The 288,358-nt window shown below is 38.2% G+C and overlaps 4 protein-coding genes and 1 long non-coding RNA gene across 10 annotated transcripts; 3 read left to right on the top strand and 2 right to left on the bottom strand.

Annotated features, from left to right (window-relative positions):
* Positions 1-388: 388 nt before the first annotated feature.
* On the top strand, positions 389-68,877 carry NPNT (nephronectin). Of its 4 annotated transcripts, XM_081959936.1 has the most exons (14): positions 389-964; positions 11,668-11,768; positions 33,028-33,078; positions 36,992-37,084; positions 38,507-38,599; positions 43,257-43,376; positions 45,009-45,128; positions 48,243-48,377; positions 50,087-50,209; positions 51,096-51,578; positions 60,083-60,178; positions 61,003-61,101; positions 63,763-64,019; positions 67,193-68,877. In XM_081959936.1, the coding sequence occupies exons 1-14, from the start codon at positions 894-896 to the stop codon at positions 67,286-67,288; spliced, it is 1,938 nt and encodes a 645-aa protein (XP_081816062.1). In that variant the 5' UTR covers positions 389-893; the 3' UTR covers positions 67,289-68,877. The 4 variants fall into 4 exon arrangements, with proteins under 4 accessions (XP_081816062.1, XP_081816063.1, XP_081816064.1 ...); XM_081959937.1 differs by lacking the exon at positions 33,028-33,078 and having other exon boundaries at positions 390-964; XM_081959938.1 differs by lacking the exon at positions 38,507-38,599 and having other exon boundaries at positions 393-964.
* Positions 68,878-92,601: 23,724 nt separating this feature from the next.
* On the top strand, positions 92,602-93,983 carry LOC309395082. Its single transcript, XR_014175851.1, has 3 exons — positions 92,602-92,731; positions 92,986-93,169; positions 93,483-93,983. It is a non-coding gene; the product is annotated as an uncharacterized lncRNA (long non-coding RNA).
* Positions 93,984-95,048: 1,065 nt separating this feature from the next.
* On the bottom strand, positions 95,049-201,406 carry TBCK (TBC1 domain containing kinase). Its single transcript, XM_081959935.1, has 26 exons — positions 201,320-201,406; positions 197,505-197,721; positions 190,633-190,705; positions 175,856-175,970; positions 173,964-174,037; positions 172,694-172,835; positions 172,161-172,221; positions 170,508-170,569; positions 169,552-169,613; positions 166,694-166,842; positions 164,251-164,389; positions 163,361-163,460; positions 162,078-162,127; positions 155,507-155,636; positions 155,153-155,251; positions 153,424-153,486; positions 150,941-151,067; positions 148,399-148,449; positions 146,546-146,629; positions 146,005-146,090; positions 141,998-142,034; positions 138,579-138,740; positions 126,103-126,278; positions 115,616-115,791; positions 107,707-107,866; positions 95,049-95,850 (listed from the first exon to the last, which is right to left on the bottom strand). Exons 2-26 carry the CDS (start codon positions 197,695-197,697, stop codon positions 95,740-95,742), a joined length of 2,682 nt encoding a protein of 893 aa, XP_081816061.1. The 5' UTR covers positions 197,698-197,721; positions 201,320-201,406; the 3' UTR covers positions 95,049-95,739.
* On the top strand, positions 201,395-227,117 carry AIMP1 (aminoacyl tRNA synthetase complex interacting multifunctional protein 1). 3 transcript variants are annotated; one of them, XM_081959940.1, is made up of 8 exons: positions 201,401-201,531; positions 203,240-203,346; positions 211,352-211,485; positions 215,292-215,405; positions 216,204-216,365; positions 216,811-217,016; positions 220,589-220,757; positions 226,872-227,117. In XM_081959940.1, coding segments are annotated over exons 2-8 (954 nt in total). In that variant the 5' UTR covers positions 201,401-201,531; positions 203,240-203,344; the 3' UTR covers positions 227,039-227,117. The 3 variants fall into 3 exon arrangements, with proteins under 3 accessions (XP_081816068.1, XP_081816066.1, XP_081816067.1); XM_081959942.1 differs by lacking the exon at positions 203,240-203,346 and having other exon boundaries at positions 201,395-201,531; XM_081959941.1 differs by lacking the exon at positions 201,401-201,531 and having other exon boundaries at positions 202,267-203,346.
* Positions 227,118-229,215: 2,098 nt separating this feature from the next.
* On the bottom strand, positions 229,216-231,142 carry GIMD1 (GIMAP family P-loop NTPase domain containing 1; the record flags this gene model as incomplete). The annotated part of the gene is made up of 2 exons (XM_081959595.1): positions 229,216-229,646; positions 230,750-231,142. The coding sequence occupies 2 exons, from the start codon at positions 231,140-231,142 to the stop codon at positions 229,386-229,388; spliced, it is 654 nt and encodes a 217-aa protein (XP_081815721.1). The 3' UTR covers positions 229,216-229,385.
* Between the last annotated feature and the right edge of the window lie 57,216 nt (positions 231,143-288,358).

The following is a 288,358-nucleotide window of genomic DNA, read 5'->3' on the forward strand; positions in this document are numbered from 1 at the left end:
AGACTAATTCAGGCGCTCACCAGGAGTCAGAAACTGACTGGAAAGAAACGGAGGGAGGGGGGGAAACCCATCTGAAGCGTTGGGCTGTACATGAAATAAAATAACGTGCTTGTTACCCATTATTTGCTTCCTATTATAGTTGAGCTTATTGATTTATTGCCTTGGACGAACGGTCCTTCATGCTCCCCCACGAAGCGTAGCGGGGCTGATCTCCCCCCTCCCAAAAGAAACAGACCCCGACACGGACAATTAAGATCTTCATCGAAGTTGAACTTCCTTTGGGACATCCACCAATAAACACGATCCGAGGCCCCGCGCTTTTGCTGCCCCTCCTCCGTTTGTTTCCAAGAAAGCCCCCTGAAAACGGCCGCCGTCTCTCTCCCCCTCTCTCTCTCTTCGGCAGGGAACCCGGCGCTGGGCTCGGCCGAAGGATCTCCGCCGCGCTTCTCCCACGCTACCCCGAAGGGCGAGCCGAGACGCGCACGCCTGCGCCCCAGACTCTTCCCGGCAGCGGGCGGCCTGACCGCCTCCGAGCTGAGGGGTGGGGTGGGGAGGGGAGCGCCAGGCTGGGACGCGCAGGGTAGTGGGGGGTGGGAGGCTCCCTCCTGCCGCTTGCCGACCTCTTCTCTTCGCCTCCTGCGAGGACTCGGATTAGCTGCAGCCGGGCGCCCCCGGAGGCCCCCGCTGGCGTTTAGTTCCCGGCGCGCTGGGCTGAGTTAAGGGCGCCTCCTAGCAGAGCCGGGGTGGTGGCCGCTCCGCCGCCTTCCCCCTCTTGCATCTTCTCCTCCCAACCTGCCGTTGCCGCCGGTGGTCGGGAGACCCAGGGGCTGTTCTCCCTCTCTTGTCTTTTCTCCCCTTGTCTGTCTGTCTGTCTGTCTTCCCTTCTTCTCGACATGGATTTCTCTTTGAGGCTCCTGGTTTTATCCTGGCTTTACCTGGAGGCTTTAGGGGACTTCGACGGAAGGTAAGTCGACCGGGTTCCCCTGGAAGGAAAAGGTTGAGGGGAAACGAGAGAAAGGGCGGCGATCCGAAGCCCACGCTTTTTTTCCCGAGCTGGGGGAGAACGAGAAAGCGTCCAATTTGCGAAGGGAAGGAAACAGTTCGCAACCTTTGACGCTGCCTTCTGTTTTCCTCACAAACAGCTAAGAGTGGGCTCAGGCGGGGCAGAAAACCTGTTGCTGGTGGAATCGGTCTGCACTCCGTTTTCTTTGCACACGATCCAGAACTTGCTCGGTTCAAAATCTTAGCACTTTGCACAAAATACAAACAAAAGTTTTCCCTTGCTCGAGGAAGCAGAGCTGGGAGGTATCAGTAGCAGAGGCACCTGCAGTAAGACGTTTGCAAGACCCTAATAACCCTAAATTAGATCAATGAAACAGCTTGTTTTATTTTCGTGCTCCTTTTTTTGTAATAAAGCATAAGCCTTTAGGTGCAGGAAGCAGCTCAGATGCCTAAAAGACTTGTGGCGTAACGATTGGCACATGCTTCCATATAAGTAGTCCATTTGATCAAATGCATGACTTAATAAGGCACCTCTTTAAAGTTTCCGGAAGGAAGATTCCTGTTTGTTATTTAGCATGTTTGGTTTGGTTTGGTTTGGTTTGGTTTTCCACTATTTTAAGGCTACCCCCCTCTGGAAATTATAAACCTTGAATTGTTACAAGGATTCCAGCAAGCCTTTGAAGTTGGTCAGTTTCAAATTCCTAACGCCGGGGAAAAGCCACTTGGTGAATGGGAGACTAATTCAGCGCCAGGTTTTCTGGTTTGTAGCTTGGTCTCTAAACGGCTGGACTGCACTGATTCTCACTGGGGAGGAAACCATCTAAAACTAGGAAGGCTTACAGCTGGCATCTTGGCATTGATTTGAAAGTAAATTCATGCCTTCCGATGGAACTTACCTCTAATTAAATGTGAACAGCTCTGAGTCCTAATCTGAACTGATTATTTTTTGACACAGGTAGCTGTGGTAGTCCTAAACAGATCATTGGACAGTTGAAATATTTTAAATGTCTAAACTGACTGATAGGAACTCTCTGTTATTAGATCCACCTGAAGATGTCAGGGCTTAAGTCTACAATCTTCTGTAAATAACCCATCAAGCTTAGTATTCAGCTTTAAACATCCTTGCTAATAACAAAAACCAAGAGTGCAGTAGATTTTTGATAGGGTTGGGAGTTTTACACATTAGTGTAGATGGAAAGAATCTGATCTGCATTTGAATGTGCAGGAAGGATACTAGCAAGAAAAATTGTTCTAGTTTAATTGCTAGGCTACTGAGAGCTGTGTTACTACATTTGTAGGGATGGTAAACATAATATATGATTATATTCTATGGATATTAATCATATTCTGTTGCTTGTACTTTGTGAAAATAACATGTTCACAAAAGGTAAACATGGAAGAAAGAGCTTTAAAACAAAATGCTTTAATTGTTGAAGTAGTGATTTCCCCATTGTTCATGTATAATTATATGGATTGTCATACCAAGTAACTGCAGACTCCAGAACTCTTATGTTTAGCATCCGTGTAGCTTCCGTGTTTCAGGGTGACATGAGATAAGAATGGCTATCTCCTGTCAGATAAATTATGCAGTTGACAGTAAAACAAGGACTATTTATAATCTTGTAAGACTTTTAATTTCTTTTTATACCTGTATGTTTTCCAGGAATGCTTGGCTATCTCTAAACACATATGTAAAATAAACATAAATCAGACAAGCTGTAACATTAAGGGCACAATTATATTCCACCATTCAATGCAAATATTTCAGTGTGTAAAGATGCATGATAGGCAAGCCTTGACAGGTTTAGGCAGTCCAAGTTTCTTTTGAAATACATTGCTTAGTTGCCACAACCCTTCTGTAACTGATAGACCTATTAAGACTATTATCTTTGTGCAATTGTTGAATAGATCATAACTACAGTACTTTGACCTCATTTATTAAACCATTTTCATTGGAACACCGAATAATAGATACGGAGCTGCTTTTTAACCAGGTATCGCAATGCAAACAAATCTAAATGGGATCTTGCACATGAGAAGTGTTTATCTCTCCCTGTGATTTGAAGCCATGAAAAGAATGCACACCTGCTCTGTTTATTGACTGGAACTGATGTAAGTCTCCAGACTTACTTGGTTTTTTAATTCATGAAGACATTTAGGAATGGTGAATAATAGGAGACCCTGTGGCTCTATCAGTAGGCAAATCTCATTGTAAAAAACAAATCCTTCTTTAATATTATACTAGCCCTTTTGGTCTCTGGGTATGGAGTATGTTCCAGTCTCCAAAGTGTCAGAGGCTCGGAGACCCAGAAATTAAGCGAAGCCCAGACTTCCAACACAAAATATTCTGGTTATACTAGTGGACTTGAAAACGCAACTGCAGACCCTAGTAGACTCATTCTACTGGCAACTTCATAGAATCCATCATCACGATAAGTATGTTCACCCTACAACATCAGCTGATTTCCACTTCAAGTTGAAGCTATTAATGGTTGACTTTCGTGTCCAAAGCCCATCTCTGAACACACTGAATCTTTGCTATTTAATATCGAGAACCATCAGGCTAGATATGATTTAGCCTTGCCATCACTTTTTCTAATAGTGGACTGGCTTCAAACTCATAATCCATATATTAATTAGAACTAGAATGACTTAACCTTTGGTTCACCACCTGCCTACAAGCTTACAGCCTGCAGGACTTTAAACCACCCACATTGCATGCTTTAGCACAGGGGTGTCAAACTCAATTTCATCGAGGGCCGTGTCAGGGTTGTGTTTGACCTCGGGAAGGGAGGCAAGGTGGAGCGGCCAGGGTGGCTGTGGCCAGCTCAACGTCACTGTTGGGGGCGCCTGTGGTGGCCCAAGCACTCTGCCAGTGAAAATGGGCTCCCAAGCTCTATTTTTGACTGCAACAGCCTGCAACCCTCTGCTAGTGAAAATGGAGTTCAGGAGGGCTGCATGCAGCTCACACAAGAGAAGTTTGTGCAATTCTGCAGTGCCTATAAAAACATACACTCTATACCAAGGGTCACCAATCTCTGGCTGCGGCCCACTACTGGCCCTTGATCCATTCAGAACTGGGCTACAGAAGTGCACGCATATCCCCACTGGCGTTAGTAGTCAGCAAGCACATTTGCATGAGTAGCAGGCAAGAGCAAGCAAGCATGCTCCATTTGCGTGAGGGGTTGGTGTGCATGCCTGCCGCTTGTGCAAATGGACCCATGCAGGTGTCTGCGCTTGCCCACCATTTGTCTGGAACCATCCCCTCTCTCTTCCCCCACTGGTCCCCCAAACCAGAAAGGTTGGGGAATTCTGCTCTATACTATGCTGAAGAAACGAGCCTTTCTTTGACCTATCTGGCTAAGCTAAGGGTGTCAAACTCGCAGTGTCATATTGTTGTCATGTGATGTATAGCGACTCCCCCCCCTTTTTGCTAAACTGGGGGTGGACTTTGTCATTTTTAAAAATCTGTTAATTGTTGGCAGTTTCGCTGATATACACACACTGTTTGTGTGTTTTACTAAGAAAGGTGAGCTTTTGTCTATTCAAATGAACATTCACTTTTCGATATACCCTTCATTATCTAGATCCCTTATGTCTCTCTACGGCTTAGTCTGATACCTCTGATTCTGCTTTGAGTGCTGTGCTTTTGTAATCTGATTAAAAGTTTAATGAGAGCTTGCTGTACATTTTTCTTCCCAAATCTTTTTCTGCCAAAAAACCTGAAGTTTCTTTTAAAAAAGAAGCCTTTGGCTACCTGGGATAGTTTCCAACACTGGAATTGCTATCATGTCTGAAGGCACAACACGTTCTATTGAGTTTCAAATTGATCACAGTAACCTGATACATTTGCAAACTTCTCATAGACTTACACTGTATATCAGGGGTCACCAACCTTTCGGACCTCAGGGACCACTAAATTCATAATTTTAAATCCCACGGGCCACTAATGTCATCTGCCTAATGACTGGCTGGGTGGGCATGGCAAGGTGGTCATGTGACTGGGTGGGCATGGCCAACTCGATGTCACTCACGTCGAGGGATGCCTTGCCAGTCTCTACTCGCCAGTACTTCCCTGCCCTCCCGGGCTCCTTAGGGCCCCAACAGGAAGCAGTTGCTGGACTTAAGCAGCCACCATGAGAAAGAGTTGGCAAAACAGCTGGCTCAGTTCACATTGGATCTGACCGAGGAGGAGGCTCAGAAGAAGCACCTCACTGAGGACTACGAGCATAGGCTTTCCAAGCAGAGGGAAGACCTGTGGGATTGCAAGGCCGGGGACCAGTGCCTGGAGGCTCAGCGGGCTGAGATGGTCAGCCAGTTCCAGGCCATGATGCAGTCCAACTGGAACGAGGCCCTCTGGCTCTTCGCCACCAGCGTCACTTCCCGCCAGTCTTCGCCCAAACCCCCCACACCAGGAGGCTGAAGCAGACTCCAAGTTGGAATTTCTGTCCCTCTCTGACCCACACAAAAAGACCCAGAAGGGGGAGACTCTCTGCAGCAACACAAACATTCACTGCATGTATCCAGCCCAGGGGCCGTAGTTTGAGGACCCCTGATTTAGTGCAATATAAAAAATGCAAATAATTTTTCTGAGGACCACCAAAATTTTCTCACGGACCACCAGTTGGTGATTGCTGTTATATATCATCAGATCAGGGGAACACATTTTTTCCCATTCTATATGTATCTCTTATATACCTAGTTAGAAAACAATTGGTCTGATCTTGTGCCACATAATTATTTATTAACCCTGAAGCCCTCTTACCATATCCATTCGACTCCTAAAAAACATAATTCCCCTCCTTCTAGCATCTTTCCTGTCCTACGTGAGTGACTTGGAGGAAGATGGAAGATGCCTTCCCTAATTGGCCTCGTGCATAGCTGCACCGTAGCAGGATCCACGTATGCGGGCTCAAACAGAGGACTTTAAAGAGCCCTCTGTCATCTTCTGAAGAGAATTGCTTCACGATGATCAATAATACATTCTTCTTCCCTGAGGGAAGAATTGTGTCTCTGGACGTTTCATTCTATTTAAAACCACTTATCTTCTTTTCTGTGACTCTGTGGCTTTTTCTGGCTTCTTGGAATGGCATGTATGAAAGTCAACATTTATTTTTGCTACACTTGTCAACTTGCCAGATCTCTTACCAGAAGCTGCCTGCACTGTTTGTCTCTTTCAGGGGGGCCTTGAGACACAATTTCATTGGCTTTTATTATTGAATGATCTTATGTCAAGGATCTGGATGCCATTCTAGCGGTGTTTATTTTTCCTCCACAATAGCCCGTTTCATTTCCTGTTAGGGTCTTTCCTTTGCTCGGGAAAAGAGATTATCGGCTCATTCAGATTTTCCAAAACCAAATGTTATGAATTTAATTTCTGATAAAAGCCAACAATTCATGACCTCATTTTGTTTCACATGTTGGCTGTACAGTTCCAACGATCTCCTGCCTATCACCTATATTTAGATTTGAAAAACAGAATTCCTCCACTGCTGCCTTAGCCACCAGCATCATTGGACTGGTTCTCATTTAATACGTCAGTTTATGTCTCTACACCAATTTGCCAAGAATTCAAGGTGGAAGTTCCCGATGCATGAGAAGCAATCTGTTATATTTGACAGAGAGCCCAGGTGGCACAGTGGTGAGAGTGCAGTACTGCAGGCTACTTCAGCTGACTGCTAGCTGCAGTTCGGCAGATCGAATCTCAGCAGGCTCAAGGTTGACTCAGCCTTCCATCCTTCCAAGGTGGGTAAAATGAGGACCCAGATTATTGGGGCCAAGATGCTGACTAAGTAAACCGCTTAGAGAGGGCTGTAAAAGCACTATGAAGCGGTATATAAATCTAAGTGCTATTGCTATTCATTGGAAAGATACTTAGAAGAGACATATCCTGGGAAATAGGCAGTGCAGTATTTAAGGCATCAGGATAAAAATTAGGAGATTTTGAGTTCTAGTCCCACCTTAGCAATGAACACTGGCTGTTTGACTTTGGGCCAGTCACACACTCTCATTGCAAGGCTGTTGTGGGAAAATTAAAGTAGAAAGGAGTGTTAGGCATTTAAATTAAGTTATCAAAATAATAAATACTGTATAAGATGCACTTTTTTCCACGCTAAAAAGAGGGTGGAAGTGTTGGTGATATACACCAAATAGGGCCATTTTTGACCTCCCAAAACCCTACCCTGCGTGTCCTGTTTTTGCCAAAAATGGGCCATTTTTTTGCAGAAATGGGGCATGCAGAGGATTTGGAAGGCCTGCAGAGTGCTCCTGGGGACTAGGGAGGGCAAAACTGGGATGCATGGGGGGTTTGGGAGGCCAAAAATGGGTCAGTTTTCGCAAAAATGGGATGCACAGAGGATTTGGAAGGCCTGCAGAGTGCTCCTGGGGCCCAGGGTTTTTTTCTATTTTTTTCCTAGCTTTCCTCTTCAAAATCTTGATGCGTCTTATACTCCCAGAAGTCTATTGTCCGAAAAATATGGTACATTGCCCTCACCAATTCAGATCTAATTGATTATATCCTTCACCTTTGGTGCATGGTAGCAGCTTTGATTCTGAGATAGAAGAGGGGTGATTTGGGAATGGGGAAGATATAATTACACTGGTTAACCCCCTTATAATGGAGGGATGAATTCAGGAGTAGACAAGAAGGTGCAAGAGTGAATGCGTGTGGAGGAAAAATTCTTTCCAGAAGAAGTAATGGACATTCCTCTCTCTCCAAAGATCTTAGGAAGGGACAGCTTGAAAGAGTTGAAAGAAGGGGAGAGAATGCGATCCATAATTTATTTATTATTAGAATCATTTCCACTCCACCTAAGAAAGGAGTTAGGAATTGGCTCTTTCGGAGATTCTTGGCTAGAATCAGGACAGGATTCAGAGGGTTAACTAGGGGTGGGCTACTGGGGGTTCACAGGGATTCAGGAGAACCTTTAGCTAAGGTTCTGTGCAGTTCGGAGAACCCCCAAATTCTACTCCTGGCTGGCTCCACCCTGCCCCCCCCAGGAGTCCCCACGTGGCCCATTTTGGATGCAGATAAGTGCAGGGCGCACGGAGGCTTGGGAAGGGCAAAAAGCGGGCCTACCGGACGTTCTGGAAGGTTGGAAATGGGGCCGTTTCCCTCCTCCAGAGGGTCTCCAGAGCCTAAGGAGGCCGTTTTTGCCCTGCTGGAGGCTTGAGGAAAGCCTCCAGAGCCCGGGGAGGGCAAAATGCCCCTATCCCCACTGTGGTGGAGGAGGCCGATTAGGCCATGCCTACCATGGCCATGCCTACACACCAACCGGGCAGAGAACCCCTTGCTAAAATTTTTGAAGCCCACCCCTGGGATTAATGGTTTTCTAGTTGACAAAATAATGGAAATTAAAGAAGTGTCATCGTTTCTTTTTCATAGCTCCCCACTCTTTTGACCAGAGAAGGGAGATTTTCCTTAAAAGGCTAATGGAAGAGGCCTAGGATTTAAATCTGGCTATCAAAAAGGGTGTGATGGCTCATCAATTAAAGACACTGAGTTTGTCAGCTGACAACCTGGATTTGAGACCCCGAACACTGCACAATGGGTTGAGCTCCCATTCCTGCCCCATCTCCTGCCCACCTAGCAGTTCAAAAGCAGGCAAATGTGAGTAGATAAACAGGTACCACTTCGGAGGGAAGGGAACAGCATTCTGTGCACCTCGGCGTAGGGACATGCTGGCCACATGAACACGAAAGTGTCTTCGGACAACTCTCACTTCCTTGTCTAAGAAACAGAGATGGTCAGACACCATTGGACACATAGAGGATACCTTTACCTTTATTAACATATATTACATGGGAAGGTATTGGGATGCTGTTACACAAAGAATTCATTTGTTTATATGGCTTTCCAATTTTTAATACACTTACTAGTTGAACTTTCTGTATCAGAAACTCTGACAGTTTAAATGTCACCTTTGGATGAGCATCAAATTTATGCCTCTGGCTCTTGGTTTTGACAACTATAGGATGCTCATCTAGAAATCTGTTTGCCTATGTAGGTTAAATGGACAATTGTGAAACTTTTTCACTGCCCCTGATTTCAAACAAGCAGTTTACTAAAGATACTATGATGGTTCAGGAAAAGGCACATGTCTGTTGAGGACCATGAGAATCCACGGCATTTGGAAGGTGCTAAGTTCTGCCATCAGATCTTTATTGTGTGTATAACAAACACAAACAGAGAGAGAGAGAGAGATTGCAAGAATATTACAGGAAGAACAATTTAAATGTCTTTGTAACTCCTATTGCTGCTATCAAGTAGGTCTATGAAATAGTAAAAAATCTCAATGCTGAATAAGTCAGAAGTTAATGATTTGAGCACAAAGTTGACAAAATAGCATGCTGACAAGTTTGCAGCTCAAGTTTAAACATGAATGCAGATAAATGAAATCTGAAAGCAAGGGCTGAAAAGCAGGAATGTGCATGTAATTGCTACAGTTATAATGTGTCAAAATTTGATGAAAAACGTTGATGCAAATTAGGGAATAAGTCATGCAGACTAGAAGAAAATATGCTGGATGGGATCTTAGTTTAAAACTTACCCTTTACTTTACTTATCCTTCTCACCATTTGTTGAGTAATCACTATTTATTCCATGGAGTCAATGGATTTGCTCAGGTAAAGCACACTTTACTATTACTTTATAGTGCTTTAGCAGGAAAGGTGGGCAAACTTTGAATAGCATTGGTAATCAAAGGGATATTACTATAGCTAATCAAAGGACAACACATCGTCCTAACATATTTGTAGCTACTCCAAATTAGTGATATATGGTGCCTTCTTCTTGAATATGTGTTGCAGTTGTAATTTTTAGCATGTTGGAAGAAACGTTTTCTAGCTCAGCTCCATAGATAGAATGTCTGATCTTATCTCTGGCATGTTGTATGTCCAATATATAATTAGAGTACAGGATGATACACAGTATGTTGATCTTATCCTAGTTTTAAATGTGGGGAATTGCCTGGAAATCAATATATTCTAACTAAGCTGTTGATTTTGTGGTGAATAGCTAGAAGTAAAGGCTGATTACCTAGAAGAATTTGCATGCAACTTGTGTTTTAAGATCCCTTATCAAACTTTGGCTTATGTGGTTAAGTTATCTTTATACAAAAGCACCATAAAGTTTTGATTCCCATGGTAAACCTACATGGCATTGGATATGTTGAGCTAATAAGAGATGGAAGAAAAAAGAAACTAAAAAAAAAAAAGCTTAAGAGGGAAAAATAATTTCCCAGACCTTTTAAAGATGGGATGAAACAGTAGTTCAAAAACATATGAAAACTTTATGACAGATGGTTTCAAGATGGCATATCGAGCTAACAAGCAGTATAAAAACATGCTTTCCAAATAATGATAAAACCTGGAAGCTTAAAAATATTATTTAATAAATGACAGCTGAATGTCTGAACCACTTCCAATTAAAAATACAGCCTTTGGGATGCACTGAAATTGTTTGAAAGTTCTGCCTATTGAATTAAGATCTGCAATAACCATTATATACTACATGTGTCCTGTTACTTGATGTTGCAGTTATCCAGTAGAGCAGTGTGCCTCAGCTTGGCAACTTTAAGAGGCATGAACTTCAACTCCCAGAATTCCCCAGAGCTGACAGTAGAATTCTGGGAGTTAAAGTCCATGCCTCTTCAAGTTGCCAAGGTATAGGGTATATATAGGAATTAAGCAGTAAGATACCTCTTCTGCAAGAAGAAAAACTCATAAAAATAGAATAAGGACCCAGAAATGCAATGATTGGTCTATTTCTTGAATGTTTATAATAATTTTAAAAAACTGGGCAAAAATATTGGTGTAGTGTAATTGAACAAAAGATCCGCAGTGCACTTATTTCCTTTCAGTCAGGGTGAAAGTTGGATCCAAACATTATGCAAAACCAAGTGTTGTGCATATAGTTCTGGTTGGCACATTGGGTAAACTCAGCCATTCGGTTTCTAGTACCATAAGTTAGTATGTTGTGTGAACCCAGCCAATTGTGGTTTATTCAGTTCAGCACCACTGGACCATCTGTATCAAACTCAATTTCATTGAGGGCCGCATCAGGACAGGGGTGAAATCCAGCAGGTTCTGACGGGTTCTGGAGAATCGGTAGTGGAAGTTTTGAGTAGTTCGGAGAACCAGCAAATGCCACCTCTGGATGCCCCCACAGTGGGGTGGGAATTTTGCAGTATCTTTCCCCTGCCACGCCCACCAAGCCACGCCCACCAAGCCATGCCCACAGAACCGGTAGTAAAAAAAATGAATTTCACCACTGCATCAGGGTTATTTTTGACCTCGGAGGGCGGGGTAGACATGGCCAACTTGACATCACTCGTTTTGGGGGCGCCTGTGGTGGCCTGAGCGTTCTGCCAGTGAAAATGGGCTCCCGAGCTCTGTTTTCAGCTGAAACGGCCTCCTGCAACCCTCTGCCAGTGAAAACTGAGCTTGGGAGGGCCACACGCGGGCCTCCCAAGCTCCATTTTTGCTGGCAGAGGCACCGAGGGCCGGTCCTTCACTGTTTCCAGGTTGGCCCCAAGGGCCAGGTCTAAACACCTCACAGGCCGGATCTGGCCCGTAATCCTTGAGTTTTACACCCTTGATATGTAACTTAATGTGAATTGATTCATTGGGCTTACTCTTTAAAGCTTATTTTTGGTGCTGGTGCAGGTGGCCCAGGCAGATCCTTTCCACAACTGGATTGTGTCGTTTTGGAGGCAGAGTGGATTGCTGCTGGGGCTGGGCTCGTCACACCTGGGGCCACTGCCAACGTGAGTATCGCCACTGCTGGGGCTTTGAGCCATTCCTCATGGGGCTTGGACATCTCTAATACTGTAATAGCTTTTCTGAAATCCTGAAAACTCACTTGATGAAGGGCTTATAATACATACTGGCTATTTCTTTTTCCTGGAGGGACACTGACAGGTTAAAAACTCTGCCCATTGTAAACTCCCAAGTATCCAAGTATTGTAAGTGGCAGAAATAAACAATGGAATCAACTATTTTTCTTTTCTTTTTTTAACCTCAATATTAAATTTGGTCTATCGGCTTTATTGGCCAATTATTTTTTATTTGAAACTTAAATCTTCAATTCACATGTTCTGTGTGTGAACAATTGCTCTTTAAATGGAATTTTGTGGAAGTATCCTACCTAATTTTTTTTAAATAGAACAAAAACAATCCAGCTCATCTTTTATCTTTCATTTTTTCTGTTTATCCTGACAGTGTCCTGTAGTGGTCATTTATTAATAACATTTCTCTCTTTTTCATTGTTCTATCAACCCTATAAACTGCATCTCTGAAATGGTATGTTAGAAGCTATGGAAGTGATAAAAATACAGAAATGCTGGCTATTAATTGAATTAAGACAGTTAGCTTGTTAAATCACTATAGTCTTCACACAGCAAATACACATATTAGATATTTATACTTTTGACAAAGTGTTGCAAAGTTAGTTATGTGATCTTCATAAATCCCCACATTATGAAGCATATGACAGTCATAATCATCTAGTAATCTATAGGTCATTTTTTTCACCCTCATCAAAGGAGACATGGAGCTCATGGCTTCATTATGCTGGTCTCAACTCTGGCCGTTCAAGCCCAGGTACTATGAGGAGGGTGAACTCCTGTCCCTTGCCTCAGCTTCTGTCCACCTAACAGTTTGAAAGTATGTTCTATGAAAGTAGATAGATAGGTACCACATTGATTGGGAGATGAGCTGTGCTTTGATCATGCAGTCAGAATCCTGACGGCTCTGAACCTTCCCAGTTGTAGATCCTGTTTGCAAGACAGCTCCGGGAAGAGACAGGCCCTTGGGTGATGCTGCCGGAAGAACCACTCTGTGGTGAAAAACCAGCTCACCTTCCTGTGGTTCACCTTGGGAAGCACACAGGTTTGTCCTATCACAGGGCTAGTACCTTGGACAGCCAGACTATTACTCTGCAATAGCATTGGGGTCTCCTAGCTACTGTAACTATGCCTTATGCTAATAATAATAATAACAACAACAATAACAACCATCGAAACTACATGGCTATGGATGAAACATGTAACAGTGATACCCATAGTCATTGGGGTGCTTTGTACCTTGTCCAAGAATTTTATAAGATATATCAACAAATTGAAGCTTCCTGCAATAACACCAGCGGAACTGCAAAAAACTGCGCTACTCGGAACATCTTATATTTTAAGAAGGTACTTGGTTGATACCTAGGACGCTGGCAGCAACCCGTATCAACCATTAGCACCAGTCAATGGTATTTGTGATGCATTTTTGAATGTTCAGTTGGCTGAGTTTCATGTTTAATGAGTAAAGTATTAATGATGATGATGATGATAATAATAATATGATGATGATGATGATGTATCACACTACTATAAAAGCATTAAAATAACCAGATATAAAATGAAACTAGATAAATTAAAATCATTAACACAAGATGGCGAAGGAAGGAGCTGGATACAGGGGGAGGGAGAGGGGGGATTAGCTTTTAATTAGTCAACCACTTTCAGTGTGAAGCTCTCCCACTGCCATCTGGCAGAGTCAGGTCTTAAAGCTCTTACGAAAAGTCAGGAGGGTGGGACCCAATCTCACTTTGAGGGTACGATGTTCCAGAGGGCAGGAGCCACAGCAAAGAACCCAGCTGAAATCCCTTGACTGACAGGATCCCCAGTAGGCCCTCTCTGCCGGCCTGTGTGGGGTGAACTGGTTCCCATCGAGATAAGTTACATATGAGGCAGAAATCAGCTTTTCTCCTGGCCAAATTAATATATTCTTTTGTTGAACGACATTTGGTAGTTGCCTTATCAGAATGTTATTCACCAGTGTACATAAATGCAGTCAAGGCTTCAGAACTGCATCTCTCATGTTTTTTTTTAAAAAACGAAACAAACTGCATGTAAGATTAACTATCTACTGAAATCAATTTGAATTTTAAATACTTAATCACTGAATGCCTTTTTTCTTCTTTCCTCTTTTTCGTCTTTTTTCCTCTTTTTTTACTTAGCCTCCTCTACAAATTACAAGTTAATTTACATGCAAATCTGGCAACGTAAACCTCTTAAAATAAATGAAAAGTTAAATAAGAAAAGAGGAAAAACTAAGAAGCAGCAAAAATATTCAGAAAAAGCAAAATCAATATTTGCTTATTCTTCCCATACCAATATATATCTATTTGAGAGTATGAGAGGGTGGGATTGCTTGCCTTGTGTATGCGTCTTTGTGAATGTTTTCCTAATTGTGGTGCTGCTTGAATATTAATTTCTGTAAATTAAAGCTGACTTCTGTTTAGACTTGTTTATAATTGCAGAATAGTACAACTGATGAGAGCGAAGTAGAAATAAATTGGAATGCATCTGTCTGATCCAGTAGCATTTTCATTGAAACAATCTGTACTTTTTTTCAAAATCCAGCATGAACAAGTCTCATTTTTCAAGCCATACGATATGCATATTGTATTTTATATAGACCATCTATAATAGCTGTTATTTAGGCTCTGGGAAAACAAACAAGATATTTTAAACTAAATAGGGCTTTTTAGGATGCTGCAATTTAATGCAATGGAAAAAATTAAGTAAGATATAATTTAAAGAGGCTTCATAAATAAACATGATTTCACCAGATCAGGTGCCTACCCCACTAACGCTGTTTCATGTGGTCAAATATCTCTTCAGAGATAGTCCTCGCTTAGCAACTGACACAGACAGTGACAGTGTGCAATAATGATGGTGATTAAAAGGTAGTTTTCATTAGTTCGAGTCAGTTCTCACATTTGTGACCTTCACAGGTCTGTAAAGTAAAAGGAAAGCTAAGGTAGGATTTCAAACACAACAGTAGCTTCACTTAGCAACCATTTCACATAACAATCAAGTTCCAGTTCAGTGGTGGGTTCTGGATCCCGTTGCAACCGCTAAGGTGTAATGGGGCCCGGCGTCCTCCACATGAATGCATGCAGTGCCCACATGCGTCCTTACGTCCTGCGATACTCCGCGACGCCTCCGCAGCGCTCCAGCTGTTCGGCGGAGCGTTGCGCAGGCACCGTACACTCTGTGTGTGGGCACGGAAGCCCTGAATAGCTCAAATACAGGTAAGGATGGTGGCCGGGCCGGTGGGCCCTCCGAAGCACCATACCGGAACGGTATCCAGTGCTCCTGGCAGGCACCGGTACACCCATATCGGAGGGTACCGGTAGTAACCCACCACTGTCCGGTCCCAAATGTGATCACTTAGGAGGACTAAGGATTTGGCACACTGAGGCCTTAAAGAAGATCTTAAAATTCAGAAATGCTGACTGGCTGGCTGGCTGGTTAGCTAGCTTGCTTGCTAGGAAGAGGGAAAAGATGGAGAAGGGAGTTCCTCAACTACAGGTAGTCCTTGGCATATGACCACAATTGAGCCCAAAATTTATGTTGCTAAGTGAGACATTTATTAACTGACTTTTCCCTCATTTTATAACCTTTCTTGCCACAGTTGTTAAGTGACTCACTGCAGTTGTTCAGTTAGTCACACAGTTGTTAAGTGAATCTGGCTTCCCCATTCACTTTGCTTATTAGAAGGTTACAGAATGTGATCATATGACCCTGGGACATTGCAACCATTATAAATATAAATCACTGAGCATCTGAATTTTGATCACGTGACCATGGGGATACTACAAGGTCATAAGTGTGAAAAACAGTCATAAGTTACTTTTTCTAGTGCCTTTACAACTTTGAATGGTCACTAAATAAGTCCGAGGACTCCCCATATGTATTAAAGTTCTCCAGGGCTTTATAAATTCAGACCTGTGCAGAACAGTGTGGAAGACTGTTTATCTGATACTATGGATACAGTGTGATTAAAACATTCAACCACATCAATAAAGTTGGGAATTCCTTCGGACCAGCTACAATTTCCAAACCACTTTTAAAAGTAGCCCCAGGTGGTACACAGGACACTACTATAGAATGGAGGTAAGAGAGAGCCGGCCTTATTTTGGCAAAACAATATTATAGAAGAAAAAAAATGACACAAATTCACTGTATTTTTAAATCTGTATCAAGATATACAGTTACACTGGGGATCTGATTGCTTATGCTTTATATGATTGAGGGAATCAAGCTATTCTCCAAAGCACCCGAGGGCAGGACAAGACGCAATGGGTGGAAACCAATCAAGGAGAGAAGCAAACTAGAACTAAGGAGAAATTTCCTGACAATTAGAACAATTAATCAGTGGAACAGCTTCCCTCCAGAAGTTGTGAATGCTCCAACATTGGAAGTTTTTAAGAAGATGTTGGATAACCATTTGTCTGAAGTGGTGTAGGGTTTCCTGCCTAAGCAGGGGGTTGGACTAGAAGACCTCCAAGGTCCCTTCCAACACTGTTATTCTATTCTATTTAAAATATCCAGAGTAGGTTGGGACCCACTCTCCATGGCGGATGAGTCATGGAGCAGATATGAAATGTGCATCTCTATATCACTTGCTCAATCAATCACACCAAAGGCAGAGGCATAATTTTTTTTCTTATCATACATGGGAGATGACTGGGTTTTTGAACTTTAGAGCAGAATATCTAAGCAGAATATCTTAGCAAACAAACTGTATGTTATGGCATTTGGCATAGTCTGCCTAAGACTAGCACATCACTTTAAAGTTAATATGCAACTTTGTGCTATGGGATGGAAAGAGAACTCCAGTCTCTTAGATGGGGCACTAAACAAATTAAATAGATTCACAGTTTTCTTTCAGGTGCTTTTCAAATAATACCTGGATAATGCAGAATTGAAAGATTGGGTTGTACATCAAAATACTGTGGGTTTCCTGTTGCTATTATACAATAGCAAGGTATTCTTTTGATTATTTTTCTCTCTCTCCTTTTATTTTCTTATTGAATTCCCATTGAAATTAGTAGAGGTTAAACTGTTTGACTGATCAATACCTCAGTTTTTATAAAAGTAATCTCTGGCAGAAGAGACCTGAGATTTGACAAAGGTGTTGTAAGTCTTTGCAAGAATTCTTCTGGATATTGGGATGCATATAATATTGCCTCAAAACCATCCATTACCAAAGGTGAAAATGCTCTTAGTCTGTCTGTCTCCAACTTGGTAAACTTCTTCATCTACAGCAGTGCTTCTCAATTATTTTCTGTCATGCCCCCCCTAGGAAGAAGAAAACATTTTGCGCGCCCCGCGCGACTGTAAATAGTATCATTTGTCTATAAAATTGTTATAAGTACACCTCTGCATAACACTGTATCCTTATTAACGTATAAGAGAATAAAAAAAGAAAGAAATGTGGATCAATTTACAACAAAGAATAGCTTTATTAACTGTAGCAGAAAAGATTTAAAGGAGCACAGGATTTAAAGGAACACAATATTAAAAAAAAACTTTAACCTGCAAAACAAAAATATATAAAATAATTTGAGCTAAGCCCCCCTTTACGGAGCCTCGCGCCCCCCCTGGGGGGCCCGCCCCACTATTTGAGAAGCACTGATCTACAGGGACCAAAGCTCCCAGAATTACTAACTACACAATAACCTCCAACACTTTGGCAAAACGCTAAATTGCAAGAGAATGCTTCAATGTTGACCTCACCTCGTTCCTAAGAGGTCAGCCATAAGCGCACCAGCATGCCTAATGTCCTTGACCCTGTCCATTTATTCGTATCCATTTCCTATGTTCTTATTCATGTTTATTCTTATTCCTGTTATCTTGTTACATGAGTGACAAACTAACTAAATAAAAAATAAATGTCTAGAATAATTTTGTATTTCATATTTATGCACTTGTATTTTTTATCTCTTCTTCTGCCTGTTTATATATCTCTTTAAAATGCTATGTAAGTAAGCAAATTAATAGCTCGAGGTTGGGGAATGGCTGATTTAGCCAGATTACAGATCCATCTAATCTTAGTATTAACCTTTCCAGGAAAAGGACCAGAAAACTGTAATCTTTTGATATATTTGAAATGTTAAGGCTATCTTCTGTAGTCAAAGAAATGGTTGGCACAAATGCACACCCATTCACAAAATGGTTAGCACAGCTGATCCAGCTATCCCGGGGAGACTGATTTACTATAAGGCAAGCTGGTGAGGTTGTTCTCGGTTGGCCTCTCTATTCTGCAGGATAATCACGGTGAACTATTTACTACCGTGTTTTCCCCAAAATAAGACAGGGTCTTATTTTCTTTTTACTCACAGAATATGGCTTGGGCCTTATTATGAGGGGAGGGTTTATTGTTTTGGGGTTGCCAGGCAGCTGCTCTCTTGCGAGCGGGTTCCCAAAGACAGCCTCATGGGCAAATGGCTGTGTTGCGCTGTCGCAGCAGTGCAACACAACAGCCATGAAGCGACCGTGCTCATGAGCAGCTACCCGGCAAACCCCCTTCCAGCCGGGCACAGCGCCATTCACTGACCTAGGGGTATCGCCAAGCTGCATGAGTGCCCGGCTCCTGCCACTGCCACCACCGTCATCCCAGCATGCCTTTTTTGGCAACTCCCAAACCGAGTCTTCCAGCAGTGGCCGCTCTGGGTGTACGCTCTAAGGTTGTACGCTCTGCTGGCAGCTGGCCCACAACTATAGAGCGTACACCCAGAGCAGCCATTGCTGGAAGACTCAGTTTGGAAGCTGCCGAAAAAGCCATGCTGGGATGGTGGTGGTGGTGGCGGCAACAGCGGAGGTGCCCTGGCTCTGCAGGGAGAGCTGGACCAGGGCATCATGAGGCTGGGAGGCGCATGAGCGAGAGCAGAACAGCCACTCGTGCAACCCCCCTCTCCAGCCGTGCAGAGCGCCATTCACTGGCATTTCAAAGGTGCCAAACCGTGGCAGCCGGGGCAATGGCGAACAGGCGCTCACATGGCTTGGCGATACCCCTAGGTCAGTGAATGGTGCTGTGCCCGGCTGGAAAGGGGGTTTGCCGGGTAGCTGCTTGTGAGCACGGTCACTTCATGGCTGTTGTGTTGCACTGCTGCGACAGCGCAACACAGCCATTCACCCATGAGGCTGTGCCCGTCTTTAGGAGCCCGCTCGCAAGAGAGCAGCTGCCCGGAAACCCCTCTCTTCAGCTGGGTGCAGTGCTGCTCACCAACCTAGCAGTATCCTGAAGGTGCCAAGCAACACAATTGCTTTTGCCTCCCCCCCCTCCGGTTCCTGCGGCTTGGCACCTTCAAGACACTGCTAGGTTGGTGAGTGGCGCTCTGCCTGGCTGGAGGTGGGGGGTTGTCCAGGGGGCTTATTTACGGGGAAGGGCTTATATTTTTGCCCACCAGAAAAATGTGGCATGGCCTTATTATCAGGACATGTCATATTATCGTGGAAACACGATAGTCAGTACCCAGTTTACAAAGAAAATACTGATCCAGCGTAATTCACTATTTTCAATTTCTAAAACTGCCTATGGCAGGGGTGTCAAACTCGATTTCATTGAGGGCTGCATTAGAGTTGTGTTTGACCTCCGGGGGCCGAGGTGGCCAGATCAACATCACTTGTGTCAGGGAAACCTGTGGTGGCCAAGTGCTAAGGCAGGACTTCCTTCAGACCCTCCATTCCTCTCATAATAATTTTCCTTCCTTCCTTCCTTCCTTCCTTCCTTCCTTCCTTCCTTCCTTCCTTCCTTCCTTCCTTCCTTCCTTCCTTCCTACCTACCTACCTACCTACCTACCTACCTACCTACCTACCTACACCCCACCCCAAGAGCTCCATTTTCACCAACAGGCACAGCGGCCCAGAACTTTGCTTCTTTCACGGTGACCCCGCAGGTCAGATCTAAGAACCCATGGGCCAGATCTGGACCCCGGGCCTTGAGTTTGACACCGCTGAATTAGATGATGAATGAAATACTATTTCTTAATAGCTAGAGACTACTCAGTTAAAAGATGTTTGCAATAGCTTTTGTAGAAGATATTGTGAACAGCTGGATAAGTCAGCATCACATCCTATTTAATATCCTTGATTAATTATCCTCTTTCAGGTTATCACAAGAAGATCAGCATTAAGTTTCTCTCAACATCTGTCATAATGTCTAGACAAATTTTAGAAGATTGTGATCTAAGTTTTGAAGTATTCTCTTACAACAGTTCCTGAATAAATTTGCCAGTTTGCCATGTCTGCACAGTAATCAACCTGCCATTTGGACTGGCATGTTTGCTTTTTCCATGTTTCTTTGACCCCCTTGCCATTCTTCTGAAGCTATTTTCGCAAATATGCTCAAACGAATGACCTTGGAACAATAATGCTCTACAACAGAGCGATAAAGAATTAAGCTATTATGAACTCTGGTAAAGGTAGAGTGTATTCTTAATAATCCCTTTCAGCTGAGTTGCCTTGCTACAAGGAGAAAGGGCAGTTGTCAGGCAGCAAGTAATTTGAAAGTCATAAGCATACCTAGGACAAATTAAGGAAAAGGGGGAGGGGAATCAGAAGCATAGCAGATTAAACTAAAATTAATTAAATTTAAATGATATTGCCAGGCATTACAAACTCTCTGGATTCTGTTTACTGAAAATTCAAAAATTCAAGGACAATTCATGTATTAGAATCTATCTGGATTATATCCATTCAGTTTAGTTGCCATAACATGTGAAGGTAAAGTTCTCAGTGCAATGAAACAAAATAAAAACAAAACTATTCTAATTTTCTTTAGTTTAATATGAAGATAGTATTTTCATATCTTTTATTGTGTAGTAGGCAAGAATAGACCAGCATAGATACAAAAGCAATTATTGACTCAAAACTAGAACTGTGGAACAACAGGCAAATCCCTGTAATTTATACTCTGGGCCCACAGGGCCTTCACCAATCACAATACATCAGTGGTGGGTTTCAGATCCCGTTGCAACCAATACGGTTGCAACGGAGCCTGGCGTCCTCCACATGAACGCATGCAGTGTGCACGCAACTGCACACAGTGCGTGCATGCGTCACCCTCCAGCGACGCCTCTGCGATGCTCCATCTGCTCGGCAGAGAGTCGCGCAGGCGCCGAAGAGTTTAAAGACAGGTAAGGACGACAGATGGGTGGGTGGGCCCTCCAGAGCACCGTACCGAAACGGTACCCATACGACCATACTGGAGCATACCGCCTGCAACCCACCACTGCAGTACATGAAAAACCCTGCCCAAATATGAATGTTCTAAGTTTTCCTCCAAAACAGTTGCAGTTAACAACTAGGGTCATCTAAAGGTTACTTTCACTTTAGCAGGGCTTAACACAACTCTTATCTATCTATCTATCTATCTATCTATCTATCTATCTATCTATCTATCTATCATCTATCTATCTATCTATCTATCTATCTATCTATCTATCTATATATCTATCTATTCAATACATAAATCAGTCTCTCTCTTTTTCAGGGCTATAGCCCTGATTAAGGTGTCATGGTCTGTATAAGTAGCTCAGAATTTAATTCCTGTATATAGCTCAAGAAGAAGGCAACGGCATTTAATTTTTTCTTACAAAAAGATATGGAAATATTAGATGTTGATAAAGAATATTTATACCTTAGGTTTGAAAAGAGATATCTTTGATGCTCTCAAAACTTGGTTGTTTTCTTGCAGACATTCATTACTCAAACTAGATAGCATCATTGCTGCTCTGCATCATCAGCGCATTGATAATATTGCCTATTTTGGATAATGAAATGTCTGCAAAAAAACACTCAAGGCTCAGAGAGCACCAAGGGCTGCTCATATTGGGTACTCTTTATTTTCTTGTATGCATGTATGAATAGTTCCCACCTCACTTTCAATTCTATATTGGCTACGTTCTTCTTAGTCTTTCCAGAAAGCTGATGATAGCAGTCAAATCTGTGTGAGAATTCTAGCATTGTTCCAATTTTAAATTTTACTGAACAGATGATCCACCTGTATTATATACAGTGCGTTAATCATCCTGAAGACAATGACGGCAGAATAGTTCACTAAATCCTGATAGACAATTCTGATTAATTCCATATATTTATGTAGATTTATTTTGCCTTTGTCTTGGCTGGAAATTTAATTCTTAATGTTTTTTTCAAGATTTCAACTAGATGTAGTGGGTTTTATTATTCGGTAAGCTATTTCTGTTTGATTAGAAAACAATCAAGGTTTGAGGTGAGCCAAGGTTCAGAAGGTGATTTAAGCCTGATCCAGTCATGGATTTGTACCACAAAATGTATATAATTATGGTGTCATAATTGCACACATCTGAATGTCTGCTTTTCCCATTGCTACTTTGTTAGTGTAAGTAGAACACAACAGCTGAAAAGCTAAAGAGGAAGGAAACTCCTAACTTCCACAGGAATGTAGTTTTCCAAGCCCTTGTATCTTCACAGTTCAGCTATCTCTACATTCTCTAGAGTCAGCACAGAATGACAATTTAGGAGACACATTGAGGTCCTTGTAAAAGCAGGAACAGCAATCACTCTTATCTTCATCTTACACCTATTTGCAGATCCAGCACTACTAGCCCATTTATTTCCTGTGAGAAGCCAAATTACTGGTATAGAAGTCATTATAATTTATAATGAAAAACATTTTAAAAATCTATTTGGATTTTATCCATTCAGCTTGGTTCCAAAAATGGCTGAGGAAAAAGTTCTCAGGACAATGAAACAAAATAAAAGAAAAACAAAACTATTCTGATTTCCTGACTTGAGTTTAATATGAAAATTGCCTTTTCATATCTTTTTCTCTGTGTGTGTGTCTTGGTGTGTGTGTGTGTGTGTGTGTGTGTGTCTGTTTAAATTAAAAGGCCACAGCCCTGATAAAGGTTTCAAGTTCTGTATAAGTTGCATTGTTTATATCAAAATGTAATTCTTGTATACAGCTCAAAAGGAAAGCAGCATTTTTTTTCTAATTAAAAGATATGGAAATACTGGGTACTTACTGAAAGAGAATATTTGTACCCTAGGGTTAAAAAGAGGTGTCCTTGGTGATGTCTGAATTTAGTTGTTTTCTTGCAGATGTTTAATTATCCAAACTAAATAACATCAGTAGAAACAGAACAGTGGATGGGTATCAAAAATAGGAGCTGTTTTAAAAAGTTGCCCTCCTGTCTTCATACTACTGAAATTTCCACTTATGCTTTCCAAGACTGGAAGCTTCAGAAGAGAAAGGATTTCATGGACTTCAAAGCAAGAGATGCAAAGAATTAAATACTCCCTTTGTGCAATATGATCTTCCAGTTCCAAGAAGTCGCTTGGCCTAGGAGTCAAAACTGTGGGAATTGAAGCATCCTCTTTAGTGATCACTGGGCAGTAACAAGTGATGGGTACTGTGGCATGCAATCTGAATGGCAACTGTAGGCTGACACTGATCACCATAATATCCTTCCCATTTTTGGCCATACAACAGTCAACTTAGAAATCCCTAATGTTAAAGCCAAGTTTTATTATTTCTTTTAGCAACAAATTAGTGCTGTCTGAAAGAGCTCATCCCCAACCGTTCCCAGTTTTATGTGATTATTCACATCAAAAGTAAAGGAAAAGGGTAAAGATTAGATAGTGTTTTATAGATCTTAGATTTTATCTAAGAATTTGAAAAGAGTCGAAAAGAAAAAAGAGTTCTAATATAGACACAGACCAGTGCATGAGAAATTAACATCAGTAGCTGTGACTTGTATATGTGTATGCGTGTGTGAGTTTGCACGCACATGCAAAAGCTATTTTTAATATCTACATGTAGTCCTCGACTTACAACTCTTCATTTAGTGACAGTTCAAAGTTACAAGGGCATTGAAAAAAGCGACTTACGACCATTGCAACATTCCCATGGTCATGTGATCAAAATTGAGATACTTGGCAACTGACTCATTTTTATATGGATTGCAGCATCCCAGAGTTGTGTGGTTCCCTTTTTGTGACCTTCTGACAAGCAAAGTCAATGGGGAAAGCCGGATTCGCTTAACAACTTTGTCACTAACTTAATTGCTGCAGTGATTCACTTAGCGACTGTGTCTAGAAAGGTTGTAAAAATAGGGGAAAATTCACTTAACAAATGTCTCACTTAGCAAGAGAAATTTTGGGCTCAGGTGTGGTCGTACCCTGAGGACTAACTGTACTGAACCTACCTTGGGATTTTAACTAATTTTATTAGCAGCTCAGCACACTCTTTCATAGTAAAGCAGGGGTGTCCAAACTTGGGAACTTTAAGACTTGTGGACTTCAACTCCCAGAATTCCCCAGCCAGCATGGCTGGCTGGGGAATTCTGGGAGTTGAAGTCCACAAGTCTTAAAGTTCTCAAGTTTGGACACCCCTGTAGTAAAGCAACATAGCGTAGCAGTAGATGAATTGGGTAGCTGGGGAGATTCTGGATATATAAACATTTTTTTTAAATTCTGTTAATCGTTGGAAGATATTAATCTGGGTAGTGCAACCATTTTCCCTTTAAAGATAATTAAGGGTGAAGAGGTTATAGGCTGGCATGTTGAGGATTGCTCTTTGTGTATGGGTGTAGGTACATATATAACTGAGGGGTCCTTGGTACCTGAGCTTGCTTGTTTCCTTGCAAACATTTCATTACTCAAACTAGGTAACATCATCAGTGCTCAATAGTACCTAGTTAGGGTATTCACATGTTTGCAAGAAAACAAGCAAGGTCAGAAAGCACCAAGGACCCCTCATTTCAACCTTGAGCTACAAATATTCACCTTTATTTTTCCTGCCTACCAAAGGCAGGAAAAATTATTCTGGAAAAGAGACATTGGATATGTAACATAAGGAAGGAGGGATCATTCTGCTTATTTGCAAGATCCCTGTTAAGATCACAGCCTGAGCAACCAACTCTTAGTTACTTCTTATAGAAATACTTTGCAGTATTTGGCTGGTTGGTTTATTTATACCGTATCAGCCTAGCCTGCTCTGATTTAAAAATATTCTTTGGAATGGTCAGAAAGATTTGTTTGATAGTAACCGTACTAAAGTTGAAGAAATAACCTTGCCAGCTGCAGTTCAGGAACTTGTATCCTAGAGGCTTAATTTGGGGTTCTGACTGTGCATTTATGTAGTAACTCTGTAGATATAGGCACACCGGAAACAGGATGTGTCTGTTTTTCAGGATTAATTAATTCCAGAGATTCCTACCCTGTTTCTCTGAATATAAGACCTCCCCCAGATAATAAGCCCAATCAGGCTTTTGAGCGCATGCACTAAAATAAGCCCTCCCCCCAAGAATAAGCCCTCCCTGAAAATATTGCAACACAGCAGCAGCCACAAGGTGACTATGCTCGCCGCCTCCTGCCCCTCAAAAATAATAAGGCCTCCCCGAAAATAAGGCCAAGCGCTTATGTTGGGGGTCAAAAGAAAATAAGACCCTGTCTTATTTTCAGGGAAACATGGTAGAAGGGACTCTGAACCCCCCAAAATGACATCTGTAAGCAGCTTTGGGGAATTCATCACAATTCCCTCCACAGGAGAGTTGCAACCCATGGAGGTGTAGAGAGGCATCAGGTAGCAGAAAAAATCAGGACTGTTAAAAAACCCTGCATTTCAGTTCAAACTGTACATATAACAGGCAGACCTCGACTTAAAATAGTTCATTTAGTGAACTTTCAAAGTTACAACAGCACAGAAAAAATTTAACGACAATTTCTCACATTTACAACCGTTGCAGTCACGTGATCAGAATTTGGATGCTTGACAGCTGACTCATATTTATAATGGTTGCAGTGTACTGGGGAAACCAGATTCAGTTAAGTGTTACTCACTTAACATCTGAAGTGATTCACATAACAACTGTGGCAAGCAAGGAACAATAGAATATGGGAAAGATCTTGCAAAATTAGGCCTGGAGACACTACCTAGGAAATGGCCGGATAAGACCCAGCATAGATTGTAACTAGATAGCGATTAGAGCAAGAGTTTCAAAAGAGACCCTCTCTAATTTCTTTGTCTGTAAAGGAGATGGGGAGGAAATTGTACTTTCAAACTTATAGAGTTCTGTTAAGGTAGCTTTACAATAAAATAGAATTAGCTCATCAGGTTGTGTTTCTTGTCTGAACTAGTAAAGTTGACAATAGCTCTATTAAAATGAAAGAAAATCCAAGTAGCAAATTTGATGCGGTTAATATGAAAAGCTCAAAGGCACATACCATTCTTTACCTTGGCAAAATGAAATTCTACGTCTTTAAATATATAATTGAAATTTTGACTTTTATGAAAGTTGGAGAAGACTGGCCACTTGTGAACTTGCATTTCTGGATATTTTTCAAAATTGTTGTTGTTTTCTCTGTAATAAACAGATCATATGCCATTTTGGAGCCAATTTGGTTCCTTAAGGCAGAGATAACCCAGCCAAAATCACTCCTAAGGAGCAGGCAACTTTTACTAATATAAATAGGCTGGCAATTTGGATTATACACCTTGAGGTTAATAGTATAATGCAGAACTATTAACTGGGTGGCTGTAAATAAAAGCATTTAATTTAGCTTCATTGCTTTTGCAGGAAATAGTATACATACATTTGTATCACACTTCAATCAGAGGTGGTATTCAGTCGGTTCAGACCGGTTTAGGCGGACCGGTAGCAGAGATCGCAAGTGGCCCTGCCCACCTGCCCCGGTGCTGTGCTGTCCTATTTAGCCATGTTTTTTTAGGCTGGAGCTGGACGCATATGTGGAAGGCATGAGAGAGAGAGCAAACTGTATGCGCAGAAGGCCAGGTGCATGCACAGACGGCACATGAAGCGAGTATGCACGCGCCGGGCGAACTGGTAGTAAAAATAAGTGAAACCCACCACTGACTACAGTATTCTCTTTTGAGATGGACAACACAATACAAAGTGCAGATATGAAGTAATGGCTAATACATTGAAGAAATGAAAGACAAGGAGTAAGGGAAAAGAAATAACAGTGAAATCTAGATTATAGCAGCTGCATTTGCTATGCCCTTCATGTCTTTCCAACCGTTTGACATTATGAGTTTTTTACCTTTCTGTTGATTGTTAGATCAATCAAAGGTAGGTTAGATAAACATCCTTACTAGGAAAATGTAGAGACCCTGGATCACTTATCAGTACAGGTAGTCCTTGACTTAGAACCATTCATATGATGATTGAGGTTACAACGGCATTGAAAAAAGTGATGTATGACTCTTTGTCACATTTACGACCATTGCGGAATCCCCGTGGTCATGTGATCAAAATTCAGACACACATGGTTGCAGTGTCCCAGGCTTATGTGATCAACTTTTGAGACCTTCTGACAAGGAAAGTCAATGGGGAAGCCAGATTCACTTTACCACCATGTTACTAACTTGATTCACTCAATCACTGTGGCAAGAAAGGTGGTAACATGGGGCAGGACTCAATTTTTGCTTAGCAACAGCAATTTTGAGCTCAAATGTGGTCGTATGTTGAGGATTACCTGTAGATAGGTGTCCTAAATATGATATGTGTTGGGTTTAATTTCCTTGATGCTTCAGTGTTATGTACTTACAGATGTGATCCGAAGTATTGGAACCCTTCCATGTTTTCTTAAAGAATCCCAATGTGTCATGAAATAAGTTGGACATGTCCCAAGTACATGACTTCCACCATTCTTTATTCCACAATCCATAGAGCAGATATTTGCTTTTGATGTATCACTTAACATATTCTTATTAAACTTGATTGCTGCTCTTTTATGTATATCATCTTAAACAAACGTTAAGCTGTGTTACATGCGATCTCTTCTCTACGTACTCTGAAAGTAGAGCAATAACAGAGGTGTAAAATGTTTCCTTTTAAAACTTCAGCATAATAGGGTAGTCTTTAGATTTAGGAATTTTAAAACACATAATCAGTTATTTTAAAATACAAGATAGCTTCATTTAAATTACTTCAAAAAGATAAAAGGGGCTGAGAACAATATCTAAATTATATTTGGGGGCTAATTTATCTAAAGATAATTATCATCTGTTCTTTGTAGTTGCTGAATTATAACCTTTTTTTTGTGGCTGGGAATGTGGTTTTCAAACTCTTAAAACTTACCATCTGGGTTACTCAGCTACATGCAGATCGTTTATTTTTGCAGAAAGTTTGTATACATGAATGTGTGCAAAGACCTCTGTGATGTCTGTTAACTTGGTCAAAGACCATTGATTGGTTTGAAAGGATATTGAAAACTCTTTAGAGACGGATGTTCTCACAATTATTAAAGCCAGCTCAAGATGAAAAAATAAATAAATTACGTTAGCAGGATTTAGCTTTCATGATTCATGACAGATTATTCAGTTTGCAGAGATGATAATTTTAAAGGTACAACTCCATTCAGATAAGCAAGAAGGTTACAAAAACTTAGAAAGAGTGAAATAGCAATAGCTACAGCACTTATATACTGCTTCATAGTGCAGCCCTCTCTAAGCAGTTTATAGAATCAGCATATTGCCCCCAACAATCTGGGTCCTCATTTTACCAACTTCAGAAGGAGGGAAGTCTGAGTCAACCTTGAGCCTGTGGGGAAATCAAACTTCTGGCAGTGGGTAGAGTTAGCCTGCAATACTGCATTTTAACCACTGCATAACCATGGTTCCCTAATAAGCTCTGACTCATTGTACCCCCTCCTATGAAGAGTTATCATAGGACAGAGGTGTCCAAACTTGGGAACTTTAAGACTTGTGGACTTCAACTCCCAGAATTCCCCAGCCAGCTGGCTGGGGAATTCTGGGAGTTGAAGTCCACAAGTCTTAAAGTTCCCAAGTTTGGACACCCCTGTCATAGGATGTAGTTTTGCTCACTTTATTATAAAATCCTGAATTGTATACTTTCCACGCTTGCCAATCGATCAATCCTACTTTTAGTGTGATTCTCTGCCTCATTTAAAGATAACTGTGAGTTGGCTGAAGTAATTTGTGAAAAGCAAATATGTACAGGAAATAGTTTAGTTTCTGATTTTTTTTTAAATTTTTAGCTTTTTCTTCTACTGATATTTTTCTTTTTTAGAACAAAACCCCCGCTTATTGACAACATCGACATTTCTGCAGAATAAAATTGCATCTTTTTTAAAATTTACATCTAGCTTAACACTTAGAGGAGAAGCTACAAGGACCAAGTGGCTTCAGTTATAGAACACTCCAATTCCTAATATGGTTTATTTGTTTTGGTGAAGCACGTGTATTGCTGAAATGCAAATTATAAAGAAGTGTGCTAACACAAATACGGTCCATTTGTTTGATTGGTTTCGCTTGCTCTGTGTTGCATGAATCCAACTATGAAAAGTTATAACCCATGTGGTTGACTTTAACATGTGGTATATACTCTACTCAACAATTCGTAGCTTAACAAACCAAGTCTAAGCAAGATAAGTGAATATAATTGTTAAAACTTCCTTCTGAACAAATCTGTTTATGATTGCATGGTTAACGATGCACACTTTGTAGTAAAAGCACGCAAAGCACTCTCTGACCTTTCAAGCATATTTCACATTAGTACAAGTATCTTAAGAACTTTTCATGTGTTTTAAGTCCGCAGACATTGCAGATAGTCCTTGGTTTACCAACCATAATTTCAGTGACCATTTGAAATGATGACGGTGCTTCAAATAAGATCTTGTGGCTGTTACAGTGATCATGATTTAGATCAGGGGTGTCAAACTCATGATGACACGTCACGTGATGTATCGCAACCCCCAACCCCCTTTGTTAAATGGGGAGTGGGCGTGGCCAGCACAGATCGCATCCGGTCTGTGGGCCGCAAACTCAACACCCCTGATTTAGATGCTTGGCAACCAATAGGCATGTAGAATCTTGTGGTCATGTGATCGCCATTTGCAACATTCACAGCCATTTTCCAACAAGCAAATTCGATGGGGAAGCTAGCAGAAAGTTGCAAGTCACGTGATACTGCATTTAATGACTATGCTACTTAATAGTAGGGTTGCCGGCTTCTGTTGTGGATGGTAAGTGAGGATTACTAGTGATCAGATTTAAAGACTTCATTGCCAGCCCAGAAATGTAAGACAATATATTGCTGGACTATAGTAGTTTGCCACAGTCAGAAAACTGCTTTCAGCTTCAAAGAATGCTCATCTTCCACTTCTGTTCCTAAAATTACTTTCTAAGCCAACATCATGAAAACCCCTTTGATCATGAAAATGCTTCCAAAACACTGACTTTGTTTAACTACTTCACTAAAACGCAGACAAAATTTATAGGGAGCTTCATCAAAAAGAGCCCAGGAAACATTACAACTCAGCCCTTTGCATGCTTCTGCTCTCTCGCTACAGCTGCAGAAAAAAAAAACAATGCTTGAGAAAATACTGTTTCTTTTTTATGCTTTGGGGCTAAAACTACTTGTTAAATTCTGCCCTTTCAAAACATTAATGTTCCTTTTAATGCATGTTTATTATTAACTGTGGAATTTGTTTTTGAGTGTTGCCAAAAGATATCATGGAAGGGGAAAACATTATTTTGGTGGGGAGAAGAATTATTATGTTTTTAATGCAATTCTGTATATTAATTTAAGGTAGCTTATTCTGAGAATCAGGTTTTTGGCCCTGATCATGCTCATGTTCCAGAGTATAAAACTTTTCCATTACAAAAAAAAAAAAAAAAAGAGAGAATAAGTACAATATGGGGTGGTTATTTTCACTCTCTTAAGTTTTAGTTTATGAATCTGAAATATTATAAACTGGACTAATACAGAATTGCATTATTTTGTTTGCCCAGAAAAGAATGAGATTCTGTTGTTCTTTTTTTCCTCCTCTCTAATGATAGTTTGAAAAAGTCTGATGGCAAAATTTCAAAGGGAATATGCATTGCATTTTTAAGGAAACAGTATCCATTGTGATAAGATTTGTGCTCGTTAGGAATTTTGCTTTTCTCTCTTACTTTCATGATGCACAAGTGAACAACAGGAGCAAGCAAACTCTCTTCATACATGAGAGGTAGGGAGAACAGGCAACTGCCTTTTCTTCGTTGCTAGTTCACATAACAATGGACCACGATTTTGCTATTCGGCCTAAACAAGATCTAGGTCAGAACTTACTCTTTTTGTCTCTAGATCTTGAATTACATTATTTTAAATAACTGAAATGAAACTGAAATGCTACCGAGCTGTGGTGGCAAAGTGGTTAGAATGCAATATTACAGACTAATTCAGCCCACTGCCAGCAGTTCGATTGTGACAGCTCAAGGTTGACTCAGCCTTCCATCTTTCCAAGGTGGGTACAACCAGATGGTTGGGGGGGAATATGCTGACTCTGTAAACTGCTTAGAGAGGGCTGTCAAGCATGACGGAATGGTATATAAGTCCAAATGCTATTGCTGTTGTGTTTCTTCTCTAGCATTTCAGTTTAATTTCAATTTTGGGACATTGTGGCTTGAAAGGCTAAAAATCACCCAATGCTACAACTGCAGCAAATTAATTATTGCAACCTTTTAACCTACTTTGGATTGCAGGACCCCATGTCCTTGGAGTGCCTTATTATCATTACTGCTAACATTATTTTGATTTTTTATCCCACTTTATCTCTAGGAGCTCAAGCAGGGGTGAAATGCTACCGGTTTGGACTGGTCCGCCCGAACTGGTAGTAAAAGTGCTACTGGTTAGCCCGAACCGGAAGTTTAAAAAAATGAAACCGGTTCAGGCGAACCGGTTTTTCTGACGATCAGCTGTGATGCGTGATTTATATCAGCTAGAAAGCAGGATTTCCTGTTTTCTAGCTAATCCAAATCAAGTGCCACAGCGGAGTCTCCCCCCTCACTGTTCGCTTACCTTTGCAGGCGCGCCCGGTAGCAGGCTCCGCCCACTCACCCAGTCGTCATCGCACCATTTTTGATGCTTTGCGCATGCATGGGAGGTCCTGTGCATGCACAGAGGTGGGCGCGCGCACTCACATTGTTACCGAACCGGTAGCAAAGGTAAGTGGATTTCACCCCTGAGCTCAAGGTGAAATCTCATGGGCATCTTAGCATCAATTGATGCTGGACCTTCCCAATTCCAGACAAACATCTTAAATCTTGGCTTTTTAATAATGGCAAACGTATAAATTGTTGAATAAGCCATAATAGCCTAGTTCAGAAAAATACTAAAGCATAAATCATACTTTACAAACAACAATGGTTAAGTTCATATATCACACAAGCCAACGCCAAACAAACACAAAATCCCCCAATCTATAAACTGCTGTAATCCAATGTATTAAAAATGCAACAATTTTAATTATCAATTGTCTCACAATTGATAAAACATTCTACTTAAATTCCTAAATTTATGAGCCTCGGTTGCATAGTGGTTAAAGTGCAGTACTGCAAGCTACTTCTGCTGAATGCCGACTATCTGCAATTTGGCAGTTCAAATCTCACCAGGCTCAAGGTTGACTCAGCCTTCCATCCTTCCAAGGTTGGTAAAATGAGGACCCAGATTATTGGGGGCAATATGCTGACTCTGTAAAACCGCTTAGAGAGGGCTGGAAAGCACTATGAAGCAGTATATAAGTCTAGGTGCTATTGCTATTGTTAAATGAATGGCTGTGTTAATCTTCTACAGCAGAAACTGTCAAGGGTTTTATGGCATCTTAGTAGTCACTAAGTTTGTTGTCTTGAGCTTTTGTGCACTTGTAGCCTCTAAGATGCCCAAAGGTTCTTTATTATTTTTGCTAAATTTATAAGTGATGTCAATTGGGCCAAAAATGGATGCTATAGTTGGATAGAAAAGGACACTGTTTCTTTAAAAGAAAAAAAATATTCTGAATATTTCAATTGCATTCGAACTGGGATTTTGGAATAAACTGTTTTACCACAATGTATTGTGTGGTGAGATTAGGAAGCCTATTTCACTACCTTTGGAGTTTAATAGGTCAAAAAGGAGCCGCATGACACAATGTCTTTTTGTTAATTTTATACAGAATGTATCTCATTGCAAACCCTCATAGCAAGTTAATGACATATAAGGCATTCTTTTTTTACATGTGTCCCAGTTTGTTTATTATTATTTTTTTGGGTTCCAGAAAAAAAAAAAGAATGCTCAGTGTGTGTTAAGTCTGCAGGAATGTAGCAAGTTGATAAAATCCCATCCAAGTTCACCCTCCTTTCAGGAATATTTTTTTAAAAAACAGCTTGAATTGCTTTTTATGGAAATTTGTTTTGCAGCTTTCTACATCTTAAGGCAGAGAATAGCCAGGATAAGGTGCCAACCCAAAGGTTAGCTGAACATATTTCTTAAAATAATTTTTGGCACAATGGTGTTTTGGAGCTGTAACTGATAATTTGGGGAAATAACATTCTACGTAAACTTAGAAGAAATGTGTATTTGTTTTATTTATTATTTTAAGGCAACGAAACACTTTTTTGAAGCATTCCCATACAGTGGAGGATACCCTAACTAATATGAATCAATTGTGGCATCATTTTCAGTTTTATAGATAAGATATTAGGAAAGTCTGTTCTACGTTGTTTTTCAATTTACAATGTTAAACAATGCTATACTGTAACATGGTCCTTTATTTCAATGTTGTTGCATGCAAATGTCTATATGAATCACTGTCAGAAATAGTGACCAAGCTAGCAATGTTCTATATGCTTACCTGGGAATACCATGAAACTTCCTTATGAACAAATCTTGTTAGGATTGCATTGCACCTCTATGTATGTTTCCTTAGAAATATTTCTGATTGTATCTAGCCTGGTCCTATCTAGGCGTCCAAAATCCAGAAGAAAACATAGCATATGTGGTGTCCTATTGGATTGTACTGTTGGCCCATCTAGTACAGCAGATTCTTCCAACACTCGCCAACCAACTACATGGGAAAGCCCACTATCTGTCCACAATTGGCCTCCAGTGGTGGTCACACTGCCATCAAGCTAATAGCTATTAACCGCATGATATCTGCAACTGCCCAGCAAAATTCAATAGCTGTGCTCAACCAGTGGCTTTCCAGATCTGTTAGGATTGAATTTCTAGGAGTTGCAGTCCCAACACATCTAGAAAGAGCCCAAGTGACAAAGCCCAGTGCCCATAAAATTAATCTAGCTGCCCAGTGCCTTGATTTATGTAATACAGGCATATAACTCAAGACAAGACCCTCTGCTGTGGAATCTGAAATATATTTACTAATTCAATTAGAACTAATTGACAAGGATTCAGAATATTTCTAATCACAATAGCTCTTTAAAAGTTCCTAAGCAAATACCTATCTACCTCACTAAAGATTTACTTCTCAACAAGTTTGCTTCACATTAAGGTGTCCAACAGATTTGATATCAGGGTTATATTCCTCTGAAAGATTCTTTACACTATTCTTTTTATACATCCAAGTGAATCTTGGAATTTGGCTTACAAGCATATAATTATGTATAGAATAGGGTTGCTACCACCAAGGGTGCCATATGGACTGAATGTAGGAGAAGAATACCCAGTATTTTCTGGGGAATGAGACTTCCTATGACTGGAATCAGTCCTTCCACTCATCTAGGATGCTGCTATAATAATCATTCTTTTAAAAAATTACATTGACATTTAGTAAAGAAGTTGAGATGAGGATTCTATGCAGGGATAATGTTGTTCCTTTATGGACTATGTTCATAATTTTGAGATTTTTCCCAATCTTCTAATTGCTGCAGAAGATAAAGCAAGGAATCCTAGAATGGACTTCAGCCCAGGGTTTATTTGGGCTGAAGTCCATGCCCAGATATTTCAAGAGAAAATTAAGTTTTAAGTTATCTGGATATTTCCAATTCTCGGGCCAAAATTATGGGTGGCTTTGTTTCCAAATCAGTGTCAACCTCCCTTGTGGCAACTTGTTTGCCTGCAATAGTATTTGAGAATCTGCTTCAGACATTACTGTCTGAATAATTTCACTGAACTTTCTGGAGACATTCCAATATTATGTTCTACACTAAGGAATGTTCGCCATATATTATCTTGATTTACAGTATAGATGTACTATTACATGAAAAATCCAAGTAGCTTAACTTCTGGGCATTGGAGTTATTTTTGTTCATGAGTGCAATGAAATAACACTTTCAAAATGTAAAGCAGTACATTATTTGCTGGGATTGGTTCATACAGAACTCTAATCTAAAGTGGCAGTGATTTAACCAGTTGAAAATCTCTCTGGAATTCTAATGCCTGCTATATTTAAAATAGACAGAACATTATTTTCCCTGCATTTGGCACTGTCATTCCAAGATGATAGAAGAAAAGATTGCATATGGAACTGCTCAAAGATTAAAAACCACCTGCCTACAGTAAAGATTTCTGAAAGCATATTAACAAACTGTAAATATGCACTTTCAACCATTGGGATAATAAACTTATCTGGAATAAAGAATATCCTTTATAAAGTCATACATTCCATTTAAAATTTAATCAGTAAAACAAATTATTATTCGTTATATTGGTATTTCTTGTCAGCAAGCGAAGATTATCAGGTAGCTCCATAATCATCTTTAAAGCGCTCCATGGCACAGGACCTAGCTACTTGCGGGATCGCATCCTGCCCCATATATCCCTGCGACCGATTCGCTCTCACAGAGAGGGACTCCTCAGGGTGCCGTCCACTAGGCAGTGCCAGCGGGTGACGCCCAGGAGCAGAGCCTTCTCTGTGATGGGCCCGACCCTCTGGAATGACCTCCCCCCCGATATTAGAATCACCACTGATCTCCGCTCCTTCCGTAAGAAACTCAAGACCCACCTGTTCAACTTAGCTGGCCTGGCCTAACTGTAGTTTTGTGTCCCTCTAGCCTGTTTTTTAAAGTTTTAGGGGTAGGTTTTTTAGGTTGTTTTAATCTTTAACTATACTGTACAGCCTATTATTTAATCTGTTTTTATGGGTTTCTAAAAATATTTAATTTTTGTATATTGTTTTTACTGTGGTCTGTACACCGCCCCGAGTCCCTTTGGGGAGAGGGGGCGGTCTATAAATTAAATTAAATTAAATTAAATTAAATTAATAATTTTAGAAAAACCATTCAGTTTTCAGAGGTCAGTCCTTGCTTTAAGTTGATCCCACACTAGGTCCTTTAATCTGGAGGTATGGTTCTTCATACCCTGTTTCCCCAAAGATAAGACCTCCCCGGATAATAAGCCCAATCGGGCTTTTAAGCGCACGTGCTAAATAAAATAAGCTGTCCCCCCAAAATAAGAATATTGCAACGTAGCAGCAGCCATAAGGTGACCACACTTGCCGCCTCCTGGACCTCAAAAATAATAAGACCTTCCCCGAAAATAAGGCCAAGTGCTTATTTTGGGAGGGGGAGTCAAAAGAAAATAAGACCCCATCTTATTTTTGGGGAAACATGGTACAGTCATATTCACAGAGTATTTAAATAAGGTCATTGTCAATCCACAGTATTCTAATTTTTCTATGTTGTTTGTATCATATATATAGGGATGTTTTTGACAGAATTTACCACCTTGTAAAATGTGAACCTAACAAAGTGTTGTTGAAGGATAAACTTACCTTGCATTTAATTAAAAGCAATCTCCTTGCAGTTTCTGTTTATTCACCATGACAGAAGGATTAGTTATGCACTAAAGGCTGCAACCTTCTAGTAATTTTCCTGGGAGCAGCCCCTGTCCCTCCACACACCCACCCACTCAACCCAAGGAGTCTTAATTCTGACACCCTTGATTAGCAACTTGCATTTGTTACAATTTTTTTATTTCTTTACATGACAAAATATAGCTAAGATTTCGTATTTAAATACATATACCAAATAAAGATTGTGGCAAAAAGATAACATTTTTTTTGGCAAGAGACCAGTTTTGTTTATGATTGTTTGTTTTATAAATAACTCAGCTTTATTTATTTTTTCTTTGGGAAAATGTGTCTAGAGGTGGAGTTTTGTAGTAGAAACATACAGTATCGAAATGCAGTACTACTACATTATTCTAACTCTAATAAAGGATACTATTTAATATATTTTTTACAGTTAGTGAAGACCTTGCTGTTCTTTTTTTAACTTCTCAAAACAAACTTTAAAACAACAACAATAAAAGCAGGTAACAAAATACAACAGCTACAAAGATCATGAAAATTTATTTAATATCTTTAATCATGTGTGCATTTTAATTTGAGAGAAGAATAATAGCCTTCTTTTTGGGTATTCACAGCTGTTTGTCAACCTGGATGTAAGCATGGAGAATGTATTGGCCCAAACAAATGCAAATGTCATCCAGGATACACTGGGAAAATATGCAACCAAGGTAAGGAAAAAAGAGAAAGAAGAACAAATAAAACTCAAATTTCTATATAAAACTTCACTTAATTGCTTTGTTTTCATTGTAGCAACCAAGGTAACGAAACCAAAAAAGAGAAAGAAAAACAAATAAAACTCAAATTTCTTTATAAAACTTCAGTTTATTGCTTTGTTTTCATTGTAGCTAACAGCTATTGCCTGATCCTTATCAGAATTATATAGGAAAAGTAATTTATACAGCAGAGGGACTGCTTCGTTCATTCTCTAGGACAGGAGTGTTAAACTCAAGGCCTGGGGGCCAGATCCGGCCTGCAGGGTGCTTAGATCTGGCCCGCGGGACCACCCTGGAAACAGTGGAGAACCAGCCCATGGTGCCTCTACTAGCGAAAACAGAGCTTGGGAGGGCTGCAGACGGCCCTCCCAAGCTCCGTTTTCACTGGCAGAGGGTTGCAGGAGGCCGTCGCAGCTGAAAACGGAGCTTGAGAGACCAATTTCACTGGTAAAGTGCTCGGGCCACCACAGGCACCAACACGAGGGACTCAGGAGGCAGAGAATAGGTGGGAGCGGGGCAAGTCAGAGGTGGTATTTACCAGTTCTCTGAACTACTCAAAATTCCACTACCGGTTCTCCAGAACTGGTCAGAACCTGCTGAATACCACCTCTGGTGCTCCAGTAGTAGAAGATGTGCTCTCACAGAGAGGGACTCCTCTGGGTGCCGTCCACTAAGCAATGCCAGCGGGCGGCGCCAAGGAGTAGGGCCTTCTCTGTGATGGGCCCAACCCTCTGGAATGACCTCCCCTCCGATATTAGAATCACCACTGACCTCCGCTCCTTCCGCAAGAAACTCAAGACCCACCTGTTCCAATTAGCTGGCCTGGCCCAATCATAGTTTTAATCTTCAATCCTCCTGGCCGGTATTTTAAATTCCTGGGGTAGATTTTTAAGTTGTTTTAATTTTTACTATTATTTACAGATTTTTATTTAATTTGTTTTTACGGGGTTCTGATGTCTTTCTATGTATATGGTATTTTAACCTTTGTCTGTACACCGCCCCGAGTCCCTCCGGGGAGAGGAAGTGGTTTATAAATTTAATAAATAAATAAATAAATAAATAAATCATCTGTTCAAATAATTTCTGACTTCGGATTTACAAGAAGATTCACTTTCTCAAGGTTTGTATAGCAGCGACTTCTCTATATCTCAGTTTAACGTTCAGCTTTTTCAGGCAAATGCTGCAAATCCAGCATTTATTCAGCAAATTCAGCTTGTCTCTTCCCCTGAATCTAAACTGCTGCTGCTCCTCTTTTAAAGAGAACGGAGATAGTTGAATGTCACGTGCAAAAACGGTATTTCCTCTAATAAAGTGCCATGTTGTGTTGCTGAGTTTCAGTCATTTGACTTCTCTTATGCCTTCTCCTCCATTGTGAAGCTGCACACCTGTTTGCAACCTCTCCACACTGGTCCAGTGAACCATCTTTTTTCACCACTGCGGAAGATCATGCCACACATTTGCCTTGGAGGGGTGAGGACAATCCTTTTATTTCAGGTGGTCCACCTGCACGGCTTCAATACCAACGGAAACCTCTTTTGCAAACAGGCTGAAAGGATAACAAACCACTGGCTGCCACGAGGAAGCCTGCAATCTAGGCAGCATGCAATTAGACTGAGCATTGGCACTTCCTTAAGACGGTTACCCTATCTTCCAAACAATTCTCTTCCACAACAACTTTCTTCCTGATGTATGCTACTTTTTCTACACTCTTTTTTTTAATTGATAACATGCTGCTTGCTTCTATAAGGTTAAGTAAGCGTTCTAATTGTAGTAATTGTTAATGTCCTTCTTCCAGGAACAGTCGTGCTAGTATTAGCATGTAAAATGCATGCACGGTATAGTATGAGCAATGGCAATGATAATATAACTTACAGGCAATCCTGAAGCTTTATAGGCTAACTGTAAACATCTCTTGTCGCATTTAAGAAAAAAGGCTTATGATTTGCAGAAAATCCAGGATTTGATGCTCCACCTAGAGATTGAGAAGAACATAAGTAGAAAGTGCTGTATCTGGATAATGTCAGACCTAGCAAATATCAAGAGATAAGAAAGACAACTATTGTATCTAAGATGCTGCAGAATAGGAAAATTTGAGCTGGAAGAATGGATAGATCTGATCTTTGATATATTTGATTAAGAGGTACAGCAGACTTCCTAGCCCTTTGCAATATATTATTCAAGAAGATAATTAGATTTTTCCCAGAAGTCTGCTAACTGTGACAACTAGCAGGTCCTTGGTGCATTTCTTCAGATAGCCCAATGTGATGGGACAATAGTAATTGGAAGCTGAATGCTTATAGGCCTGAAGTTCTATACATTTGTTGGGATTATACTTCTAGAAATCCCATCCAGCAGGGATTCCTGGAGTCACATCATATCTTGAGAATAGCAAGTTCATTTAAAATAATGCTGCATGTTTGATAGAGTTTATTCAGAAAATATAACTTTTGCAACAGGGAAACTATCAGACAATGTGGCTTGTTAAGTGTTATTATACTAACTGGAACTATCACTCACAAGATTCAGGTTATAACCCATGTAAGCTATTAATTATGAATAATTAACCTGGGATCAATATTTTACCATATCTTCCGGTCCAGGAAATTGTCCTTAAGGTTCTTTAAACATTTATATTGTTACCTGCTGAACTGAGGGTAAGTAGCCCCTTTGTTTTCTGCTGGTGCACTTGCAGTCTGTAATTATCAGTGGGACAATGGACCCTACAGTTAGAGCTCTTTGATGGCTGGGAAGATGGCTGTCTTGTCCCCAGCTGAACTTTTGTTTGGAGCATGTAGCAGGCAAGAACAAAGAGAAGTTGAAAAGAATTTAAATTTTGCTGACTTGTCATGTCCTTCCATACCTCTGTGGATGGATTTCAGCATGGATGAGGTTTCCAAGCCTCAAATTCAAATTCAAATTTTTAATTTGTTAGCCGCTCCCTCTCCGCAAGGGACTCGGGGCGGCGTACAATAAAAATATACATACATACATATAGACATACAGATCCACAAGCCTGATCCTGGAAGCACAGTTTCACTTCATCTAGTAAAGTGATGGCGAACCGGCACTGACTGCCAAAAAGCTCACATGGAAACGTCGTGCATGCTACTCCAGAAAAACTGAGCTTCCAGATTCTAGCATTCATGCACACCAGACAATCAGCTGGCTTGTGCACATGCGCAAGCTGATTTTCGGCATTTCCATGCGCATGAAGGGATCACACTCTGGAAAAGCTGAACTTTTAGGTTCTAGCATACATGCACACCCAAAAATCTGCTGACTGGTGCACATGCACACACTGGTTTTTGACTCTGCTGCATGTGAGATGGACAGCTGATTGTCATGCATGCATGCGTGCCAGAAACCCGGAAGACAAATAGGCAAAGCCAGGTGTGCCGGGCGACATGGCTTCATGTGTCACTTTGAGCACGCATTCCATAGGGTCGCCATCACGGATCCAGCAGTTAAAAGTGATTAAAAGTTTTGATTTTATGAAATCTGAAAAGCAGATTTATATTTCATTGTTAGAAGCAAGTGTTATATTTCATTGTTAGGGGGCAACTGTTAAGTCTTCATTATATATTTTAGCTCGAAATTGCTCTGCAATGATAGCACACATAAGCCCTTTGCTTTCTAAGAAAAGCAATAACCATTCCTCCTCCTATAATGCAGTAGCTAAGCTTGGCAGCCTGCGCTTTTGAGACTGGCTTTTTTGAAAGGGCTGCTTCAACACCTAGCTTTCTCTATACGCTCTTCAATATATAGTTGTACTGATGACAATATTCCCATGTTACTATTTTAGTGGTACCCTGTTTGTGTGTATCCGTAGCCCCTGGTTATGAAGAAAAATCTCAGCCACCAACAAAACCAAATCTTGCTAAAGCATTTCTTATTAAATTGTTTTCAAAGTGCAAAGAAACAGTAGACTGAAGTGGATTTTTTTTTAAAAAAAGGTTTTGATAATTAATGTTTTTGTAACTTTTTGTTATATTCAACCCACCTTGCTAGATTTACCCTTTTTAAGTTCATAGAGTATTCTAAGGAAGATGTTTAGGGGACACATTTTCTGATCTTTTTGAAAAACGCAACATGTATGGTGGTTTATTAAAGTAGTTACACTTTTTTGACTAAACTAAGTAGTGACATGTTTAGCTCTAACTCAGTGATGGCAAACCTTTTCGGCACGGAGTGCCCAAACTGGAAACCGCACGCATGTACACCGGAGCACCAGAAACTCAAAGACTAGCTGGCTAGCAAGCACATGTCTATTTTTGGGCTGTTTTCAGGCTTTTTTCCAGGCCGTTTCCCTGGCCATTTTGAGGCTGTTTTTTGGACCAAAACCAGCCCGAAAATGGCCTGGAAAACAGCCAAGAAAATGGCTTGAAAAATGACCTGTTTTTTGGGCGTTTTTCAGGCCATTTTCCGGCACCCACGAAAGCCAGCTGGCCAGCACGCATGTGTGCACCAGAAAGCAGAAGAGCAGCTGGCGACGGTGCATACACCCACAGAGAGGGCTCAGTGTGCCACCTCTGGCATGTGTGCCATAGGTTTGCCATCACATCTCTAACTAGTCCTTCCCTTTATATAATTTCCACTATACTGGTATAGCATCACTGGCTAAAACAGTGAGCTAAAACTGGAAACTTTGGGGAGAAGAATACGTAACGGTACCATAAAAATGGTTAATCTTGCCCTAATCATTCTTATTTCAATCTTAGGCAAGCCTTGGAATTGAAGAAGAATGTGATGTATCTTACAGCTTTGTGCCTGAATAGATGAAAAACAAACAAACCAGGGTTATATGATGTAGATAACTACAACTACTGTAGATTGAAAATGATTTAAAATTAGTTCTGAGAGTGGCAGGGTTGTATCTGAAATGCTGCACTGGATTGTGTTTCTAAAATGTCAATTCAGTATATTTGTAAGGCACGTGGAGATGTGTGCATTCCTGTTGCTTTGTCTGCATAGTTCATGTAAATGATCAAAGGTGCTGAGGTCACTGAAAAAACACAACTCAAGAGTAAAGGTTGCCCTGTGGTTATTGTATAAAACCCTTTGTGACCTTATGCCTGCCTTAATGGCCTTAAATTATATTCTGAATGCACAAAATAAGTTTGTGGCTCATTTATAGACAATTGTTTCTACTTGAGAAATCCCTACCAAAGGTTAGGTTTTTTTATATGTGATTGAAATTTACAGTGGAGCCTTTAATATTTGTTTTATTATATACCATGTTACTGATAAAAATATTGCTGTATATATTCAATCTTAGAAATCTGTTATGGAATACAAACAGAAAGGTGGATTTCTGTTCTGTTTGTAACCCAATCTAAAGTTGAGTTTAAAAAAAAGGATGTTTTTTCTTTAATGAAAAGTGTAAAAGTTTCAATAAGCTATTACATTTTTCCTACAATATATTGTGTATATTTTTATCTATTCACTAAGTTTGGGTTTATGTTGTCCAGTAATGATTGGATTCCCCATGACAACCACTTAACCAAAGTGAAGGTTTTTTTTTTAAAAAAGAACATACTACATCAGTTTAACTAAACATACTCATCAAAATCTAAATGTATTCTTGGTTCTAAGAATAAGTAACAGAACTGCCATAAAAGACATTTTATTAGCATTTGTTATTGAGAATATTGCACAAAGGCAACAAGCTTAAAACTATTCACAGCCTTAATTCAGATGGTGTTATGCTAAACTACAACGTGGCTTGTGTGGATGTATGCATGCATGCATGTATGTACATGTATGTATGTATTTATTTATTCATCACATTTTTGCCCATCTCCTTTAAAGAGGGACTCTGGGCGGTCTACAATAAAACATCAAAATATGAAAACAGTATATAAAAATTCAAATTAGAATTTTAGTGTATTATACAAGCCAACATTTACTGCTTAACTTCCTGTACAAGCTAGCCCACTGTGGTCCATTCAACAAATTATAGGTATATTTTTAAAAAAAAAAAAACCAAAAAGCTGACAGCTAAATATATAAAGCAGGCTTATTTTTCTAAAAGAACAGACTTTGAAATTCCTGAAACTTCAAAATGCTAGCATTTAATGTTTGCTTTGTTTTTATTTCATCCTCCTCACCCTCCCTATATCTGATTTAGATCTCAATGAATGTGGCTTGAAACCGAGGCCTTGCAAACATCGATGTATGAATACTTACGGAAGCTACAAATGTTACTGTCTGAATGGGTACATGCTTATGCCTGACGGATCATGTTCTAGTAGGTGAAGTTCTCATTGTTTCAATTTTTTTTAAAAAAAAAACAGTAGAATTCCTTGGAAGCAGGAGTTAATTTGCCTTAAGCAAAGGACTCTTATTAAATGAGACCATAAAACAAAACAAAAAGAAGGAATAACATTCCATTTGTTTTATTTTCACAGGATACAAAAGTCATTTTTGATGTGACTCACAACTGTCATATTTGGAAGGCAATAACATAGCAGGAATTAATGGTGTTTGTTAAGTTGCAGTATTGCTGTCAGAATTCAATGGTCAGGTCTTGACAGTAATTGATTAATCTTCTTGCACAGATTGGCTTCTTAGCTTATCTTGGCAGTAGATTCACATCTCCCCTAGTTATAAATATTTGTTGCAGACGGTAATGAAACCATACAAAGTAGTTAATCATTGTTGGTCAGACTATGCAAATTATGCATATACATTCAATAAAATAAAATTATTTCTTCTTCCTGCCCAACCCAAGAATTAACAGGCTCTTAAAGTAGTGCTTAGTAGCCTTGAAGCCAAGGAATTGTATTGTATGACTGTCATATTAGGCAAGAAAACCACTAACTACTCTCTACCCTCAAGTCTATCCTCTATCTCTGACTTCTCCACCACCACCTCATGACTCACAAAATAACTTGCCCTGTCCCTCTTTCTCTCTGTGAAGGATTATCCCCTTCTTCCATCTCTATTTTTCTTCATTAGGAACTCCCTCCCCCCTACACACATTTCAGTAATTTGACTTTCAGTCTCAGGTGAAACATTCCCTGTATTTCTCTCAGCAGTTATTTCTCTTTTGCTGCTGCTTCTCAATCTTCATTCATCCTGATCAGGTTTAAAAACTTTAAAGCTCAACCAGTCAGGCAATTTTGACTTGAGAGGATATCAGAAACAAAACTACCAAAAGGCCTGGTTTCTACTTTCTGCCAAGAATGTTCTGTGTCCTTGTAGCCTTTCCAAATATTCAGGCTTGCCCCACCTGTGCTGAGTGTTTGAAATAACACACTACTCTAATTCTTCCTTTCTCCCACCAAGAAAGGATGGGTGGGATAGAGATGTGCAAGTGGCAATGAGAATGTTTGAGAATCCACAAAGTAATGGAAAACAGAATGCATTTTCAGAGTGATTGGAAGCAGTGAAAGATGAATACGGTGATGCCTTGTTACTCAACTGCTTTGAAACTCATCAAATTTGGTACTCAATGCATTATGATGCGAAAATTTTTGTCCTGGTATATTTTCCCCAACAATTTGGATCCTCATTTTACCGTTTTCGAAAGGATGGAAGACTGAGTCAACCTTGAGCTATTCAGGATCAAACTCCTGGAAGTGGGAATGCAGAGTTAGCCTGCAATATGGCATTCTAACCACTGCGGTACTACAGGTCTTAATAGTAGAAAGGAAGTTCCACCTTTCTATTATTAAAATAAATTTGACTACTATATTTTAGTACATCGGGAATGAGAGAAATAACAGAGTTTTCTCTGCAATCAAGAAGGAAAGTTCTCAACAAGCTAAGCACAACAATGTTTCCATTGGCTTTTTCTGTTGCTAAAGTGCATGGCAATTTAAAAATAACAGCATGGAACATTTTGAAGCATTTGATTAGCATATTAATTTCTCCACAGATGCTCTCACATGTTCAATGGCAAACTGTCAGTATGGCTGTGATGTGGTTAAGGGGGAAATACATTGTCGCTGTCCTTCACCAGGGTTACAGCTAGCACCAGATGGCAGAACATGCATTGGTGAGTTAAAAAATATTTTTTTTCTCTCTTTCACAAGATGGGGAAATTCTAGGCAGCTTTTCAGAATAAATTTTGTTTGAAGGAGGGAACTTTAGAAACTAAAGGAGCCTTTATAACAGGGGTATCTAAGCTTGGCCACTTTAACACATGTTGGCTGGGGAATTTGGGAGTTGAAGTCCACAAGCTTTAAAGTGACCAAAGTTGTATATCCCTGCTTTATAATAATCTATTTACTAGGAAATGTTGAGCACATATCAGACTTGTATCAAAATAATACTCAAGCAAAATCAAATTCTTAGAAACAACAGTTCTCCATTCCTGATATCCTAGTGGATTTTTAAAATATTCTTGGGCATTTGAATTCTGTTAATTATTAGGCATGTTGAACTTTTAAAGCAGTGTAGAAGAATAAAATTGAAAAAAATCATACAAACATTCTTAGAGTTAGTGATATCTGTAGTGATGAAAGACTGAAAAAAGTGCCATTTTGGTTTTAAATGCAGTAATGAATGAATTATTCACAATTGATGTGGGGCGGAAAAAGAGAGAAACAAAAAGTCATTCTGGTTCTTGAAAATGTTAAATTACCTGAATGATTTTTAAGAAGTAAAGAATCTTCATATATTTATAACCAACCTGAACAGCTCATTCAGAAAAAGTTTTTGGAAATAAAGAGCATTATATGACTGAAATAATATACTAAAGTAATGGAGAACATCACTTGAGCACTGAAATGAATTTGTTCACTTTAAATACTGCAGGAAATCATCACATGGTTTTAAGTACTTTCTCCATATCACAATATTTGTCAGAAGTAAAAATTAACTGTTTTTAGAAACTATTACAGAGATAGGTATCTGTTCCTTATGATGATGCCAAAATGATGAAATGTGTGTTGGGTCATTGTGTTGTGATGTAGCATGCAAGAGTTTGCTTTGTGATTGTATGGTTCATCTTATGCCTTCCTCCTTCTTGCTTCCTCCTATGACCACTTACAATTAGAATAGAATAGAATAGAATTCTTTATGGAATTCTTTGAATTCATTGAATTATAGGATTCTTTATTCTTTATTGGCCAAGTGTGATTGGACACATAAGGAATTTGTCTTTGGTGCATGTACTCTCAGTGTACATAAAAAGGAAAAAAATAATCAAGAATCATAAGATACAACACTTAGTGATAGTCATAGGTTACTAATAAGCAATCAAATCTTATTAGGAAACAAATAAAGCAATATGAATTATAAAAATACAAGCAACATGGTTATAATCATAAGTGGGAGTAGATAGGTAATAGAAAGGCTGAGAAGAATAATAGTAATACAATCTTAGTAAATAATTTGACAGTGTTGTGGGGATTAGTTGTTTAGCAGAGTGGCATTCAGGAAAAAAATGTCCTTGTGCCTAGTTGTTCTGGTGTGGAGTGCCCTATAGTGTTATTTTGAGGATAGAAGTTGAAACAATTTATGTCCAGGATGTGAGGATGTAGATATAATGTGCCTTCTTTGTAGTAGCCCCTGCTCTTTGGAATGAGGTTCCTTCAAAGAACCAGTTACCCCCACCTGCTCTTGATTAATAGAGACATGAAGACATGACTCTTTACCCAGACCTTTGGTGAGGAAAAGTGGGACCCCTCACTTCATCGCTCTAGCCCTCTTTTATTTTTATTTTTTATTGATTTTATTGTAATTCCTTTGTGTGATTGTGATGAGCAGCCCAGAGTCATTTAGAGTCAGATGACACACAAGTTAAATTATTGTGGTTGGTTGCACTGTGAGCCAAATTATTATAAACAAAACAATGTGAAATCAGAGTTGCCAGTTATTTAGTTGGTATTGAGCAGAGGTGGTGCAGTGGTTAGAGTGCAGTACTGCAAGCTACTTCTGTTGACTATTTGCAATTTGGCAGTTCAAATCTCACCAGGCTCAAGATTGACTTAGTCTTCCATCCTTCTGAGGTGGGTAAAATGAGCACCCAGATTATTGGGAGCAATATGCTGACTCTGTAAACTGCTTAGAGAGGGCTGTAAAAGCACTATGAAGCGGTATATAAGTCTAAGTGCTATTGCTATTGCTATTGGTTTTCATACATATCAAGTTCTTTCCAAGAACCTAGGATAACATAATGTATCAGGATAGTATATGTATACAGATCCAAGCAGTGTGGCCTTTTGTAATTGACAGATGGAAATTTTGTCAATGCACTGATTTTCCAAGTGCTGTTTTTATTATAGCACCCAGTGTGCCAAAAGCCATGGGGACCACTACAGCTGATTAAAAGGCAGATGTTGTTGCTTGATGGTGTTAATATTATTGTGTTCAGATAGAAACTGGATAAAGATACAGATATTTTCAGTTGGATTCATAATAGAGCAGAAAATTTAACTCAGTAGTCAAAATCCCTTCTTTCAGTGTTGTGCAATATATATATAAATAATGAATGTATCTTTTTCATATATTGGTGTTGAGCCCTAGAATCTGGTATGCATGGAGTCATGGAAATGTTCTCTATAAATAATTATGTGAACACATAGTTCCATTTGTAATAGTTTCCAGAAACAGTTAATGAAGCTTTTGACAAGCATTGTAGTTGGGTATGAAACTTTCCAATGATTGGATTGAACCAATTCTTTTCAATAGCCATTTAGTGTCCTTGGCTGAACTTGATTTTCAACATGGAGATCTGCCAATAAACTTCACTTGTGCAACAGGATAAATTATAATAAATCAGAATAAATTGTGCTTTTGAAAGATACTAGATTTTAGTTACCTCTTCCTAAGTTAAACAATTCTTCCTTTATCACTCCTTTTCTAACATTCAGAATGTTTTGCACATAATTGTTTTTCACAGGATTTAAAACCGCTTTTTCATAAAATTAGGCTACATTAGGGGTGAGAGTTTCCATTTGAAAAGATGGATATTATGTAGAAAAAGTAGAGTTATCCATATATTCATCTTACAATTTAACTGTAATTTCTGCACAGCACTAATAATGCTTAAGAAGTAATGTCCCAGAAGACTATTAGCCTTTCAGGTTATCCAAGATAAACGTGTTTTTGAATTTGAATATATGAAACCCATTGTTACAGATTATTAATGGACTTCTGTTTGTAGATGTGGATGAATGCATCACTGGAAGCGTTACCTGTCCCCGATTCAGGAAATGTGTCAACACTTTTGGAAGTTATATTTGCAAGTGTCATAAAGGCTTTGATTTGATGTATATTGGAGGCAGATACCAATGCCATGGTAATGAAAATCATTCAATAAAAGAAAACCATTTATAGACATTTGTTGCACCAAAGTCAACTTCACACATTTGGAAAATATACGTCTGAAAGAGAACAGGATTGCTTTGCTCTCTCTGTCTTCAACTGCCATGTGTAACAGGGAAGCTCTGAAGGGATTTGATACCCGTGTTTTCCTGAATATTGTCATTGTCTTTTGTATAATCAGAGACCTCTCTTCTACAAAAATCCATAAACCATGTTTAGCCAAATTTGCAACTTCACCTTTCAAGAACTGTAGAATTCTTTTTTCTTTTTTTTTTCCAAGTTTTTATTTTTTAGAAATATATCAAATTAATGTGTGAACAGTATGGTACCTGGGTGTCATTCATTCTAATACAAGTAAAACTGATAAAGTTAATCATAATTATTATGTTTAAATTAACTTATATTTTTCTAATAATAATAATACATTTATATTAGGCTGCCATCTTATCGTTATTCAATTATTCCATGTTTTCTCTTGTTACTTATATTTTATTATGTAAAAATGTATACACTAATATTCCCCCTTCCCTTATTTCTATCACTTATTCTAGCTTTAGTCCTATCACCCTTTATTAAAAGGCTTTATCTTTCTATCCTATCTAATTTCTAATTGTTACCCACCTAAAAAAAAGAGAGTGAGAGAGAAAAGGAAAAACCAATCAGAACAACAACAAAAAAGAGAAAGCATCTATCCATCATCTCTTGCCCACTTCAGTACTTTAATTGCTATGCTTTAAAAGAAAGAGAGAGAAAAGGAAAAGCAAATCAGAACAACAACACCCCCCCCCCCAAAAAAAAGAATCATCTATCCATCATCTCTTGCCCGCTTCATTATTTTAATTGCTATGGAACTGTAGAATTCTGAGATTACGCTCACTGGGTCTCCATTATAGCCAGCCTTTTGAATTATCAGAGTGAACTCACATTTATCTATGCTAGAACTAAATTGAGAGCTTTAGAACGTAACTTCCTTATCTTCTGTAAAATCCATGATAGCCATTTAGGCTATAGAAGACTTAAACTCAGTATCACCATCTACTGATTATATGGACTTTTTCTGCCCAGATCTGACAGACCTGAATTATGGAGGAAGTGAGGGGGAACTTAAAAACTAGTCCTATTAGAACTGGGCTGGTGGGGGGTGAAGCAATTTTTTGGCTGGATTCAAATATCTCAAAAAGATAAAGCGTGGGTTATATTTGATTTTGCATAGCATCACCTGGAAACCCAGCTACTATGCTTACTAAACCATAGTTCATAGAATTTTTCCTAGCAATCTAGATATTTAAGATTCAACTTTTAAGATCACCAGACAGCATGGCTATTAATTTCAAGCAATGTGAATTCATCCTATAATATGTGGTTCTTTTTTTTTTGTAGCCTTCAGTATTCTATTATCACAGAAAAGCTTATAAGTCAAAACTCAAGTATCGAAAAATTCAAACCTTTTATTATTTTGTTGCTTGTATAAGTCCACTGAGACCTTCTTAAAATTTCAGATTCATTCAAGGCTCTTCAAATAATTTGCCTACTATCTTAATTTTCACCGTTAGCATTGTAGCATTTTAATACAGCAATGGGATTTATTTCATTTTTTTTTACAAGAAATAATGTTAATTTGAAAATGCAAATGTGTGATTGTAATCATTAAAATAGTATTTGTCTCCCCCCCCCCTGTTACAGACATAGATGAATGCTCTCTTGGCCAATATCAGTGTGGAGGTTATTCCCAGTGTTACAATACACTAGGGTCTTACAAATGTAAATGCAAAGAAGGGTACAGAGGTGATGGATTAAACTGCATAAGTACGTAATGATCCTTTTAATCTTGTATTCTGAATCCAAATGAGACATGGCCTCTTTGTGAAGCTAATTTTCAGATCCATTTGTGGTTATCTCAGTTTCAAGAACACTTGTAAAAAAAAGAAGAGTATTCTGAAAGTTTTAAGAGCCCTGATATTAGGGCTTTGACATTTGGGCTAGTTAAATCCAGATAACCACTGGGTAGTCACAGGGAAACACTGTACATTCCAAATCTTTGCTGTTATCTGGACGCTACCAGGACATCTGTACCATTTTGGTAGCAACATTAAAAGGCTGGTGTACAAATATATTTTCCAAAGTTGGTAGGGTATTTCTAGTGGTTGGAATACTAAGGTTCTGTGATCAGGTAATTTGAGTAATGTATGCACCAAGAATATGCTTTCTTCTATTGAACAAATACCTCAATATCACTTAATTTAGATAATATTTAAGCCCATGCATATTTGCTTATACATTTTACAGTTTAAAACTGTGAAGCCTCCACTATATTTACAAGCATACACCTGAATAATTTCTGTTACTGTTAAAATGCAGTAGCTTTCAAGAAAATTCTACAAACTGGCGCTGTCTAGTTTTGTTGGAACTACAGAAGTCCTGTTTATTTTGAAGAACTACATATCCAACTTATGGAAAAAAATGCATCCCCTTGAATATTTGATAATTCCATATACCGTAGATATGGAAATTGTACTCATGAATTAAAGATAGAAAACGATATCCACAATGCTATAAGCAAGCATCATAATACTTTTATGTTGATATTAGTCTAGAAATCCTGCTGTTTTGTTTTGTTTTGTGGTTGCTTTTGTTAGAGTTAACACTGCATCATTTCTTAATTTTTGCACATTTCTCAATTTTTTTTCCCCAGGGATTCCTAAAATTATGATTGATCCATCTAACCCCTACAGTGTGTTTAAAAGCAATTCAACTTTTCTGAAAGGAAGCAGTGGCATGAACAACAAAATACCTGAATCTGGTGGTACAAGATATCCCATCCAATTGCCATATGTACCATACGTAATTACACCAAAGTCTTATGTGAAGACAACAGCAAAACCAACCGTGAAACCAACATACAAACCGTATACCAGATTGGCAACACAACCTGCCATAACAAGACCAGCTTTCAGGCCAGTGACAAGATCTCCACCAGTGACAAGTCCTCCCCAACAACCCACAGTACTATTTAAGCCTGTAACAACAACAACAGCAGCAGCAACAACAACAACAACGCCAAAAGTAGTAACTCAGGAGCCACTGCCTTTTCCTAGTGAAACTACACCACAACCGGGACCTACAGTTGACAATTGGATCCCAATTGAGCCACAGAAACCCCGAGGAGATGTATTTAGTAAGTAACGATAGATTTTCTTATGTGTTCATGTGAAATCTAGTTAATTAACTGGACTAAATCCATCAGTCAGGGGGCAGGAATAAGAAAAGAAAGGGAGAAAGAGATGGGTTAGGACAAAAACTATTTGTGGGGGTTAAACGACATGTTTTTAATATTGTTCCACAAGGTGACATTTTACAATCTAAAATTCTAAATTGTGTCTCAGGGTATTTCCTATACTATCACTATTACTGTTACAAACTACTTTTAAAGAATGCATAATAAGATAGGAATAATCAAAATGAATACATTTATGTCCTGTGTGGCAAAACCCTTTTCTCTACCGCTTCTAGTACAAACCAGGATGATGCACTGAAGGATGGTTTTGTTATTGTTAGTTGCAAAGTCGTGTCCAACCCATCACAACTCTATGGACAATGTTCCTCCAGGCCCTCCTATCTTCTACCATCCTCTGGAGTCCATTTAAACTCACACCTACTGCTTCAGCGACTCCATCCAGCCACCTCATTCTCTGTCGTCCCTTTCTTCTTCTTCCCTCAATCTTTCCCAGCACCAGGCTTTTCTCCTTCCTTTTCATTAGGTGGCCAAAATATTTGAGTTTCATCTTCAGGATCTGGCCTTCTAGAGAGCAGTCAAGGTTGATCTCCTCTAGGACTGACTGGTTTGATCGTCTTGCAGTCCAAGGGGCTCGCAGGAGTCTCCTCCAGCACCATAGTTCAAAGGCCTCAATTCTTTGGCTATGAATTAAATAAAAAAATTAATACCAAGTATGTAGTGGGTTAATATTTTGAACCCAAGTTTAATTTAGTTTTTGAGAGACATGTTGTTTCATGGGAATTCTCAAAACCATCTTGTGGCTACTTGCTCAAGAATCAAATGGAAAATCAAGTTAAAACTAATTGTTGCTTTCTGCTTTATGGAATCTGCTCAACAAATTGGAGACATTTAGGCTTCATGGTTCTAAAGGTGCTCCTTCGTTAGGGAGCCTCATTTAGAGAGATGCCTTACAAATATTGCAGTATTTTCATGCCAAGCCAGCTTCATGCCACAAATTACATTTGATGACTTGCATGTTTTGGAATGCATGCCAAGAAATACTCCAGTGTTCTGTTTCATCTTTAGCATCTTTAACAACTGATGTTAATTATAGATTTTGTAGTGTATCTCAAAACGTCTTTGGTGCCCAGAACAGTTATATTGCATAGCTAATAGAATATGAATTTTGTTATCTTGCATGGACAAGTGCATTCCTGAGTAACTTTGGGAGTGATTTTGGCTGTATTTCAGCAACTCCCAGTAGAATACTTTCTTAAAAAGTTTTCTTCCTCCCCAAAAAGACAGTTTGTTTGAATCTCCCACCTTTAATAAATATTATAGGTATAAAGTCCTCATAAATTAGGGACAGAAAACGCAGCAGTTAAGCTTCCGAAAGATGAAGATGTTATCTAAGAATATCCAGTATTTTTTTTAAAAAAAAGATGTATGACCTCATAATCCTCTGTAAGAATTATTAAGGGTTCTTAAAAATTATTTTGCAAACGTTGCTACTGAACATTCAGGATAGGACTCTGCCACCCAGAGTTGTTGGATACAAGATGTTCAGCAAATAAAATGTATAAATAAATAAAATAAAATAATATAAATCCAGCAAATGAAAAATGAATGATATGTAAATTTCACAGATATCATTGTTTTGTTCTGCATAAAGTCTAATATGCAATGTGAGTCGATGCTTATTTTGTACTTATGATAGAAAAAAATCTGAACTATGACTGGCAATATGGCACTTTCACAAAATAGCTAATGTTCAGGAAAATCTGTTAGAATATTTACGATCCCTGCACTGTCCCCCCCCCCCCTCCTGAGGTAAGGATGGCTTCATCACATCTAAGATTCTGAAGGTCCCTGAAGATCTGGTTATGCCAGGAGGCCTGAGGCCGCAGGAGACATTGATCTAATGAGGTAGCTCCATTATTATTAACATCCCTGCATCTATCAGTCTGGTTTTTAGTGTTTTTTACAATTCTTTAACGGTTTTAATATTTTTAATGATTTTTAGATATGTTTTGTTTTAGTTTTGCTGTATACCACCCAGGTTCACTTGCTTGTGAGATGGATGGTTATATAAACTACAGATAGATAAATGGATGGCTGGATAGTTGGACAGACAGACAGACATAAACCGATGTAAAAAAGATGTTGAGACTCTAGAAAGAGTGCATGGAAGAAGAATAAAGATGATTAGGGGACTGGAGGCTAAAACATGAAGAACGGTTGCAGGAACTGGTTGTGTCTAGTTTAATGAAAAAAAGGACTAGGGGAGAGATGATAGCAGTGTTCCAATATCTCAAGGATTGCCACAAAGAAAAGGGAGTCAAACTATTCTCCAAGGAACCTGAAGGCAGGACAAGAAGCAATGGGTGGAAACTAATCAAGGAGAGAAGCAACTTAGAATAAGAGAAATTTCCTGACAGTTAGAACAATTAATCAGTGGAACAGCTTGCCTCCAGAAGTTGTGAATGCCCCAACACTGGAAGTTTTTAAGAGGATGTTGGGTAACCATTTGTCTGAAGTGGTGTAGGGTTTCCTGCTTAAGCAGGGGGTTAGAAACCTCCAAGGTCCTTCCAATTCTGTTATTTAGTCTATTCTATCTGTAAAGCTGAAATCTAGACACTCTATAAAATATTTTCATTTGATGCAGGAGAATCACAATATTTCCCCTATCCTACATCTCTTTAATTATACTTGTATATATACAGTACATGCTAATCATACTATTCCAGTTTAGTCCAATATTGAATTTGGACAATACATAAATAATAAATCAAATAAGTTGTTGCTACCCATTCCTTTCTATCAATATTGATACCTTAAAAAATTTCTCTACCCATTTCCCTGTTTTTAATAAGCATCCCACCTAGGCACACAATTTCATTTACTTGCTCTAATCTTTCATCATGTGCATATCTTGCAATCATTCATTCAGTTTCCAGAATTTAATATATAGCTTATCTTCAAATGATAAAAGGCTATATTAAAATCAAGGCCTGAGTTTGTAATCCAGTATATATATTTTCTGTTTACCATGCTGTATAAACATATCCACTGGTTTGTAAATCATGTTTTTTTGGGGCAGGATAGGTATATGTCAGAGAGCAAGTTTGGTGTAGTGGTTAAGACATTAGGCTAGAAACTGGGAGACCATGAGTTCTAGTCCTGCCTTAGACCCAATACCAACTGGGTGACCTTGAGCCAGTCAGTTTGCCTCAGTCCTAGGAAGGAGGCAATGGCAAACCACTTCTGAAAAACATTGCTTAAAAAACTGCAGGATGTGTCCAGGTGGTCTCTGAAAATTAAACATAAGTGAGCATTAAAAAAGGGAAGGTACATGCACTATATTGGGTTAAAAAAATTCACACACACACATTTTGTCTCAATATAATACATATTATAGCCTGTGGAAAGAGAACATATCAAGTTGGAACAGGTTTGGAACTCACAGTTTAAGTTTCTGACTGATTTTCTGAATCTAAGCAAATGTTTTCCTTCAAAACGAAGGGCAGTGAAATTAACTATATTCAGGCTTTTGAAATGCTTACAACTGACAGTAGTTTATCTTTCCAGTTCCATGTGTGTCGATGATCCTGCTTCCTAATGGATAATAAACACTTAAGATTTGCAACTTTCTGTTTATCCATGCAGACTAGGGTGAGGTTGGAAAAACTGGAAATGCTTTGACTTATCAATTGATTATGCATCCAAGTCAGCATCTAATCTTAATAACCACACGTGTAGACCTCCACCAAAATAATCTGCTCACATCCAGTTTTCAGGTTGCCTAACAATATACCTATCCTGCTGTAATTACGTATATCCATGTACACCTTTGTTGTTGATCATTTTTTTCTTTCTCGTCATCAACTTGGTAATAATCAAAATGTCCAGCAAATTACATCTTTCATCTGTACAGGTCTTGTGAATAGAGAATATCTTCTAAAGTATCTTGGATGTTGACATCTCTACCATACAGTATTTCACCGTGCTTCCATCCTGTTTTTTTTCTTCTCTGAATCATTTACCTTGTGACCCTTATCATATCAATTCAAATAATAGATTTACCGTTGTCTCTAAAAAGACCATATGCCTCCTGCATCTTCCCTTATTGCTGCTGTCTAATATGGGGGCCTGCTTGCTTTAGTTAGGCAGCTGGGATGACCTTTATACTATAGGTGAATTCTCATACCAGCTTTTATTTTTGGTATATACTCCTTGTGTTTTTCATTCATACCCCCAGAAACTTGATACCAGAATGAGGTGAAATAACAGGGCTTGAAGGGTGGGGGAGAGGGGAAGAGATTGCCTGCTACTTAGAAATCCATTATGTTGCTTAGAGATGCAAGGATGCTTAATTAATTGAGGAAACCCTTTTAATGAATGTTAACTAATAAATCACTCAAATTAATTCATTCTGCAGTCTTCTCCTTTTTATATATAGCTAGGTGCTCTTTACCTACTGTGGTCTTTAGTGCAGAATAGTGAATTCCTCAGTGGCTAATTCCTCAGAGCTTGTCAATCAGAAGGTCGGCAGTTTAGCGGTTCGAATCTCTAGCGTCGCATAATGGAGTGAGCTCCCCTTACTTGTCCCAGCTCCTGCCAACCTAGCACGTAAAAAATGCAAGTAGAAAAATAGGAACCACCTTTGATGGGAAGGGAACAGCGCTCTGTGCGCCTTTGGCATTGAGTCGTGTTGGCCACAAGACTACAGAAACGTCTTCAGACAGCCTGGCTCTTCGACTTAGAAACAGAGATGAGCACCGCCCCCTAGAGTTGGGAATGACTAGCACGCATGAACAAGGGAACCTTTAACTTTAGAGCCAAAGGAAAAGGGTTGTGGGGTTTTTTTTTTTGGTAAAGGCTTCATTATACTATACATTTCAGCATAGGCTTATTGTCCCTATCCTGTAAGATCCTAGGCATGTCTGCTCAGAAGTTAAAAACCCAGACTGTAAATCTGAAAGAATTACAACCTTAATATCAAGAGCTCAACACTTATGTTTTTTGCTGGTTTCTCTGGGAAATATTAGTTACACAGCACAAATAGTTTGGCATTTAGAGATATTGATATGAGTAGTCTAAAGCTATAATAATTGCATGTTATTCTTTAGTTGTTATACATGAAATCAAAGGCCCAACTCTACAGTCGCCACGTGAGATTCCTTTCGTGTTTTGGATTACATCAATTTGTCAAGCTTTCATGTGGCAAACGGCCTAAGGCATTATTCTTTCAAAAGATTTAGATCCTTTTGTAGGCCTAGCTCCAAATTAGGAGGAACTTTGAGATAAAAGTTATGGACATTGAAAGGTAATTTTAAATTTAAGAGTGTTGATGCTATTATTGTTACAAAGAATTAGATTTTTCCTCCAAAGGGAATGTCATAATGATTTAATTGGGAAGGTGTTCTCTCTACTTACCTGTAGTATGTATATTGCTTGCTCTTCTATAGTATTGTCAATAAGAATTTAACTTTAGGAAGCATACTTTTTCCATACACAGATCTGGATTCCTAACAAATTCACAAACTTTATGATGACCATGTATAAGGGAATATGTTACATATGGTGAGGGTTAGGTTTACAGGTACAGGTAATTCTTGGCTTAAAACCATAATTGGAACCAGAACTCCTTAAGACAATCATTAAGTGGGTCACACTAGTTTATGTTACCTTCCTGCCATGATTGTTAAACAAATCTCACAATTGTTAAGCAAATAACATAATAACAGAGTTGGAAGGGAGCTTGGGGGGAGGGTGTTTTCTAGTCCAACCCCATGCTCAAGCAGGAGAGCCTTTACTAGGGGTCAGCAACCTGTGGCTCTGGAACCACATGTGGCTCTTTCATCCTTCTGCTGTCGCCGATCGTCTCCACAATTGATAGGGCTTTCAGTTAGGACAAGTAGAGGAAAAAGGACGCTATGCTAGGAGGAGACTCTATGATGGGGGAACCAGACTTCCAGTCAGCTCCAGAATTGAACGGGAGGCTTCCTGTTAGGACCTTTGTGGCTCTTGGAGTGTTTAAGGTTGCCGGCCTCTGCCCTATACAAATGGTCATCCAAGCTCTTCTTAAAAACTTCCAATGGTGGAGCACCCACACTAGCATTAACTTAACTTTGAATCAGAAGCAAAGCTTTGTCAGGAACTGATTGGGAAGGTTTCAAATGGCAGTCACATGAACCCAGAATGCTGAAACCATTGTAAATACATGCTGATTGCCAAGCACCCAAATTTGGTTTACATGATTACAGGGACACTGCAACAATCGTTAAGTGTGAGGATCGGTTGTAAATTATTTTTTTCAATAGTGTCATAAGCTTGAATGGTTGCTAAACCAATAGACTTATATACCACTCCATAGTACTTTACAGCACTCTTTGAGTGATTTATAGTGTCAACATATTGTCCCCAACAATCTAGGTCCTCGTTTTACTGGAAGGATGGAAAGATAAACTCCAGGCTGTGGGCAGAGTTAGCCTGCAGTACTACATTCTAACCACTGTGCTACCAGGGATCTAAACAAATGGTTGTAAAACAAGCATACCTGTACTAGCTGATATAAATTGAATTCCAAAATGTCTGGTTGCCAACTCCATAGAGTTTTGCTCTAGAGAAGGTTCAAGACATTACTGGCAAAAGAGAAAAGTAGCAGTGGTCACTGTAGCTAGCAGCCTCCCATTCTCCTTTTCCCTGTAGAAAATCCATCTGTTAATTGTTACTGGAGAAACTAAAGAGAAATTCGGAGGAATATCGCAGGATTGGGGTTTGATCATTCCAGCATATGGAGTACAGTAGGAACAGTCCCTCTCCTTTTCCTGAACATTGGAAGATTGGAGCATTAGAGAGCAGGGATTGTCCTGGAAGGGAGAAGGCCCACAGGCAACTGATTCTCTAGTTTTTGCTAGAACAAGTTTTCTGTTTAAAATGGTTCATAGGATGTGCATGCCATCCACCATATATGAATATGTAGAATATGTTTGAATATGTGGCAGGCTTGAGGCCCAATACAAAGATGGCTTCCAAGCCTGACAGTACATTTTGTCTTTCATGTCTTAATTTAAACACATAAATGCATGCTATACAAAATAATATAAAATGAAACTATTGTGCTTCACATTACATCCTAGTGGGGGATACTAAAGATCAAAATTCATACCCAGATACCAAATAAAACACCTACCACGTATTAGATGTTCAGGCCTGCTCTGAATAGTTGCAATTAAAAACCAAAACTATCTTAATAAAAGAAGCGTTTCCATGAATTATCTGGGCCTTGGCATCATTCAACTTTTTCTTTTTAGTAGCAAGAACAGCAGATGTCCCAGATTTTTTCTCCCCAATAAAAAGGATCTTTAAAAACATATTTTTCTACAATGCTTTTAAGACAGGCTAAATTCTAATATTTTATTCATGGTTTTATTTAAATGATTCATGTCTTCCATCATTTTAAATATCAGAAGTTGATTTTGTTATTTACTTCTGGTTTTAGTATCAATTATATTTATTGCAAACCACCTTCCATCATTTTAAATATCAGAAGTTGATTTTGTTATTTACTTCTGGTTTTAGTATCAATTATATTTATTGCAAACTACCTTGCAGGTTGTGCTGTCAGCACATACATCTAAGAAATAAATAATGCTATGTGCCACCAAAAACAAATTCAATATCATTGCTATACTGTAATCATAGTATTCATGTTTTTTTCAGAAAATTAAAATGGCATAAGTACAAGAATTTCTTCCTTTGTGTTGACAAGCTCAAAATTCGTAAGCAACGTCTATCTCAATATTTGGTATTTCATTAAAACATCACTATTGTGTTGTTTAAATTGGGAGTTCATATCACCGCTTCTCTTTCAGAGTGAGGAAAGGTCACCTTATTTGTTGAAACATCAAACGGATCAGAAGACACATCACACTTGTATAAGAATATTTCTAGCAAGATGGCTGATTATCTGTAATGTGGTTGGATGTTAGGAAAAAAATGAAAACAGAGCAGTTTGACAATGGAAGCAGACACAAAGATTGAAGCAAACTAGCTTGTTTAAAAGCTGTTAGAAAGGACATGCAAAAGGGCCTGAATATGGTTCTCTCTCTGTAGCAGGGGTGTCAAACTGACGGCCCACGGGCTAGAGGTGTCACACTCAGGGTACACCCACCCCAGCTCAGCGAAGGGGAAAAACATCGCGATATGTCATGTGATGGCAACCTGACGCCGGGAGTTTGACACCCGTGCTCTATCGTCTTCTTCGTGAGTCAGAGCAGTTGGTTGTGGCTCTATAATTATTACGTAGCTGAAATCCTTGTGTTTCTTACAAGCTCACCCAAATGGCTTTTGCAGTGAAGCTTGACAAGAGGCTGGTAGGTAATCTATGTAATAATCTGCGGTTGACTTCCTTCTCTGTTTTATTGTTTCTTTTTTAACGGCTTGATGGTTTCCTCTTCCAGTTCCCCGCCAGCCTGGAGTGAGCAATCATCTCTTAGAAACATTTGAAATTGAACAAGGGATAAGTGCCAATGAAGATGAACCAAATGATGATCCAGGTAACCATTTTGTCACTTTGGATCTAGCTAGCATTCTAGAAAGCACTGTTAAGACAGAAGCATTACTGTTTGCTATGTACCACATTCCTAAGAATATGTGTTCCACTGAGCATATGTGTACTTTAAGACTTATGGGTACAAACCAGTTGTACTTGCAGTATAAAATGAGAACTCTACTTACTGAAAGCCATTCCTTGAATTCTGAAGAAAGTAGTAAACGTAAATATAAAGTATATATCAAGTAAATATATAGTATATAGTATAAGAAAGGCTAATTACTGATATTTTATTCAGGTATTTTTAATGATTCATGTCTTCGATCTATTATAAGTAGATACACTATTTAGTAAATATAAAGCATATGTTCTTCCAGAAATTCCTCAAAATATTGATCTTTCCACAATAACCATTTTTCTTCAGGTATTGATTAGATTTGAAAGCACTACTTAAATTGCAGTTCCCCACTTCAATTGCAAGAATTCGTGATTTTAAAATCCAGAACACTTCCTCTTTGTGCACAAAATTGGGTAACCCATGCTTTTCTAAAAGTAGAAACGAAGAGAAGATCACAGCAAGAAAATGGCTTAGAATCCCTTTGTCTTCATCAACTAATGGATTAATAAAAGCTTCTCCTTTTTGCAAATGTGATCGATATATTCTTTACATTATTTGTGTGAACAGTGACTAAACATAATAACCTCACACTTAGCTTAGCCTCTACCAGTCTAGTACCTTCAAAGTATTGGAATGAAAGTCCCAGCATGTTTACAGAGGAATGAGTTAACCTGCCTAAAGTCTGAATGCCTTTTTCTTGATCTCTGTAGGTCTTCTGATTCATAGTTGCAACTTTGATGGTGGTTTGTGTCGATGGATCAAGGAAAGAAACGCTGATTTACACTGGGAACCTGTTAAAGACTCCTCAGGTATTGCTTGATTTCCTTCCATTTAAGATAGTGCTATATAAATAAATAATAAATAAATATTTATTTCTTAGCCGCACCCTCTCCCGAAGGACTCGGGGCGGCGTACAATGAAACATATGAAATAAATATGTGGACAAAACAAACATATAACAGAGACATATACCGAGACATACACAAGGAGGAGGTCGGCTGATGAATAAAAAACAATTAGAATACAGTGATTAAAAAACCCCTAAATAATTAAATATAATTAAAATACCCAATTAAAAACCCGTCAGGAGCGATATGGTTAGATCAAAGTTGAGCCAGGCCAGCTACTTGGAATAGGTGGGTCTTAAGCTTAATACGAAAGGAGCGGAGGTCAGAGGTATTCCTAATATCTGGAGGGAGGTCATTCCACAGGGCTGGGCCCGCCACAGAGAAGGCTCTACTCCTAGGCGCCGCCCCCCGACACTGTCTAGTGGACGGCACCTGGAGGAGGCCCTCTCTGTGCGAGCGGATTGGTCGCAGGGATGTATGGGGCAGAATACGATCCCGTAAGTAACTAGGTCCTGAGCCATGGAGCGCTTTAAAGATTGTTATCAAAACCTTGAAACGCACCCGATAGACCACAGGAAGCCAGTGCAGCTCGCGCAGGAACGGTGTCACATGGGAGTACCTAGTACTCCCCATAATTACCCGCGTGGCTGCGTTCTGGACCAACTGTAGCCTCCGGGTGCATTTCAAGGGAAGCCCCATGTAGAGAGCGTGATATGATAGGCAAAGAATCAGAAATAAGAAAAAAAATCTTGGCATATAGTTTCTGGCAATTGATTTATTTGGCGTTGAGGAGTGTTTCTGTTAGAATGTAAAGTTTTATTTTAGCTTCCCTGTGTATGTAAATGTTCAAGGGCCATTTTCTCTGGCCTATCCCTGAATGGAAAAAATTGAAAAGCAGTGTGTGAATGACATGGTAATACCTCTTAAGGCAATTTTCTTGCATATTCATTCATATTTTTGATCCTAAATCATATTAACATTTTTTTTCTTTGTAATTGACAATGTTTGATGAGAGCTGTATATCTAAATCTAAATACTGTATGTATGGCCTATTATGAAACTGAAGCTTGGGAAAACTACTTACTAATACTTTGTGATTCTGAATACAGATTTATATTAGTTGCATTGAGACATCTCAAGTCACTGAATAGGCTCAGAAAAGAATCTCTTTGGGCATCACAACTAAATAATATAGCCACACTATAAGTACAGTATGTACAGTATATATGGAAGGCTAGTAAGATGTTATGCCTTTTAATACCATCCCTTTGTTTTGTTGGTATCACATTTTTATAAAAGTATACACTCTTTAAAGAACTTTTGAAACTTGAAATATTAAAAATAAATTCAAAATATATTTGCATTTATTATATTGATGGCATGTTTATGTGGCATGGCAACTTTAATAGACTTTTGAATTCTCAAAAGACATCAGTGAAATAAATTACTACCTTTTTGACTCATTCCAGTCTTCCAGTTCTCCTCTAACAGTTGATAGGTTTTGCACAACATATTATTTATCGTGGCATGAAGAAGTGCATGGATGAGTAATTAATGGCAAATATTAGGTATCTTTCTAGAATTATGGCTTTAGATACTATGCTTACAGGAAGTGAGACGAAGTTTTCATAAATAGACACATTTAAAGTTATCCGAAATCTATGGATACAAACCTGCTTGCATCCCAAAGATACGTGCAGGTTTGTATCTATACAAAAAAGGTGAATTGTTCCAGCAATAAATATTTTAAGATTACAGTTTCAAATGCAAAGATCTTATCTTCCCTCTTAAAATAAATGGTGTATGAAAATTCTAAAGTAAACAATGGAAGTTCATTGAATGAATCCAGATTATTAATACTTTGGTATCATTTCTTTAGTTGCAGCCCTAGTTTTGTTTGGGAAATATGACCCCCAAAGTATCGTTCCATCAATGGGAAATCATAGGATCAGATATAAGTAAAGAATTTTGATGAGAAAAGATGATTATTATTTTTTTGCAAAAAATGTTTCTCAAGACCCAACATTTAGTTATTACAGCTTGGAAATTTTTTTAAGTGTTTATTATTTACCAATTATCTGAATTGGATAAAATATCTTCTGCAACATTATAGAAAAATGTAGATGATAGCACTCATATACATAGCATGTTATTCTACTTATGCTTTCTCAGATCTGAGTCAATTTTTCTATTATTTTAACTAAATGTTATATCTATCTGTCATCTATCTATCTATCTATCTATCTATCTATCTATCTATCTATCTATCTATCCATCCATCCATCCATCCATCCATCCATCCATCCATCCATCCATCCATATCTATCTATCTATCTATCTATCTATCTATCTATCTATCTATCTATCTATCTATCTATCATCTATCATCTATCTATCATCTATCTAGCCAGCCTTAGGGTAGACCATATCCTGGAACTGTATAAATAATTTAAAATAAATCAATCAGTTCAGTGCTACATTCACATTACTTACAGTGTTACAGCTGGGTGGTCAGTATTAGCCTTTTCTGGCAGCCACAAATTTAATTTCTTATTATCATGTTCCTTTTTTCAAGGGCATGTTGAAATAGTTTGTTTTCTCTTCCCACTTTGTTTTAAACAGGTGGACAATACTTATCTATTTCTCAACCCAAAGGGAAGGCAGGTCGATTTGCCCGCTTGGTTCTCCCACTTGGCCATTTAGCTCGCTCCGAAGATCTGTGTTTATCCTTTAGGCATAAAGTGTCTGGATTACACTCCGGTTTGCTTCAAGTCTTTCTAAGAAAGACTGGTATTCATGGGCCAGCAATTTGGGGAAGGAACAGAGGTCACGGTTGGAGTCAGACGCATATAACGTTGAAAGGACCTGGCATCAAAAGCGTGAGTACAATTCTGGGATCTAAGGGGAAAAAATTAACACAAAGAGAGAGAGAGAGAGAGAGCACACAATATTATTTATATTTAGTATATTCAATAGTTACATTTCCTTCTATTAATCTGTATATGTGTTACAATTCCTTCAGTGGAATGTCTTGATTGCCTAATGTTAATTATCAAAATAGTATCTGCATTGCACCTTTTTCTATGAACCATGATGAAAATTAAATCATCTAACATCTTAATTATTATGCTTTTTAATAAGTAAAAATCTTCCCCGCTCTCCCCAGTATCGGATTAAATTCCCTGTTGAATTATTTTATGGATTGAGCTTGAAACATATAAAGCATATTCCTCAAAATATTGATTTTTCCACAATAACCATTTTCTTCGGTATTGATTAGATTTGAAAGGATTACTTAAATTGCAGCTTCCCGCGTCAATCGCAAGATTTCATGATTATAAAATCTACAACACTTTTTCTTTGTGCACAAAATTTGGGTGGCATGGTTATTTGTGGTATGATAGAAGAAAGGATAATGTGGATTTTAAAAATCATTATGTTAGATGTGCCCTATGGAGAAAATTGGAGAGATAAAAATTCAGGTTGTGCCTGAAAACACTTCAGTGGCTCTCAGCCTAAGAAGCATTTGATAGACAAGAAATAATAAACAGATATAAATGGCTAACTGAAATATTAGAAATTTGTCAAGGAGAATACAAAATAAAATCAAAAGAGCAAGATGACAGAGAGACAGTTGCAGTGGTGGGTTGCCAATTTTTTTACTACTGATTCCGGTGGACATGTGCAGAAGTGTCCGGGTGGGTGGGCGGAGCTTCCTGCTGCTGTTACTACTGGTTTGGCTAATTCGGGCCGAACCAGGAACAACCCACCTCTGGACAGTTGCCAATGGTTTTCTTATTTACAGTTGATAGAAATAGTTAAAGTAGACAAAAAGGAGTTCATTATTTTGAATATTGTAAGACATAGTACAAAAGATGAACCTGGAATTTTAAAATGTATACACTTCAATTGAAATTTGAAACAAAGCAAGTGAAAGAATGATGAAAAGAATTACTGTACAGAGGGAATTAAACTTTTGAGAGTAATATATATATATATATATATATGTATATAATGTTGTATTTGTACTGATAAATAAATAAAGGGAGACTAGTATAGATCTATTTCGAGCTAATTAGCTCTCATCAGCTAGCCATACCCTTACTGGGATTTGAACCTGGGCTGTATTATATCTTAGGCAGGAGTCTTAGCCACTAAGCCACAGGCTCGCCTCCTTATCAGTTGAGCCAGGGAAATAGGTATGTATTTGTGTTATAACCTCTGGTATGCCTAAATATGGGAGGAAGTAGTGAGTAGTGACCTTCCTCCCATATTTAGGCATACCAAGGGTTGTAACACACATACATACATACATACATACATACATACATACATACATACATACATACATATATATATATATATATATATATATATATATATATATGGAACAATGGGTTAAATAAGTGGTTGAAAGGATTGAAATATAATTACATTATATTATAATCTTAAAGATAATTTTTACAAAATTATGTACTGCTGGTATATGAAAACAGAAAAATTGTCTAGAATGTGTGAAAACATTTCAAATACATGTTAGAAATATGAACAGCAGAGACATTTTATCGTATTTGGTGGACATGTAAAAAAAACCTACAATATTGTGGATTCAAGTAAATAGACTGATTTAGAAGATTTTAAAGATGAATATACAATTGGGAGCAAAGGTCTTTCTTTTGGGACCAATGGACCAACATTTGGAAAAATTAAGGGAACCTTAATTAAGGGAACCTATGATACCACAGCAAAATTACTGCACGCAATCACATGGAAAGATTGGTGGGTTGTTTTCTAAGGTTGTCCTTTAACTCTCTTTCAAGTAAAATCCCATGTTGATCTCCAAGAAGAAATCATTGCAAAATTATTTTCAATCTATCAGCCAAAACAATTGCACACAACTTGTAGTTTTTATTATTCAATAATGATATCTATTGTGCACTGGCGTGCCTGGCCAGCAGAGGGCGTTCGTTCAGAGAAGCCTCTGATTGATTCAGGCGCGCCTGCCGGCCGGCGGGACAAATACCCAGTTTCTATTGGTTCGCCGTCTCACAGCTACATGTATAAATAGCTGTCAGACGGCTTTTGCTGTGCTCGTTCCTGTCAGTTCTGTTAAGCCAAATAAACGTGTTGAAGTAACCAGCTGACTCCGTCTCCTCAGTTCCAAGATCTAACAATATCGACCTATAGTTTCGTGTTAAAGGCAAAATATGTCCCTCTTCGATGTTAGAATGATGTTAATGTTTTATTGGCCACTTTCCAATTCTCTGGTATCTTTCCTCCCTGTAAGATTAATCATGCTTTTTAAAGGTTGTAAAAGTTCATCCTCAAATCATTTATAAGAAGAACCTGATCATTCGTCTGGTCCAGGCACCTTTCCTAGTTTAATCTTTTTATAGCTTTGAAACGTCCCTTACTGTTATAAACCCATTCATAATCTGTAATTAACTTAGAGCTAAACCTGAATAAATGTACATCATAAGTGCATGCCAATGTATTTGGCTTCTTTTATAGTACCATGTTTCCCCAAAACTAAGACAGGGTCTTATTTTCTTTTGACCCCCGAAATAAGCACTTGGCCTTATTTTCAGGGAGATGTTATTATTTTTGAGGTGCAGGAGGCGGTCACCTTATGGCTGTTGCTGTTTTGCAATATTTCTGGGTAGGGCTTATTTTCGGGGAGGGTTTATTTTAGCGCATGCTCTCAGAAGCCCAATTAGGCATATTATCCAGGGAGGTCTTATTTTCAGGGAAACAGGGTATTCCTATTCAAAAATATTCCATATTTCTCTGACCATCCTAGATCATATAATAAACAAAAGGTACAGCAGTATATAAACTGAAAATTGCCATGTTCACACATTACACTTATCTAAAATGCAGTGTTACTTAGTATAATGTGTGAGCATAATTGTTGTGTTTCATAAATCATGGTTCATAGCTTGGTGTTATGTATAGCTAAAGCCATTGTTACTTATTAAGTAAGCAACAGGTTAGTGATATATGAACCCAATCAATCTCATATGTCTTTTTTTTTCTATTTTTCCTCTCTCAGGTTATTTTTAAAGGAGAAAAAGGAAAAGGAAGAACTGGGGAAATTGGTTTGGATGATATAAGTTTGAGGAAAGGCCGATGTTCTCAGGACCATTAGTGATACAGATGGGTAACGAGAACAGACTTTTGTTGTCCATAGATATTATTTGAGACACATGGATGATCAATAACTTCTCCTTTGTCTTTGTAAAATCACAGTGGATCTCCATATAAATAATTCAAATTTCCTGTAATAGCAAGGAAAGCTTAAACAGAAGAAGCCATTAACATTGGTTAACATTGTCTGTGCTTTAGGAGGATATACACATGTCCTTTATGAAGAAAAGACTGCCTAAATGTCCTTAAAAAGAGTCAACATCTGAATCCATGTCTTCTTGTGTTTTCCATTGGCTGATTATGGCTCCTTTTGTGTCACAAGCTGAAGATACACCCATTATTATTGTACTGCATCCATTTTTAAAGTAGAGTGTTTTGTGTGTCTCTGTGTATATAAATAACATTTATCCCGTTATCTTATTGCAAAAGGCAGTTAAAGAGTAGCACTGCAACTCTTAATATAGATAGTGCTGTGTTCTGTATAAATATGTATTATTATTGTTAATGTATTTATATATGTTGTATATTTGCAAACTCTAGGTGTAAGAGGAAATAACATTTGCACACGTTATAGTTAAATTAGCAAAAGAAGTCGGTAGTTCAATACTAAGTTCTTTTTAAAATATCTAAGACCCGGCAATGTTCCTTGCCTTTCTAAACCACATCTGTAGAATATTTTACACAATTGCAAAAATGAGTATAATGTAAGTATTACCAGATTCAGGAGAATTAGACTTCAACAATCCAACAGCAGCACAACTTGGCATTGATGGATTTTTATTTTTTTAATACACTAGCTGATAACCCAGTGTAGCCCGGGTATGTATATATCCCACTCTTGTATTAGAGCGAGCCTCCTTGTGGAGTACTGTGAAGCCGTTACCATGGAAACTCCACTGTGCTGTACAGTAGAAGCCATTTTAAGGCACAACAGGCTACATCTTAACAGAACTTGAATCCAAAAGGCACCGTATCACTGTCAAAAGTACTGTGACTTGACACTATAGATATAATTCAGTCCTTTTCATTTCAGCAGCCCAGGCATTCCAGAGTTATGCTGGAACACACACACATGGATCCCGAGGGGTGTTAGGGATGTCTTACCCCCACTGTATTTGTTTCCAGAAAGTCATCTCTGTACCATAGGTTTCGGGGTTCATAAGCAAAGAAACGCAGAACGACTGGTCATGTATTAACCAGAATTATATAGGTAGTCCTCAACCAACAGTACATTTAATGACCATTCAAAGTTACAACAGCATTGAAAGTCGTGACTTTGGCCATTTTTCATACTCACGACCATTGCAGCATCCCTGATCAAAATTCGGATGCTTGGTCACTGACTCATATTTATGACGGTTGCAGTGTCACCTTCTTCTTTCAAGCAAAGTCAAAGGGAAAGCCAGATTCACTTAACCACTAACTTAATAACTGACGTGATTCACTTAACAATTGTGTCAAGAAAAGATGTAAAATGGGGCAAAATTCACTTAACAAGTGTTTCACCCAGCAACAGAAACTTTGGGCTCAATTATGATCGTAAGTCAAGGACTACCTGTACATTATTGCATAAATTATATCTACACTCTCCTCTTTTCAGGCGGTGTTGTCTTTATTTCTGGGCAGATGATTTAACCCACATAATAAGGAAGAAAAACTGTTTCCTGGACATAGCAGGAGGTTTGCACAATGGTTCCGTTTCAGATTGATCAAAACTCCGTCTTGCACAGTATAGCATAGAGAGAAAAAAAACACAACAAAAATGCAGCAGAATGAGGTAGAAAATCCAAAGAGAGTTTGGGGTGGCTTAGAATTTGGATCTTTTAATTCTTATTTGCAAAAATTTAAAACGTCTCCCCTTTCATCCAGATGACAATTGCATTGCTGGCATGTTAATCTCCCTAAGAAGCTATTCGGGTGATGGGGACTGCCATGAAAAATCCTCTTTTTTGTTGCCTCAAAATGAGTAGATCTTCAGCTGTTCACAGTGTGGCTTGATAGAAACAAAACAGGTGGCCCACCTATCACTTTTTATAAGTCCAAAATAATTTAGCTCAATTTCTCAACTTAATCCAGTGATGGCGAACCTATGGCATGCGTGCCACAAGTGGCATGCGGAGCCATTTGTCAGGGCACGCGAGGCGCTGCCCTGTCAGCTGAGTTCACCTTTTTAAAAGCTATTTTTCACCTTCCCCAGGCTCCAGAGGCTTTATAGGAGCCTGGGGAGGGCGAAAAGAGCCTCCCCCCCCAGAGGCTTCAGGGACTGTCCGGAGGCTTCCCTGAAGCCTTCGGAACGCTTAAAACCACCCTCTGAGCAAACTTCCGGGTTGTTCGGAGGGTGGTTTTAAGCGTTCCAAAGGCTTCAGGGAAGTCTCCGGACGGTCCCTGAGGCCTCCGGAGGGCCTCCGGGGGGGGAAGCTCTTTTCGCCCTCCCCAGGCTCCTATAAAGCCTCTGGAGCCTGGGGAGGGCAAAAAAAGCATGTAAAAATGGGGGGGTCGCATGTTGTGCATGCATGCGCACTGGGGGGTCGCGCGTTGCATTATGGGTGCAGCACGCCTGCACACGACCCCCCTGCGCTCCCCCCACTTGTGGCACGCGAGCCAAAAAAGGTTCACCATTGCTGACTTAATCCATATCTGAAGTTGCTTCTTAACTCACATTTGGTTTCTTCCTGTATTTCTCACAATACACCAGAGGTCAACAATATGGCGCCCCTAAAAGCTGTTCATCCACCCCTCTCACCCAATTAATTATATATATATATTTATTTCTAAAACATATTCAAGGATCAAAGTCTCATTAGTTCACAGGGGCATTCTTGGGTAAGATTGTAGGATATCGAAGTGTTAAAGACATTAAAATTTTACAGTTATTAAAAGTTTGCAACATTCAGACTAAACCATTTATCGATACGATAATTTTTGACAGCATAGTACTTTGAAAAGAAACACTGTAAAAGTAAATTGATGGTCTTTAATACATTCCATTACACCCGTTGGCATAACTGAGCAGGTTTTCTTCCCTAATTGTAATTGCAATTTCCCTGTTTAGTCAAGCCAATGTTTTAGCAGAAATATCTTAGACTGGGCATGTGAAATTCACGGCCCACAGGCCGGATGCGTCATGTGCTGGCCACACCCACCCCAGTTTAGTGAAGGGGAAAAATGTGGCGATATGTCACGTGATGATAACGTGTCGTTACAAGTTTGAAACCCCTGTCTTAGACCTACTTAGACCCCTGTCTTAGACCTACTCTAACTATTGGCAAGATGTTTCTTCTAATTGTATGGCTTTCCAAAATACGGCATGTAGAATGTCAATATGACAATTACATTTCTCTGATCAAAATAATGCTATTTTAAATCAGAAAAAACTAAGACCCTAAATGTATTTTTTCAGTTGGATAAATAAAGTTGTTATGTTTCAATATTATCATATTACAAGATCAGTAAGCGTAAACCTCTAAAAATAATAAATGAACCCTGTACAGATCTGTCTAATGATTTCCTTTGGAGTTAGAGTTGCAATAGTAATTTAGTAATATTGCAATCAAGTTTAATTCATGAGGGCATGGTAGCCTAGAGGTGGAGCTCTCACCTCACAATCAGAAGGCTGTGAGTTTGATCTTAAGTAGCAGAGATTTTCTGTCTCTGGGCGCAATGCATAATTGTCTGCTATGAACTCCATGTAGGCATCAGGAAAGGCATCTGGCCAGTAAATGCTTGAGCTCCATTTAGTCGTTCCTACTCTACACAATGCAAGAGATTAAAGGGTCATTAAAAGAAAAAATCAATTTAAATGTATATATCAAAGGAAACAATAACAAAAGCTACATGTTTATAAACAAACGAATTTTTAAAGTCCTTCCACATGTACAGCTCAATAGAAGCTCTAGAGACGACAGATTTATTGCTACTCACTACAGTGCAGAGGAAATAGACTTGCAAATCTGAATCAAACTAGTGGTAGTCAATGTCAGTGGATTCGCATAGCCGATAATCAACTATCACTCTGGAAAAGTAAGAGTTTTGTCATCTTTCACAGAGTTGAAAGCTGCAGTCCACAAAATTTATTATGGGGAATTCAGAATATTCAAAAACTTAACATTTTTGACCTAATGACAATTGTAATGGAGTAAACCAAGCATTTTGTAGAGTAAACAGATTTGGAATGCGAGCTACAGGAGAACAGCCCTGTCCCAAATCCTCTTATTAAGAGCAATGGAAAAAGAAATCTTCACTTGACCACTGGATATACAATGAGGAAGTGCTTCACATTTGGCCAAATACTTCTACATTATTTCTGAATTATTCTGGCAGTATTAAATAATACTCTTTAAATTATGCCTTTAATTAAATTATTTAATTAAATAAGAATGTATACTTTTTTGATTAATATCTTCCCTGACTTTCCAATGAATCTTAATTCCACTTATTGGGCTTTTATAGGAGTGAATAAGATATAAGCTCAGCTAGGAATGTCATGCTTGTGTTGTAATATGTAGGCAATTTAAGATGAAGGTGTCATGATTCAGCCCTGCTACACCTCATCTACATTAGGCTCCTCTTTTAATAGGCAGATTTGTTAACTATTTTCTAGATGGGAACAATTCCCCAATAAAGATATGGATTGCTACTTCTAATAGCAATAAACTGAAAGAGATTGGCTTCTGAAAAAGTAAAATGTAATTCATAGAAGCATGAATTGCTTCCATATTTGGTTGTCCTGCTTCTAGAATCATAGCAAAATAGGAACTCATAAATCTCAAATGAGTCACATGAGCACCATATGCAAAGATAACTAATGGACTTTGTGTTTGGAGAAATGCCCTTCCCTTTGAATGATCAAACCCAATGTGAAGAGCAGATGCTAAAGTCACATGCATATATTTGGTTCAGTGTGTTGAGTTGTCAAAAGATTTTCTGTTGAGAATTATTTTCTGGAAACTTCTTGTGACAGGTTAACACATCAAAGCCATTTCTAAAAATATTTGTTATGCTTCGAATTCATAAAAGCATCAATCATGGATTTTCATGTAAGCTATTATTCCTAAATTGTAGGTATAGTTGTGGAGGTAAACAAATAAATAAGTATAGTACATATGTATTTAAGGAACGCAGTGTTGTGTCACACAATATTTATGATAATTTATACAGACCTACCTGACTCTCACCATATATGCGTGGTCTAAGAAAGTATGTTACGTGCAGCAGATGGATCTTTAAATCATCATTTATGAAGGTGAGAAAATGCTCCAAAGCAACAAATTGAGCTATACATAAAAGATGCACACCGGAATCTTTCATCTATATTTAATTGGCGTATATTCTTTTTTTGAGAAATCTATATAATAACTTATCTATCATTTCTTCTTTTGATTACTGTCTTCATAACTGTCAAAATAGTTTTCTGATATCCACAACCTATTAAAATCTTATGGTATCCTTGTTTAATTATGTTTTACTTGACACATTCATAAACCATGAACTAACACAGGAATTTTATACAAAACAATATACTAAGAATTTCTCACTATATGCAAACACAATCTATAAGTGTGGATAGGTATTAAGTATGTCTGGATTATATATGAGTATTATAAATGGAATCAGTTCAAAGAATATGCAACACCCATGCACATAGCAACACAACCTATCTTAACTTTAGGGTAACTAATACATTGACATTAATATCAATGTCCTGATGTTCTTATTTCCTTTATTGGTGGGAATAAGGCTCTAACATAACATAGTTTCACTTGTTTTATATGTTGGGTTGAAGGATGAAGGATACAACCAAAAGATATCATAAAATCAACAGTATTTCTTAAATTGTTCTTCTTGATTAAGTTTTGTCTTGCAGTAATGGGAGGTTAGTTCTTCAATTGCTCATCCAGTTTTTAAGCCTTTTGAATTAAAATTTATTTATTTCTATCACAGACTATTTTCTTCTTCCTCAACTATTGTTTGAAGGGTTACTGTAAGGGTTGCAGGGCCAGTTGCTTGATTTTCCTTTGATCTTTGCCTAAGATGATGAAGATGATATGGTACTTGTTACTGTGCTTTGGAATGAAGATGATAGTAGAAGAAGAATGATGGAACGTGGGTTGAATTAAGGATGGATTACTTTTGTCTTTTTAAAGGTTAGTGGAACTGTTTTTAAAATGACATTTTATACCCAAAATGGCAGAACAAAGTGCCATCAACTTTTAATCATTATGAGACAGACAGGCTTTGGAAGAGGCAAAGAAAAAAGTTTCATGGAGTTCTAAGATTGTTACTTTGGATATAGAAGAAATGCTGTGTACTCATGAATATAGTCTCTCTTCCTTCTTCATCATCTCTCTTCCTTTATTTCAGAAGAAGAAAATGTGTGTGTGAGAGGAGGGGAGGGCTGCTACAGAGGATATATAAGTCTGAAGAAATGAACTCCATTTATAGCAACAATATAAAAAAATTATGATAAAATTACTAAAACCAAAAAAAGTTTTATTCTCTCTAGTTTTGGATTGGTTTGTGAGCATGCCTGTTGATATAAAAGTATAACCAATTTAAGTGAAGCAATAACTCTGGAAACATTAACTCTAATAGACATACATTGGCTGCAATGGTTTTCTAAAAATTGCTAATGAGGCTATTTCCTCAGGCATATAGTTCCCAACTGTATATTTTAAGCTTAAGAATCATGATCTTGAATAGGCTTCAGCACGCTGAATGCTGTGCCGGCCTTCAGTTGACATTTCTAAAGAGCTTACATTTCTTAAGTGTTCTTTTTACCATAATCTCAAGTAAATAGTCATGGCCGTAACACACATTCTTTCAATTGAAACTCTAGAAATATGCGAAGTTCTAGGCAAGCAGATGCTTCTTCATTCCTTTCAGTAACCTCAAATCAGGCTGAGATTAATTGCAAGAAATAAGGAAGATATGACTCCCCCCCTCCCCCAGACTGCTAAATAAGCAGGCTTTAAAAAATATTATTATAATGGGTGAACTTTATGAATTGTGTGGAGGCAAATGTTGGATTATTATGGTTTAGATCCAAAATTCTGACACTGGGTTACAATTTTGGATTATAACAATGCAGTAACATACAGGAGTGTAATCATTTTTTCCCCTAATTATTTGCATAGGGGTTATTCTTTATACTATTAGTGTTGTTTTTATTTATTGTCATGGATTGGACCAGTGAGATTAAAACCAATTTCATTGTATACATCAGGGGTGTCCAAACTTGGGAACTTTAAGACTTGTGGACTTCAACTCCCAGAATTCCCCAGCCAGCCATGCTGGCTGGGGAATTCTGGGAGTTGAAGTCCACAAGTCTTAAAGTTCTCAAGTTTGGACACCCCTGGTATACATGATGTACAATGACAATAAAGGCTATGCTATGCTATGCTATGCTATGCTAATACCACACCACACCACACCACACCATACCATACCATACCATAGAATTCCATACTATACTGTGATAGTCTGACAGGGAGACAAATGTAGTAAGAAGCAGAAATGTCACAGATTTTATACATGGCAAAAATGAATATATTGCAGCTCCAGCTCAAGTCTTTCTACCCTATTCTTGCCCTAGACCAGCTGAGAAATGGTTGTGAGCCAGAAAAAACAATTTGCAAATCTCTACAGGAAATTTCCTTGGGCAGATGACATACGTAATTCTTCATATTTAATGTGGGGCACGGGCAGTATTAACCAAATGGTATTTCCCACGTGTCCGGGCTGAAAAATCTAGCATACTTATAAAAAGCGTTATATAATTCAAGCTAAAGGCAGAAAAGAAACTGTGCTGCAATTTACATAAAAGCCAGACGCATTGACTTTTATTACAGTATTTATGAGCCCCATTAAACCATGACTGAATGAAACAGCCACCTCCATCTCCCATTCTATCAGCTTGCCTTGTTTATAATTGAGATATTATGGCTGCTTGAACGGCAGTGCTGGTTTCTAATTTCTTCAAGGGGGAGCTATTAAATTAATTGTGCATTAAAACATTATGCAGGCTGTGAGTTGTTTACAAAGAACCAATATCTTTGCATGATTGGTGGCATTTTGTGACTATGGAATTAATTTAATTTGGACAATTAAATTGAGGCTAAAAGGTAATATACAAGAGAATCACGGGAAGAGTTGAATGTCGCTTGAATGGATGAATTATAAAGAGAAAAAAAAGTAATTTTGAACTACGGGTTTCCTTGCATGGAGTAGAGGCAATATATTTTGTAACTGGAGAACACTGTGAAGGCGCATGAGAGCACAACATTTTTTGATCAACCACCATACACATGTCACTTGTGGGTAGATAAGAAGGAAAATTGATATGAATATGGTAAAAAAGCAGGAAATCCTCACATTTAAAAAAAATTATTAACCTTGATCTACAGTCCATTTTCTCTAGTTTTTCCCAGTTGTGTTGTATCGATATTTATTTTTTAACTTCCCTAAAATCAGCAACAGTGGCTGCGGAGGAAATGAAATTAAATTCAAAAGGGCCAAAAATGTGCTTGTTCCTTACATGATAGGCTCTTTTTGGGCACACAGCTAACACAAATCCATTACCATCACCCTACAGTGCTTTAAGGCACTTTACATGGGGATGCCCTTAAATATTGTTCAGAAACTACAGTTGTTCTAAAGCTCATACCCTTTTGGAAGCACGATGTTGAGAATATCTAAGACCAATTTTATTGACCCTGCATTGGTTGCCAATTACTTTCTGGGCCCAGTTTAAAGGACTTGGTACCCAGATACTACACGACTGTCTTCACTAACTGGTTTTGGCTTGATTAGATCTACCAGGAAGAAGGTTCTTCGAAACCTACACTTTCAGAAGATTCAGGGAGCTGAGGCAAGAAGGCAATGTTGTTCTGTTGGTCATGGACACTGGAATGGCCCCCTCTTGATCAGGCTAGCTTCGTCTTTGCTGGTCATTCAAACTTCTTGAAGACCAATCTATTTTAGACAATCTGATCTGGTTTGATTTGATGTTGCCAGCTTTTCTAGCTTCTGTGTATTGTTACTCTCTTGTTGTGCTTGTATATTGGATAAGCTTTATAGTAAATAGTATTTTCTAGGTGGGCCACCAAGAGTTATTTTGACTCTGATAGCATGGAAATGTTTTTAATAAATGGATTATCAAACAAATGTACTGCAATGCACATGAGGCAGCTTTTGAAGGCAACGTGGAAGCTGTGGTAGCCAGACAGCTGGTGCACAACTCCACCATTGCAAGATAACATTGATTTCATTCCTGCATTGGCTCCTAATAAGCTTCTGTGTCCAATTCAAAATCGTTGCCTACAAAGACCTACTGCAGCATATTAATGGATTACATCTGTGTTATTCAAATTGATCTTGTCCATCTGGTCCAAATATATCAAGTGAGTCTGCTGAGAGACCTCTTGCTTACAGGAAACACATGAGACCTGAATCAGATGTCAGACTTGATGTGTGTGGTGGCCCCAATGCTCTATAATATCTTTCCTTAGAAGTACATATATGTGGTGCTTTTTTCTTGAATTCCACAAGCTGGTGAAAACATTCTTATTCTACTGTGCCACTGATGCTAATCAATTAATTGTGATCATTTCATTTTTGGATTATTATTTGTTTCTGTTATTTTCTGCTTTTCTGGCTTTGTTATACACTGTGTAGAATCTTGTGATTGGTGTAGTCTGTCAATAAATAAATCGCTATGTAGCTGATATATACTTTTTGGACTATAAGATGCACCTTTTTCCCTCAAAAAAGAAGGTAAAAATCTGGGTGCATCTTATACACTGATGTTTTGGCTCCCAAAATCCTGCTCCTTCACCAAAATGGCCATGCATAGCCATTCCAGAGTGCTCCTGGGGGCTAGGGAGGGCAGCAATGAGTGAAAAACTGGCCGTTTTTTGCCCCCCCCCCAGCCCCCAGGAGCACTCTATAAGCCTCCTAAAGGCTGTGCATGCCCCCCTTTTTTTTATACAAAAAACAGGCCCGTTTTCATGAAAAACGGGCTATTTTTTGCTAATTTTTGCCCCCCCCCCAGGAGCACTCTACAAGCCTCCTAAAGGCTACTCAAGCCCTTTTTAAAAAAAAAAAACGGCCGGCGTTTTCATAAGGTCTGCAGAGTACAAAAACCTTTTTTTAATTTGACTCTTCAAAATCTTGGTGCATCTTATACTCCTGTGTGTCTTATACTCTGAAAAATATGGTATATGCCTTCAGAGTGTTTTTTTGGAAATATATAGTTGTGCAGTTGGTAATCAAGTTAACTAAGGCAGAACTTTACTTCTTGGGATGGAAAACCCCCCTGTAAACTATTGTATCTTGAAGCTCTGGAAAGAGGAATTTGAATTCTGAAATTAGATGGTGCCTAAAAAATCTTATTAATGTAGTACCACTAGCAGGAAAGTCAGAAAGGCCAACTTAGAGCCAATTTGAAACATCAATGCTATTGGTGCTATAAAGCTATAAAGCTATAATGACCAGCTGTCTGCAAGGAGTATAAATCCTTCCATTCCCCACCATCCAGTCAGAGCTGAAGAGACTTCTTGGATGAGAAGTGAAACGTCTTCAAAGGAAAACAAGAAAATCCAGTTGCCTCTTGAAAAAGAGGCACCTTTGGGACATCAATGCTAGTGGATTATACTGCAGTACGCAATGAAATTTCATTTTAATGTGTGCAGATTGGTGTACGTGCGAAGTGACAATAAAGTTATTCTAAATCTAAGTTCAAGTATTTGCAATTCCAAAATGATGGAAAGGTGATTGATCAAGATGCTGCTAAGGAAAAGAATGCTGACCTCACTCTTTCCCATAATCTTTTCATTTTTACATACAGTAGAGAATGTACATAATCCTTGTTCTCATGTCAACTGAACCTGTGCTCTTTGAAAATGAAGGGATTTATTTGAATACTTTACTCAGAGACAATTTTGCACTCTATGATATAGCATTAAAGAAGGTTGCTTTATTAATTTCAAATAAGGATAAATGTTGGGTATTCTGTGGCAGAATATGTAACATTTTGCCACCATTTTTAGGATATCTGCTCCCTTTTTTCAATAATGAAGAAAAGTTAAGTGTTCCAATGGAACCAATAAAAATGAAGTCCAATATTGTAAAAACAACAATTAATCATTGACAGCAATAATACAGAGCTGACAGAAAGGGCCAAGTGAGCATCCAGAATGTAGCACTCAACCATGTAATCATGGCACTGAGAAAAGTCTTTTTCACATCCCAATTAGCTGGATCTCACCATCACCAAGCAGAACTTCTAGTACAGGGCTGCCTAGTGTTTTAAGCCAGTAGGTGCCTGAGGACTGAAGGTTCATTTGAAGAAGACATGAAAGTTAATGTAAAGAAGTCAGCATTGCCAATAATATCACTGCAGGCAATGAAATGTGATTTGAAGAGCTGCTGTCGAAGGATAAAGCTTTGGGGTTTCTCAACCTTAGAAACTTCACGATGTTTGGGTTTCAATTTCTAGAATTCCTCAGCCAGCATTTGGCTGGCTGGGGAATTCTGGGAGTTGAAGTCTACACTCCTCAAGCTGTCAAAGTTGAGACTGGTCTAGCTGTCTAGAACAGACAGCATCAGGAATGATAGGTTATCCTCCTGCTGTTTTGTATTTAGGCTAAAGCTATATTGCTATCTATTACAATTTACCTGGAATTATGTATGGAACAGTGGATATTTGTGTGTGTGTGTGTGTGTGTGTGTGTGTATTTAAAATAAATAATAATGCCAAGAGGCTATTCTTATCTATTATTTCATTAAAGGTTAATGAGACCACCTTAGACTAAACCTCTTGAGAAGGCCAAGCACTTATGGCTCTATATGGGATCTTTTTGCCATGATTTATGGCGGTGATAAAGAAACACATTTTAAAGAAGTGTGAAAAAGATTTATTAAAGCTTTAATACACAAGGGTGTGTATTTAAAAATTAAGAGTTTATCTTTGCAGCTCATTATCTTAATATGTGCTATATCTGATCCAATGTTTAACAATAACATCAGTTTTGTGTCCTTGGGATATATATATTTCCTGGATGTTCGTTCTGGCATGAGTAACCAACTTACTTTCACAGGGCTGTTAAATAAACAGGGATTATTTGATGCAGGAAACTAACTTGTAGGTCCTGTCATTTTAACTTCTCACATGGAATGCCAAGTTATTTCTTTAAAAGCTAATTCCTATTTTTTTTAAAAATCATGAATAGAAGTAAACTAGCCAAACATTCTGCCAAGGTATTATTACAATATTTATCTCACCTCAGTACTTGCGTTCCATTCAAAGATTACTCAACTGTCAAAAAAGAAAGACATTTAAGAGCTATAAGTCTTACTGTTCAAAACTTCTATGAGTTACTAGCTGAAGATTTTTTTTTCTGTTTTGCTAAATCTGACAGATCTCCTTTTTGGTGTCCTCTTTTAGCCATCATTTACAGTGAGAATGGATAAGACTGGTCCACAAAATACAATTTTTGCTTCCCATTTTGTCCAAAGCAATTTAAAGTGGGATATAAATTGATTTCTGCCATATAACTTTGGGATTCTGAGTACACAAATCAGTCAGTGCTTTCTCTCCAGCTGGCTATTAATCCTAATTAATCATTATTATAAATATAACAATAGAACTAATGTAAAATATATTTAAAAAACCAGTAATAATAAAAACAATGTCAAGCAACTGAAATCCATAAGATGGATATCAATAAAATTCATCAAGGAATGAAAGCCCAGTGAAGAGTAATGTCTTAAACATTCTCCTAAAAAGTATATTTATGGTCTTTTAGAGGTACAGACTTTTAAATTATGAGTAATCTCATAGAGAAGGCCTGTTGTATTCTTTACACAGTCCTAATTTCTTAACAGTCCTTGCTAATGGGGGTTCATTGGACAAGAAGATTCAGTTCTGGCAACAGTGTCTGATGCAACTTAGTGTGACACCATATAAAACTTTCTATGTGACCCAGTTGTTATATAGAATAGCTTCAGGGGAGATGTTGCCATGCAGTGGTGAGACTGACTTTCCAATAATCTTATTTACGCCTTCTGGAATAGCTTCCAGGTTGTCTCTAAAGAGTTTCCCATATTGTCCATCATAATAATCCCTCTGGATGGTAATCAAAGCATGAATTACTTATCCCAGAGCATCCAAATATATAGTTCTAGAGCCACAAAATATCCCTTTAGCCCCAAATTGACATATTCATTACATGTGTATGCATTTCCAATGAAGCCATTATTCCTCTGGAGGAAAAAGATACTTAAAAGCTGGAAAGCTATGAAGATAGCAATATAGAATACCATACATTTTGACCTCAGGGGTGTTTCATTGTAACCATATGGCAGGTTACAATGTTTTGGTGAGGTCCTACTCGCCATCTTCAGGCTGGTGTTTTCGGCTTCATGCGCATGAAGCTGAAAACACCAGCCTGAAGATGGCGAGTGGGACCTCGCCAAAGCGTTGCCAAGACAATGTCAATCTTACACGGGAAAAGACCCGAATACCTACACCCGCGGTAAAATGGCTTCTACTGTACAGTGCAGTGGAGTTGCCATGGTAATGGCTTCACAGTGCTCCACAAGGGGGCTCCCTCTGCTAAGGTGGAAAATCCAACATTAGAAATTACTTTTGGTCCGGACATTTCCCCCCTATAAATAAATACTCGGGCAACGCCAGGTTATCAACTAGTGTGTAGGTAAAATACACACTTGTTAGGCTACATATCAATTTCTTTCCCAATGAATATAAATGGGAAAGCAGAGGAAATGCTGGTCAATTTGAAATCTGTTAAGGTTCTCCATCATTTTCTTCAATTAGCTAGGTTCAAATAGAGATTTTTGGCAATAAAGTAATAATGTAATGTAATGTAGAAGCCAGTTTGGTGTAGCATTTAAGGCATCAGGTTAGAAACTGGGAGACCATGACTTCTAGTGCTGCCTTGGGTACAAATCCAGCTAGAACAGGGGTGCCAAGTGCACATCATCACAGCAGCATCATGTGACCTATCGGGACTTTCCCCCCTTCACTAAACCGGGTATGGGTATGGCCAGCACGTGACGTATCCAACCCATCGGCCGGGAGTTTAACAGCCCTGTGCTAGACGATCTTAGGCCAATCAATTTCTCTCAGCCTCCTATGAAGAAGGCAAATCACATCTGAAACCTTTGCCAAGGAAATTGCAGGGACCTGTCCGGGCAGTCTCTGAGAACTGGACACAATTGAATGGAAGAAAAAAAAATGTTTGCCTTTGCATTTTTCTATAATATAATTTCAAATTCCTAAATTCGCTTGGGATTTCTTGGTGATCTATGTGTTAAAACAACCATCGACATAGCCCTGATTAGCTTCTGAGCACAGATAAGGTCATCCTTATCCGATGCAGCAAAATTAAGTAGCCCTGAAAAATTCTGGGTCAAATCTTCTTTAAGCTGAGCTTGACATCCATGTAGGGAGTTTTGGCCAAAAATATAGACATGATTTGAAGTCGTTACTATTTTTGCAACTTCCCAGTCTCTAGTAGTTTCCTGCCAAGATAGCAACTGGCCCTGGCCCTTTTTAGGTTTTTGAGAATGGAATAAAAAGTCTTGAAACCGACTGGCGCTCAAATCATATTGTAACATTTTTCATGTGTACTTTTCCCATGCGTTAAACTCTTTGATGTTAAATAGCTTAATCAATCACAAATCTTCCATGTGATTAGAACCTACATGGTTAAAAAAAAACCACAGCTTAAACAGACAAACCTGTTCAATTTTTCTGAGTTGTCTGACTAAAGCCTTACTACATTAAGTATTTACATTTGGAAAAAGGAAAAAGAAAAAAATAAGGATGAGAATTACTGATAAGTCAACTACGTAAAGCAATTATTTTTGTAATGCTTTCTAAAAAAAAAAAAAACCCAAATCTTTGCCGGCAATATTTGTTACATATTGACAGCAGAGAAATAGGTTCTACCAAGGTCCTCCATTCCGGCGGGAGAATGCTCAAAGCCGATTGGCTGAGCCATCTGACAGCTCCTTATAAAAGGGCTAGCTGTCAGACAGGTAAATAGTTGTCTAATAAAGAGCTATTGTTTGTCACTGAAGCCTGAGTCCTGTCTCATCCATTCACTCGATCTAACACTATTTCTAACATATTGAAGCAAAACTGGGCATTGCCTGTATTCTGAAGGAACTGCAGAAGGCCACCTGATTATTATTATTATTTTATTGGCCAAGTGTGATTAGACACACAAGGAATTTGTCTTTGGTGCATATGCTCTCAGTGTACATAAAAAGACAAGGTACATTCATCAAGAATCATAAGGTACAACACTTAGTCATAGAGTACAAATAAGCAATCAGGAAACAATCAATATTGATATAAGCTATAAGGATCAGAGGTGGGTTCCCACCGGTTTGGCCCAGTTTGACCGAACTGGTAGTGGTTTCGCAGCCTGGGTCACTAGAACTGGCAGCCACCCAGGCCTGCCGTGCCCCCAAACCAGTTCTCCTATGGGGCCCCCACCTTGATTTTTGGTTCTGGGCATGCGCAGAACAATTGTAATTGCACAAATTTATTTTTTTTTCTTTTTAAAAGTTTTGCGCATGCGCAGACCTATATTTGTGCAAATGAGCACCTGCGCACCGAACCAGCAATAATGTCGGGAGCAACTCACCTCTGGTAAGGATACAAGTAACAAAGTTACAGTCCTGAAGTCATAAGTCATAAGTGGGAGGAACGATGAGAAGACTAATAGTAATCCAGCCTTAGTGAATAGTTTGACAGTGGTGAGAAAATTATTTGACTATTAGTAGACTTCTTCTCATAAGCCTCTTTTAAACAAAAGCTAAATAACCTGGTCATCTCCAAACTTTGGAAATCTAAAGTCTGGGTTCGGGAGATAATTTTTAGCAACCCAAAGAGCGTTTAAAATTTTGTAGAGTAGCCATCAATATTGTCTTTCTACTCATAAAAGAGATTTTCTTTCCAACTTTCTCGCAGCAACTAGAAAGAGTGCATTGTTCTTGGTTAGCTAGTGCATAAATGATCTCTATTCACTTCCTTTTTGGACAGTCCTGATCTAATTAATTAATCACGAAATAAGGCTGCTGAACTGGAAGCAGGGGTGGACAGGCAGTCTGAATATCACTGTTGTTTGACTTGAAAAAGCCACCGAAGTCCATGGATGTCTCTGGTCCTGCAAGCAGAATTTATATGCCGTATATTAAAGTATCAGATTAGGACTGGGAAATCCGTACACAACTCTGAAATTCACTGAAACACTCTACAGTTAAGATGCTGCAAGAGTGAGTTAAGCAACTCACTACCTCTTGGAGCATCTTAACCGTAGCGTTGCTGTGAAAGCAAAGCGATGAAAAAATACAACTCCTCTGACTTTCTTGTAGTATATTTAATTTATAGTAAAAAGTAGGGCATGTGACATTTGGAAGCTATGTATTACATTTTCCAAAACACCTTTTTGAATCTGCTTTGCAAACCATGCTCAACCCTCCTGCTCCATAAAGAGGATCCCAGAAATAATACAAAATGTGCTGATGTTAATTAACTTATTGTTGTGCCTTTATTAAATAAAAATATAGACATTTATGGAAGGTGGGCAAGGATGGGCATAAGGATGAACCATACACTGCAGCAGAAATTCCACTCCTTGAATATTTGACTTTGACTTTGTAACACAAGTACAAAACAGAAGAGCTTGAATTATAAGATCATGATGCACATATAATCATATTTGGGGATCATGATGGTTAGAAACAGATTCCTATGGTGAATAGCATTACTTCTAGATTGTACAGCATCTTACTGAAGCAAGTAAACAGTAGTGAATAGAGGTGGGTTTCACATTTTGTTACCATAGGTTCCCTGTGTGTGTGCATGCTCTCTTCACACACGCGCCTTCCACACTTGCGTCTTTTTGTGCATGCGCTTTGCTCACACGCAGGCCTTTCGCACATACACCCGGCTTCAAAATGTGCCTAAATAGGACGGCATAGAGCTGAGGTGAACCGGTCCGAACCGGCTGAAAACCACCTCTGGTAGTGACCATGAAAATGTAATATCTGATTATGAAAGTAATGATTCAATCGCCAATTAGTCATTATTATTTTGCTGGCTCAAATGATAAAATCTGGAACTGAAGAATGTTTTCCTCAAATTACACAGCTCCCTTGCTATGTCTACCTTGGCAGCAGGACCTAATAGCCTTATTCACAAGAGAAGATCTGATATATTAGGTCATTTCCCACTTTAATCCAGTCCATAATCTTCCTGCCTCATTCCACTCTGCTTAGGATAAACTGGCCAGCACTGAATGAAAGTATACACACAAATTTAACACCTGAGATGTATATGTAATCACTGTACAAACTGTTATTGTCCTTCAGGTGTTTATTTGTGAACAAAGAGGTTTGTTTTATCACAAGATTGCTGAACCTGAATCGATTGGAAGTTTAACACAATTTAATAAAAATTAAACAGTGAACTTCTTTGATTATTCTCCTCACTACAGCATTAAAATCCCTCCTAAGGCTAATCTTTTATATACCTGAAGAAGCAGATAGACTCTGTGAAAGCTTAAGCCAGAAGAAGCTTTGTTATCAATCTGAAAAATATTGTATAATCAGCCTAATCAAATCAAATCTTTATGATGGTCTAGAACAGTGTTTCTCAAACTTGGTGACTTGAAGTCCTGTGGACTTCAACTCCCAGAATTCCCCAGCCAGCTATGCTGGCTGGGGGATTCTGGGAGTTGAAGTCCACAGGACTTCAAGTCACCAAGTTTGAGAAACACTGGTCTAGAAGGATGGGGTGCAGTGAGTTGAAAAGCATAGAAGATACATGGGAGTCTAAACATAACAATTATGAAAAGCTAAAAGATATAAAATATATTAAAATATATATTAAAAAGAACCCAAAAATATAAAAGATGGGCTAGGAACATTGGATGGGTATAGGGGAACATAAAGATTAGCATCTGGAAGATTATATCTATCAAATTACATTCTAGTATGTCAAGTAGTAGAGCAGTGGAGCATTCTAGTATGTCATACTGGATGATTATTAAGTCTAGTTTATGGCGCAGTAATCCAATAGATTTTAAGTGGCGTTGCACTGAACCTAGTAACAATGGTATGTTGTAGCATGGTTGATATCTGAAAGCAGCAGCAAGGTGTAGAATGATCTTGTGCACTCTGGGTATTTAATGGATAATGGTAAAATGACATTATTATGAATGTCTCTGCAGTATAGATAATGAAGACTCACATGTTCTGTTGTTTCTATATGTCCAGAGTCACAGGGACATTGTCTCTCCAGGTAAAGAATGTTTCAGTATCAGTTTTCAAAGACAGCTGAAGGGGAGGTCATAGTATCTGAATAGACCCCCAGATGAGGACTTAGGAAAAATGATATTCCAGCCCACAGTAGTATTTGAAGGAGTATCTACTTGCCTAGAAAAAGGCATGGATATGGAAGCTCAATTATAGAACGATATCCTAAAAGGTTTCAAGTATTTGTGGGGAGCAATTTTACTGTTTTCTTTTCTAATAAAGATGTGTAAACAGGGTGGCTCAGTGGCTAAGACGCTAAGCTTGTCGATTAGAAAGGTTTGGCAGTTCGGCGGTTCTAATCCCCAGTGCCACGTAACCGAGTGAGCTCCCATTACTTGTCCCAGCTTCTGCCAACCTAGCAGTTTGAATGCATGTAAAAATGCAAGTAGAAAAATACGGACCACTGTTGGTGGGAAGGTAACGGTGTTCCGTGCACCTTTGGCATTTAGTCATGGCGGCCACATGACCATGGAGATATCTTTGGACAGCTCTGGCTCTTCAGCTTTGAAACAGAGATGAGAACCGCCCCCTAGAGTTGGGAACGACTATCACACATGTGTGAGGGGAACCTTTACCTTTACCTAAAGATGTGCATTTTATGTATAGCCATTCCATTATGGTAATAATTTTGTGAACGTGCTGAAAACATACCTTCAAAGGCTTCTCACTGGCCTGAAAAGCTTGGGCATCTTTCAACCAGGCCCTAAAATGGCATTTGTTTTGGCTAGTAAAGTTTGGAGGAAGGAACATAAACAATCTTTGATATTCTAATGACACAACTCTCCTGTCAGAATCCAAAAGAGGTTTGAAACATCTGATCAAACGGATTTAAAAAGAAAGTGAGAAATTGGGTCTCTTCTTAAATATCAAAAGGAAAATGAAACCCATGACTTCTGTGAGGAATGGAAATGTCAAAACGACAACTGGCAGTGAAGAAATCAAATGAAAGATGAAAGCTGTGAATATAGTCCAGAAATAAAGCATCAAATCACACTGGGTCATACAGTTGAGAACAAAGAATTGACCTCAGCCTGGCAACTAAATGCAGATTAGTCCATAATTTTCAATCACTACCTCTGGTTGCAAGAGTTGGCTCATGAAAAAATTAGGCAGGAGGAAAATTGACTCATTGAAGTGATGGTGTTGGAGAAGGCTCCTGTGCATTCCTTGGACAGCAAAGGTGACAAACCATCAAGTTACAGGGTACATAAAACCAGACGTATCACAGTAAGGCAAAATCACAAAATTGTGTCTTACTTATTTCAGCTATGTCATGTGATCAAATTCACTGGAAAGGCAGTTATGCTCAGATTGGTCAGTGGTAAAAAGGAATGAGGCTGCCCAAAAGGCGCAGAGGCTATAACAACATCCAAATTAACACCAGCCAGAGAATAAAACAAGTGAAATAAACCACACATCACTGCTGGTCCACAGAACTGCTGAGACTTATTAGGCATGATTAACAAATAGCATCATCAGCAGTGTGTAAAACTGTAATCTGTAACAGGACAATGTGCTGAATAGTCCATGACTTTTGCTTAGTAAGTTTAGTAAACCCAGTTTATTGTGATACAAGATTCAACAAACTGTGCTTGAATACAATGTGGTAATCCAGTTTGTCATCTTCCAGGAAAATTTGTATGGAATAACAGAGGTTGATATTTATTTTATTTATTTTATTGGTTTATTGGTCAAACATGTACAAGAGAACAAGTATAGGTACGAACATAAACATGAACAAAGAAAGTAAATACAGCTAAATGGGGACAGTAAGACAGGGACGGTAGTCACACTGGTGCGCTTATGCACGCTCCCCTTACGGACCTCTTAAGAATGGAGTGAAGTCCACAGTAGACAGCTTGAGATTGAAGCTGTGAGGGTTTGAGGCTGTAACAATGGAGTCAGGTAGAGCATTCCAGGTGTTGAATTCCAACTCTGTTGCTGAAGACATATTTTCTGCAATCGAGTTTGAAGTGGTTTACCTTGAGTTTGTATCGATTGTTTGCCCATGTATTATTGTGGTCATTGACAGGCAAGACATTGTAGCAGACAATTTTGTGTAGTATGTTTAGATCGAACCACAGGCGGCACAGTTCCAGATTGTCCAAGCTCAAAATTTCAAGCCTGGTGGCATAGGAATATACTGTGTATATATCATATATCTATGATATAATAGAAATAAATGTGACTGTTACCACTAGGGATGTTCCAAGTATTAGCTTTAAAAAAAAGCTTTGACGATTCACAGATACCATTGATTGATTAATTATGTGCCCTCAATGATCTGTCCCTAACCTGGTCTTTCAGGTCTTCCAATGTTGTACCTGTTGCCAATGTAACTGAGTCCAGCCATCATGCTTCATCATCTCTTCTTTCCATTTTTTCCCAGCATTAGAGCCTTCTCCATGGAGTTGGATCTTTCCATAATGTCTCCAAGTGGGATAACAGATTAAGCTAGCATGAGCAGCCATTAAAAATTCTTATAGTACCCACTTTATTATGTACTAACTTGACTTGCAGGTGTATTGATAGCAGCATCATCACAAAAGGTTTCAAAGACTGCATGGAATTTGAGCCTAGTCTGCCTCAATTATCTTCTCAGCCTACAAAAACTTTGCAGCCAGCTCAAATCCTTTTCTTCCGAAATAATGTCATCAAATGTCAAAATCTCTTCCTACAGTTTGCAGTGTGTGTGTGTGTGTGTGGTGTGTGTGTATTCTGAAGTGACTAAACAGCTCTAAAATGTGCCAGTATCAGAAATAGGAGTCCATAATAGAATCACAAAAGAAAACAACAGCTGTACTATTAATAGCATCATTCCAGGACTGACATAGAGAGTAGAGTTCTTACAACCTACTTATGAAGAGATCCACAAAAACTTAACTTTGCTGTAACTTATCTCTTGAAGCAGCGGCAGAGAAAGTATTTGGGACAAAGAAGGGTTCACCATATCTTCTAACGAGATCAATTTTTAATTCTTAGTTCTTAGGAGAAACCTGGAGATTATTATCTGTTTGAATGAGCAGTCTAGGAAAAATTGGACTCTTGTCCTTTCAAATGCCTTTTGTGTGTGAGAGAGGGAAAACAAAAGTCTCCGGAGCCTTTCCATGATGCAAGAGGCTGAGTAGGCCATGCCCACTATGGCCACGCCCACCCAGAAACCGAGCAGAGAACCGGTTGCTAACATTTTTCAATCCCATCCCTGTCTAGTTCCCAGTATTGGGAAAGGAGGCTCTGGTAGTAGGAAGATCTGGTTTAGAGAACTCAGAATGTGAGTAAAGTTTTCTGTCACTAATCACTGATCATGGCTTTGTTTAACATTTTCATATTCGACATGTTGGTGTTGTTTAATTGAAAAGATATTCAGTTACATTCCAATCAGTCTTTCATCCTTGTGCTTTTTAAGAAAAATGATAGTCAAAATCTTAGGTTTTAAAACAGTTTCCTTCTCCACAGTTTTTACTTTAATAAATATAATTGCAATTGCTTAATAATGCCTGCATTGTACTCATCTATAAATTTCACAAAACATGCAGAGTATTACCCATCAGTCAGACTTCTGTGTCTCAGGCAAATGCATTGTTTTTAAATTACAAAGCATAGTGAACATGTGCACTGACAATATAAAAATAGTAATTAAACACACTGGCTGTCTCTCTGTATTCTTCAAAATCAAATGATTCAAAACATGGGCATCAGAGGAAGACATTTATTGAGATTAAAAAAAACAAAAAATACAACTACATGATGTTAAGATTAGATAGCACTCTAATTATTTCTTTTCAGAGTCACATAATTTTTGCCTGTATTTGATTTTGCTGGTCGTAAAAGAGGATATCTCTGAGCACAGTGGTATATCAAGACATTAGATGTTCCTTTTTCAAAAACTTCATTATGTATCTAAATACTGTATTTTTCGGACTATAAGACACCCCAGTGTATAAGATGTACCAAGATTTGGAAGAGGTAAGTAAGAAAAAAATGTTTTTGTCCTTCCAGTCCACCAGGAGCACTCTGCAGGCTTCAGCAGGGCTGGGGTAAGGCAAAACGGATAAGGCAAAAACGGGTCATTTTTCATCAAAACGGGGGCATTTTTCTCTTCCCCCAGTCCTGCTGAAGCCTGCAGAGAGTTCCTGAGGGGTGGGGGAAGGGAAAAATACACAAGGTTTGATGAAAAAGGACCCATTTTTCACCAAAATGGGGGGGATTTCTCTCTTCCCCCAGCCCTGCTAAAGCCTGGGGTGGGGGGAGGCAAAAACACCCGTTTTTGTGAAAAGCGATAAATTTTTCACCCATTTTTCACAAAAATGGGATGCGGGGTGGGGCTTCGGGAGGCGAAAAATGGCTGTATTCGGTGTATAAGACGCACCAACATTTCCACGCTCTTTTAGGGGAGAAAAAGGTACATCTTATACTCTGAAAAATACAGTATGTATAATTCCAGGTAAAATTATTCTCCTATCGGAATTTTGAAATGAATGTTCATTTTCAAAACAGTGGATCTGGAAGCCCTCTTCCTGACAAATACCAAGCTATTTTTTTTTCAAAGTTTATCCTTACGATTCCTTCCTTTTGAAATAAAAACAATCCCTTCTTTTCTTTTATTTCTCCAGGAGAAAAGCAAGTTGAGCTGAAGAAGAAATATACATAGACACAAAGTTGGCAAACAAATACCAGATATTCCCCTCACAAGTCTCCTCACAAGACACCTACAGTTACTTTTCTCAGTAAACTATGAATCCAATGGATGACCATGGATTCACCTTCACACAAATTTACCTCCAAACAGAGAATAAGGACAAATTAGAAACAAATCTCTTCACCATTTTCTTGTTAATCGCATTTGAATAAATTCATTCTTCAAGATTTCATAGAGAATACAAGCTTCCAAAGCCTGCCGTAAAACAATGTACCATTTCAAGTGTGTTCATTCAAGGAAAAAATTACCAAACAGTGACTTTCAAACAAAGAACAAATTCCTTTCCCTCGTTGGACTTTGTGCCACCATTTGATTCATGGTCACATATATCTTCAGCCAAAAGCAGCGTGTCATGAGGAGCTAGAGGCAGTCACAAAATGGTCAACTGCAGTTCATCAAACATTCACAAGTTCATGAAGAATCCTTTATGACAAGAACAATCAGGCACAAAAGAGTTTTTGATAGCTTGATGTGCCAAGAAATACCAAGTGATAATAGTAACGTGGCAGCTATAGATGCTTTTCAGTAATAGCCACAATACTGCTTCCTAATAACTTACTAAAGTATTGCTTAATGAAATGTTCAGTCCCTGAGAGAGTGCAAGAGTATCACTACGGTAACTCCCAAGTTATGGATTATTGAGAATAGTGGAAAAGTTAGTTAATTTCATTGTACTGTCATTTGATGTGGATCTACTCAGAACTCCACCACTGCTAGTGACTTATTTACATACATACACAAAGTATAACAATTCCAATTTTTTCTCCACAAATTTGCTATCTATGTGCTGTTTCTATTAATAAAACTTCAAAACTTACACCCAGAAAGTAAAGATATAAATTCCACACATTTATTTATTTAGCATATTATACATAGAGTAGCTATATATATTAACATTTCACCTAGATTAATCAAACACAAAAACTATAAATGTTAAAAAGATCAATGTTCAAATACCAATGTCTAGGCCATATAACCATTGAAATGCATTGTCCTTTATATGGAAAAAGGTCAGATACTGGGAAACTTTATATGAAAAAGATACTTTATATGGAAAAAGGTCAGATATACCCAGTATATGCCCTCAGCTTAGTGCTGCTCATAGTCTCCTCTATAATTTGATATGGGACCCCGTAGTCACATGAGGGGAGGATATGATGTCCTATTTATATAGATATTGTGTGAGATGTGAATCCTATTCAGGGTTGCCCATTGATATGGTAGTTCAAAGCCTGGCACCTTTTTAATGGAATCATTGATATGTCTTCCTATGTCCAGCTGTGCGACAACCTATTTGGCTTTCCATTGGGAATAGATGTTGAAGTTGTTGTGCAGATGTTGTGCAAGTGTCAGTGTGGGCTTCCTGAATTTGAATCTTAGTGATGAAGGTCAGTGTGCACCGGTAGGGCTGAGTTGTTCATATATTTTTCTGAATTCTCTCAGTAGTATATCTTATAGCTGAGATTTTGATCCAATGATACTTCCAAGACACTCCCATTGAACTAGAAAGATGGATACACCCGTCCTATAATATTATTTCAACATTGGAATATTTAGTGGCTTGGCCTTGGTTACACTGCATTGTCAACTCTGTATGTTTTGTTACTGTGTTTGTGTGTGTGAGTCTTCTTTGTAAGCCATCTGCAGTCAGCATTCACAAGTTGGGAAGCCACATAAGTTATTAAAATGTATATAATACAAATAAAAAAGCACTTTCTAAAAGCCTTCAGCTCCAGGAATTTCAAGTTAACATAAATTATGGAGGACTGTCAAATTGGAGAAAAATGGGTAAAATTAATGTAAATTTAAAATTTACATTGTTAAAATTTGCACCAGTACCTATCATCCTTAAATATCTAGATTTTGGATCCATGACAGATGTCTCCAAAATGCCAGAAAATAAGTAGGCTAATTACAGACTACAAAGAATTAACTAAAGATTATTTTGAAGGGTGGAAGCAAGTGATTCCATCTAGTGATAGGAAGGTAAGGAAGCTATATCTTTTTAATACCCTGGGTTCTATAATAACCATTGCTCAGATACTGACAAGTTGGTTATTGTAGCTAATATTAACAATTATCCACTAGAAGAAAGATTTATTATGCTACTTTTGTGCTCAGTGGCGCCAGAGTTATGTTCTAAAGCTCAGGAAAAAAAAGAAGATAAAATTTCTCCCTAAAGAGAAAGGTGGAATCAGTGACTCATGCTAAAATCAGCTTATAGTGTTACTGCCAGGTAACTTACATATTCACTAGAAAAACACGTCCTTTGATAGTTGAGGGAACATGCTTTGGAATACCTGGAGGATAAAAGGGATATCCATCTCTGTTTTGCCTAAGAATTATTTTTAATCTAACTTTTATATTTAGAAAAGAAAAAGAATCAAAGGTATTGAGGTAAGATGCATCGTATGCTTTGGGTTATCTAAGTACAGCCAGCACCATTTCTCTTTTGTATTGTTTAAGCAACAGGAATGAAATCACGGATTTTCCAGCTACCTGTTTTAAACTTTTTAGGTCATTTAGTTAGGGTGGCATTACATTTAGAGCAGACCTATTAATCTAATGTACTTCATTTAGCAAATTTCAGTAGATTTAGTTCTAAAAATGATAACATTTGAATCCTGCTCTCTATATTTTTTTCTCCCCAGATCTGTTTGGAGATGAAATAGCATCTATATTTGTTTAGGCCTAGAAGAGGCCTAAGCAGTAAATCAACATTCAGTCAACAGCAGGCAGTAGTAAAACATGCTGAAACCTTTCCCAAACAGCTTTGCATTTTCTAAGCATGTTCCTAAACCAATCCAAAGCTTTTAAAAATGAACTATTGAATGGGTATGAAATAGTTTTTCCTTGTCTTCAGCCCATCATAGCTTCCACAGATATGTGATGTTGGTTGATGAAGGGGACTGGATGAATGGAATCTGGGTTATTTTCTCCATTTCTCATAGTTAACCGCCATAGTGAACATTCCGAAGTTCCTTATAAAGCTTATTTTCTATTTAATTTTTATGAACCTGGTCTGAGGTTAAAAAAAAAGCCAAGAGGGTAGTTTAGGCAGTTTTATTTATACATTTGTATCCCAGCATTATTATATTGACAAATTTGAGTGAACATATCTAACACATCTTCCCTTCCCATTTTCCAGAATACAACCCTGTGAGGTGGATTGGATTGAGTGTGTGTGACTGGCCCAAAGTCACTCAGCTTTCATGGCTAAGGCAAGACTTGAACTCTTGGTCTCCCTCTTTCTAAACTTGTGTCTTAACCTTTACACTAAACAGGCACAAACCCCCAAGACTCTGGAAGTGGACACATCTGATCAAATATATTTACATGGTGCAATAGGACGATTTACTACTTATATGTCTTTTATATTGGGGTCCCCAACCCCTGGGTGGTGGCCCACTACTGGGCCGTGGTCCATTGAGAACTGGGCTGCACTTATGTGAGTAGAGGGTGCTTGCACTTTTGCGCAGATCTCCTGTTCTATACTCGACTTACGACCTGACAGCTAGCAACAGCTAAGAAGCGCCTGATTGGCTAAAATACGGCTTGGCTGAGCGCTGGCTGTTCAGGCCGTTCCTATTGGCTGCCCTGCTTGACAGCTCTGTATAAATAGCTGTCAAGCAGGGAAAAGTGCTGAACTCCGTCTGTATATAGTTTTTGACAGTTGCGTTTCAATAAACCTGTTGAGTTGCCCCAGAATGAGTCCTGTCTCATCCTTCGGCCACTCTTTTATATCTCCATTAGCGGCTACACTCATAAAGAACCATCCCTCCCCCCGTCCCATGCCAGCCATCAAACTGGAAAGGTTGGGGACTGCTATTTTATATAATGTCTTTATCTGAAGCTGTAGATTCAGAATTGTTAATGCTGTGTGCAAAGTTAAAGAATGGATATTCTGAAAACTTCCAACGTTCAACTTCCCTTTGGAAACAGAATATTGACTATCAAAGTTTTGATGAAGAAAAAAAGTAAAATCAGACTCAATTTATGGTAAATATTTGGCATTTTATTTTAATCTTATTTTTTCATGAAATATTTAAATATAAGTAATTTGTGCATGGGAAATAATGTTCACCATATCCAATGGTACTCGTACACGAGTGTTCCAAATTAATAAAATGGAAAGTTACACCTGAAAAAAAAACACCTGATGTGGGAGAAATAAATCAGTACAATGATCTACCCTGAACTTTATTTTTTACACTGCCACTTAGATTTTTCAAATGATACATTATTTTGGATTGTAAAGGCATTCTAATCTAATTATTACTAAGCACTAAAACATTGATTCTTTCATTCTTTCCATAAAATAAATAAAAAAACACAATTTAAACTTGTTAAACACTTTTTAAAGGCAGTTTCTTAGTGAGAAAATTGTCAGGTCAATTTCAATTTTTTTGTACTGATGAGGATTCAGGGAACACACACACACCAGTGGTTGGTTGCAGGTGTACCGGGGTACCATTCAGGTACGGTGCTCCGGAGGGCCCACCCACTTACCCGAGCTCCTTACCTGTATTTGAGCTCTTCGGCACTTCCACGCACGGTGCCTGCGTGATGCTCCGTCAAGCAGCTAGAGGATTGTGGAGGTATCGCGGAGGTAAGGACGCATGCGTGCACATGCAGGTAGGGGACACTGGGTCCCATTGCACCATATCGGTTGCAACAGGATCCGGAATCCACCACTGACACACACACACACACACTCACTCCTCTCTTCTTGATTAGCAATGCTAATATTTACAGAAACAATATTTCAAATGTAAGAGTTAAAAGTTTATTCTTTTACAAATAATTTTCAATCACGATATATTTAAATTTAACAGAATTAAGACTGACATATCATGACAACTGATGCACTACCACAGCTGTAACAAACAAGAGATGATTTAAGTTGTTTGGACATATTTCTATAAAAATATTTTGTTTAAAGATTCAACAAGCAGGTTCTGAAAACAATTTCTAGTCCCCCCCCTTACTTCATTTTAAATATTCCATTGTCCAGAAAAACTAGTTAAGTCAAACAAATTAATTCTTGAGTTGAAATAATGATATCTAAAATGTATCAGTCACTCAGATGATATTATTCATCCATAAAATTTCAAACTCATAATTTGAGTTAACAAGTGCAGATTTTATATATACAACTTGGTTTTTTCTCTTGCTGGATGGCCAAAGCTCAACTGACTATTTCCTAGAATTACATCATTTTAATGCTTTATAGCTTCTCCCAGTCAAGGTAAACTTCTGTAAAAAATAATAAATTGGAAAAAAAACCCACTGAACTGAAAAAACATTGTAAACAGACACAATATTTGGGTAATGAGCAGAATTAAAATGTTGCTGTACTCTTAAGAGTTTTTCAGAGAGCTAGAAGACACTTCAAGGTTTTCTGGTCATATTTGTGGAGAAGGAACTGTTAGAAGACCCGTTGGCTTGATTTTGTTAATGCCGCCATCCAGAATGCAAATTCTTGGATATTTTATTTTCACCAGATGAGCTGCGAACTGAAGTAGAAATATTTTACGTTAGAATGATGCATATATATATTGTTTCAATACTCGACTTATGACTACAATTGAGCCCATTTTTGTTGCTAAGTGAGACAAGTTAATTTTGCCTGTTTTACGACCTTTTCTACCACAGTTGTTCAGTGAATTTTGTTAAGTGTTAAGTTTTGAAGTTAATAGCACGGTTGTTAAGTGAATCTGGCATCCTCATTTACTTTACTTGTGAGAAAGTTGCAAAAGGTGATCACATGAGTATGTGCAACCGTCATAAATATGAGTCACTGCAACCATCATAAATATGAGTCAGTTGCTCATATTCATGCTTATAAGTGGGAAAAATGGTCAAAAGTCACTTTTTTCAGTGCCATTGTAACCGAACAGTGACGAAAGTACTAGCAATAGCAATAGCGCTAGCAATAGCGCTTAGACTTAGATACCGCTTCATAGTGCTTTTACAGCCCTCTCTAAGCGGTTTACAGAGTCACCATATCGCCCTCAACAATCTGGGTTCTCATTTTACCCACCTCAGAAGGATGGAAGGCTGAGTCAACCTTGAGCCAGTGAGATTTGAACTGCCGAACTGCAGCTAGCATAGCAGTAAGCTGAAATAGCCTGCAGTACTGCACTCTAACCACTGTGCCACCTTGGCTCTTAACTGGTTATATGTTGAAGACTGCCTATGTGTAGCTATATAAGAAAGACTAGGGTCTAAGACTAAACTTACTAAAGCTTCTGCATTTTCCTATTATCAAAGAGCAATCTTTACTTACTAAATTATTTTCAAGTATTTTTTATGTTTGTTTTATACAGGAAATACTACAGAAGGTTTATATACATTTTTCAAACTGAAGTGATTCAGTTTTAGCGGTAGTCCTCCACCATATTACTATCACCCCCTTTATCTGTACAGAGCCCTTGTAGAGCAACAGTGTGTTGACTCACTTCCCACTTGAAAATTATCCTGAATGTTTTAATGTTTGCATGTTAGGTCTGGGTAACTGAATTTGAAGATACATATTCATTTATTTATTTGACTGATTTCTATTTATTCTATTAGAATATGTTAGTACTTTGTTATATTTCTTTAATATTTATGTATGGATTTTATTTATTTATATCCCATCTTTATTATTTTTTAAATAACTCAAAACTGAACTGCACTTTCCTCCTCCCATTTTCCTCACAACTCTGTGAGGTGATTTGTACTGAGAGATTGATCCAAAGTCACCCAGCTGCTTTCATGTCTAAGGTGGGACCTCTACATTCAGTTAAAAGTAGCCCAACGTCTTTGTTTTCAGTGATAAATGTGTAAATTGCAAAACAACACAAATTATTTTCTAGAGCAATGGGAAATGTTGCTGACTTTCAGATTTCACTTTGAGTCTTACAATTGCACTAAATATATATTCAATTGGTCGACAAGATGTGTTATTACAGCTATTATGGTTTTCCTTTTTACAGAATTTTCACGAAGTATCTTTATAAAGTTAAAAGATAAACACCAAGCAGTAGAAAAAGAAAGAAATTAAGAAAAAAAGTGTTGAAAGTAATAGAAAGAAAAACAAGACAAAACAAAAATACTTAAGTGACTTCCAATATTCTTTAAAGCAGTTATACACTTATTTGACATAGTTTTCTCCCTTCTAATTTACATAACATGATTTTATTTTTGCCACATTAACCCCTCGCCTATTTCAAGAAAATAGTCTTAGTTTTTGCCTGAAAATAGTAGTTAAGAAAATCCTTCATTTGCTTAACGAAAATATACTACAGAATGGAAAACTGATTCCTTGTAATTCTAGAATAAACTCATGAGGGAATATTTCCCATAACTATTTAATTAAGACATACACAACAAATGCTTTATGCTTCCATTGTGATGCAACTATATGGATAACCATTTTAGAATTGGTCACACAATTCAGCTATGGTGTTAACTCATGTTAAATCATATTCTATAATATCGGTAATATATAATATTAAACAAAATTGCTATGCAGAGCTGACAAAAGTAATACATGCTTATTTAAACTAATAACAACAAAAATATTTTAACCTCAGCTGACAATTAAAAAGGAAAAGCAGTACAAAAACCACTGAAAATCTATGGTTTCTTGATCTGAAAACTAGGGTTAGTTTGCCTTAAACAATAAAGATATAATTTTTTAATGTTTCACAACAAATATTTTTGTGTTGAGCAAATACAAGATAACATCTATTGGTACATGATGAAAGCTAAAAGAAAAACCCATCAAAGGTTTTCATGTAGGTCTTTGGGGACTGGGGATAGAGTACCATGATCTATATCTAGTTGTTACTTGTATAGGCAAGTAATACAGATATAACAGTCAGAGGTAATTGTTCTAAAAAGCTTTAGTGAAGAAGAAAGCCAAGGAATCTTGGCATCCCTCTTCTTATTCAAGTGTGGCCAAATCAGTACAGGATAAACACAGAACTTGTATGGCCAATTGCAAGAACCCCAGAAGATCACATTTGTGGGGATAGGGTACAATACAGATAGGACAACCTTAGAGCTTAGAACAATTCTCTTGTTCTTTTGGCGAGAAGGTCATTCCTGTCCCCAAACCCTAAAACTATTTATGAAAGGTCTATTTTATATATTGGGCATCAATATTTTAGGTCTATGATGTTCAACTATGCAGTTAGCAAGTTACATTAAGCCATAAACTGGTATTGCAGAGATAAGCAAGAAAGGCACCCGGTCATAGTAAGGAATGAGAGATAAATCACGGTACGTATTTAATTCAGCAAATTTCTTTTGCTGTAGGCAATTCTGTTTGTTAATGGATGGACCATATTCCAACCTTTTGCTATTTTTGTGAGTCAATCAGAATTTAGCCACAATCCCTTGTTTTGCATGTGTAATGCTGAAGTGAAACTGAATTTGGGGTTGCTCTTCCTTCTCCTGGTTGCTCAGGAGAAGAGAGGAAATGCAAGGCACTTAGATCAACATTTCCCTGATCATTCATACATATCATAGTTTAGTACAGCAAATCCAACCCAAGGCCTACTGGCTCCATTAGGCCCTGAACAGCTAGTAAAGTGACACCACAAGAACATAAACTTTTAACATTATATGTTAAATATGTTTAGCATGTCAGGACAAGGTGCCAGACACAGAAGTCCTCCCCAGAGCAGGCCTGCCATCAGTTCACACCCTGCTGATGAAAGCCCAGACACGCTGGGCAGGCCATGTTGCAAGGATGCCAGATCATCGTATCCCTAAACAGTTGCTCTATGGTGAGCTGTCTCAAGGAAAGCAATCTCACGGGGGACAACGGAAATGATACAAAGACACGTTGAAAGCCTCCTTCAAGTCCATGGAAAATGACACCACCTCCTGGGAAACTCTGGCACAAGATCGATCAGCATGGCACACACTGATCCACCAAGGCTGCCAGACATCTGAGGACAGAAGAACCACCATAGCACAAGAGAAGCGAGCACTCCGCAAAGCCAGAGCAGCAAATGCTGCAACAATGGTGCCCACACGTCTGCCTGACATGTGGCAGAACATTTCATTCCCGTATAGGCACCAGGCACCTGCGGATAGTGGTGGGTTTCAAATTCTTTTAGAACCTCTTCTGTAGGTGTGGCCTGCTTTGTGGGAGTGGCTTGCTGGCCATGTGACTGGGTGGGAGTGGCTTGCCAGCCATGTGACCGGGTGGGCATGGCCAACTTGTAAAATGTGGTGAAACTCACTTAACAACGCTCTGGCTTAGCAACCAAAATGTTGGCTCTGGCATTGAAGTGTGCAAGTCTTAAAGCTGTCAAGTTAGAAGACCCTTGCACCCCTTTAGAAAAAAACCTCCAGGGGTGTTCAAATTTGGCAGCTTTAAGACTTGTGGACTTCAACTCCCAGAATTCCTCCTCCAGTCATGTTGGTTCAGGAACTCTGGCACTGAAGTGTGCAAGTCTTAAACCTCAGGTATGTTCAAACTTGACAGCTTTAAGACTTGTGGACTTCAACTCCCAGAATTCCTCCTCTTGCTCTTCATTTTGATGATGTGTGGACGGGCGGGGGGAGGTAGCTGGAACCGGTTCTAAACAGCACGGTAGATTTGTGGAACCTCTTCTATAGAAAAGGTTAGAACTGGCAGGAACCCGCCCCTGCTGCGGACACATCGTGGACAGCCCACAACCCGATAGATGTCAAGGTCTTCTTCGAACACAATGGACGAAGATCATCATCAAAGTGACACCACAAGAACACAAACTTTTAACATTATATCATGGTTTAGCATGTTCAACCCACGACCTACAGGGTCCATGAGGCCCTGAATAGTTAGTGAAGTGCACCATAAGATCGTAAATTTTTAATATTGTATGATTTTTAGTGATAGTTCTCATATTATATTTATATGCAGCCCAAGACAATTCCTCTTCACTCGATGCGTCCCAGGCAAGCCAAAAGGTCCGACATGCCTGGCGTAGCATATCCCCAAATACTAAGTTCTATTTACCCAAAAAGCAACTGCAGTTGCTGATGCCTCGTAAAATCTATTGAATCTTGTGCTGTGTTGTTGCTCTTTTGCAATGCCTAAGTAATTGATGGGGCTTTGACAAATGACCCTTTCAGAACTCCTGAAGAGATGATGAGCTATAACCACCATCATGCTGGGAGGCACATAGCAACAAAGCAGATGAGAATCTGTGACAACTGGTCAAATACGGCATTTGCTAGCTGGGTGGTCTGGAGCAGGAAGAAGAAATACTAAAGGCTTGATTTTTTTAAAGAAGAGACATAATCGAACATTTTGACAAAAAAATGACTAGTCTTGCAAATACAATTCAGGAAAATATGAACTTGGATGAACAGACATGAAAGAAAGAGTTTTGTATGCCTGTAGCTTTTTCATATTTTCATCTGGAAATGGCAAAACAACAACTACTAATATATATTAATGGAAATACAATTCCATAAAAAGTAAACATAATAAATCAGATCTATGCTTGATCTAAAATACTACCCAAAAAGAGAATTGAGACTTTTATGCATATACAACATTTCCTATTCAGATTTTGAGGGTGAGTGATGGGTAGGAAGTCACTTACATTTTTATATCACCAAGTTTGCACATGGATGAAGGAATATATGCCTAAACACGAGAAACTGTCACCGTAGGATGCATTTTTCACATTAAGATGTTATTAGTATTTGTTATTATTGCTAATTTATTTTAATAGTCTTTATTCCAATGTATAATGATTTATAGAATACTGGGTATGATTTAAACAATTTAGAACCTGAAATCTACAGTAAACAATATGTCTTTATTTCAATTCTATATTGAAAGGTAAATTAAAAACCAGAAAAGTTAAATGAAAACTAGGGCCAAAGGTAAATGTTCTCTACTGTTGCTAAGATAACCTGTGTATCTGATCAGCAGCCAAATTTCTGACAAGTTAAAGAGCAACAGAACATGTGAATAATCAAAGAGACTAAAATCAGAAATGATAGGTCATTTTCCAGTACTGTTTGATTTCTTACATCCAAAGTCAGAACATACCTCTTATGGTTATTCTTTAACAAAACAAAAAGTTAAAAGGGTTATTTCTAGCACGTATTACCTCTGGCTGGAGGGAAAGAGAGAATCATTCCAAATATTTACACGTATTCTACTTTAAGTTTCATATGTACTTCCCGTAAAGGGGAAGATCTTAGTTTTCCATTGCAAAATTATAGTAATAAAATAGAACTTTCCATTATAGGTGTGTATCAGATCAGAGGAATTTGAGTTTTGCATAAATAAAGGGATTTCCTGAACCCATATTTAAATCATATCATCTTTGTAGACACAAAGAGACATAAAAATTATATATTTCTCTTCAAACCCTCCAGATAAGCTAAATTACAGGTGGAGAAAGGGGGGAGAATTTTATCACCAAGTGTTCTAGCTTCTTCTCGCAGTTACTTTTTTTAATGAGCCCTTCCAATCATGTAGCTTTGGGGAAGAAATGTTGAAATAATATATTGCTTGCTAGGGTTTTTTTTCTCTTAAAAATGTAAGTATATTATGGCAGTCTATGAGACTGCAGGATGTAGTAAATGTATTTATCAACTCTGCATTCTATGATTAGCAAAAGAAATCAAATGCCTTAAATTAGTTTTCACTTGTAATTCATTAAATCCTGCAAATCCTCGTCTAGGGATTTATCTCTTAAGCTACCATGACATTCAAGCCTACCATGGGAAGTTATGAACAGAGAAAAATGAGTTGGTAGCTGCTGGGAAGGGAGTATACAGCTACTACTCCAACCTCCTAGTGCCAGAGATAGAATCAGAGAAGACATCAAAATTGTGTAAGAAAAGGATGTGCCCCTTTTAGCTTTTTAAAACTTCTGCATTATCTTTGGCATTGAATGTGACTAAACCTTCATGTGGGTTCTACCGATGCATAAGGGAACAGCACCAAAATTTGGCTTCTTTTATTTCATAGACAAAGTAGTAGCTCATTTATTTTTATGTTGCAGAGTTCATTAGCTTTTGTAAGCCATGTTGAGCAGTATTGAATGATGCTGAATTCAGTTAAATTGAATAGTTTATTTGGCCAAATGAAATTAGACACACGAGGAATTTGCCTCCAGAAGCTTCAGCATACATGCAAAGCAACAAAGTAAGGTAATCATCATCATAATGATACCACCAATAAGAGGGTGGAGTAAAGAAGATAATACAGCCATGCTCAGTGTGTAAAATACACATAGACTATAGACAGCACTATGACAATTAGGTCACAGGACTATGAGCTGTGATGGTACAGTGGTTAGAGTGCAGTATCGCAGGCTATTTCTGCTGACTGCTGATTGCCAGCAGTTCGGCAGTTCAAGTCCAACCACTCATGGTTGACTCAGCCTTCCATCCTTCTGAGGTTGGTAAAATGAGGACCCAGATTGTTGGGGGCAATAGGCTGACTCTGTAAACCACTTAGACAGGGCTGTAAAAGCACTATGAAGCGGTATATCAGTCTAAGTGCGATCGCTATTCAGCAGAATGATGGCACGAGGGAAAAACAGTCCCTGTGCCTATCATAGTTGTTTTGTCATGCAATGCCCTATAGCGCTGTCCCAAAGGAAGGAGTTGCAACAATTTGTCCAGGATATGAGGGGTCTACAGATATCTTCTCAGACCTCCTTCTGGCCTGTGCAATATACAGGTTTTCTATGGAGGCAGACTGGATGCAATTGTTTTTTCTGCAGTCTTAACCATCCGTTGGAATCTGTACTTGTCCTGTTTGGTTGCTGTACCAAATCAGACATTTATTGATGTGGCCAATAAATTGAAGTAAACAGCAATTTTATTTATTTAATATCATTATGTGTGTCTATATGTTTTCAAGTCAGGGTGGAGTCCTAGTGACTGCCTGGATTAGTTCCTGCAGTTTTCTTGGCAAATTGTTTCAGAAGTGGTTTGCTATTGCCCCCATCTTATGGTTTACAGAGAGAGTGATTGGCCCAAGGTCACTCAGCTGGCTTTTGTGCCTAATGTGGAACTATAATTCATGGTCTCCTGGTTTCTACCCTGGAGCCTTGACCTCTTACATCAAATTGGCTCTTGCAACAGCATTTATGCTTTGACCCAAACAGTCGATTCTGTTAGGTGCACAGAGAAAACCAAAAGTAGAATGGCTCAGAGTTAAAACAATGAACACAACACAATAGTTGAAGACTCCCAAGTGGACCAGAATTATAAGCTGTAGCTGTGTTGCATTTATAATGTAACTGCAATTCAGTCTTTCCTAGTCCTGTCCTGTCCTGGGTTTTTTTTTTTGGGGGGGGGATGTGTGTGCATCATTACACTTATACAATAGTTTAGCTTTCCTACACCATACAGATGACTGGAAAACTGGTTTCACAGCTTTTCCCCATCTGAGGGTGGGGGTGGGGATAACGCAAGATTTAAGGCTGAATGTAGACAACTGTATGACTTCCAATTGCTTCCACAAGTTTGGAACTTCTGTTTTTACAAGTGAACTTAGAGGTGGAAAAGAAGCAACAAAAGAAATACTAATAGAGTTGACTATATGTGACATATTTATTTTTACATACATAGTCAACATAAGATGCTTCCAAATTGGGCTTTCATCCTGCAATTATTATGCCTCATGGATATTTCTTCTATTTTAAACCTTCCCATCAGAGGTGGGTTTCTGCCAGTTTGCCCCAGATCGGGTGAACGGGTAGTGGCAGCGGCAGGAGGCTCCTCCCACCCACCTGGATGCTTCTGCGCATGTGCAGGAGCATTGCATGAGTGCACGAGCGAACTGGTAGTACAATAAATTGAAATCCACCACTGCTTCCCATGTCTTCTTATCACTTCTATTTCCACTTTCCCTCTGCCCCCCCCAAAAGAAAAGGTCAGGAGAGCACGTTTTGAATGGAAGCAACAGTAATCCTCTGTTTAGAAACATTCATAAAGAAAGGATGCCAGAATGAGAAAGACACAAAGTTAAAATAATAAAATCCAATTAATAACTTCTGCAATTGCAACTTTCCTCTTCTTAAAATCCAATTAATTTAAATTTCTAAAGTATGAAATCAATCTAAGCAAATGGGGAAAGCTTGCAAGAACATTGTTATATACATTTATTTCTCTTTCCTGAATATGCCAATTTTTCATATATAATTCAGTTCAAAATACTTATATAGATGGTCTTAACTTACAACAGTTCATTTAGTAATCATCCAAAATTACAGTGGCACTGAAAAAAGTGACTTATGGCTATTTTTCACACTTACGACCATTACAGTATCCACATGACCATGTGATCAAAATTCAGATACTTGGCAACTGCCTCATATTTATGATTTTTGCAGTGTCTTATTATGTGATCACCTTTTACGAAACAGAAAGCATTAAAAAAAGTTTCTGAGATGTGGCTTGGAATTTAAAGCAAGTGAAAGCAATCTAAAAGAGTACAACTCTACAAACATCAAGGTAATGAGTGAGATAAGTAGTAAGGAACAAACTATGACAAAAATGCACTATTTGTTCACTTGAGATAAAAGGAACATTCCCTAAATTCTCAATTGGTAAGGAATGTACCCCTTCCACTCTATAATTTCAAGTAGAAACGGCAGGTATAAGAATTCAGCTCGCAAGCAGTTTAAAGTTCCTATTAATCTAGGTAGATGGCAAATATGATAAGAAATAAACCTACCATACAGTACAGTCAAACATATATAATTTTAGATTTTGAGATCTACTTTATGGATTTATTTTCTTTCTTTAAAAGTAGACACATTTTCAAAATAATCACTCCACTCTTGCGAAGCACAGGTATCTCAAACATTGCTGAAGATTGCAATAAGTGCATTTTGTAACATTCATGCTATTTAGTTAGATAGAATGAAAAAGTCTATGAGTGTTTTTTAACAGGCTAAAAACACATCATCACTATTATCAGAGGAGAGGGTTAACATATCTCCTTGTTGTTATTTCACTTACAATATACCTATGATGCTTGTATGACTATAATTGCAATACATATTAAACGATGGGAAAAAAATAAAAAGGCTGTTTCTCATCTTAGCTTTCCATGATTTATTTTAACTCATGCAAATAATCAGACAAATTTAATTTTCAAAAATTATCCAAACCTTTTTAAACCTTTCACCAGATGCTTCCCGAGTTTCTTATCTGAGTAATAATGTTTTGTTAACTGCTTTAACTCATTGATCTGGCCAAGTGACAAGATTCATGACTTCACCTTGACTATTTATGCATCAACAAATAACCTATGTCTGAAACTTTACAAAGCTGTTTATCCCCTTGGGGACTTCTATACTTATATAAAAACAAATGTTCCCAAACAACTAAATGTCGAATAATTAAAAAACAAGAACACATTTTGCGGAAGAACTGTGTAAACATCTGTACTGCATTGTACAAAATTTGAAATATTTCAATTTCTTGTAACATGTTCTTTTTCACTCTTTGGTTATTTTCTTTACTGGTAAAAAAACAACAACAAAAATAATTGTTTGGGTTTTCCCATGCTCAGCTATGAGACTATGATGTTCTATTTCCTAATTCTAACTCTGGGTTATCTCCACAATAACCTCTGTGAGACTGGGTTGGTTCCAGAGTTGGATTAGCTGATTTGGCATACATTAATGAATGCTGCTATGTGTATCTACTGTGTAGTATTGTTATTTTGGACCACTCAGCCAATAACTTTCCACTGAAAATGTGCCTTAAAGTTAATTTTCCAGTATGATATTATGAAACAATCTTCTTTAGTTATCAGCCAAATGAATAGTTCCCACATGAAAAGGTCACCAAACATATTTAAAAACCAATCCGTTTTATAGAAGGAAGAGATGCATGTTTAGGCCAGGAATGTGTCATCCTGCCTTATTTCATTGTCAGAATTTTTTAAACAAACAACCCACATACATTTTGGGGGAGATGAAATCCCATAACTGTACTTCTAAAAATATAATATACTAGCTAGCATTCTAATGGGACAGTAAAATAATATAACCAAATTATTGAAAAATGATTCCTGTTAATGACTTAGAAACAGATCATTAATTTTTACAGGGCAAAATAAATGAATGGTGATAAAAAGTTCACACTCCCTAAGTGCTAACAGTTATAAAAACGGGACAAAGGTAAAGTTCAATTGTTTAATCCCCACTATATCTGGAATGGGCTTGAATTTAAGAACCTGTTGTTTCTAGAATCAAAGAACAAAATTTCTAAATGTTACTATCACCAGATTAATGAAATTAAAAACTGGCTATCTCTTTTGAAAGAAGAACATGTCTTTTTGACAATCACATTAGAGAGAGATGATGTGATTGGTAACATTAGCAACCTGTTGAAACAGCTAAAAATAACAATTCCTTTTACCCAGTCATTCCCTACAATTTCCTTACAATATTATCATTTCAGGAAAGCAGAAACTATGTTGGAGTAAAATACTGCCTTTTTATTGTAATATGGGTTTGTCTCTTTAGCCTATCCTTGCTATAAAACATTGCATATATTTTAGAGTATAAAACACCCTGGAATGGAATGAGTTAATTTGCCTGTTAATCAGATTCAGATATATTTCTCATGAGAAGTGAATGCGCCACTAATTTATTTGTTATTAAATTATTAAACTTCCACAACTTATTGTAGATGATCAGAGCTATCGTCCAAGATAACCAAGCTGAAAGGATGAGCTAGGCATTTTTACAAAAGCATTTGAACTCTCAATGTTTATGTAGGTATTATTTGATTTTTTAAGGTGACCACATAGTTAATGGTGGATTTGGGGTATACAATTTTACCAGTGGTGGGATTCCAATTGTTTTTTACTACCAGTTCTGTGGGTGTGGCTTGGTGGGCGTGGTAGGGGAAGGATACTGTAAAATCTCCATTTCCATCCCACTCCAGGGGAAGGTTATTGCAAAATCCCCATTTCCTCCCAATCAGCTGGGACAGAGAATAGATGGGGGCGGGGCTAGTGGTGGGTTCCTACCGGTTCGGCTGAACTAGTAGCGGCTTGGCAGCCTGGGTCACTTGTTTTTTTTTTTTTTTTTTGCTTCTGCGCAGAGCAATTTTTATTATACTGCACATGTGCGCGCGCCACACCCACAAATGAACCGGCAGTAGTGGCTGCCGGAACTTATACCTGGCTGGGGCCAGTCAGAGGTGGTATTTACTGGTTCTCCAAACTACTCAAAATTTCCACTACTGGTTATCCAGAACTGGTCAGAACCTGCTGAACACCACCTCTGATTTTTACATTTGTAAATCGTCTGTAAAATTGCAATTCAGGTAGTCTTTGCCAATCATTGTTCTGAACAATATACATACTTTCTCCCCAAGCAACTTACCTGTGCTGCATTCTTTGACACATGTCCTACTATCACCACAACTCTCCCTTTAAAGCTCTGAAGTGTGGAAGTAGCAGGGCACTGGATGAATTCTCCTTCAGCAGTGAATGCTGATCCAAATGGGATATTGATACTTCCTGGTATATGCCCACGATTAAAACTAGACAAAAAGATTTTTAGTTAAGGAAACTGAGGAGGAGGAGGAGGAGCACAAGAACAAAACTAGAAACCTTATAAATGCCGCCATCATTTTATGTATTTATTCAATTTCTATAGCTACCCATCTTAGCGACTTTGGGTGGCTCACAATTCAAAAAGAGCGTTGGTACCTGATACGCTTCTACTAATAGGGTGGAGATAGCATCCATGCATGGGTTGACATTGTCCATGCTCTGATTGGACTGAGTCTGAATATTAATTAGCCAATGTACTATATAACCCGCCCCTGTGAGTGTTACCACCCAGTTTCTGGCGAAGTAAATGAAGACACAGATTCTACGTGTTTCCCTCCCAAAAAAAAAACAATCTTTAGTGATACAGGTAAACAGAACAAAACCAAATGCATTCATCAACCACAAAAATACACCAACGGCAGGTAAAAGAGGTCGCCTCCAAAAAAAGGTAAGGGATGGGGCTGGATGTTATCTCCACCGATGAGTCCATGGCTCTGGAAGCGAAACGGGTTGTGCTCAGCGTTGCGTCAGCTGAAAACTGCACTGCGGTGATAATTTTATTAAGGTCCTGGTGGACCCTAGAATCCCCTGTGGGGATGTATTTCTGCAGTTGCTGCAGCCAGAAAAGACTTGAACGTGAGAAAAAGGAAGCTGCTCTTGAGGCCTGCACGGCCCACGCTGATGCCTGATGCCCCCCTGTAGGACCTGATTGGCGCGCCTATCTTCGGGTTTGAGGATGTCTTCCTGGCGCCTGGGAGTGTGGTATTGGTATGCAGCACCGCTACAGGAGTGTAGATGGTCGGCCAGATGAGATTCTTGTCCAGTTGTTCTGCAACATTTTAGAACTGTCTGTCACTTTCCAACGGTGCCAGGCCTGATGTTGGCGTAGTCCACTGGCGTCTGACCATGTCAACAAAGAGCTGAGGAGTTGGTATGATGTCCGCCTCCACCTTGTGCTCCTTGAACAGCATTCTCACCAATGGACCCTGTATCAGGGCCGCCAGGGTCGCGGCCTGGCTCTTGAGGTCTGAGGAGGCCTTGGCCTTAGCCAACAGTGGTTTGAACAATGCTGGAGGGAAGAGACCCACACAGGTGGGCTTGTCCAGTGCGGCGCCTTCCTCCTCAGAGAGGTCGGCGTCCCTGATCTCCCTTTCTTCTGAGGCGGGGGAAGGGCTATGCACAGGTTCAGCCAGAGACAGGTAATCCATCGGTTCTGCAGCTGACCCTGGTCATGGAGTGGAACAAGAAATCCCCTTGGCTCTTCTCCTGGGGCCTGCCGCTATGCCTTGTTTAATGGCCTCGGCTATTATGTCCTGGAACCTAGAAGCCATAGACTGTAGCGGCAAGGTGGTGGGCAAGACAGGCAGCTGACTCTCCTGTCAGAGCCCTGCTGCGGTAGGGGTGAACGTGGCCTCCGCCGGCCTGCTCGGTGGTCGTGAGATTGTGCTGCCGGACATATCAATTGGGAGCATAGGGCTAAATGGCCTGTGGGTCACTTCCAGCTGCAGTGGTGGTAGTGGGCTGGGCTTGGCCGGGATGGCAGGAGTCTTTTCGGACCATTGGCGGGATGACCCCGGGTTCTTTCAGCTCTTGTCTTTGGATGAGGACTTAGAGGCCTTCTTTTTTGAGGCCTTGCTGGAGAAAGTGGAGCCTTTGCTCGATGCCTTGTCCCCAGATTGTGCTAGGGAAGAAGGCTGCCCAATGGGGGACATGGGACTCTGTCCTACCGCAAGCAATCTGCTGGCTTGACTAGAGGGCCCGCTGGTCTCTGGTCCAAGGTCAGACATGCTGCCATCTGCCATGCCGCTGCTAACAGAGGCGTTGATTCAAAATGGCGACCGTGATGCGTGGCTCCACTCACTGCCCAAAATGGCATTCCCGCTCTTTTTCTGGAGGCAAGTCGGGTTCCAGTGACAGAAGGACGCTTCCTGCTGCCACCTGGCTTCGATCTGGCCATCTGGGCCGCCCACACTCGGTCCGTAGAACTTGCTGTCTGACCATGACTTTCCAAGGCAGGAGACTCCCGTTCGGCTTGCCTACAGCGCGCCCGACTCTCCATAACAGCGTGATGCGCCCGCTCTGCCATCTCAAGCCTGGCATGTGAAACGCTTTTCAGCTACGAAAGACAAGCTTCGCAGGCAATCTGCTAAGTGGCTGTCCGACAGTACTCTTTTGACACTGATTGCCTCCTTTCTCCTCTGCAGTGAGCAGATCGCCCCGAGAGGTGTTGAGAACACAGGCCTGTGGGCTGGAGCCCCATGGCCAGACGGAGACGGGGCCCCAGATCAGTCTCGAAATACTCATGACCCTTCAAATAGATCGTTCTCCCTTTTGACAACGAGGATGTAAATTGTCAAACCAGTAAGGTGAAGTAAGTAAACTGCTAATGTATATAAGAGATAACACGACTGTTCCAGAGTGGACTGAGTCAGAAACTGGGTTGTAACACTCACAGGGGCGGGTTATATAGTACACTGGCTAATTAATATTCAGGCTCAGTCCAATCAGAGCACGGACAGTGTCAACCCATGCATGGATGCTATCTCCACCCTTATTGAGAAGCATATATTATAGTTAAAATCTTAAAACACTTTATTAAAACAATAAAAAAGCCATAACGAGCATCAGACTGCAGCATTCTCCTGACAACTAATGACCTGGGAAAACTCTGGAAGGATCCCTGTCTGGTTCTGATTCTCCCCTTAAAAACAGCATTTACATGTATTCTGATTCATCAGGACAAAGATAAGAAACGAAGCTATTCAGTGCCGGAGTTATTCTGCAGCTGTTGGTTATGGTTTTCATAGAATACCAGATAAGAGAAGCCCCAAGAAGACAAGTTCACCCAAAGTCTGCTTTAACCAGAACTATTTTCCTACAAATGATAACTAGAACAAATTGTTATTCTAAATTGTTATTCTAAAACAGGAGTAAGGAACTCTGCCATAAACCTGAGATTTGAGATTTCTTGTAGCAACCCACCTCTGATGTAACCCTAGAAATACTGGCTGACAATAAATTCCGTGGGTAATAATGGAGGCTTATTTTCAATATTTATGCATAATATTTACTGTTAATATTATTAGGCTCTTTTTCATTATTATGTTAAGCTGAACAATCATGCTCTCCTCTGCATTTGTGCAAGGAATGTATTTTTAAAATACATATTACTAAATCTGATGTGTTTATAAGGCTTTTTTAAAAAAATACCTACAGTTCAGCTTCATATTAAATGGCTATTAAAACAGATTTTAATATTTTAATGAAGTTTTACTAATTGCATGTCATTTTGCATTATTATTCCTATCTGACTATAAAAACAAGAATAGATTAATAATGCTTGGGTGGAGCTAAACAAGTTCCAATTTCACCTACTGAGCACAAATGTTTGGTTTGCATGCTAAAAATCAAAGTAATGACTTTTCATTTAAGTTATTGCAACACTATGATAAATTCTAAAATCCCTTAGGAAGGCTTACAGCTAATCTAGGATTAATACTAGTTTGAATACCTCTTAAAACAACTTGTGTAAGCAGTTCCATTTGAATGACTGTCAAGATTATAACCATGAGAAGCATTACAGATACATTTGCTTGAGATCAACAAAAAGCTGACCCATCCCACTAGTTAAAAGAATTCATTAATTTCATCTATCTCTGAGCTGTCAAACTCACGGTCCGCGGGCCAGAGGCGTCACATGCTGGCCTTGCCCATGCTCGGTTTAGCAAAGGGGGAAAAAGTCCTGATACGTCATGTAACACCGCTGTGACAACGCAAGTTTGACACCTCTGATCTAGCTGGAGGTAATAATTACCTTTTACTTTGGACAAGGACAACATTTCAAATAAATTTATATCTTTATCATTGATAGTATAATAGTGATTAAAAATAGGAGAGCCCTTTCTGAAAACTTTATAAATACATCCTCTATAAAAAGAATATCATTTACGTTGGGTTTCTGCAATTGTTTTAGTATGTCACTGTGCAGGCCTTTGAAATATTCACTCTAATCTTAAATGGCATCTTAACCATTCCAGAAGTGAGCTGACTATAAGTAGCAAAAATGGAGTAAAAGATTGTAGCTAGTTTTACTAAGATCCTCAATCAAAGCATAAAACACTATTGGCATTTTTATAACATAATTAACAAACTCTTTTTTAAAGAGAAAACCGAGGACTGCTACAAAACCAAAATCACTTAAATGTTATGCTGTTATTTCACTTAAATGCTACCCTTTTACCCTACACCATGCCACATTTTAACATGAAGATTTTAACATTTAAAAAAAACCATTACAGCTTATAAAATAAATTTATATTATTTTTAGTTTAGCTTCTGTAGGATTTTATATGGGAACCACCCCTAAAATAAGAATAAACAGAAGCTCAAAGTTGCTAGATTTGGCCTAACTCTCCAATCAATTTGTTATTAATTATATTATTTCTAAACGTGCTGGATTTAAATTGTTAGGTGTGAATACGGGTATACCAAAGTATGAAATGATGAGCACAACTAAACTCTAATCACAAAAGTCAGTGACAATGGCTCAAAAATAATGGCTAAATTATTTAACTGTGCAGTTTGGGTAGAGGCACACCATAGCTGGGTTTCAAGTTCTATATGAGCACTAGATGTAATCGTATGTTGGAAAGACATTGGCAGATAGGAGGAAGACCTGCAGAGTAGGCAATGGTTAGGTACTATAAGAGCAGCTGTGATTGCAGGAGGAGTGGGGAAGGGACAAACATCTCAGGGACTCAGTCTTTCCTTGAACTGTAAAGGCAAGGTGGGGGGGGGGTAGGAGACATACTTTCGACTTGTAAGATTCTCTTAATGATACCTTACAATAAAGATAGACCAAGTATTCCTCTTTCTGCTTCTTTTCTCGAATACCTCAAAGAGACTAGATGAGACTAGATGAAACACAGACATATAGGACAATCAGACTCCCATCTAGTGGTTGACTAGACATGTGCAGTCTACATATGGTATCCTATAAAAACAAGTTTATGAGCTTTGGAAATTGAATCTCTTCTTTTCCATGTAATTGCCTAAAATTTCATAATGCTTCATCACATTGAGTACTATTTAAACTGCCTGTAGTCTGTATAGATTGACCTTTGCCTTCTGCTGTAGGTAAGCTTTTCATTTCAGCTGAATTAAGAAGCTTCCAGATAAAGCTTTTATTGTGAAATTACCTGCTTTTTCTTAATGGCATTTTATTTTAATTTCCACTGAATTAAGAGGCTTCCGGATGAAAATTTTATTGTGAAATGACCTAATTATCTCAATGGAATTTTATTTGAAAATATTTTTCTATTGCTTCTTCCATCTCCGATAGATAGATAGATAGATAGATAGATAGATAGATAGATAGATAGATAGATAGATAATGATAGATAGATAGATACCGAGTTTTCCTGAAAATAAGGCAGGATCTTATTTTCTTTTGACCCCCAAAATAAGCACTTGGCCTTATTTTGGGGGAGGTTTTATTATTTTTGAGGTGCAGGAGGCGGCGAGTGTGGTCACCTCATGGCTGCTGTGTTGCAATATTTTCGGTGAGGGCTTATATTCGGGGAAGGGCTTATTTTAGTGCATGCACTCAAAAGCCTCATTGAGTTTATTATCCGGGAGGTCTCATTTTCAGGGAAACAGGATAGATAGATAGATAGATAGATAGATAGATAGATAGATAGATAGATAGATAGATAGATAGATAGATAGATAGATAGAAATAGCTGCACAATACCTTTACACCAGTAAAATTAAATTACTCCTAAATCAGGAAATGTTTTAAATTCTTTTTAGACATATGCAAAATTATAACTAGGATTCTGGGCCTAAGAATCTGTAGGATGGCCCTATTTTTGCATTTGAACACAAAAGCATTCCCCCCCCCCATTACTGAAAACAGCACTTGGCTTTCAAATGAACTCCAGGGAGTACATTCCAAAAAGTGGGAAGAGTTGGGAAAATTAATTAACATTTAATTTGGGTTAACTGAACACTGCTGGTATGATTATTCCTTATGTTTAATTAAAGATAATTCATCAGAAAATGGGGAATTCTTGAGATTCCCAAGGATTGCAAGTTGTGGATTCTTGTTTTAAGTAAAACAGTTAATGAGAGAAAAACAAAACAATCTCTGTGAACTGAGAAATGCCTTCTGTGCTTGGGATATAGTTCTCCACTGACTATGGAACGAAACTCCCACAAGATACTGCTTCTTTTTGTAGTACTTCCTATTTTGGGTATATTTTACTGATCTATTAAAAGCCAACCTCTGGGTTTAACAGCAAATCTTACAGATGAAATGTTATTAACTTTACACACCCGCTATCTTGGCAAGAAAAGCTGCCTGTTAATTTCAACAAAGAGTTTATTAGCAGCAGAACTGCTCACGTTTCTGCGAGATTTTCTTAACATGTCGTGCAGGCAAAATTAAAAGCTTTCCTTATAAACGAACCTGGCTTAAAAAGATTAAACTGCTGCCGGAGAAAAAGCTTCAGAAAACTAAATAATCAAAGTAGATTAACACGGTGAAGCTTGGCCTTGCAAACTTCAACAAGCACATGAAATGAATACAGAAAGAATAGTTATACTTGATCACTGTTTTTTAAGTTAGATAGTAGAACGTACTGAGGGTTGGGTTTTGGCTTCTTTTCAAGTCATGGCAATTCTGTGTTCTAAAAAAGGTGTGAGTAAGAAAAGGGTGTTTCCATATAAAAGTAATTCAGTTCTAAATGTTTCTAAGTCTCTAGCACTGAAAATAAAATTATCAGTTCTAATTAATGATACCTGACACAAGAAAGGACACAGGATTTCTCATTGGGTGTTACTGAAAAGCAGACATGTAGGCTCAGAGAAGATATGTTGAGTAATGGAAGCTATGTTGAATGAAGGAAAATTAAGTAACTGATAGAAAGATAATAGATAATCTATCACCTAGGGGATAAATGAAAATAAATAGGATCATCATTTTCTTTTCTTAATCCTTTCTTGGATAATATGAATTGTCCAAGAGTTTCAGTAATCACTGTTGCAGAGAGTGAAGGAAAGCTGACTTGTTAGCTATTTATACCTGGCACAGAAAGGAGCCTAAAGTCTATTGGTAGTACTGTATGGACCTTGTCTTGAAACTTCCAAAACAATCCAGCTGTTAAACTTAGGGATGGAAAAGGCATCTTATTCTACATTCAGCCAAGGATTTCTACATTAATTTTTGCAAGCCACTATTTATGTATTTATTTCTCTATCACATTTACATAGGGTTTACACAGTGACTCTGGGCTACTGCTCATCCCAATCTATCACACAAGGTTAATAGTATGGAGATTAAAAACAACAACAAGAAATACTTAATTTGGAGTTGTTCCTGCTGTGGTCTGTTATGTTTTACTCTCTTGCAACTCGCTAGCACCATTGATACTAGGATAGTTAATTCTGTGTCAGGCTGATAGGTATATATGGATTTTTTTGTTTGTTAAAAATGAAAGAAAAGGGACGTAACTAAGAAAGTAAAGGTATATTGTCTTCTCCTTGATGTCTGATTTTCTAAGTGCTGATGCTTCCCCACCCCCGCATAATGGATTAAAGATAGTTTAGTCCTATGACTTCCGGTCAGTGATCTCCCTCCAATTAGTGGAAGCTTTTATTCCATTTCTCATAAATACTTTTTTCAAGCAGAAACTGTGAGAAATGATTAAGCCACGACTTTCAGCATAGAAGGATACTCCTCACTGTTCCGAATGTCAACAATCAGCAACTTTGGTTTGCTAGACTTTGTCTTCTTTGTTGGCGTTTTAGAATGGCCTGGTCCTGTCAGGTCACAGAGGTCAATCAAATCTTCAGCCGAGATCCGTGGTGACACTTCAGATTTCAGATCATTTAATTTGATAGAATCCCTAGACTTTTCAACAAAGAAAAGGAAGTGCAACAAAAGTTATTATTTGCATTGACCATTTCTATGAGTTTGTAAGGAAATATATTTCCACAACTATCTTGCAAGCTATTTTTCATAGCTGCCATTTTTCTCCAATAGCCTTTTTCTGGAGGGGAGGCATGTCATGGCTGCCATTGTGCTTCTTACTTCGTATTGCATATTACCAGCCTGACATTTGCAACAGGGGAGGGGAGAGACTGGAATGTGCATGGTTAAGGCAGCATTGTGATTGGGATTAGTTCACGGGGCTCACAGGCCACATGGGGTCTGCAATACCGAGTATGATCTGACCCAAATAAAAATGCTACCTATTCCCCGAAAATAAGATCTCAGATAATAAGCCCAATTGGGCTTTGAGCACATGCACTAAAATAAGCCTTACTCCGAAAATAAGCCCTCGCCAAAAATATTACAACACAGCAGCAGCCATGAGGTGACCACGCTCGCTGCCTCCTGCACCTCAAAAATAATAAAACCTCCCCCAAAATAAGGCCAACTGCTTATTTCAGGGGTCAAAAGAAAATAAGACTCTGTCTTATTTTCGGGGGAACACGGTACTTGGAAATATTTAACAAAATAGAGATACAATAAAACATGGATATTACTAAATAATAATAATATATTTAGTTACCAACCAACATAAAGTTTGTAATGAACCTTGCATAAGTTTGGTGCCTTGGTTTAACTCAGGGGTTTCCAAACTTGGCAGCATTAAGACTTGTGGACTTTAATTCCCAGAATTCCCTAGCCAGCAGGTTGGGGAATTTTGGGAGTTGAAGTGACAAGTGATAAAGTTGTCAAGCAGTGAAGATTGTTTGGCATTGCGGTGGAGCAGGCCAAAGAGATATCAGCTATTAGAGGCAGCATTCAGGGAAGCGATAAACCAGAGTAAGAAGTGAGACAACTGCTTTGTGCATTAATTTGATGGTAGGCCAGGAGAAAGAATGGTCGACACACCCACCCATGTATACACACAACCCATCCACACCCTCACATTGGACCCACACCCACACAGACATACATAAATACTGAAAAAAAATGAACATGACAATGTTTTATATACTGTTATATAAAGTTCCTATTTGATCTTAACATGCTGATGTATTAATTAAAAATGTGTTTTTCTAAATCAATGTATAGTCCACAAAGTTTCTTATGTATGTTTAGTGGTTCCATTTCTATCTGAGTTTGACACCACTGTTAATTGTCTATATCCATGTGGCATGTGGAGCCATGTCATCTGGCATGTGCGGCATCACTGTTCCTCTTCCGGCTTTCTGGTGCGCATGCATGCACGATGATCAGCTGGCCTTCGTGTGTGTGGCAGTGCCAGAAACTGGAAGAGCTGATCTTCTGTTTGAATGCGCGCAGGCCAACTGATTATTGCATGCGTGCCAGTAACCGGAAGACAACTTGGCCACTGTGCATGCATGCACCGGAAACTGGAAATTAATTTTCCAGTGCCCGCACGTCCCCTGGGCAGCTCCGCTTCCGGGTTGTGGAACAGATGAGCGTGCGCATGCTCCCTTTTGGCACTTGGTGCTGAAAATATGTTGGGAGAGGACAATAGTTCAGTAGAAGAAGACACCACTGAACAATAAAATCCTAAGACCAGGTTCTTGACATTTCAAAGTGAAAAAGCAACAAATCTTAAGTTCATTGGTGATGCTAAAAAAGTAGCAGGAAGACAATGAAAACACAAAATGGGTTACTTGACCAAATATATTGGATCAAATGGTAGCTAAAACTCTGTGTAGAAGGTTCCAAGAGTGACTTTATTCATTACTGCAGTTGTAGAGAGGTACAGTTTATATGTTATCATACTATAGAAGAAAAATGAGTGGGTATGTGACTTTATTCTTTACTGCAATTGCAATGCAGAAAACAAAACTTTGAATAACTTGTTCGCAGAAAGTATTCATAAACTCTGGAAAAAGCCCTTATTTTTCACTATAAGCAAGTTTTGCAATAGTTACCTGAAAAATTGCAAGCTATTTAAAGTGCACTAAGCCCTAATTAGTTCCCACTTCCTAATAAAGGAAACCACTTCAAGCATTTCTCATGAAGAGGTATGTGTTAGGATGGAGAAAGCCTCATAAAGAAACAAATATGAGAGTCCTGCTGCTGAAGCAGTATTTATTTTTCATCTGTATAACACCATCCACATTTGCTTTTCTCTCTGGTGGTAAGTCCAAGAGTTTACTTTAGGAAGCGATTAGCACACCGAGGGGAAATTCTGATCATGGCATGAAAGGTATTATAAATAAAAAAATCTAATACCACATTAGCAAAATTCAGAGTTGGTTTTTGATGTAAAAGGAATTGTGGATGATCATAGAAGGTATTCAGCTGATAAGAATGTTATGCGCTAAAACCTTATTGCCTGTGGGCTTTGGTTATTCATTCTGAGCATTTTGCTGGACTTGGAACTGCGGGGATGGCAAATGCGTACTTGCTTATGAGAAGAACGCAACATGCAATAAAACTGTTTCAGATTTTTTCCTAGTAATAAAGTATATCTATCTATATCTCCTTTTAAAAATGAAACTATTGCATCATTCTGATAACAACCTCAAAACAAGTGAGGCAGATTTTTATGAGAAAATAAGGGGCGGGGGACGTGGAGATATTTCAATGATTCTGAAAGATTTAGGGACACACACACACAAACACACACATTATGGACTATCTTCTGAATATATGCAATATTTGCTATGTAACTTCCATCAATATTATAAAGTATGTTCCTCAGGCAAATTAATAATTTTAAACCATCATTAAATGCTGATGTTCATGTCTCTTAATACTGAATAAATAGAATAGATAGCAAATCAGTTCAAAGTTGAAAAAACGCACTACTTGGCACAATTTCTTTGTTTAAACTTAACTAAACTAAACTAGATTAGACGAGACTAAAATTAAACTAAACCTAAACTAAATTATTGATGCAAAGGAGGAAAGAATGTTTAAGCCTTCAGACTGATCAAAGTGCTGTATAGATTTTTCTTGGAATATAAACTAGAGGAAGAACATGTCAAAGAAACCATGGTCGCCTGGACGAAAAATTTCGGTTACAATGTGGAACTGGCTAAGTGGGAAAAACTTTGGATACTTAATCAGAAACTAACATTGGCTACGGCGTATAAAGAAAACCTTTACAAGATGTTCTACAGATGGCATCTCCCGCCAGCACGGCTTTCTAAAATGTTCAAAAATCTGGCCCCAAATTGTTGGAAGTGTAAAAAAACACCAGGCACTTTCTATCATATGTGGTGGATGTGCAATGAGGCAAAAAATTATTGGAAAATGATTCAATCATGGTTAGAACAAATGGTGGGAGAACAAATTATGTTTAAACCAGAAACTTTTCTCCTAGGCATAACACCGGAGGGGTTTAAGAAAGATACACTCTATCTAATTATACATATACTGACTGCAGCGCGCATAACCTATGCACAGCATTGGAAAAAAGAAAATACACCATCAGAGCTAGATATAATCAGAAAAGTGTTGGCCTGTGCAGAAGCAGATAGGCTCACTTTGGAACTTAAAAATAAAGGGGAATCAGAATATTTTGAGGTATGGAATAGATTTTATGATTGGTATAAGTTAAGATGACAAGACTGGAACAAATGTATATATTGTGATCGAACAGAAGGACAGACAATATATTAAGTAGAATAACTGTTAATGGTTGAAACTAGCTGTACATAATGTGAATATATGATCACCCCGACTCCGCGGCATTGCATTGTTTTAAATGTAAAAACAATAAAAATATTTTTTTTTAAAAAAAGAATGTTTAATCCTTGTTAACATAATCAAAATGAAGGTAAAGAAAAATTAGCATGTTTATAAATGGATAGAGACAAAATTGGCAAAAATGTTTCCATCAGATGTTATGGTCATTCCCATAACAATATTTTTCTCAAAATGTATTTCCACTGGTTAATGAGATAACAACTAGACCACTCCATACTAGTAACACATAAGCCTACTGGAATGACAAATGATGGATTGGCAATAATAAATTATACTAAAAATAAAATGTAGCCTTAAAAAAAACATTTTTCAAATTCTTCAGGAGGGGGAAATTAGCTCTTTGGGGAATGAAAAAGTTACTTAGAAGCTCCATGATGAGACCAATATAATCTTGAACAACAAAAGCAGTAGAAAAATAGGGGTGGGGAGAAAACCTGGCACTACATGAAATACTAACACTGGCACATTCTTCAGAGAACATTTAGGACTGAAATGATATTGAAATATAAATAAAGGTCACATGACTGTAAGTCAGAAAATAGCTCAACAGTTCAAAATGCTTAGTGAGTCAGGGAAAGCAAAGTACCACTTCCTAAAGCTAGAGTTTATTAAAATACTTTGTGCATGTAAAATAGAGCTTTGCTTCAATTTGTAAACAATTAGAAGCTAACATGAATAACACAGATATGTGAAAAAAGTAATGTGTATTAAAAACTTCAAAGCCTGGGTATTGAGTTTAATTCATTAATTCTCCATTTCTCATCAATATTTTATTTCAGGGAAATTGAACCAGTGTTGAGTTCCTACCAGTTCAGCCGAACCGGTAGTGGTTTGATGTTGTGGCCCAGCAGGTGCCGTTGCCGCTGCCACTAGACTACGAGAGTGAGGGTCCCTATGAGTCAGCTCCAGAGGAGGTGGGGGACCCTGGACAGGATTCTGACGCTGAGCAGGGATCGGAGAGTCTGGTCGGCCACCAGAAGGCGCCTGAGGCATGGAGCAGCGGTGAGAGCCAGAGGAGGGGGGCTCCCGATGCCATGCCTTGGAGCAGCGGGGAGGAGTCACGAGACAATGAGTCAGAACTGAGCAGGGAGTTCCTGGACGCTCGTTACCGCCGCGCCCATAGACGCAAGGAGCGTGGGCGTAATTATCGGCGATAAGAGCTCTCAGCTGCTGATCAGGAGGCTCCTTTCCAGGTTATAAAAAGGCTTGACTGTGCATACACCCTTTGCAGCAGTCAACAGAGGACTTATGCCAGAAGTTCTAGTCTGGAATTCTAGCAAGCTGGATAGCTGCTTTCGTGTTTTGTTTTTGTGAGTTTTGTCTTGGTGGTTTACTGCCACGGAACCTTCTGTTTGTTTGTGCAATAAACCTTGTTCCCTTGTACTGTTCCGGAGTGTGTTCTGTGTGGGCAAAGGAGGAAGGGGGGTCAGAACAGTTTGACATCCTGGGTCGCTGGAACCAGCAGTGACCCAGGCCTGCCATGCTCCCGAATCGGTTCTTCAGGCAGCTCCATAGGTGCCATCTTGTTTTTAGCTTTTGCGCATGTGCAGAACAATTTTTATTGCATTGTGCATGCTCATGCATGTGCACAGCGCGCCCGCGAGCGAACCAGCAGTAGTGCCTGCTGGAACCCACCCCTGAATGGAATGTGCTTTATTATAGTCATGGGCCAAGTTGTTTTTTGCAGGCTGCTAGTAATCAGTGTGACAAAACCATGGGGACAGGGAAAAAAACACTACAATTGCTTAATTAAATGCAATTAGTTTTTACTATTCCCATGTATTTAACATTTTGTTTATATTTCATTGAAGCCACAATTTGGTAACAATTTTAGAGTTGCCCTGAAAGTTGGACTCAAGACTCTGGATGGCTGGATGACCTTAAGTTCTCAAACTATCCCATTCCTGGTTTAAACTGATTCTCCTCATCATAGGAGTTAACTAATTAATCAGACTGTGGGAATTAATTAATCAGATTGTGCTATATTTATTAGAATTTAGTACCTTCGCTGCTATATATTGCATATAAAGCAAAACAAGTGATGAGATGCTGCATGCACACAAACAATATGAACTAAGCTCCTTCAACTGTCATTTCTTGAACTGTGAATTCATACTTAGAGGATCGGCACTATACAATAACTCAGATTAGAATGTTCCAGAACTTAAGACTTTTCGGCAAGAATCTTGCTCATGCTGTGACATGGCATATGAAAAAGGTGAGATCTTTCCATCTGCCATAGCAGATCAAAATTGAGGTGCTATCCTTAAATTCAAGCAGGCAAAATGAATAGTGGAGGGCTGTAATCAGAGATGACTCATTAATCACACGACAGTAACCAGCTGTTCTTCACAGTAATTTCCATGGTCCACGAATGAGTGATTAACCTAGTAGTACCTAAATGCAGGTAGCCTTGGATAATATAAGAATGTACTGCACTTCAGAAACAACATTCTGTCAGTCAAAATCTTGGCAGAATCATGCCAATAATGCCTAATATTTATTTATTTATTTATTTATTTATTTATTTATTTATTTATTTATTTATTTATTTATTTATTTATTTATTTATTAGCGTTTATATACCGCCCCCTCTCCCGAAAGGGACTCGGAGCAGAGTGATGGCTTAGTGAATCTCTGGAATAAATATACTCTTAAAATGCTACTGATACAACTACTGCTTGAATGGAATGTTCTGAAAGTGTTTTGCCAAATCATAGACACTGATATCTAATTGAATAAATATTGCAATGAAATTGGAAAGCCCTACTTCTGTCTAGCATATACAACGAAGACGTTGTGGATATGAGAAAAAAGAGACAAAAAACAATCACCTTTTAATGTCAAGAGCATTTAGAGAGTCCTATAGATGTATCCTGAAAGAAAATGAGAAAGACTAGTTGCTGGTACACACAGAGCATTCTGGAGATAAATAAAACTACTTTCCCCTCAAAAATGGCACTGATTATTAGCAAAAGAACCAAACATTCAATCACCAACATTGATTGTTACCAATAATGCTACTGTCTTCCAAAGGAGAAGATGGATTGCATAGCTGCCCAGTAGTTCATAAAGTGTTACAAGCAGCAGAGAGACAACAAGAAGTTCCAACTTGAAACTGTGTGGTAGGCACATTATTAAATAACTGTTAAGGCTTTTTAAAAACTGTTAATAGTTGGGTGAAGAGACAAAGTGGGAGGGAGACACACACACACTCATGGGGGGGGGGAAGGGGAAAGATGGATAGAATTGTGAAAAAAGCAGCTGCTGAAAGATAATACTTTGAAGACAAGGAAAAAAAAGTTTCTTTTCCCTTGTCATCAAGAACCTGGGAAGATCAGCGAAGAAAATGGATATTGTAAGCAAAATAGAAAATGTAAAATGTTGCTGCCTAGGCTTTCTATGCTGGGGGTTGTACTTACTAAAGAGGAAAAGGTCAGATATAAATAACACATGATAAATCTCAAAATGAGTAAAGGTGGATGGAAAACTAAAATAGGAGGCTCCACCTGGCCAAAGACAAAAGAAAAATGTGCGGCAGCACAGAAACACTGCCAGATTCACCAAACAATCAGTGCAAATTTCATCATGGCTGTTAATCTTGGAAATGACCCTGGTGGTCAGCACCTGTAGGGGCCAAAGGTATATAAATGTGTACTTTTGCACAACTGGAAAGTACCTCCCAATGAGATGGCACCAAGACTGCTTTTAATCTAACATTGGAAACATGAAGATATTTAATTGTTGAATGGGATAGTATACAAATTATTTTACAAATGAACAAATAAATAAAGTCCCACCAGTAACAGATGAGGTCAGTATGTTACATCTTCACAGAGTAAAAATGTAGTAGTAGAACACATTGGCAAAATACTGTTTTTATCACCAAATGAACAGACATTGGTAAATACACCAATCCCACAGTTCTGTAAGAAGGTTGAATAATAATACTAATTTTGTGCTATTTGATTTCTGAATTATGATGTCACTATCACAATGTCAATGAGGATCCTGACCTGCTCTAACTTTGTGATGGTACACAGCATATTAAACACTGCTGAGAATTCTAGCTGGTTGATATGACATTTGTGAACCATGGAATAATGTAGTTTCTATAGCTTAACAATACCTCACCCATACTTCATGTTTTTGAAATCAGTGAAATAGATGGCATGGGGGAAAATAAACAAAAGAAAGAAGAAAAGAAAAGCAACAAGAAAATGTAAGATAGCAGTGGAATAACTAGGCCTTGAGAGACAAGAAGATGTACAATGAGCCTTGCATTAGTAGATAAGTGATGTGACATGAACATTTTCCAGAGTTATCTAAAAGACAAAACTATAGAAGTTCGAGAATTAACTTCCAGTTTGGCTGTAGGGCTGTTTTTTGCTCTCTAGAGCCTTCAGGGAAGCCTCCTGAAGGCGAAAAATGGCCCTATGGACAAACAGGAAGTCACCGTTCCCGAACTTCTGGCTTGCCCATAGGCATAGGGTGAAAAAAGTGCGTACGGGGTGTGTGTGTGTCACGCTGGTCACACGCACATGTATGGGGGAGAGAGTTCATGCATGCATGCACACTGGGTCACACGCATAACATTATGGGGGTGGGCATGCTCACGCACAACCCCCCTGCGCTCCCCCCGCTTTTGGCATGCGATCCAAAAAAGGTTAGCCATCACTGACCTAGGCAGTTTTGACAAGGATATGGATTTGATAGTCCCTTAGATAGGAGGCTTCTTAGTCTCACAAGAGAAGCAGAAAATGAATCTGATAACAAAATAATATCGAAAGGAGGGAGATGACCGTTATATGATAACAAAAAGTTATTATTCAAAGAACTTTAATGCCTATTGTAAATGTGTTCTACACATTAAGATACAAACTCAATCACTCTTGGAACTAACCTACTGGAACAGAATGATCATTTAGATTTTTGGAATAATTGCTAATGGGATGGTCTGGATCGCAACTGATGAAAATAATAATTTAATGGTATTCAATGGAAAAAATGGAATATAATTTATTCCTGCTGTAGGAAACTGTTGCTAGATTTGCCAGCAGTTCTCTTTCTGACTAGTTGTTGCTTACCCAATGCCAATATGTTTTCCTATTGAATGCAACTTTTGCAAATTAATCTTCAGTATTATTGGTTTTAGAGCTTACTAAGTAATACATCTTCCATTGTAGGCTAAAGTGTGAACTGGTATGCCAACTTTAAAATATTGAATGTATTTATCAGAAGTACAGGCTCCTGCCAAATACTCTGCATACAGAATCTATATAAAACTATTTCCCTTTACTCAAGCAACCCTGATATAATGGGATTTGGAGATGAGGAATCAAACTCCTTCCTATACATTGTAAAAAATCTCTGTCTAATTCAAGGAAGTAACATTGACAAGAATTTCAACCGTGAATCCTCAGACATTTTCTAAGAAACTCTGGGATGTGAAATGACATTGCTGCTGAACCTTGTATCACCTTGATCTTCGGATAGGAAGAAGGGATTGTTTTGGTTTCTCTGCCTGATAAATATCAAATATCCTCTGAAGGTAGAAGTTGGCTTGACCCAAACTCTTATTTTCTCAACAGCCACTACAAAAATGTGTTTGCAAACTCATTCGGAATGTGTTTGATTTTGAAATCTTTCTTGTCATAGTCTTTTTATGATTATAATATCTATTCATAATTTTACAAGCAAATGATGTCTAACAAAAAAATCGAGAGAGCCAACATTTCCCCCTTCGTTTGGATATAAATCAATTAAGAATGGAATATTTAGGGTTTAAATAAATAATGTATGGTAAATATTACACATATATGAATCATATGACACTGCTAACACATTAAGTTTTAGAAGCACACAAACCATTTCAAATTCTAAATATTTTGGGTTTGGGGCAAATAGTTCCAGCGCAAATATTCTGATCCTCTTCCGACATTCCAGAAGTGTTCCAACCTTGATAAGGACCAGCTGTTACAAATTCAAAGCAGGTGTCCAAATGTTCTTCACACCACCATTTGGTTCCTTAAGTTTACATTTTGGTTCATTTTATTACACTCACTCACTACGATTAAGTGTATCAATTCAATTCAACTCACTTAATGTTTGCATTTTTGCATGAGGCAAAATACAAGTGGAATTCCAACATTCTTGAAAAGATGACATATATAGATAGTGCCAACACTTTATGCCCTCCCCGGTTGAAACTTTTAGCTTATTATGTTTAATGATAGGCACACCCACTCATTTTTCTTCTATAGTATGATATCAAAATAGGAATAGGAATTAGTTATTAAGCTATTAGACTATGAACATAATGTAACTAAGGTTCAAATCCATCTGTAGCAACACAATTTCATGGACAACGTAAGCCATCACTATCTTTCAGGCTTGTGATTTGGAAGAAAGAGAGGATTTAAACCCAATGAATGAATAAATACATGCAATTCTAAACAGCCCTAAAATATTTAAACTTTCTATTCTGTTCTAATGAAAGACAACTAAATAACTCACCAGGTCACTCCTGGATGCATCCTGATAGTCTGATGAGAAACAAGATATTAGGCTTCTTGTAGAATTGCTTTCACTGGTTTGTTTAGGATGTTGGGCATATTGTCTGTATGTAGCACTTTTGGGAGTCCAGCAGAAAAGGTTAATTGATTCATGGACACACCGTTCAATATCAATTTCTGGAAAGGAGACACCAATGAAAAAATGAAAGAAAAGAAGTGAGTATTCAAATAATAAGAACAAAAACTGCAGCTGACAAGCACATTTTAAAAGAACACATTATTCTAAAATAAATTCATTTTGTTTTTTAACATACCTCATAAATATGATAAAATAAACATGAAACATTTCTCTTCTACTGCCATGTAACCAAGAGAAAAGAACAAGGTTTAAGATGAGGTACAGACTTTAAACTACAATACATAATTACAGTTTCTGGGCATTCTGTAATGTCATTAGGGTAACATGTGGCAAAATCAGAAAAAAAGGCTTAGGACAGGGGTCAGCAACCTGCAGCTCTGGAGCCGCTTGTGGCTCTTTCATTCCTCTGTTGCAGCTCCCCGTTTTTGGTCAGGTCCACAATTGATAGGGCTTTCGGTTAGGACAGTAGAGGAAAAAGGATGCCGCGCTAGCAGGAGACTCTACGGTGGGGAAACTGGACTTCCGGTTAGCTCCAAAATTGAACAGGGGGCTTTTATTTAGGACCTTTGTGGCTCTTTGAGTGAAGAAGGTTGCCGACCCCTGGTTTAGGGGAACTAAGTTAGAGAACTAAGAAACTGACAAAGAAATTGAAGTATGCTGTAAAGCAAAATTCTCTGAATTTTTAAGTCACTTAGAGTCACCTCTGGGAAACATATACATTGAATAAAGAAATAAAATTTGCAGTCAAGGTGGCTGGCTTTTACTACTTGACAAAACTGTGCAATAAAATTTGAAAATAAAAATTGGAAAACTATAAACAATACAATCAGCAACAAACGATGTTGTTATGATATTAGTAGGCCAAAAAGTACCAATATAAAAAGAAGCCCTGAAGAGTGGATTAATTGTTGAGTATGAATGGTTAGAATAATCTCTTACTGAAGTTTTGAAAATATTTATAAATATTGTAAAACCATGTTTATGTCTGTTAATATTTACTTTTTAAAAACTTATGGCAATTTGTGTCTTCTAATTTGGAGTAGTGTTGTCTTTTCTACAAAATCACTTTCCTACAAAGTAACATATAATCCGTGAGTCTGAAATCAGGACAAAGACATATTGGGACATCACCTTTTGCGGAGAAGTTGGGGAGAAGGTAGGATAAAAATGCTTAATAAAACATTAGTAATCAACTTTCAGTAAAATTCCTCCTTTAACAAATTCATAATTCTTAGCAATCTAGCCTTGAAATCATCAACAGGTTATTTATAAAAATTAAGGAAAAGACTGGTTAATAAATTTACTTGCTGAAGATTTAATGATCTGCAGCAGAAGTGGGATTCAATTTTTTTTTTACTACCAGTTCTGTGGGCGTGGCTTTGTGGGCCTGGCAGGGGAAGGATACTGCAAAATCCCTATTCCCTCCCCACTCTCAAAATTTCCGCTACCGGTTCTCCAGAACCTGTCAGAACTGGTTGAATACCACCTCTGCTCTGCAGTAAAAAAAACCTACTGAATTTTCCAAAAACTTGTACTTTTATGCACTAGTAAGTTATTAAAGATAGGAGAAACTTGAACTGCGCATAGCAATCCATAATAATATATTAATTTTCAGAGACTTTTCAAAGATAATTGATAACACAAGGCAAACATAGATAGATAAGAAAGGATACTTTTTTGAGAAAAAAACAATCTTTCTGCAAAGACCGACCACAGGAAAAATAGTAATTTAAAACTGGCAAAATGTTATATGAATAGCACTGGAAAAAATGAACCATGCAGTCTCACATAAACTTGGAATTCTTTTAATCCACTTTAAAGCCTGCTCCTTTGAAATACAGGGGGAAATTTAGGAATGATCAATGGTTTGTCCATCTCAAAATTGGCTTTAAGAACTGGACTGGACCCCACAGCCTCAAACAGTTTATTTCCTAGGTTAGGTCACTCTCTGTAGAACACAAATAATACAGTGCTCAATAATAATAATAAAAAGGAACATATACATGACCTACAGCATTGCATATACATCCCATTGTTTTGGGATATATAATTCACAATGTATCTGATTTTAAGCTGTGATCTGTCTGAAGAGATCCCATCATATGCTCTATTATAAATCCAAAATGCTTTTCCAGTTTTGCAATTACTTTAGTGCAAATACCTGTTTCTTTGGCTATACCTGTTTCTTTGGATGTGTTGCAAAGGAAAACAAGTTTATAAAGCACTCTTCCCTTTGAAAACGATTATGATCTCCTCTGGATCAGAAGCTGCAAACCAGACAGTCTGAGGAGCCAGTGGGCAAACAGCCACTGGAACAGAATTGGGAGGCAATGAGGCTAAGCAGAAAGGGCTAAGATAATGAGGGACCAGAGCCTGGCAGGATGCCTACCAGAGGAACATACTTGCAGCGACAGAAACCAAAACAAAGATGAGCAGCATGTTTCGTTGGGAGCAGATGACAACAAAAAATTCTAAACGAGTCTTTTGGACTGGCTTTATAGAATATCTTAGGTAGTTCAAAGTTGGCCACTACTAATCAGATGATCTACATGAAATACAGTCCAAGGCATGGTTCAATTTGAAGGGCTGAAGGAGAAATAATAATCTCTCTCTCTCTTTCTCTCCCTCCCTCCCTCCCTCTGTGAAGTTTTCTTGGAAGTAGTTTTCCATGTGTCTCTTTCTGAAGGTAAGCATGACTGACCCAAGGCCACCCAGCTAGCTTTCTGCCTAAGACAGGACTAGATCTCACAGTTTTCCAGTTTGCAGAAAAAAAGCATTTAAGAAATTCACTAGAAATTGAGGTATAAGAAGTAACAGTATTGCTGCCAAAAGATACTTAATCAGGCGCAGATGAAGAACCCATCACACTGCTTAATAAAGTAGTAGTTTAAACACTGCTTTGCGTCAACACCTAGAAAAGAAAACTATGGTGTGGAGATTGGGAAAGATCCCTATTCATATTCTAAAAAAGGGAAATATTTCCAAGATGATATGCAAACTATGAAACTATTGTAATAATTAAGAAAGAAGAACAGATACATACATAAACACAGAAATGTTAGATGAACAAGCCAGTTTCATAAAAAAAAAATAAGGGACATGAGATTGTTTAATGTAAGATGGATAATCGAGAGCAAGAGAACATAAGAAGGATTTTTATCTATGCATTATTGATTATAAGAGTTTTGGTTGGCAAGATCATACCCGATTGTGAAACATATTAAGGCATGTGTGTATTCTTCTTCTTCTTCTTCTTAGGAATCATTATAATGGACAGATAGCAAATGTAAGAACTGGATTTGAGAAAAACAGACTGGTTGAAAACTAAGTAAGGGAATGAGACACAATGTGGATTTCCACCCCTATCTGTTTAGCTTGTAAAGATTTTACAACCACAATACAATGGCTGTATTGAAAGAGATGGCAGCTGAAATCAAAATTGAAGGACAAAACATCAACTGCCCGAATGTCTGTAGAGATTCTCAGTCATCCAGGTCATGGTTGTCCCAAAGGGGCTTTTTTGGGGAGGCAACTGGACTTTGTTTTTTTCTTTTTCTCTTGAAGATGTTTCGCTTCACATCCAATAAATTTCTTCAGCTCTGACAGGACAGTGGGGAATGGAAGGATTTATATTCCTTGCAGACAATTGGTCATTTGCATCTTTTTGGAGTAGGGGTGTCCAACTCTCATTGTCACAGCGTTGTCATGTGATGTATTGTGACTTTTCCCCGCTTTGCTGAACCAGGCGTGGGCGTGGCCAGAATATGACGCATCTGGCTCGCGAGTCTGAGAGCTCTAGTTTTAGAGGGTCATTGAAACACTTGGAGGGTAACCTGTTGCCTCCTGAAAAAGCACCTTTGGGGCAACCATGACCTGAATGACTGAAAAGTTAATCAGCATGGATTTATAAACATCATGCAGATCAGATGGAAAACATGAATAATTACAAGAATTACCGTATTTTTCGGAATATAAGATGCACTCTTTTCCCCCTAAAAGAGGGTGAAAATTTGAGTGCGTCTTATACACTGAATGTAGCCCCACTCACCCACTGCCCCCAACCCTTTGGCCTCTGCCTCCCAGCAATTTACCTCTTTGCAGCAAACGGGGACTTGTGGAGGCTTCAATAAGCTATAGCAATCCCTGCGGCCTGTAACAGCTGATGATCGGGAGAAACTAAAAGTGAAACTTGCTGTTTGCTCCATGTGGCAAATTGCTGGGAGGCAGAATTTTTTTTTCTTGTGCCAATCAGGCTGTTGGCTGCAAAGAGGTAAGTCAACAACTATAAATGCCTGTAGCAGTGATGGTGAACCTTTTTGGGCTCCTGTGCCAAAAGCGGGGGGAATACAAGGGGGTCGTACGCGGGCGTGCCATACCCATAATGCTATGTGCGCAACCCCCGATGTACATGCCTACATGCACACATCCTGTGCATGCGTGGGCAACCCCCCCTTTTGGCCCACAATAGACCTGTTTTTCGCTCTCCCCAGGCTTGAGAGGCTTTCAAGGAGCCCGGGGAGGGTGAAAACAGCTTCCCCCACTCTCCCGAGGCTCTTTGCTGTCTCCCAGACTGCACTGGGGGCAACTGAACAGCCTGCTCTTGGAAATGGAGGCTGTGGCTCTTGCTCTGCCGGCCTGGGAGATGGAGCCCAGGAAGGAATGTAACAGCCATTTTGGAGGGAATGGACCTAGCACCTTCCATTTACATCCACAACAGTGGTTCCTGCCTCTCTCCGCTGCCTTCGGAGGCAACAGAGACCGCTCCTCTTGGTGGGGTGGCCAAGCTGGCCTGTGCCGGGCCCCAAGCCTTGCGACCACTCCGCCCAGCATACAGACTTTGTCTCTATTGCGGCCTGTGAAGGCCCGCGGCTCTGATGATGATCCGCGGTCTGGAACGCTGCTGCTTCTAGCTGGGATATGTTCTGCCAGACCCTTGGCGGTGTCTTTATACAGGTAGCTTGCCTCCCCACCAGCAGCTCCTCCAGTGTTCCAGCTGGAAGCAGCAGTGCAACAGTCGCCGTTACCAGGGTGAAGTGTTGGCGGTGGCGTGAACGGGGGACCGCCACCCCTTTGTCCCTTCCCCAACAGTGGCTGTTGCGCTTCCTCTTCCAGCCAGTATGCTGGTGGAGTAGCTGCAGGCAGGGAGGCGAGCTACCTGCATAAAGATGCTGCCAAGGGCCTAGCAGAATATATTCCAGCTGGAAGTGGAAGCGCTCCAGACCATGGATCCTCATTAGAGCATGGGTTGGAGCTGTGCAAGAAGCCTGTTTGGGCAGGAGGGGGGGGAGGGAAGATTGGGCCCACCTATCCTCACCATCACCGCCCCTTTGTGGCTGTTGTGGTAGTGGTGGCTGTTGTGCTGCTGCTTCCAGCCGGGATATATTCTGCCAGGCCCTTGGCGGCGTCCTGGTACCAGGGGCGAAGGGGGGCGGTGGCGAGGACAGGTGGGCCTGGGCTTCCCTCCCTCCCCTCCAACCCAAGCAGGCTTCTTGTACACCTCCAGCCCATGGTTCTGAGCGCTGCTGCTTCCAGCCGTGATATATTCTGCCAGGCCCTCAGCGGCGTCTTTATGCGGGTAGCTCGCCTCCCCGCCAGCAGTTCCTCTGCCAGCATCCTGGCTGAAAGCGGAAGCACAACAGCTGCTGTTGGGGAAGGGACAAAGGGGTGGCGGTCGCCCGTTCTTGCCATTGCCACCTCTTCGCTCCTGATAACAGCGACTGTTGTGCTGTTGCTTCCAGCAGGGATGCTGGAAGAGCTGCTGGTGGGGAGGCGAGCTACCCTCATAAAGATGCCGCTGAAGTCTTGGCTTGCTGATGTGGGAGCAGCTGCGGTGATTGCCCGTCGCTCCTGCCCTTCCCCCTGTGACGGCAGCTGCTGCTCTTCTGGGGCTGCGCGGGGACCGGCCGGCTCTTCTGGGGCACCCGACCAGCCAGGCACTCCAGACCATGGATCCATGTCAGTGCCGTGGGCTGTAGCCATGCAAGTAGCCTGCTCAGGTGGGGAGGGAGGGAAGCCCTTGTCTATTCTTGCCTCTGCTGCCCCCTCACCCCAGGTGGCTGTCACAGTGCCATTTCTGGATGGTGTGGGAGTGGCTGCAGGGGACAGGCGGCTGCTCCTGCTCTTCACCTTGTGGTTGCCACTGCCGCTGCTTTTCTGGGGCGCCCGAGCCGGCCAGGGACTTCGGACCGCAGATGAGCCACGGGCTGGAGGGCTGGGGCCACGCAAGAAGCCTGCTCAGGCGGGGAGGGAGGGAAGCTCCGACCACAGCTCTACTCTGCTAATAAGCGATGGCCGGGAGCCCCTCTCTGCGTCTTTTGGCATGTGCAGCCGTTGCTCTTCCTGTTGCTGGTTTTTGCGTGGGCATGTGCGCCAGGAACCAGATCACCAAATGGCTGACAGGCATGTGCACCCTGGAAACAAAAAGTTCATTTTCCTGGCATGCGCATGCACACTGGGGGACTCCACTTCTTTCTGGCATGCCAATGCGCATGAAGACCAGCTGGCTGCTGCACCCAAACCCGGAAGAGCAACTGGTGATGGTTCCGCGTGCCATAGGTTTGCCATCACGGGCCAATAGAATGTTCCAATTATTAGACTTATTTTTAAAAGATTGCTTTATTATTATTCTAGACAATTGAACAAAATGAAGAAGTTTTTTAAAATAAATGCTTGTTCTGAAGAGGCCCATGCTATTGTTTTAAAAAGTGCTATTCTTTTAAATAGCAGAGAATAACTATACTTCCAGAAAGCACATCAATTTTAACAGCATCTGTACAAGTATAGAAATAGAAATATAACACTACAAACAGTGCATATTGTCTGAAATGTTTGTAGCAAGGAGGCAAATTGCTGAGAGGCAGATATTTCTCCCTTGTTTTCCTCCCCAAAATCTAGGTGCACTTGTACTTCGGAGCATCTTATATTCCTAAAAATACGGTATCAGCCTTAAGTTAAATAGCATCTCTTTTGCAGTTCATGGCATTATAGAATGTCTTTGATAAACAGGTGTGTGACAACAAATCACTTACTTTTTCTACCAAAGCCAAATTTTCTACTTCATACTTGGCTGCAAGCTATTCAATATTGGCAGCTATGAACAGCTTTTGTTTCATAATTCCATTATACACCTTTGATGAAGTTTTGGGACCTGTTGTATAAACACATCTGCTTCTTGCTTCTGGTCAAACTCATCAGACATACGTAATTCAAAAATTCATAAGGATAAACAAAACTCTTCCACAAACATTCAGCTCTTATGTCTATCTGTGAAACAGAAATATTAAAATCCTAATGTTCTGTGTCTATTTCCTTCACGAAGCACTGAGCTAGCTCCTTGATACATGTTCAGAAAACGTTAGCTCCATTCCCATTTGCTAATGGAACTGTTTACATATTTGAGCTATTTTTACTATCTGTACATGTCTTGATACTTCATGATGCAGTTGCTGCAATCTAAAGATGTTTTGGAACACATGGAGACACACCTCTTTGTCTTTCTACAAAGCAGCCATATCTTTTCATGGAACTATGCTACAGCCGTGAAAGACAGCTGCAGGTTTCTGGGAAGATATGAGTCCCCCAGAGTTGGTTATAAAATGGGCATGGGGTATAAATATTTAATCAATCAATCAATCAATCAACCAACCAACCAATCAGTGCTTCAAGGACTTGTAAACATCGGCTAAATGCTTCAAATTACATTTTTGAGTGTTTAAATTTTAAGTGCGCCATAGTCCTAATCTACATGTCTAGATCAAAGAAACAAATACTGTATTTTTGGAGTATAAGACACTCCGGAGTATAAGATGCACCTTAGTTTTTGGGGAGGAAAATAAGAAAAAAAATTCTGCCTCTGCCTGCCAGCATCCATGGTATTCATTTGGCTAGTGTCCTGTCAGTGTGTGAGAGAGTTGAGGACTGTTTGGAAACAACCGTTATTTGCTGTGTGAGCAACAAGAAAGGAGACAGCAAGGAGCCAGGGCGTGGCTTGTTGTGTACTAAAGCTGCATGCTGTGCTGAATTCTGAAACTAAAACTAAAATTGAAACTTCTCTCCTCTGCTGAACTACCACGTTGGAAAACTGCTTTTGGTATTGTATATTTACTTAATGTGTTATATTATATATAAAGAGAAGTTATTGAATCCTGCTGAATGAGTTACACGTCCTTGCAGCAAAAAGCGAACAGCCAGGTCAGCTTCAGCATATTATTGCAGCCTGATTCAGCAAGAGCAGCTGATTGGTGGGTTGATCGGCCTCCCGGAATACCGCCAATCAGCTGTTTCAGGCTGCAGGGATTGCCACAGACCATTGCCTCCTCCGTGCCTTGCGTTTTTGGCTACATTCAATGTATAAGATGCACCCAAATTTTCACCCTCTTTTAGGGGGGAAAAAGTGTGTCTTATATTCCAAAAAATACGGTAGTTATAATCATCAACATTAGAAAGAAATACTTAATATCCAAAGGAAATCTCTTATTCCCTCTCTTTAAATCGAATGAGCCACGGCAGGGCTTCCTTTTTCACAGGAAGCACCTGTGGAAAAAAAGTGACATTAGGAGAATGTGTAATATTAGAATTGAGATTTGCTAAAATGTCTCTCTTTTCTGGAAAATATCTACAACACAAACAAAAGTATGATTTTTTTTAAAAAGGTAGTGAGGTATTGGGGAAGGTCAGGTAACATGCTAATTAGGAAGTAGGGTTAAGGTTAGAGTTAAATTATGCATGCTGTAAGTAAAATATTTGCTGTTTTGCATAAAGAATTCCAGGGAAATAGTTGATTCAGAAAAAAGTTCTTTTGTAACACTGTTTTAAAAAATATATAAGCTACATTTTATTAAATTCTGAGCTTTCTATGGAAAAGCAGCACAAAACCTAACATTTATGTGTGTACAAGTGAGCATGTGTGTGTACATGTCAATACAGCCATAGAAAGTGGATATCAGTTTGCAATCCCAGGATTACATCAAATGCTGATGCAGTAAGCCTTTCAAGGGCTCATGCTGTTCAGCTGAATACTTCCCTTGTTTGAAGCCTGCCTTTTTCTCACATCAAAGGAGAATCAGACTGAATGGCAATGATAAAATTTGGATTACAGTGTGCATTTATTGCAAGTGAATTTACCCTACCTGCTGAACTTTGGTGAGACAAGATACCGAGGACTTGCCCAAAGGCCTTCTTGAGGCCTTTTAAAAGGTATAGGTTCCCCTCGCACATATGTGCTAGTCGTTCCCGATTCCAGGGGACAGTTCTCATCTCCGTTTCAAGGCTGAAGAGCCAACACTGTCCAAAGATGCCCCCGTGGTCATGTGGCCGGCATGACTAAATGCTGAAGGTGCACAGAACGCTGTTACCTTCCCACCAAAGGTGGTTCCTATTTTTCTACTTGCATTTTTATGTGCTTTCAAACTGCTAGGTTGGCAGAAGTTGGGACAAGTAATGGGAGCTCACTCCGTTACGTGGTGCTAGCCAACCTTTCTGATCGACAAGTTCAGCGTTTTAGCCACTGAGCCACCGCATCCCTAGCTTTTCCAGACCACAAAATTCATATGGTCAGTCCTGGTTCAAATTGTATTTCTCATCAGGCCTTGCCAATGTCTAAAGTAAGTAGGAATTCTGAAAATTACATTTGTGCACACCTGGCAGGCAACAGTTACTCTACACCGTGATCTGAAGTATATGCCACATCTCCTTTGAAGAGAGAATCTATGCAAACTCTTAGGTATTTTTTTAAATGAGAGTTAAGGAGAAATCACTACAACCTACAACATAGACTACAACCTCAATTCAGTTACACATAAATTAATATAATGAACTAGTTCAGAACTCTACTTCAATTAAGAATGGTTCTTTAAAATCTTAGTTAGGAGCCGGTCTCAACCATTAACAAAGATTCTTAGTTCTTAGATGGTTTTAAAAACTTTAGTTGAGATGCCAAGATTATTTAAATAAGATGTTAAAAAGTAAACCAGGGCTCACTGGAATTCTGGCTCTTTACCAAAAATAGAACTATTCCTAAAAGAGGCCCCTTAATGTCTGATTTTTTTTTCTGTACTATTATCTAGGGCATAGTTCTTACCCAGTAATTTTCTCACGTGGTAATTTCAATTTGCCTTGCATGTTTCCTACACACAAATCCCAGAACCTTCAAATTTTAAGATTACAGTCTATGTTCAGAAATTTCATAAGAAATTTGCAATCTGGTATGAGTCATGGTTAACAAAATTACCCTGAAACATTACACAAACCATTCAGTTTGATGATGAGTTAGATTTCCATTGGCTTGAGTGCCCTCCATCCATCCACCCACCCACCCACCCACCCACCCACCCACCCACCCATCCATCCATCCATCCATCCATCCATCCATCCATCCATCTATCCAGGAATGACCACGAGAGACAGGAGGGAGATCTCAGATTGGACATTCAACAGGTAAAAGATGTTTCAGCCCACAGAAGGAAAGATGGCATGGGAAACATTTCAGAAAAGACCCGCCCTAGATTTCCAGAGAGTAAAAAGAAAGGATGAGAGAAATACTTTTGGTCTTGCAAGATTCTTAATCGTATAATAAAGCTAGAATTAGTACTCTTGGTTGTGCTTCTTGTCTGGACTACTTTGCAGGGCTACAACTCTCACAGCAACTTATAGTGCTAGAATTATAGGTATCCCCAAACTCCTTTCATGCATTCCTTGGTGTCCTGTATTGGGGAGGAGATCAGCATTGTCTTTCCCTGGCATTTAAAGATAAGAAGAAGCATGAAAAGCATTCGGTCAGCCTGAAAATAGGCTTCATGTATCTCTATAAACAAAAAAAATGCTCACATAAAGAGGGCAAAAAGAAAATAATCACTCTGTTTAAGTATACTATTCTATTTGCATCAGCATTCCACTCAATGTAGCATGGCTTCGTTTATCAAAGGGTTGCCTTTCCCTACTACATAGGATCAGATTCTATGGAGAGTTAACATATTGTCATGACTAGCATTCACGGATGCATATAATTGATTCAGAAAATACACACTGCTAAAGTTTTAGCAGAACACAAGCACTAAAATTGTAGAATTTATAATGGTCCATTAAAAAATTATGTCTGTTAAAGTCTTTCCTCAAGAAATAGGATCTTGATCTTGCAGCATCCAAAGGTGAAAATGACTTGCAGACATGCTGTGCTTCTAAGATGGTAAGTGGAAGTACAGGGTGAAATGGAACTCAGAGCTGTGGGAAAGGAAAGCAGATAATCCTGGCATCCTGCTGTTCTCTTACACTGCTTGGGAAAGCCTGGACCCAGTCTGATATGGATCAGCTGCTTCACACACTTGAGGTTGGGCAGTGGAAGCTGTACTCTGAAGTGCTTCAATCTTCTCCAAAGCATAAAACCAATTTTCTGGGAAGATTTATCGTTTTCAACTCCAAGTTCAAGAGAAAGCTGTGATTGTCATTTTATGACTGCATTTAATGGCAGAGTGTAAAATATCAATTGTGCTAATCAACCTAAACTCTGCCAAAGTCACAATCTGCAAGAAGGCTGGCCCAATTCTGCCTGTTCAACACAGACTAAGGTAGGTAAGTAGAACTGTAAAACCCAAATGACTCAAAATTGAATTACAAGAGGATGAATGGTCTTATATTTTGGCATATACACAATTAATTCAGGTACCTCATATTATTAACATACATACGTATACACACACACGAGTGCATAAAAAAGAACCGAAGTATACTGAAGGGGACTGGAGACTAAAACATATGAAGAACGGTTGCAGGAACTGGGTATGTTTAGCTTAAGAGAAAGAAGGACTAGGGGAGACATGATAGCAGTGTTCCAATATCTCACGGGTTGCCACAAAGAAGAGGGAGTCAAACTATTCTCCAAGGCACCTGAGGGTGGAACAAGAAGCAATGGGTGGAAACTAATCAAGGAGAGAAGCAACTTAGAACTGAGGATAAATTTCCTGACAGTTAGAACAATTAATCAGTGGAACAGCTTCCCTCCAGAAGTTGTGAATGCCCCAACACTGGAAGTCTTTAAGAAGATGTTGGATAGCCATCTGTCTGAAACGGTATAGGGTTTCCTGCCTAGGCAGGGGGTTGGACTAGAAGGCCTCCAAGGTCCCTTCCAACTCTACTATTGTATTATTGTATTATTGTATTGTATATTTACTGAAAGTTACCTCTTTCAATTTAACAAAGGCTGCCTGCAGCTAAGTAAAAATGTATTCAGTACAACATAATTACCTATTCACACTAATTCTTTCCTATTCAAATTCTAGAAATTAGGAATATCAGAACAAAGTCTAGCCAACGAAGGTACAAGACTGATAAAGATAATACTGTACCTGGTAAATCAGAAAACAGCAAAATGCACTCGTTGAAGCCATTGGAGAGAAGACGATCCCTCAGCTGCTGTAGGATAGCCACTCCAATGCAGAATGGGAAGGAGGAATTTCCTAGTAGTAATGTATCCCACAGATGAAAGATTTTGTGCAAAGGAAAGACATCTGCAAGGCAGCCAGCAAAGAAATATCAATTGGGGGAGAATAAGTTTTCAAGTTTGTTTGTTTTTGTAAATAGGTAATCAGGCAACAAGCACAAGAGAGTATGAGACTTAAACAGATTTCTTTTCTTCTTCTTCCTAGAATGCAGATGGCAAGAGGAGATTCCACAATAAGTATAAATGAGAAGAGCCTCTAAAGCAGGGGTCACCAAGCTTTCGGACCTCAGGGATCACTAAATCCATAATTTTAAATCCTGCGGAGCACTAATATGATCTGCCTAATGAGCGGCTGGGTGAATGTGGCCAACTTGATATCACTCATATCAAGGGACGCCTCGCCAGCCTCTATCCGCCATTCCTCGCCTGCCCGCCTGGGCTCCTTAGGCCCCAAGAGGAAGTAGTTGCTGGAGCTAAGCAGCCACCATGAGAAGAATTGGCAAAACAGCCCAGTTCAAATTGGATCTGACCAAGAAGGAGGCTCAGCAGAAGCAACTCACTCAGGACTACGAGCATAAGCTTTCCAAGCAGAGGGAAGACTTGCGGGAGTGCAAGGCCAGATACCAACGCTTGGAGGTGGTCAGCCATTTCCAGTTCATGATGCGGTCCCACTGGAACCAGGTCCTCTGGCTCTTTGTCCCCAGTGGCACTTTCCTCCAAGCCTTCGACCAGGAGGCCGAAGCAGACCGTAAGTCAGAATTTCTGTCTCCTCCAACCCACACAAAAAGACCCAGAAGAGGGAGACTCTCTGCAGCAACACAAACATTCACTGCACGTATCCAGCCCAGGGGCCGTAGTTTGAGGACCCCTGATTTAGTGCATTATAAAAAATGCAAATAGTTTTTCTGCGGATCATCAAAATTTTCTCGCGGACCACCATTCGGTGACCGCTGCTCTAAAGCAGTTTCTATTGTGTATCTTATTTTAGATAGCAATATATGGTACTATGCATAAGAAGGGCCAAAGCATAAGGGTTTTAACAGGGATATTCATGAAAGCTATGGCTCAATCATATCTGGACTGCAAAATGTACTAAGGGACAGTTTTAGCAGGCAGCAAGGAAAAGAGGACTGAACAAACAAAACTTGGTTAACAATTAAAAAAACAGAAAGCAAAAGATAAAGAAGACAACATACTTTAAGAATGACAGCAAATGTACATGTCTCAGGAAAATGTTGCAGGATTCTGTCGGTCATTGGGACCAGAGGTTTTGTCTTCTGAGCTTTTGGATTCATGCTCAGGGAACATCTCTCTATCAGAAGGTGTCACAGAAGTTCCCTGAGGAAGGGCTCCAGCATCAGACAGAAAGCTCAATGGTCCCAATGACCTACCATTCAGATTGCAACATACATTTCATCTATTCGCCAAGTTTGAGTTTCAGTCCAGTTCCATCAATGGCCAAAAAGGAGCATTTCATCTAAACATTTATGATGTAGGCAAAAGCACATTAGATCAATCTTTTTCTAATAATTCTTAATGCGGAGTAGAGTAATACGAAAGAGCATTGACAGGTAGGGCTGGACAATTCTTTATATCAGTAACTTGGAAAAGCTCCTTTTGGAATGGTCCCAAGAATGTGACAATAAGTATCCATCCAGGAGCATTTAGAGCTACCACATCTTCTCAAGGGATCATGCAATGCCTTCTAAGGCTATCACCTTATCTTAAGAGAAGCCCTAGCTAATTTAAAGAGTTGCTTTTCCACATCTATTTAAGCTTCAGAGCATCTTTATGAAATCTGGATTGAGAAACACTGCACAACCCATGTCACACTTCAATTTAGGCATGGCTATCAGTATCAGAAAATACCTGAATTACTATGTTTTGAATACTGAAGATTGTTAGATGGTTCTGCTGTCTTCGTCCCATCCAGATACTTTGTTTAAAGTCAGTACTACATTCAAGTAATGTGATTGTGTGTTTATTATTCTTTTTAATTTAAACTGATGCAAGGTTCCATCATTTCCTGATCTGGGCAATGTAATTATAATAATCAGTGGGATAGAGAAATCATTTGGAGGAATTAAATGTTTCATTAGTTCACACATTATGCAAATCAGAATCTAATGTGAAGGATTTCCTTCCTAGTCCTCTGATATAACTGGAATGAGTTGTAAACCATATCTGTCCATTTCATCTAAACCAGGGACTTGTAGTTATTATCAGTTTTAAAACCAATCTTGATGCTGTTTGCCTATTTCATATGAAATCACAACATCGATGAAGAAGAAAAAAGCAGAAATACTAGCTTTTAGAATTCTTCTTTGGATAAAAATAAAGAGGAAAGTAGGAGTCATGGTTCAAAGTCCTCAAGCACTATTTTTAAAATCTGGTACCCTTGGAACATGATGACATGGGCAAAACTGTCTGTTAATTCTGTATGTTGTAGCACAACAAAATACCCACTTAAATATTATTAATGAAATATATACTCCCACATACAGGCAGAAAGGTAGTGTGATCTCTCCACATGTTATTGGTTGAAATTAACAAAACAAATAAATAGGGCCAAATAATTTTGTATTTATTTTAAAAATGATGTTCAATAATTTGAACCTCAATTCCTAGAGGAAGCCAAGAGCCAAGTAGCACATTTCTTCTACAGCTGGTATTTTCTGAATTTAACTACACCATATTAGGCTAATTGTGATCAAGCCTCTGGGTAATGGTTACTTTATAATTAGGTATTTAAAATTTGAAATAATAGCATAATTCATAGTACGTGACATTTATAACAGTAGCTATTATAAAATCCACTTTTTATTTAGAAAAATTGCTTACTGTTTAATGTGTAGACATACAAATCTCATGTTAAGTATGAGCCATATTCCACACACTTGTGGATGTCTGTAGGATAATTTCTAAAGAATTATACATAATTCATTATGTACAATGAGAACAACCCATTAACACAATCTTTAATATCTATTTCTGAAGAACAAATTGAACATTTAACTGAACAGATAAAAGTAAGAATTTTGTGCAAAATGTGACTGGCAGATTAAGAAGCAAGAGGAGATATTCAGGGTGAAAATGTATCATCCTGAAATGTATATATGACTGAAATAATTCTGTTTTGCACTAATATTGCTTTAAATGCACAGTTGTATTTATTGACCGGGTGAATAAAAGCATCTTCAATGAGGGTTTAGTGTTTAATGATGATTATTGCCCTAAATTAGAGACTGCCAAATAAAAATATTAAAACCTGCTGGCAATAAAGAAGCATATGCTTGTAAATGAAAAATGAGAAAAGATACTTACGTGTGAACATTGTAAGAAACCAAGGAATAGCATATAGCTATAGCAACAACACGGGAGAAAAAAAAGAATATATGGTTAAGAGTAGAACATTGTAAATTTTCAATCACATCAATGTTGGAATTCTGTAAATCTAACTTAGAATATGTATGAGAAGTTTAAATCAGTTTCAGTCTCTATTATGATATCCAAGAATTCAAAATTTTTGAACCAGAGTCTGATTATATTTTAGTCCTGCATATAAGATGGTCCTCGCATAATGATCACTCATTCTGCAACTGTTTAAACTTAACGATGGTGCTGAAGGAATAAGTGTATTATTATAAATGCTTTTTCACAAATATTGTAATTATGATTTAAAATTTTATTCGCTTGAATTCGGAGTTTTTTAAAATGAGCTTAAACTTCAGAAGATCCATCCTAGTGGGCACTATATCTAGATAGCCATTAACTGAGAAAAAGAACTAATTCCTGCTTATTCCATCCATCTGACTATTTCTACTTCCATCAACAATACACTTTGGTATGGTGAGAACTTCCTACACTTTTCCTGGTGCACACTGCCCCCTACCTGTCCCACCAGGTATAAGCAAGTTAACAGCACTGCTCTCTTTTTTTGCCACACAGTATTTGTTTAGAGAAAATTCCTCTATTCTCCACAACACAACCGACAGTAATAAAGTGTGATCCATAATTAATAGAATACTTATATGCTTCTGCATTAGGATGTTCTATCCACAATAATCCTGTGAATATTTTTCCCCAAATTGCTCAACATAGAACAATTTGGGAATACAGAATAAAAACAAGTCTCATTTTATAGCACAGTTTTCCTTCTGTATTTTTAATGGTAATATTTGATTTTTATTTTCAAGTGCAATGAGATCTCATAAAAGTCAAGGGGTAGTGCCTGCCTGATCCTTAAATTGACTTCTTTCTTATAATTCCCAGGTCATTTTTTAAAAGAAAAGATTGGACACCCGTTGTCTGATATGGTTTCCTGCCTGAGCAGGGGGTTGGACTAGAAGACCTCTAAGGTCTCTTCCAACTCTGTTATTCATAGACAAAATTAAGTTGTAGGGAGCATACAGGGAACATCCTCATGTTCCTCTTCATGCAGGAGGAACCAACAAGATTAATCAATGTTTCATATGACAGGATTAATTCTCAAGCATGAAAATAGTACTGCTAAGTGTATATACTTTGATGGATTCTGGAAATATTTTGTCAAATGGCACATCTTGATAGCTGCTATCAGCCTTTGGTTGATTCTTGCACTGAATTTGTTTTGGACCATGGTATGTGGATATAGATTATATCTATATTCCAGTTTTTCCCCAAATGCCATCACTCTATTAACAACTAATTCCCAGAACACTGCCAATAATTTACTAAGATTGTATTACTATTATTCTTCTCTTCCTTCCTAGTATCTATCAATCCCCACTTATGACTATAACCATGTTGCTTGTATCTTTCACTTTACATTGTTTTTGTTTCCTAGTATGATCTGATAGCTTTTTAGTAATCTTGATTGTATCTTTTTATTCTTGAAGAATGTATTTTATTTTCCTTATGTACACTGAGAGCATATGCACCAAAGACAAATTACTTGTGTGTCCAATCACACTTGGCCAATAAAGAATTCTATTCTATTCTGTTCTGTTCTGTCCTGTCCTATCCTATTATTAAACTTCCTGCTTTTTCCGCCTGTATTAAAATATATAAGTCACAGTGGCGCAGTGGTTAGAATGCAGTACTACAGGCTACTTCTGCTGACTACCGGCTGCCTGAAATTTGGCAGTTCAAATCTCACCGGCTGAAGTTTGAGTCAGCGATCCATCCTTCCAAGGTGTGTAAAATGAGGACCCAAATTGTTGGGGGGAAATATGCTGACTCTATAAACCGCTTAGAGATGGCTGTAAAGCAGTATATAAGTCTAAGTACCACTGTTCCCTCTAAGGTGCGCGGCCGCGCACGTGGCAAGAAAGCACCGCACGGCAGTTTCCAACTGCCGCGCAGTGATTTCTAATGTCACAGGCTCCGGAAGCTGAGGGGCCTCAGATTTTCTGTCCTGGTTAGGGTTAGCACGGGCACGGGGGTTGGGACGGTGGCAGGAGCTTACGTGGCACGACCGGTCTCCTAGGACCTCCTAGGGGCTGGCTGCGCCGCTCAAACTACTGTCAGTCGCCCCGTATTCAGCAAAGCAAGCACGGGGAAGTCGCCAAAGCCCCCGCCACCACCGGAATAACTGCTGCCGCCTCCTCCTCCTCCTTCAACAGCACTGCTGGATTTGCTGCCTGGCGCTGCGGCTGATGTGAAGCTGCCAAAGCTCCCGCCGGTGCTCTCGCCCATGGCAGCGGCGGCCGTGCCTCTCCCTCCGCTCGAAACACCTGAGCTGGGCCCCACATTACCCCTGCCGCTTCCTCCTCTGCCGCCGTGCTTTTGAGGAGCCATGAGGCCTTTTTTTTTCCTGTGGGGCGGGAGCTGTACGGCAGGTGCGAACCGACTGTGGGAGGGGAAAAGGGCGCCGGAGCCCTGGCAAAGGTGAGGTGGTGAGGAGGAACCCGGCAGCAGCGCCATCGCGGGAGCCAGTAGGAAGGCGGCGGAGGGCGCGGGAGCAGGAAAAATAAAGCTTCATGGCTCCTCAAAAGCACGGTGGCAGAGGAAGAGGCGTCAGGGATAATGTGGGGCCCAGCTCAGGTGCTCCGAGCGGAGGGGGAGGCAAGGTGGGAGCTTTGGCGGCTTCACCTCAGCCGCAGCGCCGGGCAGCAAATGCGGTGGTGCTGTTGAAGGAGGATCTTCAGCAGCGGCCCTGGCCCCGGTGAAATAACCGAAGATGGAGCAGATCCAGGCTGATGACGTCGCCGCAGCTGCCAGGTCTGGACGGATGTAGCCAGAGCGGCGCCGATACGAAAGAGCAACATGACTTGAGGAATTCTGGGAGTTGAAGTCCATAAGTCTTAAAAGCTGTCAAGTCTTGTAACTTGACAGGTTTAAGACTTGCACACTTCAATACCAGAGTTCCTGAGCCAACATGACTGGAGGAGGAATTCTGGGAGTTGAAGTCCACAAGTCTTAAAAGCTGTCAAGTTTGAACATCCCTGGGATTTTTTTCTAAAGGGTTAGGGGTGCAAAGGTCTTGTAACTTGACAGTTTTAAGACTTGCACACTTCAAATGGCAGAGTTTCTGAACCAACATTTTGGTTGCTAAGCAGGAGCTTTGTTAAGTGATACTGATATTATATAACACTTTTAATTAAGTGGGTACCTTGAATAAACATAAATAAATAAATAAATAAATAAATAAATAAATAAATAAATAAATAAATAAATAAATAAATAAATAAATAAATATTTATTTCTTAGCCGCACCCTCTCCCGAAGGACTCGGGGCGGCGTACAATGAAACATATGAAATAAATATGTGGACAAAACAAACATATAACAGAGACATATACCGAGACATACACAAGGAGGAGGTCGGCTGATGAATAAAAAACAATTAGAATACAGTGATTAAAAAACCCCTAAATAATTAAATATAATTAAAATACCCAATTAAAAACCCGTCAGGAGCGATATGGTTAGATCAAAGTTGAGCCAGGCCAGCTACTTGAATAGGTGGGTCTTAAGCTTAATACGAAAGGAGCGGAGGTCAGAGGTATTCCTAATATCCGGAGGGAGGTCATTCCACAGGGCTGGGCCCGCCACAGAGAAGGCTCTACTCCTAGGCGCCGCCCCCCGACACTGTCTAGTGGACGGCACCTGGAGGAGGCCCTCTCTGTGTGAGCGGATTGGTCGCAGGGGTGTATGGGGCAGAATAACTTTGAGTTTCAAATAATACTGATTTCGTTGTTGTCTTAGGTGACATCTGTGAAAAAAATTCAGATGCTCAGGCATGAAAATGTGCTGCTCAAACACTATACTTTTCTGCTCACACTGAAAAAAAATTAGAGGGAACATTGCTAAGTACTATTGCTATTGCTATAAAAAGCATTTGCACTTACATCTGGGATAAAACCAATTTCATTGAGGTGGTTACTCAGTTCAGGATCATGGAATGCAATCATCTGAGAGAACACCGTAAGATATTCTGGAAGAAAAATAAACAGTAAGACTATTCGGAAATGATTTCAGCAAGAGTTCAGCCTCAAGGATTTTGCTTTCTGGAATCACCGTTGCAGCAGAATTCCAGGAAAGAGTTAACAAACTCAAAATATTTACTCCTAAAATAATTCACAGCAGAGAAACAAAATCACAACACCATCACAAGGAACACTATAAAAACTATGAATAGTAACACTATCAAAGTAAGAGATCAATGTGTAGCTTTATTAAGGAAATTCAAAACAAACTGTATGCTGCAATTGCTGTTTCAAGTTAGTAATTAGATGCAGTTTTGGTGTTTTGTTTTGTTTTTTAAATTGTGGTATGGTATTTTCCGCTAGATCTCAAAGCAGATTTTAAATTTAAAACTATAAAAGATAAAAACATGTATATAGGCTTTTAAAGGCTTATTTTAAATGAGATTTATAGCAGAAAACCTACCTTGAATAACATGAGAATTATCCTTTAGAAAGAAATTATAGAGATATTTTGGTATAAAAGCAGACATGCAGGAATAGGCCAAAGCTAAAAAAAAAAGAACCAGAAAGAGAGATAGCTTTTTATCCAACCACTACAATTGTTAGAACAAATTGAAAACAATGTTAGTCTATTCCCATTAAATAATTCTGTAAAACTTAAAAATACAGGTATCCTTGACTTGCTACCATTCATTTAGTGTTCATTCAAAGTTACGACATCACTGAAAAAAGCGATCTATGACCATTTGTCACACTTGCAACCGTTGAAGCATCCTCACAGTCATGTGATCAAAATTCAGATTTGGCAACTTGCAAGTATTTATGATGGTGGCAGTGTACTGGGATCATGTGATCATCTTTTGCAACCTTCTGACACACAACATCAATGGAGAAGCCATAATTCTTAACAACTGTGCTACTATTAATCAATCAATCAAACAAACAATCAAGCAAACAAACAGAAGAGAGCTGGAAGTTAACAGTAACAGAGTTGGAAGGGACCTTGGAGGTCATCTAGTCCAACCCTTGCTCAAGCAGGAGATCTTATACCATTTCAGATAAATGACTGTCCAGTCTCTTCTTAAAAACCGCCAGTGATGAAGCAACTACAACTTCTGTTCTGTGCAAGCTGTTCCACGGGTTAATTGTCCTCACTGTTAGGAAGTTTCTCCTTAATTCCAGGTTGCTAACGTTGTAAGATTTCTAACTTAACACCTACAGTGATTTCACTTAATAATTGTGGCAAGAAAGGTTGTAAAATGGGGCAAAAATTCACTTAACAACTTTCCATTGCTTAACAATGGAAATTTCGGGCTCAGTTGTGTTCGTAAGTCAAAGTCCACCTGTAATTTCAAAGATTAAGCAAACTTATAAATACACTACAGTTGGATCCAGATTTAAATATATATATATAATATAACAGAACATTTATACTCTTATCAGTGGAATTTAACAAATATGTCTTAGTCTAGATCCAAGTCCCAGAAATGCATACTGGAATTGCAACATTTATGTAATACATAAACTACCATTCATAGACAAAATATGGGAAAACAGCTATTAGCTGAAGTACAGATTTATTTGATTTATTTGTTCCTGTCCTGTCTCTCTCTCTCTCTTTCTTTCTTTCTTTCTTTCTTTCTTTCTTTCTTTCTTTCTTTCTTTCTTTCTTTCTTTCTGTCTGTCTGTCTGTCTGTCTTTCTTTCCTTTCTGTCTGTCTGTCTTCAATATGGTCATCTATTCACTGAGTGATTCTGGGTAGCTAATTCAGAGTTAAAAACACCTGACTAACCTAAAGTTATCACACCTCCCATGGTAAAAAGGGATCCAATAATACCCTGGCTCAATACTGGGAGAAGAATCAGGAATCTCAATTGGGGCAATCTGAATCTCAAGGGAAGTTCTCCCATAGGGTAGGCACGGCGACAAAAATGTTCCTGACTTCCATAAGATGACCTTAGTTAACCACCTAACCCAGAGCATGCCAACCCTATTTGAATGTGTTAGGTGTACAAGACAATGGAAACAGATAGTCGTGCAGGTATCCCAGCCTTATGCCATGTATTGTGAGCAAACTCATGAATTGCTCTATAATAGGGCTGTTAAACTCACGGCCTGTGGGCTGGATGCATCATGCCCACTCCCGGTTTAGCAAAGGGAAAAAACTCCCGATACGTCATATGATGATGCCTTGACACCACGAGTTTGACACCCGTGCTCTATAATATGCATGAGCCTGGTGAAACTGAGACACAGAGCTAATCAGGATTTAATCACTGCATGCATGAATTCAACATTCATAAAGACAAAGCTTACCTTCATTGTTGAAATTCAGATACAGGAAAGGCGCACAAAGGGAATCAAGACCTACAAGGAGATATATTATGCAAAAATATTGCTATGAAAAAACAACAATCCACGGAGTTTAAGAATATCCAGAAGATAAAGATGCATATTATATAATCAAATATTCTGCAGAAGTTATTATTATTATTTTTTAAAACAAATTTTTTATTGGTTTTAGAAAGAATAATCAGGAAAAGGGATGGTGGATAAAGTTACAAATTTTGACAGTTACATTATGCAGGAAATGGCCCTCCCCCCATTTTCATAACTTTCATTTATTGATACATTAAATTGTTGCTACTTAATAGTATTTTGTCAGCATATAACCTTTTGTCTTCAAATAATTTCAATCATTTTATATCAAACAGATTTTCTAATTCATTTTTGTGATCTGAGTTTTCTCGATGTTGCCTCTTCTCCCCCCTCCAGCAGAGCTCCGGCACCTCCCGTGTCCTGTATGTCCTGTGTAGTGTCATCAGGCTTATCTAGGAGGGCTTTGTTTTTTTCTATGAAGGCCTCGGCCTCCATAGTTGTGTTAATTCTAACTCTTATGTCCTCCCAGAATATTAACATACCTTCTGGCATAAGCCATCTGAACCACACCCCTTTCTGGTATAATTTCTTCGCTAGAAGCAAATAGTTTTTTCTTTTATCTCTAACTTTTTTCGGGATTTGTTTCAGAATGGCTATTTCTCTATCCTTGTATTTTAATGCTTGCCCCCCTTGTGCACTCAGAATCTCATCTCTTGTAGTCTTTCTGAGAAATTTAATGTGGACCTCCCTTGGAACGTTATGTGTTCTGGCATATGCTGAATTTACTCTATAGACCAGGTCAATGTCCCACCCCAACTGTTGTCTGCAGAAGTTATTTACAGATATACAGTAGGCTACTTTCAAAACTATCATATGTGATGTAGTCACCAAATAAATTGTTAAATAAATCCATGGGTTTGGAGGGGTGGCCATTTATGCCTATCTTCTGAAAAGTTTCATATATCAAATAAATCTAAAACCAGAAATTTGGAGCTCAGTCTGATCATACTTCTAAGAAAACTCAATGGTCTCTGTCATGAATACCAGAGCAGGTTCTTTGAAAAAAATATGTTTCATCCCAATAATCTGGATCATTCTTAGCTCTAAGCCAAAATGTGAGATATGGGGCCCTAGCCAAGGACTTGAGAACAGTTCTTCCAAGATATGCATAGAATTATATTCGGGTTATGTGGATAGAGTTATATTTGAATATTATACTGTTTAGCCATTAAAATAGCACTACAGTTCTAACTAACAAAGAATAGGTCCCCCACTTATCAAGACATATGACTGAAACTCAGCATTTGGGGAGGGGGGAGATCTCCCTTCCATAGGGGCTCCCAACTCTTCCTGGGACAAGGGTAACTTCCACTCCGGGAAGCTCATGAAACCTCAGCTCTTCTTCAAGGCCTTTGGGATTTGATTGATGTGCAGCTTCTATCCCCAGAAATCTTATTATCCCTTAGCTTGATTGCATTCTTAACTGCAATTATATTCTATAATAGTTCTATTATACATTATTGTTTCACTTTGAATGTTGTATGGGCTTTGGCTGTTCCTCTTGTACACTGCTTAGAGTCAATTGACCAAAGTGGTCTATAAATCTATACATCAATTATTAAACTTATACAATACAATAGTAGAGTTGGAAGGGACCTTGGAGGTCTTCTAGTCCAACCCTCTGCCTAGGCAGGAAACCCTATATCGTTCCAGACAAATAGCTATCCAACATCTTCTTAAAGACTTCCAGTGTTGGGGCATTCACAACTTCTGGAGGCAAGCTGTTCCACTGATTAATTGTTCTAACTGTCAGGAAATTTATCCTCAGTTCTAAGTTGCTTCTCTCCTTGATTAGTTTCTACCCATTGCTTCTTGTCCTGTCCTCAGGTGCCTTGGAGAATAGCTTGACTCCCTCTTCTTTGTGGCAACCCCTGAGATATTGGAAGAGTGCTATCATGTCTCCCCTAGTCCTTCTTTCTCTTAAGCTAGACATACCCAGTTCCTGCAACCGTTCTTCATATGTTTTAGTCTCCAGTCCCCTAATCATCTTTGTTGCTCTTCTCTGCACTCTTTCTAGAGTCTCCACATCTTTTTTATACCGTGGCGACCAGAACTGAATGCAGTATTCCAAGTGTGGCCTTACCAAGGCATTATAAAGTGGTATTAACACTTCACGTGATCTTGATTCTATCCCTCTGTTGATGCAGCCTAGAACTGTGTTGGCTTTTTTGGCAGCTGCTGCACACTGCTGGCTCATATTTAAATGGTTGTCCACTAGGACTCCAAAATCCCTTTCACAGTTACTACTATTGAGCACGGTACCACCTATACTGTACCTGTGCATTCCGTTTTTGTTGCCTAAACTTACTCACTGAAAGCAATGCAACCCCCCCCCCTTTCGCTTAGAATGAATTAAGAGCAATTGGGAAATATATATATAAAAATAGAATTGCTAGCCACAAGAGCCAGCTGGACTAACCTTGCCAGTATACAAGATCAGGATGAGAAACTACCCAGGCTTTCAAAACCCGCCTAAATTTTGCATGGCCTTCCGGCGATGAGAGCAGTTCGTCATACTGATGACAGCGAGGGATATCAACTTCAATCTACAATGCAAGCAACAAGAAGAAGCATAGGACAAGCCGTAAAAGGAGACCAGATGCCCAATCCCTCTGCATTTCTACAGTTCAAATTAGTAAGAAAGAAGGCTTATTCTAGGCGCCAAATATCAGGCCTGGGAACATTTGGAAATGCCATTTTCTAATGAGTATAAATCCTTTAAATTGAAAAACAAGATAGGAAAAATATAAATGTAAAGACTACTACCCTGTTTTCCCGTTAATAAGACCTGCCCAGATAATAATCCCTCCCCTAAAATATTTAAACACATGCACAGCTGGTCCCTGTCATTTTCTGGGGGAGGAAGTGGGGGGAATATGCTCCACGCGCCCTGCATGTACCTGCCATCCACGTGGAACGGCCTCGTGGAGGCCACTCACCCAAACCCTAGCCACCGCGTCCCTTTTCTTAGTGGAGGCCACAAAAAGAATGGCAGGCTGAGCAATGCTAGGGCTGGCAAGAGTGTGCCAGAAACAGAACTGCCGACCCTCTCTGGATCAGCTGATCAGCAGGCCAAAGTTAAGGGGCCTCCTGCACCTCAAAAATAATATGACCTCCCTGAAAATAAGGCCAGGCGCTTATTTCGGGGGTCAATAGAAAATAAGACCCTGTCTTATTTGGGGGGAAACATGGTAAGCATTCCTTGGATGGTAACTGAATGTCATAGTTTCATAGTTTACCTTGCAACAGTGCTCAACTCTTATTTTCCCATCAAGATCAATTTGTATTTCTAATCCTCATAGCAATGGACGTACAAAGGATCTAAAAATGCTGTCCCAAACTCTCCATAAACTTGAAATATAATTACTGGGACATTTCCCTTGCCCCCAATTATAGATTGAATTGAAACAAGAGCATCTGAAGTAATAAAATCCTATTATAAGCACTTGACAGAAGATCAAAAGGCAGAGTTCTGTCATATGAGAAATATGGGAGTTTATTTGCCCTTCATGCATAATATTCAATTTCAAGATTAAAGTCATTACTATGGGGAAAGAAAGACAGCATGAAACCAAGTTTTTTTCCCCTTTATGATCTTACGTATGGGGATGCAGATGGGGATAAACTAGAAATAGGTATAATTTCATGGCCATCACCACCATTAATTTTATTACAGCCTTTCAACTAAAAAGCTCAAGAATAAAACTTTGTAAATATATAACATATTGCAGACATAAAGAAATATAAGTTCTCCATAAGTTTAACAAAAATCAGTTTTATTAATTCTATTTCTATAGGCTATAGCAGATCTTCCATAGCTAAATATTTTAAAAGTTACTGAATAAATGATACAACTCCAATGACTTGACTACATGTGATACTGTATTATAGAATGGGTTCTTACACAAAACATGACAACTCTATAAGACATGTCAACCTTCTGATTGTTTAAGAGGCGGTTATGGTGCTTCTCATTAGATACATTTTACACACGAGCTTCATTGATTCATTTCATTTTACACACAAGCTCTTGATTCCGTTCAAAGTCCTGGTAGTTATCTACAAAGTTGTTCATGGGTTGGGACCAGGTTACCTTTAGTATTATCTCTCCATATTTATAACTCAGTCCTGTTAGATTTGACAGGACAAGCATTCTCCAGGTCCTGATCATCAGGGTGTATCATCTGGAAGGGTTTCTTTTCAGTTTTGGCACCCATCTCTGGAACAAAACTCCGCTTAGAGACTAGATTTGTCCTGACCTTGCTAACTTTTCATAAATCCTTGAAGATTTGGTGTTGTTTTGGAGTTTTGAGTGGGTGTTTTAGCCTGTATAATGGTTTATTGTTGCGTTGGCTATCTTTTTTTTCATTTTGGCTGCTGTATAAATTATTTATTAGTTAGGTGTGGTTATATTAATTTGAAAAGAAAGAAAGAAAGAAAGAGAGAGAGAGAGAGAGAAAGGGACAGAGGGAGGGAGGACTGGTTAGAGTACAAATGCATATGGTCATACCACGTAGTCCAAACTGTACCCACATTTTAATTCCAAATATGTTAAACAGATAGTTCCGTTGTGATGGAATTTCTACAGTAGCAACACTATTTTATTAATAAATAGTATTAAGTAGTAATTGGAAATAATTCAATGTGTCAGGCACAAAAAAATCAGAAAGCAAGATGGTTCAAATAACCTTCTCTATAAGAATCTGAATTACTAATGGTCAAAGTAAATTGGAAGTAGTTAAAAAGTCAAAGAAATTCAAGTGGACTGGACTTGCCTCTCTTGTGGGAGCGAAAAGACTTGAGACTGATGATGCACTTGACTCTTCCCTTGGGCTCAGCTTGGTTATCTGCTACACAATGATTCCAAAGGCTTATGACACTTACAAGTAACAAAAATCTTACCTGTCTGTCTGTAGGAATAGGAGTGTCCTTATCAACAGAATCATATTTTGCTTGAATATCTCCCTAAAATGAAGATACTGTAAGTTTTAGTGTAACACTGCCAAACATTAGAAAATCTCAGAAACAACCTACAGCCTATGAAAACTACATAGCATCCTTGTAGCACAGAGACCTACCAAAGCTCTACAGAAGATCTTAATTAAAAAAACAAAACCCTTGTAGTTCAAGAAGAAAAAACAGGAGTCATCTACAACATACAATGTAAAGACTACTAAATAGCCACTACATAGGACAAACAGAGATAGGGCCAGTAGTGTGTATTGATCAGCACAACTAGCAGTCAGACACCATGATGAAAACCTCCTTAATTTTAGAATACATGGACCAAGTTAGTATAGTTTCAATTGACAAACTATGTGCAGCCTAGATCAAGATAATTTTTAAAATGCTAGGGGATTCCTAGAAGCTTGTCACTCAAGATAAATCAGCCACCCACAGGCACATAGAGGTAAACAATATGTACACATCATTCAAAATAGACAATTAAAAATGTTTTTAAAAAAGACCAGAACACTTCCACTCAAGCAATCAACGGCAATATATAAATGGGATTATCACCAGGATTAACACCTAATAAGTACAGTAGCAATAGCCTAATCAAGGAATTATCAACTGAGACAAACAATCAAGCAGTAAACGGCCATCTACTCAAAGAAATACCAAGGAGAAAACAATTTGCCACCAACACTGACAGGGCAAGCAAATCTTTCTCATACTGAAGATGTTATCTAGTCAGGTAATGAAATGTCTGCAAGCAAAGCACCAAGGTCAGAGAGCACCAAGAACTCCACTGAAAGTATTAGTTAAGACTCTACTAAGAATTTTATTCATCCAGAGCTCAGATAGTACCTCAAAGAAGAGATGTTAATCAGGAGTGCAAAACTGTAAATGTAGTTTAGATAAAAATTCAAAATGTCAGCTACTATCCCTACCTATGTTGTATCATTGCTACAGTCTCAGGCCAAAACTGCAGATTCTGCTTTTGCATTAATATTTTGAAGTCAGTTGTAATTTTATGTTTACAGGCTAATTTCCAATGTTTTGTAGAAGGTAGGCTTGGTGTTCTGGCCCCCCTCCGTCCGGTAATGAACGCCGACACAGGCTTAGCTGTTTGCCATTCTTTATTTACAGTAATTATAATCCTGTTGGCTGAAAGCCCAAACACGACTCACAGGCAAGACGTTGGCAGCAACCCAGACTCCAACAGATACAGACAAGAGCTTCTCCCCAACAGATACAAACAAGAGCTTCTCCGGATTGTTACGAACGGTTGTGTCCTGCAAAAGGACTCCTCCCAAAGTCTCTTTTTATATACTCTCTTGGGAGGGCCCAAGCCACAACCACCTGGGCTTATTTATCTCTTATGAATCTGTCTCCGTTACTGCTGCCTCCATTTCGCCGCCCTCCGTTGCCTGGCGTCAGGGACCAACTCCCTTTGATCTTCCCCACTGCTCCATGCCTCAGGCGCCTCCTGGTGGCCAACCAGCCTCTCTGGTTCCTGCTCTGAGTCTGAACCCTGCCCAGGGTCCTCCACATCTTCTATAGCCGACTCATAGGGTTTGTCGCTATCTGAGTCCCTCAGCAGCTCCAATGGACCCTGCTGGGCCACAACAGGTTGACATATTGCATAGACAAGAGAAAACAATTCTTGCATATTTCTTACTCTTACCTCTACTCCAAGTAGTGCTGCCCAGGTTAAACCTCTCATTAGAGGTGGAATGTCAACTCTGGCTTCTTTCCAAATTTGATTTTTTTTATAAGGATAGGCCTAGAATTAACATATCGATCTGGTGTTAGTAATACTTCTATACTTTTAATAGGACCTAACATTTCAATGCTGTTAGCCTTTTGCATTTTATAATAATTTATATACATGCAGTGAAAGATTCTATAGATCAAATGCATTGACGGATATCAAAAGAAATACGAATATGGCTAACATCCCAAAATTCGTGGCAAAATTCATCAAGGGAAATTAAATAGATAAAACCAAGATTATGATGGCATTTGAGGTTTTACACACCTTTAGTAGTCTGTCAAATAGGACAATCCTGTTTAGCTGATATTCCGTATCCCTCTCCCGAATAATAAGAGGAAGTTTGGCAGCAGCAGATAATTCGTTGTTACTATTTGAATGGGGTATATTTGATTGGCTGAAAAAACCCAGAGAAAATAGTTCTTAAAGTATTATCTCTAGACTTAAACAACCGAAGTAATCATAGAATAAACTAGGAATGAAATAATTGAAACCATCATCTTGTGTGGAAAACAAATCCAATTTTCTTTTTATGAACTAGAGCTTGATTAATTTATTCTGAAATACCTTTGTATAAAAATATAATACAAATGCATTGTACTATGTAATGTTATAAAACATAATACAACTACAGTTAATCATTGCTCATGGCTGACCTACAGGGATCAACAGATGCATTAATAAACTTTCAGAATTTCAATTTCTTCTAATCAGATTCATGTGAGGCAGAAAGACCGTTGGCTTACCTGAACGGTCGTTCTCTGGGCGCTGCGGGAGAGTCCAAGCATGGGTTAACACAGCCTAACTGCCCTAGGACTGACTGAGTTTTTTCCCTGACCACGCCCCCTTTGCCTCTGGCAGGTCAGTTTTAAAAACGAAATGTGCAATAGGACGCCTTCAACCAGTCTCTGCAGAGTTTTGGATCTGGATCCTCGAACCCTGGGTGGGTTTTGGACTCTCCCGCAGCGCCCAGAGAACGACCGTTCAGGTAAGCCAACGGTCTTTCTCCTGTGCGCTGCTTGGAGAGTCCAAGCATGGGACATACCCAAGCTATCGTGTCCCAGGGCGGGCAGAGTCATTGTCCTTTGTAGCCTCCACAACCCTTTGTAGTATACGTCTTCCAAAGGAGGCTTCTGCCGAGGCAAAGATATCGATCTTATAGTTCTTGATGAACGCCGTGGGCGAGGCCCACGTGGCCGCTCTGCAAATGTCTATGATGGATGCCTGGGTCGCCCAAGCAGCTGAAGTTGCAGCGCTCCTCGTTGAGTGCGCGGTTACTCTTCGTGGTGCAGTCTTGCCTTGTGTCTCATAGGCTAGCTTGATGCAAGCCCTCAGCCAACGTCCAATTGTGTGGGATGAAACCTTGCGACCAAGGGACCCAGGGTGGAAGGAGACAAATAGGGATTCGGAACGCCGAAATTCCCTTGATCGTTTGATGTAAATTTTGACTGCCCTTCTTACATCTAATTTATGCCAGATTTTTTCCTTCTGATGTACTGGATTTGGACAAAAATTAGGAAGGATCACTTCCTGGGCTCTATGAAACTGAGTATTCATCTTTGGGATGAAAGATGGATCAAGTCTCAGAATGATTCTGTCAGTATGAATAATGCAAAGGTCCTCCCTCACAGACAGCGCAGCCAATTCAGAAATTCTGCGAGCCGATGTTATAGCTATGAGGAAGGCCGTCTTAATAGTCAGATGATGGAGGCTTGCCTTCCTGAGAGGTTCGAAGGGAGCCCCCGTTAAGGCCTTCAGGACATATGGCAAATCCCAGGAGGGATATCGATGAACCACCTGAGGAGAGATGTTCATCGCCCCCTTGAGGAAGCTCTTTACTTGTGGGTGCTGACTAAGTGATCTAGCAGATTTACAGGTAAGAATGGTGGATAGTGCTGCCACCTGCCTCTTGAGCGTATTGGGCGCGAGACCTTTGTCCAGACCCTCTTGGAGAAATTCCAGCAAATTTGGCACTGAAGCCGAAATGTCCTGCACACCCTTGTCCTGACACCAAGATGAAAAAGCGTTCCACGTATATTCGTATATCCTAGTAGTAGAAGGTCTCCTGGACGCTTGAATAGTTCTGATGACCTTGTCTGAAAATCTCTGCTTCCTCAGGAGGTCCCCCTCAAGTGCCAAACGGCTAGTTGCAGCCACTGGGGATCCGGATGCTTGATGTGACCCTGGCTGAGGGAGATCTGCTCCTGAGGAATCCTCCACGGACTTTGGATGGAGAGGCTGACAAGGTCCGCGTACCAGGACCTCCTGGGCCAGTGAGGGGCCACTAGGATTAGATCGGCCTTTTCTGACAGTAATTTGGTCACTACTTGGGGTATGAGAGGGAGCGGTGGAAACGCGTACAGGAGTCCTGAGGGCCAAGTGTTCCTCAGCGCATCCGTCCCCTCCGCTAAGGGCGAGTGGTATCGAGTGAAGAAGCGGGGCAGATGTGTGTTGGTGCTTGTTGCAAACAGGTCTACTTGCGGTTTGCCGAACTTCTCCACGATCTGAGAGAAGATGTCTGGATGCAGCCGCCATTCTGAGTGGTCTATCGTCTGCCGACTCAGCCAATCCGCTTCTTGGTTGCTCGTCCCCGATATGTGGTCCGCTGTTATGGACGCCAGATGTCGCTCCGCCCATCTGCACAATAGTTCCGCCTCCTGCATGAGATTTTTGGAGTGCGTGCCTCCCTGCCTGTTGATGTGGGCCTTTGTGGCAACATTGTCTGTTAACAACAGTACATGATGACCCACAATCTGAGAAGCAAAGTGACGTAGAGCGAGGCGAGCGGCCCTCAGTTCTAGCCAGTTTATGCTGTGGGCCGCCTCCCTCTGTGTCCATTTTCCTTGCGCAAGATGTCCCTGGCAGTGCGCTCCCCATCCCTGTAGGCTGGCATCTGTTGTTACAACCAGCCTTTCGGGCTCCTTGAAGAGGCACCCTTTCCTGACCGCCGCTGTGCTCCACCAATGCAGGGAGCGAAGTACTTTTGGCGGTAGTTTCACGCGTCTTAACGAGTTGCTGTCCCTTGATCTCTGCATTGGCAGAAGGAACCATTGCAGCTCCCTTGCGTGAAGCCGTGCCCAGGGAACCACCTTTAGGCAGGAGATCATGATGCCCAGGAGCTGGGATAGTTGCAAAATCGGCACTGACCTGGGAGCTTTGCATAGACGAAGTTTGTTCTGAAGATTCGCCATCCTGTCTGGAGACAGAAATACCTGGCAGGAGACGGAGTCGATTATGGCGGCAAGATGTTGGATTCGGGTGGTCGGTTCTAGGTGACTCTTCTGCAGGTTCACTGAAAACCCGTGGTGTTGTAGAGTCCGTATGGTCACCTGAACGTCCCTTCGGGCCTGTTTCTGATTGGAAGAATGAATTATTATGTCGTCTAGATAACACTCTAGCCGAATTGGTCGATTCCGGAGGTGGGCCGCCACCACTGCCAAGATTTTGGTGAAGGTCCTGGGGGCAGACGAGAGGCCAAATGGGAGGGCCCTGTATTGATAATGCCTCCCGTCGTAGTGGAACCTCAGGAACCTTCTGTGGGCAGGGTGAATGGGGACATGGAGGTAAGCTTCCTTCAAATCTATCGATGTGAGGAGATCCCCTTGTCGAGTGCAAGCCAGGATGGAGTGGAGGGACTGCATCTTGAACCTTTTGTATGCCAGATGCTGATTTAGGCACTTTAGATCCAAGATGGCCCTCCACCCTCCTGAGTTCTTTGGGACTAGAAAGAGGATGGAATAATATCCTCGTTTCTCCTGTTCTTTGGGAACCGGTTCTATGGCCCTGATTTCGAGCAGATGGAGGATCTCCTTCTGCATGAGATCTTTCTTTTGGGGATTCTTGGGGATGGGGCAACGAATAAATTTTTGTTGAGGGAAGGATAAGAATTCCAGCACTAGGCCCCTCCTGATCGTGTTGAGGACCCAAGTGTCCGAAGTTATCTCCTCCCACCTGTCGGCATATATTTGGAGCCGACCCCCTATGGGAGGATTCCTGTGATGGTCACTTCCCCCTACGAAACTGTCGGGAATTGGATCCCCCACGAAATGGCTTCCGAAAGGAATGCTGTTGTTGCTGCCTTCCCCTGGACCCGTAATTTGTCCTGTCCTGTCTCCTGTCACCTGTCTGGGGAAATGGCCTCTGATAAGAAGAATTAGAGCCGGAAGCTTGAGAGTTATCCTGCGCTCTAAAGGGCTGTCTCCTGAATGAACCTGAACCCTTACGTTCGGCTTTCTTCAAGGTGGCCGGGAGAATTTTGCGTTTGTCCTTTGTTTCTATGACAAACTTCTCCAAGGCCTCTCCGAAGAGTTGCCCTCCTTTAAATGGGGCGGAAGCAAGCTTCCATTTGGCTTTCATATCAGCCTGCCAGTGGCGGAGCCACAGCAGGCGACGTGATGTCACATTGGACGCCAAGGCCCTAGATGCGAATTTGGCCGCATTAAGGGAGGTATCTGCTGAATACTCTACGGCGGTTATTATTTTATTGATATCATGCCGCCATCTAGAACCTGCTGAGGGAGGTTTGGACCTGAGTTGTCGTAGCCAGAGGAGAGAAGCCCTGGTGAAGAATGATGCCGAGGTGGATGCTCTAATGGCCCAGGCAGCCGCCTGGTGCGTCTTGTGGCACGCCTTTTCTGAGCGTTTGTCCTCGGCCTTGAGTCCCTCGAGTAAATCTGCTGGAAGATTAGAAGTAGAAGTTAGAGAGACCACCGGGGCATCCACCTCAGGTAACTTCAGCACCTCATCCATTTTGTCTTCTACAGCGTAAAGGGATTTGTCCCCCCCGCTGGGATTGGTCAGGGTACCAGGTTGGACCCACTGCCTTTGGACTACGTCCAGGAATAAGTCCGGAACGGGAATCATTTCCTGGGTTGGTGAAGGTTCCTGGAATAAACCTTCCTTGTGGTCCTTAGTGGGAGGGGGGGTGGCTGAGGCACTCTTGGGAGTGGGCCCAAGTTCAGTGGCTGCTATGGCCTTGTGAAGGATGGATTTAAACAGGGATGGTTTAAATAACCCTGTAAAGGCCGGTTTATCAGGAGGAAGGTCCTCATCCTCCGATAATTCAAAATCCTCTATTTCCCCCTCCTCTAATCCTGTGTCCTCCGTGGCAATAGAAGTGCCAGGCGAAGCAGGGGCTTGGTCTCCTACAGGGGCAGGGGTTGCCCTGGCTTTAGGAGTGCTAGCAGAACCAGTCTCTTTCTGTTTGAGACCATCAGCTATTCCTTGGGAGATGGCCTTAGCTATGATCTCCTTCATTTCAGCTGATAATGCGGGACCCTTGTCCTCTCTTGGGCGTCCCTTGGAGCCCTTGGAGGTTTTCCTTTCCTCCCTCTGAAATATATCCTGATATGGTTCCAATTCCTCCCTAACAGAAGAACTGGGAGAGTCTGGGTAGCCCCAGGAGGCATCTGGGGAGGAGTCCCTTGAAATCCCCCCAGTTGATGGAGGTGAACCATCCTGGTGGGGAGAATCCTGATCCTGAACCTTCCCTTGGGGAGAATGAGGCCTTGCCCATGCCTCCTCTTGATCTGGGGACCTGCTGGCTTTCTGGGCCTGTGAGGTATGGCCTCTACGGGTTCCCTCCTTACTGGTGGGTAAGTCCCCTGAGGCTCGGGAAGGGGATCTATTGGGATTGCCTCTCCCTCCCTTGTTTCCTTTGGGGGGGGGGGGCTCCACTCTGGGCCTCTTGGAAGAAGGCCCAGCCTGCACCTCCAAACCTTCGTCTGCCATTGTTGATCTGGAGTCACAGGAAGGCTGGATGGGTCTGGAGGGCACCGCTGGGACGAGCCAGACGGCCACGAAACGTCCGCGGTTGCTGTAATAGGCAAGGGAAGCCAGCCGGCGAAATCCCTGCCTTAGAGTGCGAAAGCGGCTGTATTCGAGATGTTCGGCCTTGCCGGAGCCCCGGACAAGGCCCTCAGTCACTAAGCGTCGCTGCTGCTGCTGCTACTGGCGAGGTCTGACTGCGAGGTCTGCAAGCTCTGCCGTTTGAATCCTGAGGCAATTTGGTGCTCTAAAATGGCCGCCGCTGCGCGCGCAGCCTCAGTAACCAAGGCAACCCTCTCCGAAGTGGAGAAAAGGGCGCGAAAGGTTTAAAATGGCCGCCGCTGTTGCCAGGCAGAATCTAGAAGCCGTTAGGACACCTAAGGTTCCGAAAAAAGGCTTCCGCGGCTTTAAAGAAGAGATCCCCAGCGCCAAACAGCTGGTTGTCCCTTGTAGCGATTCCGCTCGCCAGCTGGAGCCGGACAAGCCTCAATCCTACCTCGCTTAGTCTACAAGCAGCAGACGATGAATATCAGACCTCCTGAGCTGTCAAGAAATGCTTTAGCTGATTGTCAAAATAAATGGTCAGGAATTTCTTTAAATGCTGATGTGGGGAGTCCAAGCAAAAAGCCTAAACTGGGGAACTCCCCTGCAACAGTCCTATCGGGCGGACTGAGTTTTTAAAACTGACCTGCCAGAGGCAAAGGGGGCGTGGTCAGGGAAAAAACTCAGTCAGTCCTAGGGCAGTTAGGCTGTGTTAACCCATGCTTGGACTCTCCAAGCAGCGCACAGGAGAAGCAGTAATGAATCAAGCCCTACTACAAAATATTTTACTGCTTCACAAGCCTGATTCTGGGAACAACATTAAGATACTTCTAGATTTCATAGGAGTAAATGTGCATGTTGAAATCAACAAATTAATCTACACTGATTTGCAGTAGATCTACTTTAAACAACTCTGGATCCACTAAAAACTCTTACACTCTTATTGATTTTATCTCTAAGCTAGTATTTTGCTACCAAGGGGTCACCAGTCTATTTCCTAGGGATCTGAAAATTTGTTTTATATACTTACTCGTCTTCAAGCAATGGATAAAATGCTTCTCCACCAACATCTTTCAATCTCTAAAAATAATATACATTTTCAGTTAGAAAAATATTCATTTAACATAACCAAGAATTAAGAAAACAATGCTTTATTATTTATTTATTACATTTATTTGCTGCCTGCCTTGTTCTGAAACTACTCTTTTAATACAGTAGTTTGATCTTGGTTCAAAAGGAGGGTTGGATTGTTTGTAGCAAACACAGTCAGTATGTATACGCAGTCTAGGTGATTGAAGACGACTTCAGAACCTTCCCCAAAATTCTGGAGCTCATGCAAGGATCAGTGTAGCATATTTATTCCATGATACTATCAGTGCAAAGGAAGGAGACTTGAATGAGAGGAACTTGTGTTTTGAAAAAAATATAAATGTAGAAGGCAGGCTGGTTAGTTTGATATTGTTTATGAACAGTAGGAGGTTTAGGGTAGGGTTGGAGAGAAATACTTGTTCTGATCTAGGCTTCCTGAGAGCATGAAGCAAATACCTTGTCCTGCCAAAAATAAACGTTTATTAATTTACTGTGAATTCTGCGCATTCACATCCAGCAAAGTCTTTCAAGGGAGGATTTACAATCACAGACCTTATCTGGCTTGGAGAGCTGCCAGGCCGATATCTGCAAAACTTGGCAAGGAGTCTTGGAGAGCCACAAACCAATTAAGTTAACTAATTGTCTCCTGCAAACTCCACTCCCCTTTCGCTCCTCTTTTATTTCCTCTGGGAGGGGCTGTTCATCGTCCACCTGTGGCCTTATTCCCAAGTCGACACCTGTTCTTTAGCTGTTCCCTTCATCTGACAACTCTGCGCATGCGCACACTGGGAGCAGGTTCCATCTGTTCATCTGCCTCATTGATGTCTTACTCTGAAGGCAGCTGATAGCTGGCATATGGCTCTGGCCCCTCTCTGCTTCTGACACAGAGCTCTCATCAGAGCCTTCCTCAGACTCCAGGACTGGCCCATGTTCCTCCCCAACCTCCTCACTGTCCAAATCTGCTGCCAGCTCTGCTGGCCGCTGACAGGCCATAACACACTTTTAGAAGGACTAGAATTTCAGCAGGCCCTCCATGCACACCCTAAATATGCTGTGGATAAATATAGTTAAGATCTCAGGACTACGAAAAGAATGCAATGCAAAGATGAGTCTCGTTGTGCAAGGCAAAGACCATTCTAGTCATAATGGTTATAGAGCTTAGTCAAACATATTTAAAATATATAAATGATCCATATTCTATTTCAAGGAATCATAATATCTTACATTCCTGAGCTGACACAGTGATAGTGTCACAGTTGTATCATCCAAAAGGAAACTTCTGTCACGCCCTTGTCCAAAACTCTCCCCATCTTCAAACAAAAAACTAGGAGTAAAAAAAGAAAAGGAAAACAAATTTCAACCAAACAACAAGCAGTAGCCTATGTAGGTTTTTCCTTCCCTTCCGTTTCTAATAAAACTATACTTTCATTATATTTGAAAGACTTGATCAGTCTGCAGTTTCGTATATTTAGGGATGTATTTATATTTACTCTGCTTCTGCTTGTTAGTTAACATAATTTACAAATAAAAATAGTATATTTGAGAAGTTGAGGTGCTAGTCAAAATAAGTGCAGTTAATTTTGCAAATGCAAACAATGAAAAAGTAATACTGATACGCAAACTATTTTAAAGTGAAAAACTCTTGATTTTCACATCATGTGAAATCAGCTTTTGCTGTTACACGTCATCAAATAGATAGGCGGGTATTTGATTTCAAGTGGTTACTTACCTACAGGCATCTATATTTTAATTTTAACCAAATTGCTTTGCTGCATGATATTAAACAGGCAGCTAAGTAATTGACTGGGATGGGCGGCTATAGAAATGTAATTAAATAAATAAAATTAATACAATGAAATGTTTAAGCTGAGAAATATTTTAACTGAATCTGTGTGTGTGTGCAGAGAGCACCTCTGAAGACCTTTCTACAAATTCTCATTCATTTTGAAGGAAATAAAAAGTGCAAATGTAACGAATAAGGCAACTAGACCTTTAGACTATTGGGCCTTTTTCCTATTTAGAAACCAGTTTCATGTTATCATTTCTATATTTCTTTCTTGCTTTTATTCCCAAAAGCAGAGTGCTCTCCTTCCCCTTCCGCCTGTATATCTTACATAGGAAGTGTGCAGATGGGAGGCTTGGAATGAATGATATCCTTGTTGACAAGCTCTTTCTCCAAGTCACCTCCAGCCAAACACCAGAGATAATACACTTCTTCAATTGTCCTTTCTGCTAGGTAATCAGAACTTTCTTCTATTAATAGAATTCAACAAAGACATCTGTTAAACACAATTATTGCATCAATTGTCCAGCAGCTTTCTTTTCCCTAGGTTGAAAATCATGTATTTTGAAAACTGAATGAAAAGTTTGCAAATAAAACTTTCCCATGCGTTATCAAATAAAAATAATATTTTATTCACAAAGCAGGGAAAATGTATAACAAAAGGAAACGAGCTGGGCAATCTATTGGCTGCTCTGTAGGAAGAATGTTAATGTTTCCATAACGATTTGTTAGAAACTCAATAAATACAAGAGACGGGACTCTGTTAAATACTTCATTTGCTCATAAAATGGGTTTTTGTCTGTCTCTTATTATATATAGCCGTGGTGGCGCAGTGGTTAGTAGTGCAGTACTGCAGGCTACTTCTGTTGACTGTTGGCTGACTGCAATTTGGCAGTTCAAATCTCACCAGGCTCAAGGTTGACTCAGGCTTCCATCCTTCCGTGGTGGGTAAAATGAAGACCCAAATTGTTGGGGGCAATATGGTGATTCTATAAACCACTTAGAGGGCTGTAAAGCTCTGTAAAGCAGTATATAAGTCTAAGTGCTATCGCTAGTGCTATATAAGGCAATATAATAGAATGCAGGATGAGTATTAAATTAATCCAAAATGTTTATGTCTGCTCCATAAACTATACTGCCCACTTCTCCAAGCCAGTGTCTTCAGAAAAATTCAACTTAAACCATCATTATCTTGAATTTAATGACTAATGCCCAGGATAGACAGGGACAGTAAGAACTATAGATCCCTGTGGAGGATGTCTGCCTAGATACAATGCTTTAAGCATGTATGCGCTACAAAATGTTTTCTACTTAATGCATCTGAAAATCTATTAAAACAACAACAACTTACCAAACAGAATAGCAATAGCACTTAGATTTATATACCACTTTATAGTGCTTTATAGCCCTCTCTAATCAGTTTTACAGAGCCAGCATACTGCCCTCAACAATTTAAGTCCTCATTTTACCCACCTCAGACGGATGGAAGGCTGAGTCAACCTTGTAGCTGTTGAGATTTGAACTGCCAAATTGAAGGCAGCCGGCAGTCAGCAAAGTAGTCTGCAGTAATGGCTAACTACTGCACCACCAAATAATGTAATTAACTATTAATTCATTCAAAGTAGCATTATTTAAAAAGTCACAACTCTTTCAGGTCTCATTTCCCTATCTAGAATTTATTTCATTGAAAAGACTGGGGACTGAACGTATCACTCTGGAATCTGTTGGTAGTTATGTTTTTTTATGTATGCTACCAAGCAATCATTTTCCTTACAGTTGGCTGTAGTCTAACTGCATAGCAAATATTTCATTAAAATCTATAGCCAGGGATTTCAGCCCACATAACTAGAAATGAAACATTCATGTGAGCATCTGAAATCTGCAAATTATCAGGATACAAAAGAGTCATTAGTTATAAAGGGTTATAGGTCAAAGAACTTTCAGGAGAAAGAGGACAATACTAATAAACATGGATAAAAAGATCATTTATTCTTATACTGACCTTATTATATTTACAAATAGCTAAAGGTGGCGAACTTATCCAACACTCTGAGAGACTTAGACTTAAAATAACTTTATTGTCACTTTGAGTGTATGCTAATCAGCATACATTAAAATGAAATTTTGTTGCATACAGATCTCAAAGGGCCTCCACCTCTAATATACACTAAATAAATAAATAAATAAATAAATAAATAAATAAATAAATAAATAAATAAATAAATAAATAAATAAATAAATAAATAAATAAATAAATAAATAAATAAATAAATAAATAAATAAAGCATATACCCACATGATATGACATGGAGAAACAACACAGTCTAGTTCAGATGTACAAGGTGAGAAAAACGAATCTTACACGTTTATCAGACAGATGGCATAGGGAAGAAAGCTGTTACAGAATCTGGTAGTCCTGCTACAAATACTTCGAAACCTCCTCCCCGGAGGGAGCAATAGAAACGGACTGTGAAGTGTGAGTCTGGGGTCTCAAACAATGCTTTGAGCTCTAAGCACATAGCACTTATAAGCAGTATCCTGAATGACAAGAAGCGAGCTTCCTATCATCTTCTCAGTTGTCCTTACCACTCTCTGTATGGACCTTCTATCTGAGGTACTGCAGCCACTTTCCCTACAACAGCAACCCTGTGAGATGAGTTGGGCTGAGAGGGAGTGACCAGCCTAAGGTCACCCAGATGGCTTTCATCACCATCTCCTGCTTTTTAGTCTGGTAACACTGATACTAGGGAAACAGCTGGGATCGCTTATCTTACCTTGAAATAGCTGATTAATATCCTCAGGAAGAGATAAATTAGCACATCTTAGATTAGGTGAGAAAAAACTGACAGGTGTATGGAAGGCTGGATATAAAGATGAGATTTCCTTGAACACAGGATCATTCAACAATTTTCCAGGAGTAGGCCTGGTATAACAGAAAAAGGAAATAAAGGCAAAAAATATAACAAAAATCCAAACAATGCACACTATACAATACAATACAATAGTAGAGTTGGAAGGGACCTTGGAGGTCTTCTAGTCCAACCCCCTGCCTAGGCAGGAAACCCTATACCATTTCAGACAAATGGCTATCCAACATCTTCTTAAAGACTTCCAGTGTTGGGGCATTCACAACTTCTGGAGGCAAGCTGTTCCACTGATTAATTGTTCTCACTGTCAGGAAATTTCTCCTCAGTTCTAAGTTGCTTCTCTCCTTGATTAGTTTCCACCCATTACTTCTTGTTCTACCCTCAGGTGCCTTGGAGAATAGTTTGACTCCCTCTTCTTTGTGGCAACCCCTGAGATATTGGAACACTCCAAACACTATATATACATTCATTCATATAGTCCTATGCACTTTTCCTCAGATGTAATATATATCTATATCTATATCTATCTATACACACACACACACACACACACACACACACGTACGCCTTATTTTTCACAAACAACACTTTCTGTTTTCACTGCATGTATTTTAATTAGCAATTAAAGCAAATCCCCCAGCATTATATTTTGCAAACTCATAGTCAATCCTCAAGGCCATGTGACTGTTCACAAGAATAATCCATTTGTGCATGCAGCATGGATCAAAAAGAGACACACGACTCCTGCCTCAACGTCTCAGTAAATTAAAATTGATGGTATAATTTTACAACCCACCCCAACCCCCCGAGTCATGCTTTGCTGCCTCTTCATGGTTTGGCGCTTATGTGTGCATTGCTACTGACGGTAATGAGTAAAATAACGCCAGGAGCCCATTCCAAGTCTTCGTAATGCCAAAAGGGTCAGCCATAACGTGAAGGTCAATCAGGCTGCTCAGCTAAATCAGGCAGACATTTATACTGGTCAGCAGTGATACAGGAAGAATTTGGGGGAAAGAAGATTACTTTTTGAGAACAGCAAAGAAATTTCATACTGTTTAAGAGAAGACCATGGTAAACTACTCCTGTACATTAAGAAAGCCACGCAGGAATGAAATATAAGACGACTGATGACCTAGGGGCAGATGTTGAGACCCTCAGTTTGGATGGCGCTTCACCTACTACTGAGGAAAGCTGAGGATATTTTGGAACCCTACTGTGATTATGATGTGTCCAGATTAAAGGCTTCAGGATACAATAATACAGGTAGTCCTCAAGTTATGATCACAATGGAATCCAAAATTTATGTTGCTAAGTGAAACATTTGTTACGTGAGTGTGCCCAATTTTACGACTTTTCTTACCACAGTTGTTAAGTGAATCATTGCATTTGTTAAGTTAATAACATGGTTGTTAAGTGAATCTGGATTCCCCATTTGACTTTGCTTGTCAGAAGGTCGCAAAAGCTGATCCCGTGGACCCCGGGAAACTGCAACTGTCATAAATATGAACCAGTTGCCAAGCATTTGAATTTTGATCACATAACCACGGGGATGCTTGCAATGGTCGCAAGTGTGACAAAGGGTCATAAGTCACTTCTTTCAGTGCTGTTGTAGCTCTGAACGGTCACTAAATGAACTTTGTAAGTTGAGGGCTACCTGCATAGTTGATGATGTTATCCATGCAGAAAAAGAAAAACCAAATCACAAAGAATAACAATTTTGCATGAATGCAGGGAAACTCAACACAGCGAAAGATGAAATGAATTGACTACACATTGACATTTCAGACATCCTTAATTTGAGATGGATGGGGCCTGGACATTTTCAATCAGAGATATATTTATTACTGAGGACATGAAACACAAAAGAAGAGATCAGCGTTCCAAGAAATGCACGCATAGAAACCAGAACTCCGAGGCAGGAAAATTCCTCAAAGAACAATTTATTGGCTACATCATATTGGCACAACTGGTGAAAGCCGACTCAGAGTTCCCACTGCTTTCATCTAATTAACAAATAAAAGTTTCCCCTTTCCCCCAAGTCACTGGTCACACTGTCCAATCAAGATGCTGGCTGGTTGCCTGGTTACTTCACTACTCCCTTGGCCAGCCACCTATCAGCATGTCCTTGGTTTCCACAGAAAATATTTTTGTTTTGACTATAAAACCCCATGTAGCTATTTCCCCGCCTCCCTGTCCCTTCTTCTGCTTTGTGGCAACCCTGAAGCCTCCAAGATGGCCTCGGCCAGGTTCATTTCAAGGTTGACAGAAGGAATAGTACTGCTTGCATAGTTAGGAGAGGTATAGTAAGGAAGCTTCTTGAATATAATACAGTCAAAGATCAAAGAATATAAATTAGCAATGAAGAAAACTATTTGTAGCTCAAGGTTGAAATGGGGAGTCCTTGTTGCTCTCTGAGCTTGGTTGTTCTTCTTTCTTGGCTGTTTATTGTTTATGTTGGCAACACAACTTGCGACTCTACAATATATTTCTAGATGTTAACTAGAACTATAAAATGGGACTGAAGTCATGGTTGTTTGATATCTATTATTTGCTTTTTGGTCTACTCAAGTCTGAATCTGCTTCATTTGTATCATAGTCCAAATATGGACAAAAAAGCTGCTAGACATAATGGACGTACATTTTTCAAAGTAGACCTAGATATCTACGCTTTTCATTTTAGAAAATAGAGAGCAACGAATTGTATATGTAACACTTGTAGTTTTGCTTATTTTCAGTCTAATTAATGTATTTGTAAGGTCACTTACCGTTTGGAAGGGTGGAATGTAAGACACTTCTTAAGTAGAGCTAAAATATTTTCAGGAACTTCCTAACGCGTAAAATATAAATTTCAATTTAGTTAACTCATTTATTTATATCAAATCAATACAGATGGTTTATATGGTTTAAACAAACAATGGACATCTACAATAGCCATAAACATCCACAGTAAATATAAATAAATTAAAACCAATAACTAATCCAAGTTGCAAAACCTGAAGAAATTGTAATTGCCATGGCGAAAAATATATAAATAATAGATTAAAAAAATAATAAAATAAGATCAACAAATGAATCAATATGGCTAATTAACAGTTAAATAAATTAAGGATAGCAAATATTCAACTAAATGCTCTTTGAAATGGTTCATGTTCCATAACATTCAGAAGGAGATAGAGCAAATCTTAATTCTAAAGAGACAATTTCAAAATAGTTGAAGTAACATCTGAGAAATGTTTCTCTGGCCTACATTCAAGTAGGGTATAGTTGCATGTTATATACAAACACTAAGCAAAACATGCCAAAATATAGGCTCTTACTTTCAAAATGAATTAAAGTGAAGTTTTCTTCTGATTTACAACCAAGAACTGGGGTATAAATTATATCTGCTACACTTTAGGACTGAACAAAATCAACTAAATATACTACAGCAGATTTTCAATCAATCTTTATTACGGCCACAGTCCATTACCCAGCAATTTTTTTCATTACATGCCAATTCAGAAAAAGCAGAAACAGTTTAATATAGCAGATAGGAGTGAATATCCAGTAACTGTGGATATTCAGAGAGTAATCAATCTAAGGACCAAGGAGTTTCTTTAAAGGCGTTGTTATTAAATCTTTTGGTTTATGCTTCAAGAAAAAATCTACTATAATTATATTAAAAAACCATATAATTATGAGTGATAATTAATCATTGTGGGTATAAGTAAGAAATTCTGACCTTCAGAATTTCCAAGCATCCATGCTCCTCAGCTAGCACTGTTACGATGTCATCAACACATCCTGTATGTGAGAATGAATTATTAATAATTCTCAAGAAAACAGCAAATATTTTTCATGTTTTTACAGATTTATAAAGACAGCATGAAATCTTGAACCTATAAAAGCTTTTTCTTACATTTATAGAAATAGTTTTTTCCCCTCTTTTACTGGTATGCACATAATGCTTCTCTTCTATCTGGTATCTCAAAAGCAAAACACCCATCCAGAAATGTGTGGAATTGAGATGCACAAAGTAGATAATCTAGCCAATAGAGTGATGAGTAAGCATTTTTGTTTCTGATTTCTATATTTGATTATGAAGGGCATTATTCAAAACTCTATGTAGGCATACTTACCAGCACACCAAACTGGCTCTCTTGTACAAAAAAATAACATTATTGCAATATTCTACACTAACCAAAAAGATACAACATAGTATTTTTAAAGTGTCCTCATTTTATATCTCAAGAACCATTTCACAATATTCTCTCTTAGAAAATGTTCATCTCTATGGAGAAAGCTGATACCCTGGATGTCAACAATTCACATACTAAATTCATTCTAGTATCTTGAGATCAAAATTATTTGATCACCTTAAGCACAACAACGAAAATCAACCTGTGTTTTTGTTTGTTTAATACACCAGGAATAGCCAACTTTTTCAATTTGTGGCAAATTCATAACTTTGAGAGAATGTTCTGGGTTTTCAAACAACATGACTGCTTTATGACATCTTCCGTACTTATAAAATGACTTTGGGCCATAACCCATAGCTAATATCAGTAAAAGGCATTTAACAAAAGGCAAATTGGTAACATTATTTTCTATTACTTCCTCTTTTACCCATACTTTCTGCCATGTTTTTTTTTCAGGGTAAGTTAGCACACTTCCAAACAAAGCATTGGGCTGCTGCCACTCATCATTTTTACTTTTTGTCTGGGGGCCTAGTTTCATTATTGAAAATAAAGATGCTAGAAGTTGGTATTTTGCTCTGAAGCACAACAGCTTCCCATATCTTTAGAATGAAATGAAAGAGTTGAATAAAAATTTGGGTAAAGTTGCTTATATCAGTATTAAATATATATGTTCCAAAATATGGATGGTCTGATGAGCCTAAAAACTGTAGGGTGGCTCCTCTTTGTTCAAAACAGTACAAAAATAAATCAGTTGTAGCAAATTTAAGAAAAGGTTAATAAATATTACATTGGGTAAGGCCACACCTATTTCATTTTAGTTGTTATCTTTACAGATACTAAATGTAGCTATTATATACAGGCCCAGTGTTTGCAAAAGGGATGATAAAATATCAATCAATGTCCAGAAAAAAGGTTACAACACTTAAAAGAATAATGAAGGCATAGGTTGGTATATTCATTGAAACTATTTTGAAGGTAGTCAACACTTATTCCACTCCAGGACCGGTGAAAGTTGTCTCACTGTCCTAATAACCTGCAGTTAAGAGCAATGATACTCTGCTGCATTTATGGGTAGAGCTGACTGAATGCATTTCCAATTTTCAGATACCACATTCCAGAGCTTGAGTAATGACTCGGTACTCATTTGGGATTTTATCAGGCTTTCAATGATCTGCAGTTATTTGTTCATTACTCACCAAGATTAAGTATCAGTTTTAGTCTCTCAGCTACATCCAAACTCTGAAAAAGCTTTCTGCCCTAAAACCAACAATAAAAGGGGTGATTAATGAAGCGTTATTATGAACCACATAGCCATTGTGTGTACTTAAATCATGTATTAACTGAGACATCCGTGAGGATAATTGTTGTTTTTAAACAGACCCTAGTAAAAATGTGCATAGGCCTAAAAGATTTGTATGCCTATCTCAAGGTTATGCTGAATTTCCTCTGGTCCATACCACAGGAGAAGGGGGAAAGTGAAACAACTGCAGTATTTTCTGGACATTAATTTTTGTCTGAATTTAAATGACTCAAAGAAAGTTCATAGAACAAAAAATATACCAAGCATGATTCTCAAATATCTTGAAAAAAGAGAGAGCATTTCTGAAGCTGGGGCTGATCAGGTGCATTATCCTCACTAATGCTTAATGTCTTTGAAAGTTTTGATGAAGTTGAAAGTTGTGGTCCAACTATGGTTCCCCTCAAAAGCATAAAAACACATGTCACATACCATACAAAGTTCAAATAATATAATACCAAGAGACCACACATCTGATTTAGGACCAGAACGCAAGGACTTTTCACTCTGTATGTAATCACTGCATTTAATAATTCCTTGTGCAATTACTTCAGGGGCCAGATATGATGGGTACCTAAAAATGAATATCAATTTATTAAAATAATTAAAAACAAAAAACAAAATAGTAAGATGATGCTGAGACAAATTATTCTTGGTCACACAGATATTGCCTTGAAAAGGAACATTATGTATGTACTGTATGGACATTAATTTTTATAATTTCTCAGAACCGCAACACTTTTTATTGTTTATTGAACCAGACAATGGGATAAGTTAACTTATTTTCAAACTACTATACTTCAAATTTTGTTAAACTGTTTAAAAAAAATAATTATTCAGGAACAGGTGATGACAAACAAACTTCACAACTCATTTGCCAATGCCTATATTTTTCTTTAATGAACAGTCATAATGACAGAATAACTTAAAAAAAATTCTGTCATTAAACTCAATTTGAAGGTCCAATGGGTTTTATCGGTAAGCCATGGAAATTGAGAATTGACTTGGTACCTAAAGTCAAAGCATGCTTTTAAAGGTCTAAAATGCACTACTGAGTCCACTTGAAAGGACAAGTAAGTCTTTTTTTCCAAGCTACTTATAGTTTTCAGAGCATTCCTTCTATTTACACAATTTCCTAAGTTGCTATTTTCTCCTTTTTTATCACATTAATATTATTTCATCATTGTTAACGTGATTTCATTACTGCAATAACGTATGTGTATATCAGGGTCTGTCTGCCTGCCTCTCTTTCTCTCTCACTCTCGTTGATGGCCCCATCAGAAACTGGTTTGGAGTAGGAAGATGAGCCACAACTGGGGCCATCAGACACGAACCCCCAGAAGTGTCCAGAAAACCTGGGAGATAAGGAAGACACAGACATGGGTCTGTCTGGAATCAAGAGGAACAGTCAACTGGATGGCTGACCTTTTGCACTAACAGAAGCAGGGGAGACTCGGCTGCTGATTTTTAGCCTCAATCAGTGGCAACAGACTGCGTACAATGAGAAACAGCTGCCGTAAGAATAATAGAAAGTGACATTTCTATGATTCTAATGAGAAACGCCTTTACTGGTGATTTTATTCTATGCATACATAGTATTTCTGGAATATTGGAAGAGCAGTAAATGTCAATCTTAGTCAAACTATCTACAAAATTACTCTTCTAACGTTAATTTATGGTTATTTTAAAACAATCAACTTACCCTATAGGAAAGTCAACATCTGCACCATAAGCAGTCATATGATAAAGGCCAAATTTTGACAACTTACTATGCCCCTGTTAAAAGAAAATAAACCATTTAACTACTTGACAAAGTTTTTGTGCCTTAGAAATAAGCATCAATACAAATCTTTGAGGTTCCAATTCCTATGGACAAAATTTGAAAAAAAGACTTGCCAGTGGTTTAAAATTATCTTTTGTAAAAAGAAACACTTCTTGAGCATGCCTGTTCTTAAACAGGCATGCGAAATGTTTGTTTTGTAACAATCCACCATATAAAAATGCACCAAAATGTACTATGATGTTTCGCCTTTACTTGTACACTTTGGCTTGTTTCAAACATACCATGTTTAGTCAGAGTTTGTGACCTTCACTAAGTAAGAAATTGTGATTAATCAAAACTGAAGATAACATTTCTGAACTCATCTCCTGAGGATAGAAAAATATTATTTATGGCAATGTCCAAACAGAACTGTTATTGCTTGAGTGAGTGAACAATTGTTTGTTTCACTGGCATATTCCAACATAGGGCACACATACAACTTTTATACCCATGATATATCAGAAAACAAATTATCCCAAGGAAGTCTTTATTATATAAATTAGGAGTAGATTGCTTTTATGGAAACAGACTACTCCAGCAGAAATTGAAGATATCTCTGTTGAGGCTAGGCAAATTTATTGGAAAGGAAAGGAAATGGAAGGAGAGTCTTTTTAATCTGTCTATTTCCCATACATGATTTTCACTCTAATAGTCAAATACTCATTTGTCTTCCTCTCTTTCTCCTCCAAATCCATCTACACACATGCACATACCCTGTTTCCCTGAAAATAAGACCTCCCTGGATAATATGCCCAATCGGGCTTTTGAGTGCATGCACTAAAATAAGCCCTCCTCCAAAAATAAGCCCTCCTCAAAAATATTGCAACACAGCAAGCAGCCACGAGGTGACCACGCTCGCCACCTCCTGCACGTCAAAAATAATAAGACCTCCCCGAAAATAAGGCCAAGTGCTTATTTTGGGAGTCAAAAGAAAGTTAAGATCCTGTCTTATTTTCGGGGAAACACGGTATATGCTCAAACATTTGCATTCAGCCACTTAATTTCACTTCCACAGATGTACCAGTCAGCTTTCCTTCCATGCTGAATGGCTGGGAACAGGTATCATTTTCTGCCAGTCCTTTAAGTACAGGTAATCCTCAACTTACAACAATTCATTTAGTGACCGTTCTAAATTGCAGCAGTACCGAAAAAAGTGACTCATGGCCGCTTTCACTGTTACACCTTTTGCAGCATCGCCATGGTCATGTGATAAAAATTCAGATACTTGACACTGATGATTCATATTTATGACCGTTGTGTCTCCCAAGGTCGTGTGATCTTTTTCTTTTTTTTGCAACCTTCTCGTAAGCAAAGTCAATGGCGAAGCTAGGTTCATTTAACAACTGGGTTACTAACTTATCAACTGCAGCAATTCACTTTAACAGCTATGGCAAGAAAAATCATAAAATGGGACAAAACTCACTTAACAAATGTGTTACTGTATTTTTCGGAGTATAAGATGCACCTTTTTCCCTCAAAAAAGAGGCTGAAAATCTGGGTGCGTCTTATACACTGAATACAGCATTTTTTGCCTCCTGAAATCCCGGCCCATTTTTTGCTCAATTTTGCCCCCTCCCAAGCCTCCAGGAGCATTCTAAGCTTCCTAATGCCCTTTTTCTGAAAAATTGTGACTCATAAATTGAAGTCTACCTGTAAAGAAGCAAATGCAGTGGTGGTGAAATTAGAATTGTTTACACAATTGCTTCAGGCTTTTCCTCAGGCCTCTGCCCTCCATGTATAATACATAATAGAAGACCAATAGCCAGACTAACCTCTCCGTCCATGAGGATATTATTAGGTGAGAGAGCTCGGTGGACTACTCCATGCTCATTGAGATACTGCAAGCCTTGTAGCACTTCAAAGGCGATGCATAATGTTCTGAAAGGACTGCAATGAAAGATTGCCAGGTTAGAATTCTTCTGAGGCAGCACAATATTGTTGGATGATGTTTGCATACCACGTTCTCATACCACATAGACTGGGAGATTAAAAGAGTGAAATTCACCTCATACTGTGAAGATTGCTGTAAATTGCTTTCATCATGCTCTGGGATTTGGTATTGTAGTGTTTTATTGTTATATTTAATATACTGTGAGTTAATTTGAGGAGGTATCTGACAACCAAAAGGCTTTTTATAGATAGAAGAAAAGAATTAAGTTGGCATTGTGATGGGTGACTAAACTGGAATTACAAATCTTAGATTTCTTTCTGGCTTGAAGACCTCATTGTCTCTGTAACTCAGAGTGACACCAATAGCACAATTTTATCTCTTCAAATCAAAATTCAAGCTGAGCTCAGGGATTTAGTCCAATGTAAGTATTGTCAAAACTTATATAGGTGAAACTTGAAAAATTAGAATATCGTGCAAAAGTTCATTTATTTCAGTAATGCAACTTAAAAGGTGAAACTAATATATGAGATAAGACTCATTACATGCAAAGCAAGATAGTTCAAGCCGTGATTTGTCATAATTGTGATGATTATGGCTTACAGCTCATGAAAACCCCAAATCCACAATCTCAGAAAATTAGAATATTGTGAAAAGGTGCAATATTCTAGGCTCAAAGTGTCCTACTCTACTCAGCTAATTAAGCCATAACACCTGCAAAGGGTTCCTGAGCCTTTAAATGGTCTCTCAGTCTGGTTCAATAGGAATCACAATCATGGGAAAGACTGCTGACCTGACGGTTGTGCAGAAAACCATCATTGACACCCTCCATAAGGAGGGAAAGTCTCAAAAGGTAATTCCAAAAGAAGTTGGGTGTTCCCAAAGTGCTGTATCAAAGCACATTAATAGAAAGTTATGTGGAAGGGAAAAGTGTGGAAGAAAAAGGTGCACAAGCAGCAGGGATGACCGCAGCCTGGAGAGGATTGTCAGGAAAAGGCCATTCAAAAGTGTTGGGGACTTTCACAAGGAGTGGACTGAGGCTGGAGTCAGTGCATCAAGAGGCACCACACACACACGGATCCTAGACATGGGCTTCAAATGTCATACTCCTCTTGTCAAGCCGCTCCTGAACCACCAACGACATCAGAAGTGTCTTACCTGGGCTAAAGAAAAACAGACCTGGTCTGTTGCTCAGTAGTCCAAAGTCCTCTTTTCTGATGAGAGCAACTTTTGCATCTCATTTGGAAACCAAGGACCCAGAGTATGGAGGAAGATTGAAGAGGCACATACTGCAAGATGCTTGAAGTCCAGTGTGAAGTTTCCATAGTCTGTGTTGATTTGGGGAGCCATGTCATCTGCTGGTGTTGGTCCACTGTGCGTCATTAAGTCCAGGGTCAACACAGTCGTCTACTAGGATATTTTGGAGCACTGCATGCTTCCTTCCGCAGACGAGCTTTATGGGGATGCTGACTTCATTTTCCAGCAGGACTTGGCACCTGCCCACACTGCCAAAAGCACCAAAACCTGGTTCAATGACCGTGGGATTACTGCACTTGATTGGCCAGCAAACTCGCCAGACGTGAACCCCATAGAGAATCTATGGGGCATTGCCAAGAGAAAGATGAGGGACATGAGACAGAACAATGCAGAAGAGCTGAAGGCTGCAATTGAAGCATCCTGGTCTTCCATAACACCTCAGCAGTGCCACAGACTGATAGCTTCCATGCCATGCCGCATTGAGACAGTAATTAAGTACTGAGTACATACGCATGCCTATACTTTTCAGAGGTCCGATATTGTTCTATTCACAATCCTTGTTTTATTGGTTGCATGTAATATTCTAATTTTCCGAGATTGTGGGTTTGGGGTTTTCATAAGCTGTAAGCCACAATCATCACAATTATGACAAATCACAGCTTCAACTATCTTGTTTGCATGTAATGAGTCTATCTCATATATTAGTTTCACCTTTTAAGTTGCATTACTGAAATAAATGAACTTTTGCACGATATTCTAATTTTTCGAGTTTCACCTGTATAATACAAGCAACTACATTTCACACAAAAAATTATGGCTATCTTCTTAAAACAGTTGGTTAATGGCCCCATAGAGCATGGAGCATGCTTCTCCAAACCCATTTAATTCATAGTACAAGAATCATACTTTACATGTTAGCTTTAGCTGTCAGGCTGACAAGTTAATACAAAAAGCATTTTATCTTCCCACTTCCCACTTCCCACCATCACAATCAACTTAGGTGTGAGACTGATCCGAAGGATGACATGACCTGATCAAACATTGGTAGAGAATCCTCAGCAAAGAGGTAGAAATTTTATATGCTGGAGCATATACATTCGCACATGTACTATATTCCGTGTGTTGGCAGGTGAACTACACCATGCCTGAAGTCTTTTCTAACTCTGTAGCAAGAGCATTATTATACACTTAGGTAAAGGTAAGGGTTCCCCCACACTTGCATGCTAGGTGTTTCCGACTCTAGGGGGCAGTGCTCATCTCCATTTCTAAACCAAAGAGACAACACTGTCCGAAGTCGTCTCCATGGTCATGTGGCCGGCATGACTAAATGCCGAGGGCACATGGAGTGCTGTTACCTTCCCACCAAAGTGGTCCCTATTTTTCTATTTGCATTATTTACGTACTTTCGAACTGCTAGGTTGGCAGAAGCTGGGACAAGTAACGGGAGCTCATCCCGTCACATGGCGCTAGGGATTTGAACTGCTGAACTGCCGACCTTCTGATCGACAAGCTCAGCATCTTAGCCACTGAGCCGCCGTGTCCCGATTATACACTTGGGATACTTTATTTGATCCCCAGATTTATGAAATGTGTAAATGGGAAATTGTACACCACTGAGACACTAGAGGGCCTCCTTTGCATATATATTGTCCACAAAAGATACTGTGAAAAGCCTAAACCAATGCATTTCAGGAGTCAATATAGGCTTAATTCCATACACCCCACTGCTTAAATTACAAACATGACATTAACTGAGGATTTAATTATGAGCCAATGAAGGCATTATTAACGTTCCCCTGGATCTGCAAGTCTTCTATGGGCATCCAGATCTACCTTATGCTAGAATATGTGCAGGTTGTGGGACAAAAATCACCATTTTTCATGTTGTTTTTGCACAAGTCAAGAACTCTATCAATAATTACTGAGAGGAAAATAGGGAATGACATAAGCAGACAAGACGACTCTAAAGTTTCTTTTTAAAAAAGTGCATCTGTTTGTTTGCCTAAGATCCAACGCTTAAAACAACTCTAATTAGATGCAGAGATGTTGCAGAGTTTTACAAGTAAGCTTAAAATCACACTGCTTGAGTAATGAACTGTCCCACATATATCAATGGGCAATTGCTGGATACAAAGACTCAAAAAATAGATCTTTTTAATTATCAGCCCTAAATCTTATTTTACACAAATACACGGAAGGTTTTCTCTTGTTCTTACCTCAAAAATATAGATTTAATTCTATGAAAAGTCTGTTCTACGTATAAAATCCAGATAGTGGTTGGCAAACAAAACATGAAGAGACATATTCCCCCAATTCTATAGCCAAAAGTTAATTTATTTTCCTTTTCCCCAATAAGAAATTTCAATAGTGTGGAAAAATAGTAGGTTGCTTGATTTTTAAAAAATAAGATTAATATGCTAAATAAATTCCTACTCCTTCTGGCCATTTAAAATTCATGTGGATTTCTGAGCCTCACATCCTAATTATCTGTAGCAAGAACATAAAACTTTTGTCTTTAGAAGCAAAAATTACATTTCATGCAGTTATATTATTTATCCATCAGACTCAATACTTTAATGTTTCATGTCAAAGGTCTTTTCTCAGATCTAATTGGAATTTTATATTTGTATAGCATCTATTTATTATATGTGCCATTCAGGTTATTACCATTAAGAGTAAGAATTCCCCCCCCCCCTAAAAAAAAATCACCCCAGAAAATCAAAGGCACAAGGTAAGAAAACACAACTAAAATAAAGTTAAACTTGATTAATCCTACAAATATTTAGGTTGCCATTTAATATTCAAGGTTTAAATCCCCCAGACCCACCCTATGGTGTAAAGAGGATCCATGTGTAGTGTAAATCCCCCAGACCCACCCTATGGTGTAAAGAGATCCATTTCGAGGGGAGAAAATTAAGTAAATTTTGGACACTGAATTAGCAACAGACAATTCTCTACATTTAGGAATAATTTTTACTTATTTCCTACCTTCACTTTAATCTTTCAGTATAAAAAATTATATGACTCCAATTTTAAGTATATGCATTTAAACAAAATATACCTTTATGAGATGGGAATATATCCTCTGGCCACCTGAAATTAACAGCCAGTGCAAAGAAAAAGAACCCTCTGTTTCCACATGGAGAATAATTCATGCTTTTAAAGCATGACCTCAAATAACCTAGGTAAGAGAAGAGGTAATAATACCCCATTCACTAAAGGAAATGGTAGTAAAGAAAAACAAAACTAGCTGTAAAGGAAAGCAAAAATTTCTAATGTTAAAAATGCAGTGGTGAGTATTTCACCAACATTGCACAAATCCCTATGGTGAATCCCTATGGTAATTCACAGTGAGTCGGCGTTTATTGGATTATTAATACAAAATTATAATGGTGAGAACATCTTAAAGGTATTCATACCTGCTTCTTACTAACTTTAAATTTTTGTTGTCGAATATAGCAATAGCACTTAGACTTATATATTGCTTCATAGTGCTTTACAGCCCTCTCTAAGTGGTTTAAATATTGCCCCAACAATCTGGATCCTCATTTTACTGACCTCGAATGGAAGGATGGAAGGCTGAGTCAACCTTGAGCCTGGTGAGATTCGATCTGCCAAACTATAGGCAGCCGGTGATCAGCAAAAGTAGCCTGCAGTACTGCACTCTAACCACTGCGCCATCATGGCTCCTATATAGATGTATTTAATTCCTACAATCCAAAATCGACCAGGGATCTAGAATATGCAAAAATGTCAAAGAACAGATATTTTGTACTGGAATCTAGATTTGGATCTGCCTGTTAGTTCAGAATACAAAAAGGCTTTTCTATATTCATATTTTTAATTTATTTTGTCTTCTTTTTCTCTTTGTGCATTGCAGGCTTTTGTAATTATGTGTTCCTGTACTAGCAATTACTTGAAATAAACAAGCAATTATATTAATCAATAATAACTTGTCCATCTTGTTTTTGTTGTACTTGTTTGCCTGGATTTTAAACCAATGTCTCTCCAGTACTTCTTGAGGAAAGGGATCGTTGAACTAGTGACATTTCATAGACCAGGAAAAAACTTTTTACATTTGTTTTTCTTTCTGATTACAACCCTTTGAATTCCAAGAATCCTTTAAAAACTTTTTCCAAGCAGCAATGAAGACCTGCTTGACAATAAAAATTACTCTCTAGAAAGTGCTTCCAGATATTTAAAATACTTGGAATTGAATCATTTTGAGTTTGGAATTGAGTTTCTTTGTGCTTTTTCAGCTGCAATTATTTTTAAAATAGCAATCCACTCATACTATCAGCTTTGTTTTTTCCCCCTAAAGAATTCCTAAGAGGAATTCTGTTTTTTCTTTCCTCAGATCTATATTTAATGTTGCATAAAATGACTTTCTGTACTATGCTCTAACTTAAAATTGCACAAAACATCAAATTTGTCTGAGGGTGTCCTGGACTGCTTCTCGTATTTTATCCTTTAAAGTGAGGCCAAATGTATTACATCAATTTAATAACATTTAAAGCCATGGACTAATGAAAAAGTGCTGATACAGCAGACCGACAGGGTTATACTCTCAGTTTCAACCCAACGCTATTATAATAGAAGAAAAAAAGTGAGTATAAAGCCTACCTAACCTTTTGGAACAAACACAATAGGGTATGATCAAGAAAAATAGCTGTTGAATAGTAAGATCTAAGGTAGGACAGTGGATAAATATTTTATGTTTCATTACTAGCCAACCTAGTTCAAGAGAGACTTTAACAACCTCATAAGCTGCCCATTTTCCTAACTGTGCTGGGTTACAACTCTTATCACATTAGGTAAGAACAGCATAAAGCAAGAAGCTATATAAGGCCAAGAAACATTGATTCCCTCTTTTTGTCTTTTGCAACATAAGAATTACACAATGTCTCAGTAATCCTAGGTTGGACTGGGCAGAATGGGAGGAAAGCATTTATTTTATCCAATCCCTTGTGCATAAATGCCCATAAGACCATTGTCCTTTGACAGAGGCAGTGAATACATACCATTAGAAACCAAGAACACTAAGTTGTAACTGTGTACTACAGCAGGTGAATGATTTTTCCAAAGAAGCCTATAAACCAACTGAAAGAACACCCACCTCAAATTAAAAAAAAAACTCCTACCCCTAAGGAATGAGTAACATTAAAATAAAACCAGAGGTAGTATTCAGCCAGTTCTGACTGGTTCTAGTGAACCGGTAGTGAAAATTTTGAGTAGTTCAGAGAACCGGCAAATACCACCTCTGGTTGGCACCGCCCCCTTCTATTCGCTACCTCCTGAATCCCAGCTGATGGCATCCCAGCTGATTGGCTGGGTCTTCTTCTGTTGCCTTGCAGAGAATGGAGCTGGAAAACAGGTTAGTGGGGTGGGGAGGAAATGGGGATTTTACAGTACCCTTCCCCCAGGAGTGGGGAGTGAATGGGATTTTGCAGTATTTATTATTTATTTATTTATTTAATTAGATTTCTAGACCGCCCCCTCTCCCCGAAGGGACTCGGGGCGGTGTACAGGTATAAATTTAAAAAACCATACAACAATAGTATACATAGCTAAAATTAGATTAAATAGCCCCTGTACGAATTTATAAAAATTAAAAACTTAGACCATAAAACCAATCATAAAAATTTAAAAATAAAACTGAGGTGGGAAAGCTGGAATTAGGCCAGGCCGGCTAGCTGAAACAGGTGGGTTTTGAGTTTCTGACGGAAGGAGCGGAGGTCCGTAGTCATTCTAATGTCAGGGGGAAGGTCATTCCAGAGGGTCGGGCCCATCACAGAGAAGGCCCTTCCCCTAGGCGTCGCCCACTGGCACAGCCTAGTGGACGGCACCCGGAGGAGTCCCTCTCTGTGTGAGCGAATCGGCCGAAGGTATCCTTCCCCTGCCATGCCCACCAAGCCACGCCAACCAAGCCACGCCACACCCACAGAACCGGTAGTAAAACTTTTTGAGTCCCACCACTGAATAAAACATACACTATATAGAACAAGTGAAATACGCTTGTGAAAGGGATTGAGTGTAATTCAGGATCATCTCTGTTCAACCCTCAGCCATAGCAATCTATAGAATAATGAAATCTTCTTCATTATGGTGATAAAGTAGTGAGGGACAGGATGGTGCAGCCAACAAAGTCAATGCAGTCCTAGGCTGCATCAAGAGAGAGTTAATCTCAAGGGAAGTGAAAATACCACTCAATACTACACCAGTAAGCCACACTTCAAGTACTGCATGCGATTCTGGTTACCACGATACAAAAGGCACCATAAAGAGTGCAGAGACTAGCAATAAAAATGGTAAAGGGTTGGAAGTTAAACTGTATAATGGACAGCTAAGGCAACTAGATACGTTTAGTTTAATAAAGAGAAGTCTTAGGGGTGACATGATAGCATCTTCCAATACTTGAAGGACTGTAATAGAGAAGAGGGAGTTGATTTATTCTCCAAAGCACTTGAAGGCAGGACAAAAAATAATGGGTAGGTAGAATCTCATCAGTGGGAGATCCAATCTGGAACTAAGGAGACATTTCCTGACAGTGAGAACGATTAATCACTTGAAAAGCTTGCTTCCTGGAGTTGTGGGAGCTCCCTTTTTTTGAGGTTTTAAAGAAAAGATTGGACAACTATTTGTCTGGGTTGGAATTAAGGACTCCTGCCTTGGGCAGGAGGTTGGACTAGAAGAACTCTAGATTCCTTCCAGCCCTATGATTCTATGATTCATTTGCAGTAACTAATTTATTAACTTATTTATTAATTTACATAGTACTCATTATATGTTACACTAAAAAATAAACAATGTTAAAACTGGAAACAATTATACAAAAAATACAGTAAGAGATGGCAGTTATTCATCATTTCCCAAATGTTCTCTACTTGGTGTCTAAATTTACCAGCTTTTTGAAGAGAAGCAGTGGGGAGGCTAACCTTATATAGTATATAGAATAAGAGAGTTGGAAGGGACCTTAGAGGTCTTCTAGTCCAAACCCCTGGTTATCTAACATGATCTCAAGAAGAAAACTGTTTGATAAACTTAATTGATCCACATTCCTAAATCAACTATTCTCTCTCATACTATCATTCTTGCCTCAAAAAATAAATCAACAACATAGTATCATGTAAACAGAGGGAGGAGAGTTGTTGCTGTTGTTGGTATCTATAGCTGGGTGTAAAACCAGCTCAAACAGCATGTTCATGAAACAAGATATGGCTGTTTGGCACATCAAACAGGTATATTTTACTCCCCAACGTTTTATTACAAGGCAATGCAATGCTTATAAAAATGCATGCGAAGCCACAGTTAAAACAGATTAAACCAGCATCAAACAGTGAATCCAGATCTTTCTCAAGATTAAAGAAATCATAGCTTCTGACACGAAGCCTAGGTTAACTATGATCTTTCCCCCCAGATATTTAAGATCATAGATCAGTTCAGAGCACTTGTAAAACAATAGATGTGCTGTCCCTATACAACATCTTCTGCATCTTTAGTTTTGAATTTTTTGTAGCTCTATTTCAGTTCCAAATGTGTATTTATTAAAAAAATAAAAGAATAATTAGGAAAAGCAGAGTTGGATTCTACATAAACAAATCATGACTAATGGGCTGGGTTTTTTCCCCTTTCCTTTCTTATATTATGACCTCACTACAACAAATACTGTTTTGGAAATGAATTTCTGGAAAAGGAATAAAAAGAAATAAATTCTAAAAAGATTACATACCCCAAAATGTGATTTGTCATACTTGGTGAGATTTAAATGGTTTATTTTCTTCCTACATGTAGGCAGGTAACATTACTCTTTTTCATTACATCATGTTGTCTTGAATTCTAATTTATTTTCTCAGACTTTGATCATAGTTCTCCATGTCTATGTATTCAACACTTAACTCCAGATTTTATTAAGACAAATAACATGGATCCACGACTGAGAACAAAAACAAAACAACACAATTGTCTCGTAAAGGGAGAATAGACATTTTTTGATCTGTATGTTGATCGATCAAGTTCTCTTTGACAAGATTAATTTGTCTCCTTCAATTATTAAAAACAACAAAATATTCCTTCCTCTTTCATTGAAGAGCATAAGCAGACTTTTTAATAAATAAAAATGATCAACTTTTCTGTGATCAACTCCTCTAGTGCTTGTTCATTTTCAGTACATACAACTTAGTGTACCAGTTCAATGCTCTAAATCAGGGGTGTCAAACTTGATTTCATTGAGGACTGCATCAGGGTTGTGTTTGACCTCAGGGGGGGGCGGGGTGTGTGTGGCCAGGGTGGCAGTTGCCAACTCGTCACTCATGTCAGGGGCGCCTGTGGTGGCCTGAATGCTCTGCCAGTTAAAACGGGCTTCCGAGCTCCGTTTTCGACTGCCACGGCCTTCTGCAACCCTCTGTCAGTGAAAACGGAGCTCAGGAGGGCTGCACGAGCTCTGTTTTTCACTGTCAGAAGCACTGCGGGCTGATCCTTCACTGTTTCGAGATCTAAATATCCCGTGAGCGGGATCCGGCCCCCAGGCCTTGAGTTTGACACCCCTGCTCTAAATGAAATCATCATAAACACAAGGCTTGAATCCATATCAGATTCTGATCCTGAATATATATCATGAGTATTCAGTTGCTAAAAAATACAGTATAGGTAGTCTTTGACTTACAACGCTTCATTTAGTGACCATTCAAAGTTACAATGACACTGATAAAAGCGACTTGTGATCAGTTTTCACACTTATGTCCATTATTGCATCCCCAAATCAATGGGGAAACCAGATTCACTTAACAACTGTGTTACTAATTTAAGAACTGCAGTGATCCACTTAACAACTATAGTGAGAAAAGTCGCAAAATGGGAAAAACTCACTTAACAACAGAAATGTTGGGCTCAATTATGGTCATAAATTGAGGACTACCTATATATAAGTATACACAAAGTATTGAAAAAATCTTCCCTTATATAAAGGCTATCTCTCATTTGATTATGCAAGATAATACAACAGTAATGCTTTTACTGTAGAACGGAACAAAGATATCTAATTCAGAAGGTAGGCAGTACTTCAATAAAAGCAAATAAAATCTACTCATCCGAATCAGATCATGTTTTCCACCAAGCTAGTAAAGAACTGCAGACATTGTCTGCTTCCGATCAAGGATTCTATGTATAACACATTATATCTCTGTATTTCTCTGATGGTTCATTGGTAATTTTTCAAAACCATAACCTCTGAAACATATGACAACTTTGTTTGAGTGAAGACATATTATGTTGACTTAGCTCACAAATTCAGAACTGTCCACAAAGTAACACAGGTGCCAAAAGTCTGCATACTATTTTCCTAGATTTAAATTTCAAAGTTTCAAAAAGCAATTTTTAAAGCACCATATAAAGTGCCACGTGAATGATGAAGAACAAATAAAATATTCAAATCCTTGAAAAAAGATTCCCATAAATGTTTGTGAAAATATAGGTATTCCTTGTGTAGCGGATGGCACTTTCCCTCATTATCCCAGCCAACAAAATATCAAAGCCACACAATGCCCCCATAAGCATCACAAAGTAGTGGGTGCATTTTTAACATACTGTGTAGCCTGTTTTCAGTGGTTCATGAAAACCTTGAGGAAGGAAAACACCATCCGTGATTTTACCTTGCAAATGCCCCTTCTGCTGTATTATCTTGCAAAATCAAATGAGAATAGAATTTATACAAAAGAAGATTTTTGAATGGTTTGTGTATGTATATATGAACGAAAAGATGGATTAACAGTGCTGTAAATGTTAACCTTCAAACATGATCTTTTCTCCCCTTAGCTAAACCTTTTAAGAGCCATACACATTGACACACAAATTGTCTTCCTCTCTCAGACTGATATTAAATACTTGTTCCAACTTACATGCAAATTTAAGTTAAAAGCAGCTTGAGGATAGCAACTAGTTCTTAGCAAAGGGACTGCCTGTATCATACTAATGGACAATACAAGTGGTAATAAAAATGCATTCATTAATTCTGAAATATATATTTCTACATACTCTTCATAATTTTCTCTCTCTCTCTTTCTCTCCCTCCCTCCTTCCCTCTCTATTCATAAACATGCACACAGGCATACGTATACAGTATGTGTGCACATATTTATATATCTGCAGAATGTCTATTTACACATACACACACATAGAGCAGAATGCTGCTAAATTAGTATTATGTACTACATATTGGGTTAAGATTAATCAGTACTTAAGACTTTCCATACACTTAAACTCAATTGGCCACATAATGAGAAGGAAGGACTCAGCAGAGAAGAGACTAATGCTGGGAAAGATTGAGGGCAAAAGAAGAAGGGGATGACAGAGAATGAGGTGGCTGGATGGAGTCACCGAAGCAGCAGGCATGAGCTTAAATGGACTCCAGAGGATGGTAGAGGACAGGAAGGCCTGGAGGAACGTTGTCCATGGGGTCGCAATGGGTCGGATACTTCACAACTAACAATAAACTCAATACAAATTTCTAATTCAAAGAACCTATATTATTTTGTTTAAACTTTTTTTTCTTTTTTGCTGAACAACCACAATTTATCTTCACCTAGAAAGAGTCTTTAGAAAGGAAATAAGATAAGCATTCTACTACCATGGTAATACAATACAATAGTAGAGTTGGAAGGGACCTTGGAGGTCTTCTAGTCCAACCCCCTGCCTAGGCAGGAAACCCTATACCGTTCCAGACAAATGGCTATCCAACATCTTCTTAAAGACTTCCAGTGTTGGGGCATTCACAACTTCTGGAGGCAAGCTGTTCCACTGATTAATTGTTCTAACTGTCAGGAAGTTTCTCCTCAGTTCTAAGTTGCTTCTCTCCTTGATTAGTTTCCACCCATTGCTTCTTGTTCTGTCCACAGGTGCCCTGGAGAATAGCTTGACTCCCTCTTCTTTGTGGCAACCCCTGAGATATTGGAACACTGCTATCATGTCTCCCCTAGTCCTTCTTTCTCTTAAGCTAGACATACTCAGTTGCTGCAACTGTTCTTCATATGTTTTAGCCTCCAGTCCCCTAATCATCTTTGTTGCTCTTCTCTGCACTCTTTCTAGACTCTCCACATCTTTTTTACATCGTGGCGACCAGAACTGAATGCAGTATTCCAAGTGTGGCCTTACCAAGGCATTATAAAGTGGTATTAACACTTCACGTGATCTTGATTCTTGGTAAAAGTGTGTAAATTAAGATGCTTTTTGAGACTATAGACTGCAACAATACATCCACCAAACTTGACCAAGAGAAACAGAACAATCCAATGGGCTTTATGGAAAAAGCCCTGGTCTACTCAAAGGGGTAGACTTTGCTAAGTAGGCACGTGCAAAATTCCAGTTTTTCAAGTGGGACACTACTACAATCTTTGTTTAATTGTTTTACGCCACTGATTCATCATCCAATGTTCTAAAAAATGATTTTATACTATCCGAGACATCTAATTCTCTTTTAAAACGCTAAGCTGCTCTTCCAATTGTATCTCAGTGAAATATTGGATATCCTCCAATAAATAAACTGAAAATTAAAACACAGAGAGACAGGGAAAACAAATTAAATAGAAAAAAGAATAATCTTGCAAACTCATAATAGAAGAGGAAATATACAGAAATATACAAATACCTCATATGTAATGTATACAATGATCAATGACTTCATAAGCTTAGCTGTGAAAAAAGGATCAGACAGCTGCAAAGCTGCTATTTTCCATTTTGCAAGGAAATATGGACTGTCCACTCTGGTATATCTTCAATTTCAACACAGCCTAACAAATTTCCTGCTGACTTGACATCAGCTTATGTTACAGGTGCAAAGGACATTTTTTTCTGACAAGTGTAATGAATTAATCTATAAACCATAAGGACAGCTTCTCTCATTCCGTAAGAGTTTCAAAAATTAATTGCAAAAGCATTCACATCAACTTTTGGCTGTTCTGTCTTGAATTAATACAAACATGTATGAAGCGTTGGAAAATCTGTTGCAAAGCTAATTCACCGAAATGGATTAAGGAAGAACATAATGGACTATTTCCCTTTCTTAAATTATTTCTGGCTATTGCATTGAAAAAGCTTACAAAGGAAAACAAAGTTCACTTTAATTAAATGCAATACATTTTTTTTTCCTGGGCACACTGGAATTCTTCTTCAGGTAAAATATCATTTTTGTTATACTGAAGCCATGCCACATTACTGGCTGGAGCATGGCACAGAAAAGATATTTCATGTGTATGTGCTGCTTAATGTGAATCTTAATAATTGGCATTAGCGCTTTCATATACATTTCTTTGGTGGGGATTTTTTTAAAACAGTTTTGAAAAATGTTTCTAGGCTTTAAGCTTTTTGATGAACAATGGAAATAAAATATTGAAAATAAAAATTATGTTGTTTATGTGTATATAGAAGAAGGGGACGACAGAGAATGAGGTGGCTGGATGGAGTCACCGAAGCAGTAGGCATTAGCTTAAATGGACTCCAGAAGTTGGTAGAGAACAGGAAGGTCTGGAGGAACGTTGTCCATGGGGTCGCGATGGGTCCGACAAGACTTCACAACTAGCAACAAAATGTGTATATATGCATATATAAGCAAGAATTTTCAAGCAAACCTTTGTGTGTATAGAATACTTTGAAACCAAGGATATATTGGAGACACTGTAACTTTGCTTTTACATAAAATAGTGTGATATTTTAATGCCAAAAATGTAAGGCCCAATTCAGGCCGGGGGGAGGGGAGTTCACTGTATTTAAAAGAGTTGGAACATTCTGTTCTGTTCATATTGTTTTAAAGGATTTCAGGCTCTATAGTTAAGAGAAAAGAGGCAAGACTATAAGTCTCCTGCATAAGATTGTACTTAGGATTTTTTTCAATAAATATAATAATTCAAACACAATAAACTTAAAAGCATAGAAATATTCTAAATAAATACAAGTAAAGAAAAATGTTTTTCTTTTTGTTCCTTTTTTTCACCATTACTTGCAATTTAGATACTTAAAACTCTTTATAATCAACACACAAAGGATCTTTGTAATGTACACACAGTTCTACTGTAAATTCCAAGAAACTGTTTTTAGGTTTATATTTTTCAAAGGAACAAATTTTAAGCCCCAACACAAACAAAATATAGTGGGGAAAATGTCTGGCAGGTTCTATCATTTTCAATTAAAAAAACACAACTTTTCTCCTTTTTCTGCAGAAGTAAATATCTGTTTTATTCTAAGCGTGTGTTAATCTGGCTGTCAGAAGGATAAACCAAAGCTGGAAGATGTCAGGTATATAGACCTGTAAGGATAGTTAAGGTTTTAAAAGAAAATGTGTATCTGGACTTTTTCATTTAAAGTAGATAAACTTTCAGTTTGCATATTTCCTTGCCGTGTTTTTTCTTGATGTCATACCTTGCTGGTTTCCGGTCTCGAAGCAAATCTTCCAGGCTGTTTCTACAATGTTCAGCAACAACCACCAGCCTCTCTGATGGAAAATATAGGCAGGAACAAAGACAGTTTTAGTATAATAATATGCATATAGACACCAAACACTTTTACTTTTAACATCTTGTCAAAATTAAAACCATATTATAACACACTGCATCATATAATATAAAGAAGATGACTACTTAGTTTAATGAGATATAACAGAATGAGGAATCCATAGTTCTGGGATCATCAATAGGATCCAAAATGCCACCTATGATGCCATGAGGCATATTCCATTTTTTGGTTTTAGTTTTTGTTTAACTGCAAACAAAATTTCAAAAAGAATCTGGAATTCCACAAAGTAAAAAATCTCCAAATTTACCTTTGCTTCCAAGAATGCCCCTGGATTCTAGATAGGCTCCATACGGATTATTAGAAAAAAATTATTGGGAATTGTAGTTCAGTGCTGGAACTGAAATGTGTCTGTCTACCTGGCAAAGATAAGCTGGTTGTTGAGGTGTAGTCTGAATCTGTATAAGATGCACCTTTTTCCCTCAAAAAAGAGGCTGAAAATCTAGGTGCGTCTAATACACTGAATACAGCATTTTTTGCCTCCCGAAACCCTCCCCCTTCACCATAATGGCCGTGCATAGCCTTTAGGAAGCTTCCAGAGTGCTCTTAGGGGCTGGGAAGGGCAAAAACATTTGCTCAAATTTGCTCCCCCAGTCCCCAGGAGCACTCTATAAGCCTCCTAAAGGCTATGCATGCCCCTTTTTTTGAAAAAAAAAAAACACCTGGCCCGTTTTCACAAAAAAACAGGCCATTTTTGGGAAGTCTGCAGAGTGCAAAAACTTTTTTAAAAAATTGCCTCTTAATCTTGGTGCGTTTTATACTCCAGTGCATTTTATAATCTGAAAATGCGGTACTTTGTGAATAGGCAAATCTCTCGCCCTACAATTGTTTTTGTATGTCAACATGTTCAAATACAGGCAGTCCTTGACTTACCACAGTTCATTTAGTGACTGTTCAAAGTTACAAAAGTACTTAAAAAATTGACTTAGGACCATTTTTCACATTGACGGCCATTGCAATATCCCCCTGGTCATATCATCAAAATTCAACTGACTCATAGTTATAATGTCCCAGTCATGTGATCACCTTTTGCGATCTTCTGACAAGCAAAGTCAATGAGGAAGCTATATTCACTTAACAGCCATGTTACTAACTTAATACCATGTTTCCCCAAAAATAAGATAGGGTCTTATTTTCTTTTGATCCCCAAAATAAGCACTTGGCCTTATTTTGGGGGAGATCTTATTATTTTTGAGGTGCAGGAAGCTCCTTAACCTTGGCCCATGGCCCACAGATCAGCTAATCAAGAGGGGGGTGGAAGTTCTGTTTCTGTTTCTGGCACACTCTTGCCAGCCCTAGCGTTGCTGGACCTGCTACCTTACTTTTTGTGGCCGCCACTAAGAGAAGGGGCGATGTAGCTAGGGTTTGCGGTAGCGGCCTCTGTGATGGCAGGTGCACGTGGAGCATGTTCTTCCCCCCCCCCCCCCCCAGGAAATGGCAGGGACCGGCTAAGCATGGGTTTAAATATTTTAGGGGAGGTCTTATTTTGGGGGGAGGGCTTATTTTTGGGGAAACAGGGTAAGTATTCTACAATAAATCCAGGGACATTCAGATCACAACTATCTTCCTAGACAACTAAATATTTCAATGATAGATAGTAACCAACAATCTTCAATTTGTAACAATAATATGAAATTAAAGAATTATTGTTCATTTCAGGACTAAATTGCTAGTCCCTTAACTCCCAAAGAATTGAGTAATAAATCTAACACTGGAGGTTTTTAAGAAGAGATTAGACAGCCATTCGTCTGAAATGGTGTAAGGTTTCCTGCTTGAACAGGGGTTGGACTAGAAGATCTGCAAGGTCCCTTCCAACTCTGCTATTCTGTTAAATAATATTATTATTTTTAAATTCCTTAATTGTTTTTTCATAAACTCTTATATGACTACCATTCTGCGGTCATTAGGATTAGGAATCCTTTTGTTCATAGGATCTAATAAATCTCTGCCAAAGGAAAGAAAAAGCTGTATATTCATCCTTGGGATTCAGCAATTTTAAGAAGAACGTCACAAAGGGGTATTTTAGGGCTTGATGGAAGATGCACACATATGGAATAGGGGAAAAATATCTCAAACTTTGGAACTGACATACTTCATTTCCTTCAAACAGAGAAAACGTAGTAAATGAAATATTTTCTGCTAAGATAGTATGAGGTTTGTTAATAGATCTTTCCCTGCTAATGAAGCATTGGCTTTAAATCCTCCTTTGGGATAAAAAAATATCTATATATATATATATATTTCAAAATTAATAAATGGATAAAAAATTACATGAAATCTGACTGGTGACACTACATCTCGATTTACTGCTTATTAATAATAACTGCTACCATGTTTCCCCGAATATAAGACAGGGTCTTATTTTCTTTTGACCCCCGAAATAAGCACTTGGCCTTATTATTCTTATTATTTTTGAGGTGCAGGAGGTGGAGAGAGTAGTCACTGCTGTTGTGTTGCAATATTTTTGGGGATAGCTTATTTTTTGGGTATGGCTTAGTTTAGCGCATGTGCTCAAAAGCCTGATTAGGCTTATTATGTGGGGAGGTCTTATTTTCAGGGAAACAGGGTATTTAACTGCCAGTACCAGTCCTGTTTCATCTAAATGCAATCTTGGTGAAACAGCTTATAACAAGACTAGGGAACATAAGGTTAGGGTTAGGGTTAGGTTAGTGCCTTTTGCTATTCCTTTTCAATCAAAAATAAAAGACTTTTTCTTGCAGGGACCTCCTAATGAATTGTCTTTCTAAATCTGGAGCAATCCTATCACACTTCATATAAGCCTGTATATAAGGATTCCCGCTTTAACAAACAAAATGCTTAGTTATATAGGATACTTTAGTTATATTAATTATACAACTAAAGCTAACTATAACACAACTGACACCGGTAAAAGAACAAAAAACTCACTTAAAAAGAAACTAAACCTATCACATTTTCCCAAAGAGCACTTTATGCTAGGATACCAAGAAAACAATATACTGTAATCTATAATCAATTCAAAACAGTATTTAGAAAACGGGGGGGGGGGGAAACCTCAACCTTTGAGCCAACTATATATATAAAAGTACACTATTCATAATAGACAATTCACACGCAATATACCACTGCTAAACAACTGGAAAGTACACTATATAAATAGAATAAATGCAACTGGGGAAAAACCCGAAGAGCTGTAATACATGCAGCTAGCAACATTCTGGTGGTGATTATATGTAAAGAGTTTCTCAAATTCTCCTGCCCTTCAGATTGTGAATTTTAATTTCTAGAATTCTCAGCAATAAGGATGTTTGTCGGGAATACTAGGAGTTAATCCACATAATTATTGGCTATTCAGACAGGGACATTTGCGAAATAAATAAAAAAAAATTGCAGAATCATCTCACTGCCAAATTGTACACAGCTAAAAGCTGTAGAGCATTGTAATTCTAAAGCAAAAATTTCATACTTTTATAGTAACCCAGTCCAAAATCTCATTATTTTCCCATTAAGAACTTATGACAAAATACATACATACATACATACATACATACATACATACATACATACATACATACATCTTTGGTTGTTCGGGTTTTCTCCCGCGTAGAATTGGAAGTATCTTCACGACGTTTCGATGAAGTCTCATTCATCATCTTCAGGCTGCTGCTTCCGGCTTGGTGCTTCCGGCTTGGAAGCCGGAAGCACCAAGCCGGAAGCAGCAGCCTGAAGATGATGAATGAGACTTCATCGAAACGTCGTGAAGATACTTCCAATTCTACGCGGGAGAAAACCCGAACAACCAAAGATGTACATACAAACACCCGCGAAAACCTCAGAAAACACACACACACACACACACACACACACACACACACACACACACACACACACACACACACATATATATATATATATATATATATATATATATATATATATATATTACAACCCCTGGTATGCCCAAATATGGGAGGAAGCTCACTACTCCCTCTTTCTGTCCTTCGGTTCATTACAGAAAACCATCCAGGCAGAAAACCATATTTTTATTTTTAATGTTGCCTTTTTATATTTGTGTTGTGTTTGTGCTGATAAATAAATAAAGGGAGACTAGTATAGATCCATTTCAAGCTATTTAGCTCTCATCAGCTAGCCATACCCTTACCCAGGTTAGGCTAGCTGATGAGAGCTAAATAGCTTGAAATGGATCTATACTAGTCTCCCTTTATTTATTTATCAGCACAAATACAACACACACACACACACACACACACACACACACATATGAGATATATAAAAATATTTGAAGTTTTAGGAGGTGGCACGTGTTTGATTTTGGATCTGAAGCTAAGCAAAGTTAGGTCTGGTTAGAACTTAAATGAAAGATCAGCTCAAAACAGAAGCCTTCAAGACAGCATTTGAACTCCCTATTGGTTGTTTGGTTTTGTTAATTAATTTTATTCTAGGAATTTTAATTGGTTTGGGAACTGTTTGGGAATGTTTACTGGCATTATGTATTTATCTTGTGTGCAAAATTGCCAAGAGTGGTTCAAGAAGGCAACAGTACAGAAATGGGCTAAGTAGTCACTTACATTTACTATTATAATTGTTTTTAATTGTTTTATTACTAAAGTATAACACTTAAAATGAAGAATGAGGAATCTGTGATGTTTCCTATGCTTCTTTCACCTCTTCTTTTTTTCCCATTCATAGAAATATTTGAAGAATTCATCAACGAGTAACTGTTAAGCACTTCTTGAAATATGAAAAGTTCTCAATGTTTATAGCATAATAGTGACATGTGTCAAAGCTCTTGGCTAATACGTCTATTGATTACGGGTTTCAGGCCCATCTCAATAAACCTTTTCTTTCCTTGTTTGTATCTCAAAATGAAGTAAAGATCAATCTAGTGCAAACCTATCCTTTTCTCTTCTCTCTGCAACATTATCTAATATTGACTTTTAAGTTACATTTTAAAAAGTCATTGTGCACAAATTAACTCAAAATGTAAAAAAAGAAATTAAATGGAATATCATTCAGAGAATTAATAAAACTAAATTGCTAGTACTGCAGAAGGACTAACACAGACTTAATCCCTATTATTCCTTAGTATGCCATACAAAGGATATATTCCTCAAGATGTGCTAGCAATGGAAAGAAAATCTTCTCTTTAAATGAACAATAGGCAAGATTCCGAGATGGGATTTCAGCCAATGTGCAAAGGATTAAAATCATGCAATTCCAGGTGTCAATATCAAGAATAATTTTTACATAAATATTAATTGCATCAATGGCATACACAACATTAACCAATAGTTAATGTTGCTTGCTTGATCTCATTACATATGCTTAAATCACACCAGAAAAAAAGGGACAGGAAGTTAAAACTAACTTAACTCCATGCATTTAAATGAACTAAATGCACTAAGTACTTCAGAATGTAGGCTATTGCTTCTGGTCTACCACAAAATGCCCTTAATTTTCATTAAAATCATGTTAAGCTATAATGTGGTTTGTTTCATGTTATGTAGCCTCAATGACTATGGATGTAAACCATGATTTATGGCATAGCGTGATTTGTGCATTCATCTAGAGCTTTCTATGAAAATAACAGCCAATTTGCTGCATACACAGGCAGGCATATTAAAATAAACCAAGGCTAATACAAAGTAAAAACTCAGCAAGTCCAACGTATATATCACAACCTTCTCTACATTCAAAAGACAAGGCATATGAATTATGAGCTTACATCAACATTCTATGACCTAGTGGTTTCCAGATATGCTGAATGACAGCTATCACTGTCCAGACTACATGGGATTAATAGGAATTATAGTCAAGTTGTAGAGAGCCAACAGCAACCATATCATGTTATGATATCATCATGAAAATGGTATAATTGTGTAATGACATTATGACACCTGGTAGAAATACATCAGTCACCTAATGCAATTTGCCCCTACTTATGTTGAAGAAAGCAATGTTTCTTAAAACACAAAATTTAAATTATAAGAAATTAATATGCTTCATTTCTTTTTCATATGATGTGAAAACAATGCAATTTAAACTGCATCATTCAATGATTTGCAATATTCTGAAGTCTAAAAGGAACATATCAGGAGGTGTGAATGACAGCTGGCTCATCAAGCTTACTGTTATATGTGCCAGCAATAAATTCTATAATTTAAGAATTTAGGGAGTAGGAAGTGGGGAAGAATTGTTGAGAGCGCCTTCTGTCAAGCACATTTCTTTTCAACCTCCAACATCAAAAGAGAGATTTAAGGAAATAAAGTGAAAGCAAAACCCACTGATGAAATACAGGACCCGTGAAATAAACGCAGTGAATGAAGTTCATACATTTAAAACCAAATAGAGCCCAGCAAAAAAAAAAAAAAAAAGCTTGAAAGAGACAAAGGGGTGGAAGAGAAAAATATATAGAGAGAGTGTGAAAAAGAAAAGGAAATAGCTCAAAATTATCAGTGTAATCTGAACTACAGGATAACAAAGCCGGTAAGGAAACAGCAGCTAGACACATCTGTGTCTGTTATGTGTAACAATAGCGACAAGATTGAAATATGCTTCAGCAGAGTCAGTCTGGAGGAAAGCAAACAACTGCCTTCGGGAAAAATAAATGTAGAAGTCTTTGAAGTCTCTAAAACTCTGAAGAACATAGTCAAAATAATTACTGTAACAGTCTTCCAATTACACCCAAAAAGTTACGGGGTTGAAAAGAACAACACACTTACCATGTTTTCCACGAGAAATATCCACGTACTGGCAAAGCCGGGGATGTGTAAGTGTCTTAAGAATTTGAAAGCGCCCCAGGATCTTTATGGAATTTGGAGTCAAAGGTAGACCATTGCTCCCACAAACATCATTTGGAAGAGCTGAAGCAAAAAAGGTGAAAGCTCCTAATTCTGAATCCTTTAAGGGAAACATGTCAGAAGTCTAGAACATGGGTGCCCCTGAAAGAGAAATGAAGAGGAATTGATAGAAATAGGTTGCATTTCTACTTTTTACAACAGCCACTGAGGCAACAGAAAAGCTGCTAAATTATTATTATCTAAATTATTAGAACCAAATAAAGATATTTATAAATCATGAGGTTACTTTAGTTGAGATTTCTTTTATACCATTCAGGCCACTCCAAATAGAAAAGCCTAAATCTGAGATTATTCAGGTAGCCTTTAGAAAGAAAATATATGGATTAAAGAAAAATAAAGTGTGCTTTTTTCCGTCATTGCTGGTTCAAAAAGAAATAAAAGATAAAAGTATTTCACTTGTAATGAAACTCAAAAGACACCATTTATTTCCAGACGGAATAACCGTAAAGAACAAATAGGAAAGTATTAAAAACAATCTCAGATAAATTTGACATTAAAAAGAAAAGACAATATATTAGCATTATTTGAGATCTATCAGAAGGGTGTATATACATTTTTGCTTATACATTTTACTTATAAATCAAATGAAAGCTGCTTTGATAGTACTGTACTGTTTTTTAATTGGGGGATTAAAGTTTCATAGCTGAGGGCACTGATACTTTAAACATGTATATAAAAATAGCTTTCTCAGTACTGGGCTACTGGTCCCCTGAGTTTCAGACAGCTGAATTTTCCATACCCAAAGATATGCTGATAATTACACTGAAATGTTTTACCTTGCAAATCATAATCTATACCTGTACTATTGTTTACTATGTTACAGATATGTTCAGGTTCTGGGTGAAGACAATTCACTATTAATACCTTATTTAACATTAGGGTTAATTTAGCTGACATGTACGATGAGCTGAAGTGGGAGTAATCCATTGTATATCCATAAGTATCTCCATCATGTCCTTGGTGAAGAGGATGAGTATCCCATAGAGAAAGGAACATATTGCTCTTTAGCTAATAGAAGACTATGGCAGTGGTTCCCTGTTGTATCCTCTAACCAGCGGTCACCACTAGTAGTCTGCGAGAAAATTTTGGTGGTCCGCAGAATCTTTGCATGTTTTGCATTTTTATATTGCACTAAATCAGGGTTCCTCAAACTACAGCCCCTGGCCTGGATACAGCCCGCTGAAGCAAATACTCCCACTCGCTGACAGAATGTGGTCCTTCAGGCACTTAGCTTGGCTGCCTGTTTAGCAGCTCCAGCCCTTCCCTCCCTCCCTCCCTGGGAGTCCAGGCGCTTCAGTGAGCGGTGCGTGAAAGTTCGGCTGGGCTCCTTGAAAGAGAGAGTTTGAAGGGGCCGATCTAGCGCCCAGGTTGGCTACAAGGCAAACATCCATTCTTGGCCATATTTGAGATTCCTAGCTGCAATGGGCAGCAAACCTAGGGTTGACCCTGGGCACTTCTCTCCACTAACAGGGAGCCAAGCTAAATGCCTGAAGGACCCCATCCAGTCACTAATTCATATTAGTGGTCCACAGGATTTAAAATTATGAATTTAGTGGTCCCTGAGGTCCAAACGATTGATGACCTCTGCTCTAAACAAGCTCAAAGGGATTCAGTTTATAAGGCCCTTTGTGGACATGCACCACTGGAAGATATGAGGGGTTCAGATACTGTTTATTGATCAACCTCTCCATGGAATGAAGTTTTTAGTTTCAAGACCCAAAGGAGACATTCATAGAAGTAATTTTTTCACTATCTTTAACTAATATTTTAATACACATACATTTCATTATATGAAATAAAGGCTCCATTCAACAGGATCCATTTTATTTTTCAGCAAACATGATTTACAATTTAAACTATTGGAGAATATATAATGGTGACAATGAAGCCTCTGGCATGTATTAGTTTCCTTGGAACGTTCTACAATATTTGTAATGAAAAGCAAATGAAGTCGGCATAACTTGGACTAAAATCGTTCCCATGGATAGGAATTAGTACCTTTGTGGGTAAAATAAGTAGGCTTCATAAAAGCAAGCCATGAGAGAGAAAAAACATTGAAAATCAAAGTATTGAAAAGCAGGATAAACAAAGAAACAAAAATGAAGCAGGATAGTTGAAATTCCTAAAGCAATTGGAAAAAAATAGTTAAGAAATGAAAAGGGCAGTGGAGAATAAATACAAATGGCACTGGAACTAAAGATGTGAAGGCCTGGCGGAGAAAAGCAGGAACTGTTCAATTCCTGTTGCATATTGAACAATGAAGTAACTCCTAATACAATATTTTCGTAACAACAACAAAAAAATAGAAAAGCTTGTCTTAGTACAGTAAAAACTTTACTTTCACTCTCTGGGAATAAATAATAAAAACAAAGGATAAAAAGAAGTGAAAACTGCTAATGAGGAAAGTATTTTAAAGTCATAAATAGAGACAGATCAGGCTTTCAATACAGCACATTATGCTTTTTGAGTTTTAGTTCATTCCTCATCAAACAAATCATCCAATATATATACTTATTGTATAAACCTATTGTATAAAATAGCTATATTTGCAAGGAGGATTTAAAAATTGCATGTAATACTAATTTTGTATCCTTAACAGCATTCTTAAATCTTCCAATCTGATTTTAGATATGCCTAATTTAGAAGTGCTTTCAAAGTGGAGCACTCCTCAGGCAGATTTTTCTATAGCCTTTTACTTCCTTGTGCATCTAATGATGCATTTCCATTTCCTTTACCCTTTACTGCACTTATATTTCCCAAATAAATTAGGATTTGATTACTCTTTTAAACAGAATAGTGAATGATACAATCAACATTCACAATTAAGTGCATTTTTCCTATCCACTGCTTTGCTTTATGTTGGTCTGCACTTACCCATCACTTCAATCAACATACCATGTAAAAATAGAAGAGTGTAATCTACTAACATAGCAAACAATCAATGGGAGGATAATAAAGCATATCAGACAGTACTGTGTTGTTCATAAGCAGCTCATAACAATGAATTTCTATCATTATCTGTCAACAAGGACCATTTATATGTTTGCATTTAAAAAGACTCGGCCAACAATTCTGTTTTTGCGGAATAACTGAAATCCGCAAATACAGTGGTTTCATTTCCCTTTTCGAATTGAACAGTTAACACGTGAATCGTAGTAAAAAAAAAAACGCCTGTCACTGGAGGGTTTTAAGAAGAGATTGGACAGTCACTTTTCTGAAATGGTCTCCTGCTTGAGGGGGTTGGACTACTACAAGACCTCCAAGTCCCTTCTAACTCTGTTATTCTGGTAATTAATCAGTGGAACGGCTTGCCACAAGAGGTTCTGGGCGCTCCAAACACTGGAGGCTCTTAAGAAGAAATTGGACAATCATTTTGTCCGGAATGGTACAAGGTCTCCTACTTGAGCAAGGTGCTGGACTAGAAGACCTCCAAGGTTCCTTCCAATTTTGTTATTCTATTAATAATTGATAAACGACTTGGGTTCACCCAACACCCAATGCTTGCATCCAATGCGTCTTGTGGCTTGAGTATCCATGCGAACAAAGCTATATTCTTACACCTCCGGGGGCCCGGCCCGTGCAAGGAGACGCACGTAAAGACCCCGGCTCACACTCTCCCCCCCCCCGCTCAAAAAATGCAAAAGCAACACCTCCCACCAACCCTCCCGCCCAGCCTACCGATCCTTCTGCTCCCCCAGCTGATCCTCTTTCCTTCCTTCCTCCCGACTCCGCCCTCAAAAAGGCCTCGCCCCACCTGACTGGCCAAAGCCAGGAATGAGCGCGGTTGCGCGCGCACGCGCCGCGCATGGCATTCCTCGGCCTCCCCGTGGTCGGCGCGTGCGCGTAGCCGTCTGCCCCAGCTCCTGCTTGCAAAAGTAGGGTAAAGCGGGTAAGTGAGATGCGGTATGTGTTGGATCGGATGAGAGGGGGGGGGGAGTGTTTAGATTAGCGAGGGGTGCCGGGTGACCTTTTACCGTTAAGGATGGGGCTCGTGCCTGGATTTCTGTTTTTTTTTTTTCTCCTAAGGGGTGTCGCTCAGCGGGGAGCTCTGATGGGGCCCGTCCATTGCTTTTGGGTGCAAAGTCAGGCTTGCAGATTCGGGGGTGGGGAGGGGGGGGAGAGGAATTTCCTCTTGATAATAGCTGGGAAGAAACGAGTGGGTAGCTGGGCAGAGCCCGTAAAAGGGGTGAGTGGGTGACAGAAATATCTATACACAGTAATTCAAACTCTCGCTTTTTATTTATTTATTTATTGTGTTGCTATTTATTGGCATCTGTGGAACTGGGGAGAGAGAGGTATTCAGGGAATGTCTAAAAAAAAGTCTGTGCTGTAAGGAGAGGGGAGGAGGAGGAGGAGAATGGGGGGGGGAGGAGAGGTCGAAGCTGTCAAGAATCCCGAGAATGCCTTGAGAGAATAATAAATATTAAGTTTTTGGTGCGGGGGGGAGGGGAAGGGAAGAGTTTATGACGAGCAGCGATATATTCCTGAACTTGTTGTTTCATTTTCTTCCTTGCCTTCTCTTGTTGCAGTTTCACCTCAGGTTTTTTTCCCCTTCTCCCTGCTCAAGCCAATCCACACAGATGAGATGATATACAGATAAGGAGAAGGGAGGAAAGGAAAGTTTAATGCTAGGGCTTTCTGTTTTGAGATTTCTTTTCGATTTCATACATGACGTTTGTAAGGAAAGTGAAGAAGCTTCTTGGATGACAAGCGAAATGTCTTCAAAGAAAAACCAGAAAGTCCAGTTGCCTCGAGAAAGCAATTTTGGGACAGCCCTGACCTGGAATGACTGGGAATCTCTATAGAAATTTAATGCTAGGAAGCACAGGATTCATTTAGATGGCCTTCAGTTCAGTACATTGGAAACTGGGTGTTGGGGAGGGGGAGACCTCTTACCACTTTGCGAGCTGCTTCTAGTTATTGGCCTAGATATGAAATAATAACCCTATACAAGAAGTTTTTTTCTTTAGGCAGCTGTAATGAACATACTATATGCATAGAAACAGTCGTAAAAGCTTACCTTAAAGAGTGTTGCTGTTTTAAAATGTTTGAATATTCGCCTTTTTAATGCAGCAACTCTGTTTCAACAAGTTTAGGATCCTATTTTATTTTAATAAAATATCTCTTAGCTTTGGAAGTGTTTAGAACTTTTGCTTTGGAAGTGTTTATTCATAACTCTTGGTATGTGGCAATTGATGTTATTGGTGGCATAAGATAATTTGGTTTTCTGATAGCTGATTTTCCAGTTAGATGACTGTAAACTTACTAAAATGAATGAATGTGCCTGTGTATGTATATTCTATATTTACTTTATCCTTACTCCATTAATATATTTACACCTGAACTTACCAAATTCTATCGTATGTATACTAAATTCAATATGTGTGCCTTTAAGATCTCGTTTGCATTCTTTCTCTTTTGTCTGTGCAGATGTCACAGTTCATTGCACTGGCTTAACACCCTTGGTCTTTAATACAGCCTAATTCTTAAAGGAAAAAAAGGATTGGTCAATATGATAGTGCAAGTGCATTTTCAAGGCTTGTTTTAATGGTGTCAAGGGATATTTGCATGGTTAACTCTGCCTCTCCTAATATCAGGTGCTCACAAAAGACAAATTTGGTGGGGAAGAGGAAGTAGAGTTGAGGGTCGTATCTTCCACTGAACCTTGCAGTTTGAATCTCTTCTCTGGCAGTACCTGTTAAATGTGAGTGAAACTAACATTTGGTAGCCTAATACATTCTTTTGCATCAAATGGAAGGATGTTTGTATTACTGTGAAGGAAATAAGATACGAATGTGCAAAATAAGGATCTAAGGCCAGTATATCTTCATATGAACAGAGCTTTAATAAAAGATGGAAGAGGGTGCTGAAATCAGTGCTTGATTATTTTTTTATATTACCAGTAGTTCCTTCATCACCACCTCCTAAACTGTTTATCCAGTTCAGGAAAGTATTTTTCTCTCAGTAAGATATCTTCAAGCTAAGCTTCATATTGAAGGGAAGAAGTCAAAGACATTTTTGATAAATGGCTGAAGTCAGTTCTAATAATAGATGGCAGAGTGAGCTTTATTTTATTAAATGTATTTATCAAATTTCTCTGCTGCTCATTTCTATAGAATATAGAAATATAACTAAAATTAATTTAATTCTCCTTATGAAAGTTTTACTATAAGTCATTCTAAGATTATTAAAGCTTTTCTCCTTTTATTTCTAGTCCTTCCACTATGTGGCTATAGTGAAATAGTTTAGTAGAATACTTTGAACATACAACTTCCTTATGTTCAATAAATGAGATCCTTGACAAATCAATTACCGTATTTTTCAGCGTATAAGACAGATAAAGATTTTGAAGAGGCAAATTTAAAAAAAAAGTTTTTGCACTCTGCAAACCTCCCAAAAACGGCCCATTTTTCACAAAAAGGGGCATGTTTGTTTTGTCAAAAAAGGGCATGCATAGCCTTTAGGAGGCTTATAGAGTGCTCCTGGGGGCTGGAGGGGGGGGCAAAATTGATCAGAAACGGCCTGTTTTTCGCTCATTTCTGCCCTCCCCAGCCCCTAGGAGCACTCTGAAAGCCTCCTAAAGGCTATGCACGGCCATTTTAGTGAAGAGGGTGGGGTTTTGGGAGGCCAAAAATGTTCAGTGTATAAGACGAACCCAGATTTTCATCTTTTTTTGAGGGAAAAAGGTGTGTCTGTACCATATTCTGAAAAATATGGTACTTAGAGTTCTGCGGTAGCTCCATTGTCTTTTTTCCATTTAGTGTAAGTGCTTTGCTAATATTTGGAAGGGCATGAAAAGAGGCTATTTTTTTTAGAATTTTGTGACAAAATTGCAGAGAATGGACATTTTGGGGGAAAAAAACCTGAATATTTAATTTGTAACTCTCCTTGCACTATAAAATGTTTTGCAAAATGTATTATATATAATTTGGATTGCTTATATAGGTACTTTTTGCTCTATCATTATGCTATTGATATTTTATTTGAGTTACTTTTTAATAGTAATATTAAAAATTATAAAAGAAAAATAGAAAAATAATACTACATAGTAAAGAAAAAGAAAAGAAATATTTAAAAAATGACTTCTCCATTATAACAAATATATTCAATTTTGATAACTTATCGTCTTCTCATTAAATGCAATGATCTTTTCTTCCCATATCTAAGCTCTTGCTTATAAACAAATCCTTCAAACATTGTCATTTCAGTCCTAGAAATAACATATCCATTTTAACTTTGAATAAACGAACCACCTTAATATTGCTTCTTTTTATTTCTAACAATCTTAATTTTTAGTCCCTTCAAATAATGTTCTAGAACTTGATTTCTTTTTATTTTTTCTTTGTCTTTTCTCACAATATTCTTTAAAGGATTAACTTGTTTGTATCTCCAATATAGAAAAATTATCCAGATCCCTCTCTCGGTTTATTTCTACATCCCTTTTAATTATTAAGACATGAGTTTCTTTTGCATGTCAAGTGTAGCATCTGCAATTCTAATAGCTTGTCACTTTTAAATCCACTTTCAGATCTGTCTCATTCTTGTATGGTAAAAATTGTTCATTTCCATAACATCTTATCTATCGAGGGAGATAGTGGTATTATCCACTACGTCCATTGTTGAAAAATAAATATTTTTCTCCTTTCTGTAATAGTACAATTTAAATATTCTTTAATTGTAATCTTTAGTTCCTTCCATATAATGTCCAACCTTTAAAGTTCCATCTTATCATGTTCTTAAGAATTCAAAACAAAATTATTTTACCACAAGAAATTCTTATAATTAATTCCAATATCTCATTTTAAATCCATCTGGGCACTTATTCTATTGACCCAAATCAATGTTCTAATCACCACTTTGCTCCCCTCAAATAATTTTTCAGTCCTTAAATGTATGTTTACAATCTCTTTGGCTAAGAGTTGAAGAAAACGTATGTGGTGTTTTCAGACCTGTCCGTTTAATGGTTCCTAAAAGCTGAAAAGCAATAAACAAGCAATTTCTGAAAGTGCTTAGGAAGTAGAAAGAAGGAAGTTTGATCAAGTTGTTGATTGGTTTAACCATTTAATAATGTCTGACTCTTGGCGACTTTATAGGCAACTGCATGCTACCCCGTTACTAACTTATCAACTGCAATGACTCACTTCACAACTGTGGCAAGAACGGTCATAAAATGGGGCAAAACTCCCTTAACAAATGTCTCATTTAACAATGGAAAATTTGGGCTCAACTGTGGTCATAAGTCAAGGACTACCTGTACTTGGCGACCAACAGAGAAGAGATGAAAGAGAGATATTGGGTCAGGGAAGTTGAAGAAGAGGCAATGCCTTACCTTACACAGGCTATACTATAATCATTAAAATAAAGAATTTTTATAGATCAATTTATAACAAAAAATATAATTTGTATAATACAGCTTCTGGGGTAGAAATGGTGAACTGAACTAAAATGGAGCCAACAACCATGGTGGAATGAAGAACCCTTTGTAATTCCTCTCTGGAGAAGGAGATGATTCCACATCACCCACAAGTGTTCCAGATAGTTGCTCCTCATGAAGACACCAAGGCAGCAGTGTCCATCAGGTTTACAATTCTGAGAGGCAATGGAATAGTAATCTTGCTCAAACTAATGATGTTGGGAATGCTTAATGGAACAAGAAGGGACAAACAACAAACACGCTGAGCTGCAGCTCAGTGCAAAGTTTCCACCCCAGGAAGCCCCGCCAGTGTGCAAAACTATCGCTCAGCAATGTGGCACAAAGCTGCCACCCCAGGACGCCCCAGTCGCTCCAGATCAACACCTCTTTTGTGCCCTGACCTCCAAAACACCTGCCACCCTGCACTCTGGCGCACAGCTCAGTTGATTTTTGCTCCTGCTGTATGTCAAGGCATACATTCCCTGATCCTTCACAAGTGGCTGCTGGCTACACGAGGCCCCCTTCTTCAGATGTGAAAACACGGTGTGTGACATGAGGAAGACTCATTAGAAATGGGAACAAGAATATAGTGAAGGCCAGCTAGGGCAGCAGAGATTGCAGAGTGCAGGGGGCCAAAAAGGTATAGATGGGAGATAGGCATAGAGGGTAGTTGAAGCACTCCTGAACTAATAAGTGCTGGTGGGCTGCCAAGCACCCAGATTTTAATCACCTGACTAGAATGCTGCAATAACTCCAGGGATAAGTTGTGTGCCCCTTCATTCAGTGCTGCCCTAACTTCAAACATATTACTTTAAAGAGAACATTACATTTCTAGGTAAAAGCAGTGGATGGAAATCAAAGCTCAGGATACACATTTTGCTACATGACATTATGTCTGAATTAGCAGTTTTAATATTAGTTTCTTGTTCTATGATACTTTCTTTGTATTCTTTCCATGGAGTTCAACAATGACTTTTCTCTGCATAAAGATGTAGTTGTTCACCCCTTCATTTCTTTTATTTTTAACTGCTCTGCTTCTAAATACAGAAAGCTGTGAGGGCATTCTTTTTTCATATTTTATATATCATTAAAACTATCAGGGTATGTTCTAATCGTCCTTGATTTTTCCCACCCCTATGTTTGTGCGAAAGCAATCCTATAAAAAACAAAGCTTTTCCTCCTGAATTTTATTGAGTTCATATTCTTTGGGTAAGCATGTTTTCGGGTAAGAATATTTGAAGACAATTTAGTAAGATCTTTGCAAGTAAAACATTTTTTCCACTTAAAAAAATAAAATGCTTTCCCCCCCAAGTTTCACAGGTATGTTAAATCTATACCAACTTAACATCATCTTTATCTTTAGGTTTTTTATTGTTTCTCTTCAAAAGTCAAAATTTTATTATAAATGAGTCATACCATTTTTCATTGTTTTTCTGCTGTGTTAATTCCTGGAAAAGGTGTAAGTTATAATGAAATATCAATGAAATAACAGTTGCTGGAATTGGCTATGTCTAGTTTAATGAAAAGAAGGACTAGGGGAGACATGATAGCAGTGTTCCAATATCTCAGGAGTTGCTACAAAGAAGAGGGAGTCAAACTATTCTCCAAAGCACTTGAGGGCAGGAAGCAATGGGTGGAAACTAATCAAGGAGAGAAGCAACTTAGAACTAAGGAGAAATTTCCTGACAGAACAATTAATCAGTGGAACAGCTTTCCTCCAGAAGTTGTGAATGCTCCAACACTAGAAGTTTTAAAGAAGATATTATTGGATAACCATTTGTCTGAAATGGTATAGGGCATGGGTGTCAAACTTTCCGCATCATATTGGTATCTCATATTGTATTGCAACTTTTTTGCTTTCACCTGCTCATGACAACAGTGGATAACTTGCAACTGTTGAAATATAAAAAACCAGAAGCAAAGACCAGGCAATGGTTAAGAGATTTGAATTTGTGCCAAAGCTATAGAGAGTGCCAGAGCGATTAAATGTTTAGTGAAATGTTTTTGTGGAATACTAGATGTCTTCCTTTTGCATAGAGGTTCTATAGTGGGATAGTAACTACTTTTTGTAATGAGTTTCAAGTTCTTTAAATGTGAGTGATTGGATTCAGAGAGGTAATAAGGAGAATTCTGTTTACAGAAAGCTGCTTCTGGTGGAGGGAACTTTGCCAGTATTTTATGCTTTCTGCAGCCTTCAGGTCCCCAAAGACCCTGGAGCCAAAATATGCAGCTGTGGGTCACTATGAAAATTATCTCTGTTGAACCTTTGTCTAAGTCCATTCCTGATGTTGAAAAAGCCTAAAATCTTCATGGCTAAGAGCCTTTTTTTCCTGTATAGTTACCATTTGCTAGACAGTTTAAGTATATACTGTACATATGGAGAAGGATTGCTGTTTGCTTATTTCTTGCTTATGGATTATCCATAATTACCTGATTTATTTCAAAAAGAGCAGACTGTTGTCTCAAATAATAGGAACATCCTAAAAATGCTTCCTTCTTGTGAGTTAGAGAACTTTGGGATCAGAGAAAGTCTCTGCTGTTGAAGGGAAGGTAAAAGAAAGAAAACAGGAATCTGTCCACAGAATCTTTGATATTGCCAGAATACTGGATTTGGTATGCCTTGTGTCTAATCCAAATTGATGTTTATCAAAAGAAACTTGAGAGAGAGGGAGGGGAGGGGGCGGAGGAAGAGAGGGAGATTTCTGTTGATTGAAGGAAAAAGTAAAATGTCTTTCAGATTAAACTTGATCCCCAGTGAACTCCCTGTACATTTTCATGTTGTTTTCTTGGCAGTAATATAGAAATAGTTTGCCATTGTTGTCTTGATGTTTTATTGACTTCTCCATGGTTCCAGGATTTCCTGGTGATTTCCCACACAGATGCTAACCAACTCCAGCTCTGGTTGAGATCAGAATTGAACAGGGGCTTGCCACCTGCTCTAGGAGACCTATGATATACACACACACACACACACACACACACACACACACACACACACACACATTTAACATCTATACTTAACAGTCATTCTAAAATAAATTGAAGATCCAATTCTGTGAATTTTATTGTCCCTGATTCCTAGGAAATTTGCCAAAAATATTGAAATGAATTGCATCTTTAAATCCAGTGTGACAGCCATTTTCAGATACTTCTGCAATTTTCATTAACCTACTAAAGTTATCTGGATATTGGGAACTTTACTTCTTAAATATGCTTGAGATCGAGCAGTGTGTTAATGAAAGTCCTATTTATTCAGGGTTTTATATTCTATTAATTTAGGATGGACCTGTAGATAATAAAACATGCTATCTTCAGCCTATGTTAGACTGAGTTTGGTCAACCAAAGAAGCTTGCTTAATGATTAAGAATGCAGTGCCTATTGTCTATTCAGATACAAGTTCTTGTAATTATTCATAGGTGAATTGATTGATTTACATTTATTGAAATTTTTCTGGTATCCATTATTCAAAGGGCCTCAGAACAAATTGATAAATTAGTTAAATTAATCCTAATTAAACAGATAGAAGCAGTACTAAGGAATAGTGTGTATTTTTAATACCTTAGAGTGGATTAATCAAGTGCTTTGTAGCAGAATGTAATGGTTGTGGAAACAGTCTGTATTTTTTCATGATTACCCATGTAAACAGTTAAATAAATAATTAAATTTTCTTGCTAGTTTTATTTATTCATTTTTCATTTGTAAAATTTATTGGCCAGCCATCTTACCACAGGATATATCTGTGCACTCACAATCTTAAAAAGATAAAAATAATACAAAACTTAAAAGACATAAATAAAATGCTGTATAGATCCAAATACTGCCATACAATCATTCACACATTTTAGTGAGGTCTCAATTAAATAGTAATATTAACTGACACTATATATTTCTGGATGTTCTCCATTCCTGGACATTTCCCAGTCATATTCATCAATGATTTTAATGGCATACAGATAAATATTGGAATGGCACAGCTCATAGTGAATGTATTAATATATCCTACAGATTTTTGCAGTAAAATATAGAATCTTAATTCTGTAGTGGGGAAGAATCAGATCAGCTAACCATGTGAGTCAAATATTTAATGGATATTGTAAGCAAAATCTGATTAAATTGAAGTGGGGTATAATCCAATAAAAAATAACTAGTTTATAGATGTGTTTGTTAGTCTCAGAGTTTGAATTTAGGGTTAAATTAATAAATTGTAAATATATGGATTCTAAATATATGCTTCAACACAGAAACTAAAATAAACCATAAGAAGAGAAATGAAAGAGAGACCTACAGTAGTTGTATCTTTGGATCTGTGCCATGATTAATTATGTGTTATGATGAGACTAAATAAAAATATGTATTGTGGAAGGAAGAAAATAAGTTATATTCCTACGTTTGATGAAAACCAACAGAAGCATAGTAGTCTTGGATAGAACATAACATAAGAGGACATTGTACAATGACCTTCCTTAACCTGAATGTTTTAAGATGCTGAGTTTTGAAAATATATTCAGAAAGAAAACTATGCTGGAAAGGTCTGGAATAGAAGAAATTGTAGTGAAGCAATTGTTAAAAAAGAAGCAATCCTTATATGCCTGTCATTCTTGCTATTGTTTACTCCAGAAATTTGTATAAGTCAAGTACTTACTCAGTATGGTCAATGAAAATTAGTAAAAGGTTAAAACATTTTACTTCAGAAGATGAATTTGATAGAATATTTCAGAAAGAACTGGTAAGATAAATTGGTGTATGCAAGTGTGCGTATGTACAGCCTTACTAATAACTATTTCCATTATTTCAAGATTCAAAATGTCAAAGAGGTTTACAGCTTTGAAATGCTTGCCACAGAACACAAAACTTTTTTACAAGGAAATCGATCTATCTTTTAAATGTTTGAATTCAATTGACTCAGTTTGTCTTTTATGTCTTTAAAAGTGGAATATATATATATATATATATATATATATATATATATATATATATATATATATATATATATATATATATATATATATATATATATATATATATATATATATATATATATATATATATATATAGAAAAAACATGGTTATTACAGATGATAGACAAAATGATCTTTTTGTAACTAAAAAGTAAACTAAGTAATGTAAAAGTAAAGACTATACATAGCAAAGTCAGTGTGACAAGTTAATGTGAGCTTTGAGTTCTTGGGAAAAAAGTGAATATATTATTAGTTACGTTCAATCTATTTATTCAAAACAAGGTTGGAAATAATTGCATTAATGACATGTTTATATTATCCTGTTTCTTTTATCTAGGATTTTAGTCCGATCCTTGATGAAAATGGCAGCCAACAATGCAGTTTTGAATAGACTGGAGCAGAAGGGCGCTGAAGCAGATCAAATTATTGAATACCTTAAGCAGCAAGTTGCTCTTCTGAAAGAAAAAGCCAGTAAGGCATAACATTAAAATAGATTATTTATTATCCATTCTAAATCAGTTAGTAAAACCTATTTCAGGTAACAGCTTTCCCATAAAAGACTAGAATAACACATACTTTCCCACTTTTTTAAAATTCAGAAGACAAGTTACCTGTTGTTAAAAGCTGTCAAGGGGTATATTTAGCAGCACTCTTTTAAAGAAACTGCTATAGTTATGGCTAATAGGTACCGGAATTAAAACTAAAAACAGTAAGAAGGGAAATTATGGTTTTATAGTCAATAGAATCATAGAGTTGAAAGGATGATTTATGTTATTCAGTCCCATTCATTTAGTGGAGAAATCCAAATTATAGCATCCTAAACAGATAGTTGTCTAACCTCCGCTTGACTGCATGAAATGGTGAATTCATAGACTTTGTCTTGAACTGACTTTGCTGCTATGAATTCTTTTTTAACATCCAATCACAATCTGCTTTCCTGTAGCTTAACATCCATTCTTCTATCCTGTAGCTTACATCCATTCTTGTATTCTGAAACAAGAAAGAAGAGGTCTTTACTTTCTATATGACACATTTAGTGATCTTTAAATAATGCTATTGTCAACTTCTAAAGCGTTGCCATGACTATTATCAGGCTGGCATGGAAGGGGAAATTCCATGCATGCCTTCGGACGGAGTCGGATCTCATGTCTACAGCCTAGTTGGAGAATATGAGTTATGACGCAGGACAGAAGGGAGGAGATACAGGGGTAAAGTTCAAACGCAATTAAGTGAAAGCAGTTTTGGCTCCACAGGAGTCCATGCCAGAATGTTGATCCTAATAAATGATTGGATTTCTTTTGAACTTTGTCTCGAGGCTCGTAAATTAATTAGGTCATCTTCTGGGAACTTTACAGGTATCATATTTATACCTCACTTATTTTTTCCTCAAGGCTAAACACACTCAACTTTTTCAATCTGTCTGAATAGACTGATAGCATCTTTGCCTCTTTGTTGCCTTTCCCGAAGTTGTTCCAATTTCTGTGAATAATGCTTAAACGTGTTGTGTAGGAAATATTGAGTTAGATTAATGCAGAATTAAGTGGAATGACTTAATCAGAAATTATCTTTCTCTTGATGCAGTCTTAAATTACATTTGACTTTTTTGCAGCCACATCTTTGTCCTGGTTCCAACTTAGCTCTTTACACTGCTTTAACAAGGATTTAAAAACAAAAAAAACACCTATTACCACTAAACCAGATATCCCTGGTAATGATCCCTGGTAATGATGCATTTGATTTTATGTCCCTAAGAAAAGAACTGCCTTCTAGTCCACAATTAGAATTAGTTTTCTAATAAGCATGCTGTTGTTTTGTTAGTTGATACGAATTATTACATATCTAAGGGAGGCCTAGAGCTTCCAGGTTCCTGGTTTCTAGGCCAGCACCTTAACTATTACAGCAAACATCTATAATAATTGTATCATCTTAAGGAAGTTATTGTATCTAATCAAACATGTGGCAAGGTTAGCCAATTACTTGTTCTTGACAAATGTATTACATTGTTTTCAATAACATAGGATCTGTTTTAAAATCTTAAAAGTCTACATTTAAAATGTAGACTGATTGGTTTGAAGTTTGCTGACTTTCTTTTATTTACGATGGGGCAATATTCACTCTTTTCCAATCTGACACCTCATCAGTTTCTTAGTTTTTTCCTAAGGATTTGGTTAGTTTCTTTAGTATCCTAGAATCTTCACCTGATCCTCAAGACTGAAACACATTCAGACCAAATAAATGTTCTGTAATCATGTATCTATTTAATTCAAATTTCAATCCTGTTCCTTCTGATTAACTTTTTGTTAAACCGGTCTGAACTGTTTGAAAATCTGTGCTTTGTCCAGGTTACCGGTCAATATTTTCCTATCTTTATTGAGCAGTTGGGGTATGTATGTATGTATGTATGTATGTATGTATGTATGTATGTGTGTGTGTGTGTATATATATATACATACATACATACATACATACACATACACACACACACACACATATATATATGTGTGTGTGTATATACGCACGCACGCACATGTGTGTGGGTATAATCTTTTTCACTAACATTCTTCAGTAACCTCAACTTATTCTGAGTTTTCCTGTCACCATTTGTGCACTGTTTCCTTGAGACTTGGCCCGTTTTCTATTTATTTTTTTATTTTCTCTAACTTGATGGAATGTTAGAAATAAATTATATAAAGGGACTGTCAACAGATAACTCTCTGAATATTGAACATTTAGCTAGGCAAGGGAAGAGAAGAGCCAACCAGAGACTGCTGAGAAAAATATTTCCCCCCTTCCTTCAACACCCTACTGTTTTCCTATGGAAAGGCTTTTGGGCAGCAGCTTGGAAATATTGTGGTTTTCGAATCTGAGCTGCCCCCCTCCACTTCTGGATATGCAACCTCAGAATGGAGATGAGCAGTCCATTCTGTGCTTCCCAGTGTATACACATGCATGCAACCCAGGGAAGAACAGTAATATACACATATATAGATACTGAAACTACGAATTTGGTTAAATAGAAATAAATACAAACAATTTTCTATGGCCATTGCTAAAAAAGCATTTGGGGGAAAATCTGCACCCTTTTCTTTTTTCATTTGCAAGCCCACACTTAGGATTTTTGTTTATATTTTGAATTTGCTTTTTCTGCTATTCTCCTTTTTTTTTTCATTGCAGTTTACAGTTCCTGAAGAAGGAAATTTACTTTTTCATCTCCATTGTTAGGATCTCCCATTTATCTGATTTTTAAAAAAGTTACATCAAGATACATGTCTGACTACTCTGAATTTTTTGTAAAATAAAACCAAAATTGCATGTTCAACAATATTATGGTTGCCATAATGGAGATTTTTTTGTATTCTATTGTTCAGGATTTTAAGCTTTGTATTTAATGCATGTATACTAAAGCTTTGTCCTTTTTATGATCTAAGAGATTGTATGGCCTAGAGTCAATAAACAAGGTTTCTACTTACAAATATGAAATGAAACTTTTCATCAGTTTTCACATAGTTATGAGATAATATCTCCAGAATCTGTCATCTTTTTTCCACTCCTGGTTTCTTGTTATAGAACATTTAAACAATTAAGTGTTTAGCTATGCATTCCATTGGAATAGGCATATAACATGGTTCCAGCTTGTATTCCCACCAGAACCAAAGTACAACAGTTCATTTCTTAGAATATATGCCAAGGAAAAGAGGGAAGAAGTGTGAATTGAATAAGGAGTCCCTTTTGTATATGTTATGGCTTTAATTGGAAAACACAGCGTTCAGGGGGTATTACTGCAGGGTTTTAATAACAACACCGGGTGGTAAAATATCTCTCTTAATATTTAGAAAAGCTGGAGTGAGTGCTGATATAGGCATTCCATAGGATTTCTCTATGGACACCTGTTCCTTGTTCCACAATCTTTAATGGAAATCACATGGAACTTTGTGATTGCTTGTTGATGCATTTTCCATTATCGTTACTTTTTCTTATGTCTGTTTGTTTTTATATCATGACACTATTTTCAAATCAGATATTTGAGCACTCATAATAGATTCATAAATGATTCTGAGAACTTTCATACTTGTAAATGTATCCAGTGTAACTCTGTATTTTTAATATAAATGTTTAATCCAAGTACATAAGATACAAGTAATTAGGAGATTTCTCCATTTTCTTGAAGTTTTCAAAACAAGTGTTCTGTTACCCGTATATAGCTCCTAGCAATGAAACTCAACCCTTTTTTTTTAACAATTCAGCAGTGATTCTAATGAGAGTTCTGCTTCTTATAGTCTTGCAGGCGTCTCTGAGGGAAGAGAAGAAACTACGTGTTGAAAATGCTAAACTTAAGAAAGAAATTGAAGTGCTAAAACAGGAATTGATCCAAGCAGAAATTCGAAATGGAGGTAAAAATATTGTGTTGTTTTATGCAAGGATACCTCATTTATAGGGAGGACTATTTTTTGTAGGGTCCAGTATTTAAAAAAAAAACATTAAAAAGAGCATTGAAGGGCGGCAGAATTGCATTTCTTTTGCTTAATGTGATCTGAATGAGAAGTAAAAAATCAGGAGGAAAGAGAAAGATACTTGCTACCGTGTTTTCTATGCTTCTTTGCAAAAGAGATTTTGGTGACGGTTAAGAAATAGCCTGCATTATAGTATCTCAGACAGAAGTTATATTGGCAAACTTGAACTATTTGAATGTTTTGTTTGTTTTTAAAGACCAAGTTGATACAACTTTACTTGCAGAGAAGGGTTGAAAATGATGAAAAAGGCTATGGTCAGGTCTGATCTTTTTCGTACAATACAGTAGACATCCATAAACATATGCAGTTTATAACTTCTATCCGTTGGTTCTTTTTAATGTATGGTTATATCTCAACTATATTATTAATTCACTGTAATCAAACCCTCTAAGAATATCTGGATTAAAATATCCACATGAACATCAGTGATTTCACATTTTAGCTTGTCTTGCTTTTGATTATGATCTTTGCAATTTTCGTTACCATTAATTATCATGATATGAAAAAAACCCAGAAGGCTTAAAATGTAATGCATAAGTATGTGCTTGGAAACAGAAGAAAATATTTTTTTTTCATTTAACAATGTACTTTTATTCCAACAGATTTCACAAAATAAAGTTTAAATATCAGAATCTAGATGTTAATGAACTGGAGTGAATATTTTGTGTTTAACTCTAGTGAAACAAGTATCTGTGCCACCTAGTGACTTGGCTTCTGCAGTTTCATTTTCCAAGGATCTCTCTCAAACATCGTCTGCTGCCGAAGCTCTAACTGATCCTAAGCAACAAGTCAAGGGACCCAGTGAAGAAAAGAAGAAGAAAGACAAAACAGAAAAAAAAGGTAATAAGTTATTAGAGACTTCGGCAGGCTCATTTTCTAACTCAACTCTAGCCGTTAATACCCTTTGCTTTTCTCTCAGGCTTGTAACTATCCTTTCCTCATTCTATAAATGGAAATTGGACTTTGTTTTGTCAGTTTGAAGATTTTTCATGCTTTTTGTTTACAACTATGCTTTGGAATTGTAGGGATTACTGGATAAACAGGAACAATGATTTATTTTTGATGCCATGTTTATTGTTAGAGTAAATAATAACGATGTTTTTTTGCAACTATGCTTTATATTACAGTTGTTGATGTAATTGCAATGTTTTTGGTTTTGATGTCATGAAAGTGTTCTTAATACTTTACATAAGGGAGTTTTTGTAATGAAAAAAGAAAAAAAAAGGTAATTTTGTGAAGTGAATTGCATCAGGATTTATTAATTTGGTTTCCTTCCTTTTTGTAGGAGAAAAGAAAGAAAAAAAGCAGTCAGCTGCAAACGATGATTCAAAGCCTTTAGATGTTTCTCGGCTTGATCTTCGTATTGGTTGTATTATGACGGCAAAGAAACACCCAGATGCTGATAGTCTTTATATTGAGGAAGTTGATGTTGGAGAAGCAAATCTAAGAACTGTTGTCAGCGGTTTGGTGAAACATGTTCCTTTAGAAGAGGTATAAATGAAATATCTCTGATGTCTTATTTGAGGCATTAGCAACTTTTTTATTTATTATTGTTCATCATTTATGTAAAACTATTTATAGTATGTTCCAGTTAAATTCTTAAATGGCAAAATCTTGAGATCTTGAAGTTGAGGCTTAGTGGTTTACTTAGTGAAACTTTTGATATCTTTTTAATAGTTTCCTTATCTCAAAAAAAAATCTACTAGTTTGAAGATTCAAGTAGTCCTCTGAGATCTATGCAGCATACCCTACCATTAGTTCCCTTCTCTTGTTTCTAGATATTTGTAGTTGAAGCTTAGTCTGGTGATCAGTTGTAATCATTGAACATTGGTAAGGCCGGTAGGCAAGATTTTGCATTTCTTCCTCAGTAACAAAAGTCATCTTCATCTTGTCCGGTTTATACTTTTAGAAACGTTCCAAAATCCACATTGTTCAATTACAGTTGGAAAAGTTTTGTATTTCTATGCCAGAAGTAAAGAAAACTAACAGGGATCTTAACTTTTATTGTTCATGTAATGTCTATTGTATCTGAATTTCAGTTATGCAGTCAGAACCCACCTTATAATGTGCTGAGCAAATTATTCTTAATATTCATGGATCAGAAGAACGTATTTTCCATAGCATTCTGCTAATATTTGTTTTACTTATTATTCTAATTTATCACAGGTTTCTGTTGTGATCATTATCTAATGTGAAACATGCTTTAACTAATACCAAGCACAACATTACTTTATGGTGCAGCATAGCTTGGCTTTTCTTATATAGTGAAGAATCTGCAACCTAAATCCAATATGGTCATTTTAGAATATTGTTTCTTGTTAAAAAGCATGTGATCTAAATCATTCTGCATTTGTATTGGTCAAAATGTTCAAGTGAAAAAAAGACAAAAATAGAAACCTGGATATAAAGGAATATTAGAAAATGAATTAAAAATGAAAATTAGTCAAAAGAATATATACATAGTGTACATTCATATACACAAACATACATACACACACACACACACACACACATTTTCCCCCAGCTACAAGGTTTCTCTTCCAGTATTGTACCACATTGATTCTTGCTGCTATTACCATATATCATAATGAACTATCTTATATTTTTCACTTATATTTTCTCAGATAATATGTAATAAAATATTTGTGTTTTAATTCAAATATTATTTACAGTATTTTTTGGAATTTTTGGCATATTTCCATCCATTACTTTTGATTTTTTTGCATAACCATGTATGGTGAAAAGTTCTTTCTTTGTTATGCATTTTCCAACATTTATTGTTACAAGATTTATACGTCTTGACAATTGTTGAGAGACTTATAAATAAGCTATAGATTTTGTATCAATTTTTCCTCAAATTGTAGCTTGATGCAAATTTTATTAATTTTTTTCATATGTCTTCTCAATGAGACATTGTTGTGATTTTGTTGCATTCTCTAGCTGATGGCACAGGAGGGTCCAGGAATGGGTGTTCAATCATTATTTGCCCAAGAGACTGAGTCAGAATTTAAGCCACGTGAAAATACGGATGCAAAAGCACTTGTAACCAAACAACATGCTGTATGTAATGGATGAATTTTTTTTAATGTTGTCTTTTATGCTTAAAAATAAAAAAAACATGTGGAAAAAAAAAGAATTTAAGCCATGTCTCCAGCTTCCCCTGCTGATATCCAATTCCGACACAGTCTTGCCCAAAAAGAGATGTAATTTTTTTTTTACTGTGAGTAAAAATTGGTTTCTTCCTTAGAATAGTTTGATTTCCAAAAAAAATTCTTCATTTCTTTTGATTATCTTAATGTCACTATCGGATAGAAGGTATTTGAACTTGGCTCACAAGTTCTTTCCCACCTGCTTGTGTTTCCCACCTGCATTTGTATGGGCTAGATCCTGCTGGAGGTTCCCAGGTTCCTCGCAGGCAAGCAACAGGCTGTGCCAGCCATCGGAGTCCATTGCAGCTCCGTTCGGCTTGAATCTGATTACTGGCTCGTGGGGTTGTCCTGTGTTGCCGCTGGCTCTCAGGGGCTGCAGCGGGTGGACATTGAGGCTGCTGGTGTGAGGAGCGCGGGTGTCATGCCGCCGTTCCCGCATAGCTGCAGACAGTCCGGAATGATAGGAGGGTGCGATCGGCGCTGGCTAAGACTTGCGGAGGGCTGCGCGGCTGACGATGCTCTCGGGGCCATTTGCTCACCGGCACCGTTTGTTTTCCCGGAAGCTTCTTCCTCATGAGTATGGGGCCCTGGGGGCAGCCATTTCTGGGAGAGCTTCTTGGGCGGCAGCCATCTTGGGAAGGTCCTCATGGCGGTGACTATTTTGTTAGTGACCATGAGGCGGCGGCCATTTTGTTTGAACCTCCGGTGGGTCACCTGGTCAGCAGCCATTTTGTTTTCTCCTTTTCTCTGCCACAAGGCACATTGTGACTGCCGGCTCCGGTGAGGACAGTCGCAGATTGCTGGGCCTAGTCATGACATTGGTGAATTTGAGGACTTGCCTGATAACATTCAATCTCTTATTCATCGAGCCATTGCACATGGCGTAGCCCTCCAGGGTCGCCCCTCTGACCAGGCGGAATTGGATATCAGCAGGGGAAGCTGGAAGACTGGCTTAAATTCTGACTCAGTCTCTTGGGCAAATAAGGATTGAACAACCCATTCCTGGACCATCCTGCGCCACGCTGAGAAGAACGTTCAGGTAGAACCAACGTTCCTTTTGATCAGAATCCCCATGTACTAAAATTTAATTTCCTTGGACAAAACTGTTGATTATATTGTCCCTGGTGGAGTCAGTTGTCTTGTTTACTTTGTGCTCGTCTTCCCTAGAGGTCGCCTCAGCAGGTGGCAGTACCTTGCTTGGGCTGGGAGGCTCAGCAGAGTTGGGTCTCCATTTATGAATAGAGACTATCTAGAAATTGTATGTTGGGAAATTGAAAACAAGCCCTAAAAGAAGTCAATGGCAAAATGTTTCCATAGCAATTCCAAAAAACCTATATGTCCAAATGAAGTCACCAGGTGTCACATCAAAGGGAACTTTTCTTTTTCCTCCTTCAAACCTGGGTTGGAACAGAAGCCTGTAGAGTTTAAATGAATGTCTTGGAAGGCAGATTATATGTGCAACCATTTCAATTTAATTTGTTCCAAACATTTGTTCTATCCTGACATTTGGGATTTGTAAATATGCATACCATATTATATCCTGAGTGGTAAACCACCTGACATATTTGTTATATTTTCCTTAATTAGTTTAAAATTCTTAATTTAACAATTAAAAGTTGACTTTTGATCACTAAGAATGAAAATCAAATAAAATACTGCTTCAACCATCATCCAGCACATCAGGACAGAATGCTAAAGTTTTTATTGCTTCTTATTGCATTAGTATGCTAGACGACCATTAACTTTTAATTAGATATTTCTTGATTGTATTGTTGTATTAGTGAAAGAAAGAAAAAAAATATTTGTCTATTTTGTTCCATGTTCTATGCATTAATCTTTTCGTACTACTTCATTTAGTAGAAACCCGAAAAGGCCTCCTTAAATTCCACTTTTTTTCTTTTAACTTCTATATAGATGCAAAACCGGATGGCCGTATTTCTCTGCAACCTAAAACCAGTAAAAATGAGAGGAGTGGTGTCCCAAGGCATGCTGATGTGTGCTAGCACACCAGAAAAGGTGGAAATTATAATTCCTCCTAACGGAGTTGTTCCTGGAGAAAAAATTACATTTGAAGGTTTTTCAGGTAAGCAGAAATGTCTTGAAGATTGAACAGAAATTGATGATAATTTTTTTATATGAATTATGAAAACATTTATAATGTGGTTTTAAATGTTACATATCTGCTCTAATTTAAACAAAAATGAAAATCAGATTTTAGGAATGACTGTTCACTAATAGGTAATGCTATTAAGGAGGCAGAGAAAGAGAGAAGTAATACAGAGTACCTGTTGTGTACCAAATTATTATGCATGTCTTAAAGAAAAATGTTTTAAGGAGTATGTTTTTTGCCAGCTATCTATCTAAAGTCGCAGACAAGTTCATATCTTGTGTTTCATGAGGTTAGTATTGAATAATGTTGTTCCTTTGCTGCCCTCTTTTATCTACTTAGTAAAGGTGTATGTTTAATTTTTGTGTTCTGGACCTTCTGCAATCCAATATGTAAATTATGGATCATGTATAAAATCCCTCACTCTTCAAAGGGAGAGTAGAATACATTTCTAATGATGATAAAACTAGTAAAAATGTTTTCAATAATAAGAAATTTGCTCTAATAACTTTTTTAAAATAATTGCTTCTCTAATAGATACAGGTATTCCTAGATTTACAGTAATTCATTTGTGACTGCTCGAAGTTACAATGGCACAGAAAAAAAGGGACTGATATCAATTTTTCACACTTATGACCGCTGCAGCATTTCCATGGTCACCTTTTGTCACCTGTCAAGCGAAGTCAATGGGGAAAGCTAGGTTCACTTAACAACTGTGATGTGAACATGCTACCAATTTAAGAACTGCAGTGATTCACTTAACAACTCTGGGAAGAAAGTTTGTAAAATGGGTCAAAACTCACTTAACAAATGTCTTGCTTAGCAACAGAAATTTTGGGCTTAATTGTGGTTGTAAATTGAGGACTACCTGTACAGTATAGGCAAACATGGGAAATTTTGATATTATTCTAGATTAAATAAAAATTCTTTGATGCAGAATCAACCAAAAAGGAGAATACATGTGTCAAAACCACTTTGGAATTATCTATGAGATATTATATGTGTTATTTTTCAGTATGATATGAAACGAAAAGTGGAAAAATAATACATGTCCTCTGATAAGATTAGATTTTTTTTTAGTTTTAAAATATGAGAAAGTTTGTAACTATAACTTATTCCAGAATTAATTTTAGGGAAAGCCATGTTCTCTTAGTTACAAAAGTGGAATTGGGGGTGGGGGCACTAAAATCCAGACTTAATATTATAAAAGTAGGTTTTCTTATTTTCTTACATGATAAAATATAAGAAGCCTGCACATTGTATACTTGATAATTGGTGCAATTCCATCAAAGCCATTACTGGTTATTATATAGAATTGTAACTTGGAGGAAGTCATAATTCTATAAAAGGAAGAATGAAAATATACAGCTGGACAAGAGTGCTAACAGAATTTTATTAAGACGTAGTCTCTTGAGACAGTTCTGCAAGTTTCTTAACCAAAAAGTGGTAGCGGTAACTTTGAAACTGAGCTTGAGAGAAAAGTATAGGAGGGTAAGCCATGTTTGGTTGTAATTAGCTGGGATTCCATAAAAATGCAAAGTTATATTAAGACAGATTTAAAAATCCGGCGGGGTAGGTAACCTCAGAATCTGGACCAATAGATTTCACAGCCACGAAACTTACTTTTCCTATCACGTATAATATGGAGCAGTGGAAAAAAAGAGTTGCTTAAAGGTATGATAGTATCCCTCAAAACATGTACGTGTGTTTGTGTGTGTTTGTATGTTGTTGTTTCTTTGACCTCAAACTTTTGTGCTGACAGTTTATGTTCTTGCAGTGAATTTTCATACTTATATTTATTTAAATGTTAGTAATGTCTGTAGGGGAATAATTTCGTGCATCTTGTAGACTGGTATGTTTCAAGTAAGATAATACAGTTTGCTAGTATGTAGCTAGAATATTTATTCTCCTAGACCAGGGGTGTTAAACTCAAGGCTGGATCCAGCCCTCGGGGTGCTTAGATCTGATCCATGGGGCTGCCCTGGAAACAGTGAGAGACTGGCCTCTGGTGCCTTTGCATTGAAAATGGAGCTCAGGAGGGCTGCCCATTAGCTTTGTTTTCATTGGAAAGGGTTGCAGAAAGCCGTTGCAGCCAAAAACAGAGCTCAGGAGCCCATTTTCGCTGGCAAAGCACTTGGGCCACCACATGCACCCATGACACGAGTGACGTCAAGCTGGCCCTGTCTGCCTTGGCCACAGATCCCTCCCCCCCTCAAGGTCAAACACAAGCTGATGCAGCCCTCAATGAAATCAAGTTTTACACCCCTGTCCTAGACAATCAAACCACCATCTCCAAAAGGCATTGCAGCAATTGTTAATTAACTCACTGGTAACTCCACTTGAAGACGGTTTTCTATGATGTTTTGGGCCTCCCCACACTGTGCAGTACTGTGCGCACACAAATAGATTTGCCATAATCACCAAATTATGAAATTATGCTTGTTCAGATTCTAGAAACTTTCATCACATTTTCAGGAGGTTATAGAAAATGTCATACTACTTGCATATGATTGTTCCTTTTTTCTGCTTTTCTTCAACAAAACATTCTCTTTAAATAAAACATTGGGAGCTGCTGCTGGTTAGTGAATTTCCTTTTACAGATGATTATGGCCCAGTTGCAATTGGATATGTTTTTATAGTGGTTTTAGTCTGATGGATTGTTGTTTCCTTTTTTGTTAGATTTTATTGCCATTTTGATTTATAAAGTGTCTTTTAAGAGTCCGATTTATAAGTCCGGTTTTTCATAAACAGACAGGAAGCAGGGGGAAATGCTGTATCCCTCCTTCTGTTGCCACAAACTTAGCAAACTGCATTACATACATGATTGAGAGGCTGCCATGACAAATTAACTGTGTTATGAGAGATACAGAATTTGTGAATGGGATTCCTCCTTGATGGGAAATCTGAAATAACTGTGGATTTTTAATAGTTTCAAATGAAGGATTTATAACTTACCTCTGATACATTTGGTCTTTGGAGACTATATATCTTAGCTGCAAAATAAGAGACTGCTCTCTAAAGCACCAAAGAAAAATAAATGCTCACAAATCTGGTAGCTATGAAATAAAGGCATCCCTATTTTTTAACAAGCTTCAACATACTAAAGATTGGAAAATAGCATTATATTTGGTCATTTTTCTAATTTCTCCACCTTATTGTATAATATATCTTACAATGATGACAGAGTAGTGGTTTGCTTAGCAGTATAATAAACTTATATTTAAATAAAAACCTATTGTTGCTGCATTTATATCACCGGAAATACTTTGTTTAGACTTGTCTTTCTGATAAGAGGCTGAAGGAAGATGGTCCCATATTGGGTGGGACATTGCTGTTTACTTACTAATGATTCTTTAGTCAGAGCAGCACTATAGATGGATGTTTATTAATAACAGTATTTTGAATGCTACACTTAGAAAATATGATTTCTATCCCCAAGAATTGTCTCCATTTTTTCTTATAGATGTCTTTCAAGAAAGACAGTCTCTCTTGAAGAAGACTTGTCTCTTGAAAAGAAAAGGATGAGAAGGGGGGTTTTTATGGAGCATACACCATGGTGTTCTGGTAATGTTTAAAAGTGGTGCCTGTGCTAATCTAATACAAGCTCGCCACAGATCCCAGGAGAGTTTGCCTGGGTATTCCAAAGCAAGTTTTAATAGAACCCAGAAGGTTGTTCTGTAATAAAAGCCAGATTTTAATTTATTCTTGAAAACTAAATTCAGTTTTGTAATGTTTGCATTTTAAAGACTTGTCTGCTCTTTTCATTTGATATATTTTCTTCTGCATAAAGAGGCTTTTATTTTATTTGAAAAGTTTTACCGTGAGGAGATGTCATTTTAATTGCCATTTAATTACTTATTTTTTCCCTCTAAAAGATAACCTGTTGGTCTGAGAAAGTAATTATTTATGGCTTATGCACTGAAACTTCTCATTTGTTCCCAGGTCACAAAGAAACATGAAAAGTTGATTTCAAACCACCAGATAGTATAGTAGAAACCATTTTAATCCAAAATTCATGGCCATATGGCTATTTCTGTGTCCAGCTTCCTCTCTGACCTTTAAAATGCGCCATTTTAAAATTTCTAATGAGACATCAGAGTAGATCAGTACAAAGATGCACTAGTGTTTAATAGATAACCAAGATAAAAGTGAGATTTCTTTCAGTTCACTGGTAACAGTTTTGGTGGGCAGATAATATGCTCATGTATAAACATCTGTCATTACTTGATTTTTCTTTCTCAAAAAACTATTTGTTAATCTGAATACCAATCTGTCAGGTGTGAAGAACCAGACCCACATATGTAGAGTACAAATTAGAGCTACTTTATTGCTCAACTCCTATTTCATAGGAATCTTCCCACAGCGGCAGGTTGCCTGTGGGGAACATTAGATAAAGTCCAACAGCATTCAATGGGGAGTCAGACTTTGCCCTCTTGTGCTTACATTACAACTCCAGACTACTTCTGAAGAATTTGACCGCTCTTCCCATCCAGAATGGTTGTTATCCAACATAATTTTTATCTTTTACATGTGCTAAATTGTTTAAATCTGGGTTCCAGGAAAATATTGGGCTTGGAATTTATATAAAAAACCAATATTCTTCCTGTATTGCAGCATACCTGTTCCTGCCTTTTAAAATAGCTTCAGTAACTATTGTTTCTAAACGAAATAATGGCTAGAAAGGTCTTTGATTGAGAAGTTGGCTAAAGTTACCAGTGACTGCTAATAGTCAGAAACAGTGCCTAATGCAGCATTACTTTGAAGACTAGTACTTGCTAGCAAGTACTGATAGGAAGAACCTATTAATATTTACTTGTAACTTCAGGATTTTTTATAGATATTTGTTTGGTCACTTGTAGGAACAGAATAGGCCAGGTAGATCTTTGAGCGAGTTTTCCTTTGATAGCCACCTGTTCTTGCAAACAAGAATAGGAAGTCACTAGCATTTCTCTGTCTGTTAACCTATATATCATCTAGTACATGACAGATGACTAAATTGGCTCTTGTTCTAATGGGATATGAATAAAATTCAAATGTGTAGAATGTCTGGATTTAGTTCCAATAATATGTACCTAACACAAGGGCTTTCAGATGGTAGAAGAAATCCTTGTTTTAGAAGATATACTCATGGTAAGTTTACTGATTGCTGTGTGAGTCCCGTACTAAGGAATAAAGCATTACTGCTACTCTGCACATTCCTGATGGGAAGCAGAACACCTAGCTCACTTAAATGGTTTTCATAATCTTACTCTTGGGCATTGTATTATTCTACTGTTGTGCTGTAACCTCAGGATTATTTACAAAAAAAATATGGTATAACTCTTATTATCCCATAACTAGGTTACATGTGGAAGGCTGCATTATTTTATTTTTAATCAGTTTGAACATACTTGAGTGATTTTTTTTTGAAAGGTGAGATAAAACAAACCCAAAATAATGTATCTTATATTGTAGATACTATTTGAAGATGATATTAAATTAGTTTGCCAGACCTAAGTAGGGTTGATTATTAATTTTCATAGATACTTTCATTGCTGCCGGCTGGAATTTTAAATCAGTTCTAAACCATTCTTTTATATATTGGCTAGAAGCCAAGTCAGTTTTAATTGTGGTTAATAATCTACAGGTATATTGTAACAATTAGTCATAGAGAGGAAGGATGAGGACAGGAAGTTCACAATGTTTTGACTTTTTTTCAATTCATATTATTAGTTTAAGTTTAATTTTTCTCAACTAAGGTTTCACAAGAGATTGGGATGGATGGATGAACAGATATCTTTTTAAAACTTTGTCCATTGCACAGTCCTTTGTTCACTGCACAGTCCTGGCACTACCAGGCCGTGGCCTATTTCCAACTAGGCTGCACAATTAAATTATGCTGTGCACACATGCGTCTGCGCATCAGCCCTGCGTGCACATGCGCATTGGCCTGCCTATCATGGTGACCTGGTTCCCCTCTCCCCCCGCCGGATTACCAAGCCACAAAAGTTGGGAACCGCTAATGTAAATCGATTCCTTTATGTTGTGAAAGAATATGAGTTCAAATTCTTTGTTTCACTTTTTTATCTTCCTTTTTCCTTTTTTAAAAAGGTGAACCTGAGAAAGAACTTAATCCCAAGAAGAAAATATGGGAGCAGATCCAACCTGATCTTCAGACTAATGACCAGTGTATTGCTACATACAAAGGAGTGCCGTTTGAAGTGAAAGGGAAAGGTGTGTGCAGGGCTCCTTCAATGGCCAACAGTGGAATCAAATAAATGAAAGCAAGCTTGGAAAAGTTGGAGATAATTTTGAAGGGAAAAATATGAACATAAATAAATATTGCCTCACTGAAAACCATGTCTCACTCATTTTATTACAACCTTACAGATGACCTTGTCTCACCTTAAAAACTTAGTAATATCAGACCTGGTTAGTATTTGAGTACAAGATACTTAGGGATTATCACTAGATAAGGAAGTTGAAGAAAGTTCCTGAAAGAAGGGAATGACAACAACTTCTGTACTGTGATGAGAAAACTGAGCGAATCTATAAGCTGCTGGGAGTCAGGCTCAACTTGAAAAAAACATATACCAAAAATATAAATGTACATGGTTCATTGCTTGTATAAAACTGAAAAAAAGCATTAATTAGGGCTATAGATAAGTGGTGTAGGATGCATGTGTGCCTGTATCCTTTAATTCATTTGGAAGTATCTTTAAGCAGGATCGGATCTATGATCCATCTCTCCCAAACTAGTTTGTTGCTAATGCATGAAAATTAAATAGTTGTCAGACTTGTGAAATTTATTACAGTAATATGTTAATACCCTAGTTCAAATGATTTTAATACTACATGGCCCAGAGAAATGGCCCATACATGGTCCAGCGAAAAAATGTCAACAGTATAAATAACAGATGAATTTCATCGTTGGGATGAAATTCCAACAATGAAAGCAATTATAGAGGAATTCTTAAGAAATAGATAAAATACGCTTTTTATCATTAAAATCCATTGAAGCCATTGAAACAAAAGACTTAAAATGTTGCTGAAAATTAAATTTAAAACCACTTAAAAGAGCTGCTCTGAAATAGCACTTTAGCTCCATGTGCATGTAAAGAATGCTTCATCTTTAGTGTTTTCTTTAAAAAAAACACACACAAAAGTATCGCCAATTAGAGGCTGATTATTCTGTCCACAAGTTTTATTTCCACACTTGGTCCTTACCTACTGAGCAGGAGGGCTCTGAGGGCTTCCATACTGACGACACAAGACAAGTAGATACTGTTTCTGAAAACAACCCCAAAGATAACTTGGTCTCACAGAGGGTATATAGAAAAAAAAAACAGACCTTTGGATTGTATTCATAAATTGTATTCGTAAGGTGGCTCATGAAGATTCAAAGTAGAAACTGACATTGAATCAGATGCTTACTGTGACTCAGACAGTGACTCTACTTTTTGGGTATTCAAATTTCAGCCTGTTTCATCTGTACTCATAGATTCCACGTTCTGAGTGTGAATGTCCAATATGTTTCCTGCTTGGTTTCCAATGGATGAATATATTTGGATATAATGATAATGCTTCTTCATAACAAGGGATTATCTCTGCCATCAGTTTCATACATATATGAGCATGGTTCAACTAGCATAGTTGAATGTTTTGCCAGCCCACGTTTGATAGCGCATCTCATAGTGATGCTGTATGGAACCACAGCCCCCACTGGAAGTCTAGGAATAAAAGTGTTACTGAATGCCGCTGACAGATCTGACATGACCAGAAGGACTACTATTTAGTTCAAAACTTATCCACCAAGGTGAACAATTCAGTTTCAGTCTCACACTAGGCTTGAAATCAGTTCAGAAACAAAGATCAAGGAATATATTTTACAACTAAAGTGATGTCTTAAAAAAAAAATTTTTTATTAAACATATTTGAACATTAAAAACAAAACACAAATTTCCACTCATTACACCAAGTCCTTATCAGTTATATTTGATATTCATATTTACATAAGCTTTCTTTCTATATTGTCTAATACATATTCTCTAATATACTTTATGTCACTTAGAATATAATAATATTTACAGATATATAGTGGTGTTATATTTATTGTGGAGAATACTTAATTCTTATACAGTATCTTACGTCTACCGTCCAGCCATTTATACCATCTACTCCATACTAGTATAGTATGATATATACAGTGATGTTATTAACATGTTAGTATTAGCTAATATTAATATATTTTTAATGTATTGAAAATATTTTATGGAAATGCAACTTGATTAGTGCACAAAATATAGACATTTTAAAACCACCTTGAATATATGAATATATGAAATTTATATTTGGTCCTGGATACACTGGGTGAAAATAAGTAGTTTTCAATAGTATACTGCAATCTGACACTATGTAAATTGAATCTGAAAAAAATAACTCTCTACCCCGAAATGTTCATCCCATTGTGCGGTGCTTGGGTCTCGAACCCTGGCTGTCAGCCTCCAGCTGATGAGCTCAGCATCTTTAATCGTTGAGTCATCATGCCCCCAAAAGAGTGAATTATAAAAGCAGCAAAGAATCCAGAATTTGGAAATAGTAAGTTATTTAAATGTATAGCATTGTTTATTTCACATGAAGGGTCTGGAAACCATTTTGTTTTAGAAACTCCATAATTTTTCTTAAAGCTTTTAGGTTTTCATGTTTTAGAAACCTAGCGTGATTGTCAATAAAAATGCATTTTTGCTGAACTAACTGCATTACTTTATGTAGTGCGTCTGAGGCACTATGCAAATATTTGTCTATAGTAAATGATGATTTTTCAATCTGGTCTGCATGAGTAAATAAAATGACAGTGTAAGTTTTCCAGTTAGGCCCAAGGAGTTCCTGCAAAGGTTTAAAAAAAAAGGACAATGGCTTAATTAATTATTTTACATACATGATTTTATCTTTTTCAATATCTAAGCCAATCATTGTTTTGAATCTGCAATGGAATATTCCTACCTCCTGCCTCTTATTGTTGGAAAATCCCAACCCTTTCAATGGAACTTTTGGGAAGTATAGGTTTGGTAAAAACGAGAATCCAAGTAATTCTGTGTGATTCTATCTAAACTTTTTCATGCAAAATTTGATTTAATTCATGATCACTTAACAATTGCCTAAATGAGACATGTGTTGGACAAGCTATATATATTACTCTGAACTTTACAGGAAAAAGGATGAAATAAAACTAGATTAATAGAGTAAACATTTAAATTTATCATGCTTATTACTAGCTCCCCCTCCCTTACAATGAACATGCTGTCCTGTGGTCAAATTGAAGATTATAGTAAGAATATTGGCATCACTTTTTAAATTCATAACATTTTAGTTTAACTCCCAGCCCGGTGCAATTTTTATTGTAGTTTGATGTTAAGTTCTCTGAGCATTGAAGCTGGTGAATGGGGAAATGTACTGTATTTTTTGGAATATAAGACGCATCTTTTTCCCCCCAAAAAGAGGGTTAAAATCTGGGTGTGTCTTATACACTGAATACAGCATTTTTGGCCTCCCGAAACCCTGCCCCCTTCACAAAAATGGACTTGCAGAGAGTTTGGGAGGCCTGCAAAGTGCTCCTGGGGGCTGGGGAGGGCAAGTGAAAAACGGGCCATTTTTTTGCTTATCCCACACCCAGTCCCCAGGAGCGCTCTACAAGCCTCCTAAAGGCTATGCATGCTCCCTTTGGGAGGAAAAACGGGCCTGTTTTTGCAGAAAACAGCCAGGTTTTTTGCTCGTTTTTGCCTCCCCACACTTTGCAGGCATCTCAAACTCTCTGCATGCCCTGTATTTCACAAAAAAAATGATGTGTCAGAGGGTTTAGGAGGTCTGCAGAGTGCAAAAACTTTTTTTTTTAAATTTGCCTCTTCAAAAAATTGGTGCGTCTTATACTCTGTTGCGTCTTATACTCCAAAAATACACTATGTAATAGTGTTATTTCTTATGGACATTACCTCAATCAGTTGTATGGTGGGAGTTTCCTCTTCTTCACACAGTACAACATCGGCTCTTAGAACCAAAAGTGCCAAGTGTAGACCTTGCTCTCCAAAGTGATGAGCTACCGCATCTTTGACGTCTTTCTGGATCTGCTCTCTGCTGAGGCTGCTGTGAGGATATCCAGGAGTGTCCAGCACATGGACTTGGACGGTTAGTGCTCTTCCTTGCTGACGCCCAAAATCTGAAATGTTACAGCTGCGGCCTAGGTGGCAGGATGTAGTCACAGAACATGGGGAAAGAAAACTGGCAAAGTCTGTGCTGCCGAGAAGAGTGTTTCCTGCTGCACTTTTCCCACTTTGTGTTCTTCCAAGCAGGAGGAGATTGATCCTCATCTTGCTATTGTCAGACATCGTGTTTCCCTCTCGATGAAAAGTGAATAGTAACATCATTTAGCAAAAGAAGCAGCACTATACAGACATTGCTACTATACATTGGAGCTAAGCTTAATTAGTTAGGAAGACCACTTGAAGAAGGAAGCTATTGAATTGCCGTTAGTAGGAATTAAAACAATAACGTCGTTTTAACAATCTTTGAGCAGATGTGTGGATCTCTTTGTTCAACATTACATTAGGTTTTTTGTAAATATTTAACTGCCCATAAAGTTACTTGCCTACATTAAAATATCATTCCAAAAAAGTACCAAATGATTATAGGACCATATCTGGATCAATAAAATCTTCATTTTTAAAAATACCTACAACAAAGGAAATCTGATGTCAGCCTTTCAAGTACATTTTTGGGGAGTCTAGTATTTTTAATGGATCAATTTTAATCTCAAACCCATGACACAAATTTATCATTTTTAAGAACATGAAGAATATCTTTAAAGTGGACTGGGCTATTCCAAAGATGAGCTAAAGAACTGAAGCCCCCAACAATGCCCACTTCAAAAATAAATATTGTCTTAATTTCATAGAGCTATGTTATGGGTTTTACTTAAGTCACAGATTTCATCAAATAAGAGAGCATCTCATAAATGAAAATATTGCTAGTTTTGTGAACTGGGAAGATCATATGGAAGTTGGGAAAAATCCCAACTTTAATTGGTTTAAAATGATAATCCTGTTCTATAAGATTTTCTAATAAAATATTTCATCATCTATTTTTAGAATAGATTTTTTTTCCAAATTGTTAAATATTCGTGAATCTTATTATTTAAATCCAATATTTGCCACATGATTCCAATATATTTTCACTGCCCACACTTCTGGAAATAAAATACCTTTCTTACTGTATGTTGTTCCAAGAACTTGCCCAGACTGCAAGAGAAATAAATAACTTTCCAGCAGAGCTATAAAGAATAATATTCTACTATATTTTCGTTCCGTGTAGTAATAGCTTATGAAATATGTGCTGAATTATATTTTTGCAAATAAGATGAATTAAACCCACCTTCCTCAAATGGCAATCTTAAATAGCTAAAGAAAACTTTGGTAGTCCACCATTCCTAAGTCACCTATGGATCTGAAATTTCCATAGTATTAACGCAGGAATACCTCTAAGAACACAAATTAAATCAGGAACAATATTCATTTTTATAGAAAAGTGCAACCATCCCTTCCCCTTATCTCCTCCTTTTCACTATATTTATTTTATTCTAGGCAAAAGTGTTCAGAATACTGGATTGCCAAAGTCAACGTGAAGTACTGGTATGTGTAGTCTTTTAAAAAAGTGTGTGCAGCATCATTAAGCAGCAGAAGGCAAACTACCAAAATAAATGTGGCAGGCACATTAGATATTCTAGGGGATCATTCAACATCACAAAAATGCTTAGTAAAACCTGATCTAGTATGGTCTTTTGTCTTTTATTCTTGAAGAGCAATGAGGAATACATTGGAAGCTTCCACTTCTCAATTTAAACTACTTAGAAGTTCTTCCACTGAAAATAGAGATCATTTTAATTTAAATTTGTCATATGTATTGCTTATTCAGGACTTACTGGGCTGATGGTTAAGACAGTCTACTATAAATTATACACACATAGTCACATATTCACATATGCATTCTACACACACATACACACACGCACACTTCTGAAAGAAGCTAGCCCGTAATTCATAACCACACAGGAGGAAAACCTTCCTCCTGAACATACTCTTAGTAAACCTTAAACAAAACTCATGTTTAAAGCACTACATTTAGGGAAAAATATCAATATTCAGATAGGAATGGGATCAAACAGCAATCTGATCCTCAGGTACCATCCAAAGCTTACTTACTCTATTGGGCCATGAAGTTCTGTTCTGCTTCTGTCTTGTCAACCTGTACTTTACTTTGAAGCAGATCTTGATAATGTACCACTGTGAGACAGACACAGAGTCTTTATCAAAGTTAATGAGTTACAGAATGATCGTTACTTAGAAATGATAAGAGTGTCCAATCTGTCACTTATAATTTCGTGTCGTGAAATTGTTAGCCTGATCTTACCTGAAAGTAATTTTTCAGCCAGTATTTTCAATACTTTCATGGTTTGAAGAGCTGTTAACCTTAACGAAGGGAGCTTTTTCCTCTTTTCCTTCTTCTTGCTACTATTTTTAGTTATCTGTTTTTTAAGAATATATTTTACATGAGTAATAATGTCTATTAATTTCCCCCCGAATCAGTGTAGCAACTTACAATATATAAAATTAGACTAAAGATTGCAAATATAAGAAAAAAAGAACCAAAATTATTCACTTTAACACTTTATAAACAAAATTTAATAAAGATTAAAATGGTTCTTAAAACAAACATAAATGCTTCAGTTGACCTGGCCCCAGGGGTGGGTTCCTGCCAGTTCTAACCTCTTCTATAGAAGAGGTTCCACAAATCTACAGTGCCGTTTAGAACCGGTTCCAGCTCCCTCCCCCCACCCATCCGGACATCATCAAGATGAAGAGCGAGAGGAGGAATTCTGGGAGTTGAAGTCCACAAGTCTTAAAGCTGTCAAGTTTGAACACCCCTGGGTTTTTTTTCTAAAGGTTTAAGGGTGCAAGGGCCTTGTAACTTGACAGCTTTAAGACTTGCATGCTTCAAATGCCAGTTTCTGAGCCAACATTTTGGTTGCTAAGCAAGAGCGTTGTTAAGTGAGTTTCACCACATTTTACAAGTTGGCCACACCTACGCAGTCACATGGCTAGCAAGCCACTCCCACCCAGTCACATGGCCAGCAAGCCACTTCCACCCAGTCACATGGCCAGCAAGCCACTCCCACAAAGCAGTCCACACCTACAGAAGAGGTTCTAAAAAAATTTGAAACCCACCACTGCTTGGCCCCCTTAATAACAAATGCCACAAAAAATATTAGAAATCTACTTTGTTGATATATAGTCTATACTAACAGAATCTTGAAATTTTGACAGAAAGTTTGATCTTTCCTCCATTTTGTGTTTCATTCTCATGCTTTCCTGTTTTCCCAGGTAAGGTCATATTTTGCTATTACTACATTTATCTCAGAAGGGCTTACCAAGGTGTTTCCAAGTTGAAAGGATTAGATGATGACATCAGCATTGCCCAGGAGATGCCCGGGGTGGGGGAGAGGGTGCCTTATTTCCTGTTATTTTCCCACCAAGTAAATGGTACCTATTTATTTACTTGCATTTGCATGCTTTCAAACTGCTAGGAAGGCAGGAGCTGGGACAAATTGACAGGAACCCATTCTGTGATGTGGCTTGTGCACTTTGAGTTTTGAACTGTCAAGTGTTGACCTCTAAATGTTCTCCTGTCTCAGTATTCTAACCACATGAGCCTCAGCAGGCCCTATATTTTACCAATGATAACTATATAATTGCTCTAAGGTCTATACTCCTCTACATCAAATACATTCACACATATCTTTCACTGGCACTGGCATAGATACTGACCAGACCATACTTCAGTGTTGTGGGTGGTATGAAGGGGAAATATAGGCTGGTTTAGAAGCAAGAGTGGGGAAAAAAATACTAACCGCTGATTTGGGCTACCCATCAATATTCTTATCCTATAACCATATTGTTGCGTCATATTGCTGTTCTCCCATTCTCCAGATCTACTCATCTATCCCACAGGTCTCCACACACTTCACTTCCTAGCTTCAACTCAAAGAGTGTTCCAACTGTCTTCAAAAGTGAAGCTGAGAAGAAGAGGGCATAATGCAGGGGAGAGAAGACTTCTCCAGATCCACTTATATGATCTTCCTTAGCCATAAGACACAAATTTTTGCAGCTGAGGTTTTCTTTGAATTCCTGGCTGCTACTATTGCACATACAGGCTGGGCTACCACTGTATATTCGCATGTGTAGGAACCCCAATTTTGCTCAATCTGTCTTCCTGCTATGATATGTGAACCTCTGGCATCAAATAGTGTGGTTGTTTCTCTAAGCACAAAGTGGCTGCTTTTCTAAGCAAGTACAAAGGGCAAGCAATAAAATAAGTGGAGCAAGTAAAAATACCCAATTCCTGGATTTTTAAAGCTTCTTTTATTTAAATTGTTGGAACAAGTGTGGGAGAACAGTAAATGAAAAGAATGAAGTGACTCTTGTCTCTTGGGATATTTTTAGCAGGTGTCAGAAAGTTTCCTCTTCTGTTAAGATCTTGCATGCATATGTAATATTATTTTTTAACCTTGTGTAGATGTAGTTGTGATAAATAAAATACAAAATTGTTTAAAAGCACTTTCAATCATTTCTTAATTCATGGTCTCTTTTTGTTATGTTTTTATTTCAGTGAACAGATACTAGGAGAATAACAATATAAATATATAAATAATTATACAAACTCTGAGTTTATAAAAATAGATGACATTACATTCCCCAAATCCGAAAGTCTGGCAAACACTGTTGCAGAGGCTTACATTGTTCCATCCATTCTATCTGACATAAAAATGAGCATGCTAGGACATTAACAACAGTTAATGTTGTTAATATTTGTTTGAATTTCTGTGCATTTATATTTATAAGAGCTGTGGTGGTGCAGTGGTTAGAATACAGTAATGCAGGCTACTTCTGATGACTGCTGGTTGCCAGAAATTCGGCAGTTTGATTCTCATTGGCTCAAGGTTGAGTTGGCTGAGGCTTAAGGTTGAGGATTTCCATCCTTCCAAGGTTGGTAAAACGAGGACCCAGATTGTTGGGGCCAATATGCTGACTCTGCAAACCACTTAGAGAGGGCTGTAAAGCACTATGAAGTGGTATATAAGTCTAAGTGGTATTGCTATATACAGGCTGCTCATTTCTCAAGGGACTGAAGTTGGTTTGTATAATATACAATACAAACAATTCACAATCTGAATACCTATCATCAAAACACATTATGAATAAGAATATGTTTAAAATCTTTAAAAACAAGAGATTGGGATTTTTCTTACCAAGAGTAGCTATATAAGCAAGTTTCTTCATTCGAAAGTCTACTGCTGAGCCTAGCAGGACAGAACATATCACTTAAATATTAATTGGCGATAACATCCAACTCAAACCAATTGCTTCCATCCTAGCCATTGGCACAGAGGCCACTGATGTCATGAAACCTGATCAATGGTCTCCCAGGACAAAGGCTCCTAGGAATCTGCTTCCTATGAAAAATGAATGTGGATTCCGTAAGCCAAAAATAGTGATTTTTTTTTTGGAGTAAGTTAGCTTTTATACACAGTCAGAATTTAATTGGTTTAATTGCTCAGTGTTGTGTGAACTCAGCCAATCCGTTGGGAAGACGGGTGTAACTGTTAGAACTATTCATTGTACTAGTTTGCTATTCCAGGTTACATTAATTTAAGACAGGCATTGTGAAATTACATGTTAAGCTATGCTGCTCCAACTCAGAACAATGGCAATTCTCCACAATGAGTATCATAACATGAAAGATGCTCTGGAAGATCTCTACATCTGGAAGATCTTATGACCGCATGAGTAGAAGGATTTAAGAAACTTTTCTTCCTGTGGGGATATGACAGGCCAAACATGAAGTTGATTTATGTTACTATACTCAAGATGCCTCCTTCAGGAAAGGAGTCTTCCCCAAGGTGGCAGCAAATGCCTGTATCACAGGTATCAGTGCAACTATATTGAAATTTCTTTTGTTCCGTTTATAGTAAGTTTTGCACTATTAAAAATTATGCGTACCTTAACACATAAAATGATTTCTGGAAAAAGAGTTTTTCAAAAGAACTTGAGAGCACCATACTGGAAAAAAATTCTTTATCAAATGTAAGTTGTACATTTTTATGTACATGTTAATTTTCAAAAATTAATACATTTGGCTCTACTTTTTCATGGTAAAGGAGATCACAACTATAGAACTTAATCTCAGAGAGTCCAAGCTCCGGACTGACACGAGAGGAAAACGCTATGCCTGTGATGTAACAACCTGGGTCTATTTCTTCCAGATTAACAGTTTTGACATTGGTCAGGCTACCTTCTTGATTATTGATATGTTATTGCTTTCATCTCATGTATGGCTTTAGTATCTATTTTGTAAAAAAAAAAAGAGAGAGAGAAAGACTTAAATATCCTGCACTTTTTTCTTTCCTTAATATATTTCTTAAAATTCTTGCCTACAATTGCTCATCTCATTCAATAATAAAGTTCAGCTAAAAAGTATTTTCCTATACTTATATTCTTTTATGGTTGCATATATTTCTACTCTCCAGCTACCGGTATGTCAGATATAATTTCCATCACTCCAACCTAGAATTTGTAATTTAGGTTACCTAAAAGGCACCTGAAAACCAATGGCTGATCCAGAAAACCAGCATGTTTTCAATGTATATAAGCATCTTATTTATAACTCATGTTATTGCCACCCATAGTTTTATTCTTTTGAATTCTCGGTTCCCATACATTCCAGCTCCTTCACTGCAGACAAGCAGCCTGATTGAGCCGAGTGATAATGCCACAGTAAACAATTTAAGATGTGCTCTTGCAAGCCTCACACTGTCTGATGGGAAATAAGGAGACATGAATGGATGAGCTAGCACTTGCAGATGGCACTCCATCTTATGGTTGTGAAATACTGATAGCATCCTATATTGGAAACAGAATATAGTGTGTGTGGGTGTTCACTCCTTTGAAATCCAAGTTTCAGCGTTGTTCCACAAAAGGAAATGGATGCCTTCTGAGAAGAAATACAATGTATTGGCCTTGGAAAAAGCCTGCAACGTCTGCTTTCACGGAACACTTCACGGCAGTTCCCTTTATGGGAAATCCAATGGCACTTTTTAAAGAAGTCGGTAAGACAGCACGGTAGCCTGTCATTGAATGTTGGCAAGAACAGTCCAAAGGCATAAAAAGCATACCTCGGACCAGAGGTGGTATTTTGCCTGTTCTGACCGCTTCACCTGAACCGCTAGAGGAAATTGCAGGTGGCTCCGCCCACCCACCCCAGCTCTATGGCATCCTATTAGGCCCATTTCTTTAGACAAAGCGCATGTGCGGAATGCAGAAGGCAGGGACGGACGTGGCACTCACATTTGCGAACCGGTAGGGAAAGTAAGTGAATGCTCTCCATGCCTAGGACTATCTTATATTCAAACTTGGTATATATAATTAAGTTCAATTTAATCGTTTTGATTTAAGTTAGTGGTGCATAGTAATCATACTTAATGTTTGTCTGGAATGAGGGCAACAAAGTGCAAAGCTATGGTGGGAAGTGAAGTAATGCCAGTTTCTTCAGCCCAGATGCCGTACCTGTTTTTTTCTCCCTTTGGGGAGATCTTCTTTTCTTTATTGTTTTTTTTTTAAAGGAAGTTACTTTAGGACCTTACACGTTGTTACTTTCCCCCCTCAAAACTGCAGGAAATGTTTGGCAGCAAGAGTTGTGGAGGACTTGAGGGACTGCAAATAAAAGCCAAGCTCCTGGTTTAAGATAAATAATACCAAAAGGAATTCTTTTAGAATTATAATACCAATAATAAGATAGAAAAACAGAACTCTCTTTTGCAGGGAAGGAAACTTTTTTGGGGGAAATTGGGTAACAGATTTTGGCACAGTCTAAAGGAATATATGACTCCAAAAGAGTTAGGCAATGACTTCAAGCTCTAGTGACCTCTTTGGCCTTTCTCCAAATTACAATTTTCTATCTTTTAAAAAATGGCCTTATCCAGATTCTTTTGGCTGAACCTTTTGCCATTTTATTAAACCTCAGGGGCCTTTCCTTCTCATAGCCTTCAGCTTTCGATCATTCTTTATTTCCTGCTGTTTTCTCATTGACAACCTTGCTAAAATATACTATTATACTTTATTTGCAATCTAGAAAAAAGCATTGTTTGCTAATAAGGATGATAGTTTGCATAATTTACTAAATAATTTGTTAAAGGTGTAGTGTTGCCTTTCGGGTTTATATTAAATTGTTGTATAAATAGTGTGTGTGTCTCAGTATATTTCATGTACTCCCTAGTTCTGAGACCAGGGAAGATAATTGAGAGTCTCTTGATCAGACTTCCTAGCTGGCATACAGTATGGGTAGTCCTTGACTTATGACACAACTGGGACCAGAATTTCCATTGCAAGTTATTGTGATGCTAAAATGAGTCATCACAGGACCAATTTTATGACCATTTTTACTTCAGTCATTCAATGAATCAAGCTTCCCCTAATTGACTTTTTTGTCATAAATTAGCTGGGAAGATTGTAAAAATTGATCATGTGACTGCAGGTACAATGGGACAATTTGTTGCATCCAACTCACCATGGCCAACTCTCCACAGCAAACTTGCTGTGGTCAATTCACGTGGCCAACTCACTTTGGAACCACTCACCACAGCCAACTTGCCATAGGACTGTTATGCAAATTGGACAAAATGTACCACAACTGTTCAATATTGTCCCTACTATATAAGCAAGGAATGTTGCATATTGTATGGTTATCATCTTTTCTATCTTATTAAAATATGTGAAAACTTTGACTGCTCAAAACCATGATGTATGACAGGGAACATGGCACATGAAAGCAAGAAGAGTAAATGTTAACAAAGGGATAAATAAAACAAAGGACCTGTTGTCTGCAAAACTATGAAATGGGGAAGGAAGTAATATGTCTCCTGGACTGATAAATACATGCAAGGAAATGAAGGTGTAGGTTTTATTATAAATGAAAGGATTACAATATATGTCAGAGAATATAAATTGGTGTCATAGATGACAATTAAATGATATACTCCAGTGGATGATGATAATGGAAGAACCATCTATGACTTTGAGCTATATATTATGAAACACTCTAAATCAATGAAAACCCAGGAAAAATATTATTCTAATGGTGAGAGGATACAGAAAAAGCGATTGGGCCATTTGGAGAACTGAAAAATGAATGAGAAGGGAAGCGTTTGGTAAGTATCTGCTTTGAATATTTGTTGGGTTTGAGCATAAGTCTATTCATATGTATACATGGCAAAGGGATGAGTATAAATCAGTGACGTACAGTCAGGTGAGGCAAGTGAGGCACAGCCTCACCACTCTCATCATGAGAAAAAAAGTAAAAGTAAAAAGCTGAGCTAGTTGCTGCCTCACCGTGGATGACTCTGCTTAACCTCACTGGTGCTCTCCCTCCCCAAGTGTAGTGACTTCCTCCCCAGGCCCCCATTCATTTCTCTCTCTCACACACACAGCTGGATAAAACTATATAAAAATCTAGCCCAGCTTCACTGATTACAAGTTTGAAAAGGCAACGTGGCTCCACCTGCAATCAAACTACACTTGGGGAGGGAGAGCACAAGCGAGCACTGAGGAGACCACAGGAGAAGGCAGGAAGCCAGGCAAAGAGCCATGCTGTAGTACACACACTTCCCCCCAGCCTCTTTCTTTTGGAAGGCTCGGATCGGCTCCCCTCCGGCTTCTCTGCCTCTCCTCTCACCCCAGCCTGCCAGCAGGAGGTGGGTGGGTGGGCTTTATTGTGTTCCAGGCATTTCCCACCCAGACAGCAGGCTGCATTTGCAATGGTGGAGGTGTTTGGGAAAGGCAGCAGGGGAATGGGGGGGGGGGATGGCAGAGGAGCTGCTTTCAAGCCACTGGAAAAGATATCCAATCCAACTTTTGTGTGTGGGGGGGTTTGTTTGAGAGTGAGTGAGAGAGGGAAGGGGTAGGAGAGATAGTCCAATCCAACTTCTGTGTGTGTGTGTGTGTGTGTGTGTGTGTGTGTGTGTGTGTGTTTGAGAGAGGGGGAGGAAGGGAGAGAGGGAGGAAGGAGGGGAAGGAGAAGAAAAAGAAAGAAGGAGCAAATGAAAAAAAACAAATGCTGTCGCTTTAAATTGGAACTGAGCATGCCTGGCTGTGGAATTCTGGGAGTTGAAGTCCACAAGTCTAAAAATATTTGAAACTCAGCACTGTGTCAGTGCCTCACCAGTCATAAACCTCACCGCACGTCACTGGTATAAATTGATTATTGTTTTAATGTTTCTGGATTAATGAAGGATTCAAGGGTAACGAGAGGTTCCAAATGTGAGATAGAATATGTTTGAGTCAATCTTAAAAATGGATCTAGGGAAGAAATGGACAGGGAAGAAAAGGAAAGAAGTCAAAGAAACAAGGTTGAAAACACAATGATTGCTAGTAGAGTCCTGCAAGTAAATGCATTAGAAGATATTAATGTCCCAAAGGAATAAATGGAAAGTTGGTGTAGAGCAAGAAGATGTGAAAGGAGTGCTTAGAGATTTGTATGGGAATAATGTGAGGCTGCAGATGTACATGGTGTAATTGGAGAAATGTTAAAATGTGGGTGTATTTATGAAGTAGCATGAATGTGAAGACTGCACCCATGCCTAATGATTGGACGAATGACACAATGCAAAGTGAAAGCTTGGCAAAGTGATTGGAAAAACTATAGGAGGATGATTTTGTTACCTGTACCTGACAAAGCGTCTGGCAGAATTTAATTGAAAGAGTATAAAAGGTGACAATGAGTAAAATGTAGAAAGTACAGAGTTGAATCACAATGTGCAAACCAAGTTTTTGTTCGTCAGCAGGACACTGAATGCATGGAAATGATGAGAAACTTTACTGTATGTTGATTTACAGAAAGCATATGAAAAAATGAGGTTTGAAATATGGTTATGATTTACTATGAATATGAAGTTAAAGGTTAGTTGCTGAATTTGACAATAATGAGAAAGAAAGAAAGTGAGTAAAAGAGAGAGAAAGAAAAAATAAGAAAGAGAGTGAGAAAGAAAGAAAAAAAGAAAGAAAGAAAGAAAAAAGAAAAAAAGGAAAAAAGAAAGAAGATAGAAAGAATGAATGGAATATTTAGCCAATAATGTAATGCTGAGCAAGCAGTAAAGTATAAATATGTGATGTCCCTTGGTTATTATAAAGAATTCTTTTGGTGACATTATAGCCTCATTGATATAGGACATGGGTGTTCATGTATTTTGATGAGCAGACAATGCTGTATTATTGGCTGAGAGCCACAGTGAATTCAATTTGTGCTGAATGTTAGATCATATGAAGCAATGAAGTGTATGGATTTGAAATTACTAAATCAAAAGCCTAGATAAAAAGAAAAGCAGTAGAGTCAGAATGAATTGGTTGTGAATGTGTGAGGAAAGTACATTGAGGTGGTTCGAATGTATAAAGAAGATGAATGAGGATCAAATTTAAAAGCAAATATACTGTATGAAAGAAGCTTCAAAGGGTTCAGAAGAAGTATAAGGAGAGGAAGTCTCAAAGAAACGAATACTGATAAATTTATATTTAGATGGACTTTTTGAAATCTTTAAAAAATAATGCTGAGAATTTTAATGGGTAAAAGGTAATTGTTGATCTGTGTATACTCATGATGAAAGCAAGGAAGGTTTGCAAGAACAATATAGCATAGAATGAATAGTCTTGCTCAGAGGTGGGTTGCTCTTGGTTTTACTACTGGTTTGCTGTGCGTGCGTGCACAGTTCAATGCAGGGACGTGCGGTCAGGGGAGGCAAGGGAGGCAGAGCCTCACCTCTCTTCATGAATAATAGTATATAATATTATGTACCATATGTATAAAATATACATCCGTCCGGCAGCGCCCGAGAGCTGCAGAGGCAGAAATGTTGTCGACGCTCTCGGCTGACGAAACCACGAAAGCGACTGGGGGATGTTCCCCAGTCGCTTTGGTGGCTTCGTCATCCCGGAGCGCCGACAACATTTCTGCCTCCGCAGCTCCCGGGCGCCGCCGGAGGGATGTAGCCAGAGCAATGCCAAGGCGGTCCGGGCGGACGAGAGCGAGCGAGCGAGCAATGGAGGTCCTCGGTCACTCGCCTGCCGGACTGCCTCGGCGCCACTCTGGCTACCTCCATCCGTCCGCGCCCACGAGCTCAGCCTCCAGCACACGTGGTCCCATTCCCCGCCTTCCTGATGACGTCACCAGCGTCACCAGCCATAAACCTCACCGCACGTCACTGGTTCAATGTAATTTGTTTTTAAAAAGGGGTATTTAATATTGTTATTGTATATACGGTTTTTAGCTTTTGTCTGTACACTGCCCCAAGTCCCCTTGGGGAGAGGGGGCGGTCTATAAATCCTAAATAAAGTAAAGTAAAGTAAAGTAAATTGTTCTTCGCGCATGCGCAAAACAATTTACAGTGAACTGCACATGTGCGTGCCCTACTAAACAACATGCTGGCAATGGCAGCGGTAACCAGGGAATCGTTTTGGGGGTGTGGACAGCCTGGATTGCTGCCGGTTCTGCAACCGGGGCCAAAATACCACTACTGCAATCCACCTCTGATCTTGCTACAAACTATATCCTATCATGTTTCTGCTTTTAATTCATTGTGCTTACTACTTTTTACCATTTTTCCTGTGTATAATGCTGCTTACCCCAAAAATGAATAGTTTAATAGGTAGGTCGGTAGGTCGGTAGGTAGGTATTGAATTGTTTTATAAAGTGACAGGAAGAATATTTACTTATAGTAATTTAAATAGGAAAATAGAATAAATAAGCAAATATTCATTATAAAACTGACTTCCCTATCTTATAATACTTGATAGAAATTTAGGACATAATACTTGATTTAGTTTAAAATATTTTTTTATATTTAAAGCTTGCTAATGACCCCAGTACATTTTCCCTATGCATCATACAGTTCCAAACCACTGCAAATGTAATATATTAAAAATGCAATATGGAAATTACTTTGCAAACCAATGTGGATTTCTTTGGCAATGTAATAAGTTGAAGATCTGCTATAGCTGGAATGTCAAAAAAAAACCAACAACCTACAATTCATATACATTGGAGGGAGTGGATTAGTGGTCCAACAGCAAGTCTTGCAGTTCAGGACTCCTTGAGAGCATATGTCTAAATTCCAGCAAGTTCAACCTACTTTGCTGTGTTTAGGAAATAAATTGAGCAGCAAGTTTTTTGTTCAGGTAACTGTGTCCCAGAAGACCAAACAACTTTTATTCTTGGATTTAACTGCATGTACCTATGGACATAGTTTGAAATCCAAGATTGCACCCTTAGTTCTGCATGGTTAAAAGCAGATTCTGACTTGGTCTAGTCTAGATGACAGAGCATTGGCCAGGATTAATCCCTGTCTACTCATGAACTTCAAGGAATCATTAGAGATAAAAAATATTCAGAAGATAATTTTATCTTCTGTTTCTGGGATATATTTTTACAGTTATGGTGCTTAAAACTAAATCCCAATATGTTAATATATATTATTTTGGAGGTATTGTTCAAAGTTCCCAGGAGGTCCAAAGTTACAAGAATTCCAGGAAAATAAACATTTGCGTTAAGGAAATATTAACTGGCTACAACATGATGAGATTTGGTTGTATTATGTTGCTATCTCATAAACAGTCACTTAACTTGCGCACATATTTTCCTGAATTAGTATGGTGACTAAGTGATGCCTGAGAAAAGTATGGATACTTTAAGGAGTCACTTTATATGGATACTGTGCTTCGCTACGAAACTATGTGATCAGGCTTGATACTTAAAGCTTGAAAACTAATGTAGAATGTGTAACTCCTTGGCATCATGGCATGTTACTATATGGCAACTGGCAGTTGGAACAGAATTGTTTTCAGATGGGGAGGGAGAGCAGAATGTCTAAACCCTCAGCCTGCAGGTCAGATGAGTCACATGCTGGCCACACCCATGCCTGATATAATGAAGGGTGTGTTAATATAAAGAAACTGACAATTGGAACAGAGTTTCTTTCAGGTGGGGAAGGGGAGTAGAATGTCTAACTCCTTAGCATTGACACGTGTTCAATACTGTATAAGTATATACAGTATACAGTATATACAGTATAATACTGTATAAGAAATACTGATGATCTGATGGTCATTTTGACAAATCCTTTCTTAGCCAAGTGGAACATAAATGCCGAATTTCAAGTTTGTAGGCTTTACAGTTCTGGAGATTTGTGATTAGTGAGTGGTATTTGGCACACACAGAGCATATATATACTCTGTGTGGGTGTGTATATTGATACAACAAGCATATCCTTGCCAGATCCTAAGGCTCTTACCCATTTCAGATCCAAAGATGGAACACCTTTATGATATGTAGTTCAGTAGAATGGTTGAGATGCTACAAGATCAAGAAACTAAGAGAGTTTTCTCTTAAGCACAAAAGTGGTTGCATGACTATGGGCCATTCATCTTTCCTCAACTCAGCTCCCATGTTGCTGTGAGGAAAATAGAAGGGTGGAACTTCATGGCTTTTGACTTACTGTCAAAACCCAAAAGACTGAACTCATGCACCAGCCTGCTCCTCATGCATCATATACAGAACCCAAAATCACAATCAAATGGAAGAAACTATAGGTAATGAATCAGTTTCATTATTTTGACAGCATCCTCTCCTCTCTTAAGCATTAACTATTATGCAGGAGATAACTGTGGAATTACAAAGACAAGTTCTGCTTTTGTGCTCGCTTCTGTGGGAACATTGAAGAATCTGCTCATTAACAAGGTCTACAGAGCTGTATAACTTACCATACTTCTTTATGTCTATGAAATATGCACTGGGTATCAAAGGTATGGAAGATAGTTCAACCATTTCTAAATGATTTGTCTTTGCAGGGTGTTAGTGTCAGATGGAACACAAAAGTACCAAACATTGAAGTTTTATCAGGCATGTCTACCATCAGTCCACACCCTATTGATGAGAGCATAGACCAGGCTGATAGTCATGTCACTCATGTACCAGATGAGCACATGCTCGAACAGCTCTTTTGGGGGAAATTATCTGCTGGAAGATGCTTGCTTGTAATGCAGAAAAAACATTTCAAAGACACATTAAACGTCTTAGCCATGTTGCTTGGTATAGCTCTAACCACTTGAGAAAAGCTGGTGCAAAATTGAAGCAAAGCTGAATTGCTGAAAAATAACGTAAGCATGAGTTGTGTGAGACCCAGAAGATAGGCATCTGGAATATAATTTGGATGATGTTTAAGGCAGATAAATTATCACACAAACCAGAAGTCAGAGAAATAAAAATAAATAAATGTATGTTCTGATCTGCATATTAGTATGCGTCAGAGTTCACAAAAAATGAAATCCAAAAGAATTTTTATTTCCTATCATATAACGTGTTGCAGTATATTACTTTCCTTCTTTTCCATCATTTTCTTACACATATTGAATATTAAGATATAAATCCTTTGTAAAGTTTAATTTTTAAATTTGTCTTGAATATTTGTACAAAACCTTCTCTCTTTCAATAATAATTTGTGGAAAGGAATGATCAACTTGTTCATTTGTCCCAAAACTGTTTTTAAAACCTGGTTCTAACATAAGAAATGAAAATCAAATAAATTTGATAGGTTTTGTAAATAAGCGTATAACATATTCTGAGCATTTATTGAGAAAAAGAGTGAGATACGGTAAGTTGATTTTTGACAATTTACTACCGTAGCCACAAGCAACTAGAATTTTTTCCCTTAAGAAATGTCTTACAAAAATAAATGGATTGCTTCTATCCTTTTTGCTAGCCAGAATACTGCTCCATTTTCAGTGCAATCTCTTCTCTAAAGAATGATAATAATACTTCATGCATATTGAAAGAATCCTGTGAGACACACTTGTTCTTAAATAGAAAAAAATAAAGTATATTGTTAATTGATTCACATAAATCATGAGAAGCTTGGGGCCTGATTTCTACAGTAAATCTCATATTGATTGCTAAAGGTTTGAATCTAAACCAAGTCATTGGTGCATCATGTGATGTATTGGGACTCCCCCCCCTTCGCTAAACCGGATGTGGGCATGGGTGTGGCCAGCATGGGATGCCCCAGGAGTTTGACAACCCTAATCTAAACTAACTTTTGATGACGTTTTTGTGATTCAGGTAAAAAAGGTGAGACTTGTGAATACATATTTGTGGCTACCATCTTGACCCCGGTGTAGATATCCCTGCTGTATTTGATTCTCTTATGTTGCTACTGATGGGGACTCATTTTAAATTTAAATTCCACTCTAGCATAACATTTCCATTTCTGGAGATTTGCTCTCAACCAGACTTCAGCTACATCCCTCTTACAACTGAAAACAAGCAAACCAGCTGTCTCACCTCTGCAAGATTTCCCTCCAGCAGTGAGTCTATTTCTGCTGTCTGATGTCACATGGAGATGCTGCTGAATAGGGACAGAAGGCACTAAGCAGCTTTCAGTCACTGAGTTTTCCATTGAGGAGTGTAAAATCTTAGTAATGTGCCCTTGTGTATTACCTTTCACACACAAGTGTCTACCCTTGCAAGTGAGGTTGTGGGTAGTATTGCCTTAAGCTTCACTGACTAAGCAATTGTTCGTGACTTATTAAACTTTAAGAAGCATACTTTGCCACATTTTGTTTTTAGAGGACTAAGTGCCTTTTATTTTATATCCTCATTAATCCATGCCCCCCTTTTAAGTCCGCTGAGAGAGATGTACAGATTTTTAAAGAAACGTTTCCCGAGAGTCACGTTTTCATTCTCCCATTCTCATCACAGGATTTTTACCTCAGATTCACCAAATAGGAAACATGTGCTCGGAGCTTAATAATCCTGCTGCTATGAACAATGAATTCCAAAGATTTGGTGTATAGGGTTTGCTAACTGAAAGTTTAAAAAAAAAGACTACTTTCAATTTCAAGTTTTCTTTATGTTTTTGACAAGGCAGATGGAACAAGGGAAAATATTTTTCTTTATTATTTATTTATCAAATTTGTATAGCTGCCTATCTCACAAAAATAATCTTATTAACATCATCACATCACATCACATCACAACACAACACAACACAACACAACATAATGTGATGGTCCTAGGCACAGATAAAATAGCCATCTCAGCCTGTTTCTGGTTCCCTGGGAGCTCAAGGCCTGAAAATTTAACCAGATCTTAAGGGACTTCCAGAATTTCAAAGGCAGGCACGTGGCAAAGAAGACACACCTCTTGGGACATGTTTACATTACTGATACCTAGTTGATGGTACTCACAGCATAACTTCTCTGCCAGTTCTAATGGGTCAGGCTGATGCAACCAGGAGAAGGCTCAGTCCCTAAAGGTTTTAAAGATTAAAACCAACACCTTGAATTGAACCTGAAGCAAACTGGCAATCAATGCAGCTCATGGAGCAGAGGTGTAGCATGTGTTGCTCTAGAAGCACATAAATAACAGCTTGCACCACTGCATTCTGCACCAGCTAAGCTTCCAGATACTCATCAAGGGCCCCTTAGGGGATATTGCAGTAGTCCAATCGGGAGGTGACTAGGGCATGAGTGATTCTGAATTGGCCCTGCTAATCCAGGAATAGGCTCAACTGCTACAACAGACAAAAGTCTAGCCATAACTGCAACATGCTCGTCAAGCAAGATTTATGAGTTTAGAAGGACTCCTCCAGATTGCATACTGAATTTGTCTATGGAAGAGTCACCCAACGTAGCACCAAAGATGGCATAGTCTTAGAGTCTGTGGGCCCCAAAATTCAGAGCCACTTAGTCTTGCCAGGGTTCAGCTGAAGCCTGTTGTTTCCCATCCAGATCCTTATAGTCGCAGAAACAGTTACTGAAATAGTTAATAACAGATGTTATCACTTTAAATGCCACAATGGAGTCATACTGAAGGTGTCTAATGGACTAAAAGAAGATTCTACAACACCCAGTGTGCACCTTGCTTCCTTCTTCACCATCTTTGTCAATTCTAACATTAATGCTAATAGTTCTTATTTTACTCTGTTGCTTTTACTTATGGTAAGCCGCTTAGAGTCACCTCTAGGCAAACTTGGGGGCATACAAATTTTTAAATAAACAATTAAATAGCCTAATTTAATGGTATTTTACAAAAGGACAAATTATATATTCTATTCTATTCTATTCTATTCTATTCTATTCTATTCTATTCTAATCTCTCTATATAAAAATGGCTTTGTGTGTGTGTGTGTGTGTGTGTGTGTGTGTGTGTGTGTGTATGTTCCAGCATAACTCTGGAACGCCTCGAGCAATTTCAACCAAATTTGGTACACAGATGACTCACTCTCTGGAAACAAATACTGTGGGGATAAGACACCCTTAACACCCCTCAGTGTGTGTATTCTATTAAGATACAACCTGTTGTGCCTTAAAATGGCTTCTATTGTACTGCCTTAAAATGGCTTCTACTGTATATCACAGCGGAGTTGCCATGGTAACAGCTTCACAGTACTCCACAAGGGGGCTCCCTCTGGTAAGGGGGAAGATCCAACATTAATTATGTTTGGTCCGGACATTTGTGAATGTCTAATACAGGATTGGAATAAACAAATACCTGGACAATGTTGGGTTAACAGCTAGTTTTTAATAAAATGTAGTAGTTATTAATTGATTTTTATTTTTATACAAATGTTCAAATGGCTTTTACAAATACATAGGCATGTAGTAGCAGCATTATAGTAAATAGAAGTTTAGTACATAAACCAGCAATTGTATATGAATTGTATATAAACACTTGCCATGCATTTTAAGTTCCCTCCTTACATCATCGTTTCCATACAACCCTACTCAAAGAGTATTGAAGAAACAAAGGAATATACATCTGTGCAGAACTCTGTGAATGCAGAATATATGAGAAATATTATAATTCATTGTATGCAACTCTAATGTAATAAACTAAGAATATTTGTAGGATGAGCCATCTGTGGTTCTCTTCCACCCCCATCCTAAGTTAACAGAAATAATTATAAAGATTTATTTTATTATATTTTATTATTATGTTTCATTTTTGCTTCTCCTTCAGGAATTCAAGGCTGTATATACGGTACTCCCACCCCCAATTGTATTCCCCAAACAACAATACAATAGAGTAGATTAGGGTAAAACACATAACTGCACTCATGTCTCCCAGAATTTCCTTCAATCATTAGTTTACCAATCAGTCTAACACCATATATATATTGCATTTATGGCTGAATTTACATGCTATGCTAAGCCCTGATTTATTTTAATTATGGTTACTGACTAAAGCCAGAATAAGCGATATACTATATCTGGCTAACTGTACTTAGCCATAGTACTGCTTTAATGAATACAATTGTTATTTAGAAGCCAGATATGCTTTGTTGGAAAAGTTAATGAATAGTTAATTGTTAATATGCCCATGTACAGTTTTTCTCAAGGAGCCATACATTCATGTGGGAAGTTGGAGGCAGAAAAAATGCCCCTGATTTGATTGTTCCCTCACAAAGCCATGGTCCTGACATTATACTATAAGAAAAGGCAAGGTATTAGATATATGTAGAGGAAAATTAGATCAAATCAAATTGGATTATGCAGCAAATATCATTAATTGCATGTTAGTATACTTCAGCCTTTTTATTTTATTTGGTGGAGCTAGAAAAGCATTATCGGGCTTCAGATTTAAATCCAGGGTAAGGGTTTCACACTGGTTATATAGCCATCAATGTTTGTTATCTGGGCGCTATTTTTCATGAAAATGATATATGTAGTGAACTGTACTTTTGAACAAGAGGTAATTTTTAATAGATCTGAAATGCATTGGATGTGGCTTCCAGAAGAGAGCCACCATAGACAGATATTTATTTTTCCCGGTGGTGGATTAAGGCTCACTGGTGCCCTAAGCACTGACAAATCTTGGTGCCCCCTTCTTTTGTACATACTGTACAAATCATCATTTGTTTTTGTTTTTCTTTCTCAACTTTTTGGTGCCTCCTTTGGGTCTAGTGCCCTAAGCACGTGCTTAGTCTGCTTAATGGTTAATACACCACTGCAGACCACCTCTGCCCTATTCATGAGTCAGGGTAACCACTTAGGTACTGAAGGAGAACTGGATATTCTCCATGGTATGTATCCTCTTTTTCAGAAAATTCTGCGGATCAATATCCAGCAAAACAAACAAACAAACAAACAAACTTGCTGTCCTAGTGAGGTTCCTCCTAGTCAGCCATGATGAATATTGGCATTTTCCTGGATGTATATCAAGCAGTTTTTGCACTTTCTGAAGTTTGTTATTATCACAATGCTTCTTTCTCTGACAGCAGCCCTTCACACATACTTCACTCCCCACTAAAGTTAACAAAATTGATGGATATTTCCAAAACAATTTCAGATTCTATACACTTGTAGCTGCAGGGAATTACTTGTATGCAGAACGTGTCAGGCTGGATATGAACTGGAGGAAGTGCTAGTATGTATGAGTGTGTGTGTATGTGTCTGTCTGTCTGTCTGTCTGTCTGTCTGTCTGTCTGTCTGTCTGTCTATCTATCTATCTATCTATCTATCTATCTATCTATCTATCATCTATCTATCATCTGTTTGTTTTCGTAGATTTTGTAGGTATGCAGGTCTCTCTTACACGGAAAAAGACACGAATACAACAAGACCAGCGTATGTATGTATGTATGTATGTATGTATGTATGTATGTATGTATGTATGTATGTTTTCCTAGATTTTCATGGGTATAGGTATGCAGGTCTTGGTGTATTCGAGTCTTTTCCCATGTAAGATTGACAGTATCTTGGCGACGTGCTTGTGCGAGCAAAGCTTGATATTTATAGAAAAACGGCAGCTCTGATCACGCTTTGCTCACACAAGCACTAAGCCAAAGGCACCAGCCTGAAGATGACGAGTGTGACCTCGTCGAAACGTCACCAAGATACTGTCAATCTTAGTGTGTGTGTATGTGTGCATAGTGAGCATGTGTATGTTTGTGTATACACATGTGTATGTATACCAACATGTACACACACAGAATATTACTTCCTTATAACTGCTTGATAGTATTGGAAGAAATATTAATCTGGTTCAATTCAAAGCTGGGAGAAAGGCACTGGAAACATGGAGGCTGATTGGAAAGATGGTTTAATGATGAACAGAACCACATAGGTTCTGGTTCAGCTGACCACATGGAGTTGAGAGTGGGCCTATTTATATCTTATCTTGGGCTTTGCACTTGAACTTCCTGTTCCTTGGCAAGAACATGTATTATATTGGATGTTGTCAGACTCCCATGGCGCGAAGTACAAATCCTAGGGGTTTGTCTAAGCTACGTTTGGTTGAAGTTTGGTCTGCTGATGCAATTAAGGGGCTTGTTGGACAATTCCTATTGTGGCTGAGGGCTAATCTTAACTTTTGTTCAGACCTTGCTGCAGGGAATTTGCTTATGAATAGAGCTAACTATCTCTTTATCTCTTAAGTGCTGATATTTGCTGCGGGCTATTAAGGAAGGTGGGGACTGCTTTCCAAGAGCATGTTTCTCCATTTCTCATCCAAGGAAATATAATATTCTGCATTTTTAATATTTCTCAAAATATGTCATTTTTCTAGGAGAGGTGTGGGTGCTAACTTTCTACAATAGGTCAACTCAGTTCTCATAATTTACAATATTGTGATAATTCATAGGTTTCTGGAATAAAGAATATATAATTTAAAAAACCAAAAATCTTTCCAAGATCCTAATATTTGAAAAATATAAGTTTATCATGTGGAAGTTAAAAACTAATGCTGAATTAAGCCTACAAGTTTCTTTTTTAGAAATTGAATTCTTTAGCGATCCGTTTTTATGGATAGGTTTGTGAATGTAGGGGGGAAGAAATTGCTTTGGCTTTATATCTAATAATGTAATTCCAAGATGCTGATATTTATTTATGTAACTTTATTTCCTGCCTTATTCCCAGGACTCAAAGCAGCATATTCATATAGTTTTCTCCTGACAACCCTGTGAGATCAGTTAGGTTTAGAGACAGTGACTAGTTCAAGACTTTCCAATAAATGTAATGGTTCGTAAGTTATCTGAAATTTTGATCTCCCACGACAAGAGACAATTATGTTGACGAAATGACATTCAGAGATGTAATGTAAGTCATTTCTTCATAAAAGCTGATTCTGTTTAAATTAGCATTTATGGATAGTGGTGGCTGCGGGGAGCTCTGCCCATCTGCCACAATGTAATGTGTGAGCACTGCACATGTGCAGAAGGCAGTGCACAGATGCAGACGTGGTGTGTGTGCTCACATTTGCAAACCGGTAGGGAAGGTAAGTGAATCCCACTGCTAGTCTGAAAGTTTGGAAGACTAAACCTCTGGTCCAGTGGTGGGTTTCAAAAATGTTTAGAACCTCTTCTGTAGGTGTTGCCTGCTTTGTGGGAATGGCTTGCCACCATGTGACCGAGTGGGAGAGGATTGGCAGTCATGTGACTGGGTGGGCATGGCCAACTTGTAAAATGTGGTGAAACTCACTTAACAATGGTCTTGCTTAGCAATCAAAATGTTGGCTCCGAAACTCTGGCATTTGAAGCACGCAAGTCTTAAAGCTGTCAAGTTACAAGGACCTTGCACCCCTAACCCTTTAGAAAAAAGCCCCCAGGGGTGTTCAAAATTGACTGCTTTAAGACTTGTGGACATCAACTCCCAGGATTCCTCCTCTTGCTCTTCATCTTGATGATGTGCGGACGGGCAGGGGGAGGGAGCTGGTTCTAAACAGCACTGTAGATTTGTGGAATCTCTTCTATAGAAGACGTTAGAACTGGCAGGAACCCACCCCTGCTCTGGTCCCAGTGACTGACCCAGATTGGACCCTGCAATGTTATCTTGGGACATGTATAATGAGTCAAGATGGTACAGTGGTTAGAGTGCAGTACTGCAGGCTACTTCAGCTGACTGCTAGCTGCAGTTCGGTAGTTCAAATCTCACCCGCTCAAGGTTGATTCATCCTTCCATCCTTTCATCCTTCCAGGGTGGGTAAAATGAGGACCCAGATTGTTGGGGGCAATATGCTGACTCTGTAAACCGCTTAGAGAGGGCTGTAAAAGCACTATGAAGTGGTATATAAGTCTAAGTGCTATTGCTATATTTGCCTTCATTTGTATAGAAGGTTTTAATGGGAAATTCCCTTTTAAAACAATATTGCTACATCTCTAGATAGAGAAAGGAGCATATTTGTACTAATATGAGTGAATAATACCATCTCTGATATAATAGACCTAGAGAGCAAATTAGAAAATTAGATAGTGGCCAAACATAACTTCTTTATGACCTATGGTTGAATGGTAGGTAGAATGATGATATCAAATAAAAAAGTTGTATGGGAAATCCATTTTGGGAAACCAAGTATTATTTCTGGACCACTTGGGCTTCCCAGTGTGAGGCCACTTACCAGATACTCTCAAGGGCAGTGTTTTTCAACCTTGGCAACTTCAAAATATGTGGACTTTAATTACCAGAATTCCCCAGCCGACACTGAATTGAAGTCCACACATCTTAAAATGACCAAGGCTGAAAAAACACTGCTCTAGGAAATACTGCTTAAGCCATATCAAAATACACAACTACATGTGAAGTAGCGTAGTTTTCGCTTAAAATTCAGAATCTCTGTCTGTGGGTGTATATTTGTACACACACACACACACACACACACACACACACTGTAAGTTGCTATTTTCAGGAAAAGTTGATAACTGAATGATTCTGAATAGAGTTGGTCTTCGCTTTCTCTTTAATTTTTCCTAGTTCTCAATTATCTGAATAGTATTGACCTACTGTTTTTCCTTCTTATTTAGCATCACCTCAGGATAAATGCAGATATGTTGACTAAGCAGTTCCCTAAGTTCTTAGTAGTCAAAATGAACTTAGCATGCCCCTCCTTCTACATTCACAGAAGACTTAACAAAAGAGAAGCACAGACAATCTTTATTCATGGCTCACAGCAGCCTTCCCTAGCCTTATATTCCCCAATGTTTTGAGTTCAACTCACAGAATTTTTATGTTTACAACAAATCTTAGGAGCTGAAGTCCAATAAAACAAGTACTCTATAGAGCAGAGATGGTAGACTTTCCTCCCCCCCCCACCCCGCAGGAAGTAATATTATTGGGTGTTTCAGATAATATAATATTGTGGCCCACCTGCGGCCAGCAGAGCTGGCAGCAGATTTGGACAGTGAGGAGGTTGGGGAGGAACATGGGTCTGTCCTGGAGTCTGGGGAAGGCTCTGATGAGGGCTCTGTGTCAGAAGCAGAGAGGGGACCAGAGCCGTATGCCAGTTATCAGATGCCTTCAGAGTCAGACATCAGTGAGGCAGATGAACAACTGGAGCCCATTTCCAGTGTGCACATGCACAGAGTTGCCAGATGAAGGGAACAGCTAAAGAACAGGGGTCGACTTGGGAATAAGGTCACAGGTGGATGATGAATGACTCCTCCCAGAGGAAATAAAAGAGGAGCAAAAGGGGAGTGTAGTTTGCAGGAGACAATTAGTTTGCTTAATTGGTTTGTGACTCTCTGAGACTCCTTGCCAAGTTGTGCAGATATTGGCCTATCAGCTCTCCAAGCCAGATAAAGTCTGTGACTGTAAATCCTCCCTTGAAAGACTTTGCTGGACACGAATGAGCAGAATTCACAGTAAATTAATAAAAGGGTTTTTTGTCAGAACAAGGAGTTGCTTCATGCTCTTAGGAAGCCTAGGTCAGAACACATAATGCAGCAGAAAGGAAGGGTATTTATTATTATTTTTGTTTTTTATTTGCTTTTTTGTTTTTACACATCAGACCCTTTTTGGGGGGGGGTGACCTTTGAGTGGTGCTGTGGAGAAGCACTCCAAACTTTGGGCATTTCTTAGACACCCGTTTGACTAAATCATCAACAATTTAATGTTTACGTTTAATAAATAACAGTTATTTCTTCAATGGAATTAATTCATATTAGTGGCAATTATTTAGTTCGTTTATCCTTCATAATATTTCTCTTGGTAAAATTATATATGCAGAAATGGTTGGAGCTACTATATCTGTGCTGGTCTGTCTAATGCATGCTGAGTTTCTCTAATTTATACAGAAATTCCCTCATTCGTTTCTTTTTCTTTCCATTCATAGCACTGTAGCTTCCATGAGAAAGGGGATTCATAACCTGAATTCCATTACTTTGGATGGGGAGAGGCAACTGGAAATAAAACTGTGAGAAATAATTTCTTCCTGCACATTCTCTCCATCATCTTGTTCAAGATTCAAAGCGATTATAGTGCAATTTCCAGTTTTTCATACACAAAGAGGTTCATATGGAAACTATCGAGTTATTAGACCCTCATGTGGTTGTGGTTTAATTTCTTGTACACTTTGGTTTTTACCTCAGCTGCCTTTATAGCTTTCCTAATATCATTTTGATGTGTAGTTTGACAGTGTTTTTATATATTTTTTAACCACCTAGAGTTTTGCAACAGGATGAAACAATATATAAATAAACGAATAAACATTGTTATGTGATGGTCGTATCACTTTGAATATCATTTGTAACAATGGTGGCTTACAGCCGACCATGCTGTTCTGGAAAAACTCAGTTATTATCAAGGCAACTAGCCGAATATTGTGGGAAAGCCAGTGAAACAGAAACTTTTCACTGTGACAGAGTCTTTTGAAAGAAGCCCAGCTTTTTTCCTTTCATCATAAAAGAGGACACCTGTTTTTTTGCTCTGTCAACTTTTCTTTGAAGGACAGCTCCCATGCCAAATCCCAAAGCTTTCCTAGGCTCCACCACCATTCACTCCCACTGCAGTGTTTTTGGCCTCCCATGGCTCCAGCGAACTCCTAACAGCAGGCACATTCCTTTCTAAAGCCAACCAAAACAAATAGCTCCACACCTACTAAACAAAGTCACCTCTCCTGTTGAGCCCACCATTGTCTACCAGAGAATGAATGAATCACACATGACATATGTTAGTCACATCACTCAAGGCCCTTTCGGAAGAAGTCCTAAGGGACTGTGGACAGGAGAAAACAGAATGCATCCCAGATGGAGGAATGTGATTAATTTTGGTTTGTGAGCAATGCCATTGTTAACCATAAATTTCATTTGCAATCTTATGTTTTCTTGTTGGCAAGTCTGCCTGTGCTCTCATTTATATTCTCTGGCACATACCTTGCCATTTGCCTTACTGGATGCTATCTGAGTACCCCACGAGCGAGGTTAACCTAAAGTGAAAGCCCTCAAGTCTCCAAATTCATCTGCAGATAATTTTTATTCATGTGTGATTTTATGACTGTGTATAAAACCACATCGTTTAAGTGTCTGAGTCCGTGTTATGTAAAAAACATATCAATTTTATAGTGCATATTTTAAAATGAGTGTTGGAGGACTGGAGTCAGAATATTGAAAAACAGTATCATCTAAAAAGCTTTCAGAATAGCCTCTGGACAGCTATAATTTCTCTAACTAGCCTTGCAAAGCAAAGAGATAATATTTGCAGCTCAAGGTTGAACTGTTGGATCCTTGGTTCTCTCTGAGCTTCATTGGGTGTTTTTTTTGCAGACATTTCATTACCAAACTAGGTAATATCAACAGTGCTAGTACTGACCACTACCACTGATCATTAGCACTGATGATGATACTTAGTTTGGTAATGAAATGTCTGCCAGAAAACAACCAAGATCATAGAACATCACAGATCTTACAAACAAAAAAACTTTAAATTATATTAGAATGTATGGCAACACAATACATTCCTTTAGTGCATATGACCTGAGCAAAAATATTCACTTTTGATAGGAAGAAGTCAGTTAATACCTGGAAGATTATTTTCTGCAATAAGCTGCATACTTAACTGAGTTGACATTCTTAAGTGGCCTTTCAGATTTCACATCTATTGGTTGTGAATTCCCTCCCCCCCCCCATTTGTGGTAGGCATACATACATACATACATACATACATGTATGTTTTTTGGGTGCTTATGCATATTTTAAAAAAGAAACATAAAAAATATAAAATAGGATGAAGAAATAAAAGGAAAAAGATTGAAATAAAGAAAAAAAAAGAAAAGAATAAGAAAAAGAAATTAGAATAAAAGATATGGCTTTCAATCTTTTTTACGGCAGTTATACCCAAGCTTATTTTCTGTTCTTTCCCTTTAAAATTTTGTACATATTCTCTTCTTTCCATATTTAACTGTTTTAACTAACAAAAGCAAACATGACCCAGGTCATTTTTAACCAACACAAAGTTTTATTTAAGAACTGTGTTTTGGGACTAACTTCTCTACTGGCCTCCCAGAGACTGGCAAATTTTATACAGCAAATCCACCAAATATGTATTGTATTGATTTTTTGCTCACCACTCATTCCTCTTACACCAAGAAAGGTTTTTTTTTGACATGGGAATTCCAAGAGCACTGGTTGTGAAATTTCCTTCTTGAAGAACAAAGAAGATTTTTTAAAAAAATTCTTTTAAATTCCACAACAGAAACCTCCCTTGGAGACTGATTTTCATCTTTCCTCTTAAGAAGAGAGGATTAGGAAAATCCCATGACCTTTATGGATTTAATACTGCATAACTGTTCTGAATTGGAAATGGCTCCATTGGTGCCTATGCCAATATATAGTGGTAGTGGAAATTCCGATGTACAGTGGAAATACCTGCCCCAAGGAAAACATGAAGCAGAAAGGCCAAGAATACAGAAGAAGTAGTTGATCATCTTGAAATAAATGGAGATGTATAGCATCTGAGAGAGCATCCCTGTAGCCCTGAAGTTTAAAATAAAGGAACCCGACCATTGGGAAGAAGAAAAAACACATATGAGTTCCATATAGAAAAAAAAAGGCAGAGAATACAAAGAAAGAAAAAGGAGCATAGTGGCAAAGATGCTGGTTTAGAAACCAGGAAACCATGTATTCTAGTTCTGTCTTAGGCATTAAAGCCAACTGGTTGACTTTGGCCCAGTCATTCTTTCTCAGCCAACCTACTTCACAGGCTTGTTTTTGTGGTGAAAATAGGGAAGAGTTTTATGTATATTTTTTGCCTTGAGTTACTTATAAAATAGTAAGGATGGAATAAAAAACCCTAATGAATAAATAAACAAGCAAGTATTCAGTTTGGTCCTAGATCTGTCTGTAACATGCGCATACATTCATTTGCAAACCACTAGTGAAGGTAAGTTGATTTCACCCCTGATCCTGCTGGACATATCTCCCAAAGGGCCACCTTTTCTTGTAGGTCCAGCCAGATTTCAGTAATGTCAGGTCAATCACCATCTCATTGATGATTAAATCACAAATGAGGATGACCTTATTATAAACAAACCTGGCATTTAGAGGCAGCAGTGGAAAATCAGGGCCTCTGAAGGTTGGTGGCTTTCTGAACTTTGATGTTTTCTAAACTTCGGCAAAATATATTGAAAGATTTCTGAAGACTGAAACTTAATAGGATGGAAAATACTGCAGTTACACATAGCAGAAACCACCTGTATCACCTGCTTGTAAACAATACAATTTTATTGGAATAACAAGACCGGGCAAAAACTCATTCAAATGAATTCTACTCCAACAAATTAATGATGACATGAAGGAATAATTTCAGAATGAAAACAAATAGATGAATTAGAATAAAGCAAATCATCCATGCACTCTTATGTGCAAGAATGCCTCTGCTTCCTCCAGTGAGATACCCCACAATTAATTATGCCCCAGCAATGGCCCCACCGTGTCTAGTCAATTCAATCATTTCCCAAACTACATGGAAATGCTCTTGGTAGGTCTTTCCCAGGGAAACACTTGGGATCATCTTGATTAAAGCATTCTGATATGGATTTGAAAAATGAATTGTGAGGTCTTTGAACCAGTGCATCACATTAACTTTGGGAGGCAGAAAATCAGCTGGTAAGAGTTAGTAGTCAAAATCTCTGCCTCCATCTGGCTTGTTGCCTGCCACACGCTCATAGGGTAACAAAAGACAGACAGGACTTAAGACATACGGCTCAACTCAGAAGTATGTTGGCAAGATTGGAGATGAAACAAAGTTTGGTGGTGGGTTTGGTTTTCTTTTGTTGAGGTAAGTGTAAATTACAACAGTATCTGTAATTTCTTTGTGGTTCTGTCCAAGTTTCTTTTTAATAAATAAGCAATTCCAAGAATGATGATTTAAGTAATATTACTCTAAGCTATCTTGGAATTGTTTCTTTTCATTAATTTTTTAGCAACAAAAAGTTTTATAAAAATGGTACTCCTGGCTAAAATGCCCTATCAACTTTAGAACTCTGGTTGGCAATATCTTTTTCCATCTCTGAAATGCTAAGTATTTTTGATTAATTTTACCAAACAGCTTCTTAAAAAAAATGTATTGTTTTTGGAAGAAATCTTCCCATATAATGTTGTTGACAATCAGCAAAGCCTTCCAAGAACAGCATCTTTTCTTAAAAGTTAATTACTGTAATCCCTGAAGAATCTGTGCTTCTAGATCAAAGCAAAACAAGAAAGGACCTTTTCTTGCAGTTGATGAAACTTTTCCAAAATGATTCCACTGTCCGATAGAATAGAATTTACAAACAACATTCAGTCGCAAAGACCAAACTGTTCTTGTTATTTTTGAAAGTACTGCAATATGAAATGTCATGCGTTCAGCATATTCATGGAAATGTAATTGTAAACATATCCATATAGGGACTGGCAATACTGTTTCACTATTTCAGTAAATTGGCCACTTTACACAAATAATTGTGCTATTTTGTACATGATGTCTATCATGGAAAGTCTTCTATTATTGCATTTATGTTTAGCCTAATGTTGGGTAGTCAGGAGTGTGAACTAAATGGGGGAGTTAACAATCAGAACCAGAATAGGCACCAGCTCATTGGACACAAAGCACAAAGTGAGAAGTGGGAATCAAAAACCTTGTGGCAGGAACAAGAAATAAGCTATATACTTGAGGACCAAATAATGAGAAACACACCAAAGCTCTCAAGAAAGGATCATTTGGAGCCCTCTAAACCTCATGCTATTCAAGCTGCATTGGACTCAAGGAAGGGCATGAGAATACTTCATTAAGGTTGGACCTAAAGTTGGACCTTATATAATTAAAAGTAAGGTTCTACATTTAGGCAAGAAAAACCAAATGCACAGGTACAGTGTAGGTGGTACCTTGCTCAATAGTAGTAACTGGGAGGGATCTTGGAGTCCTAGTGAACATATGAGATTAGAGGACTGGAGGCTAAAACATATGAAGAACAGTTACAGGAACTGGGTATGTGTAGTTTAATGAAAAGAAGGACCAGGGGTGACATGATAGCAATATCCCAATGGTGGGATTCAATTTTTTTTACTACTGGTTCTCTGAGTGTGCCTTGGTGGGCATGGCATGGCTTGGTGGCCGTGGTTTGGTGGGCATGGCAGGGGAAAGATACTGTAAAATCTCCATTCCCACCCCACTCCAGGGGAAGGATACTGCAAAATCCCCATTCCCTTCTGATCAGCTGGGACTCAGGAGGCAGAGAATAGATGGGGGTAGGGCCAGTCACAAGTGGTATTTACCGGTTCTCTGAACTACTCAAAATTTCTGCTACCACTTCTTCAGAACTGGTCAGAACCTGCTGAATACCATCTCTGCAGTGTTCCAATATCTCAGGGGCTGCCACAAAGAAGAGGGAGTCAGGCTATTCTCCAAAGCACCTGAAGGTAGGACAAGAAGCAATGGGTGGAAACTAATCAAGGAGAGAAGCAACTTAGAGCTGAGGAGAAATTTCCTGGCAGTTAGAACAATTAATCAGTGGGACAATGTGCTTCCAGAAGTTGTGAATGCTCCAATACTGGAAGTTTTTAAGAAGATGTTGGATAACAATTTGTCTGAAATGTTGTAGGGTTTCCTGCCTAAGCAGGGGATTGGACTAGAAGACCTCCAAGGTCCCTTCCAACTCTGTTATTCTATATTCACAGATAATTTTATACTGTATACAATGATAGAATAACACAGAAATAAATGATGAGTTAAAACAGATAGAGAATCTGCAATTCTGCCTTTTTTATTTTCTTTCTTTTTATTGTAACCCACAAGAGACAGATGGCAAATAAATTTAACAAACAAATAAATGCTGTCCATTTTTCCCCCTTGGTTTTAGTCATTTTTTGATTTTCTGGCTGGCAGTCGGTAAATTCTGTGCAATAAAATCAACGTTAGTAAGTGTGAGACATTCTGAAAATAAGAGCAATCCCTGTAAGAAAAATATTTTTTTTGCTATTTTTTGAGTGAAAAATTGTCCCGGAACATAAATTTTAAGAGCTGTTTTTGACAAGCAGTACTTTTGTCAGAGCTGCAGTGTAGACTTTGCCAGTTACCTTCAGGGATATTTTAAATTACAGACTGATCTTTCAATCCACTAAAGAAAACTTCCCCAACTAGGTAACTTTCAAATCTGCTAGACATTAAATCCCATAGTGCTCATAATTTGGACATATTTTCTATAGATTATGGTATTTCATATTTGAGGTATGGTACTTATGACAGTACTAAGTTAGGGAAAATTAATGAACATTAACACTAACATTAAGTATAGTGCAAAATTGGATAGGTTGTATTTCCCAATTTTCAATGAAATCATCCGATTCCTGTAGAATAATATGAATATAAAACTCAAAAGTGAATATTTCTTCTTCATTCATAATTAACCAATGTTCTAAAAGGACAAGGCTTTTAAGTTAAAAAGTGTGACTAATTAGCTGGATCATTTTTCTTTTAAGAAATAATAAGGTCTAACAAAATTTCCAGTGATGATCTGTTGGGAATTGACAGTAAATCAGGGGTGTCCAAACTTGGCAACTTTAAGACTTGTGGACTTCAACTCCCAGAATTCCCCAGCTGGCTGGGGAATTCTGGGAGTTGAAGTCCACAAGTCTTAAAGTTGCCAAGTTTGGACACCCCTGCAGTAAATGAATGAAGGCAATGATCATTCTGCAGTGTTATTCTTCAACATTTCATCCAGAGGTTTTATAAAGCAGTACTAACGAATAACCATGTTTCCCAATTTTCAGTGAAATCATCAGATTCCTGTAGAATAATATGAATATAAAACTCAAAAGTGAATGTTTCTCTCCCAAATTCTCCTGCCTACTATTTTTACTTGGACAATAGCAACTTAATGTATACATTGGACAATAGAGAAAAAAGGCCAATGCTTACTTTGTTAAAACTCATAGCATTCCAGCCGTTATTTAGCTTCAATTTAATTGTTAAGGGTAATCATTTATTTAAAGATTAATCTTAAGAATCTTTGCATAAACAAAATATTCCACTTATTATGATTCTTGAAATGTAGCACTGCAAAAAAGAAACAATCCCACTTCAATTTCAGCTTGTGTTCTGTGTATTTGTCTTATTAACCAGAAAGGATAAGAACATTTTCTAGAGGATGGTAAATCAGTGGTGGCAATCAACAAACAGGTAAGATTTTGGGTAGTCCTGTCTGCATCAAAACAAATTTTACTAAATTGCTTGAACACACATGCCCTCATGTACACATGGACACACACAGAGAGACAGATACATTTTTATTTCTAGCATATCTTTGAGTCTATGCCAAGCTTTTCAGCTGCTTCATTTTTCTCTTTATCTGGGAAAGAAATGTTAGAAGAATTTGATAATGTGTCTCATTTTTTTTTATAATTTCACAGCAATAAAGCTCTCAATGTCACATAGGAGGGGATGTCACCTAGAAGAAGATCAACTCATTGTTCTCATTATCCTAGAGTGCAGGTCATAAAATAGATTTCAGTTGAAAGATGGTTGAGCTGATCTTTCAGGTTGAAGGAATGGTTGAAGGAAACTTCCTATTACTAGCAGCAGTTTGACAGTAAGACTTCCTCTTCATGGACATCTAGCCAGACATTTATCTGGAAGGGAAGTTTTAATCTGAATTCTGCATTTCTTGGATTTGAGGCAGTCAAAAACAGTCTCTCCTATGATTCTAATTTTACAATGAAACATTTTTAAGATTGTTGTTGTTGTTGAAGAATAGACCATTAAAGATTTTTTTTTTAAAAAAACCTCCAGATTTTTAATCAGAATATAGGAAACTGATTTCTCTGTGTCTACGTCCTATGTCAGTATAAGAAAATTAGTTACGTACTAGTGATACATGATGCTATAGAACAGACAAGGTATACACCTGCATTGCATTAATGCTATGGAATATGCCGTAAATACATCTCAAAATTTCCATGAAGTAGAAATAAGTGCAGGCAGAACTTTGTTGGGATTAAGTCCAAGCATCAGGTATCACTGGTATGTCATGGCTTCTTTAATTACCATTATGGTTATTTGTTCAAGCACAGTTACAAACAGCTTTTCTAAATAGCTGTTCAAATGAATCTACAGTATTTGGCACTTGTAAAAATAGACATGTCAATACCACAGGAAATTTCAAGGACTGAACAATGTTGTCTTTGTTTGCCTTCTTTAATTAAAACAGGATGAATTCAGAAATGGAAATTTGGCAAACGCTGGCTTGATATGGTCAAATTGCTTTAAGATATGTTGAAATTTCCTACAAAAGCTGCTCTGGGATGGCCCATCCAATAGACATACAGAATATTTTTCTGGATGCCAGGCCTGCAGGGAGTTACTGATCAACGCTAAGACACAGAGGAAGTACGGAAGAAACATCCGCTGTAAAAGATACAGGGAAACAGAAACAAAGGATGAGTCCTGTGAACTAAAACCAACATGGAAATTGGAGGGTACAGATTTCCTTAAGCTTTGCCCAGATTGTGACAATTTTGAGAAAGTTGTGTGTGTGTGTGTGTGTGTTTCTCTTGGTATTATTTTCCAATTCAAAAGCAAGAAGAGAGAAAATAAGAAAGGCTTGCTTGCAAGGCCATCTCACCATCTTGATAGCATCTTTGAATTCCAATTTGTCCTTTCTGAACTATGAGCGGGATATAATATTTCCCATGGGATCTATCCAAAGCAGAATAGAGTGGAACAATTCCTATGATCTGGAATCTGTGATCTTACTAACACATCCCCAGATAGCATTTGCTTTTTAAGCCACTGTCTCTTCCTCAAATTGTGCTTTGCATTTTTTCTATCCATGGGCAGAGCTTTTCTTCCTGTCAAATTCCATCCTATTCTATTCAGCCCATTGCTATCTAGATCATTTTGAATAGTGAATAAAATTTAGCCATCCCTCCTTGATTTATGTCATCTGAAAAGTTTAAAAATGTCACCTCAATTCTCTCACCTAGATCTTGGATAAAACTGTTCAACAAGCAGAATGTCTAGGAGAGAGCTTGGCATTGAACTAAATATGTATTTCCTTCCAAGCTAAAATGTACAACTTGAGTAGTGCAGTCAATGTACAATGGTGAGTCCATCTAACAGCAGTGTCATCTACTTCTTTACAACCATTTTATGAAAGAGAACATAATGGCACACTTTGTCAAATACTTTGCTAAAATTTAAGTGCACAATATCTGTGGCATTATTAAGTTAGTGATACTATTAACTGTAGAGAAGAAGATTAGGTTAGGCTGACTTGATTATCTGGAACCCTTCCTGGCTCCTATTAATTCTGCCATACCTGTCCAATATGCTATCCAAAGAACTTGTGCACAACAGATATCAAACTAACAGATCTATAGATTTCTGACTCCTCCTCCCCTTCTTGAAGAAGCATTTGATCTTCTAGACCAGGGGTGTCAACTCAATGGTTTATTGATTAGAAACGAATGAGTTCATTCAATATCCACTATTGGAACATACAGCCTGCCTGAAATATTAAATCAGAATGTTTTAGGCTAATTCTTCCCACTTCTCTTTTAAATGAATGACTTCTTCAAGTGCTAGAGAACTTGCTAACATAAAAGGAATTCCAATGTATTTTTAAGAAAATGTTTTAAAATAATATCATAGGTCCCTTGTAGCAAGGCTTTTGATGCTTTGTCTTAATTTGAAGTAGGTATATTTCATTGTTACCACGTGCGTCTTAAATATCTCCTGTTTTACTCCACAACTCTATGTCCTGATCACTACATCTGACTTAAACCCATTCAATATATGACCAGTCTCTTCTGTTGTGCTGGCCCGAACAAGGAAATTTAAAAACACAGATAGTCCTTGACTTATGACCACAATGGAGCTCAAAATTTATATTGTTAAGTAAGACAATTGTTAAGTGAGTTTTGCCCCATTTTATGATCTTTCTTGCCACTTTTGTTAAGTAAATCGCTGCAGTTGATAAGTTAGTAACACAGTTGTTAAATGAAACAGGCTTCCCTATCCCCATAGGCTTTGCTTGTGAGAAGGTCACAAAAGGTGACCTTGGGACACAGCAATAGTCATAAGTATGAACCCGTTTGCCAAGCGTCTGATTTTTGATCACATGAGCATGGGGATGCTATAAAGGTTGTAAGTGTGAAAAACGATCATAAGTCCCTTTTTTTCAACGCAGTTCTAACTTTGAATGGTCACCAAATGAACTGTTGTAAGCCGAGGACTGCCTGTACTTCAACTGCAAGAGGCATGTCATTCCCATCACCTAAAATGTCTCACAATACTTTTAAAAATACTGCCTTTTGTTCTACCCAAAACTCCAAGGTCATTTTTTTTTGTTTCAAATGCTGACCATTTGTAAAGAACTGTATTGAACTGCAAACAATTTCTATTTGAAATGTTTTTCATACTCTAAGCAGTTACCAATATATGTGGTTCTGTATTTATAATGTTTGCATTTATCCTGATTTGTAATTATGTATTTTATTTGTCTATATAGCCATATGTATATATTGTGGCAGTTCCAAGATTACTTAGGTTACAGTTCATGGAGCAGATAAATTTTCACTGTAGTGAAGAGCTGATATATTGGCTGGATGCATTTTTGTTAAAACTGTATGCCCAATTAGTGGAACCAATTGTACCTACCAAATGAGATGGTGTTATTTGCATCAAATGTCATACTGATGAACATATTGAAGAAAAAGGGAAGATCTGTGTGCTGTTAACGAGAATAAACCCATGGAATGGGGGATTATTTTATACTGATTATTTTTAGAATAGAATAGAATAGAATAGAATAGGAATAGGAATAGGAATTGAGAATAGAATAGAATAGAATAGAATAGAATAGAATAGAATAGAATTCTTTATTGGCCAAGTGTGATTGGGCACACAAGGAATTTGCATATGCTCTCCGTGTACATAAAAAGTCAAGATACATTTGTCAAGAATCATAACACTTAATGATAGTCCAAGGGAACAAATAAGCAATCAGGAAACAATCAATATCAATATAAATCGTAAGGATACAAGCAACAAAGTTACAGTCCTGCAGTCATAAGTGGGAGGAGATGGGTGATAGGAAGGATGAGAAGACTAATAGTAATAGTAATGCAGCCTTAGTGAATGGTTTGACAGTGGTGAGGGGATTATTTGTTTAGCAGAGTGATGGCGTTCGGGAAAAAAACTGTTCTTGTGTCTAATTGTCTTATTGTGCAGTACTCTATAGTGTCATTTTGAGGAGTTGAAACAATTTATGTCCAGGAAGCGATGGAGAATTGTGCATATGGGTTCATGCTGGCCAGCAATTTGAAAATACAGTGATGGTATGGATACGATCGCTGTCAAAGTGACAGGTTAAAACAACATGTAATACATGCTATTCGGAAGAAACTTTTTACTAGGTTCACTGAGACTTATTTCATTTTAAATCTGTCTCAAGATTGCAATCCAAATTCTAACAAAGTGATATCACTTGAATTTTCCCATCATACCTAAAACTGGGGAGTTATGATGTAATATCAGTTTATTAACTAAGATCTTCTAAGTTGTGGCAAAAGACCCTGCTGAAAATTTATATAAACTCACAATAATTTATGCAGACAGTAATTACAAGGGCTAAGAACTAAAGAAGGAGACCAAATTATAAGAAATACTTATAGAAGAAATGGGAAAAGTCTAGAAAGAACTTTATGCTTGGAAGTAGCAAGAGGCTTGCCAAAGTACAAATACATCTTTGGCAAGTCTTCACTTTTTGAAGTAATTGCACATATACTGTATGTTTGTCCTGGTGTAAGATTTTGTTTCTGGATATCTGGACATTATTTCTGCTCTGAAACTGGTTGGGAACCTTATGACTTTTCCTGTGGTTTCTTAAGAGAACTCCCAATTTATATATTCAAGCTGTGAATAAATAATGAATCTATATGGATGATCAATATTTGTCCAAATAGTCATTTGCCGAAATAGTCCTTTTATCTAAGACAGAGCAACTCAGAATGCAGCTAGTTTGGAATAACATAGAAGAATGAATAAAGGGTGGTCAACTTTAATCTTTAGTAAAACAGTAAGGCGGTGACTTTATCAGTGTAAATATTAGGCTGAATGTAAACATTGTGCTAAAATCTATGGCCATCAAATGTGCTTTCTACATTTTTATCTTGCTAAGTTTGCTTTTACATTTTTTTCAAAAAAGGCGAATTTAAAATGTATACTTAGCTGAATTAATAAATTCAGTAAATAAACAGAAGCTAACCATTTGCCAGATGGAGATTACATATTTTTATATTTTTTTAATATTAGTTCTTTTGAGGATTCTATGATGACACAATCAAACTACCAACATGTGTGAGACCAGTATTTCCATATCTCCCACATTTCACTTCTGTGGAATTTGTGGGACTTTGGTTTCAAACAAAGGCTTGTTTTCTGACAACGAACAATGACAAATGATTTAGAATGTTAAGTATTTCTTTTTAGAAAGGATTACTTTTAGAAAGTTCAGTTAATAATTCCGCTATGCAGCTCCCCACCAGTTGAATATCTGGCAATCATAATATGCAGTTTTACTGCAGTAATCTAGCTTTAGCACGGCATAGTCAACATGATTATTTTCCTGAGAGCAAAAATTAAATCTGGCATTCATACATTCTTTACCACACTTTCTGGGTGGTTTTCAGTGTAAGCATTATTGGCATAGTGCCCCAAACAAACTGGGTCTTCAGAATGATGAAAGGTTCAGTTAACCATAAGCCCCATCAGGATCAAACTCCAGGCTACAGATAGATTTTCCCTGCAATACTGTGCTTTAACCACTGTGCCATCAGAGTTCATTAATTTATTTGTATTGCAAGTTTTAATATCACTTCCTACCTAAAATTTTAGTCTAGAATAACAAGCATCTACTTCCTGACTGAACATGTAATCAACCAATCATAAATTTGTCTCTACTGAGGTCAATTATTGTATCTCACTTAGTATATTAACAATACAGATGATGTGAAAATAAAAATAGAATTCAATGTTACATGAATAGTTACTATAATAAGCTGATCCTATTACTCTCCAAAGATGTTCAATAAGTAGATATTAAATAGCAAAGAACACAGATTGTATGTCATATCCAGCAATCTAAAGTATATGGTTATTATATGGTTAGGTTACCTAATGCACAGATCTTCATTCCTAACCACGTTGACAGTAAAATGACAAAATAAGAATTAAGTACAAGTTTAAAGCAAACTTACATCCTTATATCTTTCGTTAAGAGACACAAGCACATAAGGGTGGATTTTACATCATTGCTTCATAATCATGTTTTGTCATTTGTGCCCATGGATGCTCATGCCAACAGTAAAATTAATTTTAAATTAGCAATAATGCCAGCTGCTGGAACTCATCTCCCAAACAATAAAACGATTACCAGAATATGTTTACTTCACATCCTATCCCAACAGCTAGAGCAGAATACTGTCTTTTGAAAACTATTGAATAAGAAGCTAGATATTTTTTTTTAAAAAAGACTTTTCTTGCTTTTTTTTCTACAGTGAAAGTATTAAACAGATGAACCAAGGCAAATTCAGTCTTGAAACTGGGTTGAAGCCAAATTGAAATCAGTATAGATAATCCATTTCCTTGAAGAATGTCTTGAGTTGGACAGCCAGTATGAAGAATGAAAGAGAGTATGTGTTGTATTATTCATCCTTGGATGAATAATTAAGTAATTCATCATGATGCCATGTTCTGTCTTTAGTTAAAATTTGGGCTCCTGGCAAAAGTACTGCATTTTGCCTGATTAATGTTTTTGTTTACACTTGAATATGAAAGAACTCAGAAAGTTTTTTTTTAATTCCAAAAGATATAAACCAAGTTAAGAGTCTTCACTTTCAGAGTAAAAATAACAAGAAATTCCCGCTTTGATGAATAAATGTCATTTGATAGATTTTATGGAAATCTATCATGAAAGACAAACCTCTTATTGTGTAACTCTGATAACATCAGTGGTGCTGTGTCGTCAGTCAATTTTGTTCAAAGACTAAATGGTGTGGAAGACACTACAGATCAACCCAAACTTGCAAATATAATAATGTCACTTATTGATTCCTATAGACTTATAATACATTTCAGCTGAAAAAGTAAGAAATTGCATATTTCTTCCAGCAGAGTTTACCCATTTATTTCAACCCATCAGGCTGTAAGTATTTTTTAAAAAAATCATTGTTCTTTCTACTAAATTGTGCTAAGCATCTATTATATAAATTACCCATTGAATAAATAAAAAAGATCAAGAATTGTTACACACACACCCCTCAGACACACACAATAAAACTGAGGGAGGAAATAGCTAATTTGCATTACATGCACATGATTTTTTAAAATTGTTTACTTAATCTTCACTAATCCACATGGATTTGGGATTATGTAATACTCATGCATGGGACTAAAGGTAGGAACTTTATTTGTTGTGGTGGAAGGGCAGGGGTGGGTTGTGGCTTCTGTTATTGCCGGTTCATTCAGGGATGCGTTTTGCATGCATGTGCTACATGTGCATGTGCATCAGTAAAAAAATTGCTTATGCGCATAAGCAAAAAAAAGAGATGGTGGCGCCTATGGGGCCGCTGATATAACCAGTGTGGGGGGCGTGGCTGGCTGAGTTACTACCTACTCGGCCGAACTGGTAGGCTCCCACATCTGTGTAAGGGGCTCCGAACTTAGCAATGGTTAACAACAGAATTTACTTCGAAGTGATTAAAATAGGAAAATAGGAAGAAATAAAATAGAAATATTTTTTTAAAAAGCAAGGTAAACTGCTACCAGTGGTCGGGATTAGTCCCTACAGTTTTCTTTTGGAGCATTAAATGGGAGTTTGAACTCTCAGCTGGCTGTGTGACCTTTGTGCCTTGTCCCGGTGAGTCAGTTGCCAATCATCTGAATTTTGACCACGTGACCACAGGGAATGCTGTAACAGTCATGTGAAAAAGAGTCGTAAGTAACTTTTTTCGGTGCCTTCGAACAGTTGCTAAATGAATTGTTGCAAATCAAGGACTACTAGGCAATGCGAAGATAAAGTTTCCATCCCAGCAATGAGATGAAAAACAGGATGCGGGGGCAGGGCTTCAGGAGGCCACAAATGGCTTTATTCGGTGTATAAGATGCACCAACATTTTAGGGGGGGGGGAAGGAGCGTCTTATACTCTGAAAAATATGGTAGTCTTGTGAATGAAAAAGCTGCATTCAATTATGGATTACCTTGTGTGTGTGTGTGTGTGTGTGTGTGTGTGTGTGTGTGTGTTAATGGTACTGCAACCTTCTATAGTATGTCATTTTTGCTAACAAAGCAGTATAAACCCACATTATATATTGCAATGTAGTGAAATTTAGCTGTAACACGATGATGCTGGACCCACAGATTTAACATCTTGACAGCTGTTGCATCCCATCAAAACCACCTCACTTTGTAGCACCTCAGTTCATACAAGTAAGGAATTAGAGATTGACTTGAACTCTTCCCAAAACCACATTGGAATGAATTTGATCACTATCATAATGAGAAACAACATCAGTGACGTTTCTCAACATTCCAGTTATTGTGATATTTTGTTCTTACTGACCTCTGTCATTTTTAATCAATACAATTTAATCACACACATTTACCACATCTATTCATAGCTGTGTGCTGTATATGCTCAGGGAGAAATGCCTACAATAGATGCGATGTGTGAGCCAACTATTATGTTGATGGAACACATGTCATCTGAATCTCATTTCCATAAAACTTGAAGGCGTAGAGTATGCCTCTCTTCATTGAAAGCCCTTTCCATTTTTTATCATTTAGGTTTCCACTTTTTCTGGGGGGCGGGGGGGAATCAGCATTTTGGGTATAAAATGCAAAAGCAATAGCAATAGCACTTAGACCTATATATTGCTTTACAGTCAGTGGTGGGATTCAAATTTTTTTACTACCATTTTCTGGGTGTGGCGTGGCTTGGTGGGAGTGGCTTGGTAGGCATGGCAGGGGAAGGATACTGTAAAATCTCCATTGCCTCCCGATCAGCTGGGGCTCAGGAGGCAGAGAATAGATGGGAGTGAGGCCAGTCAGAGGTGGTATTTACTGGTTCTATGAACTACTCAAAATGTCTGCTACCGGTTACTAGAACTGGTCAGAACCTGCTGAACACCATCTCTGTTTATGGTGCTTTACAGCCCTCTCTAACCAGATTACAGAGTCAGCATATTGCCCCCAACAATTTGGGTCCTCATTTTACCCACCTCGGAAGGATGGAAGGCTGAGTCAACCTTGAGCCTGCCCTGCTGAGATTTGAACTGCCAAAGTGCAGTCAGCCGGCAGTCAGCAAAAGTAGCCTGCAGTACTGCACTCTAACCACTGCGCCACCACAACCATTTGTTTAAGTGATTAAATGTCTGAAAATCCATCAGATTGCAGCAACTTTACATGGATTTATAAGCAAAGTTTATTTTAATATTACAGTTTGAACAAGACTGAAGATTTCTTAATTTGCAAGTAACATGCAAAAATGTTTCAGCTGCTTAGGTTTTCCTAATATAACTTGGAATAAACCTCAGACTGTATATTTATTTTGAGAATGTTGCTAATATAGATAGTGCTTGACTTACAACCACGATTGAGCCCAAAATTTCTGTTGCTAAGTGAGACCTTTGTTAAACAGATTTTTCCCCATTTTACGACCTTTCTTGCCACAGTTGTTAAGTAAATCACTGTTGTTGTTAAATTAGTGACATGGTTGTTAAGTGAATCTGACTTCCCCATTGATGTTTGCTTCTCAGAAGGTAACAAAAGGTGATCACATGATCATGGGACATTGCAACTATCATATGAGTCAGTTTCCAAGTGTCTGAATGTTGATAACCTGAATGTTGATAACAAGGATACTGCAACAGTCATAATTGTGAAAAACAGTCATAAGTCACTTTTTTCTTGTCATTGTAACTTTGAATGGTCACTAAACAAATTGTTGTAAGTCAAGGACTACCTGTAAGGTAAAAGGTAAAGGTTCCCCTCGCACATATGTGCTAGTTGTTCCCGACTCTAGGGGGCGGTGCTCATCTCCATTTCAAAGCCAAACAGCCAGTGCTGTCCGAAGATGTCTCCGTGGTCATGTGGCCGGCATGATTAAATGTCGAAGGCACATGGAACGCTGTTACCTTCTCACAAAAGGAGGTTCCTATTTTCTACTTGCATTTTTACATGCTTTCAAACTGCTAGGTTGGCAGAAGCTGGGACAAGTAACGGGAGCTCACTCCATTACACGGCGCTAGAGATTCGAATCGCTGAACTGCCAACCATCTGATCAACAAGCTCAGCGTCTTAGCCACATGTCTCTGTATAAGTAACATGGCTCAAAAGGAATGAGAAAATTATTTCCTTCTGAGAATGGTCTCTTTGTTGGCCCTTACACACCCATTGTTGGGCTTTGCCCTTAGACATTTTTGAAGAAAGTTATCCCAGATATCTTAGAAGATATAAAACAAGAAAAGGGATTCAAACTTCTATCCTTGTTTGGAGAATTCAACCAAAATAGAAGAGACATTTTTCTGCATGATGGTACAGAAAACAATAAAGAGTATCCTTGAAAAAGAGGGAATTTAATATTTAATATTAACATTCACTATCCATCCAGCTTTCCCATTAAGCATAATTAGAATGGGACAAATAAGCAGGGGTGGTAAAACTATTAAAAACACAATAAAACTGCAGAATCAATTATAAGTGTCACTTTACTTGCTTCAGGAAGGTTTTGTTTATCCCAGCCCTGTAATCTTGGCACTTGGACATCACTAAATTAAACATAGCTGGTCTTTATTTATTATACAGAAGATTCATTTTCAAATGCATTATCCATATTGGTAATATTATTATTATCATCACATAAACTATGTTTTAGGCTTTCCTATGTTTATTATATTGTTGGCCATGTAACCATAGGTCTTGTATGTCATTTGCAATTGAAATGGTTTCCTAAGTAAATAAATAAATCCTAACAAATTAAAATTGATATTCAAATGTATATCCTCTGCATGCTTCAAATTACCTTATATTCATTGGACATGGAATGTATAGTGGCAAAGAACTATTTTTCCACAAACAGAGCAGAAAGATAGAACAATTGAATGACACAGTACTGTTCTTTAAATGATTTTTTGTTGTACACAATGAATTCTTTCCATAACATAATAATTGAAAATCATTCCTATCATTCACTGAATATAACAAAATTCCCTATTAATAGGCTTGATTTTGAACTATAGTGCTGGAGAAGACTGCTGCGAGTCTCGGGCTGCAGTCAAACTGGTCAGTCCTAGAGGAGATCAAGCCTGACTGCTCTTTAGAAGGCCAGATCCTGAAGATGAAACTCAAATACTTTGGCCACCTAATGAGAAGGAAGGACTCACTGGAGAAGACCCTAATACTGGGAAAGATTGAAGGCAAAAGAAGAAAGGGATGACAGAGAATGAGGTGGCTGAATGGAGTCACTGAAGCAGTAGGCATGAGCTTAAATGGACTCCAGAGGATGGTAGAGGACAGGAAGGTGTGGAGGGATGTTGTCCATGGGGTCATAATGGGTTGGACACGACTTCGCAACTAACAACAACAATGTAGCTCAACACAATATGTAAACCTTGTGACTTATTCATGGAATGACATTTAACAAATCATAATTTACTCAATGAGTGTACTCCCAAATTTGGTGATGCTGGTAGGTATAATCTGTAATGGCCCTTACTTTGCAGTATCATCCCTTCATGAAGTTTCAGATTGTTCATTTATCCCCAAAATTTATTATATGAAAATAACATAACAAAAAAGGCCTGGAGAATGTTGTCCATGGGGTCACGATGGGTCAGACACGACTTCGCAACTAACAACAAGGCTTGATTTGTGATTAATAATAAATACTTGATGTAGCTGTTATTCCATTCTGCTTTAGAAGAAATCACAAAAAGAAATGTTCCTTCTATATCTCACCTGACCACAATATGTCAAAGGGTTATCTATTTTGACAGCACCTATTTTTATCTTAAGTGGTCAACTGTACAGCAAGTGTATAGAGAAACTTCCCTAATAGGGCTATTCCGTGCTCGAGTAGGGGACTACAAGGAGTGAGCCACATAATTAGGCTAGTAACTGGTTATATCAAGATAGTTCAAATGTACAGTAACTCTTCCAACAATTATACCAAATAAAATTTTCCTCACATAGATTTATTTATTTTGTTTTTTAAAAAATCATGCTATTTAGCAGATGAATCTATTGCCTTGGCTATTTCTGGTGATTATTCCTAAGAGTAGGAGACACATTATATATACCAAAATCTATTCCAGGATATATTAATTGGCATTCTATGAGCTAAAATTACACTAACACAATTTTATCTGTTTCTTGTCATTCCTTTAACGGGGCAGCTGTAAACAGTTCGTTCGGAGTTTCGTCCATAAAGAAAAGGGCAAAATATTCAAGCTGCAAGAGAGACATGTGCTAACTATTAATGTTACATCTGTGTATGCTTTTCATTTGCATGTATATAGAAAAATATACAAATAAATATATGTATATGTAATGCTCTTCTTGAGCACTAAATGACTATGATAAATGGTGCCAACTTTCTTAGGAGAACAATATTTGTTTTCTGTTTGTTTGTTTGTTTATTTGGTAAATCTACTCTAGCTCCCTAAACAAAGAGGTCCAACAATAACAAAGAACTGGTTTGTTTGCCTGGCTATTCTATATAAAAAAAAATCAGAAGGTATAGCTGGCTTGCTTATGTGTCCTAACATTAGTGTCAACTCTTAGTGACCACATATATATATATAGTATATTATCTACAGAACATTCTTCACTACTTTAATTGAATCTGGTTGTCATTGTCTTCTTCTATTTCCTTCCAGTTTTTTCACTATTATGGACTTCTCAAGGGAGATTTGTCTTTTCAGAATATGGGTTTAGACTACTCTCTAAGGAAGAGTTTACCTAATGTAATGTATATGGAAAACAGGATGAAGACATGCTACCAAGGGAAAAGTCAGATAATAGAATAGAATTCTTTATTGGCCAAGTGTGATTGGACACACAAGGTATTTGTCTTTGATGCATATGCTCTCAGTGTACATAAAGAAAAATAAAATAGAATACACTCATCAAGAATCATAAGATACAACACTTAATGATAGTCAAGGTTACTAATAAGCTGTCAAATTATACTAGGAAACAAATAAAACAATATAAATTTTAAAGATACAAGCAACATGATTATAGTCATAAGTGGAAAGAGATAGGTACTAGGAAGAAAGAGAAGAATAACAGTAATACAGTCTTAGTAGATAATTTGATAGTGTTGTTTGATTGTTAGTTGGGGATTAGTTATTTAGCAGAGTGATGGTATTCAGGAAAAACAAACTGTCCTTGTGTCTAGTTGTTCTGGTGTGGAGTGGCCTATATTGTCATTTTGAGGGTAGAAGTTGAAACAATTTATGTTTAGGATGTGAGAGGTCTGTAATTATTTTCAGAAGATATAAAATATCTTCTGAAAATAACTACAGATATCCCTCTTTTTGACTCGGGCAGTATACAGGTCCTCGATGGAAGGCAGGTTGGTAGCAATTGTTTTTTCTGCAGTTCCAATTATCCATTGAAGTCTGTGTCTGTCTTGTTTGGTTGCAGAGCCAAACCAGACAGTTATGGAGGTGCAGATGACAGACTCAATAATTCCTCTATAGAACAGAATCAGCAGCTCTTTGGGCAGTTTGAGCTTTCTGAGTTGCCGTAGGAAGAACATTCTTTGTTGTGCTTTTCTGATGACATTTTTTATGTTAGGTGTCCTTTTTAAGTCTTGAGATATGATAGAACCTAGCATTGCTCAAAGGAAGATAATGGGCAGGGTAAGAGGCCGACTATGAAAAAAACACAAAAATGTGCATCCATAGATGTGCATCTTTATAATATTTACAAAACATTTAGGTGCCCAGTGATAAGGGATACATTTCTTTACAAATTGTGATTTAATCCTGCAAGCATTATGATTATATTTCAGTTAAAGGAATGACAAGAAACAGATACAATGGTGTTAGTGCAATTTTAGCTCAGAGAATGCCAATTAATATTTCCTGGAATGGATTTCAGTATATATAATGTTTTTCCTACTCTTAGGAATAATCGCCAGAAATGACCAAGGCAATAGAAACATCTTGTAAACAGCATGTTTTTTTAAATAATAATAATAATAATAATAATAATAATAATAATAATAATAATAATAATAATAATAATAATAATAAATATCACGCAGACTGATTATAAATTGCGGCACAATTCAGTAGCACAAATGATCCATTGGAATTTGTGCAAAAATTATAATATTAAAATAACAACAAACTGGTGGGAACATAAGCCCGAAAAAGTCACCGAAAATCAGATGGTCAAGATCCTGTGGGGTTTTTGTATACAAATGGACAAAATACTGGCGCATAATACACCAGACATCACACTGGTTGAGAAAAATAAGGTTACAATCATAGACATCGCAATACCAGGTGATAGCAGGGTCGACGAGAAGAAATATGAAAAAATCGCAAAATACCAGGACTTAAAAATCGAAATTCAACTATTATGGCACAAACTAGCAGTGGTAATTCCAGTGGTAATCGGCACACTGGGTGCTATTCCAAAAGCACTGGAATTACATTTAAAACAGTTAAAAATTGACAAAATCACCATCAGTCAAATGCAAAAGGCCGCACTGCTTGGATCCGCACACATATTACGGAAATATGTTACGACGTCCTAGGCCCCTGGGTGGGGCCCAACTAGTAATTGATGCCAAATCCGGTGAAACAACTGGCCGCTGTGATACAATTCTGTTGATGCAATAACAACAACAACAACAACAACAATAATAATAATAAATTAACAAATCTATGTGAGGACGATTTTATTTGGCATAATTGTTGGGAGAGTTATATTTGAACTATCTTAATATAGTCAGTGACTAGCATAATTATGTGTCTCATTCTAGAGTAGTTTTGAGTTTCTGACGGAAGGAGGGGAGGTCATTCTAATGTCAGGGGGAAGGTCATTCCAGAGGATCGGGCCCATCACAGAGAAGGCCCTTCCCCTAGGCGTCGCCCACTGGCACAGCCTAGTGGATGGCACCCGGAGGAGTCCCTCTCTGTGTGAGCGAATCGGCCGAAGGGATGTATGGGGCAGGATACGATCCCGCAAATAACTAGGTCCTGTGCCATGGAGCGCCTTGAAGATGATGGTGAACACCTTGAAACACACCCGAAAAGCCACAGGCAGCCAGTGCAGCCCGCGCTGGAGAGGTGTTACGTGGGAGTAGCTAAAGACTCCTGAGATTGCCCGCGTGGCCGCATTCTGAACCAGCTGCAGCCTTCGGGTGCATCTCAAGGGGAGCCCCATGTAGAGAGCATTGCAGTAGTCTAGCCGGGACGTCACAAGCGCATGAGTGACTGTGAGAAGGGCGCTCCGGTCCAATAGGGGATGCAATTGGCGCACCAGGCGAACCTGGTGGAACGCCCCCCTGGCCATGGCTGTCACATGGTCGTCCATGGACAGCCGGGCATCCAGAAGGAGGACGCCCAAATTGCGTACCCGATCCACGGGGGCTAGATGTTCGCCCCCAATGGCCAGTGATGGAATAATATAAAATATTATATTTTATATTTTTATATAATATAAAATGGAATAATAGAAAATATTTTTCTATTGGCCATACTTCCTGAGACTGATCAACGTTGAAGCTCTAAAGACGACAGACTTCTACTCTAAAGAGAATAACATTCACTGGAACGTTTCCTGGTTGATCTGGGAGAAAGCTTCAAGAAATGAAATTGAATTGCCCTGCAGTGAGTTGTCCTGGGGCAAGTTAATTTGTGGACTAATTGCAGCTTCTGAATAGTTTTTAAAAGCAGCTGGATACTGGGTGGCAATAAGAGTAGGAGTTACTGCTGCTGAAGCTAGCATAGCATCCAGTGTAGAAGAAATTTTATTTTATTTATTTATTTATTTGTCAACAAGTACAAGGAAACAAGAGGAAAAAACGCATGAAAAAGTGGCAACAAATAAATTGATATAAATAAGCAAAACATACCCATAAAAACATAAAAAGAGTACATATAAATGGGACAGTAGGACAGGGATGGTAGACATGCTGGTGCGCTTATGCACGCCCCCTTAGGGACCTCTAAGAAACATGTAAGGTGCACGGTAGACAGCTTAAAGTAAAAGGTATGGGGGTTAGAGGAACTAACAATGGGATCAGGTAGGGTGTTCCACACATTTACTACTCTATTGCTGAAATTGATTTTCCTGCAATCACGATTAGAACGGATTACATTTAGTTTGTATCTATTGATAGCCCTTATGTGTTATTGCAGTTGAAGTAAAAGTAGTCATTAACAGGTAGGATGTTATGGCAGATTGTCTTGTGCACTAAGCTCAGGTCAGAACGTAGACGGCGTAGTTCAAGGTTATCCAGGCCTAAAATTTCAAGCCTGGTGGTATACAGAATTTTATTACGAGCAGAGGAATTGAGTACTCTTCTTGTAAAATACCTCTGGTATTTTATACTTTCATGCTGAGCTTGGCCATCTGGAATTAACACTAGTATTGATGGAAAGCTTCAGTGGGCAAACAATATTTCTGCATTGTTTGGTTCAATTCTTAAAGACCCTGCTAATCTCCAAGTATCAAACAAAGCTGTCAAGAGTTTTTGCCCTACAGCCCACAGAAGCAATGTAAAGTTGAGTATAATTAGCACTGATGCTGCTGCATCCCAACTAATGATTACATGCAGAGCAAGGGAGAGTTAACTAACTCTTTTGCAGTCTCCTCATCCATATCTCAATAGAAGTAATCAATGAGAATAACCAATTCCTCTTCTGTCCTATACCCAGCTTCATCACTAATTAAAAAAGAGTCCAGACATTTGGATTTTTGATGAATGGGCACAGGAAGTTTTCAAGTTATTTATCTTTACAGAAGAATCAGAATGTATTATTGAAGAGGAGCAAAAAATTGAATAACTATGTAATTGGCTTGGTGGATTTAAAAAAAAATAGTTTACAGGAAAAAGATGGAACTAACGGCTTTACAAATGAAATTGGAGGATAATTTAATAAAAATAACATACAAATAAATCTGAAGAGTGACTTGTACTTTGTTTTTTAAAACAATAAGATTTATAGAAGTTGCTACACTGGAATTCCAAAAAGGAGTTGACAAGATGCCAATATTTTTTGAGAGAGAAGACAAAAAGAATATGGGAAAGTAAATATTAGAACTTTATTTGAAGACTTTAAAGATTCTTGGGAGAAAAGAAAATACAAAATTAATTTATTTGATCAAGGTTAAAACAAGGGATTGCTGTTTCTGGTAATGTTTAATAGTTTTTTTGACTCGCACTGGATGATGATGTCTTGAATTTTTTTATTAGAAGAGAGGAAATGGTGGGATATGCTTAAATAGAAATGAAGATGTAAACATAAAGGAAGGATTAGTTTAATAAATAAAATTTATAATCGTTATTTCTGATAATGGAATATTGCTGACTAATATGGAGATATGAGGTTTTAGATAATGGTTATAAAATGGGAGGGATACTGGAAGTTTTTTGTTTTACTTTTGGAGATAGTGATATGTTGTGAATGTTGACTGCAATTGCTGGGGATGAAGGGAGAGGTTTCTTTTTCTCTTTTTTTCACTTTTTCACTTTTAATTTATATATTTCTATTCTATGGACTAGTACTAGTTTTATCTTTATAATATCTTCAATAAAATTCAACAAAATACCTTGCAAAATGTATCTCAGGAGAATCTATTTTATTATTGCAATTTTACCTTTTTGATGTTAATTGTAATGGCATGTAGAATATAAATGTCAGGAAAAATTAGTCCAAGCGGTTGTCAGAGTAAAATAGTAAACAAATGTAGCTATTTGTCAGTGCTCTTTGCCATAGATTTAGTAAAGATAAGTAGAAATATCTCTCCGTCTCCCTCTCCCTCCTATCAGTGTAGATGTAGTTATAGCTGTAGACCGGTTTGGACCGGTTCAGCCGAACCGGTAGTGGTTTGATGACCTAGGTCGCTGGAATTGGCAGCGACCCAGGCCTGCCATGCCCCAAAACAGTTCCCTGATCGGTGCCGTCGGCACCATCATCTTGTTTTTCACTTCTGTGCATGCGCAGAACAATTTTAATTGTACTGTGCATGTGCGCGCAATGTGCATCAAGTGTGCGCGCTTACGCACAAAGCGCGCACACGAGAGAACCGGCAGTAGTGCCAGCGTGAACCCACCCCTGTGTAGAAGCCTATGAAGGTCAGATGAGTTCCACAATATGTGTAAGCATGTTTGTGTATGTGTATCCATATTGTGGAATTTATCTTACCTTCAGTCCTTAATTCATAAAAACTATAATTCACCTGACTAAATAATTTTCATACACACACATACACTACACACATATATACATATTACTTTTTTAATTTGTTTTTTATTACAGTATTACAGAATTATGAAATATAAGCAAAGTACACAGCAGTAACAGCATTACAGATTGAATGAAAAATGTATGGGAAAAATATCAATAACATTTGCACCAAACTGCAATTTGAGGCGGAACTGGGACAAAATGTTCTACAGATTATTTATAGTTCTGTCAACAGTTGCCAAGATGAATAAATGTTGGCAATGCCAAGTCAAAGAAATAATGTTTTATCATACATAGTGATGTTAAAAAAAAACAACCAAAATATTGCAAAAGAAATACACCAAACACCCAGAAAATTCTGAAAAAAAATAATTTGAATTAAACCGCAAATATTTTATAAGGCTAATCACAGAAAACATAAATGAAAAGAATTATAGTTATTAAGACATAGTGACAGCAGCAAGAATCAATGTGGTACAACAGTATAAATGAGAAATCTTTTTATCAATGCAGGATTAAGAATCTAAAATGGTAGGCTATATTACAATTCACAGGAGCCTTAGCAAATTTAGGTTACACTTATATACAATATATATCACGTGGCAAGGCAAATTAAGACACTTAAAAATAGTTTTTGAAAGAAGAAAACTTTTAAATTCCATTACTAATAATTAAAATGATGCAAACACAAAGAAGCAATAATGTCCAAAATAATGTATGAAAAAAAAAAATCCAAGAAGCAATTAGAGGTTCAGGGAACAATAGGGGGGTGACAGAATGCTATTTTTATTTATTTTACATATTGTTTTCTCTTAAATTTTTAGAGTGGTGTTTGATTGTGTATTTATGTCTACTTTTCTTTTTGGTGTGTGTGTGTGTGTGTGTGTGTGTGTGTGTGTGTGTGTGTTCTATGTTTTAGAAAAAGGAGGAGGAGGAGAAAATGATTTAAACATGTATGAACTGCATGTATGAAGAAATGGACAATGAGCTTATCACACAGAGATGACTATTGGCCTGTATAGTTTTAAAAAAGGAATAAAAAGTCTTGGAAAGGTGCTGAAGCAGGATATCGGTTTCAATGAAGCAATGGAGTAAGAAGGCTAGGCCTCCACCTCTCTATTTGCAAGGATCTGAGAAACAAATTTCTGGATTAGGATATGTTAGCCTGACCTAGCTGAATTGTGGCTCATGACTTTAGTTAAATCTCTTTGACTTATTTACTAACACAATCTTCTCAGCCTCCATTGAATATTTTGATGTAAATTCATTTTTGCTTACACTATTTAATGAAAAAGATAAAAATATGATCAATAATGCTGTTAACCCACAGCTTTGGAGACTTCTCTAAATATAAAATCAATGTTCAAAATAATTACAAAACATTTATCTCAAGAGCTAGACAATTTCTTGCAGGAAGAATCTGGCTGTAAGACGACCCAGTTAATAAAATGACATGATTTATATTGTGGACAAATAATAATCAAGAAACATATTAAAATAACTGTGTCCCATTAGTCAAGAAATCGAAATAAACCTCAAAAGATGGATAAATTTAAAGTGTTTCTTAATTGAACCAATTGCAATCATCAGAATCAATGTACTGTTCAAGAAAAAATGTTTCAAATGGCATCAATTTCAGTCTCAGAGAAAAATGTATGAATGGCAAGAAATCATCAGCAAATGTATACAGAGCAGGAAGGAAAGTAGAAATAAATTTAAAATTTTACACGATCCAAAAGGCGGGGGACATCTTGCTTTTCTAAATTTTATGGATCCAAATTTTAGAAAATGTCACACATTCTTCCATTTTAGTCTCCCTATCCCTTTACAGGTAAATTAACAGAGTGAATAAAATTCCGGATGGAGCAGACCAGGGGTGTCCAAACTTGGCAACTTTAAGACTTGTGGACTTCAACTCCCAGAATTCCCCAGCCAGCTCTGCTGGCTGGGGAATTCTGGGAGTTGAAGTCCACAAGTCTTAAGGTTGCCAAGTTTGGACACCCCTGGAGCAGACCTAGCTAATGAGTGTTGGAAGAAATGTCCATCTGGGTTCAGTTCCAAGTGGGGAGAAAGACACTGGAAACATGGAGGCTGATTGGAAATAGGATTTTAATGGTGAACAGGGCCACATGGGTTTGAATTCTGGGTAGCTGACCACATGGAAGAGAGGGAGGGAGAGAGGGAGGTATTGAGATTTAAACCCTTTCTTGGGCTTTGAATTTGAGCTTATCCTATTGGTGCTATGCAGTCATAACTGAGGTTGTCTGTGTCCCAGGCTTGGTTGAATCTTGCTAGGTGATGCAATGAAGTGTAATTTTCCATTGTGGCTGAATGGCTTTGCCCTGAAGGATAATACTATCATCCTGGAGCTGTAGTCTTTTGTTTTGCAGATAGACTGGCCCAGTCTTTTGTCTTGTAGATAAGCTGGCACCAAAATATCTGCTGGTGGCAGGGAGCTGGGGTCTTTTGCTTCTGTTTCCTTTAAGATTTTTATTTCTCTTTTAGGGTAAATATTCTGCCTTTTTAGTATTTCCTAGAATATTTCATTCTTCCAGGAGAGAGGTGGGTGCTAACTTTATACATGGGTTTCATAGATGTTTGTGGTATAAGAATATGAAAGAAAACAAAAACCTAAAAGGACACATTTGACAAAGTTTGATAAAGCATGGAATTCCATCACCAAAATAATAAGCTCAATGATTTGATTGTTATGTTCTCCTTGAAAAGTTTGCATGTTGGAAACAATTACAGTAAGAAAAATGTAATGTAATGTAATGTAATGAAATGAAATAAATCTATAAAGAGCAGTATAATTTACTGAGAATGTGCTCATGGCTGTAAGGATGAATTTTGCCTAAGTTTGGAAGAAAGATACAATAAGTACAACGTCTGATTGAGAACTAAAACAATATAACAATGACAAAAATATCCACAGAGAAGATTAACCAAATTCAAGCACGTATGGTTTCCATACATACAACACATCATGCAGCAAGGCAAATACAAACAGAGTATAGTTTTTAAGGGGTTTAAATGTTTATAAACACTGCAAATCAATTGGAGTATAGAGAAGGGAGAAATTAGAGGCTAAATACCTATCTGCGTTTCCCAAGCAGCTCTCTTCTTTCTTTTTCTTTCTTTTCTCTTTATTATTTACAAATAATACTATAGTAGCAACTTAAATATTCTTCAACTAGAAAAAAATGGTAACCTTGCAGATTGCCATTTATAGAATCAGTTCTGTGCAGCAGGACAACCTATTTTCAAGAAGTATACGTAGCATTATCATGTTGACTAATTTGTTATTATTGCACTATACGTTCTGCAAGGTTCTGTGCAGATTTTTTAAAAAAGAATTTCAGCCAAAATACATCGTACAGAGAAGGAAAAGGAAACAATATTAATGTTTTACTTGGAAAAAATGGTATCGGTATAAATCAAAACTCCATTGGTGAATATTGAATATGATTGAATATAATTTCAATCAAGTCAAAGTATCAAGACATAGTATCATCTATGTTTGAGCTGGGCAGCTATATAAATTTGTTTAATAAATAGGTAAATAAGCCAAGGGATATTTAGTTTAGCAGAATTTCTCAAGTTCCATGCACAGATCCTTCTTATCACTGTTCAATTCTGCATTTCACAAAAAGGGCCAATGGTGGATTGCGTATCTTCTGCATGTGAAACATGTGTTCTGCTACTGAATTATAGTCCCTACACCAGTACAAGCACCTTTTCAAACTCAAAACATCTGTCTCACAGCTAGTCAGCTTTAGATGTTTGCAGTATTTATAGTGAGTGCACGAGACATCTGGAGAAAAGTCGTTTTTGTATCAACAACTCATCATGTTCTCAGTAGGCTAAAAGACACCCAAAATAGGGTGATAATTTACATATCAAATTATTATTAAGTTCTTACTCTAATTTTTTGGCCAATGTAGGACACACATTACATCTGGGCAGAAGTGCTTTTAATATCAGATTCAATTTTTTTTCCTTTTTGAATTTTAGTTTTGGTTTATTTTTAATTTTTAATTGTGCATTAAACTGTTTGTATGTATATGTATTTCTGTGCACATTTTATGCAAGTTGAATGACACCTGTGAATGTTCAAAAACTAACTAAATCAAATAACCTTTCTTTCTATCTACAAGAATTTTAATAGTTTTCTTTATTTGATGGAGAGAAAAATCCCAGAGGAAAAATACGTTTGTCACTCATTCCACATGACCATACTAATGCAAGACCCTAACCCTAACCCTAACAGACAAAGAGAATAAGTGATGACTAATGTATTATCCCAGTTTTGGGGTAGGAGAAACAAATTCTGACAGGCCCAAAGTATTAATATTTGGATTCTTGTGTTAAAGAAATGACGGTTTTATAAATAATCCATATGGAAATGGGATTATCAGGAAGTTGTGGTTGATCCCAGTTTCAGAAACTTATTATTCTTTATGTTTTCTACATAAAGTAATAGAAAAATTAATAAGAATTAAACAACTTCATGAATGAATTCCTTACATAAGACAATGTATAGTAGTGGAACAGAATTTAAGAAAAGCAATTATTGAAAACAGATACAGTGATCATCTGGAAATCTCTACAAGAAAGGTTCAAGAAGTGTTTATTGATTAGGCATGTGTCCTCAAATAGAAGGGTGCCATCAACACACCAGATGTCAAATCTACAGAAAGGTAGAAAAAATGTCTTTTTTTAAAGTGTAGAACTCTTAAAAAATAATAGAAAAACACCTGAACTCCAGAATACTAAAACCTTAAACATCAAACAAGAAGCAGATGTATCTTCATCAGATGAAAGGGAATTGTGGACTTAAAGCAGACCAAGTGAAAACATAGAAGCAGAGAGGCTCAGAGATGCTTCTGAGAAGTCTTTGGATCATGACAAGTCTTTGACCACATCAGGTTGTAGCAAGAGTCAACATTAGCAGCAATCACAATACTATTAGATAACAGTGTACTACCATATTTTTAAAATAAGATTTCATGTCCAGGAAAATTTTCAAATTTTCTATGATTGGATACTTGCTGAAAAACTGTTTCATGATATATGGGAGGAAACTAAAATGTAAAACAGATGCCATTTTTATATCCGTTGTAAGAAAAGCTGCAAAGCTTTAAATGAAGTCTGATTTCTGTGATATTTATTTATTTATTCATTTATATATATTTCACATTACTTAACTGCCCATCTCCCTCAGAGCGGAGCTGTCTGGATAGTGTACAATATCATCAAATACTTATTTTATTTATATAAGCTACCCATTCAAAATGATGCAAAGTGACACACAAAATGAGAATAAAGTATAGGGTTTATTATTGATATGAAGTAATTCTAAACCTATTTTTAAATATGTTGAAGGTCCAAACTACATCTTGGCTAATGGTACTTTGAAATATTATCCATGCAGTGGATTCCGTTTCAACTGGTACTGTTGGAATGGCCCCACCATAGGCACATGGACGCGCGCGATGCGCACGCACACGCTTGGGGCGCACATGTGTCGTACTTGCCTGCGACGTTTCCGTAAGCCTCCATGGCACTCCAGCTGCTCGGTGGAGTGTGGCGCAGGTGCCGTATGTGCCATGCGTGTGCACAGAAGCCCAAAAAGTTTAAAGCACAGGTAAGTAGCACGGGTGGGTGGGTCCTCCGGAGCACTGTACTGGAACGGTACCCAGTGCTCTGGGCAGGATCCGGTATGCCCATACTGGGGTGTACCGCCTGCAACCCACCACTGTATCCCTGGCATCCTTCATCCCCCAATTCTTATCTAGAAAATATCTGGACTGCCAGGCCAAAGAGTATGCATAGTTTGTACACCTTCCATGCACCTTGCATTTATTGTGATTTTACTTTATATGATGGCGAGGCCATGATCTGAAAATGTTTACAATGCTGGACTTTTTATATACTATCTATACAAAGAGCTGTGGTGGCGCAGTGGTTAGAGTGCAGTACTGCATGCTACTTCTGCTGATCACTGGCTGCTAGCAGTTTGGCAAATCGAATCTCACCAGACTCAAGGTTGAGTCTTCCATCCTTCCATCCTTCTGAGGTGGGTAAAATGAGGACCCAGATTGTTGGGAGGCAATATGCTGATTCTGTAAACTGCTTAGAGAGGGCTGTAAAGCACTGTGAAGCAGTATATAAGTCTAAGTGCTATTGCTTTATGAATAAATGCATGCAGCAGAGACAGAATATAAGATAGAAAGAGAGACTCAAATCCATGTTGCTGCTGCTGCTACTGTTATTGTTCTTTTTACTGGAGAAAATAAAGGGACTAGTTGCTTCCTTCCTAAAAATGGCTTTCCTTTCTGACTAAACAAAAGGAAGGATTTGATTCATCTCTCCCCACAGCGGCCTCTCTTCAACTCACATGGAGAATGCATTTCGTAAATTGTATTCACTGATGGTTGCATGCAGTAATTGCAGGAATATTTCAGCCTAGGAAATAGAGGAAAATTGGTCTTCATCTCTAATTTAAAGTGAAATAGACAGGAAATACCTTATTTTAAGCTTAAAATGTGCATACAGATTTTCAGAAGGGAACCCTAAGACCTTAATATGATCCACATTAAAAAAAAACTTAGTAGTTTAATCAGCTTTTTTCCCATATGGTTTTAAGATAGTTCCCAATAATGTACTATAAGAGCAAATGTACTTTTTTTTTTGATTAAATAGACTTTTTAAAACGTTTTC

Source organism: Natrix helvetica (assembly GCF_964273705.1).
Source record: "Natrix helvetica genome assembly, chromosome: 7".
Lineage (NCBI taxonomy): Eukaryota > Metazoa > Chordata > Lepidosauria > Squamata > Natricidae > Natrix > Natrix helvetica.

Coding starts and splice junctions, on each gene's coding strand:
- NPNT (XM_081959936.1), top strand. CDS start 894: ATGGATTTCTCTTTGAGGCTCCTGGTTTTATCCTGGCTTTACCTGGAG. Junction 60,179..61,002: donor TGAACCAAATGATGATCCAG/GTAACCATTTTG, acceptor TGATCTCTGTAG/GTCTTCTGATTCATAGTTGC. Junction 64,020..67,192: donor AAGGACCTGGCATCAAAAGC/GTGAGTACAATT, acceptor TTCCTCTCTCAG/GTTATTTTTAAAGGAGAAAA.
- TBCK (XM_081959935.1), bottom strand. CDS start 197,697: ATGTTTCCCTTAAAGGATTCAGAATTAGGAGCTTTCACCTTTTTTGCT. Junction 175,971..190,632: donor CGAGACCGGAAACCAGCAAG/GTATGACATCAA, acceptor CTTTCATTGCAG/TCCTTTCAGAACATTATGCA. Junction 166,843..169,551: donor ACATTCCACCCTTCCAAACG/GTAAGTGACCTT, acceptor CTGTTATACCAG/GCCTACTCCTGGAAAATTGT.
- AIMP1 (XM_081959940.1), top strand. Junction 211,486..215,291: donor TCTTCTGAAAGAAAAAGCCA/GTAAGGCATAAC, acceptor TGCTTCTTATAG/TCTTGCAGGCGTCTCTGAGG. Junction 220,758..226,871: donor TACATTTGAAGGTTTTTCAG/GTAAGCAGAAAT, acceptor TTTTTTAAAAAG/GTGAACCTGAGAAAGAACTT.